Below are 288358 nucleotides of genomic sequence, written 5' to 3'. Positions count from 1 at the left end.
TTTATTCTGATTGTGTTTGCAGTGTTGTGTCAGTATTGGCTTTCCAGGTAATGAAGTGCAATGTGGCCAGATTAGCCAGACTCTAAGTTTACGTAAGCTTTGCCACTGGTCATTTTAAGTAAAGCTAAGACAATGTTCAGAATTATTGTAGATAGATTAGTCATAGAGATCAAAATGTTGACTGTTCTATACAATTAGATCGACCCTGGAAGGAAATGCAGTTTTTGACACTTGGCTAGAGGTTGTCAGCTCTGGTGGTTGTCGCTTGTTCTCTGATGAACATCCTTATTACCACTGTCATGACAGCAGCCAAAAAAGAGCAGGTGTTCCTCAATTCTAAAGAGAATCAGGGCACTCCTGCACAGCGGGTCAGGGTTTCCTAACTAATTGGGTAGAGGCCTAATTTTTGACAGAGAGCAAGCACAATTGTACCGAGTAATGGAAATACTGAGTTATGTGATTGCATTTATTCTCAATCTTCTATAACCACTTGACCACCATAGGGTCTGGATGTCATCTGTGCAGAAATGAAAATGAACCTTATGTTTACGGAGGACATTTCCAAGTGGGAGAAAATAAATGATGAACGGGAGTGAACCCAGAAGGGAGCCCTGGGGGACTCCTCTGGTGACGGGCGAGGGGTGGGATCGGAAATGTTTAAGCTGGACAAATTCAGTGTAGTGGGAGAGATATGATGTAAACCGTTTGAGACAGGTGCCAGTGATGCCAAGGGAGGCAAGCCGTTCAAGGAGGATGTTGTATGTGAGATGGTGTCAAAGGCTGCACTTAGGTCGGGGAAAATCAGAATACTCAAAAGTCAGGGGGTCGAAGTGGAATACTTATTGGAATAGAAATTTATTTTCGTACCTCTGTCGTCTCAAGTTCACGTTACAGCCCTCGCGCTGGGTCATAAAAGCATCCATATGGATCATTACCTCATATAGTGCAGTGGCACAAAACACATAAGTTAATTTCCCAAATTATTGAAGCTATTGCTTTTACACACATTTCTATGGCTTTGCATTTCATCCTGTATTGTTAGCATTATAAAGTCGAGCAGCCATGAATGCAGCAGATGATGATGTGACAGTGACCTGCAATAAGCAACAGTGGGTACGACTGCCGGCAGTCACCCTTATTTTCTTTGACATTAAGGGGCTAGTGTCATCACCTTCATTACACACAGTTTCTGCTGCAGGTTAGGTGGAACAGATTTGCTGTCAGCCTCCTCGGCAGTAGGACAGATTGAATCAGACTGGGAATGTGTACATCAGCTATTTCTTAAAGTTGTCACTCAGCAACTACCCGCTGAATTTAATTTAACTGCAAAAGCCGCTATACATCAGTCAGTGGATAGGGACGCATACCTTGCACTTGATGTAAAAACTTGCAAAACCCGATTTCCTCGTTTTTAATGGTCTAAAATTCAATCAATTAGACATTCATGAGAGATTCAAATGCATTCCCCGGGCAAATGATTTAATTATGTTCCATAAATGAGGCGTGACTGACCTTTAAAAGAGAACTATTCATAGTTCAGTTTCCTCAGTTTCCTTTATGGCTCAGCTAATTTTGCACTTTCTGGAGTATTTAATAAAGCATACAAAATCAGGACATTTCAGACAGTGTCAGGTAACAACACGTTCTGCAAGACTGCCCTAATTAAGCCCCTGTAATCTTAAAAACACAGTAGTAGTGCAAATTGCGGCATTCATGTTGAACTAAAGGTACCTCAGTTGCCTGATGTTTGATTGGCAGCAGACAGTGTGTGTTTTGGTGAAACATTGGCTCTGACTGTGTGAGTTACTTGCATAAAGATGTTGACATGGTCTTGCCCATTTATATTTCAGTTGGACAAAAAGTGGGTTGGACCATACGGTAGCAATTTGAATAGAATAGAATAGAATAGAATAGAATAGAATAGAATAGAATAGAATAGAATTTGCTTTATTTCAGTTTGCAACAGCATACATAGGGCATAAAAGTAACAAGAATAAAGAATTGTTGATCACAAACACAAGGTAGTCGAGCCCTAAAGCACAACATCCTATGCTGTCTAGTTTTACTCTAAATTGAAAAATAATGCAGTGTTGAAGAAGACTTGAAACAAATTTTGACCATAAATGCATTAGGAAAATATTCACTGAGGTACATCAAAAAATTAAAAATTAAAAATAAAACACACACACACACACACACACACACACACACACACACACACACACACACACACAATAATAATAAAAATAATAACAATAATAATAATAATAATAATAATTAGCAACTACTCGTTTGAGGACATTGGGACTTCATTGTCTTTGCACAGGCATGTTCAGTTATTAAAATAAATAGTTTTACATTTTGTCAAACATTGGGTGACTATATATATTAAAACATGATTAATATAATAATCCCAGTGTCCACATATGAGTAGATCTTTTTTTTTTTTCGACAACTACTATTTCCTGTTCAAAGATGATGCTTCGTTTTTATACTTAGGTCCTACTAATGCCAAATATGTTGGAGAAATAAAAATTGTACACCAAATAAAAGCTTGGGTCTCAGGAGGTTAAATAAAGAATGGAATAAAAAAGGGGGAGGAATGTGTAGACGGATGACACTTCTAGGGAAGGCATGTTGCACAAAGGAGGTTTCCAGGTGAGACAAAGCAATTTGAGACATTTTTGATTATCACAATCAATAGCCTGAAAGAACCACTGAAGTTAAACCACATTCATTTGTCCATTTCCTCTTTAACCCCTGGAGTAGACACAACTGCCTTTAGAGGCAACAACAAAGTTATTCACATTTCCCCAGGGCGGTGACAGCATGGAGCCGAGGAGCTGTGAGCTAGCTAATGAATGTATTTGTCATATCTCTAATGGCTCACTATATCAGCCCAGCACCTTGGCTTGGGATTTATGGTAATCATGACTGCAGAGAAGCAAACGCATTCTGTTTTAGGGTTTTGAGTTCCGGCGTATGAAGCTGAGCTGATGAGACACCTTGGGAGAACATTAAATTGACGCCACAGAACTGTTTCGTGAGCCAAACTCGGGAAAATGTTGACAGTGTGCCACAGTAAATGATAGCCTAAACACACAGACTGTGGAAATTGGTATTCACATCAGCAAGAGTGCAAGAATGGCAAACTAATGATGAGTCAACCTCACTATTGATTAGAGCTGGCTTATTTTAGTTCCCAGAGGCCCACACACCCAGACCAACAGTATCAGCTCACTCTCAAATTATGATGTGACGTCTTTATAGATAGCAACTCCCAGAATTTTTTTTTTCACCGTCCCCCTTTTCTGCCTCGCAAATCTACCAATGCAACAGCAGAACTTCATCTTCTTCCATTAGTCCCAAGTGACTTAATTTTTGAGACTGTACTTATTTTTTTTATCTACAGTATGCACTCTAAATGCAAATGACCAACTGTCTTGGGTTTTGAGGAGTACAGAGAACCAGCTGACAAAGATGGCAAAGACAAATGCTCACAAGACTTGTGTTGACACAGATTAAGGGAAGAAGTTACTGCACAAATTTGTATTTTTAACAGTTATCTTTGTAATCAAATGTACCACTTTTGCTATTGAGCTTGAGCCTGCAGCCTGAGTTCCTTTATTTGAGTTTTATGAGTGCGTCTTTTGTAGCATGAATTAGTGTGTGTGTGTGGGTGTAAGAGGGTGCAGAGAAATAGTTGTTCAACATTTCTCACGAGCAGCCTCTGCAGCCTCTATTGAGACACGCACATACGGCGAGAAGATGCAGGTTGCTCTGCACGTGTCTGATGCACTTTAAAAGCTCACTTGATCAGCAATTCCTTCTATGAGCCGCACGCATCCCTCAGACTTCAAAAGATGCCTCCTGAAGGTGCGGGGAACAGAACTGACATGATAAAAGAGGGATGCCTGAGCAGAGATGCAGCACTTTGTTCACCTTAAGACATTAACCTTATATTTTGTCAAACCTACAGCCCCCATGGGGTCGATCCAGGGTCACAGGGAAGACAAAAACTTTCTCAAAGCAAACCAAAGTCTGTCATCGAGTTCTCAGAAACACAATACAGCGTGCTCATCGCTGAATCCTGCTGCATCCACACCTTTGATTCAGTCAGAACAGAAACTGGTCGATGGTTCTTGCCTTCCCACTTCTCGGGGAAAGGATTGAGCTAATTCAGGAAACAGCTGAGCTTTTGCAGCGCAGACATTATTGATGCATGTGTTCCACTCTCACTCTACAATACTGGACTTGCAACGTATACATAGATATACGTGTTGCAAAGGTTATCAGTGTGTTTTTCCAAATATTCTGTGGTCAGTTTGTGTTATCTTTACATCATAGTAGCTGCTAATAAATCTGAATTCTGAATAATGACAGATGAAGCTTATACAGAACCTGACATTTTATCTTCATTGGTGGACATGACCAGTCAAATTGCTGCATGAACTCTGCATCCAAAATACAAATAACAATATAAATGTTTCTTCTGCTCTGTCGTGTTGCTCCATTTTTTTTTATTTATTTTTTTATTTATTTGTAAAGCAAATTATCTGATGTTTCAGCTCCTAAATGCTGGATTAGATTCAGAACCAAACTACTGCATGTCTCTCTGTTTGTAGAGTTTGTTTTCACTGCAACGATATGAGACAGCTGAGCGCGACTGTGAATCGGCAGCACGACTGAGTTGAATTTTCGTCGATTATGGCCGCTTTAAATTTTAGATACATTATCAGTCAAAATGCTATCGTTGAAAGAAGCTGAAACGGTAGACAAGGTAGAAATGTTGGAATAAGGAGTGAATTTGGCCAATAAAGACGCTCTGAAAGCATTTCTGAAAGCAGCTCGGATGTCAGCTGGAGTTTAGTCCCCAAAAAGTAAAAGGAAAAGTTTCGGTTTGAGGAACGAAAGCAGTGAAACTGTCACTCGCTGTGTAAGGAGAGGAAGTAGAGTAAGAGATGAAGGCAGTTGGAATGCCTGCTGTGGATTTAAAATGAATAAAGCAGGAATGTGAGTTTCAACTGTAAAACACAGCTGTGGAATATCAACTATTTTATCCACACGGACACAGAAAGCAAGTCAAGTTCAGCAATACTGTATCCACTATATGCACTGTTGTGAATCTGAGAATAAGACGAACAAACTTATGGAAAAACACAGTTTCATGCTATTAAATGTGTTTACTGGTTTGGATGCTTTCTTTCATTTTTCTCACATTACCTTTCTTATGGTGCATCAGGCCACTGTGCAGCTGATCACTTATAGATGGACTGCTATCATCTATATGGCGAGTTGCATGAATGGACGGTGATTGAATGCTGAATGTGTATTGAGAGAGTGACAGTTTTGTCCCTCTTGAGCACAGCAATCAAGACCTTTTTCCTGCTGCCTCCATACATCTTCATCCACCCCTGTCTCATTTTCTAAAGCGCAGTGAGGTACAATGCACCTCAACTTTAATGTGCAATTTCCCCCCTATTGGCTCAAACTTGGACAGCAACTGTGTCCATTCATTTTTTTTTTTTTTTTTCGTTCTGAACATGACCAGTGACCTTTGGCTGTGGCTTCCATCCTTAAAGCCTCCCCCCAATTAAACTTGTGACCCAGAATATCTACCGCTCTGGCTCGAAACAGAAAAGGGATTAAGAGCAAGGAAGAATGTAATGCCCAAAAAAGACACATCATGTCTCACAAGAAATATTAAAAAATATAATAATAATAATAATCATGCATGAAAAAAAGAACACAAAAATGGATAGATATGGTTTGTATACATATAGAGATACCTGTAGCCTGGCTGCTAATCAGGGGGAGGGGGAGAGACATAGAAGTAGCACACGACTGCATGAGAAGAAATATAAGAAGATAAGAAATTAGAGGGCAGGAGCAGCATAGGCCTGTAGCAGCATAGCTAAGGGAGGTTCAGTCCAGCCCTAACTATAAGCTTTATCAAAATGGATAGTCTTAAGCCTCACCTTAAAAATAGATTGGGTGTCTGTCTCCCAAACCTAAAACATGGTTCCACAGGAGATAGGCCTGACAGCTGAAGGCTCTAACTACTATTCTACTTTTTAGGTCTGCACAAAATGTGATGATATGGTACAGCGAGGTCTTTATGGTGTCCTGAGCGATTAGTCATATGGTGCAGCAGAGTTATCAATGTTTAGTGAGAGATTGGTAACTTTTGCTTGAGTGGACTTAAAACCAATGAGGAGGACTTATGTTTTATTGCTGTTCATTCGTAAGAACGTGCAAGAGATATTTGTGTTAGATAGGCAGAAAGGGCAGGGGGGTGGAATAGGTTGCCTTTGTAGATAAGTAGAGCTGGGTGTCATCTGCGTAGAAATGAAAATGAACCTTATGTTTACGGAGGGTACTGGAAGAAGGTAATTGATGAGCAGTAGTGGACCCAGAACGCAGCCCTGGGGGACTCCTCTGGTGATATAAGCCATTTGAGACAGGTACCAGTGATGCCAAAAGAAGCAAGTCATTCAAGGAGGATGAAAATCAGAATACACAATTAATATATATATTATTATTATTATTAATTATTTTTTTTATTTATTTTTAAATGTATTCTCCAACTTCTATACATCATCTCTCTACATGGTAAGAGGTTCTTTTTGGGACATTTAGAAGAGTTACTTTCATGTGTTTTCATCATGCTTTTAGCGACCTTTACGATGGTGAGTTATTCATAGTGTATTTGTCTGACACCAACAATCAATACCAGGTTTCAAGTCAAGGCAGTTTCATGTGTAACGTGTCACATGAAAGTGTTTATTTTTTATTACAGACCAGCCATCAGGTTGCAGCTGCACACATGGTTTCTGCATAACACATCTGACAATTTGCTTATGAAAGCATCATGTGGACTAAGACTGTTGATATTATGAGTATAATAATGGAAAGAGCTTTCATATTCATTGGGGTTTCGCAGCCACATCGATCATCCGCAGTCACCAACAGCCTATGAAAGCTCTCAGCTAAAATAGTATTTCACATGATTTATACAGTGTCAGTGAAAAAAGATTCTGTAATTTCGTCACTAGACATTTTGGTCAATAGTCTACATCATTATAATGCAAAGTAGGCTAGTTTACAATTTCTCTCGGGGTTAATTACTGCAAATTTGGAAGTTCATATTCATTTAATTCTCCATGATGTCGGCTACAGCTGTAAATTAATTAGTCTTCTGAATTGCCAATTTTCTAAGGACACATTCACTTTGTTTTTCTTTTGCAGCCAATGCTCCTTTGGTAATTTTAGCCTTTCTTAAAACATGTGGCATTTTGTTCTACCTAATTAAAGGGCCGGTATGTATGAGTTAGAGAAGATCTACTGAACTTATGATGGGTTCAGCTTGCAAGGCAGATGGATCTCGTGTAATCTCATTATCTCACAAGGATCGACCTGCCTCTTAGGGAAAAGTTGCAGAGTTGGTTGCAACCTGCAACAATAAAATATTGCAGAGATCAATCTTGCCAGGCTTCAGGCAAAGACCTTCCTAACATTATGTAGGTCTCTTTTGTGCCTCCAAACAGTTGTGACTCATCAGATAATGGACATGGACCTTGTGAGGGTTTCCTATGTTGTCTGGCTACACACTGTTGTTAGTGGGGGCCTCCTAGATTATACTCACTGGCCCCCAATAACGCAGGATTCAGCTATAAATTAATCACTGCTCACACTGTATGTCTGCATGCATACTGTTCAAAGGTCACATTCATTTCACTTTTCCTTTGTAGCTGATGTTCTGCCCGCAGTTTTAGTCTCTCTTAATGCAGTTGACATTTCATTGCATTAAACCTAATCAAATTCTAATTTCAGGCAATTAGCCAACAGACGTGACGAAGATGAGGCAAGTTTAAAAAAGTCAAGTCAAGAAGTTGGAAGTCAGCAAGAATGTTGCAGCAGTTCCAGTACAGTGGCTTCTTGCCATGCTTTAAATCAGGGGACCCCTAACTGATGGAGAGATGAAGTAGGGACCCCATACCCATTATATGTGTCATATATTAAACTCAGCCTAGTGCTATTTATAAATATACATTATTATTATAATTTTTCATTCAATATTAAGCTGTCCCTTATCCCTGAAATATGTTGAATTCGTGTTAATTTAAAGAAATTTAAATGTGTGGGGGGGAAATAAAAAAATATAATAATATTTAATATTAAAAAAATATATAAATGTCTAATTAATGTGTAATTAATGCGATTTTGCGAAATGTTTTTTTTTTTTTTAATGGCATGTATACCGATCAGGCATAACATTATGACCACTGATAGGAGAAGTAAATAACGTTGACCGTCTTGTGACAACTCAATGTTCTGCTGGCAAACTTTTGGACCTGGCGTTACTTAGACATGTACCACCCACCCAGACACCAGACCAGACAGACCAGGCACCCCTTCCCCTTAGCAATGACACTCCTTAATGGTAGCAGCACAGCAAATTCAAACAATTCAAAGAGGATTAAAAACTGCATAATGGCCTCCAAGTTCACTATATGCCAAACTGATCAAGTATCTGTGGGATGATCCACACAGTTACCTCCCCTCAACCCATAGGACCCAAAGACCCCCCACCAACAACATTCTGTTCCCAGACACCACAGGACACCCCCAGAAGGTCCACGTCCATTATCTGATGAGTCACAGCTGTTTTGGAGGCACAAGGGAGACCTACACAATATTAGGAAGGTGGTCATAATGTTATGCGAAAAGAATAATAAAAAGCAGCAACATTAAACTTTTGTTTTTTTTATTCATTAAAGCACATCTACATGTTATGACCAGTGGAATATGGTGGCCTGGAAAGTTTTTTTTGAGTGATGTTACAGTATAAACAAACTCATAAACTCACTCACTAACTTTGACTCTCCTCCACTTACGCTACATGTAGGCATTTATCAGTACCTTGTAACTGTCGCTTTTAACCGACCGCCGCTGCTGACCAGCAAAAGCAACAAAGGGTGTGAGCACTTACGGGCGCAAATGACTCACCAAGTCAGCCCTTTCCATTGTTCAGCACGATGTAAAACACTCACGGCCCCACAGCCTGTTCCTGCATGTCTCGTTTGCTCTCCCACAGCGGCGCTATTCATGGTCATTAGCTTCATCCAGATGACCAAATGAGCCGATAGGAGCATGAGATCCCCACCAGAGAATTCATTAACGGCCCTGAATTGCACAGCGCTATCGTCCCTCCGTCTCTTTGAGGTAGCCAATGAAATTCAGGCTTGTGGGCGGCCTGAGGCAATGACACCGCCACTTGCGGAGGGAGAACAGTAATTGGACTGTGAGTCCGATAAATCCGGGTGTGACAAGCCACTCGGCATGGTGTCGCCTTGGTCCTGATGCAAAGCCGCCTCTCGGCCACTCCACTGATCTGTGGCAGCTTTCTCAGGTTGTTCAGTGGAGGTCAGTGGCATTATTGTAGGTGAGCAGAGTGAAAAGCCTTCCAGCTCTTTCCGCCATACGACCCACTCAGCGTGTAGCGTGAAGTGGCGTTAAAAGAAGCTGGAATATTTAATACAGGAGTTCACATACATCATGAAACTTCACATGTTTTTATTTGTGACTTAATGATGAAGTATAAATCAGCTAGAACGGACTGCACAGAGCCTGTACAAAGCATGTGAAAGAGATGCCCGATCCGAAACAGATTCACACCTGCACCTCTGTTCACCTGTTTCCTAAAATGTAAAGGATGATTTCTGATTGACACCGGGAGAATAATGCGGCACGGCTGTGCGTGAAACACAGCCGACAAAGAAAAACAAAATAAATACCTGAACATACGACAATAAATGAATGGAAAAAAAGTAAGCAATAGTACAAATGATTTTACTTTTGAAGTTTTTCAAGTGTATTTTTGTTTTTCACGTTTTCCTCTTCACTGGAGAGATCTTGATGTCCTTCCTCCCACCCGCCGTCCGCTTCTGTAACGTGACGTCATCGTCCTCTCCCATCTGCAGCTTGGCAAAGTTGACAAACACCTGAAGAACAATGAAAAAAAATGTAATAATTTATGATTAAATTATGTTATATCCTTTTTATATCCTTTTATTTTACCAAAGCAAGAAGCAGGCACATTATGTTCATTAGGAACTATAACTCCTCCAGTAAAGATCTTAAATGTAAGCTAGTGTATTAAATAATGTAGTAAAAGACCATTGGAATAATATCTCACAGACCTTCTTGCACAGGACACAACTAAAATAGAGTGCATTAGAAATACTGAGTAAACAGTTTAGAAATTGACATCTAGTATTTTCACATTGATAAATTTCAGTCGGTGACGTTCCACAAACTGCCCTCTATTTCTCAAACACAGGCGCATTTCTTGTTGTCGTCTCTCCTCCGTACCTGGTCCAGTGTCGTCTGGGAAACGGAGTAGTCTTCGATGCTGAGCCTCTCTTTATTGGCCACCACCAGCTGGAATATCCGAGCCAGGGAGGAGGAGGCGATCTCGTACTGCAGCGTGTTGTAGTGCTTCTCTCGCTGAACGCAGCCGGGGAACGAGTTCTCCATGAAGGTCTCGACTGGTTCCAGCTCCGGGGAGGGGCCTCCTTTAGCTGCCTTGATTTTCATGGTCACCACGTAGCCATCGCCAAATCTGGATCAAGGGAAACGCAGCTTAGACACCGTTTTATGCAAATCTGCCCACACATTCGTTTTTACACCAATCACGTTGACCACCTTGTGCTACAAAATGACTAGTCTTATACATTTAAACTAAATGCAAAAACCTCTCACTTGTATTTGAGATGTTGGATGGTACCCAGACACTTGAAGGTCCCGTTGACCATGATGGCCAGTCGAGTGCACAGAGCCTCGCACTCCTCCATACTGGTGAAAGAAACACAATAATCCATCTTAATTCTTACCGCTGCTCTTTCGCGTCTCTGAGCAATACATCACCGCTTCACAGATCTCTGTGGGAAAAATCCTACAATCTAGCCATGATTTCTACTTAACGGCTGTTGGCAGCGTAGTTAGGTTTGTTTGGTCGGCTGCCAGAGCAAATGTGCGTGGATTAATTTCATTATTGGGCGTTCGAACCTGTGTGACGTCAGCACCACGGCCCTTCCGTCCTGTATGACGCTCATGATGGCGTTCCACAGGAAGCGTCGGGAGTGCGGGTCCATGCCCGTCGTGGGCTCGTCCTGGAGACACACACACATCCACAAACAAACTTGACTCTCCGAGCACATAATTCCAAACAAATCCTCATCTCTATCAGCATATGGCAAAGATCTCCGATTTATGCCAATTTGAATTGAACTGCACAGTTTTCTTGCCAATGTATAAAGCATCCGAGGCCAGGCTTGACTGAACCCATATGGCTTCCCATCTGGATCCATAGACCATTTCATTGATAAATCCCCGCGTAAAAACCCAGAAAACCCATACACTGCCGTCGCCAGCTCTGTCGCCATTGGCCAACTCACTAGCAGCACCAGCGCGGGGCAGCCAATCATTGCGATCGCCGTGGAGAGTTTGCGTTTGTTGCCTCCGCTGTAAGTCCCCGCACAGCGGCCTGCGTATTCAGTCAGACCAAGCTTCTGGATGCCCCACTCCGCCACCTACGAGGGGAAGAGGGAACAAAAAACAAAAACGAATAAATTAGCTCTCCCTTTGTGTCTTTCTCCTGATTGTCATTTGGGCAGCAGAGTGAAACATCCTGAGACAGTTCAATATGTAAAGCAGCTGGAGTCCCACTCACTCGGGGGATCTCTGACTCAGGTACCCCTCTGAGACGAGCGTAGAGGTAGAGATGCTCCCTGCCGGTAAGCAGCTCATCGATGGCATCAAACTGAGGGCAGTAGCCCATGTTCTGGTGCACGTCCAGAATCTCTGTCAGGATGCTGCACAATCAGACACAGAAACGACATTCACTGCGGCGGACTCGCAGAACACGGCAAGAATAACAAGATCCCGCGATGAAGAATAGGATTAGACCCACAGAACAAAGCGAGTGCTCAGGTATTGAAAGCAGAGCCGTGAGGATACAAGGAAATCATTTTAAAAAAAGAACAAAAACATTGCAACAAATGACGCTTCTTTTCAGTTATTTTCTTTATTTTCTGCTCCACGGTGGTGAGTTACGAGACAGATATCGTCAGACAGGCCGTCGTCCCTCTGGATCCAACAACAAAGCTTTCTCTTTTTATGAGTATTTACTATCCGATGCATCCTTGAACAGACTTCGAGGCTTGTGTTATATTGTTCTTTTTTGTGCGTTCTTTTATTTTTAGGGCTGTATGTACCTGTAACCAGCCACAGTAGCCTCCCCCGAGCTGACATCTGTGTCACCAGTCAGCATCTTGAAGGTCGTCGTCTTTCCAGCTCCATTAACTCCAAGGAGACCAAAGCACTAGCAAGGAGAAAGACCAGAACCACAAAAAGGACACGTAAACTGCCAAATACTAAGACTAAGATATTCTAAAACGCTGACAGGAAATGTCCACGTATACATGTATTAATAAAAAGACCAGAACATGAGACCAGAAATAAATATGCAGGACATATTTCACTGGAGGATTAATTGGCGCGTGCAGGTTTAAGTGAACGGACACAAAAGCTGAACACTTGTTGCAAACCGACACAGACGATGGCAGATACCACAGTAATGAACTCAGTGACTTTACCTCTCCTGCAGGGACTCCCACACAAATTCGGTCCACAGCTGCCCTCTTCCTGCCCACATACGTCTGTGCAGAGAGACCAGGGAAACGAAATTTACTCATTCTTTATTTGTGCATTATGTTAAATACAGTAAAATAAATAAATAAATAAATGTGTTAATAAAGTAAAAAAAATAAAATACCAAATGACTTTTATTGGCCCCTGTATAGTGTTTATAGTTTTAGATTATTTACATTTATCTTTTTGTACACTTAGGGACTGTATGAAAATTGTCATTCATGGGAAAGGGGTTAAAAGTTTTTGATGTTATTTAAAAAAAAATGGAAAAAAAAGACAGTTCCTTTACTGTTCTGTAAATATTTACTTTAAGATGTTTTCCTTTTTTAAGGCACACATAAGAACTAGTTGAAAATACAGCTTGCATGCTGAATTATTTTTGCACAGTCAATAAATAGACCACACTCCCTTGTTAAGTGTTTAATATTAAAGTTTACTTTCTGAGAAATTATAAAAAAAATTAAACATACAATGCAACTACCATCTTTAGTATTATTATTATTAGTATTATTATTATTATTACATACAGAAGTGTTAATGTCACCTTTTCATAGACTCAGTCATTTCTAATATTTGATTTGCAAACATTTGTGTTGTTCTTTAGATTTAATTAATACACTCTTGCCTCATAAAGTGGGAATAAAATATGTTTCATCTCTTGAATCATGAAACGTGATTTGTTCCCAACAGATGAAGTGTTTATCTTCTCAAAACTTTATTTATCAGTCTCTTCCAAACACACAACTGATGTGGATGAATAGAAATAAAAGGGGGAACGTGTCTGAAAGCTCAATGATTCCAACCTCACGGTCAACAGTGTATCTGTTGCGTTGCATTTGTTTGCCTTTTGTTCGGCTTTCAAAACAAGTTTTTTATATTTTTTCATTTATTTTCAGGTGTTTATTTTTGAGAAGGTTTTTGAAAAAAAAAAGACGAAGTTGTGGATCAAATCATTATCTTATTTTACTTTTAATTCCAATAATTAAACACAGAACACTTGAGAGAGAGAGAAAAAAAAAACTGGGAGCTTATAATCCACAAATAAAGCCAGTGAGTTTTACCTTAGAGAGGTCCCTGATTTGCAGGATGTCCGTCTTGCTCCCCCCGTCATAAATCCTCTGCCTCTCTGCTTTCACGTCTTCGTCTTCATCTCGTATAGGAGTGCGTTTGTAGTCCGATAACCTGAGGGGCGGAGGAAAAACATCTGTAAAGGAGGCACCGCTGCACCATGTGATAAGATTCCAGCTGTTTGTGTAAATGTTTAAGCTGGCCTGCCTCTAGTTTAGCCGGGCCCTCCCTTACCAGTGATCCAAGAAGAAGCGATACTGGAGCAGAATGTTGAGAATGAAGTAGATGAATCCTTCCACGGCCATGAAAGCGATGTTTTTCCCCACAAAGTCCCACCGGAAAGGATTGGCAGCGTACTCTTCACCTGGAAGCGGAGACAAAACTCTGTACTGATTTGTTTTCATGAATAAAAAGAAGAGATTCTTTACATCTCACAGGCTGTAGATTAAAAAACAAAAAAAAAAAAATGCGTTTATTTGATTTTCATTTTAAAATTCAAAAATTTAAGTTGGAATTCATGGATTTTTTCTTTATTAGGGTCGAGGATTGATGAACAAAACTTTAAGCACCGTAAGATTTTCATTTTCTGTTTCTAAAATCAAAAAGTAAAATCGTTAGAAAAGAAACAAAAAAGGTGCCCGTTTTTTTTCCATATTGTGCAACCGGAAGTTGTTGTTTTCAAAGTAAGAGCACGTATGAGGACGGTAGCCGTGTAACAGATACGTTATCCGTCGAAACAATAAAAGAGTCTCATTGAAGAGGACGCGACTGCAGAAAAACTACGCTGAATATTTCAGGTAAAAACTAAAAATAACTACATATAATCACGGAATAGTTAGCTACTAGCTAACATTACTCCGATATGCGTGCAGAGATTTCTGCTGAGGACAAGCTTGTTTTGCCATCACGTCAAAATTCATGTCAGAGTAATGTTCCAAAGACATTTTATCCCGGGTTAGCTAGGGAAACCACAGATAGAAGTCATGTATTGGGGCGCACTTTCCACAAACACAGCACCGTCCTCATACGCTGTGCTCTTACTTTGAAAAGGGCAACTTCCTGTTTCAAAATATGAAAAAACGGGCTCAGTTTAATTTTTTATTTTTTATCTTTGGAAACAGAAAGTGAAAACAGACTTCTAATTTATATTACTAAATATTTAATTCATTTTAGATTTTTTAATTCCTCTTTCTGAATGAAAATCAAATGCCTAAAATTGGTTCTGTCTTAAAAAACTGAACTAATTAAGATATTATATTAAGTTTGATTGACCATTTTCATTGGAAGACATGCATGCAGCTTGGGTTTTTCATCAACTAACATAACCCTTATTCCTACGGCACCTACCAAACCTGGCGTAAACATCCGTAACAGCCTGGTTCATGGCCATGTCTATCAGTCCTCGCCCCAGGCAGAAGTGAGGGAACACCAGCAGCACTTTCTTCAGCCACTCGTTGAACGTCAGCAGAGACTGGCAGCACAAAAACACACAGACACACAAAGTGAAGAAGAAGAGAGAAGAAATTGATGAAAATTAATGTTCCATCAATGGTATGTAACACAAATTTGACTTCTTTTTACAAAAAAAACTCCATGTCCAAATCAGAGACAACAAACGTTATTTTCAACTGAAACAGAAGCTCATTTAATCCAATGATCCCCATGAACTGCTTCCACTTTCACTGACACTTTTTTCCTTTGATATTCATGTATTCATTAAACACATATAATCCTGCATGTTCATATCAACAGAAAAGAAAAAAGACTCTCCACCTCCAGCGTTTCTCTCATGACTCGTCTGCTTTGGGGAGAGGTGGAGTACAGATGTGGCGCAGAGAAAACCATCTGGTAGGAAAAAACACCTGCAATTTTTTTCTTTTTCTTTTTTCATTTTATTCTGACAGCGCGGGAAGGCATCTGTGTCCTTTCTCACAACTTCTGTTTTCGTCTACTCCTTCGTTTTTTAAATGCTTGACAGAATGACTGTTAGAATGGCAGTTCTTGTCTTAAAGCCAAATACTCCTCAGGCTTTCAGCAGGCTCCCTCAATGTTCCTCCTTCCTTGCACACCTTTGACTCAGCTTCTCGACCTCCCTGCTGCTACCATCATCATTTTGGGGTAGTGGGGGTGTCTGGTCTGGTCTAGGTGGGTGCTTCATGTCTAAGTAACATCCAAATGAATGAAAACCAGGTCCAAAAGTTTCCCAGCAGAACATTAAATTGTCACAAAGATGGTCAACGTTATTTACTTTTCCCGTCAGTGGTTCTAATAATGTGGCTGATCGGTGTAATTCTTCATGTGGAAGCTACATAAAAATATAAGATACTGCATGCACATGCTCCAAAACACTGGTGTGCACAGAGAAGTTCTGTCAAATCTGAACAACACAAGAAGAAGATCAGAAATGGAACCACACTGATGGTGGAATTTAAGAATTCAGTGATAGTTCACACACTTTTTTTCTATCATCCTGTTCTTAAGTCACCTGATGTTCACCCTGTGTGTTTATTCCAATCAGAGAGAAACAGTCGGTCAAGAATTGACATGGTTATGAGGTTTGACCTATTATCAAATGTTTACACCACCCCTCTACAGTATTATTCCTTTAGTTGTGTCCCAGTCTCAAGTATTTGCACTGTGAGTGGTATTAGTGTTGATGTAAACTGTCACACTGTCCTGCCATACTAAAGAAACATCACTAATGTGACTGTCACTAACTAATTCGGTCCCGTCACAGTGAACCTTGAAGTTGTTCCAAACCATTGCCTATTACGGCCTAACAATAACGCACTTAAATTAGATGATTTATTACTTCAGTTAAGCATAAAAAATTCATTTGTAGATACGTGTTGGCCTCCTGCATGTTATCATTAGGATCCACTGATACTAAATACTAAGTTGCAATTATTTAAAGGTAAACGATTTTTATACTGATAATGACAAATGGTTTTGATTGCTCAGTTAAAGCAACCACAATAGTGTTTTAAGGTTGGTTGCATTGCTCTAAAGTGGCAAAGAAATAAATCATACTAAGTTAATTTTGTATATTACACACTCCCTGGTTTTCCTATTTGCTTCCAATCGTAGCATTTAGCAGAACAAGTAAACTTGCCAAAGCTTTGCAGTACTTTTTAACTGCCCCTTAACCAAGTGGAATATAAACCCCAATGTCAGACTTATTGACTGATTAAAAAAAAAAGAAGCACGATCTGCAGCGAAACGTTTAGGGCTTCAACAACAAACTCTCATCTGCGTCTTTACCCGGTTGTTTTCAAAGAGTTCCAGGATGAAGGTGATGGCGCTGCTGTTGATGCCGATGAACAGGTTTATGCAGGACAGAGACACATACGCGGTGCTCGGGATGTTGAACACGTAGGACATGGGATACATCATGGGCGTCACCGACCACCTGAAGGACGGAAGGCAAGAGAGACCGTCACAAATATTCTTCTGTGGGCTTCATGTCTTTCGTGTCTCCACGAACGTCCTAATAAGACCATTTGGGTGTCCTCAAGGATCTCAACGGGATAACCTGTGCTACATTAACTCCTGTTTATTGTTTTGTAAGAGCAGAAGTGAAGTAAGAGCTTACCCATAGAGCAGAAGCAGTGATACTAGCGCTGGCAGGTTGGCTGGTGATGTGTAGCACTTTTTGTCAAAGGCCATGAAAATGCCAACAACCATTGCTGTGCTGACAGAGTAGTTCATCTGCAGGAACAGACATTCACAGTGAGAGACGAAGACATTTAAAAATAACAATTAGATGCAGTTCAGAATCAGAAATGTCTGTAACATTCAATATGATGATACACCGATCAGCCACAGCATTATGACCACTGATAGAACAAGTAAAAAACAATGGTCACTGATCATTTCAATGTTCTGCTGGGAAACTTTTGGAGCTGGTATTCATGCATGTGGATGTTACTTAGACATGTAGCACCCACCTAGACCAGACAAGACACCCCCACCCCATAGCAATGACTCTCCTTGATGGCAGCAGCACATCAAAAACAGTTCAGGAACAACAAAGAAAACATGAAGAACGGCACAAGGTGTTGATGTGGCCTCCAAATTCACTAGATCCCAAATAGATCAAGCATCTGTGGGATGATCCACAGAGGCCCCACTCTCCTCCACTCATAGGACCCATAACAAGGGGACCCGCACAATAATAGTAATCTGGTTCTGATGTTGTGGCTTATTGGCGTACATTCATTTACATCCGCTCCCCCCAACCTCACCTCATCTCACTTCACTTCACTCACCATGTCCCAGAAGAAATTGGTCACCCAGTAAACCAAAGGGCTGACACCGCTGACAAACTGCAGGTGTTTAGCCTTGGTCACGCGCTCCTGAATGAGGTAGAGGACGAAGCTGGCAGGGATGAAGGACATGGCGAAAATGACACAGATCGCCACCACGGCGTCCACTGAAGTGGTCAACCTGGAGGAGGAGAGGAGATAAAGTCACTGGTGAACATTCTGGCCAGAGAACGGTATTTTTGGAACTGATATGTGAACTCACACCTGGATGAAAAAATAAATAAATAAATAAGAAAAAAGGTGAAAAATCCACTTGCAAGAATGAATTAAATCCCCACTCAAGTCGAAAACTTGGCCTGTGTTTCATTACACTAATGAGCGGTTCTTCATAATCAATAATCGGTTAATGGAAAACTAAAGCAGTTTTTGCAATTTAATACATATATTTGCAACTTGTTAGATGCCTTACACAAAAAACCTTAAATAAAATTAGACAATAATTTGCACATGTAGACGCAGATTTAATTAGATCAATTTCCTTTTAGGGAAAGTTGCATTACAATGACAGAAAGGCTTAAATTCCTCAACAAAATACTAAAAATATCATATGCTGTTATCGCTATAAATTGTTGAATTTCAAGAAATAAATTTAAGAATAAATAATTCTTTTAGAAACCTCAAACCTGTCCAGATTCATTTATTTCAGCTTCGTTTTAAATGGATCACGACCTGGACAACTGAGAATCTTCACAAATAAGTAGCACTACTCACACAGTAACTTCAGAGAGCTGCTCTTTGGTGAGGTTCAGAGGGTGGTTGGTGACCGTGATGCCATACTCCACGGGTTTGGCGGATGGCGGCAGGAAGCCCCGCAGAATGGCGTTGTTGGCCACATTCATGAAGGCAACCATGGCGTGCCACCCTTTGTTATTATACCACACCTGGAACAGGAGGAGAGGAGGCAGTTAATCCAACACAACTTCCATGCTGACTAACAACATGAGTGGTATAAGGCGTAAAAAGAAGATACTTGTTAAATCCACACGTACCTTTATGTTGAATTCACTTTCCATGTATCGTAAGAAAGTACCAAAGTCCCTCAGGGCGCGTCCAGAATAGTAACCCTGTGGACGGCAGTGGTTATTATAGCCTGACTCGATCCATCTTGTTCTCGTGTCGGTATAATGACTAACAAAAAGGAGCAGTTACCCCGGTGATGTTGAGCATTTGTCCCAGCTGATGGAAAAAACGCTGGATGTCTTTAGGGTCCACGTCCAGGATGGGGAGCTGTCCTCCTATGGACAGACCTCCATATCTGACGACACGAGAAGAGCTGCAGTTAATATTCCCAAGAAACAAATACAGTGGTACAAGTGATAGTGATAAATGGTTACCTTTGTTCGTTCACCCAGTATTTGCTCTTCAAACTGCGGAATGAAATTTAGTATTCGATAAAGAAGAAAATTCATTATTAAAATTAAACCAAATTGCAGGCTTATTTCTATTTTAAGGTCTCCTGTTCATAGCACTTTGATTCCACTCGCCTGGTTCTGATGAGACTGGGGTAGGTTTTCACCAGGTAGTCGGAGATGTTCCTGTCCGTCAGGTTCAGCAGAGTGTCCCCTGTGGCCTCCACTCGCTGGCGGGGGGGCAGGCCTCCCGCGCCGATGGGACAGATGGGCATCATGGTCAGCTTCTTCCTGTTGCTGCACTGGCAGGAAGGCGACGGGTTCCTCTGGGTCCACTCCGGGCTCTGCAAGATGTTGCTGACCACGGGGGAGACGTCAGGATACTCCCAGTCCTTGGTGCTGTTGCTGCAGGGCATCCTGGAGGAAGAGGAGCGGACAGAATGGTGTAAATTTGTGGTTTGAGAAGTGGACCTAAGGCCACCAGGTTCACCAGTTCAGTCCTAAGGCTGATGCAAGGGTTCACCTTCCCCTAACCCTCTGAGCTCCTAGCTGTGAGTGTGGTTTAATCTTCTAACAAATTTAATTTAACAAATTCAGGGACTTTTCTCTTGCAGGAAAACCTTTATTCTATGTCTCGCCGTGATACTCACCCTAAAGGTTCTCCTTCCATGCATCGTGTGCCCAGGCCCGGCGGGTTTAACAAGCGCTCAGTGAGTTGTTTCATTTTTGGGTGAAATGGTTGCTCATTGCTACAGAAACCAGAAAAAAGAAAATGACAAAAAGATCCCTGATATACGTTTCAACACAGATTTATCTGAAGCCTTTCTAAAGATCATGTCAATTAGTTCTCTCTCTTCATATTTCTCTATGCGTGTCACAAGGTCCAACCTGAAGAAGGTGAACTGTTGTCCGTACAGCCAAGGACTCAGCGTCAGGCTTGGGTACTCTCCAAAGGGAGGGACGATCGTGGTGAAGATCAGAGCTATCAGGACAAAACTGGCAGGGAGGACGATCTGGAAACGCACACAGTAGGCAGTCTCAAGTCTAACTGATTCAGAAAGTGTTGTGAAACTCACAAAATGGCAGATGAATGTCTCCATTTAAAGACTTCTAACAGCAATAATCCCCAAATCCCTGGATTTAGATACATAGATACAAGTAAAGGGGACTGCAAGGGAAAAAAAAGTTGGGAACCACTTTATTAGACCTGATAGATCCCACAAACTTAAATTTCTTTAAATGCACATTAACATGAATCGTTGTCAGTCAGCATGTCACTCTTTCATTCATAAAGGAGCTGTCTCACTCAGCTGTCACACACTAGACCTGTCAATCTAAGCTTCGCCATTAGGCCCCGCCCCTATCCCTGCTGAGCCAATCACAAAGCCGCATATTACACGCTGACTCTGTCAGGTTCCCCCTCAATTGGCCAAAAGCCTGTTCAGTCCCCAGGTCAAATCCCAGAGGCACGCTGCAAAATTAGCAGAAGGGAAGCTAGGCTAGCTGGGAGCTAGCTAGTGCAGCTAGCTCCCATCAGCCAACTACTTAGGCCAAAGAAAAACAAAGCAAACGAACGAAGCAAAGAAAAACTGACTGAATGCAAAATGATAATAATGATGTGTATTTATAAGTAGCACTAGACCGAGTTTAATATAAAACACAAACAGAAAGTTGGGGATCCCTACTTAATCTCTCCATGAGTCTGGTGGTATTAGATGCAGTACCTGCGCCATCAAGTCCTTCTGGCTTCGCGTGGCGTGGTGGAACCTTTTCACCAGCAGAGCGTAGAACTGCTTCAGGGTCAGAGCGGGACCTTTCACCTGCATGGAGCCCTTTCCTGCGTTGCTGTCTGAAGCGTGGTTAGTGCCGTTCACTCCGTTGTGTTCTACAGTCGGGAGGAAAACAATCGGTTAGCCATAGCTTCTTAAAGCATATCCGTGGAAGATGAAACATTTAGCGACAGCGGTAGCTGGTTTTAGTTCGGCCCTACTGCTGAGATTCAGCTGAGAGCTTTTTAAAAAGCTGAAGCAGAATGTCATAAGAGCATGGAAGCAGTAAAAATAAATACTAAATAGTGGCTTGTTTATTTATTGTTTACTGCATAAACTGATTATTCCAGACGTGGGTCATTTAAATTGCTTGAGAGAAGCTTAAACAATTATTATGATTAAATTTAGATTGTCACAGAAAATGACTTTCTGCAGAATTCACATAATGAAATAAAAAACTTCCTCACACCGAACCCAGGTCTAGTATATTCAGTTAAACACTTCTGCACAGTGGCTCTTGACTCTCTGACCTTCGTCTCCATCTGCACCAACTCTGATGCCATTTTGTCTTCCCTGCAACATCCACTGCTCTAGAGGCGGGACACACAAGCGAAACACAAAACACACACACAAAAACTAGACGTTTAAAACCGGAAATGTAGCTACTGTCCACGTCACAGTTGAATTTAAGCTAGTTAAGGGAGGGGGGACACGCAACAATAACCACGTAATAAAAAACAGGTGTAAGGCAAATGGATTAACACAGTTTTACAGAGACAGGGCAGAGGGGTCGGAAATTCAATTCCCAGGAAAAGGCCACGTAGAATATCAGTGGTGGTATTTACCAGCACTGGTGGCATTATTCGCTGCCTCTCCGTCTGCAGTGACCTTTATGAAGATCTGGAAAGAAGGAGAAGAAAAAGAAAAAAAAGCCCTTAAACTTTGTAAAACTTTTTTTTCTCGCATTAAAATATAAGCACTTTCCATCCGTTCTGACATAACGCGATATACATCTCATCTCATTTTTAGATTAAAATGAGACTGCAAATGGACTCAGATAGACAGCAATGGGAGAGAGAGGCAGCGATAGCGATGGCTGGATTCAAACCAGGATGATCCAGTTCAGGGTCGTGGTGAGAATTTTAACTTTTAAAGAAGGAAGCAAGACTTTTGGGTTGTTGTAACAGATAAGAAAAACTTGTTTTTGAGCAGTGAACTGACAACTGTTTTTCCATCTACTTTTGTACATTTGTTCATTACGCTAATTCTGTTTTATTTTTTACCAGATAATATTTCTTTTTCTTTCTTTTTACTTTTTTTTTGAGTGGTGCAACAAAGCTACTGTGATCAAGAAATTTCCCTCATGGATCATTAAATTCTGTCTGTCTCTCTAAGTCATAAAGAGAAAATACTTCTTTTAATATATTGTTTTGGTTATAAGCTTTATTTCCTTTATTTTAGAAGTACAATGAGGTCATAAAATATATATATATATATACATATATAAATATATATATATACTTCTAAAAAGCATTTTATGAACAACTGGAAATTTATTAAGAAAAATAAGTGTAATTTTGGTGCACTGTCGCCACCTGCTGTTTAGTTCTGGGTCTCAGTGTTGTGTTATGTCCACAACTCGTACTAAAACAATTAGGACAAATTAGGAATAGCTGTTACTTTTACTGAAGAAATGTATCATACGTCTTCTATGTTACTTTCGCACTATGCAAATTAATCCTACACGGACCACACTGGGCCCTTTGTTGGGCCGGTTTTGGCCCCCGAGCCCTATATTTGACACCCCTGTGTTAACGTATACTGTATCATACAACTGTGCAAGGTGAACATAGAGGTTATACAGCAGCGTTTTAAAACGTTTCGACAGAAATGCGTCCGTACCTCTTCTAGTGACGTATCAGAGATGCCGAAGCTGCTTAAACCCATGTCATCGAGCGTCTCCTCCAGCTCCCGGAACAGGCTGGCGTACGCTCGGTGTTTGAAGCCTTTACTGGGCAGCAGATAGGTCAGCTCCTGTCCAATCATCTCGATGAGTTTGGCCTCAGGAACGTGATGGTGGATGAGGCCGGTGATGCTGTCTATGTCCCCTGCGAGGAAGAAAAAGAAAGGAAAGGATGTGACATGTTACGAAGGAGCCTGTTTTTGATCAGTATTGTAATCACGGTTATTAGTCACGATTTTTCAGCATGTCAGGGAAAACATCTGTATTTTTATTGCACTACTTTTAAACAAACAATATGTGAAGAGTTTCCAGTGCAAAATGAAACTTTAAATAAGAATAAATGCTTAATAACATAGAATTTAAAATTTACCAAGGGCTAACAGAATAAATATGCAAAGTGTAATCACAAAGTGCAACTCAGTGGAAACAATTGCAGCTTATACAGAAAAGCACGATCCAAATTCTATTAATTGTGCAGCCCTAACATGAAGAGCAACAGACTCCCAAAAATAGCATAACAGGGACAAGGACAGAGGAAGTGCATGTGCTAAAATGATAAAAAAAACAAAAAACAATAAAATGCCATGCACATTTACGCCTGAGCAGCATCTTGGTGTTGCATTTTAAGTGTCCTCGGGCAGATAAGGAAGAAAAGGCTCATGGATCCATATCACCCGAATTATGAACGTAGAAAGAAATAATGTTGTGTGAAAATACTATAATAATATAATAATAAAACTCAGATAAGAGGTAACATTTTTCAGGCGTTGCATGCAGCCATGCACCTGTCATCTTAAAACTGAACCAACAACCTTAACCTGAAACCCAAACAACCTCCAAGCAGCTCTACAAAATGTACAAAATGTACTCTCTTTCCAAAAATACCTTCTGCAATCCCCAGTAAGACAAAAAAACAAAACAAAAAAAAAAAACAAAACAAAACAAAAAAAACAGACAAAAAGGCACCAGGAGCAGTTGCTCATGAGGATGAGGAAAAAGGGGAAATAGACTTCTTATACGTACCATCTAGAACTCTGTCGAGCTGCTGGAACTGGTTCTGAGACTGGTCTTTGTATTTGGTGCAGATGGAGCAGGAGCAGGAGCAGTCTGAGGCGCAGTCACAGTCGTTCTGACAAAAGGAAGGGAAAAGGCAAAGACACCTTCAACAGTGCAAACAACAAAAAAAAAAAAATTCCTGCCAGAAAAGTGAAATCAAGTATCTTGACACAGACACAGATGAGAAATACTGCTCACAAAACTGAGACCTCACCTCCTTTATTTTGAGGTCCTTCATGCGGCGCACCAGGGTCAGATAGAAGCCCACGCCGAAGCAGTTTTTGAGGAAAAGGGGGGTCCCGCAGCAGTGCAGCTGCCCTTTGGAGATGATGGCGATGCGGTCGCTCAGCAGGTCGGCCTCGTCCATGTGGTGGGTGGACAGGATCACCGTGCGGCCTGCGCAGGGGACGCACAACTCCTACTCTTACTAGCAGCTCCGTTGAAGAACGTGCAGAAAACCTCAGACTCTTCTATGCTAAGTTACTACAGCTTTGAAGTTCCTTTACCAACACATGCTATTGATTTTATGACAACAGTGTTTCTTTTTGTTGTAGACGTGTTAGTTGAATATTTCCGTTTGATCACATCACTGCTTAATTCAAGTGCCTCGGGGAAGCTGTTTCCTTCCTCAGTATCTTTCTGCTAAGGGGTAAGATACACTGATCAGGCATAACATTATGACCACCTTCCTAATAGTGTGTAGGTCTCCCTTGCACCTCTGAAACAGTTGTGACTCATCAGAGTCAGACCCTCCTGAGGGTGTCCTGTGGTGTCTGGTAACAGGGTGTTATTAGTGGGGGGGCTTTGGGTCCTATGGGTTGAGGGGAGGGGCCTCTGTGGATCATTTGGGTTCTAGTGAATTTGGGGGAAATCCAGGAAGAGTAAGGATGATGATTGAAAAAACAATATTTTTGAATTATTCTAAAACAGTTTTTCACCAAACCCTAAGCCAGCATTGTCAAGCTCATTTAAGCGCAGGGACCACATTCAGCACAATTTGATCACAAGGGGTACCAGAATAGTGACATAATAGCATAGTAACCTATAAATGACAACTAAATAAGTTAATATTAACAATAATACTTATGAACTATCCTTTTACAAAACATTTTATGCAATTTCTTGAGAAAAATAAGTGTCATTTTAGCGCATTGCTGCCACCTGCTGTTTGATTCCTTGTCTCAGTGTCGCACTACGTCCGCAACTCTTACTACAAATAGTGCAACCCCTTCGGGGACAACTCAGGGTTAGCAGTTAGCAGTGCTGTAAATGCCTGCTATGTAATTTTCACACTTTGCAAATTCATCCCACGGGCCAAATTGGACCTTTTGGAGGGCCGGTTTTGGCCCTCGTACCATATGTTTCACACCCCTGCTCTCGGCTGTTTCGGTTATATCCAGAGATGCAGTTTTTTTTGTAAAAATGCATTTTCAACTTTATTCAAAAAATGTATCACACATTATGGAATAATATTCACAGACCCTGGATTACTTATGTTAAGGTGTCAGGTGGAACAGTGCAGTGGTATATCTCATATCTCAAAAATATACTGGCAGTTAAATGTGGACCTCAGGGGATTAAACCTTTATTTTTACCTGCTTTGTATTTTAGTAGGAGGTCCCAGATGGATCTTCTAGAGTAAGGGTCCACTCCTGAGGTAGGCTCGTCCAGGATGACGATCTTCGACCCCCCGACAAATGCCATGGCGACGGACAGTTTCCTCTGCATGCCGCCTGTAATACGCAACGATGTTATAGAGACGATGGAACAATGAATAAAGATAACATCTCTCTCACACACACACACAAAGATTGAAACAAGGCGTCGACCTGAGAGGTTCTGGGCCTCGTCGTCCCTCTTGTGAGGCAGCCCCAAGTCCTCCAGCATGTCTTCGACCTCCTGCTCCGCCTCCGCCTGGGTCCGACCCTTCAGCAGTGAGTAGAACAGGATGTGCTCCGCCACCGTGAGACTGTGAAGTTTTCATAAGAAAAGCATTTTTTTTGATTGTCCTGATGTATTAAAAGCTGCTGAATTTTTTTGCAACACACTTTTTTTTCAATTAAAAACCAATATGTTATTTTTGTCTCTGCGCAATACTAATCTCTTTTGTAATCTTTTTTTCTTGCTGTGTTTCGTTTATGGAAATGGTAGAATCTGAAATGTAACTCACTCTTGGAAAAGGATGTTGTACTGCGGACACATCCCCATTGAGGAGCGGATGATGTCTATATCAGTTCTAATGTCTCTTCCATTGATGTATGCTGTGCCAGACGTGGGAGGGTAGAGGCCAGTCAGGATGGACCTGGACAACACAGAAACATTCAGTTTAATAGATTTCTAAACACCTAATTTATAAAGAAAATCACAAGATCTGACTGTCAAACTGCTGCTAGAGCCTCACTCGTACTTTACAGTACATGGCATATACGTAAAGGATCAGTGCACAGGTTTTATGCCTGGAAGCATTAGCATTAGTCTGCATGCACATGTCATTTTTTATTTTTTTGTAAAACTGCCACTAAACCGTGAGCTTTTATTTCTAAAATCTAATTTCGGCTCACATTGTCGTGGTTTTTCCGGCTCCGTTGTGTCCCAGGAAGGACGTGATCTGCCCCTCGTAGAAATTGATGCTGAGGCCGTTGACGGCAGGACGAGAGCTTCCGTCGAACACCTTCACCAGGTCTTCAATCTGCACGCCCAAAACCAGGCCCACTGGGTCGGGCTCGAAGAACAGCTGGTCTGCGTGGAAAAATAAAAACTTATAATTGATCAGTTAGACTGAGAAAAAAGTTGAAACGTGTCGTGAGGTAAAAATGACGTCACTGTGAGAAAAGGTCTGAGATTTCGATGATGCAAACTTTAAAAGAAACCTGTATGTAAACATGTATAATTCATTACAAATTAGCAAAATATGTTCGTATATCACAAACACTTCGGATGCAACCACATCATGTTCTACTCCTGTGTTCCCCAGGCTCCCACTGTTACATTCCCTTTCAACCATACGGTACAGGTGTGGTGTGTTTCCCTTCATGTCCACCAGGGGGCCCCAGAGTGCTCTGCAAATCTCAACATTGTCAGTCACCCACTGTGTATTCTTCCCCCACGTCTACGTCTCTGTGTCCTCACCTTCGTTCCCCGCCTCCTCCCCCTCCTCCTCGTCCTGGTTCGGAGTTGCCTCTTGTTGTTTCATCTGCTCCCGCTCCCTCTCCAGACGCTCTCTCTTACTTTGGTGCTTGCAGATTTTCCTGCTGCCCGAGCCGTTGCAGGCGTACGCCTCCGGCGTGCCTCTGCTCTCAGCGTCCTTCTCTCGGTTCTCTGGTTCAGGTTTCTCGGGATCTGGAGGGGGATCAGACAGAATTTTTTTTTCTGGTTTGGATCTTGTTTAAGGTTTGTCTGACTTTTGGTGAAAGTTCCCATCCCACAGTCAAATGTGACCAACCTGGATAGTGTCGAACACTCAAGCTGCAGTTATATGGCTTGATGTAGACCGATCAGGCATAACATTATGACCTAATACTGAATAGGTCATAATGTGTGTTAGTGTTATTTACTTCTCCTGTTAGTGATCATAATGTTATGCCTGATTGGTGTGTTATCAGCTCGTATAGAATTACACAGAAACACAGCATGTACTCTGATTCCATGTTTTCATTTGTGCATTTATTTCTAAGATAAAATCCTTCTTTTGACTCACCTTGATCAGCCATTTCTGTGCGAGAGGGCATAGGTCTTTGCCAGTACGACGGCTGGAGCGGGAAGTAGAACGGTCGACTGATGCCATACTGTCCTGTAGAGGAGGAAATAAATAATTAACCATTTAATCAGTATCACTAAAGAATTAAAGTACATCGTAAAGACTGTATCAGCAGCCCAACCTGGGAAGACGTTATCCAGATACCAGGCCAAGGCGGCGTAGAGGACGGCGTCGAACACCATCATGAGGATGGAGGTGAGGAAGGAGTAAGTGTCTTTCTCTAAGGGGCTGGTCTGGATGTTGTTCCACTGCAGACCCAGACCCTGCTCCTCATAGCGGGACAGGTACTCCGTCCCGAAGCCGAAGGCCACCGGAGACAACAAGCTCTGGAGTAGAGAGAGGGTGCAAAGGAGGCCTGTGATGATCTCAGCTTTAACAGCACAAACGACATCCTTACTGGCTTCATTTTAGCGTTGTTGCAGTGCCAGAATCAAAAACAAATTTGTTTTACATTATACAGTGATATACTTAATGCACTTGCAAAACGTGAGCATACCGCAGCCAGCTTCATGTTCCTGGTGATGCGGTCCTGCCACGCGAAGCAGAGGACGTGAGGCAGGTAGAGGGTGAAGTAGATGATGCCGCTGCAGGCAGCAGCCAGGTTGGCCTTGTTGAAGAACACGCTCATCAGGAAACACTGCATTATGGTGGCCACCGTGAAAGTGAGCAGGAAGAAGAAGACCAGGATGGGGTCGCTGTAATTCAGAACCTTCCCACCCTGAGATTAAAAACAAAAGAGAGAGATATATATATTTAAAGTGAGTTGTGAGGACTGAGCCCTATCATCCACAAGAGGGCACCTTTACACTCTGCAAAACACCAGCCCTCCCGAAAGCGGCCGGCAAAACTTTGACCTTAGTTTCACTTTCATCGCGGCCCCTGCGTTTCGGTTTCCTCACCATGATGATGGCGGTGAGCAGAGCCGTGCTGGCCGTCATCATGATGAAGCTGTCGATGAACCACGTGTACCATATGACCCCACTGTCGACCCCCATGGCTTTGAGGGTCTCCTTGAGGCGCAGCTCCTTCTCCAGGACGATGCTCTTCACGGTCATGGACACGGAGTAGATCCAGGCCAGCACCATGAACATCGGGAAGCAGCGGTTCAGGGTGATCATGAAGCTGGAGGAGAACACTTGTCATTTAAAAGAATCCTCCCTTTTCTTTTATCGAAACAGAAGTGCAGACAAGGGTCTTTTGGTAGTGCGTGATAATCACTGTCCTAATTATCCACGATTGAAGTTAAATGGCAACACTCAGAAGCCATCTGCATTTTTTCTTATATTTCTGCTTATTTATTGCATTAGATTAATATACATATAAATCCTTTACATTGTATGAAATAGAATAAAACTTCAACTTCAACTCAATGTACAGCAAAACTGAATAAACAGACCTTGACAGTGCAAACACTGCATACATTTTTATTAACTAAATATGAAAATGCCGTGAATTGAGTCCTTTTTCTCTGTGTATTCATTCTGCACTGGTCACCTTAAGTGAAATGAAGTTTAAACAAAACACCAGTAAGTGAGATCTATGATTTTTTTTTCAACTTTTATTTGGTCTTTGCTACATTCCAGAATGCCACCACACTTTCCCACGCGCAAAACATGATTTCATCTGATAAAAAGCTCCGTGGCAGAACTTTCTAAAAGGTGGTTTTTCTCGTGCATTTACTCACAGGTCATCTACGTAACACGGGTACGGCATCTGCTGGACGTAGACGCCAAGCGGCCAGTCGTTGCCCGTGTGGACCTTGATGACGCCGTGCTCGATCATGTCCTGCAGGTAGGCAAAACCTCCCCAGATGTACCTCTGGTCCTCCATGGGGTCCGCTCTGGGGCCGGGATCCCAGTACCTGAGAGAGAGCGGCGGTATACGTTCAGATCTTTGTAATAAGAATGAAATCTGTAAAGCCACGCGCACACACACACGCGCACACTAACACACACTCCTCTTTCCGTTAAGCAGATAAGTCTGAGTCAAAGCCCTTTTCACGATCTGATTATTCAATTGCATAGAGACAGGACTCCCACTGGGTTCGTTACATCCTGCTGGCGCGTTGTAAACAGCTAAAAATGTTTGCTCACCCCGGGGGCCGTTGACATACTGTCTGCATATGAATAAAATAATCAAAGAGAGGGAAAGTAAAATGCGAGCAGGAGCCTGCACATAGACGGATGACAGAGCAGGTGACAAGTTAATGCGGAGTAACTTTGGAAGACACCAGCTGGAGAGGGGTTTGCCCCCTCGGAGGAATGTGACACATCCATATAAATTGCCTCATTAATATGGCATTAAGAAACGGGGCGATATCAAGCTGTTTGAGGTTAAAGGTCACTGGTTGGATCCAACTTAACTAAAATACTCATGCCAGTCAGCTACAGTAACTCTATAAATAGCCCTTTCCTTCTTGGCTGCCAACAAAGACGAACGTACAAGAGTTTTAGTGCAATAAATTGCACACACAAGTGGTTCGCAGAAGTCTTTCCCTGAAGAACTCGGTATAAGGATTTCTCTCCTGATGAGAAAAAACATTTGCTACTCAAAACACCTTTCGGATTTGATCTCAAACTGTTTCTCAATCGAGACAACGTGAGGTTAGAGGAGGGAGCGTCTACGGCGGGGAGTCAAAAGTAATCGCTTAGATTCATTTTAACGGGGTCACAGGCCACAAAGAATGAGCGGCCCTTCAAGAAAAACCATCAATCGGCGCGGTGCCGCTCGCTGACCTGTCCTTGATCTTGTTGGTGCGCTCCACCGCATCGATGTCCATGCGGATCTTGTACTTGACGTGCGGGGGAACGCTCGTCGTCCACGGGTACATGTCCGCGAAGACCACGCCGGCCCAGAACTTGTTCTCCTCCAGCAGGTGCAGGGCCTGATGGATCATCTGGGATTCGTCGGTGCTGGCCACGAATTTATTCAGGGTGATGCACTGCAGATGAAAAAAAAAAAAGGAGAGGGATGAGGGCTGTGGGTTTGGTAACATTCATTCATTCATTTTCTGTAACGGCTTGTCGTCTGGATGGTCGCTGACCCCTAGGTGGTCCGCGGAGGTATTACAGGGGGTCACGAAATCTTTGGTTGATTAGACATTTTATATACATATTTTTATAAATTTTCCCCCACAAATTTAAATGTCTTTAAATACACATTAACATGAATCCAACATATTTTAGTAAAGGGATAAATGGAGGCAGAAGACGTCATCTATCCGTCAGCACTTCACTCATTCAGTGATACAGGAGCTGTCTCAACAGCGCACTGTTTCACACAGAGCGCCACAGTAGCCAAGACCTGTCAATCTAAGCCGCCTGTACACAATAGGCCCCGCCCCTATTGTTGCTGAGCCAATCAGGAGGCCACATATTACACAATCACCCAGTCAGGTTCCAACTTTTAGTCTATTCAGTCCCCAGGTTAAGTCGCACGCTGCAGTGTTAGCAGAAGAGAAGCTAGAAGTGCAGCCGCTAACATTAGGTACATTTATGTCAGGTATGTTTACACGGCCACCTGTGTACCTGCGTATTATTTGAATAGCTTTATGTTGAATGCAAAATTATAATAATAAGGTGTTGTATCCTGAGCAACATTGATGGAAAGCACATTTCAAAGTGAGTATAATTTCACTGATGAATAATTATGCTAGCGTATTTGGGAACATTCTCAGTTGTGTTATGTCTGACAGTGCACTAGGCTAAGTTGTCCACCTTGACTGTTGCTGATTGCGTAAGGATACATGTGTAAGTACACGTGGCATTTAGCAGTTAGCAGCAGCTTTGTAGGAATCTCAACACTCTGAGGCTAGAGAATATTGTCTGAATTGAACTGACTGACTTTAGACTATTTTCCTTTCCCAGAGTTTTACATGTCCGCTTGATTTTTGTACCACATGAGACACGCTCAAGCCAAAAGTGATCATTTTGGTGGCATTAATTGCGGTGGTGGCGCTGGGGAAAACATGAACGCAGCTTCTACGTGGTGTCATATTCTCTCTCTCTCACACACACTCTAACTCTTTGCAGAAAACATGCGTAATTGCCATGTGAAAATCTCACCCGGCGCACACATACACAGAGCTCCCCAGACCCCCCCACTGCACACCATGTCTAATGTCTCCATTCACATTACTGTACAATACCCCGAGCGCGCTCAAAGAAAGACGAGAGCCCACTTCCTATTCATCTTTACGGGGCCATACATTCCCAACACAATGCCACTCACTCAGAGATGGACGGAGGAGAAAGAGCCTCGCTGATACACATGTTCCAGCGGGATTTCAGTGTGACAAACATGCCCCTGACAGAGTGAGGGGACCTGATGCTAGCCGCAGCAGTTATCCTATGGCAGAAATGCTAGCTGACAGCTATATCTAATTGGCTAAATTGCCTGGGTTTGTTTGCGGGGCTCCGAAGGGTCTCGCCGCTGAACTTGGAGACAAAGCGCAGATTGAGCTGCCAGTACCGATAGGGGTCTCTCCAAAATCGCAGCCTCCTCTAAATCAGACGAGAGAGAGCAGAGCGGGACGCCGTGAGGGATGGATAGAGTGATTTGCCCTCTTTTATGCTGCAGGCGCAGGGGTCTGTTTCAATGCAGGGGCCATACACTGAAACAGCACTGAGCTCATGAGTGGGGGTGAGTCATTCCCACCTACTCTCTACTTTATCACCGGCTCCACAATGAATGCGAGGGAAGGGGGTGACAGCAAGCTTGTTCTCTCCACCTTTCAACCTACTGGATGGGGAAAGCGTCTCTAAAGCAGCACTAAGTGGCTCGCTCTGTTTCAAAAGGCCCGGCAGGAAAATCTCCGGGGAGCAGGCACGGAAGACCGATGCTCCCGTCTCTGGAACCGTCTGAGCGAAAAAAAAAAAAAAAAAAAAAAAAAAAGGCCCAATATCCACTCCTGGGAATGTGCAAGGTTTGGCAGATGGGAATTATCCAGCTGAATCGCAGCAATGGGAACAGGTTGGTTACCTCTCCGTACTGGCTGAACATGCGTATGATCTGGTCGGTGGTGTTAAAGATGTTCCTCCAGTCAAAGTTTGGCATTCCCGGCGCCCTCTCCTCATCCGGACCGTTGTGCAGGAAGTTAAGAATGTCTTTGGTGGTGAAGTCCGTTTCCACGAGGCTGTCATCCACAAACTGTGTCACCGTAGGGTTCTTCAGGGTCTCCTGCAGTGATGGAGACAGTACATTTACGAATATACGGTTAGCAGTTTATATCAGCTATATCATGGAGGACAACGGCCCCTGAATAATGGCACCAGCTCATTTCTATCAAGTTTAATACAACATCCTGGTTATCTGGAAACTGCTGTTGGCAGAATGTCATCTCAGAAGTGATTGTGTACTATCGCTGCTCCATTGGGAGCATACTAACGGACTGCAGAGACCATCGGTTGTCCTCTCCCCTCCCTGGAAGATCTACTCAGTCCCCACTGCCTCAAAAACAACAGGACATTTCTCCTGTTGAACCTCTGTCATCGGCAGATGTTACAGACCAGGATAAAGAAAGTCTCGACCTCTTTAATAGAGCTAAATCTTCAAGAGAAAGTTGTGCAATCAATATAAAATGTCTTGATTTTTCATCTTTCACTTCATTGTCTCTCTTTTTTTTTTTTTTTTAGTATTGCTGCGTTTGTACTCTCAAGGTTTTCAGTTCTCTCGGACATGTCATGTGCAATAACAACGAAGGCTTTCTATTCATTTTATTCTATTATATCCTCGCTGGACAAGAATGTGGCAGTGAGTGTAAAATCAGTTAACTACTTGAAATACGCTGCGCATGATAAGATTTGTCTCTTTTGGACTCAGAGGATGTCAGGTAGATTTGTAGTGGATTTAAGGAGGTTCAGGTCCCACCTGCAGCCTGTAACCATAAGCGGGGAAGGTGTACAGGTGGTTTAGACCTATAAGAACCGGTCAGAGCCGCCATTAAACGTCGTTTAATATCTGCCGGAAGCCCTCCACACGACACCATGGTCATGCAGAGAAGCTCGTCCATCCATTTATTCTTAAACTGCCCATGTGCAATGTACAAATATACAAGTTGCTAATACTTGCTAACGTAAATGAACATTTTTAAGTTGATAAAAAATGAAGTTAATTATCAAAGTTAGGGTAAAAATGAGCTCAGTTGAGTTTTTGATCATGCAGTAAAGACGAAGGAACATGTTTCCCAAACAACATTGGTGGAAAGCACATTTCAAAGTGAGTATAATTTCATTTATGAATAATTATACTGGTGTATTTGGGAAGATTACATCCAATTTTAAATTGATATTAGTACCAAAAATATTGAGTCAACTGAACGCATCAAACACTCTCTTTTTGTATTGCGACAACGCGTTTAATTAAGCGGTTGACTGAGATCAGATGATTGAGAGGAGTCGGTTTATTTGTCACTGATAGTCAAGTAGATAAATATCAAATTAATGTCTAGTGGTTACTGGTGGTACCAGAGTTGCTCTCCCTGAGAGATTTGGCCAAATCTTACCAGTTGATATATTTGAGATATAGTTGTGTTGCATGAATTCTGTCACTCTGACTTACATTGAATTCCATTATTCCACGGTTGTGTTGGATGTGTAGCGCAGAGAACTAGCGTACGGCTGCTTATACTGTATGCGAGTATACGTGCATCCATACCCTGATCACGTTCATCTGGACGCTGCTGTGGAAGAAATCCCAGAGCTGAGGTCCCACCTCCTCCCAGGCCTTGAACATGTTCTGGAGCCTCTCTAGCTCCTCGAAGGTCGTGTTGGCCTGGACACACATGAAAGAAGTATTTACATATCAGCCTTGAAGAGGCAACACATAGTGCTGTTCGATAACATTAACACTGACGTCGGTGAGGAGCCACGGGAAGTTTAACAGTTCATTTGCCAAAGCTCTGCCTAAACAACACGGCTAACAAGAAGACAGTTGCATTAGCTCAGTTGGCTACCTTCTCATTAGCCAAACCCGAACGCTTGAAATTGAGATCTGTTTTGTGTCAGGAGCAATGAAAGACGACGTGACAGATCTGTTTTTGCCTTCCACTCCCGCACCCACACATTCAATTTATTGTTTAATTCTCCCCTCCTCTTCCCTTCCCTTCCCTCACCCCCTCCCTCCCCCCGCCCATCCCCTCCTTAGCTTCGGTAGTCAGCTCATTCCAGAGAGGGGCGGGGGGTGGGGGGGTTTGCATGCATATACACAGATACCGAGGGTGTTGAAAGAAACGGAGAAGGAGAGAAAAAGTTAGCAGGGAACGAGAAAGAGGTGAAGGGTCGGGCTGGAGGAGGTCTCTCTTACGCTCTTTAATATCTTGTGGACGGCAGGGGAGTCGGGGGTGTACAGGATCTTTCCCATCAGCAGGGGCTTGACTGAATTCCACACAATTTTTGTGACAGGATTGGACTCCAGGGTTTGCATCAGGGAGTTGCAGAAGGGAGCTAAGGGTAGAAAAATTGCACAGAAGAAAGTCGGTTAAGAGGAAAGCAGAGACGAAAAAAAAAAGAAAAAAAAGAGGAAGATCCAGGAAAAGAGAAACATCGAGCATTCGTCCTTATATCCTCCACATATGGACGCCATTCAGCTTCCATTAAATAAGTCAACAATGAAATGGATTGTAATAATTACAGCTGTGTTACATTTTGTAATGCAGACTTCTGCACCACAGCACAATGCGGGTCACTGAAAACAGACACACAATAGGTAAAACTACATGTGAAAAGGAGTGAGACAGCTCAAGGAAATAAATAAATTGAAGAATGAAGAGTCGTTTTTTTTTTGTCTTTGTTCTCTCTTTTCATAAAGTTTAATTGTCAGGAGCTTTTTAACGCCACACTTTGATTGCGGCAGCTCCTTCTTTGTCAGTTCATGTTCAGGAAGGCTAAACATCTCCACCATGAATTAAATGTCATGGACTCGGAGGGCGCCACTAAATGGACCTTGTTGTAATATAATTTTCTTAGCGACCGTTTCCAAGGTTGAGAATACCCTCTAAACATTTTATCCAAAATGAATGGAGCTGGATGGATAACAGCTCCATGACAACAGTGCTATGATGCCTACTAAACAAAAGCAGCTACTAAATGGAAAATTTCTTAAGATAAAGTCTCAAAACACATTGATTTCTTGTCGCATATGCACACCCAGTATACTACGGTCTCATTTCTAGCGTGTACTATTATTATTCCATGATAAACATACTACTAAATGGTTCAACATCTCTTTACTTACTGGCAGTGTCATCGTAGACATAGTTGTGGCTCTTGGTGCCATTGACCCCCAGAAACACCTTGTAGTTGTTGTCCTCGTACCAGTTGAAGGACAGAACCCTGGAGCCGCCTCCCTCTGGATATCCGCAGAAGAGGCTCGACACGCTGGACATCAGCTCGGTGAAGGAGGAAGGGCCCCCGGCTTGGAACAGAGAGGAAATCGCCTTGAGAAGCTCCTGAGAGCTCTCCCGGGCCATCAGCTGTGCGGGACAAAGACAGGCCCGGGTGTAAATTGTTTGTCTCTGAGCGTGTTTATACCTCTTAAAGCAGGGGCCTTGAATGTTTTTAAGGAGAGAGGATGGAGAGATTAAGTAGGGACCTATATTAAACTCGGCCTAGTGCTATTTATAAATAAACATTATTATTATCATTCTGCATTCAGTATTAAGCTATTCAAATAATACACAGGTAAAAATATATTTTTTTTATTTCTAATGTTTTTGTTCAAGTGACAAAGTGATCCATTTTGTCCTCAGTAGTTGGCTGGCATGTTAATGTGTATATAAAGATATTTGTGAGGGGAAATTTTTAAAATATATACATAAAAATGTCTAATCAACCAGAGATTTTGCGACGCCCCTGTAGTACCTCTGCACACCCCCTAGGGGTCACGGACCCCCTGTTCAAGACCTAAGCCTTAACATATCTATATTGTGAGACCCACATAAGATACTGTACATGTATTCATGCCCCTCAGGAATGTACAGTATTTGTTTTTAGGCTACCGGCAATATGCCTGTCACAGTGCTAAAGGGCAAAATGTCAAAAATTTCTTCTCAAACCGCTGATTAAACATCCAAACAGAACCTAAAGTTCCTAAAGCTCTCTGAGGCCGTACTTGAGCACAGCAGTGCTAATTCGTGTTTTGTGCGTTGGCTGAAACTGTCTTGGCCAGGTCACTCTTGAAAAAAGAGTTTTTAAATCTCAATGAGTTTTACCTGGTTAAATAAAGGATGCATAAAAACATCTTTGCATCAGTATTCTAGTAGTTATGAAATGTGGTTACAGTGTTAGAGGTGGAGCTAGAGGAGAAGTCAGGAGGAGAGGTCAGGAGATCATCTGGTAGGGGTGGGTACTGCGAACGACTTCATGATACAATACATATCACGATACTTTTGTCACGATATGATACATATCACAATACTTGAGTCACGATACGATACGTATCACGATACTTGAGTCGTGACACGATACATTATTGCAAAATTATGATACTGCAATTAAACTGCAATATTCTGGATAGTTCATTGAGAAATTTTAAAAACAGCTTAAAACACATATTGTATATATGTACATCAGATGACAGACCATTTCCAATTTATTGCATTTGTTCCAGGTGTGGAAGTCGTTCACGATCAACCCAAAAACTAACTTTTTCTCTCTCTTTTAAAATAGGTATTAAGACATTCAAAATTGATATTGTATCGGAAGAAAAAGTATCGCGATATACTGCCATATCGATATTTTTCCCACCCCTATCATCTGGGGAATCTTATATATTTCTGCGATATTTCACCCTGTGTATAACATGATCCTTTATTTACTTTAAAAAATGGTGAATAACCCACCAACAGGATGAACAAATGTTACGTTTTGTTGGGGAGTGTAAACAGTACGTTTTTGAGCTTTGTGACCTTTATCAGATAATTACACTGAGGGGGCATATATCTACAGACTCCGTGTTCATTCATACCCTGTGAATTTCATAACATAAACCACGTCAAGAAAACAATAGTTAGAAAGATAAGCAAACATGTCAGACAGACGCCTCTGTCCTCAATGATAGCCGCAGCCTGGACTAAATATCCTCCTATTGACGGAATAAAAATAGCTCCATCCAAGTCCAGTGCACTCCGGTACGTGTGATATCCTCTCTTAAGAGATACGGAGGCTTCGTTTGCCACGACAGTCAGACACAGATAGCTCCACGGATGTAATCAGAAATTTAAACCTTTAGATGGCTTTGATCCCTCGCATTAGCATAGGTCAGTATTATTAATAGTCAGTGATGAAAATATCTCAGTGGTCGTCAGCTGAAATCAGAATATACGCGTGAACGTGCACAAGTATGCACAGCCCAATCCCAGTTCTGTCGCCCTCGCTCCCTCTTCCTTTTTTTTTTTTTTTTTTTTGTTATTTCTCACACACAAACACAGAAGTGAAAGGAAGGAGAGGTTGAGTAATGAGAGCATTTGGCTCGCCTTTCTGTCACCACGGTGATGCAAAGGTCCCACCTACAGGATGTGTCACCTCAAAGGAATGTTCCCCGTTTCTCTCAGTTGCTCATAGCCTATAAACCTACGCCTCCTTCCCCTCCCCACCAGCCAAGGTGATGATGGGATACACCGTTACCCCCATGGGGACATACAGTGAACGTGCTGAAACACACATCTCAGTCACAGTCGCTTGTGTGTGTACCTAGTGCTAGAGGTCAGATTATATCATATTAATCTCTGTTGTATTTATTCTATTCTAGTTATCAACTCAATCATGTTTAACCTCTGTTCTTTTCTTCTATTCTGTTCTGTTATATTCCAACTCCTAGATTTAAATCTATTTCTTTTCAGTCTCTACTTTTTTCTGTTCCACTTTATTAGCTTAACATAGGGTTTGGCGGTATGACAAAAAACGTATATCCATATATTTTTAAAAATCCTGACGTATCCCGGTATAGTAGATTGGCTAAGGATGAACTATTTTACTGTGGTGATGAATAAATATTGCAGAATAATCCCACAATAGTAGTAAAACCGGTTTGCATGGTCTTAGCCCTGCCTGCTGATGTGGAAATCCAGGGACATTTACAGCTCGGATTAAAAAAAAGAAAAACAAAAGAAAAAAAAAAGAATTAAATGTTATCAAGGTTTAATTTGCGGTTTGATTTATTTTAACATATTCATTCATATTTAAAGTGCTATGTCTGTAATGTCAATAGCAGCCCGGCCAGCTACCGTAATAATTGTAGTCTGCGCGCAACACTTTTTTTTTTTCTCATTCATTAAAGGCTAAAATTGGCGACACCTTTGGGGAGAGCACCAGAATTTGGCGATGTCACCGCACCTTTTTATGGCAGAAGTGGTTCTCATTCTGTGCTTCATATTTCCATCTTCACCACGCCTTGCAGTGACGCAGTCGCACCATGCGTGTTTAAAAGCGCTACATTGAAAATGGTCCCGGTCGGAAACAATGTGTCGCGGCGCAGCGTTCCGAAGGCTATGTAATCAAATCACCTGTGTGCCGGTATATTAAAAATTCATAGCATAACGGGAAAAAAAATACCGGTATTCGGCATGAATCGGTATACCGCTATCTTAACATGCATGATAATGTATTTACTGCCATTTTTATGTACGATATAATTTTATCCTACAACTCAAGTCTATTTTATGTTTATGTTTTCTGTTTTTTGAATATATACTGCATTTACTCTATGTACTATACTTTTTCTAGCGTGCTGTTCTATTTAATTGTGTTCTACAACTCTACAATATTTCTTTTAAATGATTTTATGACACATAGGCACATAGGCCGAGCCCCCCACACACATATCTATACGGTAAAATGAGTCAGAGTGGATTGGGCTAAATGCTAAATACTGTTTTATCTGTCTTCATGTATATGTCTCTTATGTGTTTTACTGTGTGCCCAGCGTACTGTGGTGGTCTTTGTGGAATGGAGACCGTCCTGTGAAAAAAAGAATTTCCCGAAGGGGACAATAAAGTCTAAAGTCAAGTCAAAGACACATCAGCGCTTGTACAGTAGGTATGCGCCCATCACTCAGCCTCCTTCGTGAGTGATTCTCAAACAGGGACCAGCGGAAGAGGCGAGTTTCCTGCAGGACTAAAAATACTAGTGGCTGTGATCCTGCAGGACTCGAGGAGCAGGGGAGAGGCGCAGGAGAGGTAGGGATTGAGGGCCTGTGGGGCACTTACAACTTGGATCTTCTCCGATGCTGCCTTAAGAACCTGACCCCAGAAATGCAGGTCAATCCCCTCAGAGCTGCTGTCCATAACCCTGGGCATCTGAGGAGACAGAGTTGGAGATGCGTTTTGAGAAAGATATTCGTGCAGGGTTAAAACGAAAAGTTTAAACACAACTGGCCCTTTGTTTTCATTTATTTTGTGTGTGTGTGTGTGTGTGCGTGTGTGTAAAAAAAACCCATCTGTGCTCTTTTTAAGTCGTGTCCCAGGACAGCCTTAGACAGATAAACACGTTCACGTCTAGCAAGAAGCCAGCTAAACAACAACCTTAACATACTGGAAACTTCTGAGAAGTGTTTGTTACCTAAGGAAGGAAGCCATTTTTACAAAGACTTCATAGGAATTGGAATTAGCAGCCTACTGGGCAAAACAACATTAAATTGTGCAATGTTTTTCATTGTCACGCACTTTGGATCCAGCGTGAGCTAACAAAGGAACCGTGTACTTCAGTGAACCTGTATCAAACTTGAGATCCATCCAATTGTTTTAATATGGAACCACAGTAACGCTATTCCGTAAACCCCCTCCGGTGACCTCATCTTCTTGAGAAACGATTAGCAGCAGGGGTTTGAAAACGCCTGGTCAGGGCAGAGTGCTGAGGGTGAGGAAACCCAGGGTGCCAAAACAAACACGCACATGAGATATCCTTCCTCTCGCATTCCTTGTGCCTGCATTTCAATGAGCGAGAGGAAGGAGGGAGGCGGTATGGCGAGGGGCGGGAGCGAGGGAATGAGAAGGGAGGGTGTCAGAGAGGTTGATGGAAGGAGGGAGTCGAGAGTGTAATGAGGGGAGGAAAGTTGTTGCAAGGCCGAGGTCAGTGTGGCAATGGGCTTTAAACTCAACAACGCTAAAGAGGGAAACGCAGAGATGGCTACTAAGATGCTGCAGTACTACTACTAACACCAAACACGGAGGGAGTGCACGCACTTAGTAAATGACTCCTTCACGAATATTCGATGAAAATGTCAGCCACATTTGTATGGCAAATAAAACAGGTGGAATGAAACGTGTTATTATTGCATGCCTACTGTATTGCAAATCCTGACAATCTTGACAATCTCGTGACTATGCAACTGGTGAGATATTTCAGCCTGGGCCGACCAACCATCAGAGCGATGTTGCTCTACCAAAAGCCATGAATTCAAAATAAGAAGTTTTGAACCACAGGAACTATATACACAAGTATTTAGTCAAAACAAGATGGTGATAAATCCATGCGACCTCCTGAATATCTTCACAAAAGTCCATATATTTATGCCCGTATCCTATAGAAAAGCTATCAGATTGCTGTGATCTTAAGCAGGGGTCTTCAATGTTTTTCAGACCAAGAACCCCCAGACTGATGGAGAGATTAAGTAGGGACCCCCTACCTACTATATGTGTTCTCTATTAAACTCAGCCAAATTATAAATACATATCAATGCATTCAATATTAATCTATTCAAATAATACACAGGTTCATGTTTTTTTATCAAGTGATCCAATTTGTCCTCAGTAGCTGGCTGGCACGTTCATGTTTATTTAAAGAAATTTAAATTTGGGGGGAAATTTAAAAAAATATATATAAAAATATCTTATCAACCAAAGATTTTGCGACTTATTATTATAATTTATTTATTTGAAAGGAAAAGTCATTTGATCACCCTGATCATTTGAATTCATCCCCAAGGGACCATGAACATCTGTGTAAAACTACCAGTTTGTATTGCATTGACGCAGGAAAAAAAATACAGTGTATCAGAAAATTAGCTTAATTATGTTTAATGTTTACAATGTTCAAAATAATTAATGATTTTTTGTTTTGTTTCTGTATGTAATAAACCTGACTGGTAATAACCTGGGGCAGAACAAGAAAAGCTTACCTTCATCCTGTCCCTTCTCAAACTAGATTATTATTTTTTGTTCTTTTCCTTCTTTTTTTTCATCTTTACGGAATTGATTTATATTGATGCAACTTGTACAATTTGCTTTTATGTGCTGGTGGTTCGAGAAAAATAATAAAGATCAAATCAAATCAATTTAATAACTGGTCCTTGAACGTAACTACATACACTCGAGCTACAAACCATTTACGCCACAGCTTCTTCATTAGTGCAGGCTCTATGTCTTCATAAAGAGGGAGTCAGGCAGCCTGTCACACAGCCTTACAGCCGGGGCTTTTCAGCAGCCAGACAACCAGGTGTGCTGCCAGATATGTTGACTAAACTCATTTGACTGGCATAAGATGTAGGAGTATTTATACAGCGCCGTGTCTTACAAAACACCTCACAGGCTGTAGGCAGGCCCTGGCCTAAGCCCATTAGAGAAACAGGCCAGCGGGGTTAATGCCATGTGAACTCCCTGAGCCAGTCACCTGACTTACTCAGGCTGAAACCTGAACTCACCCATATAGTAAAGAAAATAGAAAAGATTTCTTTTAGTGCTACTTTTATTTTTTTTGTGAAGTTTGCCATGACGAGTATTAAAAAAAAAGAAAAAGAAAAAGAAATGCTGAGAGGGAATGTTTTTCCTTTAATTAAAATGTGATTAATGGCGCAATTTAATTTCTGTTTTTCTACCTGTGTCTGATTTTAATAAAACCATGTGTAAGCAGTTTAAAGCAGAGCCCATGCTCTCTTCCGAGAGCCAAATAAATCCAGTGACAGAGCGAAGGGATCTAACTGAGTCACCTGCTGCAGGCTACATTCTGCAGAAAAATACAACTACGCCAGCTTTGTTGTTTCAAGAGAGAATAATAAAGGAGGGGGGAAAAAAGCTGCAGTGGTCAAACCCAAATGTTAGGGTTGAGTAGGATCCGTTGGAAGAAATGGCAGAAAACTGAATATTGGTGGTGGTCTTTGGGTCCTATGGGTCGATGGGAGGGTTGCCTCTGTGGATCGTCACACAGATTCTTGATCAGTTTGGGATCTAGTGAATTTGGAGGCCAGGTCAACACCTTGTGCTGTTTTTCACGAGTCGTTCCTTGAATTGTGTGTGTGTGTCAGGCCGCACCCTGAGATCGAGAAGTGTAATTGCTACGTGGTGTAGGGGTATCTGGTCTGGGTGGGTGCTACACGTCTAAGTCACATCCAGTAAATGCCAGGTCTAAAAGTTTCCCGGCAGAACACTGAATTGTCACAAGATGGTCAATGTTGTTCACTTCTCCGGTAAGTGGTTTTAATGTTGTGGCTGATCGGTGTACATTCCTCCACTTAAAATTAGCAGGGAAATTCTGGGAAATCATAGTAAAAAAACCCTAACAAAACTGGGTGCTTTTATGAGCTACGCTACCCTGGACAGGAAGAGAGAAATCACATTTCCTGCACATAACACCTAAAGCCTTCAGGGGATGTTTAAAGTACCAATAATGAGCACAAAAGGAATTGACATACGCAGGAAACAACGTACGCAATGAAGGCCAAGAGACGCACATCATCATCCTGTTGTGATTCACTTTCCAATAAGCCACTGACCGCTTTGAAGATCTTGAAGAAGTCCAGGTTGGCGTAGAGGATGTCCTCTATCTTCTGCAGCCTCTGCTGGCTGAGGGCGCACATGGCGTTGCGGACCCCGTGGAGTCCCATGCGGCTGGGGAAGATGATGAAGCGCTCCAGCAGGGCCTGGCTGCACGCTATGTCTTTCAGCTGCAGGTCTGGGATTCCAAACGCAAACTAGATGGGAGAAAGAGGAAGGAAAGGTTGGAGCACAGAATCAAAACACAGAAATGCGCCACGAAAAAGGATCCAGCGTCACCTGCTCGAGTCGTATTTGTGCATTGATGAGCTGGTAGACGATGGAATCCAAGAGGCCGGCGTCTCTCAACAGGAAGGCCGTAAGAACCTCGTCATCCTTCAGAATATCATCAATCTTCAGCCCACGACCTGAAAGGAAAGTCATGAACAGAGACGGAGAAAGGTCAGAGCTGCAAAAAAAAACTAAACAATATTGGCCCCAACCTGTACTACTTCTCAGAGGAAATGATTCACAGCCTACACGGAGTGACGGGGATTTGGGGCTTCATGGACAGGAGATGAGCGTTTATAAGAATGTCCCGGCCAAGAGGTGAAGGTAATTTTGATACTGACAATGGAAAGGTCACACATGAACCAAGAACAACAGTGAAGAAAACTCAGAGTTTTTACTCTGGGTAATCCTTTTTAGAAAGAAGCTCAGATTACAAAGCTGAAAAAATCGCACTACTGTTTTTGACCCATTCCTCTAGTTTGCCCTTTACCTGAAACCGAAGACGGGTTGCTGCGTAAGGTGTCCATGAAGTTGGAGAAGGACGACATTTCGCGCCAAAGCCGACCAAGCTGCCGCACGTCCGACTCGTTGAGCAGAAGCTCCTGGGCATCGACGTAGAACCGTGCCAATCTGGACACAGCCAAAATGGAAGAAGCATTAGAGTAATAGAGCTTATGCGGTTCCTCTTAGTGTGGTTATGCTTACACTGAGTTGTTATAGTTGGACACAACTCCTGGAGACTCTCCCCGGGTTGGATATCTGAAACAGGGGTTGTTGGCGTTGCAGAAGATCCCTTGGATCCAGGGAAGAATCCCTGTTGAGGGCATGGCCTTGTTGGGGAAATGACCTGAAGAGAAAGACGTGAGTGATATATTCATTCAAATGAGGAGAAGTTAGGGGACAATGAGGACAATGATATCTGTTCTTAGTCAGGAATTTATTCTCACACTCATGCTGTTGGTACAACGGATTGGCCTTCCTAAGCCACACCAGACCAATAAATAACAACACGGGCCAGAAGATCTCCACCAGGAAGCGGATCTAGACAGAAGTAGATGCAACAGTGAGAACATCAAGAACAATATAACTGGCGTTTCTTAATACATCCACAAACCTCACATAAAGAGTTTTTACCTTCTGTCTCTTGCGGAGAGTCCAGTTTTTCCACAGCAGCAGGCTGATTTGAGAGCCCACCTTCATCGCTCCGCAGCTCAACCCCTGGATGGGGTCATCAGACTGTGATAAACCTGCGGGTCACGACACCAGACAAACTAAATCACGTTATTGTCCGTTATCAGAAACAGTCATACTTCTGGGCTTGAAGGTTACACTTGATCTTGTGCCAGTTTTATTTAAAGTTCACCTGGACTATTCTTGTCTACAGGGCAGCGCCTCTCAAACTTTTTTTTTGGCCGCGCCACACGCTTCGAGAAGCGCTGCTGTAAGGGACAGGATTCAACAGCAGATTTGCCAGTAATGTTCATGTCGTGGTCCCCAGTCTAAGGACTAACTCATCTACAAAAAAATATCCTTTACAGAGTCATGGCATACTGGAATAGTTTACCTTTCAAAATACATCTAATTAATAATAAATCATCCTTTGAAAAGGACATGCAGAGGCATTTGCTGGCCTGTAGATGAGTGTGAAAAAGTAGAAGGAGGTTCCTTATCTTTGACTTTTTGTCTTTTAATAAATATATTCTTAATATATCAATTTACTTTAAATATATGTAGCCTTCAGCAGGGGTCTTCAGCGTTTTTCAGGCCAAAAACCCCCAAACTAATGGAGAGATTAAGTAGGGATATATTCACATACATGTTCTATAATAAACTCGGCCTAGAGCTATTTATAAATATACATTATTATTATAATGATTCTGCATTCAGTATTAAGCTATCCCTTATCCCTTTGCTAAAATATGTTGGATTCGTGTTAATGTAAAGGAATTTAAATTTGTGGGTGGAAATTTAAAAAAAAAAAAAAAATACATAAAAATGTCTAATCAATCAAAGACTTTTCGACCACCCCTGAAGTACCTCCGCCTCTAGGGGTTGTGGACCCCGCCTACAAGGTACCCAATTTAAACTGAAATGTATTGAATGTAATTCATTTTATTTTTTTTTGTTTTCTTTTATTTTTTTTTTAAATGTAATATATACATAAGCTTTGCATTTTATGAATGTAAATTGATGAAATTTTATGTTTTGACTTGTAATGTGGTGTAGCATATTACATGTAAGGTGTGGACCAGCTAATGGGGGATCCTTAAAATAAATAAAGTATATATATATATATCCATACAACACTCAGTGGAGTCCCATTGATCATTCAATTATTTGTTTAGAAAGACATATAGACATGTGTGACATGTTTATCTCTGGGTCTGGATTTGACCTGAAGTTTCCTCAAAGTTCACCAAACCTCACTTTGGTATAAATTTAAACGTTACTGTGGACAGACAATATTTCACACCACTTTTGGGAGGCAAAATTGAGAAAAACCTCTTCAATCAAACTGAAGGCGAAAGGGCAGAATTCCCCCGCAGGAGAACAAGTATACAGGATGCCATAAGACCAAACGAGATTTTTAAGAACGTGTAACAAAGCGGTGACTGCACAACTGAATTATAAATGCAATTTGTATCTACGATGTCGGGCGGATTCACTCAAAAAGACAAATAATAATCATTTAGGGAGATGCCGAAGAAAAACCGACGCTGACATACACAGGCTACATGCAGACATAACATCAGAGGATGTTCGGAGATGAAGAGTAATTTGTCCAGAGAGACATGTCGGACAGATTACTGCTGACTGCCAGACTGAGCATACAAGGACGTAAACACTTCTCTTGGAAAACAAGAGGGACGCCGGGACACTTAAAACAAGCCAGCGAGAGACTAAAAGGCTGTTATTATTATGTATCTGAGATCACCTTATTACTCAAACAGTAATTACACATTATAGACAGAAGGATTTTTGTGGAAAACACATCGCTGCACTAAGAAAAAATAAATAAATAAAAAAAACCCTCAACAGGCGTCTGCCGGTAACCGTCACAACATTATGTTTGGATAAAAACACCAGAAAACTGTAATTATCAATCACACACCTGTCAGCTCTAGTGGGATATTCACACACATTCGACAGGTAGAAAGAGAAAATTCCTACCTCTTTTGGAATCATGAAAAAGTCCCAACGGCGTCTAGAGAAACAGGTTCACAAACATGCTGAAGTGACGGAAAACATTAAGCAAGGTAGAGGAGCTCTGTGTGAGCTGCCCACTCTCCCTCCTCTGCCTGCAGGTCAGCAGCACTCCTAATCTGATTGCTCTAATCTCCCGGCTCAACATGGGCAGGCAGAAAAAAAGACAACAGTCATCCATTTTGAGGCAGAATTAGAGGGGTATCTGCTGGAGAGGAGAGGGGGCATCCTGCTGGAGAGAAAGGTTGTACTACACTGGAGGTGGGGGCGCGTCATGACAGCAGGAGCAGCAGCAGCGGCAGCAGCAGCAGCAGGAGAAGCCGTCATCAGCGTCTCTGTCAGAAGATTTACCTGCACGGCCGTGTGCCGTGCGCACGTCACTCCGGGAGACGGCGCCCGCAAAAATAAATCAGAGGGAACTCAGAGGGAGCTTATCGGACTCAGAAACAAGAGGGTCTGTTTCAGGATTTGTGTCGCACACGTGTGAAATGACTCACTCCTGAGCAGCTGGACAAGGTGGAGGGATAATTAGGTGAAGCCTGGACGGCAGAGCAGCGAAAGCACTTGAACCTGCCGAGAACCGTGAGGGCGGAAGACGCAGGCCCCTCCAAAAACCCGTGCCCAGTTGAGGGTGGAATGCGAAGAGGTGGAAGTAGAGTTAACTTCGAGGCTAAGAATGTTTACTCGTACGCAGATCCGCCGCAACTTTATAGTGAATAACACTGGTCGTCTTGTGACAAATTCAAGTGTTCTGGTGGGAAACTTTTGGACCTGAGGATTCAGGAGGAACAGCACAAGGTGTTGACTTGGACTCCAAATTCACTAGATTCCAAACTGAACAAATATCTGTGAGATGATCTAACAACATCCTGTTACTGTTAATTAAAAAAAAAATTGTCTCTTTCCAGCTTCTCAGGTGTGAACATTCATTCAGGTTCTCGGGTCGCCGGTTACGCAAAACAATCTGAAGATGTCACTCTGGGAAATTCGGACGAACTTATTCGGTTTTGTCTGAATGATTAACTTAGAAGTATAAAATCTGAACAAAACCTATGCAGTAAGGCAGCTATGTAACGGCTTGAGTAAATGATTAAACTTATGTCTACAGGAACAAGGAGATACATGAATAAAGTGGTTTCAGACACAACCCTGGCTGAGGCACAAACAATGAACTGAAACTGGATTAATGGAATTAAATGTTCCTAAATTCAAACTTCCGTTAATCATATTTTTAAACATCTGTAATTCCTAAATTGCCTTAATAACTTCCTGAAATCATGTTGTTTACTTGGTATCTTATGGACAATTGACAGTGTTCGTACGGTATGTAACACAGAGCATATATATATATATATACAATATAGAAATAAAATAACCTTGAGTAAAGTTTCAGAACCCCAGTTCTCCGAAGCACTAAAATAAAAAATAAAAAAACAGAAGAAAAACAGCTTAAATACTTTTTTTTTTTAATTTGCAGCAAGAACTGTTGCATGTCATCTTTCGTCTGTATAGTCACAATAATGCGATGAGGCAAAATTTACTGTGCCAATTAACTCGGCGTATGTATGAATGAATATAAAAAACGTAAACAGATACATAAGGTTTACATACTGAGAAGAGATGTACCAATCACAGGCTACAATGGACACAGTAATAAAATTCTTTATAATTAAGAACCTCATGTTAAGAACACTTGTGTCTATTCCACATGGAATAAAATACAGAAATTAAAAAAAAAAAAAAGGCAACATTAGAATTTGAACCTGCATTAAGTGCATTGTGTATATAATATCATTTTTTAAACAGATCAAACATTGAACAAAGCGATAGGCTCACAGTTCTCCAGAAATCCATGTTGTGATTGGCAAACATTCTCCGATGAGTATTTAAAAAACGCGACGCTAAACATTCGATGTTGGCATCAAACCTTTCGTATTTGCTTGTTTTGAATGCTCAGACCAGCCACTGTTGACACTAAGACGGTAACATGTACAATAGAAAATATATTAGTACTTAGAACACTTTCATGGTTTATTTTCACAGGCCTACATCATTTCCTCTCATTCTCCCAGCTTGCTGATAGAAATTCCCAGTATACAGTCTTTATGGCACAGATACATTAATATTTACAGATATAATATGTTTTTCTTTTATTTTTTTTTGGTGTCAGACAAAATGAGCCTCTCTGTGTTCGAGCTCCTGCAGCCGCCGCGGTCTCAGTCTTTGGTAGACGGGCTTAGTCTCGCCGGGGCTGAGGTCATCGGGGCTGCTGGGGGGAGGAGACTGCGGGGGCGAAAGGGTAGAGGAGGTCGACACCCCGGGGTCAATAGCACTGTCAATAGAGTCCTGTGCCTGGAGCTTTGCAGGATTAGGGCTTGTGAGAGGACTGGAAGAAGAGGCTGCTTGAGGAGGGCTGGTGAGGGAGAGTGATGATGATGATGATGTGGTGGTGGTGGTGGGGGTGGGGGTGAGCGATGATGACGACGAGGTGGTCGTGGTGACCGTCGTTACGGTGGTAGTCCAGTTTGGAAGCGTCCTGGCTCGGCTGGCGACGGAAGCGGGGGGCTTGTAGAAAGTTCCGGGGGGAGGCTGCAGAGTCCTCGGTGCCCTGAGAGTTAGCGGAAGCTTTGGGGACGTGTTGGACTCAGTGGCTGAGTTTTCCGAGTCGTTATCCCTTTTAGAGGTCCAGGCAGGCTTCACTGACATTGTGTATGGGTTGTTGGAGAACACGGTGCTAACAGTACTTGCGGCAGAGACCGCTGAGGCAGAGACAGTCGGCCCGACGGCGACAGGCATCGTCGCCTTCACGGGCGTAACTCCAGAGCTGGCAGATGGCAAGTTGGCCATTATCATAGCAGTCCTGGGCGTAACATCATAGTGCTTGTATTTCCTGTCCCACGTTCTCCTCTGCATAGTCTGTGTGTCAATAAAGGGGGTGATGTAGTAGGTGCTGACCCTGGACGAGCGAGATTTCTCTGGCTCCGGCATCTCCTGGATGGTTTCGGTGACGGGGTCCCGGCCGGCAGAGCTTCCGTCGGTGCTGTCAGAAGTGTTTCGATTATTCCTCTCCAGGATCTGAGCGGGGTTAGGCAGGCGCTCCAGCGGCATGCTGATCGGTCGAGACACGTGTCTGGTGCGCTGGGCGCGGAGCTGGACCTTCGGTGGTCCTGTGGTGGGGGCGGGGTTGGGGGCGGCGGCGGGGGCGGCGGCGGGGGCGGCGGTGGTGCTGGGACGGCCGAACACTAAGGTCGACCGCTGGACTTCTCCTTCGCTAGGAGCCTGGACCCCGTTGAGCCTGTCCAGCGCTGAGACCTCTGTTCGGTTTCTTCCTGGCTGCACCTCGTGCATCTCATCCAGGATGTGTGAGGACGGGATGACTGATGAGTATCTTTTGTACACTTTGGCACTCTGGAGGAACATAATTGACAATCGGGTTACAATCTCAATAACCAAACTAAGCTGTATCCACAAAATACCCAGACAGAGCCGGCTAGGGGAGGAGAACAGGAAAACATCTTGTTGTAATAACTGGCGTGTGTTTGTCCACCAGTCAGACAGTTCCTCCCCTGGAACCCCAGTGGTCATACAGTATGCATTAATATGTTATCTTTATGCAGTCACGTGCTTGTATTGTTACATAACAAGTTAAACTCGATTAAAAAAAAACGTGGTTTATTGAGAGTTCTTGCATTGCTGCCGTCATCATTTGCCCTCTTCTCCTTTCACTCACTTGGCTGCTCATATTCATTCATGTACAAGGTTTAATCCCTCTTACCTCTTTGATATCCATCAGGGAGGTAGAGTGTCTGCTAAGCTGCTGCACCTTCTCTTGCGGGGTGAGTCTGGGGGAAGCCTGGCCAGCGGTGGCGATGTTGGAGCCGGGCAGAGCGGACGCGTCAAACACCGTCTGGAAGTGTCGCACCAGCTGCTCCACCATGAGAGCCTGGTAGGGGTAGTCCACCAAGGAGGACAGGGACACCTCCGCGTCCGCCTGCCGAGGCTTCACCAACGTGGGGCCGAAGATGATGCCGAGGTTACTCGCAGTCATCTTGTTCTCCTCGGCCTGTTCAGTGACTCTGTGGATGTAAAGAGCAATGATTTACTTTTTTTTATACGTGCCTTAAAGCATTTGCCTTAAAGTTTTACGCAGTTTCTGAATTACCGTGACCCACAGTAGTATGTGGTATCGACAAAATTCAAAGTGTGGCTGAACACTGGGAAGTTGTGCTTTTGTCTGGAAGAACATTGGTGACATCTTATTTAGTTTTTACCAACGAATTCCTCTAAAGCCACTCACTCTTCCTGGGGCCCCCCGGTCTTGCATCACTCCCCAACCTGCAGCCGACAGCAGCGGTGCCTCATCATTACCGTAATGGCAGCTTTTTTTTTTTTCCCCCAGAAAGGGCAACTTCCCAGTGTTCAGCCACACATTGTATTTTGTCCATTGGCGAGTAACAGTAATTGAAATACTGCAAATTCTTTTTTTTTTATTATTATTTATTTATCTGTGGCCGGATGTTTAGGTCTTAAAGGGTTAATAAAAACAGAGTGGAGAGAGTCTGTAAACATTAAACTTGGTACAGGAAGTGACTAAGAATAAAAACACTTTTCAGTTACGTGATTGTCTAAAAGTCGAGAACCAAATGCTTCCAAGGAAGCAAATTGTTAAATGATGTAATACGTACTATTATATACATATACATACTACTCATTTTAAAACTATCGGTGCTGGTTAATGAAACCTACAAACAGGCCTTTTTGTGCACTGCGTGTTCCTGTATGTGCAATGGGGAAGTTTCCCTTTGTGTACTAAGAGGAAGTTTTAAGTATATTTGCGAAGCGAACAACACTTACATAATCACTTACAATAAAAAAAAAAAAATGTGTTTCAGTTTACAGAAGTTACCTGTTCAGATGTGCGATAAGGTAGCGCAGTGTCCTGTAGTTGGCTGCAGGCAGCTGGCGGAGAAGGTCTCTAATCTTGAAAATGACTTTGTTCAGCTGAACGCTCGGACCGGCTCTCTCTCCACTCTGGGTCCTCCGAGCTTCTTCATTCTCCTCCACTATCACCCTCTGGCACTCTTTGGACAGGCCGATGAAGTCGTTGTAGAATCGATACTGGATCAGTGGCTCCGGTAACTGTTTGAGTCAAACAGAAAGAGAACATGTTCTAAGGTTCTCGCTGGTGAGAGACTTTATTCAGCCGCAAGAGAAATTGCTTGGTCAGAATAGCTCGGTCGCACATAAAAACACTCTTGAGAAGTAAAAGCAAAAGTAAAAAAGATAAAATAAACTAAAATAAAAGTAAGTTGAGTTGTCGGGTGGAGGATGAGCTCTGCTGCCCCTCTGTACTTCGGTGTAGTGGGGGTGACCTTGTCATGTATATTAAATGAATATAGTAAAACTTTAAAAGATCCAGCAATATACATTACCACTGAAAAGTTTTCAAACACTCCAATATTTCTTTCTTTTTTTTTTATTTAAATGTATGAAGTTCACGTTTCATTTTACTCTGAAATGAAGGCACAGACCAAATAAACAACTGAAACTCATCTTAACCATCTTTGGCTGAGAGTTCTTCCCAGTTTTGTTGCAGAAGTTCCCAGAAATGTGTGGCACCTTTAGGGAGCTTTGCTTTCACTCTTCTGTCCAGTTCATCACAAACCAGCTCCATGGGGTTAAAGTCTAGAGACTGGGCCACGGTCCACTCCATATTTTCAAGCTTTCCATCTTGTTTTTATCCTGAGGTGGTTCTGGTAGAGCTTGGACTAAAGTTTTGGGTCATTGTCTTGCTGTAGGAGGAAGCCCTGACCAACTTTACCAGAGGACACTGTGTGCTGTTCTAAAACTTTTGACCGGCAGTGAACTTCTAAGTGTGCAATAATGAATTAAAGGCTCACCTGTCTCAGGTAGAGCTTGAGGACGTTGCTGATGTCGTGAGGGGAGAGCTCAGACAGCTCAACCAAGTCCTTCCCGTTTTCAAACGCCTGGCACAGTTTCTCCACACGTGATTTGGCACCATTCACACGATAAATGCCCTGTAAAAAGAAAAAACAGAAAGTACATAGATATTTTAAGAATAGACATAAAATCCAAAACTATACTATTATAAGTAACATAACTATTAAAGTAATCCGTAAACCTATGAGTTGGATGATATGTATTATCACTTATGAAAGAAACAGACTGACCTTGATGTTGAGGGCTCGGCTCTCAATCTCAGATGTGCACTTCTTGATTATAAATGGGATACCATCCGAGCTGTTTTTTGCTGCTTGGGCGAAATCGATACCAAACAGCTGAAGTCTGCCTTGCAGCTTTTTGTGACCACACTGGATAGCAAGCGTCTCCAGACACTTCTTATGGCAGGCCAAGGAGCACTGGCACAGAGAAGAAGACTTATTAACACTTCAAAGACATAGATCCTTTAATGCTTGATACACGGGTGCCACATTATCATTTCTATGCTACTGTAAGTGCCAGTAATGTACCTCTTCACACTCAGCGCCGTGGAAAACGACCAGACTGTCACACTCTCTGCACTTAGACGGAGCTCGTAGTTTTCTCAGCTTATGGGTTTGAGCGGCTTTGGACATCTGAGCATTTCGGAAGGGCCCGGGTGAACTGGCCGTCTCTGTCACCATCTCCGCCAGACCTGAAAATCAGAGCGGCCGGTGAGAAGAGTTCCTAGCACGCTGCAATTATCACAGGGAGGCCGACAGAAATTCAAAGCAAAAACTTAACCTCACCACACTTTGCAAAATAATAGCCTCGAGTAACTTTCCTTACTTTTTACACTAGTTTAACACTCGTTTGCTGCCTAATACACAAGATTCAGATAGGTGAGAAAGTTACAGACTATGCAGTGTTTATGTTTAAAACAGAACAGAAGGCCCTCTTCCTGATCATGGATTTTAGCACACAATGACATACAAGAAAAAATAGGTCTGAACAGTAGAAAAGCTGTTTGGCTGCTTCGGTTCACAATGAGAAAACAAACACAGCGACTGGGAGAGGTCATCACAGATACAGGAAGTATAAGCTGAGCCCGTACGCCAAAACCAACATGACCTCGATCTGCACGGCTCCGTGGAGTGTTAAAAAAATTGAAGTAAGGAGATTTGGACCAGCACAACGGCGCGAACACAATCACGCACGACACTGAACTGCGCAGCGCTCTCTTTCGTCATTTCTCCTTCCCGTCCTCGACTTCCCTGTCACATAAACGGATACACTGACTGGGCGCGCTAACGCGGACGCAAGTCCAAAATTAGCAAACGCACGAGCAAACATTTGCCTGAGCAGGAAAGCACACACAAACTGCACTTTAACAACACACAGAAGCAGACGAGTCGCACCATTATCCGAGGGCGACGGAGGCTCCCTCTCATCCAGATCATCTGCAGAGGACATGGTCCCAGTGGACGGAGTTCTGGGCAGCCGTCGTTTGAAGTCACCTTCACAAATAAATAAGTCATCAATTTTTACAAAGCTAACAATGTGACTAAGTACAGGTTTGCAGCAGATCAAAACAAGGACAATATAAAAGACACAGAAAAGCTGGAATGCTCCACATGTGTTAAGTTTTTGTTGAAAGTGTAACAGCTTTGGACATTGTGGCAAGAACCTCCAGCTGAGCATCATACAGCGAGGACTCAAAATACTGAGTTTGCTTATGATCATGAAAACAAACCTTTTTCTGTTGTTATCTGTTCACTGTCTTTGTCAAGAGACGTTTCAGGGTGTTTCCCAACATGAGATCATTGCACAAACGTTTAATTTGCCTGCCTCGCGTATCCATTTTCATGTGCAAACAGCCCTCAAGACTTTTTCACAAATCTGCATAAAGGCTTAGTTTTAAAATCCTCTTACCTGGACTGGCGGTGGGGGAGTCCATGGACCTCGACTCGCTGCTGCCTCCGGCGCTCTCCGAGTCGCTGCACATCCCACCCTGGCTTCCCTGACTGCTGGAGGTCCAGGGTCTCGGCGGGGCCTGGCTCCTCAGTGCTGCAGAAACACACACACACAAAGACCACCAGTCACACAGAGAGACCACAGAGCAATCCAGCTAAATGACAGCTTGGCTTTTTTGTTTTTGTTATTTTGAGACACAAGCAGTCACATTGATAGTCCAGACTTATGATGAGTAAGCCACACACAACGGCAGCTGTTTTGACTTAAGAACATTTCCATGAGTCAGACCATAGGGCAAGTCCCTGTCGTGAAGAAGTGTGTACGAAACGCACAGATTGTTGTAAACTTCACAATCTCCAGCGACGCCAATCATTCAGGGCTTGTTTGTAAACCGACACAAACCGAAGCTGACACGTCCTCCGCTTTTCAGTACGTGCCTTGTATGTCCGTGCTGCTGTTGGACCTCCGCTCGCTGATCTTCGCGGGCCGATGGAGGGAACCGTCCGCGTCATCTCCGCTCAACACGTCACCGGAGGTGATCGATGCCTGCGACAGGTTGCCGTGGGAGGAATGAGTGCTGCCCACTGACCTTTTGTTGAACACAAACCTGGAGAAATAAAGTCGACATTTAAGGTTCGGCGTGATGGATTTAGGTGTGAGAAACTCTTTTATTGTCCCATAGGTCAGCATTATTAAATTACACTGAGTGTATCTGTGGGGGGTTGGCACAGCTGTTGATCAACACCGGTGACTCAACCTTGACTGAACCAGGAACTTTTGTGTTTGCGAACACATAGCGCTGAGAAAATAGGCAGTTTAATGAGTAAAAATGTGATTTCATAACTACAAATAAATGTTAATGTTTTCAATGTGTTTTAAGTAAGATCGATTTTTTTTTTTTAGTAGAAGAAGTTGTGTTATATAGTCAAGACTGTACAAGATCAGGAACAGAAACTGAAATGAGATTCAGCAGTAAACCGCTAGACATGTTTAACATTTCCCGTCATGAATGTCTACATAATAACGAAAGCACAATCCTGGTGGTAAAGTGCTGGATTTCCGTTCCCGCATGTCACACTCTTTAAATCAGCGTCCACACCTATTGCCTCACAGAGCCACAGCATCATTAACCTTAGCGCCAGAAGCTGAAGTTACGAGGTATCGCTTATTTTGTAGCTGCTAATGAGAGCGTGTGTGTGTGTAGGAAGCCATTTGACAGAGCTTTGACAACATAAGCAGGGTTTTAGGGACGGCTCCCGTCCAGAGCCAAACTCTCACGCTCGCAATCTTCCCTGCTGCATTCAGCCTGCGCCACAGATATTTCCTGAGGAAGGGCAAGAAATTCAACACGCGTTCTATCTCTCCTAGATTCCCTCTCTCTCTCTCTTCCTCCCACTCTGACTCAGTGCTGCATCTGCTGAAAGAAGAACTAAGCAACTTCAAAATGGGTGGCAGCGCCTGCGATACATTTCAAAACACACTGGGCTTTTCAGTTTAACACACCATGATCAACGAAAACTGCATCAGGCAGGCTCAGTTCACACTCACTGTCTCATATTATTTCATGTGCAATAATCTCTCATAACTCATTTAAAATACCAAACCACAGTAAGAGTGCAGCGAGCACATTTCACAAGCTATTCACTGGACCAAACTGTGGAGCTTTGAGTCTGATTATGTCAATTTCCTGTTTTGCATATCAGTATCCTTCCTGTTAGTTTAAGGATTCAGAAAGTGTACGTTTGTGGTTCGTGTTACCTGGAACTGTCGGAGGAGATGGAATCTGAGTGGAGGCGCTCTTTGGGCAGATGTTTGGGTAGGTTCCGGGCAAACTCAGCATAGCATTCGCCTGGCTCATACAACTTGGCGCCGTCACTCAGGGCCTGGTAGTGAGCAGGAAGTGACACAGTCTGTGACTGCTGCATCTGAAACCAGTTCACCGTCACCTGAAAACACACACACGCATCGGTTAATAAAATCACAGAGTGAGTCATCCAGTTGCTCTTAATCTCGGTCTCAGGATATAATACTAAAGTGACGATAGATAGATTAAATGCCACATTAATGATGGTTTCATATAATAGTTCAGTCCAAGTTAAATAATATCGAAACACTGACTAAAAACTAAAGTTTGCTCATGCATTTTGAACAAAATATCAGTTTTAGACACTTTCCTGAATCACATTTCACTACTCAGTAACCGTGACCATAATATGGACTGTCTCTTAAAAACATTGTCTCATTTCTAAGTCACCATTTTGGACAAGTGTCACTTGCGCCACTGACAGCCGAAGTGTCAGCTTTGAGTTAAACTGAAAGTAACTGTTTTTGCTTGTGGAGCTAAAATTTGTACGACTGTATTGTGCAGAGTGGCTACAAAGTGGATGTGTCCTAAGGTTAGTGTAGTGTCCAGGTTCCTCTCTCAATTTCATTATCAATGTCCTTGTGCGTAGGCGGACTAATAAAAGCTTAGACTGGCTCTCACAGCTTTGAGCGTGAGGTCACACTGGAAGATCATCTCCCGGATCTGAGTGAGGATGGTTCTCTTAGCGTTGACCAGATCCATTCTTCTGACGCCTGCGTCAGTCATGCAGGTCTGGTACTGGTCCTGCGCCTCCTCCGCCTGCCCAAAAAACAATGGGCAGAGAATTAGCATAAGGACGTGGAAGAAAGGAATTCACCAAATTACTGGTGTCATCAAATGAATTTCCTTGTTTTGTTTTTTCCTCCTTTTACGCCCCCACCTTCTGAAGAGCCTCCTCCTCTAGCCTCCTTTTCTTCTCCAGTTGTTTGTTTCCACCAGCAGGCTGCTCCTCCTGGGAGCGGCTTGTGGACGATTGGGCTTTCTGGTACTCATCCCTCCTCTGGGTCTTCAGCGCTCGTGCCTTACGCAAGGTTGAGTCTGCCTCTTGCTGCCAAAACCACACGCATCATGTGATTAAACTGTGACGTCGGCTTTATCGTGAGTATAATCAGACACACCTTTGTGGATGATAAACCGAGCTTGTTGCATGTAAGAACAGCCAATAATTCATGAGGAGAACACTTTTTTGAAAAACTAGTCAAGCAGAAAAACTCACACAAAAAGCTTCTACGTGGCTGATGATGCAAAACATTCTATTTTGTATGAATCTAACCATGTTGCCTGTCTGTCTCCTGGCCTTCTGACTACATTGCAACATTTACTGTGGCCTGAAATACACAAAGGGGGAGTGATAGCGTTGCTACTGAGCCAACAGCAAGCAACTAGTGTTTATCTATAGAGGAACTCTTCACATACCATCTTCTTTTGCTCTCTCTGCCACTGCTCCTTGATGTCTTTTCTCAGCTTGTCCAGTTCAGTCTTGCGTGCCAGAAGAGGCTGAAGGAAGGTCAACGATTAGACGGAGATATTTCAGCGAGATCTTTTTTTTTTTTTTTCATGTTTATTCTCAATACTCGTCTACAGTCAAGATCTTCTTGCTATGCTTACCTGTATGAATTTATTTGTTTGAAGGGCCACTGCGGTTTGCAAAAGCAGCTGGTTGTACTCAATGTCGTTCTTGAATGTGGAGATGTAGATATCACTGAACGGCATGTAGTCCTAGGAGAAATGATAAATAGAAACTGATGTTCACATACTGTGTAGGCTTCTGTGTATTTTTCTTACATAAGTATGTGGGGGTAACAGTAAATAAATATTAAATCTTATTTAGTAAATAACGTTACCTGTTGACTGGCAAGCGCCTTTGCAGACTCGGCCATTTTGGAATAGTTTTTGGCATACTCAACATCTGGAAATAATTAAACATGTTTCATTGGATGGTACGAGGGTAGACTCAAACGAACTCACATTTCTCATTCATGAGGTAACATGGGAACTGGCACAGGTCATTATATTACACAAAAGCAGATAATGAGTGCTCAGAATACCTCTAAGTGGAACAGTAATGGTTTTAGCACAGGTATCAGATTGCAGTACAAACTTATGAACACACTGTCAACCTGTAGGCCTCTGCAAACACACTGCTTGTTAATATAATCAACTAAATATAGATAATGTCTTATTGTAGCATATATATGGTAAAAGCCTAGTCCATATCTCCAAGACTAATGAAGTCATTATGATGGTTTAAGATCTATATGTTTATGCAAGATTTAACTCAGATTTTTAACAAAAACATTGTAAATTAGTAAATAAATATTCTTTCCTATATTATCTAGTACAATGTCTTCATGCAGTGATCCGCATTAGTCTCACCCAGGGCCAGTCGTTTCTCCATCCAGGCCAAAAGGTCCTTGATGTACTTGGACCAGGCCTTAGCGTAGAGCAGCGCAGACTCCACCCCGCTGTCATTCTTAAGCAGGGTCAAGTCAACCTCTTCTTCCCGTGACAGTGACACCTCTGAGCCTGTGAAGCCGGCACAAGAGACACACAAGAGACACGCATATCACACATCAAGGGTAAGACGAAAATTTCCCAACGCTGGACTGATTTACAGTATCTCGGTTCGACTATCCCAGCAGACGTGCGTGGGAGGTAAATGAAAATAAGATGAAAAAAAAGAAAAAAAAAAAGCATGCTGAGGTAGTGAGGTCAGCGAAGTTGCCAGTGTAGGAGGATATAAAAGTGCCAGGCATCTTTTAGAATAATCGAACAGCATTATTTTCTTTTTTACTGGTTACACCGTGCAACCTTTCCCAGCCACCCGCCATCTGATTCTACACAAACCCCATGTGTTTCCCATCCCACACGGAACTACTCTCCAATAGGCAAGGAATGTCAGATATGTGGAAGGAGCGGGGAAAACGAGCAAGTAGTATGAAACACGCAGCAGAAATAACAGGGGTGGAAGCAGAGGTTTAAGGCGGGTCTACCTCAGGCATTCAAGTGTCCAAAGCCTAAATCACTCAGCTAACTCAAAAGCTGACATATCGGGCTACCCTCAGCTGCAGAGCGACCGTCAAATGCTTTGTAAAGAATACACTGACATCTATTATTTTACACGCAGATAGCTCAGGGATCAATGACGAAATGTGAATAACACTTACCAACGAGATCACTTTTCTCTGAAACATATCCTTCATGATCCACAGAGAGGTTGTCAAAAGACTGTGAAAAAGACATTTCTGATTATAAGGAGCGAACAGCAGACGTGCAATCAAAGTCAGACATCAGAAGCAGCCACATTTTCAACACCCCAATTAAGAACAGAAAGCAAGTCTTTGAGGCTTTTTTAAATGGAGGCGTGGCGAAACTGTTGCTTTAAGTGCACCCTTCTGAAAACCTTGAAGGTTCAAAACAAAGGCGAGAATAAAGAAATATCTGGTGTGAAAGCAGGGAACAGAAAGCTGGTGTCTCACCCTGCTTCTCCCGGTGTGGGGGATCCCCAACCCTGAGCTGCTGTCCACATCTCCCATAAGGAAGTCAGAAACTCTGAAGGGTGGATACACATGACAGTCCGTGTCAAGAGTATAGTTTGGCATGTGCAACACAGCAATATTTTCAGTTACAAAGTGACTCAAGGAGCAAACCTGCTATTTAAGACACATATATAGGACACACATAATAATAGGTTAAACCAGGCCAACAAGCTCCCGTCTTGTCAAAGTCAGGCCAACTTTTTTTTTTTTTGGCTGAAACACAAAAAAAGTCATAAAAAATCCAGTGGTGTTGAAAAGGTAAACAAGCATTGTACTCACACATTGCCGAATGTGAATGCCAAAGCGTCAATGGATGTGTGTATCTCGCCAAATATAGCTTTTTTGTTTGCTGGGTTCACTTCCTTGAAGTTAACGCCTGTGGAGGGAGATAAAAACCCTTTTAGTCAAAATGAAATGGAATAACAAATCAGCTTGTTCTATACCCAACAAAGGAACTTGCACAGTTAGGCCAGCGTGTGACGATGACATCTTAACCACCAAGACGAGAAAACCCATGAACAATAGAGCAATTATGTGACAAACAAATGAAGGAGCTAGATTTAGTATTAAATGCAGATTGCTATGGTCTCTTGCAGCCACCAAGACCATATAGCTTTTCTAGGAAGTCATTTATTGGCTATAAAGTTGCTGACATTCTTGCTGACATGCAAAAATTCAAATCCTCTCATTGGTTACAGTACGTCAAGTGTTTTACAGAAAAGGCTAAACTAACTGCTTTAAAACCACAACTACTGGAGTAGGAGCAGTCGAAAGGAAATGTCACGTACAATATGCCTTCGTACCCAAATCCAAATGTCTTCTTGAAGCGGCATCAAAGGTCTCCAAGGTTGAATTTTCAAAATATATTCAGAAACAGTCCCAAATGATCCCTCCTTTGCTCCAATGTGTTATAATCCTCCGGGCCATAATCCATGCTGATCATGCACAATAAAGAAAAATCGATGGTATGCCCTCTTGGTTTTTTTAAAATATGGCGACAGCAAGACGTCCTGCAATTTTAAGACGCCTTCCGAGCTTGATATATCTTCGCGAACAAGCGCACAGAGCAGAAAACGCTTCCTTCAGCAAGAAGACATTTGCAGAGAGCAATCAGAGGAACCAAAGACACAGTGAGTGAAATCCGACTAAGCTGAGTACTTCCTGTCTGCCCCACCACAGGAAACACTCACACAGCACGGGTTCTGTGACATGAAACGCTACAGACAACCATGACAACACTTACCCGTTATTTGTCAGTCAACTGGCATTACACGGGGACCACAAAATTTCAGCAACGTGAGTTGTGAGTTGCTGGGTAAAAATCCTCTAAACGTTTCTAGCATCCAGACTATTTCGCAGCCTTTTCTGGCTCCATTGTCTCTTCAGGAGATCCAAGTTAGTTGGTGGAATAGTAACTGTTAATTCCCAGCCTATGTAGAAGCATAAAAAAGGTCACGGCATCCTGGGTATCGGGAGGCAACCCCGCGTTCAGGGGGACTCTCGAGGACAGCGAAGAGAAAGGAGGTGCGGTGCGAGCCTCCCTGTCGTGCACCTCCCTGGCCCTGAATGCTAGCGTACAACTCTGCACCGACTTCTTCCTCAGGACATCCTGTGGGTCTCATAACAATGATTCCAGAGCTCGCCCCCCCCCCTCCTCTTGTCATGACTGAAATATGGAAACTGCATCATTCAAGTACAGGGCCCATTGTTTTCTCACGGTTGAGCCGTAAATGAGACAATTAGCCCATTAAATGCTTCCAATTTCTCTGGCCCATTAAAACAGTTTCTGTAATGTTGTAGCGTTAAACACTAAAACGAGATGTGTTTAAATGCAGAAATCCAATGTTTACCTTAGATCAATTAAGCAAATTGACAGGGGCATAAAACGTATCATCGACTTGCACATACAAAACAGACGCACCGTATTTCGTTTTATCGCTGTGCAGTTTTTCCTGTACGCCGAGGGGGAAAGTGAACACTGTCTCAAAATGTGACCAGAAAAGAAACCTTGTCTGTTTTGAGCCAATGAGACTCTGCGAAAAGATCTTATCTTTGATGACACACATGCAGAAGAGCACGGACGGCAACAATAGCCGCCTCTGTCTGGCATCAAACCTTGTGCATTGCACAGCTTTGTGGAGCTTTGCGAACATGTTTCTGACTTTTTCACCTTTATCAACACAATGCGTACAGTGTGAGGCACAAAAACAATAGTAGGAGAAAATCTCGAGTGCCTAATCTGGCATTCGAAACTGGTTAGACAGCAATGTGTTTGGAGAGGGGAGGGAGGGGGGGATTTTTTTTTTCAAGTAAATTCTGGCAGCTGTCCAAATGCCCCAGGTGTCATGACCAAGCTTCAAAGAGGAACACGGGCGAAGAGTCGACACACTCTGAAGACAGTGAGGCGCACAAGGCCTGTTATCATCCGAACCTTTGAGTCTTCATCTCTGATGTCTCACTGATTCATCCGCCTTTCAGTCCCTCCTTTTCAGGCCTCCTCTGGCTCGCTGTCTGTGTTAGTATTGTGTTACTGGCCATTAGGGACGGGCCATCCAGGGAGTGAGCTGACATAAGGCACCCCCTTGTGGACAGGCAAACCCCTGAGTCAACGAGATATGAAACTACTGTACACAAAATGACAGAGTTCCTCGTAAAAGCAAAGGGACACTGCACTGCGATGTGCACTTTCACCATCGTTCCATCAGCGTTTGCATGAACGACTTTGCTTCTCTTTCAAACATGAGAACTCCTTTCTCATAAGAAATGCCGTTACACTCACAAAGAAATCTTGAGAATTGACAATCTTGAATGCAGTTTTTTGCGCTGGGGACCCAGCGGCACAATTTATTCCCTCTCTACACTGATTCCATTCAGTCAACTTAGGATCCTGAATACGCCAAATGACAGGAAGCAGACAAACAGAACTTCATTATGACAGCGACAAAGAAACTGTATTTACTGTGGATTTGTTGAAAAGCGGTAAATACCAAATCCATTTAGGATATCCGTCATGTCAGCACCAAACTGATCTATTATACTGGATTATTTCACCCCTTAAGCTTTTAAAATACTTTAGATTTATTATATGACTTTCAATGGGTTTTATTGCAATATTTGCGTTTAAATGCTGTATAAGTATGTAAAAGGCAGGATGAGTTGGTTGCTTAGTGTCACTGTGCCATTCTTCTATTCTATGACTCATACTGAAATGTGTTCAACCTCAACAAAGACAATCATTCCTTTGGCTAATCAGTATGTCTTTTGTTTCCTTTTTACATTCTAGACATTGTCAAAGCACCACTCAACAGGCTGCACATTGCAGACGCACATTCTTATCTATTCTGAGACAACAACTGAGATGGGCCCGAGATACGGCAGGTGACCTGCTAGAAAAGCAGACACCTCATCACACAGGGAAGATAGGGAAGTAACGTGGACGAGCAGACGGCCGAGGGGAATGAAATGCGGAATGCAAATTACAGCTGTACAGTCTCCGCTCTAAAGATTCTCGTGTGCGAGTCAGGGGAAGACTAACGCTCGCAACGGTTAACTTTTTTAGCAGATGAACTTGTGACTACAGAATTTCTTTGTGTGTGTTCATTCAAGAGACGGGAACAAATTTGTTGCGCAAGGAACAATTACGCCTTCATTGTTTTAGACAAAACACAGATCAATGAGATATCTCAAAAAGGTGTTTCCCAGACTTACGTATGCCCTGGTCCTGATCCACTATCTGAGCATCACATCTGAGCGTTTCTTTACGTATTCACCTTTATGTCTGCGTGCACTCATTACATGCTGGTGAGTAATTACTGACCTTTGACCTTAGCAATGACCGTGCCAGCTGCTCCGAGGATGTCGGCCGAGTTGAGAGTCTGGTGTTTCCCAATGACGACCTTAAGGATGCGGATTAGCTCTGCCAAACGCTCCTGCACCATCTCTTGAAGACCTTCCAGATTCTCTGGAAAAAAAGAAAGTCCGTTTTGTTAGGTTGTGTAAGCATTTACACCGTGACGAGAATAACAGAATCTTAATTAATTAAATCCGAACCTCAATTGCCATGCAAGGTCTGCAATCACACATTCTCAATTCTCAAGTCACTACCTCATCGTGAGTCACATGTTTGCCAGTGTCAAATTAATTCCTGGCATTCTTTTTGTCATTGCCACACACATTACATATAAAGCACTTTGTCATTTGGAAACTATGACGTCTTTGCTGTTATCTTTTATCCTATCCATGCAATTCCCCCTCAGGACAAAAACATTCTGTCTTTATCTGTTGTCTACGTTACAGATGAAAAGCGGAAAACAGAGACAACTGTGGTTGAGAGATGGTGACGAACTCAGTTTCACGAAATGACTGTGATGCAACTTGTTTTCTCCTTCCTGAAGGCAGACAGTGACACGGTGCGCGACGGAAGAGGCGCGGCATAAACAGGTTGAACCGTCCCCGTCACTATTCTAACATTTGCTCTGAGGTAAAGATGGAGAAGTTCCTACGTGCTGTCTGAGCTTCTGTGGTCAGGCAACGTTCGGAGTGACAAAAATGTACCGGTTCAAGAAACCACAGATTTTATCTGCACAGTTGCCACAGTGTCAGTCAACATCTTTCCTGGTACAGTTAACAGCGACAGCTAAGGATGAGATTTATTACATAGTCTTTTTTAATATTATGTTATTGAACGACAACAATAAGGCCTTTAAAGTATATAATTCAAAGGGCTCTCATCATAAATGGATGATAAAATGAAATTCTGGGAGCGACTGCAGCCACACACATGGTACCAATTATGCAATCATGTGTTTTTCTGTATCAGTTAGACAGACAGTGCGAGCAGCACAGAAAGTTGAGGAAGATCTTAGATCGCTCAAATGCCAGTGAGGTTAAAACAGACGACAAGAGGAGTAAAAGAATGTACAAAATGCATTAGATTACCCTTCTCTAGTTATTTTTCAACCATATCATGTTCTATCAGTCGTTCTGCTATGAAAGGCATCTCCTTCCTGTAAAACTAGGCAAAGCAATGAAAAGAAGCAGCCTATTTTTTCACGCATATAACCGGTAAATACACCGGTGTTTTTTTTTTCTACGTAACTTTTCAAAGCAGCTCTTAAAAGATAGCAGGGGAAATAATTAAACTTGTGACAAAACGACCTTCTGCTGACAACAAAGCAACAGCAGAAGAGGAAAGAACCTGTGTCCTGCTCTGATCCAGCTAATCAGAGGAGACTCCGCAGGTTGGCACCAGACAATAGGTGAGTTCATGTCTTAGTCACTGTTTTGGAAGAAGCGGGGGCACCGGCTGGAAAGAGAAAAGTCATCTGTTCTCCATCAAGGCTGCTCTAACCGAGCAGCAGGGTGAGGCGAGAGACTGAATTTATTGCGAGGTTAAAAGGAATTACAGAGGGAGTGAAATTGAGAGCCTGTGTGTGTGTGTGTGTGTGTTACGCTTTCTACTCCTCTCTTATTCATACGCACACTAATTCAACTGGCCGGCGTAAAACATGACAGAAGAGACATAATCCACGACTGAGACATAAGCCCCGGCCATCTGTGACGCTATTTCACAGATGACAGAGGAATTAGACATTAACAGACGCTAAGCAAGAAAAGAACTGAAGGAAAGGAGTTGACGTCATAAACAAGACAAGTAACGGCGTTTCTTCGGCGGTGTATAAAAAAATATAAATATAAAAAAATCTTGGATGCAGATGCTGAATAGCGCCAATATGCCAGGTATGAACACAAATATTTTCAGCCGGTCACTTGTGATCCGATCACTCAGGACGTATTCATTTAACCAAGTCCGGACGGGGCCCACGTCCCCAGCTTCCACCCTGGGATTAAAGAAAATGTGTCCTTTACTGCAGGGGGCTCACCTGCACACTTGCCCCAAGGTGAGAGGTCCCTGACCCTCACCACACACTTTGAAGTCTGCCTCTCCACCAACACAATGAATCTTAATTAAGCACCCTCTCCTTCCTTTTTAACCCTCCTCCTCAGTCGTGGCATTAGCGGTTAGCTCGCTGGCTTTTGAAGATTTTCTTATCAAAGGCTTTTTTAATTAACATCTAAGAGCCAGTCTTAATGAGGCGCACACCTGAGAATTTTCACTTAGCGTGACGCAAATAGAGCATGACTGAAAGCGCTGCGGTGGAATCAGAGGAGCGATGTAGCCCAGGATCACCCGCTTCCTTTTCATGTGAAAAGAAAAGAATTTAATTAACTAATCTGTTCTTCAGAGGAGCAAAGTGGGTGCAAATTGGGAGGAAATAACAATAGTCGTGATGCTGTGGCAGCAAAAAAAATGCGGAAGTCCTGAGCCAATCTGGTGGATCAGAGCTGAAGCCAAAAAAGGCATTTACTCTTTGTTTACTGGACCCGCTGCCAGCCATCAAAAGCGCAGCACTGCGCAGAGTTAAAACACGGCGGCGTTAAGTGGCGTACAAATAAATAACAGCCAGCCATTTCAATTAATGATAAACACACCGAGAGCGACCTTCAGCAAACAAAGAGAGTCCACGCCAGTGACAGCGGAGCCAGAGTCAGAATGTGAGAGAAAATATTAAAGGGTCAAAGATAATATAAGCAAATAATGACTTTTTAAGATCATCAAAAGGAGAAATAAATCATTACAACTGTGAGAAATAAAAATGTAAACATGGCCGCAGAGTTTGTGTGCAATTAGGCTTCTTAGATCTGTCAATTAAAAAATTATTGTGGGAATAAAGTTTCAAAACAGGTCAGATTTATACACTTGCTTGTTGCTTCTATGATCGTGTGAGAGTGTCTGGACTCGCTGCAGCGGGCTGGTAAAAATCAGCAGTGAGTGGTTTTGTCACAACAATGCCATCATAAAGAGCGCTGGAAATTTGCTGGTGATTGTGAAGGCCGTTCCATTGTTTTGGTAGAGATAAGAGCGCAGAGGCACAGAGCCGGGCCATATTGTTTAAAGGAAGACCCCCTGCCACCACCAACGCAGCTCAGGCCTGCCCTCATCTTTCTTTACAGCGGCGTGGCGTGCTAGCGACCCGGCCGCGCTTCACGCTCGGCCTGCTTCGTTTATTTCCTAACAAATCGAGACATCCTTTCCTTTTAGGGCAATAACTTTATCATGAAGTCTAATAAAACGACATCATATGTGTCTTAAAAACATGCTTCTGGTCCTTCTAATAAAGAATTACTGATAGCTATAAATAAAAAAAATAAATGAAAAGTGATTTAGCTTGAACTGCATTAGAAATATTTAACAAGGTAACAGAAATCTGTCAGAAGGGTGAGAAACACCTTCTCAAATCACTAAAAACCACTTCTTAAATCACTAATATCCAGAACAGTTTACTCTTCTGTAGCTCATCATCTTGCAAACGTTACATGTCATAATATTGCTAAACACTCCAAACATGTGTTGTAATTGTAGTTGGGCGGGTTCAAGTGGTGACTCAACTTTAATGCAGAACACCAGCCCAAACATTTATCTTTTAAATTAATGTTGCCTCTTAAATTGTTGTGTGTGGGGGGGTTCCATTGTGTCTTACAAAGCTCTTTGTGAGTCTGGCGCAGAGAAGCACCAATCTAATCCAAATCTTCAGGTGGTCTGACAGAGGTTACAGCCTCCGCTCCCCCCACTGATAACAACAGGCAATCAACTGGCCCGTCTGGACACGCGATCTGCTCGACATGAAACAAGCCTCGACAGCTCCGGTGACACAGTGCTGCTTGGGAAACAGCCGCAGGGCTTTGCTGAAAGACCGAGGAGGCCACGTTGGTCCTGCGGTATCCTCCTCCCCATTTCCTGGAAGGAGGGCCGGCTGACACATTTACACCTGTAGCAGCAGACTGTTTTCCCATTTTCTTTCAAATGTGTACCGCATTCCAGGCTGCTGATGCACCATTCCCCACGGTGACTCAGCCGTCACCCCGAATGCTCCCCTTCGAAAATGGAAACAGCCACTTTCAGCCCCTGACCATAGATAAACCGAATGAGCCGAACTCAGATTATCCGCAAATCTCCTCAATCCCTAACCACAAGGCCAGAAAGCGTAAAATACTCACTGTAATAGACTCCGCTTGCATTGCTGAGCTGCCTGCAACCTGATCGGCAACAGGTGGAATTGTTTGGGCAGGATTCCATCTCCAAACACTAATTTCCCCCTCCGTCCAAACAAACACAGCATTGCTGGGTGCCTCTCCGTCCTTCCCATGCCTTGTTTGGAGACGAGTCGAAGCCTCAGACATCACACAGACGGTAAACAGCGAGCGCTCCATAAACAGCTACCTGCTCGCGGGCTATTGGCGGAGCACAACCCGTGAGGTCCGGCCTTCACACACGGGCTAATTCTTTCACACTTCATTACATGTTTTGGGTGACTTTCATGTCAGGTGCAACACGATGGCATTCCTGAATGAACACTCTCTATAAGGCGTCGGGAAGGGTTACGCAAACCGATTCCGAGTCTAAGTCTAAACTCAAATAACAGTTTCGGCTGATGTTGTAAAGCTACGCGGGAGAAAGAAAAACAAAGACAGACGTGCGCATTCAGTGATGACTTCACCTCAAGGAGTTGGTTACAAGGTTTTGCAAATAAACCTAAATATCTGAATGAATTACATCACTTACTACAACAAGGGAATGTGTGTTTGAGACTACCGCATTGGGCAAGAGAAATGACTCAGTCCGTCAGACGGGAGAAACGAGAGATCTAGGTATTTGTTGGGACAGGCATGATTGAGTTTTTCTGCGGCTTATAATTCAAAGCCCGCGCAAACATGACATTAGTTTTTTTTTGCTGCTCTACAAATAAAAAATAACAACCTGGCTCACCAAGGAGCAAAATAAGCCTCAGCCCTCGCACTGTGGCAAGCCTGCCCCAGAGCTGTAAATTTTGGCCGTTCTACCCAATCACCAGCAGTAACGTCCCCCCTGCTAGCGGTAGCTCCAACGGCAAATCCTCCCCTCGCCATGACCAATGTCCTACACAAACATCCAGAGCCCATAACCATAAATCCCACCCCAGGAAACACACCCCGACCACAGGCTCGCACAAAAACATCCTTCAGCATCACAGGGGAAAGTTACTGCCCAACAAATCTCTTCTTTCTTACGCCTAAGAGCAGCGGGCCATTAAACCATTATGTGCTAGATTTCGGCTTTTTTTTTCTCAATTGAAGGCACCACCTGCAAGTGGCCACTTCAGTTTGCACTGGGGGCATTTGAGCGAGAGGAGGGAGATATTTGTGGGGATATATTTTTCCCCAGTGGCGGTGGCTTTAAGGCCAGAAAACAGATAATTAAACTGGTTAAAATGTTTGAAATTGGCCTAATTTTACAATTAGATTACATGCACTCACTTGCCACTTCATTAGGTACAGTATGAATGCAGTCTAATGTAACAGTCAAGCCCTAAATCTCAACTCTGTGACGTTAATGTTCACTTTACGGTGAAACAGGGTAAAAAGAAACGCGAAAACTCAACTGTATAATCGTTTTTTTGGAATCAAGGCGCTGCTAAGTTGTACTGAATTAAACAAAAATATGTTTCTCTTATTGAGCCAAGCCCACTGGCTAAACCGGGGTCATCAAAATATCAGAAACACATGTCGGTATAACACAATTCAATTCAACAGTACTATAAACCACAGTGGAGTCAATGGTTACTTTTCAATAAATGTTGAATACCGAAGCTAAGATTTAGTGTGAGACTTTTACACTTGAGTGCATTTGATGTGCCTAATTAAGAGCCAAGTGAGTGTAAATGTCAATATTTACTCAAATAAGCTCTGAGCACATAAACTCAAACTTTCTGAATTGACACCACATAACCTCAAGTTTCCAATTGTTTTGTAAGCTCCATTCCAACGTCGGCATAATACAAGTGGCACTGAACACCCACTGAACAGTTTTTATCGTATGCTGCTCCTGCTGACAATAACAAAGCTACAGACTGGCACTGTGAAAACACAGAACAATGCAGTTTAACTGGAGTACAGTACGATCTTATCGCAGTGTCATGATGACACCAGCAGTCAAAAAGAGCCACAGTTTTTTATTACGCTACAGGGATTCATGACTCATCTAGATATGCTCTTCCTTGTTTAAAGGCATTTAATGGCCCTGCTTAGATTCCACTAAAGAGTGCGAACAACATTTTTTAGCAGCATAGTCCTGGAGTTTATCTGTGGTCAAAGACTGTACAATGAACACCATACATTGAGTAAATAAGCTTTTAAACTCGTGCTCTGCAACTATGCCAAGAGATGTTTGTTCTACCTGAAGTAGAGCTGTGTAAGACTCTGCTGTGAGACTCTTTTCCACCTGAGGCTAAACAGCCTAAAATAAGCCAGACTCTACTCAGCATAGAAACCTCACAGAAACCGAATTTCTGAAGGTGTCCCCGATCTGTTTTTTTGTAACACGAGCCATTTCAAGTTAAAACCTCACCCTCTCCAGCCCTAGTGTTGGCCTGTACACTATCCATAACTTCCACCGCATATTTCTCAACACGCATTCCTCACATTTTTTGGCCCGATGAAGGGCAAACCACAGTGCTCCTGTACTTAGAAAATTTCAAAATATTTTGAGGGGAAAAGCAGACTTGGGTGAGTTTTACTGCTCCAAGACTTATTAGCATATGAACTAGAGGCAACAGTTTCATTTCTAGTTAGTTTTGCTCCGTTATATTCATTCTCTTACACTGACTTGCCAGTTCATTAGGTATACTAGTGAAAATGGATGCATTCTAATATAAAAAGGGCTGGAAAGGGTGACGTAGCGGAGGACAAAAACCACAATGCATTGTGGGCTTATGGGGCAATGGGAAAGTCTGTTTATGTTGCGCGGCACTGCACTTGTGTTGTTTTTTTTTTAGCGTGTTAACATTAATGTTAGGGATATAAAGTCTTTGGCTCAGAAAACAAACAGCTGCGTAGAACGATATTTCGCTTTTTGACGGTTTTAGATACCAACCAACACAAATGACGCTCTCTTCTCTGGTGCCGGAGCAACACCATGGGTGGTGGCTCCAGGAGACCCGTCGGTCAAATGACACCAAAAAGCGGTTGCTGTTGGTGTTACCGTGAGACAAACATACCGAGACACTCTGCCAGCATGATTTAACGGCCCAAACGGTTCAGCCTGCTGTTCCGTTAAATTTAACGGGGCTCCTAAAAGTGGCAGATTTGTGAATAGAGCGTCAATGTAAACAAACAATCTTTGAACCTAAAAATGGCACTTGTGATCCGCAGCGCATTGCAATCATATTTCTATTTTAGTCAGCGGCCTGGGCCGAGTAACAGACACACTTTTATGTTTAACAGCACTAAAACCACATCATTCAAAATGATCCTAAAGTTGAATTATCACCTTCCCGACACTGTTTCAACATGAACTGAACATTATAACTGCCACGAAGGGGGATTTAGTGCAGGACTGTTACATTAGACGCTTTCAGTTTGATTAGTGTACCTAATGTAAGTGGAAGCATATACTAACTGACATGACTTTGTAAATACAGGCATGTGTAGTCTACGGCAAGCAACGAATGTTCCTCTTAACTACTTCTTTAAAAATATAAATTTCCCTCTTTTCATAATCAAAATTTTTTTTGACCACATAACGAGTTCTTCTGAACCGTCGTTTTGTTTCGTTATGACAACCAAACTAAAACCAAAACAAAGATTTATGACATGATTTATTGTTTAGCATAACAGTCACATGTACACTCATTTCCCAGTTCAGTAATTCAAATGTGTGATGTTGTACTGGATTAAAAGTTATTTTGGCTTTCAAAATAAAAGGATGTGTTGGGAACAAAATATCACATCTCAACAAAGCAAAGTGTACGTGTGTACATATAAAATATTGATTTAACGGCTAAGATACAGCAGCACGTCTGTATCAAGCTTAGAAATTGTTCCACTTTACTACTCCTTTAAAACAGGTATAATGTCTGTATTTTTCATCACCAGAAATGTCTTTGACGACACCGTGGCATCTTGTGAAGAGCAGATATGACCATGAATTCAAAGTGAATTCATAGTCAATGTGCCTCACACCTACCACTAGTCTATTGAAGGCACTATAGCTACAAGTGAACATTTGTTCTAAAGGAATGCAGAGTATGCAGGAGAGCGGGGGGATGGGAGGGGGACAGCAGCTCGGGCTGTGTGTGGAGGACTCCTTTTTCATGCCGATTAAAACCATTAACTAAGCTGTCCTCTGCAACAAAACACAGGCTCAGACGGAAAAATCTGAATGAAGAAATCGCTCCGACATTTTTAACTGCACGTGTCTTTTTTTAATATCGGCCCCGAAGGTCTTTGCAATTACTGCTCTTGAACTGTTACTACTAAATGCTTGTAATACTGGAAAATTAAACCTCACTGGGTGCGCTTGAATTAAACGTAATAGAAATATTCCAACATGAGAGAATGTCACCTAACAATAACACACCACATAACTGCATGATTTTTTACAAGCATACTCCTGTACTCAAGTGAGGCTTTGTGCTAAAATACAACTTGTCCATTTATGCATATGAATATGAATGGCTGCTAAATCATTATTTCATCATTATTTCAGCATCATTTTGATCCAGATGGGTACATTGACAGTGTGTTTTGATGGGCCTTGATAGTGGGCAAAGATCATTTTGGAATAACAGGAGCATGAGGACAGGGGTCACCTACTCAGTCAAAACTCATACAGCCTCACATTCTTTTCTTGGGTTACATTCTTTGACAGCTCGGCTATTGTTGGGCAACAAATTCCCGCGAGCGCAGCGACTGAGGGTCCAGTTATGAGAGAAAGTGTAAATCTACACCACAATCTGACCTTGGGGAATCCATAGGTGTGAAGCTGTGGGTGTGAACGCGGTGGGTCTAGTTAACTCAAGCTTACGGTCGCCGATGAAGCTCCCCCGCGGGACTCCGTCGACCGAACGCGCCGCGTGCATGCGTCGCCTCCGGCTAAAACCGGCGGGGAGCTCTGGGAGGCGAAATAAGCATCTTCCAAGCCAAACTCGCTATAAAGTTCTCTCCGCATGAGGAGCTGCATGAGCCGCACTGACTCAAACTTGCTTCTCTGCAAGGGGAATAAAATCCTGCAAGATCTCGACGGGGTGCGCGCCTTCCAGCAAAAAAACAACACTGTTATCGGTTTCACACTCTACTCCTGTGACGGACCTTTCCAAACATGAAAAGAATAACACAAGAGCTGTCATGTGCCTCACTAACCTCCTCATCACCTCCATTGCTTCCTAACTACTGCAGGGCTCTTCAGCCGGTCCTGCCGATGCGAGGTTGCTTGTCTTTTCTAGCAAATTTATGCAATAAATAAAGAATTCAATGCTTAAAATTAGGTTTTATGATTTATCCGTCTTGGAATCGTTAGTTAGGTCAGAGTTTTATACATGTTTGTCTATAGATTATTATATATTATATATTAAAGCTGAAACTTTTGAGTAATATGTTTGATTTCTGTGATATCTTCTTCTGCCATTTGCTGTCACCAACTGGCACCAAAAATGACTCACTGTTTACTTTTGAGGTGACAGGAAACCACATCATAGTAGCAGCGTCTCAGACGTGTTACCGTGCCACCCTGCTTATGTCAGTGTCTCGGAGAGATGCGATGCGAAGCAAAACTAAAGCAACCACTGATCCAAATGACGTTAAGTGGTTTGATTTCATCCCACCTGCTGAATAAGGGCTGTTGTTGATGGGGAGGCAAATACCCCGAATGTTTTTGCGACGGTTCTGAGCAACACTCAGCACGACGCAAGCTGAAGCTTTCTCACAGAGGTCACACTCCTCCAACCAGAGGAATGGCTAAACAATTCACTCCCACTGCCAGACTTACAGTAGAGTAAAAACGCCAGTGTTGGTGTGTTTGTAGGTATGGAGATTGTAAGAGAGAAACATACCACAAATTACTTTAAAGTAAAATTACTTTAAAATAGACAATAAAAAGCAAGTTGCTATCATGCATGGCAGAAAAATATGTGCAACTTATAGATCAATAAATCAAAGTTTTGTCTTTCATTCCTTGTTCATGTAAGTGCACATCTTTGAAGGTTTTTTTTAAAGCTCATGGTAAGAAACACTGCATGCTAATGATGTTATTGTGGCTCCAGGAACTTGTTTATCACACATTTTGTAGAATAATTCACTAATTGGTGAAATCAAACGGCTTAAAAACAAAATATACATTTTCTGCAGCCCTACACCAACACTAACTAATACGCCGAGCCTCTTTCAGCGTCAGCCCCGCTGTGAAGTAATGTGCATTTGTGTGGGTAGTGTGTTTGTCTGTGTCTGCAAGCCATCAAAACCAAGTGGGAAAAAAAGAGAGCAAGTAACCTGTTTCTGCTCTCGTGTCTGCTCCTCTCGCACTCTTGTGTGTAAGTAGTGGTGCGTGGGTGAGTGTAGTTGTAGACTCTAACAACACTGCAAGCGCTCCAGCATGTTAACAAGCGAGGCTGTTCTCGCACTGCTGATGCTCCACAGGTGGGTCTGGCAGTCTGCAATGATAGCAAACTTTGGGCTGTGGCTACCAAGCAGTAACATCGCACCAAAAAAAAAAAAAAAAAAAAAAAAACTTCTATTCAAAGCCCTTTCTGGTTCTATACGGAACTACCCTTTGAGGTTTTTGAAACAGTATGCATCGAAGAAGAGAAAGGAAATGGTTTGGCGTGTGACGGCAGCAATTAAAAGAGAAGAAATGTTCACTATAGCGTTGTTAAAGATTTGTTGACGCATTGGCATTTGTGACCGGCCAAACGAAGACAACATCTTGTCAATACTCGTACATCCACAGTGGAGTTTGCTCTCAGAGAAATTCAGCTATCTATAAACATATATCTGGTAAACATTAGGTTTTAGTGTCTCAGTTCAAAGAGCAGGCATCTCAGCTTCAGACAAAGGGTCAGCGCTTACTCAAGGAGAAATCCATTATTTTGGAGATAGAAATATGTTCTCCATGGAGAAATGCCTCTTTAGACAAGCATTCCTCGCAGCTGCTGTTTGATTTTAAATAAAGTACTTACTCAATAGGAAAGTCTTTCTTATCATGCTGTGGAGATTGCTCTCTCAAACATCACCTGAATGCAACACATTCTCAGCCATTATCAGGTCGACTGATAATTTAATACATATTATCAGGACACTGCTAAAGCCTTGGACACAGCAAGATATCATAAATACTTAGCATGCTGTATTAACAGCAAGGTATGCAGCGAGAGTAGCCAAGGGTGCAGTTTCTTTCTTCAGCTGTCATTTTACGGTTCCCTGACCTCCACAGCCCCATGCACAAAACCACCGCATTCCAGCCCTTCCTGAACTCACCTTTAAACTGGAACGCATCCTTGAGGTTGATAAGCACCTCGGCAAAGCTCCGCACGTCGTTCACCAGCTGCATCACGTACTCGGGGTCCACTCCCGGGGCCCCCATCAGGCGGGACGTGAGCCCCATGCTGCTCAGGGGGTTGGGGTTCTTGGAGCTGCGACCCATATCCAGGGTCTTGGCCGATCCGGGCGACAGAGATTCCGCGTGGGTCGTGGAGAACTGTCGTGGAAGTCCCTGCGTGTGCTTTGTGCCGCCGCCGCCGCCACCGCTGCTGCTGCTGCTCTTCCTCAGCATCCCAGCAGTCAGTGCAGCTGCTGCCCTTTAAAAAGGGGGTACAGCAGGCCAGCTAGCCCCTGAACGCACCACGCTGCCCTGGTACCTGGATGACTGAAAGACAAGGAACGGTGGTTGAAAATTGGGTGGGTGCAGATGGGTCTTTGTTCTCAGATTCAGAAAAACTTTATTTGTCCCTAAGGGGCACACAGAGCAGGCAATAAACCAACTGAAATAAATAAACATATAAAAAGTGAAAACCACAAACCTAGGGAATTTGTGAAGATTATATCATTACTCTCAAAGTAATATATTGAAATCTTAATAAAAACGAACAACCACTTCAACTTCTTTTACTTGAAACTAACTGCTGAATTTACAGTAGGCATTAATCATAGTGTACGGTCGTTTTCATCTCATTTTACAGCCATGTAAGTCTATAAGAGGTAGTCTAAATATTCCCTCAGAATTCATACATTTTATCAAGCATTTGTACCCCGTTACATCTATTTAAACGTTGTTTGCTGTTAGCTAGCAGAACTGACGTTACTAAGATCACATCTGTGAAACGACGTTATCTGTCAACATACGTAAACGTTACATACGTTTTCACACGAAAAACAAAAAAAACAAAAAAACAAAACAGTATTCAAAATACCAAGACGGAGTAAGACATTTACAAAACTCTAGCTACAACAAAAAACTTAGTCACTTTTAACTTTTCTTTTCCCCCCCGAAAGTTCATAATGAAAAGTGATGCTGCTGAAAGAGAAGAAAAAACAGTCGACCCGGGTCATAAACTGCTTTGCTGGCACAGCCAAAATACGCTATATAAACTTACCTGCTTGGCAGTTCACTGACATAATGCCCACAGTATCCGAATAAAACTTTACTAACTGGAAAGCTGTGAAACGCTCCGAAAAAAACGTAGGCAGGAAAAACTAAACACTCCGAAAAGAGCAGCAAGTTGTCAGCTTTGACTCACTGTACATCGAGAAGTAGCTGACTATCGGCAACTCAAGTCAATCGCAATTTACTAGTCGGTTTGTCACGTGACAGCTGAAACGCATTCTGATTGGCCGCAGCCTCTCGGAGGATAGCTGTGAGATGCATTTAAGTACGGGCGGACGTAATAGGACAAGGGTCGCAAATAAAACATCAAATATCAGTTCAGTGAAAAGTGGATTCGTTTTATGACATAATATACTCTATGTGTCTGGAATTATCTAAATGTAAGAGAGAAATTCAAATAAACGCCATATGTGTTTTTGACACGTAATGTTTATGAGACCAACGCTCACACTCTGAAAGTCATATCATCTGAAGCTGAATTGTACCGATGACCTCCAAATGCACCAGCTGCAAGGTTCGGACATGGGTTTTGGAGTCATGCCTCATACATTAATGACGTAATGTGTACAGTATGGCCGGAAATGCAAAACACATGACATTTTTTTTTATATACTTATTCGTATTTCTTTGACACAAACAAATAGCACTAAATGGTATGCTAAAGACTCCCCGTATATTAATAGGAAAGCATGTACCTTACAGAAAGCCTTCAGTACTTACATATCATACGCACACTGGCTCGCCCTTTGGATATTTTTCTTCTGTTATTGTTGTGTTAATCAAGTTTAGTTGACGAAATAAATAGGAGATTATTAATAATCATTATTCTGACGTCACTATATGCATGACACAGATCAACTGCACCATTCCTGTTCTATAAATAATACATTTTATAAATGAAACTGTGCACCAGGAAAAACAAATAATATATGATATTATATTAATTATATTATATTATATTATATTATATTATATTATATTATATTATATTATATTATATTATATTTAGGTGCTTTTTCCATATCTAGGCAGGGAAAATGATTGGATATTGCACATATTTGTATGGACACATATACAAATATTGCTTATGTGTTATACAAGCTGTATTCTAGCACATATAAACATGTATTTCATTATTTTTTTTTACTGCACATTATTCCAATTTTATCTTATTTTGCAATGAATAGGTTATTTAACTGGTTATTTAATGTGCTACTGTTTCATTTTTGAGTTTCCCCTATAGAAAATAGATATATGCTCACATCTCAAACTTCCTTACAAAAGCAATTGTTCTAGAGTCCAATTAAATAATACAGTCTAACCAAAACATTGGCTGCACTGCTGCCATCTAGTGTGCATATGCCGCCTGGACCTTGTGACAGACCTGGCAATGTGCATGCAAGCATCTAGATTTCATGCTGTGTATAGACCACATACTAACGCAGTTAAAGAGATGCAAAGAATACCATTTACATGGTTAATCAGGATTTGTCTTTATTTTCATATACAAAAAGATGGATGTATTCTCATCTAGTTTATATTTCTAAGCATTTCAACTCACAGATAAAGTTACCATTCGTACGGTTTTAGTGAAACCAACCAATGCACACCACACACGCACACGCACACGGTTCACATAAACAGGGAAGGTCACACAGGTTCAGTCAAACATCCATTCATACTACGAGTAATGAACAATATGTTGACTGTAAAAGGACTTTGCTTTCACAGGATCCACACATGAAAAGGAAGAAACCCTTTACATTTGTCATGTAAATATATACACAATAATTGGTAAATTTTTTTTTCTTTTTCTTTTTTTTTTGTTGAAGATGAGACCGACTCCATGTTAGTGTTACTAACGAGGTACTGCATGAGGTAACTGGTTTTTCTGTTCAGAAGAGCTGGGTGTAAGACAGCATTTGGAGGTAACAACCCTTCACGGCAGATTTTATTTATTTTTTTCTCTTCGTGACTGTTGCAATTTTTTTTTTTTTATTATTATTATTCTGGCACAATTTGTGTAAAGCACCTGGGCCACGATCCGTTCACAAAAAATTCAACCCACAGTACTTATCTTTTTTTTTTTTTCTTCCATATCACCATCAGAACATTGATCCAGATGTGATGAGGTGTACTTTTATTGACCCGCAGAAGAAAAACTGCCAAGTCACAGCTGTAATGACTCGAAACTATGATATTCAAATGACTATTGCTGTATAATAAATATTGCTGGACCCTTGGACCATGCACATGCCACGGTTTACATGAATCCTAATGGTGCTGCATCATCCGTCAGTCATGTGGTTACAAACACGTCGATGATTTCCACATACTTTGTTGTGTATTGATTAGATTTTTTTTTTCTCAAATGTCCATTACCAAAACTGCACATCAGCAAGCGTTACAGACCACTGTTAAAAAAAAAAAAAAAAAAATCACCATCTTTCCACAGCACTAATCAAAGCACAACAGATGAGCCTGTGTGTTGTCCCACGTGGCTAAACTATCACTAAAAACAAGTTTGAACGTCACATCAGCAGGTTAATATTGAGGCAATACTGTTCAAACAAGTGGCCGATCACAGAAGCCGCCAGCACCGAACCATAATTATTATTATTTTTTTTTTTTCATGTTTGTTTGTTCTTGATGAGATACACACACGCTAAGCTTCCTAATGCAAGTGCTACCCACACAGCTTCTGATCCAGAGGAACTGATACCATTATTCACTGAAATCAGTAACACAACCACCATTCTTTAAAAATTAAAAAGAGACAATCGCAGGGCTAGGAGGTGGAACTGAGAAATCCCTTTCTGGGAAATGAGAACAGCAATGCCCTGATTTTTGTATTTAAAAATAAGAAAGAAAGAAAAAAAAAAGATCAGTGTTCGGCAACTGTGTGTACACGCGAATATTTACAAGAGTCCGTCTGTCTTCTTTTAGGTTTGTAGAGCGTTAACACTGTGAAAACTTGTCAGGCTCCGTTTTTAAAAAAATCTCCACAGACGAGAGGCCCGACCGGCGATAAAATATCTCGACACTACTAAAACACAATAAAATACATAACACAACTTGATATACATGTAGAAAAAAGCCTGAGGTACTTGTCTGAATATCTGAGGTCAGTCTGGAGGAGTAAGCAGCTGAGGGCTTACCCGGTCAAAAAAAAAAAAAAAATCAAATCAAATCAAAAACAAAAAAGAAAAAAAAACAGAATATTAGCCTCACATAATATCATGGATAGTTATCACATGTTAGTGTTATATTAACAAAGAATACATGTACATCTTCAAATCCTTGAGTATCCTGGAATAGTCACAGCAGCATAACGGACATTCAATGTATGGTATTCATGTTATGGTACAACTATGGCATTGCATTTGAGACAAAGGCAACCATTTGAGCTCTCCTTGCATGACATACAGTGACTGAGGTATCTGGGGACTGGTGTCCGACTGAGTCTAATGAGCAAACACCCACGAAATTTAAAAAAAAAAAAAAAAAAAAAAAAAAACACCAAAAAAAGAAAGAAAAAAACAGACATGTCGCTTACTCAAGTATGGCCCTCGCAAGGATAGACCGCCCAATTACCTGTCCACGATTCTTGCTTTAAAAACGCTCCGTCAATCTCACATCATTTAGCCTTAGCATTCTCTCTCTCTCTCTCTATATCTCTCACACACGCACAGTTAAAATTAAGAATGTATAACATTGCAACTCCAGACAGCATCCGTCAATGCCTCTGGCACTGGCAAAGGAGTAACTCTGAATTTCAACTACTTTTTTTAAAAAAAAAAAGAAAGAAAAAAAAAATCCAGGAATACGTCCATGATAGCTAGCTGGATAGCTTGGCTCTCAACTTAGAGAAAATGTTCCACAGAAGCCGACTGGATACCTGAGAGGTAGTTCCCCGAGGACAAGACGCTTGTCCCAAATCTTCAGAAAGTCCAAAATGTCCAATACAACTGCTCAGCTCCCACCAACGCAGCTTCCTCCGTCGCTGTAAAACAGCTGTGCTCCAAACATTTTTTTTTTTTTACTTTTCTTTTTTTAATGATCTCTTTTCTTTTCTCGTTCTGAGGAATTCACAGGTTTAAAAACGAGGGAGCGCGCTCCCAGTTTAAAAATCGAGAAGCTTTCGACCCCTGAGGAAGATGAATATATTTCGTCTAACAGTCTCAAAATGGTTCCTCCGAGGTGTGCAGCACGTCGTCTGAGGTTTGGAGCAAAAGGTTCGTTTTCATTTGGCCGCAGACGATCATGACCACGACAGGAAAAAAAAATATAACGGACAAACAACTCATGAGGTAATAAAAATAGACTAACAACAAAGAAATACATGAGGTAATGACGACATATAAGATTTGACACATGGGTGTTATCAGATGTGCCCATCGCATAGCTTATTACTACTTCAACTACAGCAGATGGATGTGTTAGTAAGATCTGACTTTGAACACAGAAAAACATTAAAACAGGGGGGAAAATACCAGTATTGGGATAAAATAGCAGCTGCGTTTAAGTTGCTAGTTGTTTTTTTTTTTGTTGTTTTTTTTATGTTTTCAAATATTCACGGAGATCCACTGAGTTTGGGTTTGAAAAAAAAAACATGAAAAGTCAGGAGCTCGGGTGGAGGATGGTGTCACCCGTTCAGGTGCTGGACTCTTTGGGAGGTAGGTCCTCGTTGATGAGAGACGTCACAATGGAGACGGGGCTGTCTGAGGTAGTGCTGCTTATCGTCCTGGAGATCTGGCTGATGCGCTCCTCGACGCAGCCGGCCGACAGTCGCGCCTCTGCGTCGTGGTCCCAGCATTCCTCGATGGTCTCGCACATCTGGCTCAGACCCTGCGGCCCGAATCAGAAAATTAGAATCGTAGTGGTTTTTATGTCAGAATTCAAATACTTTGAAATATCAGAGGTAGGGCTGCACGATTAATCGAATTTTAATCGCGATTTTGGTTGCCACGATCAAATTAATCTGATCGTCGTTGATATTTACATTTAAAATGTGGGTTCTGCTGCATATCTAATCAAGCAGTTTCTAAACCAGTAGTCAGCCAACCACCAGGGGGCGAATGCATGATTAAGACTTCATTAAACTACCTAAATAACAAGCGAAAGTTAGCCAGTGTACTAGACATTACCAACAAATTTCATTACATTATATATAACTATTTTCCCTTCGGGGATGAATAAAGTAATCCATCTATCAAAGCTCCAGAACCAATAAAAAGGAGATTCTGAGAATCATGACCTCTAACGATTGAACTGCATTCCTTGATAATAAAGGATGCGTGACATGCTGGTTGAAAATGCAGTAGCTATTCTTCTACCATTACTCACCGGATGTTTGAGCCAGAAGTCCTTGATGACTGGACGCATCTTCTTGTGCACGACCACATCCTGCAGATCCTCCAGAGAGGGATGCTGGCCTATTTCCTCCTCAAACGGCAGCATGTACTCGCCGACTGTAACTGGAGAGGAAATCATGTCAAATAAACAGCATACGACCATAAAGCTCTCTTAAATTAGTAACTTAATCCGCATCTCACGTTTGCCCTTAACCAGACCGCTTTGACGACAAAACTAATCCTTTTGTTTATCGGGCCAGCCTGAAGCCTGGTGACCTTTCACCTGTGCGTGAAGCAGCATTCCTGCACCGTTTGACTCACCGTCCGCCTCCGAGCAGCGAGACACCAGCTCCCACAGCACCAAGCCCATAGCATACATGTCTATCCTCAGGAAGGAGTCTCGCTGAAAGTTGATGGCTCCCTCCAGCACCTCTGGAGCCATGTAACGCCTCGTACCAACCTGGAGGCACAACGGATTCAAGTTTACATGAGTGAATGCAAGACCTATCTGTTCTTAAAATGAGCAGATACCTTCAAAGCCCTACAGGTAAACACGTGTGTTTTACAAATAATGTGTAAACCACAGCACATTAACCTCCTGAAACCCCTGCGTCCTCATATGGGGACGTTCGGTTTTAGGTTTTATTGCAGCTTATTCTGCTTCATTTAAACCCACTGTCCTCATCAGTGGACACTTTAGTCTGCCATCTAGTGGCAGCAAAGGGTCAGTAAAAATATGATAGTGCTGGGATTCATTTCACAGACTATTACGGGACAAAAGTGGACAAGGAACAAAACCTCATCACCTCGCTAATTAGCAAGAACTCGTTTGAGGCGTTGGGACTTCATTGTTCACAATTTTGTCATTGCTCAGCTATGTTCAGGTATTAAAATAAACAGTTAAATATTTGGTCACACGTAGTTTTTATATGTCTTAAGTCCTGCTGATGCCAAATACCTTGGACGGATTAAAATGCATACCAAACAAAAAAATCGTGTCTCAGGAGGTTAAGCATCATCTTCATAGACTCAAAATATTATCCACAATAAAGCAAGATTAGTGCACTTTGTGCCAATGACTCTATAGTTTATGTACCAATGCTAATGGTAAAATACACCGATCAGCGATAACATTATGACAACTTCCTAATATTGTGTAGGTCTCCATTGTGACTCATTAGAGAATGGACATGGTCTTTGAGGGAGTCCTGTGGTGTCTGGTAACAGAATGATGTTTGTAGGGGTCTTTGGATGCTATGGGTTGTGGATCATCCCACAGATACTTTAGGATCTAGCAAATTTGGAGGCCAGGTCAACACCTTGTCCTGTCCCTCATGTTTTTTTTTTTAGCTGTTCCCAAAGTATCATTGCTTTGGGGTGGGGGGTGCCTAGTCTGGTATAGGTCTGTGCTACATGTCTAAAGCTGCATTTCGATTGAAGGCCTAGCTCCACACCGCCCCACACCTCACCACTCCACACCACACCGCCCCAGCTTTTTTTCAACATTGCCTTTGGGCCTGAATTTAAAATAATTATCCTTATTAACCATTAATTACTTCGCTCAATGTTTGACCACAAGAAATAACCATAATACATTCTAAAAGGGGCAGTTCCGCTCTTTAAAGTGGGGCTGTATTATCCACACAAGGGACAATGGACGGCTACCACTACCGCTTTGTGACACATTTGACTGTGGTTACTGCTGTGACATGTCTCTCTTGTTTTAACACCGGGGTCTGAAATTAGCAACATGCACACAATTGCACATACAAATCCACCAACTGCAGAAGAGATACACCAACAACTCCGTGTCTGCAAGGTAAAATTGCTGTTTATGTCTGTGAAGTCTGGAGGCTTTGAAGAGAGCACTATAAAGACTTCAGTTATGTCAGGAAAGGCTGTCTGAAGGTAAAGCAATGGAAAATACTCTAAATGAGGTATGCACATAAACCGATATTGATATTTTTAGCTAGGCCTCATGTCAGGTGGTTAAAATGTGGGTTTTGTAGATTCTGTGCCAATTCTCCACACTTTGAATCTCCAGTTGTATTCAATACATTAAAGAGGCGGCATCTTGATGCATTTTTCTTCCTATTTCCAAGGTACAAAGCCTGTGTAAAACACTTACGAACTTGCTGGCTTGAAAACTGAATATTAAGTTACTTCATACCTGGCCATGAGTATCACCAGGGGGTTTTCCCGGTTCGAATCGCACGGCGAGCCCAAAGTCTCCAATGACTGCGGTTAAATCATCTCGTAGCATCACATTCTTGCTCTTGAAGTCCCTAGGGAATTAATTTCACAACGCCTTAATTATAGAGATGTTTAGTCACAGAAGTCACACAAATTAGACTTTCGGGGTAAAATTATTAAATGAAGCACGGTACTGAAATGACTCTCTGGGGTTTTTATGAGTCTGAAGATGAGATTTTTCTTACCTGTGTGCAATTGTTGGTTTGGGCCCCTCTCCTTTGTAGATGGGAATATCCTCGTGAAGGTAGGCCAAGCCGCGGGACATGGTTTCTGCTATGTGACACAGCTCAGTCCAGGTCACAGTGTTACCCTTCAGGTGGTCTGTCAAGGAGCCCTGCTCACACGCAGAAGATTAAAGGACAAGGATTAACAGCTGCACAAGAACCGCCTTTTCAATCTCAGAAGCTCTGCTGTTAGTCAGCAGTCACACTGAGAGCCAAGCATAACCTGGCAGAAGAACGGCTGATGGATCATCAAAGGATCGGTGATAGACTTAACTCCCATAATTTGCCAGCCAAATATTACGGAATTAGAAAAGAATTACCACTTTTTTTGATTCATAAAACTAAAAAGAAAATACAAAAATCGCTGTTTAGCCAAAAAGAGATGATGCACACGGGAATGGCACCGAGACAATAACTGCAACTAAACCCATTTGTATCGCCGCCGAGAATAAAAGGTGCGACACGGATAAGTCATCAGTGTCACATTTGTGGCTTTGGCAATCATTGTTTAATCCCGTGATTAATGAACGGGACGTCCTAGTATCCTAAAGGCGTTTTATCAGAGCAGCAATATACGATGCGAGCGCACAATACCACCTTTTAGAATCCAACATTAAACGCAAACTGATTTATTTTTACATTACAAAAAACACAATGGTGTAAGCAGCATTTTATCTATCGCTTTCAGATAGAGACCAGACATATAGCAGTTGATAATAAATCCTCTTTTTAATAAAAGCCACTCTGCTGTATTTCGGTGGTAAATAAAACGGGCTCAGGCAATATGGGAAATTATCCAGCAGTTCTGTTCCAACATATAAGCCCTATACAGCAGCATGAATTTGATATGGGGTGGTATGTATGTATGTATGAATCGGTGTGTGTGTGTGTGAGTGTGAGTACGCAGACGTGTTCTCACCCTCTCGTGAAACTCTGTGATAAGCCACAGCTCTGCTTCCAGGTTGCTTCCATGCTTCTCCGCAGCGATGTAACGCAAGAGGTTTTCGTGTCTCATCCCTGGGGTCATGAATATGTCCCGCTCATTTTGCCATGACTGCTTGTCCTGTAAACAAAAACAGACGGTTAAGCCACAACATAATGGGATCGTGCCACACGAATAGTGCAGAAATATCTTCAGATCCACCAGCACGTGTTTATTACCAAGCTTCTAGGTTTACTCGAGGATTAAAGGATACAATATTTGACACGCAGTGTGGCGTTTGGTCTATATTAAAGGTGACGGCGTTGATAAACGGCTTGAATTGATTTTGCTGACATACCTGAATGGGGAAGATCTTTACGGCAACGTATTCGCTCATTAACTGGGCCTTCCAAACACAACCGAAGCGCCCCCTAGCTTTGATTTCCAGCAGCTGCAGTGGTTTCAGACCAACCAAGGGGGAGGGAGGAGCTGGTCCAGGATCCTGAATAACAAAGAGAAAAACAAATCTCACTCTGCTCCTAAATCCCAAGACCAAACACTAAAACAGACAATCAGGCTATACTTCCGATTGCCTCACACGCCTCGGGCTACCACTTTAAATGAGAGCCGGGGCCGAGTTTAACTCCCCTCACCTCGCTCAGATCTACGTGGCCGTAGGGAGGTTTGCGGTGGCGGTACATCCACAAGGCCAGGACGAGGGCCAGGGACAGCACGCAGAGCGGCAGCAGGGAGTACACCAGCACATTGAGCAGAGACGGCACTCGGGGTGGAGGCCGTATTTTCACTGTCAAGGGGAAACACAATAATTATAATGTGTCAGCTTTATGACGTGTGGGTTGTTAGCAGCGTCGCAGGCGTCGCTCGCAGGCTGGCGAGACCTGATTTAAGGAGAGCCGGGTGACATTTTATCTCGGTCGCCCTACCTTGATCCTCACCTGACGAGTGAGTGATTACACAGTGAAGAAATGCAGCAAACGGGCTGTTAAAAACACTCGATTTCTGTCAGCTGAGGATCGCTGTTGGATGATAGAAGCGCTGAATGGTGCAACGTCGCGCACGAGTCAAATAACATCAATGAGCTTTTCCATTCAGCAAACAGCTAGGTCCAAAATCCACAGAATTTCAACATCTCCTCCTTGAATATTTATATATTTGTTCAAGATTTAATACAAAAGCCTTGAAAGTGTGAACGTAATAAGTCAGACTGATATTTCTGCCTGCCTGCACATCACAGATCGACTCCACTCCAACCTACGAGGCCGAGGGACGCGAAAGGTCTATATTCTACTTGTGCTATACGTAGGATGAATTAGTCGCTCACCTCGGTTGCCACTGCCGATCATGTCAGGAAGGTGGGTGAACCGCTCATTGCAGTAGTTGCCCTCGCAGCAGCAGAAGAAGACCTGAGGGTTTTCCTCCATGGAGACACACTCTTGCCTAAAACGACAGGTGACGCCACTGGATTATTGTTCCACATAAGAGGAGAAACTTTTATTCAATACAACCAGGGTAACACTACATTTGCTGTGTGTGAAACCCCTGAAGAAAAAAAAAAATATCGATCCAATGTATTGTCTAAACTGCACGGTGTGTGCCACTGGTGCCTGCATTTTACTTGAGTCCCTTTTTTTTTATTATTTCATCTTATTGCTCTTATTAAAATGGTGAAGCATGCAGTAGTTGGGGGGGAGATCTGTTAGCAGAACTACATCATTTTCATAATTGTGTCTTTGAAATTACCATTGGTTGTGTTTTCATTAAGAGCACTTTATAAATAAAGACCCCCTAACTGAGAGCAATTACGGTTTATTCATTTCATTTATACTCCGTGAGTGATATTAGATGTGCACAAAGCTTTAGCCGCGTGAACAACTCAACATTTTACACACAAAGAAAAGTGGCTTAACATGGACCCACATGGACGTTCTGGTTGTATCACATCTTACAGGTCTTTGTACTAGTACCCAGTATGTCACTTCAGCGTGGTGTGAATGTAAACTGAAAAAATACCCTCTTGTAGTTCCTGGAGGAGCTCTCCAGTGGAGACTTCCCAGAACGGTTTGGTCTAAAAACCCCTGTTTTGAAATTGTCTATTAAAGGAAAATTGAAATTTCCCACCTGCTCCGCTGCTCTTAATTTGCTACAGTCATTTTTCAGAGCTTTTAACCCTGATTAAATTGACCAGCAACAAAATTACTTTTCAGGGTCCCGTTATATTCTCTCCCAAGGTTGTAATTACAGTCTACAGCTCAGGGTTAAAGTCATTTCCGAGCAATCTGTCTCCACATTTGAATCCAAATCGACTATTGTGGCTTAAGTATATGAAAACCTGAATTAGGTTTATCAGAAGTTGATAATTGTCACATTTCACACACAGCCGTCATACAACAGCTGCTCGGCTATCTTTAGTTTAAAAAAAAAAATTACTTTCACGCAGTCACATTTTCGTCCTCTCTGAGCAATTTTGAGTTTCTTTTTAGCCCAGCCTGCCTTTTTGAACCATCAGAGGTCTCCAACTTGTTCAAAAAAAGCTGCAGCTGGAATATTAACCACTACAAAATGTGACAGTTCTGCACCAACTCTACCCTGAGTGCTAACAAAGTTTGAAAATCTCCTCCTGACTGACAAAATCCTGAGTGGCCTGGTGCCACCGTATCTATCTGCCATCATCAGGCTGTGGACACTGAGCTGTACTCTGCACTGTTGATGCAGGCTATCAGGCTATTTGCAGAAAGAATAAATGGAGCAGGGCCGGTTGCAGAGCACCCCCCCAATTCCCACCCCAGCACAAACCTCTAATACAATGGAAATAACATGCTAAAAATCTGTTGGAATATATATTTTGCGTTACTCTCACGTTATGAAATCGTTTGCCTCTTACTTTTTGTCAAAAACGATCTGAATAAGTTAACGCAACATCACCTGTGTACAGTCTCAACAGATGCACGGTCGCTCGCAAGCTTACGTGACATGCGTGGATCCTATCGTGCTATTATACCAAACATTTCTTTGTTTTGCTTCTCATCTTTTTGCAAACGTTCATGGCTTGCAAGTAATGATTTTTCCATATTGATTAATCTTTTGGTCAATTATTTACCCTTGAAAATGGCCCAAGAGTATGAGATGACATATTTAAAGTGGTTGTTTTGACAAGAAAAACTGATGACGTTAGGGAAAGCTGCCGATTTTAAAATTTGAGGAGCTGCAACCAGAAAATCGTAACGCGTGAATTCTGTCCTTGGAAATACGAGACGAGATCGAGGGAAAGACAAAACATGCGAGGCGGGCATTTCTGTTGTTCCCACCGCCGCTCGCTGTGGGTGTCAGCCACATACTGTACACATAAATTAGAAAAAGAAATGCACGGCGGCGGCAGCGGCGGCGACCTCGCTCAGTGACCCAACCTGTCATAGCAGTTGAAGTCGTCCAGCCAGCAGCCTTTCTTCACCAGCTTGATGGTCCCTGAGGAGTTGAGCCAGGAGGCATAACAGTGCAGTCGCTTGTCCTTCTCCCCCTCGCAGCGCTCGAAGCCGCTCTGGTTGGTCCTCTCCGTACGCCAGTTATCATTGTAGTACACGCACTCCCGGGTCTCCGCTTCGCCAAGACTGTACCCTGGGATGGACAGAAGGCCTCAGTCAGCTCGCATCGTAATGAATAGAAACTCAACAGCGGAAGCGCGGGCATATGGCGCAGGATCCGCTCGGTGCCACGAAGAAACGTCTCTGAGCGGAGCCTCTATCATCTCTCTGGCTCGTGGCCAACTTTGGGAGCTCTCTGTAGTAAAAGGGGAGTTCCTCTGAGCAAAGAAATTGTTGCTGAACGCTACTTCAGCATAATCCTATTAACTATAAGATCTTTTCAGGGAGTAAAAAAGTAAAAAAAAAGAAGAAGAAGAAGAGGGGAAATTACAGAATTTAATTAGGTACAAAACATTGACATGCCCCGCTGAGGTATAGAAACGCATCACGTACACTCCGGCATGACATCTCTAACGACTCTTCTAGAGACACATCTGGGGGAAAAAGATAAGACCTTCTTTTTTAATGGGAAATACTTAAATGAAGTGTAACAATAGCTGCCAATCTCGGCATGCTTAGTTCTTTATAAGAAAGGTCTCCCCCCCCCCCCTTATTCCTCACACTGAATTTAACGGTGCAGCACGCAGAAGACATAACTGTGATGAACATTAAAGCAGATAAGACACTGGGCTCGTCTTTTACAGTATGTCTTGGACAATCTTTGTTCGTGGAGGGGGAAAAAAATAGTGCCTGTCTCTTTAAATCCCTGCCTATAGGAGGCTGCCCATCCCCCAAGTGTTACCCCACCAACCCATTACACACACACACACACACACACACATTTAGCTGTCCGGCCGCATACAATGGGCTTCATTATAGCACACAAGGATGCATGCAGTGACCAAAACATCATGCTCATTATAAAAGCAAGAAGAAGGAAGAAAGGTAGTATAGATAAAGAAGGAGAAAAAAAAACGCTCGCACACACACAACACAAACAGCAGTGATGCTCAATGCTCCATTGAGTTTAGATGGCATTTCTGATATCTGTGGTCACATGATCCGGGAGGACTTTTACTACAAGATCATTCCCCAACCCCCCCTTCTGTTCCCCCTGTCACTTACTGAGCCTTTACACCACAACAACATGAATTCTGGAGAAGCTGCTTTACTGTACACTCAGAGCCCTGCTCCACAAACCATAACGACATTGACCACACAGCTACTTGAGTCCACAAGAGACAGCTGTGCCCTAATGAAAATTTCATCACAGTTCGAGGAAAGGCTCGAGTTATTGTTTTTTTTTTTATTATTTACGTGTATTCAATAATAGCACAGGTTGTATTGTAAGGGGTACAGCGTCTTAACATATAAAGAGAAATGATATTTCTTCTTCTTCTGCAAAAATAAAAACACGCCAAACAAAAGAAAAACAAGCCTCATGCTTAAATTTCACGTGGTACCGAGTATGTGTGTGTGTGATGTGATAGTAACCCCAATTCACGATAAAGAGTCGAGTTCAGACAAGAGCTGTCGCGTCTCTTTCATTGATTTATGAAAATCCTCGCGGAGGAAGCGTGTTTTCAAAGGTTCTTGTTCGGGCTGTAACCACAAACAAGAGCGCAGACCCGAGATGTAGCCTATAAGGTTTCAGGATGTTGATGCAGCTGCTGCCTTCTATTCCTGCCACGGTCGGGGGGAAAAAAAGGCGAAGGGGGACGCAACAGTTTTAAAATTGGACGCGTATTTGTCTGATTTAAAACGCACAAAACACAACAAATATTCACATCGAAAGGCGCAGCCGGGGTTTAAAAAATGTTTCCCAGGAGAGAGGAGGGGAGAGAAGGGGGTAAATGCCGTCTCGAAACAGAGGGGCTAACGCTTGCGAGAATAAAATCGCGAGCTCCACGATTGAAGCCAACAAAGTTTAAACTAGGAAACGTGAACTCGCTCGCGCGGACAATTACGCTCAAAATGTCTCTGCCTCGCGACGAACCGACCCGACAAAAACTGTTGCGAATCCGGAGCCGACAACAACAACAACAACAATAAATAAAAAAAAGCAGCTTACCTGCGCATAAAGTTCCCAGAAGAAGTGAACAAGTCAGCCATGAAAAAGACATGTTCCGTTTTAAATACAGGACAGAGATTTCCCCCGGTTTCCGTCGCGAACATTAAAACTCAGGTTGTCCAAAACATCAGTCCAGGATCAAAACGACCACAGGCCTCCGGTCCCTCCAGCAGCCTAACCACCACCACCACCACCACAACGCGTGTCAATAGCCGCGACGCTGCAACAATGTTGCAAGAAAAGATAGGAGCGATTAATTGACTGCCGGGCTCTTAGTCCATTAATAGGTGCAGCATTTCGCGTCGGAAGTGGATAAAAAACCGAACGGGGAGCCGTTTAACCATCCGAGACGACGGCTCAGCGCTCTTTTTGAGGTTATTCACTTGAATAGTAGCACCGCTGCGTCGGGAGGTCGGTAGGGGTTTACATGCATGTTACTGATCTGTGTCCAAAATGGCTTCTAAATGGGGAATGGGCTGCAAACAGGGAAACCCGGATGTGTAAACACAAAGAGGGGAATTCAGGCAGCCAGCGAGTGACCTTAACACGACACCGCGGATACACGCCTGAAATTACTATATTCCAGCCTCGCGGTGGAAATTGTCACGTTTTTACACGCACACGTAAAGAAATATAAGTGCTGGGGGAAAAGATGTGTGTTTTCCGCGGCGGCATTTTTCCCCGTTTCGAGCCATATACCACTTACACTTTCTGTGGTCGGGGTTGGTATTTTATCGCCTGCTCTACTTTCTTCGTTGTTATCATTTATCCCCGGAATATAAATGACAATTTTCAATCGGTGGTTATTTAATTAAACAGTTACGACGCGTGATGTGTTACTTTAATTTATTAAAATACTCGTAATACGTATACAGAAAATGTATTTTAACAAGCGAAACAACAGCTAAAACGTACGACTAGTTAAATAAAACCATTCTTTTAAATTTATTGAATCTTTTTTTAATTCTATCAATGTAGTGCAAACAAGAACCTTGTATAAGTTAAAAAATTAATATATAAATATTTTACATCTTTTTCATCATATCTCCTGCAGCCCCCCAGTGAGTTTCTTTTCTATCTGAATGATCTTTTATGCATAAGTGGTAGTACTAAAAATAGCTGACCTAATTTGGAGTAACATGATAGTATAAAAGCTATTTAAAATGCATTTCTTCTAATTACTCGTTTCACCAATACACAGTGTTACATGTAAATCACATTTCACATAGGAGGCAGAAAGCATAGCTCTTAAGGCACCAGTAAGCGGTTCATTCTCACCACAAAACAGGAAGTGTGTGTGTCAAAATAACCCAGTGCGACTCATCTTTAATAGACTGGAGAGAATTTTACTGGTGGTGTGAAAATAGTGTCTGTCTTGTGTCGGATGATCGGTTGTGCTGCCCACTCATGAGGTCTCCCAGACAGCAGACAATCACTTCTAGAAGAATTTTCCTCTGCAGAGTTCAAGTTCTTTCCTTCTGTCTAATTGGGTATACTTCTCTTTCACTTAAGTAGAAATGATTACCTCCACTGGAGCAAGTAATCAGGGTGTATTTGTGACAGAATAGTCACCTATTATAATTAAATGTCAAGGCACGGAGTTTGCTTCCTCGCATTTAAGGCACACTGAACTAAGTCTAATCATCACAGACTAGTAACAATGACATTGTTAATATGCCAATAAATGAGTGATGACAGTGAAGAGATGGCTTGAAATGAGGGAAGAGAGACGTACACCTGTGCGAAAAATCTCTGAGACATTTCCGAATTGGGCATTGAAAATAACGTGCGTGGGGGGAAAAAATCCAACAGAAACACATTTCCAGTGGCGTTCCCTTTCTCCAACCTCATGATATTTTTATATTGGTTTTGTTTTTCTTGATCTGGCCTTGATTACTCAGGACAGGCCGCGCTACCTCTCATGCACGAGTCTAAATGTATGTATATTTGTAGTCTGCTTCCTAAGAAACACTAAACTCCTTTGTGCAAGATAATAAGTCCCATCATCATCATCACATGAAAGTAACAATGACATTGTTAAAATGCCAGCAAGCCTCGCGCACAGGCTCCTCTTTCTGGTCTCCCCACTTTGACGTCCGGGCTAATGTCGTGTTAGCGACACTCAGCCAATTCATGCAGCAAATGGCCCAGGAATAGGGTTAGCTATAGGTAATCGCCCTTAAACTAGTGGCGTTGAGTGTAACCCAAGACAAAGCATTTCCTCATTAAGCTGTCCTGTATTGACCCTGTAACTCAATAGAGGCCACGGGCGAAACCTTGTAAAGATAGATGTTCTGTTGTCATGACAGTTGGAAGAGAAAGCACACGAGTGCTCATTAAAGGTCCGGCGGCCACAGCCGTGGTGCGACATTCCTAAAAGAATGAGAGCATGCGGCACATGATGCAGTGGCGCAGTTGGCAGTGTGATACTGTGAGCTAATTGTGTTGGAAAAAGGCAACTTCTGGGGCCCTGTCAACACTTCTGTCGCACTGTAGGTAGCACAAACACGTATCAAATTATCAAGACGGAGATTAGCTTCACTATAAAATGTTTGTTCCTGTGTGTTTTTTTTCTATTCAGTGCCAACAAGCTTTTTTTTTTTGTCTGAGATGTCGCAACTCTGATCATTCTGAGAACCCTGAGGTGAAAGTCACTATATTTCACAGGAAAATAGATAAATGACACTAGGTGGTAGCAGAGCTCCCCAGGGCGAGTGTAGCTACTCTACTGATGTGTGCAATATCTTGATTTATATACGCTGTGCGTGAAGGCAGGATAAAAATGTTTACCTGCACCTCTGTCCAGTGGACGTTTTAATCAGCGCTTTTCCTTTTGTTGATTATTGGACTTTATTTCACTATCGGAACAATTTAATTCCCCTTCGAGATAAATAAAATCCCCATCTATCTATTAATCTGCGTTAGAGTGGTATTCAGACTATCTCATATGACTTGGTAATGGATCCATTAGGACGGGGGAAAGCACTTAAAGGTTTTGTAGTTATTGCATATAACAGAAAGCAGTTACCCGATTCACAGCCTGTAGCCTCTTCTACAATGAAATGCGATGGTAAAGTTAGTAGTTGCACGCCGAGCAAGCACAAAGTGAGACTGAAGGTATTGTAGGATCACCACTTTATTTAAGCCTTTGAATTATTCAGTACAAAAATTAAAAATAAAAACAAAAAAAAAAAACAAGCAGTGTCACACATTTTCTTCATCTTTTATTGCTGCACACTCCCACAGAGTGAGAGCGTGGCTGAGGTTTTTTTTTTCTTTCCCCTTGCAGTCACGTCGCCGTTTCTTTTTTAAAAGTAGTTGGACACCCTGCGGACAGACTGGATGTTGGGGTTCTCCGCCTGCCACTGCATGTAGTTGCAGTAGTTCTTTCTCTCCACGATGTACATGCGGCCGCGGTAATTAGGCTCCTCGTACATCACCCAGCTGTTCGGTACAAATCAAAGCATTTAAAACTCACACGTGCAACATATGCTGTAAATCAGTAAATAGGAGGTGAAGTTTACTCCTTCTCACTTGTCTTTTATAGCAGCTGCTATCCTTACATGTTTAGGGATTACATTTTGGTTCCATCACTGAACACTTAAAAAGTTTCTCTTTGACCTCTGGTGATATCAAACCATGCAGACAGCTCCAAGCCTCATGAATATTGTAATAAGAAGCGATGACAGTGGAGGGGTGATTGGAGACGAGGGAAGAGAGACGTACAGGTGCGCAGAAATGATCCTTAAAAGGACGTTGCACGTTCATTAAATCCCCAAACTGCCCAACCTCTGAGACATTTCTGAATTTGGCATTGAAAATCAAACAGAAACACATTCCCAGTGTCATTCTCTTTACTCCCGTCTCTTACTATTTTTACACTGTCTTCGGTTTTTGCAGTTTTGCGGATTTTGATTTGATTACCTGGGACAGGTCGCCCTACCTCCCCCTCTCCTACCTCTCCCTGCACACGCTTAAAATTCTGTATATGTATATGTCTACGGTCCCTATTAAACGTCTATGTGTGTATTAATCAAAAGTAAACGAGGATACACCTTATGAGCAGAGTAGCTGCTGTTAAATGTCACATTTAATTGTGAGTTTTAGGTTGGTAGATATGAAATCATCCCCAGATCAGGTGATCCTATGTGTTTTCTACTCATTTTAAACATTAATAATAGTGTTTCAGAGTTGTGTGAGACACTTAAATGATGTGTATTTGTCTTGGCAGGTGATTTTACCACATTTTTGATGGGCAAAAGTGAAACTGTGTCTGCATGAGGGGCAAGACTGACAATTGTGTTCAGGGTTTTTTTACTCAACTGAACAGTTTACAAGTGATCAGACGTAGGAATCAAAATGTGTCGGCGGTAGAGATACGTACGCTCCGTCTCCGAAAACCCTGATGGAGTTGACACAGTTGCCGGTCAGGCCTCGTGCTTGCAGAAACGGACAGTCATCGCACAGCTCCACACACTGGCCGCTGAAGTTGTCTCCCTCGAACAGCTCCATCCTGTAGTGCTCTCCGTGCTGGGGAGGGTAATGACATGCGCGCTCGCTGAGTCATAGCAACAGCGTTTGACCTCACCTCTCCGCAAGCGACCAAGGTTTTCTCCTTTATGTCGCACAGGCTTGCACTGTGTGCACACAACAGCTGCACCTATAGAAATCTAAAGGTTAAACGCACCCACGTGGAGGGCGATATACACGCAGGCCTCGCTGTGAAGAACTGCAGCTCGCGGTCGATACCTTTAGGTTACTAGAAATAATTTAATTTCTGCAACAGAAGTTAGAAAAAAAAAACAGCTCTGATTTGCCTCACAAACATGTGGACAATTGAGGCCGCACACATCAATCTGCCAGGGTCCCCCCCATCCCTCCCTCCCCTCCCCCCAGCCAAATATTTGTCTCTCCCTGGAGTGTCGCACACACTCTTACCATCCTGATTGGCCTGCAGGAGCCCATGTGATCATTATGGGCATTCCAGCGCTGGAATTCAGGGTACTCTCCGTGCTCCAGAACGTACTGTTGACCCTTGAAGTCCGGGTGGTCAAAGCAGATGAAGGCCCCACTCTCCACACGGATAGAGTTGACCCTGTTCATGAAGCCTCGGTCCTGGAAGTTGTCGCAGTCGCCGCAGATCTCCAGTTTCCTCCCAGTGAAACATTTCCCCTCATAGAACACAATCTGTTTCCACCACAACAGCGAGGGTTAAAATATATATATGTGTGTTTCTTTCCTTCCTAACAGACAGTGAAAAACGCTGATATCTGTATTTTTGACAAGTCATTAAGGTTAATGTCTTTGTGATTTGATTTGTGAGACGCCTGCGCGGGGAAAGGTCTGTTGTGGCTGCGTTGTCGCTGTTGTACTCACCTTTCCTGAGTACTGAGACATTTTCCACTGTTAGCTGTTCCAAGCTACTCACACTGTCTAAACAAGTGAAAAATGTGCACTCCCAGATATATATGGCAGCCGCGGAGTGCGGCGGTATCGCGAGGCGGACGCAACAAAGGCGCAACAATGGGGGGTTTAGATGTTTTGCCACATGGACACTTTCCCTTACATGTGCCTCTGCTGATATTGGAGTTTAGCTCAGGGGGGCGAAACAATGGAGGGAGGCCGATTGTGCTTTGATTGGGCTTTGGGGGTGATGTTGCACTGAGTCCGAGGCGGTGTTACAGAGTAATATGTAGGTTGTGTACGGATGACAAGAGAGGAGGAGGAGGAGGAGGAGGAGGAGGAGGAGAAAAACAAACACAGACAGAGAAAGTTAAGACAGAGTTTAAAGGACACAAGGACAAAGCAATAAACAATAAACCTGTCGTCTGATAAGCAGCAACAATGAGGGTGGGTCCTCGTCAGCCTTGAACTACATATCCACATCAGAGTTTTAGTAGCGGCAACTTGAATAAGGCAGAAAGACTGTACATAAAATATGGAAATAGACAAAGGAGGAGACAATTAGCAAAATTCCTCCCACATTTGCTAGCTTCTGCTCCTTTTGAAAAAAACAGCATAATTTAGTAGCTATTAGGCCTCAAAGAAAAGGTTCGCTGTTACAATGAAAAGGCCACCAAAACTCAAAAAGTTACGGCAATTGTAGACTTTTTAAGTTTTGAAGAAAACCACAGATGTAATTCTGCCAACTGATTATGTTGTGTTCAGATAACTCGGATAAAGATTTTCTTGTAGATAAGAACTTAAAATGTTGAGTCCTACATACTAATACTTTGACTTGTATTTATATTTTGGTTACTTAATTTGATTTTCTTGTAAGAATCACCAATATAAAAGACACCATAACAAGCATGTTTTTTTAAGGTGGGGAGTACCAGAGAGAACCCACGCAGACACATGGAGAACATGCAGATTCCTCCCAGAAAAAAAAGGTGAAGATTATCATATTTCCAAAAATACTCAACATTTTTAGTTGAGTTAATGTTAAGAATAGGACAAACTAAGCTATCATTTTTAGTGTATGTTTGAGGAAAAATTGGACAGACTGACAAGCCATCCCCATTGTTCGGTTTGATTCACCCCTCCATCCGCCCACAGCTCATAGTCCAAATCTAGGCCTAAAAGCCGAGGTGTAGACACCAATGGGGTTTCATACAAACTCAGTTTTGCTCAAGTAAACAATAAGATGAGACAGATTTAGCTCTGACTGGCTACAATCTGTCGAAGAAAAATCTGGCCTTTGAGGGCATCAAAGGCAACCGAGCAACATTTGGATTGTGTCCAGATGACAAGACAGGAGGAAGTAAACAAACACAGACAGGGACAGTTAAATCAGAGGTTAAAGGACAGGCCGGACCCAGAGCCAAGAGTACATCTGTCTCCTGATAAGCAGTAACAATGAGGGTTAGTCCTCGTCAGTCTCCGCGCTGTAATGACAACGGGCTGAACAGATGGATGTAGCCGCCAGGTCTGAAGTGGCTTAAAGTGTCTCCATTTAAAAAAAAAATGTTATCAAAGGAAGTCGGTAAATCGTTCCCACACGTTATAATTTATTTTGGTCTGCTTGTGCTACTTTTGAAAATAACATATTAGCCCTATCCACCCCTTACTCAACCCCAGCTCCTCCCGTGGCAACGCCCAAATGCTAAAACTAAGGACTTTAAAGCAGCAGTCCACAAACCAGTGGGCGACATCACTGCACTCATAGTTTATGATGGAGGCCAAATGTCTTCACACGAAAGCACGTACACCCTCCTGCTTTTTCCCTCCTTCAGGACCCTCTCTCTCTCTGTTGTTGTTTCTCTGCCACTAATACGGAGAGGTATCCACCGGATCAGTTTTGACCCTGACCCATAAAAGTCTGCATGGTGACTCACGACATCAAACAGCGGCCAGATTTAAGGTAAGGCAGCTGGGGCGGGTCAGAAAACCAAGCGAAGCCAAAGCTGCATGACCTTGGCTACTTCTGTCTCCTCATTTGCAGCCGAGATAAGACCTATTATATGTGTTCTATATAAAACTCAGCCTGGTGCTATTTATAAATATACATTATTATTATCATTTTTGCATTGAATATTAAGATATTCAAATAACTCAGGATCAAATATTCATTTTTTTAATTTCAAACATGTGGAACTACTAAAAATAAACATACCTCACATGAACATACATACATGGGATTTCACCTGGGGACTGAATAGGCTCTCTTTAAATTCTCTTTAAATTTGTGGGTGAAATTAAAAAAAATATATATATATAAAAAATGTCGAATCAACCAAAGATTTTGTTCTTTTTGAAGACCTATGATCTAAAACAGAGGTTTTTTCAGGCTAAGGACCCCCAAACTTGTGGAGAAATTAAGTAGGGACCCCCTACCTACTATATGTGTTCTATATTAAACTGTGCTACTTATAAATATACATCATTATTATCATTTTGCATTCAACATTAAGCTATCACTTATCCCTTAACTAACATATGTTGGATTCATGTTAATGTGTACTGAGCACTGTTTTATCAATACATTGTACTGAACTTAAGTAAAAATAAATTGTAGCTAATACTTCCTCCACAATGCCCTTTTTGTCTGTCTGTGGCAGCCCTATAGAAGCACGTACTTGAAATGTATAACAGCGCTCAAGTGTTGCAGCCTTTCATTTTCTTTTCCTCTGTGTATAGACTCTATTCACATCTACAGAGTCCTTGGTCTAATTTATTAAACCTCATCTGGGTCCGACATAAAGCACCTATGGTAAAGTAAATGCTCTATATCCTTTTACCTATGTATCCTTTCAACCTGCAGTGTGTCCCCATTTACAGACCGAACTAATATAAACCTTCAGTTGAGCTCGTGACAAATACTATTTGCAAAAGTCTCATTAATTATACACACCGGTGGACAAAGGGTGGAGGGTTCTTGCATAATGCAGCAATCTGGGCATTGGGAAACTGTAACCCCTGAACACAGTGTACCCAGGGCGAGTGAGGTGCTAAGTATACAGATACTGCACTTAATGGGACGTTGCCATGGCAGGACAAAGTATGAAAGGGTATAAAAAGAGGGACAGTCGATGAATGCGGTCTCAGTCAGGAAATACGACGGAGAAACCGGCGAGGTATGTTCACGGCAACGTGCGGCCATCTCGTTTTGTTTGTCGAAACCGTAAATCGGTATTAGTGTGATTCCATTGTGTTTGATGTGTTTAAACTATTATGGATGGGAACACACTTGGAAAACTTGGAATTACGAGATGACTCATGAGTCCTGAGAGGGATGAGTGAGTTTCTCGGATTTCCTATTAAGAAATTTTGAAGCCGTGTTATCAAACGTGTGCTTTATCTCGTGCAGGCTGCAGTGCTGAACAGAACAATGAAGTTGTTGGTCTTGGCTTTAAGCGTAGCCCTGCTGTTTGCAGCTGGTGAGTCTGTCACTGATTCTCCACTGTACAAACACGACTGCTACTGCTGCTGCTGCTGCTGCTGCTGCTGTGCAACAGGAAGATCTGGATGTCGATCTCAGTTAACCCGCCACAAGATGAAATGCAATTAGCTTTTCTTGTTTGTTTTTTTTTTTTTACATTTTTTACACAGCAGACTGTAATCATATTTAAAACATGAAAGTAAATTCAAAGTAAGTGACTTGCGGGGGTCATGAGAGAGTCAAAGCGGAACGGATGATCTGCAAATTTGGTTTTGCCCCCAAGTAGATTTCACCGTTTATCACAATATGAGACGTTTTCTTCGCTGATTTTCTCTTGCTACTTTGCAGGTGAATCCCTGGACTGCCACTACTGCCTCCCGAAAACCGCCGGGGGAACCTGCGAGCCGACTGTAGAGACATGTAAACCAGGGAAGGACGGCTGCGCTGCTGCCAGATTCCTCAGAGCACCATGTGAGTTTCTGAAAACACTAAAATATTAAACACTCCCAGCGTTACCCCCTGACCCCGGGAGTGACTGCATATGATAAAGTATGAATAAAATATTTGGCCTTTTTTTTTCTTTTTTTTGCAGCCTAAAACTAGCGGATGAATGAGTATAATACATAAAGGATGATTTGACTTTTGCTTCCTCGGAAATAAAACTCTTTTTCTCATTTCACTTCCTCAGTTGGGCACTACCAGAAGTGCATGGCTCTCTCCGACTGCCAAATGCTGAAGATGAACGCCTACATTAACATCAACTGCTGCAGCGAAGATATGTGCAACACCCTATAAGAATTCATCAAAATAAAAAAATAAAAAATAAAAAAAAATAGTGGATGTATCTATTACAATATGCTGCAGTGCGGGGTTCGAGAGACGCACGTAACCTCCGGCGACTCCTGCAGCTGCTGCAGGCTGCTCCCAAGTGTGAACGCATAAAAGAGGCTATTTTTAGAAAAAAAGGAAAAAAAATACACTCTGTTAATTCTCTTGCCCTGACAAATAAGGGAGTTTTTGAAAGGAGCCTGCGGCTGTAGAATCGCTCATTGTGTAACAGCATCTTATTCTACGCTCTGGAAAATGTTACCTGTGCCTTTATCTGGAGCAGGTTTCTTTTAATGTGGCCTAGAAAGTCTGGCAGGTAGATTAGAGTTTGACTTCAGGGATGAATCAGGGTTAAATCAGGGGTGTAACTAAAGAAAACACGGAGGCAACATTCAGGCCTGTTATGACGATCAGGCATAACATTATGACCACCTTCCTAATATTGTGTAGGTCTCCCTTTGTGCCTCCAGTTGTGACTCAGCAGAGAATGGACTTGGGCCTTTTGAGGGTGTTGTTAGTGGGGGACCTTTGGGTGCTATGTATTGAGGGGATCATCCCACAGACACTTCATGAGTTTATGATCTAGTGAATTTGGAGGCCAGGTCAGCGCCTTGTGCTGTTCATGAGTTATTCCTGAACCATCAGGGAGTGTCATTGCCATGGGGTGGGGGCGCCTGGTCTGGTCTAGGTGGTACACGTCTAAACGTTTCCCAAAAGTCGCAAGCTGGTCAGTGTATTTATGTCTCCTGTCTGTGGTTTTAATGTTGGGTGTATTCTGCTGCAGAGAGAGCCTTCTGCTAAATCCTTACATCATTACTGCCCCCCCTGCTCTCTAATCCTGCACCCTTCGCAATTTATTCTGTCCCGCGTGCGCGTAAAAGCGCGGGGACCGAACTTAAAGACGCCTCCGCTGTATTTATTAGCCTCTGAAACACTTCAGAAAGTGCCAATAAATAAACCCGGCCCCTTCCCCCCGGCGGCGACAAAAAGCCACCGCTGCAATAATCCACAAGTCAGCCTGCTTACATAACCACTTTTTCGCTTTAATGATTACAATCAAAAACATTTGTACAACATTTTCAACATTAGAAAATGGATGCAGATATATAGATATTTTTTTTCCTTTTTTCTTTTTAAATTTAATTTTGGCTGACAGAGACCGCGATGAAAAACAAAACCGAGGGACAGAGGAGGAGCGGGGGGAACTGCGTAGTGATGGAAGTAGAAAAAAGGGGCTGCGTACTGGAGGGACCGAAACGGCCGGTGATGTATCAGAAGAAACGTCTGTGTTCGAGCCATTTTTTGGGGGTGCGCGCAAGGCGGACGCTGTGAATCTCTTCATCCCGCGTCATCTAAACGGAGAGAGGGGCCCGGAGCCTAAAACGGAAGCTGCGTAATGAGAAGCCGAGATGCATCAAGCCACTACTATCTCTAGTCTTGGGTTACGGTCGTTTTCCGAGACACATTTTTTCTGATACATTCACATACGATGTCCTGTGTTTTGCATCAGTGCCGAGCACGGAAAATGGCGGGGGTGGAATGTGGGGAATACAGCTTAAGACAAGGGAGCCACCACTCATCCGGTTCTTTCTTTCTTTCTTTTTTTTTTTGTTTGTTGTCGTCGTTTTTTTTTTTTTTTATCAAACACACAAAAGAAAAACGAGGATGACAAAAAGGGAATACTGATAAATAACAGTGGAATCAGAGCCATAAATAGACAGTATTGGATATTTAGGACCCTGGGGCGGGGGAGGGAGGGGAGGGGACGGGAGGGAAAGGTGGGGTGGGGGTGGAGTCAGCTGAGGTGGAGGAGAACTGGCAGCTAGCCTTCAAGTAACGGGATATCCCAGTGCAGTGTCCTGTGTGTTGATTGGGCGGCTCTACATCATGGAGCAGGATGTTTTTCCCGGCTGCACGCCGCCGTCCATCTTCTCTGCCTCCAGGATCATCCTTCGGAAAACCTCCACGGCCGTCTGAGAGAGAGCACACACACACAGACACACACAGAGGACGCTGTCACATGCCGCGGTCACATCACTTTTTGGTTTTTGTACAGAACAAAACAGAAACGTCCTTGTTTTTAAATGGAACTCTCCTACGTCTGACTTCATTTAAAGATAAATAAGTAGTTTCCTGAACATAGAACTTGGCGACTGCACGTCGAGGAACGCAACCAGCAGCAGGAAAATAAAAAAAGGGAAAAAGTTGCACATTTGTTGTTTACTATTTGCATATGTTATTCAATATTTATGCTGTTACTAAACAGAACAAATCAGGTGAAGAGAGCACTCTGTGTTACGGGGGCTGTGCAGAGTAAACTTTTGAACCGTTATTAAAACGGCATTTTATTTTATTTTTTTCATTTTTTGTTCAACCAGCTGGAACTACAACAGAGGCATGTTTTAACGAGGAATGCAGAGCGCGTGGGAGTCTCCTTGAGCACACCTGCTGCTTTGGTTCAAAAAAGAAAAAAAACTAGCTGACCAGCTGAAGTGGAATGTAATGTGGAGGGTTTGTGAAATTCACGCCGGGCCGGTCACACGGCAAACGACAAATTGTCCGCCAGCTCTGATCAGACCTGGCGCTAACAAGCGTCCTGGCTGAGCCAATCACAAACGGGCGGCCCTGAGCACCCGTTAGCTTCGAAAAGGATCGCCTGATGAGCTCCGAGTGAACACTTGTGATCAGATCTCAGTGCGCTTTACGCTGTGGGTCTTCAACAGGCAATCAGTCTTTGGTTGATTAGACAATTTTTATATATATATTTTTAATTTTGTTCCACAAATTTAAAGAGAACCTATTCAGACCCCAGGTGAAATCCCATGTGTGTATGTGTTGCATGGCCGCCCTAGTGTTGCGCATGTTTGAAATAAAAAAAAAACATTTCAACCTGTGTATTATTTGAATATCTTAATATTGAATGCAAAATGATGATAATAATAATGTATATTTATAAATAGCACTAATTTAATGTAGAACACATATAGTAGGTAGGGGGTTCCTACTTAATCTCTCCATCAGTTTGGGGTCCGTGGCCTGAAAAACATTGAAGTCCTCTGCTCTACGCAAATAATGTGTAGCCTTCGGGCCGTGGTAGAACAGTGCGAGAGCAGTTGTATTTCCGAACCGTGAACAGCAGTGTTTGTTTTGTGTGTGCGCATGGCGACTTGCTAGAATATGTGAGTGAGCCGTGAAGGTTCTTTTGATAAATGCCAAATCTGCAGAGGCAGATGGCGTGGACTTTTACTTGGCGTGAATTGAACCGCTCCCGGTGACGGAGTTCAGTTTGGGCTACGTCTGGTTGGAATTCTGCATTTGTCATTTCCGTCGCAACCTTTATTGAAAACAAGTGAAGACAAATCGAGGGAAACCGGACTGGACTGATGAGCCGCTGTGATCTGACGTCACCATGTAAATGAGACCAATGCAATAAAGTCGATACAGTCTGATGAGCGTAGCATTGATTGGGTTTACTCTGCGGCGGCCTGGTGTCTTTTGCATGTGATTTAATAAATATGGCGCACGGATGCTAGCGCTCTGTGGTGCGGCGGTGACTGGTGTACAGTATGGACCCTGCTGCTGCCCTCAGACGAGAGAGGAAAAAGTTTTCATTCAGTATCAAGTGAAGATTTATAATAATCACCGCAGGAAGCCTCAAAAATGTTTTATGCAAATTTAAACTGGCTCATTTGTCTTTTTTTTTCTTTTTTTTTGTATTTATTCGCATTTTGCATTTCGTCTGCTCCTGTTGGTAAAAATCTCCCAACGTGGGTGTAGTTTGATATCGCACCAGAAGCAGCAACAACTCACTTGTTTTTAAACGACCAAACTTCTGTAATGCATCTACCCTGTTAGCCTACAGTGGGCTGGAAAGCAGTGTTTAAGTAGTTTACCCACTGTTACACAACAGCACATTTGCTGGCCATGAAACTAAAACTGTGTGTAAAGAGATGCTAAGTGCTTCGCAAATCTGAGGGGAGCTGTGAGCCTGTGGTAAATCTGTGGCTTTCACGCTATACGTGATTTAATCCATTAGTGTGAAAATGTTGACAGTGCCGGTATTATTTCAGTCCCGGTTAAAACTTGAGAAAACTAGAGAGTTACAGTTCCCATGATGCAACTCGTAACGTCTCCTTTTTTAGGCGGTCACTTTCTCGTAAACGTTTTTAAACCCTCGATATAAAACAAAGTGTTTTTTTTTTTAAAGCTACACACATCAACACGCATTCATCGTGCCATCGTATGGCACTTCAGGGCCACCATACACACGTCCGTTAGTTACACTACAAGATAAGGGATCCCAGAGGACTTTGGGTCAGAAGCAGATTTCCAGTTTATGATCGGCTGACATTCAACCGGGTCGTTGGCATGGACTGTATAAATATGGATGGCGCAACAGCAAGTACAGCTCCCCCTGGTGACTGGCTGCAGCGTAGGTCATAAGCTCCACCCCCTCCATGTTAGTGGATGGGATGGGAACACTAAGTACATGTCAATTTTTATTTTATTTTTTTAAGTATGGCTTCAATCATTTTAGGTATTTAATGTAATGTTAATGCAAGTTCAAGTGTCAATTGTTTGGATTAGTTTTAGTTAGTTATTTGACGCTAGAGAAACAGGATGTGACGTAATGGCGACCACCAGCTGCCATGCCAACCACTCCGTTCCTGTGGGACAGTGACAGACCGTGGCTCCACTCTCGGACCGTACTGTGCAGACTCCCTCTCGTATTTATCCAGTTGATGGTCTTTAGACTGTGCGAGGAAACTCGTGCTTAAAGGAGATACACGTAAACTCCACACGAAAGCCAAAAGTGGTTCCACGAATAATCAGAATATTAGCTAAATCGAATTATAAATGCCTCACGCAAATCCGAACAGACCGGTGCAAACCTTTTATGATCTATTTAGTAGGAAAATATTAGCAACGAATGATAACCACGTCAGGGTTTCCCATACAATGTTAATTCAATGGCGAACCGCCAGGGTTTAATTTACTCCGCCATGGTCTCATAGTGAAATATTCATGCACGTTGTATTTCCTACTGCTCCTTAAAGCATCGTTTGGTCTGCCACGTCTCCGCAGCCTTTTGTTTAGCATTCCTGCAGATTAACTACAGACTGCTGCTGTTTGTCACTAAATCCGACATCTGTGACATTACAGTAATTTAAAGACGCACTGATACAAAACACATCATATTATTTTATGTGCAGACTTTTTGTATACTGTATAAATTGTTTTTAATGTTAGAGGTGGTAAATTTATGAAGACAGTACAACTCTCTTAATGAACTCTTATAATGACAATAAAGTTAGGAAGAAAATGTTTGATTCTGATTTTCTCTATCCCTTATTAGATTACACATTGTCCAATAGGACAGAAGTCTTCAATGTTCTTCAGGCCACAGACCCCCAAACTGATTCTAGAAATTAAGTAGGGTCCCCCTACCTACTATATGTGTTCTATATAAAGCTTGGCCTAGTGCTATTTATAAATATACATTATCATTTTGCATTAAATATTAAGATATTCAAACAATGCACAGGTTCAAATATTATTATTTTTTTTATTTTAAAAATGTGCAACTTCCACATACATAAACATACCTATATATGTATATACACATGGGATTTCATCTGGGGACTGAATAGGCTCTCTTTAAATCTGTGGGGGGAATTAAAAAAGTATATAAAAAATGTCCAATCAACCAAAGATTTTGTGACCTCCCTGCAGTACCCCTGCAGAACCCCTAGGGGTCACAGACCCCCTGTTGAAGACCTACACAATAGGAATCTCTAATCAGAAGGATTTCAATCAGGTTGATGGACTGTGGTCCATATGAAGGTATATGCAATATATATATATATTTATTTTTTCCAAGAACAGGCCTCAGTGATGATCTCTTACCTGGTTCTCTTTAGCTGAGGACTCCATGAAGGCGGCGTTCCAGGATTCAGCCAACGCTTTTCCCTCTTCACAACTGATTACTCTTGAGAGGGACGGAAAAAACAGAAACATTTCAGAACGTCAGAAGAAATCCACTATTATAAATGGTTCCAGTGACTTGGTGCTTCGCGAGATGAATCTTTAGGGATATGAAGCGCACACAGATGCAGTATAACCCAGACAGCTCAGTGCGGACGGCTTCTGCAAATTCAAATTTTAAACTCGGCTAGAGTGTCCTCCGAAAGCTCCCATCCTTGTGCATACATCGCCTGTACATTAACGTACAATTTAGGCGTGTTAGGACATACCGCTCCATATGTAGGTCGTTCTTGTTCCCGACGAGCATAATTGGAACTCTGCAATGAGGGGAAAGGAAGTTAGAGCGGCGGCGTCGCTCATGCGTGATATATTTCATACGTCTTGCACCGCGAAGTGAGAATCAGTGCCACTTACTGAACTTTTCCCACCATGTCCAACAGTTTTTCGTGGATAACTTGTACGACTTCAAAGCTGGAGGAGACAAAGGGGAGAGTTTCAGCATTCGCGCAACGCATGCACTCCACCTCGTTATGCAGCGCGACGAGACAAGAACCTTTTATTAGATGTAACTGAATAGACCAGAATGTAGCCGTTGATGTCTATGGAGTAGGTCTGTGGGAAGATGGAGTATTCATCCTGAGGAAAAAAAAAGATGAGATATTAGAGGTATTTGAATAAAAATATGTAAAACCACTAAGAGGACGGTGAATAAAGAAGGAACTGTCATACCTGTCCTGCTGTGTCTACAAGCTGAAGATGGTACTCTTGTCCATTTATCGTGATCATTTTAGTAAACGCTGCAAGCAAAAAGAAAATTAGAATCTGCTGTGGGATATGATTTTAACGTAACGTGATCTTCAAAACGAGACTAACAAGTGTAAAACAGACATCCAGTCAGCTGCATCTTCATCACTGTGTGTTTTTTTTTCTTTTTTCTTCCTTCTGCAGATCTCGAGACACACTAGACACAACCCAGTTATGGATCCAGGCTGGTACCACTGAGTTCATCCGGCGCAGGATTGTCAATATCTGCCAGGAGGCGGGTCACATTATCTACAGCAGGACGGAAGGGAATGCGCAGCCTGCAGCATCTCGCTCAGAACGCTGACACCTCACTTTATGTTAACCGTCCGGGGGATTATTTATAGACGCGCATTCAAGAAACACAGGGTGGTATCTGAACGTACATGTCAGGGAAGGCGAAAACAGCCCGCAGGTGAAGTGTAAACGGAAAATCTCGGGCGTTCGGGAGGTGGACGGATTACAGCGCGCGCTCTCAGACTGGCAAATGCGCTTCCGAAGTGCCTTCGAGCAAGGCTGCCCCGTCCGGACGCATACCAGTCAGAGGGTTATTCCGACTGAGCTCTGCACAAGCTGATCTCTTAAGTCTTCTCTTTCTGCTGAAACATGTGGAAACCGGTGGTGAAATCAGCTAGAAACTGCCTGATATTTCACCTTCTATCCACCACCAGTGTTAAATGTAACAGCTATTTTCATGTGCCAATCATTATAGACTTGAGTTTTGAATCCATAAAAAAAAAGTAAATCCAAAAAACCCACTCTATAAAATGTAACCACTTAAACCCATGTTTTACAGAGTTTTAATCTTTTGTGTTCTCGTCTGAATGAATAAAAGATTCCACGCATTCCTGCGGCGAAAATATGAACTGAATCATAAAAGGAGAAGCAGGTGAGTCTTAAAAACTTGAAACTTGTAATTGAAAACTTGATGCAGTGCGAACGTTGGGACATTGGGTGCTGTCACTCACGAATCAAAAAGTAGCGAGGGCGAACCGAGACATTCTCGGTTGCACTTATGTTAAGAGGGAGAATCTGCTTTGAGCGGATTCAAAAGCGAAAAACTTCAAACCAGTTTGAGCTCGTTTGATCGGACAAAATAATAAACATGATGATGACAAGGAATCGGGCGCTTAATCGCTAAATGGAAATTATGAGTGGTGTTCCTGACAGGCAACCACCTGTTATCACGTGACCTAAGGACGTGGTTTCATCTCCACGGCAACCGAACAGCTTCATCCACTGAGGAAGGCCAGAAGATGTAGCTGAAAGCTTTGGAAACAAAGACTTTATGAGCATGTGTAATATTGATTTTACCTACACTATCCATTTTTTTTTCCTTCACTGGAATTGAAGCTCAAGATAACGTTGTTCTGGCAAATAGTAATACATTTTATTACATGACATGAACAGGAGGAAACAACACTGATGATGGGATGTGGCACGTGTGCTGTTTTGGCAGAATTCACGGAGGATGCACCGGGGGGTCTGAGAGGTTCATCCGCCTCGGCTCAACAGTTTCTTGTTCTAGTATACGGAGGAGGACGTAACCGCTCACAAATTCCCCACTTACTGTTTTCTATTGTTGGGTCATAGGAGTCGACGAACTGGCCTTCCACAAACTGAATTGTCAAGGAGGACTTTCCTGCAAAACACAGATAATTATCAACTCGGGAGAAGAAGAAGAAGAAGAAAAATGCTGCAGAAGTTATCAACATATGTTTTTTTTTATTATTATTATTGGTCAGGTCCGGGTGTCTATAAATAATCACATGCACTTTATGAAATAGTTAAAAATGCAGAAATCCTGCAAGGGTAGAAGCTATTGGTTGTTAAATGACGCACTGATTGGGGGGTCAAAACGCACCACACAACAACCTCAAGATGCTTAGAAACTGTCCTGCAACTCGCACAAATCAGAAATACACACTTCTCTGCGGGTTTATATTAGTGTGTCATTTAGCGCTGGCCTGACGGCTGCAGGCCTCCCGGTCGTGCTATCTTGTGTGCGTGTGCCATCTTCCTCCACATCGTTTCCACTGCACAGAAACTGCGCTCGTTCAGTTTCAGATGAAATAAACCGCGCAGTAATGCGTCAAATCAGACGAGGCCTCTACGGCATGGCGCTGGCTGGCTAGCATGGCAGCGGGGTTAGGGTCACTGATGGAGACACTGACACACACACACACACGAATGCATATATGTACGCATGTACATGTTGTACACATTAGGAGAGGCCCTCATGTGCCAAAAAATAAAAATAAAATAAAAAATAAATAAAAAACACAAGGCCGCGTCTCACCTGGTGGCGCTCTGATATATTGCGTGGCAGATCCCTACTCCCTATAATTTAAGTCTATTATAGGAGGCGTAAAGCGCTCTCATAATGGGCTCAAACTGACCCGAAAGGCCGCTCAAACCGAGCCCTCAGCCTCCCATCTTAGCCACCGGGCTGTCGTTTCATCCTCCCCTGCGCGTCGTCTGCTGGGAACTCACCTACGGATCTGTACCCGAGGATGGCGATTTTTCGTGATTTCGGCTGCGGCATGTCTCGTCCTGGTTATCGCATCTAGTCCTCGGGGTGTACCGCAACCTCCAACCGGAATAGCATCCAAAATTCAAGGGGCGCAGAGAACCGACATACAGGCTCCAGACGAAAGCCTGAATCCTTCTCCCTTTTTTTTTTCTCCCCCTTAATGAGGATGTGGCTTTTTTTTCGGCTAAAGCTCGGGGAATGTGTAATTTCAGGTCATATGTGGAGGGGGCAAAAAAAGCATGGAGTATCTATGAATCTACAATAACTGCGTCACTCCCCTTTGCAATGTAATGAATTAGTAATTAGTGCTCAGCTCTGATTGGCTGGACTCGGAGCGGAGGCGGGCGCCGGCGGCTTTTCTAGGACTCCGATTGGACGAGGCAGCCGTCCGTCAAAGAGCGGGTGTCGGTTCCTGAGTCCTGATTGGCTGCGATCCGCTTTATGACGTGCTGCGTGGTCGGGTGCGGTGTCATTCATGTGGTAAGGGTCAGGGAGCAGGGACGCTGGTCCTGACAGGAAGACGCCATGATTACTTCAATATACAGGGGAGGGGGAATGTAGTAAATCTGCAATGAACTCTTAAATGAGACGATATATAAGTCCTAATGCGCTTTCACGATTTTTGGTGGCAAAAATATCAGAAAGAAACGACTTAAAATGACATCACTATTAACACAGAGGCATCACTATAGCATGAGAATAAGAGGGAAATGAAAAGAATATAAATAGTATGAAATCATACAGGCAGTTTAGCAGCACTTACTTGCTATCTAATATATGCTCACTTGCCAGTTCATTAGGTACACGTGTGAAATCAAATTATCTGTAACATAGCAGGCATGTACTGTTATTTAGCCAATCTGACTAAAATGGGAAAAAATGTCCTCATCATAAATGACATTCGTAAAGTCTCTAATATATTAAAACTGGTTTTATTTGACACAAATCTTTTTTGTTCAGGAGCTTCTAGTGGTCGTCACTATAGAAATGTGTAAATTGAAAAAGTGGTTTGATGGAAACAAGTTATCATTAAATGTAAACAAAACTAAACTCCTACTATTTGGGTACTGCAAAAAGACAACTCAAGTACGAATCCAGGCAGGTGGCGTTGGGATAATTAGGGTTCATGAAAATAAAATTCTTGGTGAAATGGGTGAAATGGGTGAAAAAATTAAAACATACAAAACATGTAGAAAACAAACTGTCACGGAGCATTTCAGCACTAAGTAAAGCAAAACACTTTCTGGACCATAAATCACTACACATTCTCTATTGTTCGTTAATATTATCATATTTAAGTTACTGTGCAGAGGTTTCTACAACCAGCCAGAAGCACAATTCACCAGAGTGGCTGCAGAGAACACACAAACCATTCATTCATAAAATCGAAAATATTGAAATTCACTAATCTGGTTCAGTTTCAAACAGCACAAATTGTGTATAAAGCAATAAAGAGCCCAGGACACATTCAGTAAGAGGGGGGATATAATTCGAAGGGGGAACTAAACATGCATAGAACATCTTTGTGCGCGCACAAACATTTTGTATTTCTACATGTGGAGTGGTTTGTGAGGTCTGTCTCTTCTATGCTGGACCTTACTCTTGCATGATTCCTGTATCCCCTTGTAATGCTAAATGTTGAAGGTGCAATAAAAATTTAATTTGCCAGTCAGTCATCGAGCAAAATATGAACCTGTCAATCGTGTCTACATTTAAAGCGGATGCTGCCTTGAGATGAAATTAGTTAAAACAGTAAAAGTTGAAATTTAATTCTGCTTTTACAGACATTTACCGTAAAATCCTGGACACGCATGCACCAGCAGCGCTCTGAAAGGAACCATTGTGCAGTATACTACAAGAGTTTCATTTGATACTTTAACTACACTGGGCCAGAATGTGCTGATAAGAACCTCTTTTCCTTTGCTTCTGTAAAAAAAAAAAAAAAAAAAAAAAAAAAGCTGAGGGAAGAATTTCTATTTTTAATGAAACGGTTTTATGCTGCGGTATTTCTACCTGACTCATTTGCGATGATGATCACTTCATTTGCAAGCAGGGCTCCACCGCCGCACAATAACCCAGTTTTGGTATTATGAGGAATACTGTATATACTGTAGTTCTGCATGTACTAGATAAACTGCACATTTGGTATGCATCTAATCTATTTCTTTCTTCTTTACCAGGAAACCTAAGGTAATTAAATTGTTGGGCAAAAATATTGTTAAACTTTCATAACAAAGGCTGAGGGAGAATCATGTTCTTGTTATTTCCACTGTAGAACAAATTCCAAATCAGCTGATTCTGTGGGACATTAAATTAAAAGAGCACTTGTGTAGTCATGTAACTTCACTTGAACATTGGACCATTCATCGATGTCCCCGCTACGTTTTCGACCTTCCGACGGTGTCTCGTGGTTAGTTGTTCCTAAAGCGTTTTCGTGTGTGTGTGTGTGTGTCAGGCTGCATCCTGCTGCCACCAAGGAGTGTCATTGCTGTGAGGTGGGGGTGTCTGGTCTGTAACATCCACATGAATGAATGCCAGGTCCAAACGTTTCCCAGCAGAACAGTGGATTGTCACAAGATGGTCAATATTATTTAGTTCACCTGTCAGTGGTCAAACTGTGGATGGATGGATGGATAGGATGGATGGATGATGAAGGATGATGATGATAGATGATAGATAGATAGATAGATAGATAGATAGATAGATAGATAGATAGATAGATAGATAGGCTCCTGGATAGAGAACTACTTCAGTTTCAACATTGGCCACTAGATGTCCCCACAACCCCACTCATCGCGGCCACAATGACCCTCTTAGAGCACCAAGGAGCTATCTTTAAGAGCTCAAATAACTGTTTCATATTCCAGTGCAAACAACCCCCCATCTAATTAATGTTTGTTTCCGAACTCCAATTTTAGCCTCACACTCACGACGTCCTGTTTTTCGTGCTGTACCGAGTCATAACAAATCCCTAAACAGTGCCACGCCGCACCTCAACAACCTCACGCATAAATCAGCCTGCACAGATCCCTGATTATCTGAGCTGATAGCGTGTCCCATTATGGAAGTTAAAATACCCGTCTCTTAATATAACCAAACCGCAGGCATGCGACAATACCATAGGAACCCAGGCCGCAATTAGTGGGTTAAGCCCAAATGCAGACTCCGTGGAATTCAAGGCAGGCGCGGTGAGACGATGAGAGTCCTTTTTGCTTTTGAAACTCTAATCGTGCTCGTGTGTGTCAATCACTGCTGAACGTCGCAGCCTGCGAAGCTCTTAAATGCTAGTTTTGGTAGTGGAACTCTTGAAATAATTATGTTCTTCCCCCTCCCAAAAAAAAAATAGCACACAGGCCCAAGGCTGTGCAGTTATTTTTTTTATTTCATTTTATTTTTTATTTTTTTGCCCTGTGACCGATGAAATCCCCTGTTTCCCTGTCACATCCTGAGCCATTACTACTTAATCACAGAAATGTCCAACTACTCGTCAGTAAGCCCCAACTGTTTTGCCTCCACACACACTTCTCGGCGGCAGCGACAAGAAATCACCGATGTCAGCAATAGGCGATTTGTTCTGCATGACATTGGGTGTCAGGGAAAAAAAAAAGAAAAAAAAAATGGTGCCTGCAATCACTGGACACACAAATACACACTCATGCACCGAACGCTGTCACTTTCTCTGCCTTCCGCACGCACATACACTCAGGAAATTATGATGACCAAGAATAGGTCACACTGGTAATACAGCCGTGTTCCAGCCGGGGATTACAGTGTGCCGACACAGGCCAACAATAAATGCCCTCCTGCAAGAACAACAGGTGTCTGACAAGATTGTCTCACTTTAATAAAAGGCTTACACAAGCCACAGAGAAATAATACATTAAGCTGTTTTAGACATGTTGGCCTTTTATTGCTTCATCCCCTCCCTTTCACTGAAAGATTTAATCTAGCACGCAACTATAGGGAGACGTGATCAAGTTGGTGGTGGTGCTGGTGGTGGCGTTATGAGGCGGCCGTTGCTGTCACGGGATTTCCATCATGAGGCGTGCCGCGGAGAGTTTGCGTTGGGCAAAAATGAAATAAATGATTCATTCCCCGTTTCTTTTAAGCTACGCGAGCTAGTGGACATGCAGCTGGAGGCTCGCGTTTCTGAACCCTGGCTGCGCGGCACCGGTGCCAGCCTCTTTCAACTCACTGTGAAAAGCACCCCTGGCTCTGTTAGTATGCCAGCCCCAGCGCCAGTCAGCCACATCCTCCAGCTGGGTTCGTGCCACCGACGGGCACCTGGACCCTCTCTCAAAACTCATGAAGGCATATTTAAGGCCGAGGAATACATTTAGCGGCGACCGTCGCCTGCGAGTTTTCAAGCTATGACATGCCAGGTTGTTGTTGTTGTTGTTGTTTTTTTAACATATCTGTTGCTTTTTTTTTTAGTTTATTTATTTTTTTTTTTTGACAGATTCACGCTTTGAGCTGCGCCTCAGCTGTTGGACCGTGTCCAGAGTCACACAGGCCTGAAAGACAGCCATCGTTATCCAACTCTCACAAGGTGTCATTGTAGGGATCCAGTGATTACCATATCAGCACCACATGAAACATTTATGGCTCGCTGGCAGTGACGGTCTGGCGGGCATCCTAATTTCTGGAACAGAGCTTGTCAGATGCTATTGTTTCAAGTTCTGGTGGCAAGAACGGAAAAAATCATCGGGCCCGAGTCCCCCACCTCCCACTCCCTCCCTCCCTCCCGCCAAAGATTGTCACTTTGGCTCAAAACGGGAACTCTGTAATACGGGTTTCTCCGCCACACCTGACACGCGGCCCGAGCCTCACTCAAAGCCGACGGCTCGCCCAGCATGCTTCAGAGGCTGCGACACCCAGCACACTCTCACCAATAAGGCGGCGGATTCATCCTGGCAGTGATCCGCCCTCCCCTCCTTTGCAATGCTGTCCTTCTGCCGCGCTACTAATTTGCTCTTTTAATGCAAACATGAGCTGCACTTGGTGCCACCGTTAACATTTTATAAGCAAGCACAACTGCCAAGGGGATGATTATGGTCTCAGACTGATGATCGCTCTGGACTTTTTTTCTTTTTTTTTTTTTTTGGAAAAAAAATATTATTAATAAAAGAAAGAAGACGTGTGCAGCAAATTAAGTGAACCAGGCTTAAGCTGCTATAATCAATAGTTTTAAGAAACAGTGGATTAAATATCTGAGCTTTAGCTTGCTTGCAGAGGTCTGAGACGCTGCTTTAATGCACCGATCTGCCACAACATTAAAACCATTGACAGGAGAAGTAAATGACATCAGTCATCTTGTGACAATTCAATGTTCTCCTGGGAAAATTTGCTTTTCGACCTGGTATTCATTCATGTCAATGTTACTTAGAGACGTAGCACCCACCTAGACCAGACCAGACACACCCACCCCATAGCAATGACACTCCTTAATGGCAACAGTCATCCCCCAGCGGGATGCACAAAAATGGGTTAGGAACAACTTCAAAATGAGAAACAGCACAAGGCGTTGACCTGGCCTCCAAATTCACTGGATCTCAAACTGATCAAGTACCTGTGGGATGATCCACAGAGGCCCCTCCCCTCAACCCAAAAGGACCAAAAGACCCCCACTAACAACATTCACAGAAGGCCGGTGTCCATTCTGTGATGGGTCACAACTGTTTTGGAGACACCAAGAAGACCTACACAATATTAACAAGGTGGTGCATTATGCTGGGAGCAGCTGCTGCCATCTAGTCATTGCTTTGAGGCAGGGTTGCCAGGTCTAAGGTGCTACATGTCTAAGCAACATCCAGTTTCCTGTCAGTGGTCATAATGTTGTGGTTGATAAATACCTTTAGCAGGAAAGACAAACTGGGAGATAACCCAGGAAGGACAGCAGAGCATTTGTCTTCCAGGACAGACAGTGTGCATCTACACACATCTACACACATAAATAACATCTCATCTCATCCTCTACTACCGCTTAATGACATCCACATTCACGCCAGGTCCAAAAAGTTTCCCAGCAGAACACTGAATTGTCACAAGATGATCAATGTCATTCACTTCTCCTGTCTCCGGTCATAATGTTATGGCTGATCAGTGTAGTATACCACGTTACGGCCCTAACAAAAAAAAAAAAAGTTTTAGTCTGTTACCAGTTGGAGGTCCCGAGTCAGAGTCCACTCCTGTGTAGGATCTGTGTCAGGATCCTCACTTCCCACACATCTCCTCAGCTGGAGGGACGTGATGAGGTCAGGTCCTTGACTCCAAATCAGGAAAAGCAGTGGCAGCTCATCTCATCTGATTAAAAAAAAACAAACAAACAAACTAAAAAAAAAAAAACGCTCTGAATGTACAAGCGTTTTAGTTTAGCGCTCAGTAGCCTATAGCAGAGCGCAGGTGAGACCCAGATAGGCTGCTCGGCGGTACTTCATCACCCCGCTTGTTGTTGTCACAGCCACAATTGGTTTGTACTCCCCATCTGCTGCATCAGCACAGTCACAACTGATCTGGTCACTTTGGAGCCCAGTTAGCTTTGCTCACTGTGCTTTCCTGTTGATTCCAGCCATCGTTACAAATGGTATCTTTATGCGGTGGAGTTAACCCGGATAGTGTTCTCCCCTGGGTGCCTTTATTATCTATTCATCATGTTGTCCCAGTTTATCCCAAGATGGATCTGGTTGCTTCACTGCAGATCTAACTACAGATACCTGGCATGTGGCCTGAGGAGGGAGATTAGGAGATTACATGATACTCGATGGAGGTGTTTCGCTGAGTGTTGATAAAGCGGTGAAAAGTATTCAAAGCAGATGCAGAGCGGTTGTGAATTTGCGCTTGCACTCTTCTAAAAACCCTATATCTTCGAAGTTCGCTTTGAATTATTTCCATGCTGATGATTTGCACAACCGGGCGGGGGTGCGACGTCAAGCGCGTCCAATCGTGTAAATAAATGAGCACTGAAATGAAATGTTCTTGGCCTCGCGCTCAGCCTCCGAGCAGACTTGTTGGACACTACCCCGAATCTCCTCCACATATAATTTGCATCGCTCGGTGGATCCTTCGCTTCACCCGGAGGTTTGGACAAAGCGGCGTTGCAGCCAATTTCCAGGTGGCGGTTGGAATGTGTGACATGTCCCCCAATTTTTTGACAAAAAAAAATAAAAAATTAAAAAAAACAAAACAAAGCCATTTCCACAGATTCCATTAGCCAGTGAGTGGTGCGTACACATGCACAAATGGAAAGTGGAAAGCGTCCAGTGGTGTGAATATTCACATCTGCACCTGCTGAATAATAGACGACCAGCAGCTCAGGTGGCCGGCAAACCGCCGCTGTTCACACGCTTTCTCCCATTTTATGGTGCTAATTTTGTCTGCTTGCAAAATGCATATTTCTTGTCTCTCAGACCCGATCTTGTGTGAAGAGGGAACCCATTCTTCAGTCAGAGTGCTGGTTTAAGGAGTAATGTGTCTGCGGTATAGACTCTAAAGAGCCTCGGGTCTTGGCAGGTACTCCTTACATTTCAACAGAGGCACCTACAGCAGACTCCAGTGGCAGCGAGGCCATATATCATCTGTCATTGCCAGAAGCCTCCACAGTAATGAACAAGTGATAATGGTATATATCTAGAAGTGAAAGTCTCTCAAGGTAGCTCATTCGGAGTCGTTATTGTGCCACGTAACCAGATGAGCTTTCTCAAATGAGATAATTTTTGTCACCCTGAGGACCGGAGGGTGTAACTGTTCTCGCAGTGAATAACTCATCCTCATTTGGCGCTAATGGGGCTCCGTACTAAGGTGTTGTGTGAACGCGAGAGGAACGGTAAATCCCATTTCGTTGTAATTTAAATCTCAAGCTGCTTCCACACATCTGCTCCTTTGTCGGGGAGGGAGGACGGCTCATTTGGGAAAGAAAAGCGCGCGCGCGCGGGACAAGGGATGGGCGCGTTTAATGAAGATTCATGAAGAGTGCTGGGGTTGTCAGGATGACACGTCTCTGTCAGGGAGACGAGCATTATTCCCTCTGTCCATTCATCCACCTACCTGTCCCGCTCACGTCCCACCCCCCCTCTCCCCTCCCACCCATCTGTCCGTCCATTTCAGCTCTTTTCCAGGTACTGCGATGCTACGGTTAACCCGTAATGAGGGATATGCATATGAAGCCGAGGTTTTTACTGCATATTTGACAGCATGTGTTCCGAGCCCTGTGCTTCCACTCTGGGGATGTGTTTGCACGTGTGTCTGTGTGTGTGGGTAAGTGTGCTCCGACGGTTACAGCTGAGGTGTCATTTTTCATGTAAATAGAGGATGGCAGGATATAGCGATCCTGCTGTTTGTGAAATTAGCCGTGGTTCAAGTATGCACAACATCAGCAGTGCAGAAAAAAAAAGAGAGCTTCATAAAGACAATAAATCTGCCAGTCAGCCACTTTGTACAAAAGTTCCCAAGATGTGAAGGTATTAACATTTACTACAGACGCACTCTGCTACAAGCAGCCGCCCGAATGCTCCTCAACTCCTCCCGTTGTCCAATTCAGCAAACACATGGTCCGAGCTGTCACTCGTAAGTGCTGAGGTGGCTGCGCTCGGAGCAGAGTCCCCAGAGCTGGATATCACAACTACATGTCAGCCCGGGTCTTTGATTACTGGACCGGGAGGAGAATGATGAATAAGGCCACTCTAACCGGTGGTCATACTCCGAGAGGCTGTCGAGGGAAGTGGATCAAGTCCAAGCTCCCATTAACACCTCAAACATTTATGTAACATGACCAAGGTCAAGTGCACATTTGTATATACTCATTTAGTAGGCTCTTCCATATATTTAGAACTACAGTAGTAAATGTTGTAACCTATATGTTTAAATACTTCTTATAAATAATGTATGTATAGATGCATGCTGTGGGTCCTGGGAGACAGGTCTGTCCTCTGCTGCCCTTTCTGGGTTATCTCACAGTTTTTCTTAGTTTCTTATTTAGTGAAGATGACTCAAACAAGCGATCAGCCACAATATTATGACCACTGACAGGAAACTGACAAGTTGATGTTCTGATGGAAAACGTTTGGACCTGGCATTTCAGTGGATGTTACTCAGACATGTACCACCCACCTAGACCAGACCAGGTACTAGGTCAGATACCGTCTCCCTCTCTCTTTTACTCGATCCATGTCCTTCGTGCTAATTACACACACGAAAACGAGTTTTGCAGCACGCACTGAGATAAAGTCATCAGCAAATGAAAGGGAGCTTTATAAATGAATGCTTAGTCAACTGAATGCAGCCGTTTAAACACTTTCAGGTAATGACAGCTTCGAGACGCCTCCTGCATGGATAAACTAGACGCATGCATTTTGTCTTTGGCCAATTCTTCCACACAAACAGTCTTTAAATCTTGAAGGTTCCATGGGCCTTGCAAAATGAGCTTCAACATGCTCTTTCTTCAGAAATGGAGTCTTGCGTGGTGAGTGTGCATACAGGCCATGAGTGCGTTGAGTGCGTTGGTTGTTGTTTTATTTGAATTGTAGCTGCTAATTCCAGATCTTTCTGAAGCTCTCCACAAGTGGTCCAACTCTTCTGATAATTCTTTTCATTCCACTGTCAGAAATCTTGCAAGGAGCACCTGGCCGTGGTCGGTTTATGGTTTTCACTGGAACGTTCAGAAGTTTAGAAATCCTTCTGTAACCAGTGCCATCAGAATGTTTCTCAACAATAAGGTTGCGAAGGTCTTGAGAGAGTTCTTTGCTTTTACCCATCATGAGTTGTTCCTTGTGTGACACCTTGGTAATGACACACCTTTTTATAGGCCATCAGCTTGAACTGAACCAGCTGATATTCATTTGCACTGACAAGGGGCAGGATGGCTTTCTGATCACTGATAGATTTCAGCTGGTGTCTTGGCTTCCTGTGACTTTTTCCACCTCCCTTTCTGCGTGTGCTCAATACTTTTTCCCTCTGTTATTTTCTTTCTCTGCATCGATTACTTGGGTTGTTCCCAACACCTTGTGAAAATCTCAATAAGCACCTCTAGAAATATATTTACTATGACAAATTGTGATGTGTTCAATACTTATTTTACCCGCTTGTATAAATGCCCTTGCAGCAAACTTGTAAATTACCTTCGAACAGGAAGGCCTTGAAAGCAGCTGGCTGCAGAACTTTAGGTAGAATTTGCAGAAAAACTGCAACATAAACCAACTCCATTGAAAGTAAAATTAGTGCATTAAATTATATTATGAATTTGTAATGTTGAATTTCAGTGTGCGTTTTTGTTGCGTTCACACACATGATGTATATTACTGGACTATTCTTAATGGGGCATTTGCATATGAGGAACTAAGTTTCATAAATGTTTCTGTTGCAGTTTAATCTGTTACTCAAGAACATGTTTCTGTTAAAACTTATTTCCTTAAGCACGAACTCATAAAGCTGCAAAATAAACACGTTACATTATCTTTTAGCTGTGCAGCAGAAACACAAAGCAGGATTAAACTGAAAATATTTATTTAAAGCACCGTGGACATGCTGTCTGTAGGTGGTGATGCGTTTGTGTGCACAGCCTTCTGAAGACTGCGGCGCGCGTTCCGCCAGATGCATTGTGGGAGAGCTGGTGAGACATCTGAAATTTTGTTTGACGTTTTAAAAGGAAGTGGAACAAATAGATTTAAGAGCGGAATACCGCATGGAAAGATACTTAAAATACTCTTTGGGGAGGATGCATTAAGAAGCCCCACCCCCACCACCACCACCACCCGTGTGTGAGTTGCTTGGGGGAAAGACAAATTCAAAAATGTAAATGTACTAGAGTATATTGTTTCACCTAAAGAAAGAACCAGCCACACACACACACACACACATCCCCCCTCCCCTCTGGGAGCACATGAATGAGAATTTGAGTCGTAGCAGAGTTTTCTGGGAACACAGACGAAGTTCCACGTCCTTTTGCACTTGAGATTGAACCGGCGCATTTCAGTGATTCTGCGTTTTCACGGCTGCCAGCTTAGTGCCATATTTAAGTTGAGACACAGGAACACGCACAAAGGCACAGGGGCTCGCACGAGAAAAAATGTGAGAAGAGGCTGCGCTCGGCCACAGATGGAACGTTAAAAATCTGAATCATTTTCAAGAAAAAAGGAATAAGGAAAGATGAAAAAAATACATATTTTTATGCCTTGCAGTGCATTCACGGTCACACAGACATGTGTCGCAGTGTGCGGGGACCGGTGTATTTCTGTGTGTTAGGCTATGAGATCATGGCAGTGACCTCAACTGATTGAGCTCACACAGCATCCTATCGCCAGTCCGGCCCTCCTGTAGTGGGTGGGGAGCAGGGTGCTATCTGTGGACTTGAAAAGTGACAGGACCAGCTGGGGAATGAAATCCAGTAAGACAGGCAGTTGGTCTGGGAGACGCAGAGTGCAAGCCCCCCATAGTGCTCTGTTACAGCTGACTGCGACTACGCTCGGTGAGAAAAACCCAGCCAGGATTCAGAGGAACTGCTGCCAAACATCAGGACTTCTACAACCCGACGCCGCTGTACCACCGGAGCCGATGATGCGGCTCGTTGAAGAACCCTGGAGACCTATCAGGACCCATAATACTTAGCAATCCTCTCAATGCTCCAAGAGTTGGTGATTCAGTCAATCGCATGCTGACATCTTGTCATAAGTGATAGAATAAAGAGCGCTGCGAGGACGATGGGCGGGAAGCAGTCTCGCAGCTTGTCCAACAAGGAGCTGAACGAGGTGAGTCAAAGAAGTAAGAGCGCCACGAGGGACGACCAGGTCAGCCTGTCGTCGGCGGCCGAGAGGATCCGCAGACACGCCACAGTGCACTTTGGCTACAACATCCTGAGTCTAGCCATGCGGGGGCTCGACGAAACCCCGGCTGAGCTGTGGGAGCTCAGAGAGCTTCAGAAGCTAAACTTGTCCATGAACTGCCTGTGCTCCCTGCCTCCCACCCTGAGCGCCCTGGACAATCTGGTGATTCTCAACCTGTGGGGGAACAACCTGTCCAGCCTCCCGCCCGAGATCGGCCTCCTGAAGAAGCTGCGCGTGCTCTTCGCCTGCCGCAACCGCCTGAGCGAGGTCCCCGAGGAGCTGGGCTCCTGCACCGGCCTGGAGGTGCTCAGCTTGGCCAACAACCAGATCACGGGCCTACCGAGCAGCTTGGGGGCCATGCACAGCCTCACCAAGCTCAACCTCAGCCACAACCGCATCGTTCACATCCCCACCTGCGTCTACAGCATGAAGGGCCTGGTCTTCCTCCACCTGGCCTGCAACCGCCTGGAGACCATAGCTGACCAGATCCAGGACCTGGTTAACTTGAAGATTCTCATTGTGGAGGGAAACAGTATACACACACTCCCCAAGACCCTCTGCTTCCTCGAGTCTTTAGAACTCCTCAACGTTGACTTTAACGACCTGCAAAATGTGCCGATGGAAATGTACCTACTGAGCAGGCTTGGGCGGTTGGCCTGCCACCCGATGGATAAAGGACTCCACATTGTCCACAACCCACTCCTCAAGCCTATACAGGAGGTTCTGCAAGGTGGACTCAATGCCCTCTATAACTACCTAAAACCCACATGAGGGACTACTACTGCGTTTGCGTGTGTGTAATGTCCGTGTTTATTTGAGTGCGTGCGTGTTGTAAGGGGGTGCTGGCACAAATCTGACTCTTGGCACGTGGTAGTCATGCTCTGAGTCTGCTGTTACCTCAGACCGCCTGCCTCGGATATTATTACTCAAGACAAACAACCGTTACCCGGCAAGAATGCCACAAAATGAAGGTTAAAACACACTTACGCTTTGTCTCTCTGACAAATAATCTTTCCATTTTTTTTTGTTTTTTTTTATGTAACGCAAAAGTTTGGATATAAATAAACGTCTAGTAACTGCTGAGTCACTTCTAAGTGTTTGTGAAGCCACAGTAGAAGGGGTCGGGACAAGGCGGTCGGCTCATGCAAAAATTCACAAGTCCACATTTGGGCACCGATTACTGGTCAGTTGATCTCGTCCGTCCCGTGACGTTGGGGGAGTGGAGGTCGGCTACAGATCACCTCCGTCTCTTCTGTTGCATTCAGGTCATAAAGATCAGGTGTGTAAAGTCAGTGGAAAGAATGGCGCACTCCCCTAGGCCATTCTTTCTGTGGCTTAAGACCCACAACCAAAACACAACAGAGGCTTAGCTCTGATTAAATGTTGTTTCCACTCCACCCATTCAGAGAGGGGAGAAGAGGCTCCTCTGAGATTTGCCTGAGCCTTGTAACACCAACGACTTAAAAAAAAAAAAGCGAAATAATAAGAAACACATTGTGTGTGATTTCAAGCAGGACTGTTAAACTGATATTGACAACTCCAAATGTTTCCCTTTGTTTTAGTGCAAAGAATCACAAGTACATTAAGTAAATGTTTGCATTTAATGAAAAGTAAGTGTAGTTTTGGCACGTTTCTGTCTCATGTTTGGTTGTGGGTGTTGAGTTTGTCTGCTACTTATACTATAACAGGGAACAGATTAGGAACAGACATTACTTTTATTGAAAGAAATCTTTTGTGTAATTGTCGGCCTTTTGCAAATCCATGCCACAGACCCGATTAGACCCTCTGGCCGGTTGGTTTTGTCCGTACGTTTGATAACCCTGATTTAAACAGAAGTGAACCGACGTGTGTCATTCAGGTCATTCAGGTGCAAAAAAATTAAAAGTTTTAAAAGTTCATGAGTAGACCATCGAGGGTGAACTAATTTTGTGGACGTACTCTCAGTGCAGTGCAAAAACTTAATAAAGGAAAATACTAAATATTCTATCAAAATATTAATTTTGAATGTTTTGTACTGTTTGCTTCTTTTCAGTTCTGGGAACAAACCATAGCTTTTTGTTTTTATTTCTGGCATGTATGTGTTTCTGGTTATTCCACTAAAATGTATTAAAAAAAATCTAAATTTACACTGATATCTCTAGTGGAAATATATGGAGTACAAAAACATCATCATTTTTGTGCAAGGGGAGGATTTTGATCTGAACAATTAGAGTTTCCTGTGGCAGTATAATTGTCTGTTTTGCTAAATAAGGGCTGTTTAGTCATGATGGGGGCAATACTTTACATCAGATATTGTTGTTTTTTTTTGTTTTGTTTTTTTAAGTTTACTACTCTTGCAGTTACCATTAAGATGCCTGTAACGATGCAACTTTATCTTGCAAACAACTTCTTTACGTATATTTAAGGTGACTGCACTTGAAAATATTTAATTTCTCATAGAGTGTGTCGGCATAGAGGTGCAAACGACGTGTCACAACCTTTAAGAAGGTCACAGTGAGGAGTGAAGGTGCCACGGAAAAGGGGGGGAAAGCGACCTCTGTTGGCAGGTACCTGTTACTACACCAGCCAGTGTTGCTTGAGCTGTAGCTGAGTTATCCCCACACTTACCACTCTCTCCCTCTCTCTCTGAGCCATGCGCACACACACACACACACACACACACACACACACACACACACACACACACACACACACACACACACACACACAACCCATGCATTCATGATAGATGAACCCCTCCTGAATAAGTCTTTGTCCTAGATAGTGATCATGGGACGCGTCGTCAAATAAAGCACCTATAAAGACATCGCTTCAATGTGAGTCAGATGACCTGAATTCAGGTGTTGTGTGCTGCTGCTGCTGCTATTCCAGTGATAATGCAACACGCAATGTGTGCAATATTCAACTACCAAGACATTGGAAATCGACACATAAAGGAAGATATCTAAAAATAAGGCTTGGATCTGTTGAGCAAAGCATACGGCCCCTTGTTTATCGTTAAACCAAGCACACACACACACACACACACACACACACACACACACACAACCACTAAGACAACAAATTAAAATGATCCTTCGCTGCGTGGCACTAAACGTCAGCAGCGCTAACTTGGTGGTCAGCTGTACGCCGGGGATCAGCCGCGACTGCAGTTACCACGCTCTCCAGGATTTGCTGATCCCACTTAATTGCTACGTGCTCCGATAAACTTTGCTCCATAATGAGGCGCCCTGAAAGATGCAACAACCCCGGGGCGAACGCAGCTTCGGCGGCCCTGCCCTCCGCTCGGAGCTGCTTGGCATTCATAAGCTCGGGAAGCTCAGGAAACAGTTTAGTGTCACTAGCAGCCAGCGACTTCCCATAATGGAGGACAGCTAATCAATCTCGTATTGAGCTTTTGACAATCAAGGCACGGGATAATCACAACGGAATTAAATGACAAACCCATTGTTGTCTGGTGCGGCCGCATGAGGAGAGACTTAATATGTCTTTCTTCTTTCGGAGTGCGGCCCAAGTTGTGTGATTTATTCCATCTCACTGGGACCCGTCACGCAGCACACAGGGGGGGAGGTGACTGGCACATATTGACAAAGCATTACTCCGCCACTTATGCCAATTATCCGTTGTCATTTGTATATTTAACTGACATAAACAGTCCCAGTGGGAAGATATATGACAGGGGAAAGACTTGCTGAAGGCTGCGGCCATCCACGTTGAAATGTCAATATCAGTCGATAGGTAACTCTTGATGTCGTTCAGAAATGAGTGAGTCACTGAAACAGCGGACAACTGCCACAATCTAAATATGGAATCTTTTGATCCTGGTCTGGCATCCATTTTTTTTTTTTTTTTCCCTCCGGAGGCCCCTGTCTTCCTCTCGTCCAATCAGCGTAATGTCACAGCTTTTCTGTGTCTTGCTTTTAGAGTGTGATGAAAGTAAGCTTGGGAAAGGTTACTGGATTAAAAAAAAAAAAAAAAAAAAAAAGCAGCAGCAAGCAAAGGCGACATGCAGGATATTCGGTGATTAACCATTTTTTTTTGCAAAGGCAATTTGACGCTGCAGCTCAGCGAATTTGATGAAACAGAAATTAGGAGTTGATTAAGAAGCGCTTGACTCAGCTGTAACATCTGAACGCGGCGTTACGATCGTGTGAAAAGTAGCTAATGAGTCTAAAGGTTGAAGCAGATCACTAAAACTGATGAGAAGTTGAAAGAGACGGCAAGAGGTGATGGATAAATGACCCAATACTAATTTAAAATAAGCGGTAAAGGGATGATAGTTGCAAACTGATTAAAATAAGGCGCGAATATAGTTCAAAGTCATAAATAAAAAGTTTAAACAGCTCAAATAAACCAAATGGGCAACTTACAAAGCTGTTGAACAGAGCTGTTCCTGCTCCTTAAAAAGGTGGTAACTGGACCAAATCTACCTAATTTGGGTTTAATACTAGACCATAGTTCTAAAGCAGGGGTCCTCAACGTTTTTCAGGCCAAGGACCCCCTACCTATGTCTTCTATATTAAACTCAGCTTAGCGCTATTTATAAATATTCATTATTATTATTATTATCATTTTGCATTCAATATTAAGCTATTCAAATAATACATGGTTAAATATTATTCTTTTTTAAAAATTTTATTTTAAACATGTGGCCAATTGTCGTAATCGACGTAAATATTACAGCGTGCCTCTGGGATTTCACCTGGGGCCTGAATAGGCCCTCGGCCAATTGAGGGGAACCTGACGGAGTCGACGTGTAATATGCGGCCTCGTGATTGGCTCAGCAGCGATAGGGGCGGGGCCTACTAAGTGCTGGAAGAAAGATAACATCTTCTGCCTCCATTTATCCCTTTACTAAGATATGCTGGTTTCACGTTAATGTGTCTTTAAAGAAATTTAAATACGAGGGGGGAAAAATGTGGCATTCGTGTGGATGTAGCATCTACGTAGACCAGACCAGACCAGATTAGACACCCCCACCCCGTAGCAATGACACTCCTGGATGGCAGCAGCCTGACACAGACCCACACATAAAAACAGTTTAACTCTAAAAAACATGACAAGCAGCACAAGGTGTTGACCTGATCTCTAAATTCACTAGGTCCCAAACTGATCAGTTATCACAGAGGAGGCCCCTCTCCTCAACCCGAAGAGGACCCAACAGCCTAGGCACAAGGGAGACCTTGCTACAACAATATTAGGGAGGAGGTCATAATGTTATGCCTGATAACTCCTTTTAGTTTCAAGGTTTGTATGTAGATGCTGATTCATGGGTCGATTCACAGCGAGAAGGTTTGGTCTGAAATGATCTGATTCGTCCATGTAGAGTTTGCATGTTCTCCAGCTTCCTCCCACTGTCCAAAGACAGGCAGGTTATGCTAGTTTGTGATACTGAATACTGAACCAACCATAGCTGTGTGTGTGTGTGTGTGTGTTTGTGTGTGTGTGTGTGTATAACTGGTTGTTTGCCTCTCCATGCTAGCTCTGTGATGGACCAATAAGCTGCCCATGGCATGCCCTGCCCCTCGGCCAATGACAGCTGGGATAGACTCCACTCCCCCCCCCGCAGAACTTGTGCAAACCATCAGAACCGTTTTCAGATTGTGGCGTGATAATAAATACAAAATAAATATGTGCAATATATAGATACGTTTTTTTTTTTTATAGGTGTGATAAATAACTTCAACAGTTTGATTCAAAGTGGAATATGGTTAGTGGTGTCGGTGAATGTGTTGTTTTGTGCCCGCGGGGGCACATCAGACAAAACAGGAACCACTGTGGAGTGGGGCAGCGTATATTTGTTGAACAGGACTTAAGACTGTGTTTATGGCGAACCGCTGAAAGACAAGCCTCAATCACACACTCACAACCCACACACCCTCCCTCCCTCTCTCTGTGTGTGTTTGTGAAAACATTGACGGTATCCATTCACTCCTCTATCCGCTCGCAGTAGTTTGCATTCTCCCCAATTCCCATGACGGCTCGGCTCACGCTGGTATTCGTACATTCCCGGCGACATAGCTGCCGCAGCCAAGACAATACCTACGCACCACAAAGAGACATGTGGCGCGTCGGCGAAGGGCTTCTGTGCAGCTGTTTGTGTACTTGCGAAAGGGAAACAACAACAACAACAACAACCCGGGCCGTATATCCTTGACAACAGGGGGTCATTTTGAAACTAAATGTGGACCCGTGTCAATCTGGCGGCGTTTTAATTAGCCATGAAAACTGCTGGTACAAGTGAAATGGCCATGTGTGTTTATGCATGCAAAAACAATAAGCGAACGACATTGGCTGACTTTGCCATTAGTCGCCTCGCCGTCCCTCTGGTCGAAACAGCGGCAGGGGCGACATGTTTGCGCTCGCCGTCCCGGGCTAATTTTGAACAAATATTTGCATAAATTACACTAAAGCATCGTCACCGTTCCGTGGAAGCCGGGATAACACATGCATGCGACGATGCGTGACCGTCTTCCCAGGTCAGATAACAAAGTCCTGTTGAAGGTCAGCCTTTAATAGGATCAATGCGGGAATTTGATGCACAAGGTGAACTCCGATTAGGAATCCATCTGGAAAAGGTTTTAATATAATAAGTTGACAAATGAAGCTGCCAAGTTGAGCACGAAGACGTCTCGTGCAGCTTGTCCAGTGGGTTTGTTTATTAAAACCACCATCACCTTCAGTAAAAGAGCCACAACTGACATGTCAGGGTTGATCGATTAAATATATGGTATATGGTGCGACACACACCAATCAGGCATAACATTATGACCACCTTCCTAACATTGTGTAGTTCTGACTCATCAGAGAACGGACACGGGCCTTCTGAGGGCGTCCTGTGGCGTCTGGCAACAAGATGTTGTTAGTGGCCTTTGCATCCCACAGATACTTGGTCAGTCTGGGATCTGAGTTCCATCCACATGAATGAACGCCAGGTCCAAATGTTCCCCAGGAGAACACTGAATTGTCGCAAGACGATCAATATTATTTACTTCTCCTGTCAGTAGTGCAAAAATAAAAAAATACACATAACACAAAAAGAAGAGCATGCGATACCAGGTGATGCATTAAAGAAATGATGGATAAAGCCAGCATTCAAAGCACTACTTTTAGAAAAGCTTAGCAGGCATGCAGTGCACTTATAAAGTCAGTTATAAGACAGAACAGGGAACAGGCAGAAAAGACAAGGCATAAAGCGTGGATGTATGATGGATAATAAGCTATTTTGCATAACGGTTTGGTAGGAATGTTTAACCTGGCAGGTTGGGACCACATGGCTCTCGACCATAATGTTGCATTTAAGGCCTCCTCTACAGATTATTTTGCAGCTGACAATACGTGACCTACCCAGATCGGTTTCATAAGCAGAGAGATCTGGGTCTTAAATCATGCAAATGACGTGATGACACTAGAGCATTTATCTTTCTTCATAACAATAAGCAGACAGAGCTGTGTGGAGAACAGTGTACATTCTGGTTGACAATTAAAGGACTATATTTAATCGCATCAATGAAACTTCATGTTTGGATTAAAGGGGAGTCAAGATCTTTGTCACATTTTAAAGCAAATTTGATATATTTAAAAAGGAAAATGTTGATCTTTGTCTTACTTTTCCTTTGGGACCTCTAGGAATGCCAAAATAAAGCCAGTATTAACATGGAGTCTGACTGGATTAGCAGCACATACCTGCTTCCATGCCTCCTACTTTCCTTGAACTTACTCCGCAGCTGTTCCAAATGAACACCAATCACAGCATCGGTCGCAGGAGGAGGAGGAGGAGGGGGAGGAGGAAGCGCACACCTCCGCCTGTCCTCTCGCTCATAGGCGCCCTCTACTGGCCAGGCGGCGCGGGCGCAGCCGCTGCTCTCCTCCTGGAGCTGCCGGACCACTCAATCCAGGCGTAATTCAGGAATCAGGACTCACTCACACACATTCCTCCTCCAAGTGTGAAGCAAGCCGGCAAGGAGCAGCCGTGCCGGCGACAGTCTCCTCTCACTCACTGACAGCACGCCAAGTGACGGAGGGCTGGGCGAAGACACTTTAGTATTTTTTTTTTGTACTCCTGAAAGTATAGGTAGGATTCAAGTTCCAGCGCAGACAGAAGAGTTGCCAGTTAACCCCGCGGCTGGGGGGGTTAACGCTACGACGGCGTTGCCGACATGGATAAAGTTATCAATTGCTTGTTTGCTGCAATAACCCTGCTGTTGTCCGTCCGAGGTGAAGTTTTTAAAGGTAAGGGCTATCACCTGGAGATGTCTGCAAGTACCGAATGTTTTTTTTTTCTAATGCCACATGCCGGTGCGAAGTAGAGGGGACGTAAAAATGAGTTCGCCCACTGTTTCGCCCGATAGTTTAGCCACAGTTTGAAGTCTGCCGTTCACATTTACGGCGTAAATGCAAACACCTGCGTTAACGTGGAAGTGCTGACACGCGAGAGGGAGGCTTTTGTCTGAGTCTCGGACTTTGATTGAACGCCTCATTGCAACGCTGCGGTTGCTCGGATCGAGCCGGAGTAATTGTTGTCACCTTTTTGGAGCTCGGGTGCGTAGCGAGCAGGTGCGCCGCGGAACTCCTCCTCACCCGCCGCCGCCGCTTCCAGAGCCGCTGTCTACACAAGTTTAAGAAGTGTTTGCGTGTGTCTAACTTTATCTTGATAAGTTGCTGTCTAATGTGATTAACCTCAAGGGATTCGCGCACCGCAAGTGCCTCCGCGCGCCGTCGGTTAGTACGGCGAGGCGTTAAGCCAAACGAAAACCTCCTGTCATTATTTCAACGTGAACTTAAATCACAATGTCAGAGCGTCTATGTACACGCGGATTAGTCACATTAAAGTGTAGCTATCTTGATGAAAATCCGTGCTGTGATTTATACCTTGTGCGCAAAGCTCCGATTTAGTGGTTTTGAAATGTTAAAAACAGACCAGTGCGTCATACCACACTGAATAGTTCATATGCCTATGCTGTAGTTTGTATATTTTAAAGCATTTGTGCCCATTTTGTAGATGGGTAGATATACACTTTGTCTATCTGTTGAACTGTCCGTGCGCAGTTCGAGTTAAGGCAGCTATTTCGGTGATTTCTGAAAAGTTAATCAGAACTCGCTGACTTGTTTGCGCTCTGCGGGAACACACGCGGGCTCCCGGTGAAAAGTGTTTGCTTTGTCGTTTGCCTTCGGGGGCGCGTTTTGTTGTTTCGCCGTCTGACAGATTGTTGACGCACAAAAGGCAGCTCACATGCTCAAATGAGCAACATGCATCCACGGGTGGAAAAAAAGTTCAGGGTTTAGATCAGATTGGATGCAACTTTATTCTTGGCTGCACGCAGTTTTGAAGTGCGTACAAAGCAAAACCTGGCAGCAAAAAAGTGCAACGTTAACCCAATAACAGGGTAGAAGCTGTGAGTTTAGTAGCAGCTAGTGATTTCAGTCGTTATTCAAATAAGAGGGTAGGCTTTTTACCTTCAATATAATGATCGCAGCTTGCCCGAGGGGATTTAACAGTCAGAGTCTAAATGAGCCCCTGTAGGGGTCATTTCTACTCTCAACAATGGTATTATGAAAAAAAGGCACATTAGCCCACAACCAATCAATGTATGAGCTGTGGATGTCCAGTCTGAAGGTGATCTGATCCATGCTGCCAGTGCAATTAGAGCCGCACCAGGAAGTCTTACGCACATATATGCATGTTTGTTTGATTTTAAACTCTTAGAGGAAGCAGTGTGTGTGTGCTTTGTGTGTGTGTGCGGTGATGAAGTCTTATACTTGGCTGCGGTGGGATTCAACAGACAGCTGATTCGTTTTCCAGAGAGCCTGTTGGGGGCAGCATGGCACACACATAATGTGATGCTCGGATGATGAAGTTAAGCTACTCAAGAGTGGAGGACCAGAGTCAGACACACAGATCAGGATTCAAATACCCTTTGGAGACTGTTTGTGTCGGCGCTGCATGTGACACATCGCTCACAAACAAACACTTACTGCTTTATTCCCCCCTTTTCTATTTTTTTTTTTTTTTTTTTTTACTCCAGGCTGGAGACGTTTCTATAGAGTCACATTCAGACACGTACAGAGGATTTATTAAGGATTTTATAGTAATCAAACAGCCTTTTGTCAAACAGTCTCAACAGCGTGGGTCAATTTTAGTGACTGAGAACTCACCCTAAAGCTCAAAGTATTCCCAGTCCATATTTTTGAAGTTTATCAGTCTTGGCCGCTGGCAAGCCCGGGAATCAGAGATTTATTGGCGTTGGGCTGCACTGCAGGACTCCCAGTGGTGCCCGAAACCGTCGATAAATGCGCTCCTAATTGCGTGAGTGTGTGTGTAAATATGTAAACCAGGAAGAAATCAATTGGATGTGTTTTACTCTCTCCGGCTAGGTGACGGATTAGCCACACACGGATGGAGAGGCAGAGGCTAAATATGAGCCCGCGTATGTGGCGGGAGGCATTTGTTATGGGGAGTATGTGATAACAGCTCGTGTGATAATTAGATCACTGAGGTAACCAGAGCGCTGGTCTACTTCAGAGCACCGTATCAGCACCTTGTGACTGTGCAGCCTCAATTTGATCACAGAGGAGAACGGTCCTTTGGAAGTCTTTTAATTTGCACTTTAAATAAAAACTCCCTAACCAGAATATCACACTGTATCAGTTTCCTTTCACTGTGAACTTGTTTGTGCGCCCGTATATGTGTTTTGCGTGTTGAGGTGGGGACAAACAGCTCTTCTGCTTTATTCTCACGTTGCATGTTCAGAGAGAAAGCAAAAAAAAAACAACACCATAAATCACTTGTTGTGTATGGCCAGTGCTTTTGTTTTCTACATTATGAAGACAGCTTTTTTTTTCTCTCCGAGAAGGCCTGGCCTTTGATATCTATACTCTGTCTTTTGACCGAGCACATTAAATTCTACGGAGCTTGGCGCTTTGTTATGTTTACCACCTTTTCCAGCGGCCATAAAACCTGCCTTGTTTTCTGATAGGGGTGAGCCGTGTGTTGAGAATAATGCCGATGCTCGCAGCGCGGAGCTGTAGTTTGTCACTGCAGAGTGACTGCTGCTGATAGCGTCCTGGTTGACCGATCCTGATTGCCATCCAAGCTGTGACTAAGGAGTAAAACAACACATTGGCTGCTCGAGAAGATAAACAGCACTTCATTTGAAGTCCGGCAATAACTTAGATAGTTTTTCACTCATGAAATGTCTCCCTTTAATTTTTTTTCCACCCCTCTCTCCCTCTCCCAGCTGACTCAGATTTAATAGAGACTTTTCCGAAAGGTGTCCTGAAGGGTGGCAGTTTTCTTTGTGTGAGCCAGTGGAGAATGAAATTAAATATGCATGCACGTTTTTTTTTTTTTTTTTTTTTTTAAATAAGATGACTTCAACCACTGTTGGAGGAAAGAAAAAAAGGACTCCTTGGTGATTGATGATAGTACAAAGCAGAAAGTGAGGTGTCTACATTCTTCTGTAACTTTGCTTTTCAGACACTTTTATTATGATGATAATGAGAGCGGTGGAGACGCATGGATTTACTGAAGCTGTTCAAACACTGCGGGTACATGTGCGACTTCCTGGAAGGGTCTGCTGAGTTTGTCAGCTGAGTTGTCTTAAGACCGATCATGGCTGGTAGACGCGAGGGGGCGTGTCGCTTTAAAAAAAACAAACAACTAAACTTGCAAATATTAAGGGCTGCTGTATAGACTGGGAGGATGTGTTTGAAGTGACTAGACTGCCAGTAGTATCCGTCTTCTACTGTCAGAGAGGTTTAACACACTACTTAAAATAATAAGACGAGGTAGTGTTATTTCTGTTGGTACAGGGTTTAAATACGTTATAGTGTCTGGCCAATGACAAACAACAGTCCAATTCTTAAAATAAACCATAAAACACCTGGTAACTCTTCCTTTCTGCAGACGTTACTGGTCAGATATATTGGCATAACAAGCAAAGGTCAAGATCTAATGTCTCCAAATCTAAGAATGTAGAGTTGCCATTCATCAGCATAGTGCATCATAAAAGCGAAGGGTATAGGTCTAGGGGGTCCCCGAAGGTCCGAGGAGGTACTGCAGGGAGGATTTAAAGAGAGCCTATTCAGTCCCCAGTTGACATACCATGTATGTTTGTATGTTTATGTCATGTATGTATTTATGCAGGGCCACCCAACTGTTGCACATGTTTGAAATGAAAAAATAAAAAATGACAGTAATAATAAAGGAGCATGATTAACAAAGGGTGGATTTTAACAATAATTTAAGCAGCAAGCTACGCAACCAGAACGGGGACTTGGATATGTTCAGTTGCGGCTTGTGTTACATTTAACAGCTCTGGGGAGGAAGAAAAAAAAAAAAAAAAAAAGTCGAATGATTAAGAACGGGTTTATACGGTGATAAATTTGATCTAAAATCAAACACTGACTGTAAATTCAAAAAGTCCCGGCACTCAGCTTTAGTTTAAAGCCACTTAAAATGAACTGTGTGGTATCTGGAGCCGTTTTAATACACAGACCCCAATTTAGGGCACAGGGAGTGAGTTAACATGCACTCTAAAAAGTCACATTTAATCCCTCAAATACTAAATGCGGTGCTCAATCAGATTTGCCGAATTTAAGGAATCCTAAAGTGCTCTTGAAGATGGAACAGAGGGGAGGATCTTAATGTCAAATTGTCAATATGCTGTTGGGTAGCAGGTCCAATTGATCTGTTTATTTACAGTATTTGTGCTCTGTAAAGATTTTGAAATATAACTCTTCCAAGAATACCTCTTTCTGACATCATATTTAATATTTGGTGTCAAATCCTAAGAAAATACCTCAGACATTACAGCTCACACTCACTGAATTGCAGCTATTTTCACTTCTTGATTGTTGCCTGCAGTTTGGTGGTGGTGGAGAAAAAAGCAAACAAGCATCCCACAGCTCTTTGGGCACGTTTATTACCATTGTCCTAAAATTAGTGGATGTGACTATGATTTCTATACTATTCATTTAAAGTAAATATGGAATTTAGGCTCAAATTGCAGCTTGAAAACACAATGAGAAGAACGAACTGTCTGAGGTTGAAGTGGCAGAGCACGGAGCCACAGAGCTGGCCTGTAAGTATGAAAAATGGACTATCGTGAGCACTTTTAAGCAAGAAAAGAAATTGAATAAAATCTTGGAACGCAAACTCTGCCAATATGGTTCATCATCTTCATATCCCTGGAGAGCCACTCCAAATTCAATCATTAGCTGTTGCCACTCCACGCTCAGTCATTAGCTGTTGATTTGCGAGTGATTTTATTTACATTCTTGAGAGGCAGTAATAGTTTGAAGTTCATCCTCGAGGCGCCTGATGCGGCTTGTGTTATCTGGGAGCTCTGCAACGGAATGATAATGCCCCGAGATGTGACTGTGTGAAGGGTGCCGGACAAACAGAGATGCTCTAATTATACACAGCTCCTTCTTCAAATGAAGAGGATAAAAGCTAATGAATCGTGCACAGGCCAGCACAGGGGCTGCCTAATGAAGAGCGAGTAAGAGAAGGGGAGGGGGGGTGAGTTGTTTGGGTGAGTGCCTGTGTGTGTGTGTGTGTGTGCATGTTAGGCATGCGCCAACAATCCTGTGATCTCATCACCATGTCAAAAAAATCCTTGTAGGGAAAAACAACAACTTACTATGCAGCAGATCATGTTTACAGAAGTCTGAATTCATTGTAGGTGGCTCAGAGACTCCTGGAAATTTTCACTAATTAATGCTCCGAGGGTCTCAATTGTTATTAATGGTGACGAGATGGAAGAGCGGGGGACAAGGGAGGAGTAGGAGAGGCAGTTTAAATCAGGACATTACCGCGTGTGTGTGTTGGCGCGTTCCATTTGTACTCAGGAGTCGGAATTTCCGAGTTGGAATTTTCTACTCAGGAAGTCGCAGAATCCTCACTACCCCCAAGTTGAGTTACCAAGATGGCCGCCCCATGTGTAAACAGTAATTAGAAGCTCCTGTAATATTCCGTTTATTAGCACTTCTGATTAGTTTCTGTTGCTCTAAATCAGTCAAACATACATAAGTTGAAATGCTGTTGCAGTGTAATTTAAGTTTTTCATGTGTTATGTGGGAACTACAAACCCATGTTGCGCTAACGACGGCTAAAAACAACAGCCTGGTAAAACCAAAACAGAGACAAACACCATTGTGGCAAACAGTGATTAATGGTGTATTTTTTTCTACATTTAAATTAAACAATTAAAACTTTTGAATATTTTTATACATTTTATACAAAACTCATGAGTTGGTTCAAGTTAATTGCTCGATTCACAACCTGTTTAGCTTAAATAGCCTAAATTTAGTTTAACACTATAGCAATGCCATCCAGTTTTTCGACTTCTGTAACTCAGGTGCGATGTCATTCCTAGTGCCGAATTCCGCCCTAAATGGAACGCACCATGTCTCTGCTCAACTGATTGTAAGGACGCTTCTCTGGGTACCACGCTGGAGTGGAACCTCCCTTTCACTGGTCTTTTTTAGGAACAGAGACTCCTGTTGTGCTGCTCTGCGACAAATGATTGGCATTCCTGCAAGTGATTTTTTTTTTTTTTTTTTTTTAACGCTCAGATTGAATTGACCTCGACCCTGGCGCTCTCCTCACCCCACCTTTCAAACTTCCAGTCCAATCAGCTGGATCTGTTCGGCATAGTCGTCCGTAACCCGGGGGCCATCATGTGAATTGAAATTGATTCTGATATTTGGTTCAGGTGAGCGTACGGCCTGCACCCAGAGCTTAATTTCGAGTCTGTCAAATGAAACTCCCGCCGCTGCTTTAGCGGCGCGGTCACGTAGCCGGAGAGGTGCAAAGTTTCTCCCGTGATTTCATGCATAACTCAAGTCGGCTCTTTCGTGGGACGAGCACTCTTGCTAACTTGGAGGAGACTCTGGTTCATGCCAAATAGCTGTCTGCGCGGGCTGCTGTCGCTCACACGTGTGGTTGTGCAGTGGTGTAGGTGGTGGCAGGAGGAGGAGGAGGAGGAAGGACGGGGGTGGTGGGTGGGGGTGCTGCTACCGCTGTTTCACCTTGTCTCCTGTTATTTATTAGGCTTCTGTCAAGGCTCGGGCAGCAGGCAGGTGTACATCCCTCCTCCTCCTCTCCCCATCCGGGCCGTATGAGTATAACCAGGGGCAAAATTCTCCATTACTGTCAGTCTGAATCTGTTGCCGTCACATTAGCGCACGTCACACAGTCATTAATGCATTAGGCCTTGTTTGAGTGCCAGTTATTTGCATTGGCTTTTACGCCGTCTATTTGCCCTTGTGCTAAAAGCTGCCTTGGCTGAACCTATTGACCATTTAACTGTTCAATAATGAAGCGATCCCTGAGGATGTGTCAGGCCTCAGTGGTGCTGTTGATTAGTGGTTATTAGCATGGAGGGGATGGGGACTTTATTTTTATGGTATTTCGAGCAAAATTGAGCTTTTGTTTTCCTTGTTTACTACTTTTTTTTTTTTTTTTTTAAAGCAGAGCCATCCCCCTGGCACATGAACGCACCACTAACAGTCGAGTGCACTATTATCCACCCTTATCCCCCACTTCTTCCTCCCAAAGCAGAATGTACCTGATTATACTCCTATCGGTCACACTCCGGTGCCTATTTGGAGGCTGCTATCTGTTTGCGGTGGAGACTCCTTGGGGAGGCGTACAGCTGATAAGAGACTGTTGTTCTGTAAACAGCCCTTTGACCTCCTCGGGCTGGGCTGGCTCCTTGTCAACTGGGTCTCTTTTGTATTGGCCCTAAGCGCAAACCTCTGCATGACTGATTCCCCAGGAGGGTGAGGTTTAATGGCATTACTGTACGCTGTGCACCGCACAGGGTGGTCACTTCGGAGCTGTCAGAGCCAGAGGGAGGGGATGTCCATGCTTTCAAAAGAGAAGAGGAGGAGTAGGAGGAGGAGGGGGGAGCATAAACTGCTGGGAACGATGCAGGAGAGAAAACATTTGTCTCAACATTTAGAAAATGATAATAGCTTCTTGTGTAAATGTGCTGTTTTCCATAACTGTCAGTCACAATTTCGGTGACATCTGACACAAGTCAAGTGCATTAATAGCTCCTCCGGGGACACCTTTGTTTAACTGCACGCCCGTCCACAGTCGCAGGCAATCTGCGTGGCCAGTGTCGACTCCGTTTGCCAACGTGCCTGAGCAAATAATGCATTAAGGACCAGTCCCCGTGGGCTGCACCGCATCAGGCCGTTGTAGTCGTTTTGATGTTAAACACCATTTCATCCAAGCGGCTATTGAGACGCACAGCTGCAGGGCCTGCATTAAAGACGGAGCAAACGCAAAACAATAACTGGAAAAGATGAAGCTCTACTCCCACCCTGTAATCAGAGTTTGCCACGCTAAAGAAATTACAGGGCACAGGAGTCATTAGGAGTGTGGGTGAAGCTCCGCGTCGAGAAAACGGAAACAAAGTTGAAAACATGCGTTTGTTTTTTTTTGTGAATAATGCACATCTGGAGAAACAAAACCGGCAAAAAGTGACAAGTTGATTGTAATGATAGCACGCGGCCGGCCAGGAGGATCAATTCAGTTGAATTGCGATATCCCAGAGACTTATTAGCATAAGAGCAAAAGGAGTAATTAATGTGGAGTGCCTCGAGCATCAGTCGGTTTTTCCCCTACATTATCATCAATCCTGCAGCCCACGTGTCACATATATCATCACTAATAACACCAAACTTAAACAAGTTGGAAGATCAGTCAGATGATGTTGGTGTGTTTACCAGAGTTCATTTTACTGCACGTTTATTTCCTCTAGGGCTACGATGACGGTGAACACAATGTGAATATTTTTTTCTCGAGTGCGAATATCATCGCCGGCTGCCGAAGCCATGCTTCGGCGAAAATGCAAACATATCTTTTCCCTGTTCAGCTAAGCCTTTCAGCAACTCCCAGGGCTAACTGAGGATTTCCCTGTTGCCATTCCCAGATCTCTAAATGGGGGCATTATTCATAATAGGATCCTGGCTGAAGGTAGCGTGTAGCGGGAGATTTATTAAAAGAGACAGGCACAAAAAAAAAAAAGGGGGAGACCTTTATGAGGGAGAGGCACTTAAAGATTCCTGAGTAGAAATATATGAAAGATGCCACAGATGAGCCACTTTTTCTGGTTTATTGCAGACAAACAAGGGAACATATAGAGCCAATTGCGTTGTGTCTCTAACGGGAGCTGTTGACATGACATTCATTGATGGCAGCAGCCACCCCCAGCAGGACGCAGCCTCAAACACAAAAACAGCACAAGCTTTGGACCTTGGCTCCAAATTCACAAGATCCCAAACTGATCAAGCATTTGTGGAATGAACATGCTCTACAGACCCTAACCCTCAACCCATAGGACCTAAAGGCCCTCACTAACAACAATTAGTGTAAGTTGAATGCAATGTCTAATTCCTTCAAATAGTTTTTAACTTCAGACTGACATCCGATCTCACTGCATGCATCTTTGTGCCCTTAGAGAAAACAATAGGGAAGACTTCACTGAATATATGAAGGTGTTGGTATTAGTGAATATTCAACCCATGCCTCAGCAGGAAAGGCAAGTGCGGCTCATCTCCGAAAGCAGATCCACAGTCTTATTTAGTTGCTGGGAATTTGCAGCAGCTTCAAACAGCGGCCTGGTATAAGGCAGAAGTGCGAGGCAGAGTTCAGAGGATGAATAATTCACTCCCATGAGCCCAGACTTCTTGCTGTGAGACTAATATTCAGCAGCACCTGTGTATCCGAAAATCTCCCCCCTTCAACCCACCGGGTTCCTTTCTCCAGGGAAAACTTTACCCCGGCGTCACCCCAGCTGTTCTTTCTCTAAAACTGCTAAGAGTAGTTCTGCTTTAGCTGCAAATGCACAGTACAGATCGTTGCGTGATCGTGCTCAGAAATGGTGTCAAAGTGCAGTCGTTTCTTGGTATTGACAGAAATGAAAAATGGTCACATACTGAAGGCTGGCACCAAATGTCTAGTTGGATTTTAAATCTTGGTTACTGACTATTTGATCATCGATTTAAATGAACATTTGGAGAAAGTTGGTAGATCTCCAGTACGCTCGTTAGAAACCGACGGAGTTCCTGTCAATATTTATGTGAAATTATGGGCCGTTCCAAAATGTCTAACATTCAGTTACTATATGCAGTATAACGATCAGCCACAGCATGAAGGAGAAGTAAATAACATTGACCATCTTTTGACAACTCGCTGTTCTTCTGGGAAACTTTTGAACCTGGCATTCTTGTTGCTTAGACACCTACCTAGACCCTATAATAATGCCACTCTTTGATGGCAGCAACCATCCCCAGCAGGATGCAACCTGACACAGACATGCACACAAAAACGGTCAACTTGGAGACACAAGGACGACCTATACAATATAGGAAAGATGGTCATAATGTTATGCCAGATCGGTGATCTTTCTTTTGGGTTTTATTCCTAACAGTCGCATACTGAAGCCTCACAACGTTAGGATGAGCCCAGCAAATTCCCCTCCCTTCCCATCATTCCACATTTCATCATTCAGCTTTCATTTCTATAATTGTCCAAACAAAAGACAGTCAAGCGTCGCCAGATCGTCTGCACCCATGCACGAGGGAGTGTAGGCGTTTGTGCACACTAACACATAGACTGTGTTTACAGTGTGCGAATCTCTAGCAAGCACTTGGGCACGTGTTGTCATGGATAGCCAGTCTCAGTCTGTGTGTGCATGTGCTGTGTTCTCCTCCTCCTCGTCTCTGTGTGGCAGGTAGTAGACTCATCTCAGCCTTATTATCAAGGATGTGACAGAAGGCGGCAGGCCGCCAGCGCCTTAATGAAACCTGGGCCCTGGCTAATTGGTGACACCGTGGCGCGAGGGAATGAGAGAGGCAGTAACCACATGGGCAGGACAAGTCTGGTCTAGTCCTCACACCAGCGAATTAGGTCTGTCATGTTCATTTGTGGAACACCTACACTGTTCTTATCAAAAACCTACAAATGCAACCCCCCTTACCTGAGCAAAGATAGTCCTGGTAACCTGGTAACGCACAATTTCTACTCCTTTTCAATCTTCTCCTTTTCATGTTTTACTCGCACTTTCAAAGAACCGGGGTTTAGTGAATGAACCTCAGTCCCTTTTCTTCAGGGTGCTCGGCTTTATCGTGAATTGACATGTGGTTAAGGAACATAAGTAAGCAGAGGCCTTAATGGAAGGCTATTTAGCAACAGAAAAAGTTTTCCGTTTTTCTGTTGCCTAATATTGTCTGGTACGGTAGCGTATTGGGGCTGATTTATTCATAAATGTTAGAAAACTTCAAGAAGATGTTGCAGCGTTTCTTATTAGGTTAACTGGCTCCATGACTCTTCTCCACTTCTGCTTTGCTAGTACAATGCTTTTTAGCGGTTTCCCTTAGCAGGAGCTTCTGCTGTTGGCTTCCATTTGTGGCTGCACCCGTACTTGCTTCAAAGACCCTAGTCACCCAAATAACAATCATGTAATTTCACAACCAGGCTACATTGTGAGAAAATGTTGTCCAAAGCAAGGAATTTGTTCTCGCTCCTACGGCTACGAGATCAGGATAAAAGTTTGTTCTAGCTGGGTTATTTATGCTTCACCAGAAACTCAAGTGCTGAACTCCAGGGAAGTCCTCATAGAGCAGACCTACTGCAGCATATGTTATTTGTGCTGTGCTTTGTGGAAGATGGACAATGAGAGGCACTTTTCTTATTATTTTCAGATGTTGGCAAGACGTTTTGACGACTGTATCCGTTGGGTACAGACTAATATTATATTAGCGTCGGGGCAGACCATTTCTGCTTTTCCACATTAACCATTCCCACTTCCAGTTTCTGACCAATCACAGAACTGTTGCCAGACACTACATGAGAAAAACGTTCTGCCTGAATTCCCAAACGAGAGTTGCAAGAACAAAATTACTAAATTTCTAATTTCATTTTGAATTCGAGTAGTATGTAGCTGACTTTACCCTTTTGCCAAGACGTGCTTGCTTTGCCAACAGTCCAAACCTAGAAAATGAAACCACTAAAGGATTTTTTTCAACAGAAATTATACTGCTATGACTGCGTCGTATCTGGTCAGATACTGACTTGAATCTCTAGTAGCTGACCTCACCTTTTCATTGTTGACTTGGCAATGAAGCCCAGTGCTGTCAAAAACTCCAGTTAACAAATTTAAGGTTAACATATATTTCCAGAAGTAATGTCTTGTTTCATTCATAGTCTTTCTGTTTGTGAAATCCTGCTAAAGTGAGAGTTAAAGTATCAGACTGATATTATCACAGTTGGTGCTGCAGGTAGTATGCAAATGTTTCTTTTGTAATTTGGGTTAACCAATCCTTTGAGCTTGGGCTGGAGGTTGTCGGTGGTGGTTCTTCCTGCTTTGCTCTGGGCTGCCTGTCCGACCCTTCAGCCTCACAGAAAGCCAGCTTGGCTCCCTAATGTCCGTAAGAGCTTGAGGGCTCCTTCCGGGGTGTCAGAGCTGACCTTTCTCTATTGGTAGGAGCAGTATCGTACAGCCGGCCTCTATCTGTCATGCCCCCAGCTGTGTTTATGCCTCAGAAAGGACCACGGGGGCCTACTCGGATGTAGCGGTGGAGTAAAAGCAAATGAGCTACGACTGGTCTCGTACTGATACTGATGGCCGCTACTCTGCCGCATTTATTCCTAGCACCAATCATTATCTGTCACCGAAATGCAGATTTATACAAGACGTCTCGAGGTTCATTACGAAGAATGACTGCTCCAACATATAGCCAGCAGCTCATTAAGTTAAAGAACTGTCCATGGAAGCAATTTCATTGCAGCTTAGGAAAGATTAATCCTGAGACTAAAGGTGCTCAAATCCCTATCTTATCCTCCTTCCTCACTGGTCCACATCTGAGGCTAAGCTTATTTGTCCTAAAAGATGGCGATGAAAGCTCCCAGTGGGTTGACCATGTTGTTTTAGACCCTTCGTGTAATGACCTGATCAAACATCCCCTGTGCTCATGGGCTGACAAGCATCACAACAGATCAGACCTCATTCCACTTCACTTCCCGTCTTCTGACTCGAGTGACAGATCTAGCCTGAGTCTGTGATCTGGCTGTCCTCGACTACGTGGGGAGATCAAAGAAGGCAAAAGCATTTACATAAAAGATTATGTATGAGTTGTAATTAGTGCCAGGCTCAGCAGTGACAACAAGAAAATATGGGATTTTTTATTTTTTTTTTTTTTTTTTTGGCTGGAAGATGAAACGAAGGTGGGGTGAGATTTATAATAACCAGGTCTGAGCTCCAGCATCACATTTTTAATTGAAGAAATCCCCGAGGAGCGTCCAGCTTCTCCAGGAGCACCTGACTCAGAAAAGTTAGATTAGGATTAGTCTTATTAATTTTTGTTAATGCATTCATGCACATTCGTTTTTCTCCAAGATAATTAACGTGTTTTACTTTGATTGCTGGCCTCCTAATTTCATATGCCCAAGTGTACTGCTCCAACCCTGGCAATTCATATCTTTTGAACACCACCCCCCCTCCACTCCCCCCCATGAAATTAGGTTATTTCTTCTTCCAGATTCTATTCAAAATCATGCGCAGTTGTATTACATCAAGGCGCTATGTTGTAATTTCGAGTGAGTGATGCAAGATTATTCCTTTAGGCAAAAATGTATTTTTTCCCCTCTCTTTGGTACAGCGAGTTACCATATTTATTGCATGTGAAGAATTCTTTCTGAGGATGTGTCAATTGGCAGAGCTGAAAAAGAAATCTTCTTAATGTGTCTGTGCTACAGCATGTCATTAGAGGCAATTTCTCTGGCACAAAGAGGGTCAGCGGAGGGGGTCACATTGTTTTGTGCGCTCATTGGACTATTATCTCAAATTGTGGAAGGAGACGATTTTTGAAATTTCATTTTAATCGTTACAAGTAGCTCGGGCGAGGGGGGAAGTTCATCCCGTGCACTTGTGGGGGAAAAAAAAAAAAGGGCGCTATTTTCTGAAATTAAATGGGACCCCCTCGGATGTGTGCACCTTATCTTGTGGTAATAACCCAGCACGTGCATTACCGGGCATTTACAGCGGCGAGGCACAGGGGCTTATCCTCCTTGTAGGAGGAGCTGACATTTACTCTGAGAATTCACCTTTGGCTTCTGCCTCTGGATTTATGATATCACTCTTATCTACATTCCATCGCAATTTTTCATTACTGTTGCCGATGTGTGCCGTTCTGTCAGGGCTTTCCCTCAGACCAGGGACTGAGTCGTCCGAACACTTTGCTTAGTTTTTATTTTTAAGTGTTGTGAAGCTGTGCACTGACATTCCAGACGTTTGCATTGCGGATTCTCTTGTGATGCTTTGGACTTGCAGGCAGTCCGTATGGCTGCGACGATGGAACAGTCAGACCCTTCGCTTTAATTAATGTTTCACCCGAGTTGCTCCAATTCTGTCAATCCCTAATTCCAGGAGGGATATTATCCTTTGCCTGTTAATAAGTTTTTAAACATCTTTTCAATTTGCTTGGGAATATGTAGAGATTTGCTTAACATGTTTAATAGATCTACACCACTACCCTCATTGGAGAAAGTCAACAGACTTGCAGGCTTGATTTTTTTATTTTTTTATTTTTTTCCAGTAAATTTTTCTTAGCCAGGTTGTCCTTTTTCATTTATTTTCAAGAACGAGGCATACTTGAGAGCAACGTCCTTGGACATAAGTGGTCTCTGAAACAGAGGATGTACCGAGAGCTGCTTTAGATTGATGATAGTTTGACAGCGCTTTTTTTTTTTTTTGCGAGGCAGGGCCAATCACCTGAACTAGCCTTGGGTTGTCTAATTTCTTGAAATGAATGTCATGTAACAAATCGCTCGCAGTTTTTTGGGGAGGTGGTGGGGTGGGGGGGCATAGAGAGAAGCTGGATTCCACCCCAGTGGGCACACATGATGTTAATGCTCCCTAATGTCTGACAGCACACAGTCTGAGCAGCAGTGGTAATGAGGGAAACACTTGAAATACACATAATTCCTCCAAACATGCACTCTCTATTAGACGGATCACGTTGGGTTGCTTCTCTGTACGGGTCTGAACTGAACGGCGATGATGAGCTAACCGGAGGGCTCTCGAATGAAACGAGGCATGTCACATGGACGACAACAATCCCACATTTTGTACTCCCTTTGTGAAGGATTCAATCATCCAGTAATCAAATTTGTCAACTCAATTTGTGAATTTTCAGAGATTAGTCTGTTAGTATGTGTTCTTCATTCGTAAAAAGTTGGGTAAAAAAGTAATTTAGGGCTTTTAATTAAAGGGCACACCATTCACTTTAGCTGTAAACTGGAGAGATTAATCCACTGGCGAGAATTCGACCTGCACCTTTGGCTGTAAATGAAGTTTTTTAGACTTTAGACAAGGACAATTTCAAGTCAAAAGATTTTTTGGTGTATCTTTATCTTCTGCAAGTTACCAAACGCATATTTGCTGGGAAGCTTCTCTTGCAAACTTTGATATCAACATGCCAAAGGAGACCAGCTGCAGCCCACCCAGGTTCACTGCGTGTTTTCCTCACACTGATGTTGCTGTAGCCTGAGGTCTTAACGTGGGCCTCTGGAGGCAAGGTATCTCCGGTGCGGAGACAGATCAGCGGAGACAGGGAACACTTGGGAAGACGGATACCTCAGCCAGGCGCCTGCTGCCATTTAACAGCCTCGCTCTGCTTTGAACTGACATTTCTGTTTCACCGGCTCTCCGTCCGACCGGTCGCCCCCGCTCTGCTGCTGTCGCCGCAAACTTGTGCACGGGAAAACGCGCGGGGAGTCTGGATGCGATAGCGGGGAAGGAAAAGCTTATTCCGAAGTACAAACAGAAGCTGTAGCCTCACAGTGCCCATGCCTTTGAGTTGTCCTTCCTCTGCAGTCGGCCCTGTCCTGGGATTTTTTGGAGAAAAGTGCAATGCAGCCCCGCTCCCGAAGGGAGACGGACGAGCCTCACGATCTCCCCGTGGCCAAGCCAGGTGCTTCTTTTTGAATCGTGGGGAGGGAGAGGGGGGTGCACAGCGCGTAGCTGTGTTACCATGGGAGGAAGGATTGACATGATAACATGGCCTACCGGCTCCCCAGCGCCACCAGGCAGCGCGACCACACAGCTTAATCCTCCCTCCGCGAGGGCAGAGCTGAAACACTCATTCCCCTCCTCGCTCAATCCTCTGTCAAAACAAGGGGGTTTTTTCAGCCACGAGGGGTGTTGCATCCCTCTCAGTCCCTGCCAACGGAAGCGCTACTGCTGCCTGCCAATGCCGCGAGGAAAAAAGAGAATACCCAATATGCATATTATTCTAATACTAGCCGTCAGTGCTTGGAATTACTCGGCATGATAGCATAATGAATGCGGTGCCTTGTAGGTTTATACATAAAGCTAGTTTGCCACTTGGATGAATAATTCATAGGAGCCCAGAGGCAATGAATCAACCAGGCAAGTACGAAGAAAATTAGCTACCAATTAGTGTTTATTTATGGGCGTAGTGTGTTTTACTCTTAATCCTGACGGCGAAAAATATAAATATATATTTGTAAAGTAAAGTTTCGTTGACCGCTTTGACCTTGGTGCTACAAATGAGCAGATGGCAGGAGAGAACTTGACTGTCGGGTGAATCAGATGCCCCCCCCCTCCCGACTCCATGCCCCCCCGCCGCCCTCCCTCCTTCAGTTGGGTTATTGGACTCTCTGACTCCTGCCTCAGCCGGCCTCCAGACATACAGTATCAGAGTCAGCCTCTCAAAGCAGATTGATTTCATCTCTCGACACATGATGTGTAAGGGACTTTGTTGACTGAAGGGATGTGATGTGAGGTTTTGATGCTGCCACCAGTGAGCTAAACCTCTGTCTCCTTGGAGCGTGCAGCCCCCCCATCACCACCCACCCGCCCGCCACCCTCCTCCTCCTCCTCCTCCTCCTCCTCCTCCTCTTCCTCCACCCCCCCTGGCTGTTCCTAGCTCAGCGCACTGGCAGCCTGCCCAGATACATTGGTAGTCGTTAGTTGTCACTGGAACGATGTGACACTTCGCTCTGATTCGCGGGGACTGTTGTTGAAAGTGATCGTTCCTGCCAAGGAGAAGCCCTCGCCACGGATAAATGGACACTGAACAGCATGTGAACAGAGAGATAAAAATGGCAGAGAGAAAATATACTAGTCAGCCTCGGAGTGCGGCTCGGCTCCTCAACGCCACAATCTTTAGGGCCAGCGAGTTTTGCAGAGCAGAGAAACACAGATGGAGAGTTTGTGGGTGTTCCTTTCTTACTATTGATTTTTCCATTTAACTCTCGTTATTTAGTAAATAAATAAATAAATAAATAAATAAACAAGAGATTGAATGCCTCTTAAAATTTGTGAAAAAGTTAAAAATCTGTTTCTCAAGGTCAGTCGGTAGAGAAGGTATCTCCAGCCAATTCAGTGAAAGACAGACATGAGTGTAAGATGGGTTTTTTATAAGAATCTGACACGCTGTCGACAGGAGGATAAAGGAAAGAAGAAGAAGATGAAGAAAAAAAGAAAAAAACGCTGCCAGAGATTCATGAGGATAACTCCGCGGCGCCCGCGCTCCCACTTTCCTCCCTTTGTAAAGCTTTGATTGTGAGGAAATGTGCTGCTATGGACGTCTCGTCTGAAGTGCTTTTCATGAGCTCTAAATGTTGAGTTTCTGAGCTGAAATGAGTCAGACATTGTGTTGGCTAGAAGATGAGGGAGGCCAGGTGACAGACAATGTCTCGGCTCGCTGAGACTCGCGGGATGAGCGCCGGTCGTGTCTTGAGTTAAGTTTTAACAAGAGCAGGCTGGAAATAACTGAGGCCAATTTAAAGACTCCTAAGTGCAGTTTAGACGTAATGCTGTTGGAAGAAATATGACTTCAGGACCTCTTACCTGCAGAACGGGTGCTGCTCTGTACTTTACTGGACACTGAAGGAGTTTTGTGTTGTGTATTTTCCGCTGCAACTTGATAACTATGGACAACCCTTACCTGTAGATTTCCTGAAGAATGTTTTTGAAGCACCGTGTGGTACGTCTGGCCGTCGCCATCTTGACTGCGTCTGACTTGGCTAACCCACGGCTAATTTAAAATCTGGACAAAGAGGTGAAGCAGAAATGAGGCGGGTGGGTGACCATGCAACTGGGAACCTGAAATGCCACCCGCCTTTTACTCAAGGCAGCCTCCTTTATTTATGCATATCTTTAAGCTTTGATATGATCTTAATGGGTGGGTTATATAAAAATTATGTTTTTTGTGCTAAATGTTGGAAGTTGCTGCATGGTTTCACTCCAGGTCTAATTTCTAAATTGGTTTCCGGTGACTTTGTTGTTAACCCGTATTAGAGGCAGTTTATTTGAACACATTATTATCAAACTGCATTATCACTTATGCAGTTTTTTGCAAAATCTTTGGTTGATTAGACATTTTTTATAAATATATATATATATATATTAAATTTCTTTGAACACACATGAGTCCAACATATTTTAGTAAAAGGATAAGGGATAGATTAATATTGAATGCAAAATAATAATTAATATTTATAAATGACACTAGGCTGAGGTTAATATAGAACACATATAGTAGGTGGGGGGTCCCTACTTAAGCTCTCCATCAGTTTGGGCTCCTCTGCCTGAAAAACACTGAAGACCTCTGATTTACAGTTTAATATTTTATTTCTGTGCCTTGCTTTTATCAGACTTACTTAACCGAACTGTGGGTGTAAGAATAGCTCGTCCCTCTTAAAAACTTCTATTACTTGTAGCACTGGCTGCATCTTCGTTGCATCAAACTGTTGCATCCAGGGACGGGTCACCACAGGTTTACCAGCAACGTGGCGCAGAGTATCAAAGGTTTGAGTAAACGGCTTAACGCAAATCAGGCCTTAACGGCTGTGTGGCCCGCAGCCAGATTACTCCGTACATGCGAGCGTAACTGCTGTGTTGCAGCACCACAACAAATTGCTTGGGGTTTCTTGAACGCTGTGATTAGAGTGGTGCTAAATTTCCTCACAAAACATTCGTCCTGTTTTAGCCGTTCTCGCCAAAATCGTGTCCCTCGATTGTGCAGAATAAAACTTGTGGACTTATTTTAGTATCCCTCTGTCACATTCCATGCTATGGAGCTGATGTGATTCTGCATGAGTCATGACTTACTCCGCTATCGCGTCTTCTACTGGAATTTCAGAGAAGACAGCTGTTGTCACAAGCCATTGTGGTTTGTTCCATCAGACTGATGTCTAAGTGCCTATGTTGTGTTCTCAGCCAGTAATTAGCCACAGCCCTACAACCCCGATAACGCAATTATATCTGTGGCTGCTACTTTTCCTCCACACCCACAGCAATAATGAATGAACTGCAGGTTAATGAAATGTGTGTGTGAAATGGAGGATGCGGCTTGAAAAGTTTCACACATCTAATTCATTAAAGACCTGAAGCCGTGGGCACAATTCCAACAAAAAAAAAAAAAAAGATTGCTCCCGTACTAAATCTACCTCTTACTTTGCAACTTCTCATCTTAATCATTAGAAAATGAAGCTTGTGAATGTCAAAATGAGGCACAGGTTGTTAATTTTATGCATGAGATGGATAATACATCTATGCGCCTGTCTTCTTGAAAATACAGCTTAATGTTCATCTTCTCCCTTTTAAGGAGCGAATGCTTTCCAGGCGCCAGTTGTCATCATATTCAGATTTGTCATTTAGAAGTTTGGGATGTCTGCCAGCTCTCAATCTGTTGGATAAGTTCTGGTTTTGTGCGTTGTTTGTTGTTGCATATGGTTCAGCCCAAGTTGCAGTCAGAAAGTACTTCAGAATCTCCGCCTGCATTTGGAATAAGAACTGTTTTAATTGCCGGGGAGTGTAATTCAGAAGCTTTCACGTCTGCAGCGTTATTTATTTTACTGCGATGTCAGGTCAGCACTGCAGATGGTCGTAGTGTAAAATTCCATGTCGGCTTTCAACTTAAACATCTGGGTGTTGGAGTAAAATCCAGAGCAGCTCTTGCTGACCATATTTTGTGAAATCTCACCATGTACTTTTTCAGATTCACCTCGCCATCTGGACCAGGCTACGCAAGGTTAAATTAAGAGCTTCGTGCTAAGTTTCCGTGTAGTCGCGAGTGGGAGATAACTTTTCTCACAGACTCTGTCTGATGAGACCAAAATCATTGTTAAAATTAATTTCTGTGCGACTGTGTACGCAGAAATAAAGGAAAGGAACCACGTTGCTCTTATCATTCCCTCTTATTCCACTACTGTGCTGTTTATACCTATAGATCACACCAATCCAGCATTACATTACGACCACCTTCCTAACATGGTGTAGGTCTCCCCTGTGCCTGTTAGTGGGGGGGTCATCTGTGAATCATCCCACAGATATTTAATCAGTTTGGGTTCTAGTGTATTGGGAGGGCAGGTCATGTGCTGTTTTAAATGTTATTTTTTTCTGGAGGTGCCTGGTCTGATCTCAGTGGATGGTACATGTCTAATAACATCCACATTAATACCAGGTCCAAAAGTTTCCCAGTGGAAAACTGAATTGTCACTGGTTTTAATGTTGCAGCATCTTTTTTTTTTTTTTAATTTTTTTTAATTTTTTTATCAAAACTAACCTTGGTTTAGATTAAGAAAACAGAACCACCTGAGGAAACATGTTGAAAACCCTTTTAAATGTGAATATTTTCCAGATGGTTAGAAATGTCTTGGGGTTTATGGAAAAGTGTTCTTTTACAAACTTTTGGCTTTTTGGAGACTTTCCATTGAACTATTAGTTTCATATTTCCATACATGTGACGACCAAGACAACATAACAAAACTGAAAGCCCACTGACCATCATCTGATGTGTGATCTGATGCCATAGGCACAGGAACCTGCTCTGTAGCCCATAGGTCTTCAACAGGGGGGTCTGTGTAGGTAGGGGGTCACAAAATCTTTGGTTGATTAGATTTTTTTCAGATTTTTTTTATTATTATTTTTTTTAATTTTCCCTCACAAATTTTAATTTCTTTAAATACATGTTAACATCCAGCATATTTTAGTAAAGGGATACATGGAGGCGCGGAATGAATTATTAAACCTGTGTATTATTTGAATGGCTTAATATTGAAAGCAGGATAATAATAATGATGTATAATTATAATTTTCACTAGGCCGAGTTTAAAATATAACACATATAGTAGGTAGGGGGTCCCTACTTAATCTCTCCATCAGTTTGGGGTCCTTGGCCTGAAAAACGTTTGAAGGCTCCTGCTGTAGCCAACAATGTAGCCTGACGTGCAGTTTCTCTTCTATACATCCAATTACTCCATTACTCGTGTGAGTGCAGCTTCTCTCCTAGTCTGTGCGCGGCAGGAGCTTCTCCATCCCCACCTGTAGCAAAAGGTGGGATGTGGACGGAGTTTGACACTCTAGCAACACAGCAGCATCGCACATCTGGCACTGACACTGTTACTGAAATGCGTTGGTACTCAGAAGAGAAGACAACTGCACAGGATGCAGACTCACTTCTATGGTGGAAAGTTAATGAGCCAACATTTCCCTCTCTGAGCAAATATTATACTTATTATTACATTGTTGCTTTTGTGTACTTATTTTACTCAGCTGACTTTGTAGCAGACTTATTTTCCATTGCTGTTGTGTTGTTTACTTGGTTATAGTTGTATTTGTGTTACATTGTTCCTTTTTCTTGTTTTGCACCAATGACTTTTTTCTAAATCGGCTGTGTTTAGTGAAAATGGAATTGCTTAAATTTTATACTGTAAAATTGTTAACAAGTTAAGGTTTATTCGTCTAAATATGTGTCCTGTATTTTATCAGAATCACAATAACTAAAGTGAAAATTACAAAGTTACTCAATGATCATGGCGTTTCAAGAAAAAGGATCGGTATCTGCGAAACTTACCTGGTTGTTATTGTTTTTGCTATTCAGGAGCCATGACTTAATTTTAAGAGTATCTTTGATTTGAGTGTTAAATATTTTATCACCTTGTCTTCCTCCCCTGTCTCTTCCTTTATTTATAAATATATATATCTTCATTCCGAGGTTCATGACAGTGATAACAGCCCCGCAGCACATGCATCTTGTCCCTTTTGATGTCTGTGACATTTCTGAGGCCATGTCAGAATAGCCTGGACGTGGCAGCGAGCGCTGCAGCAGTGTTGGGGTGTGAAGAAAGGCTTTGGCAGCTCTCCTTGTTTTATGATTGATTTAGCTCTTCTGGCCAAACTGATATAGGTCAAAGCGCCGGTGGGATGGTCAAGAAGAGCGGGCCCCTCAAAGTGATGGTTGAGCGGATGAGACGTTTTCCTCAAATGTTAAGAGTATTAAGAGTATTGTGACCTTCGCCGTAGTTCAGACAGCGGTGCTTTTTTAGAAAGTCTTGAGGGATCGGATTGACAGATTGACAGATGCCACTGTTTTAATGAACGTTTAGCCTGCAGGTACTTAGAATAAAAGTTGATCCAAACTAGTGTTTCGTCTTTTTTTTTTTTTTTTTATTGCCTGAGAGCGTTGAGAGGTTCAATCTTTAGGAAATAACAGTACATGCAGTAAATTGCTCTTCATTTCAAATGGCATTTCAAGCTGAGACAATGTGAAGTGTGTGACTAGCACCTCGTTTATTGCAGAGATCTGTTACATCTGATGCAGCAGTATATAATTACTGCCCCATATGCTGCATGCAGAACTCAGATTACAGAGCCCTTCACTGCTGATGACGTGTAAACCGGAACCTGCTGCCACATTCAATTAAGGGGATGTAAATGTCACGGAAACGTTTCTATTGACTTCCACTTACTGGGCAGACATTTGCTTTTATGTACTTCACACGCAGACTAAGTGCTATTTTTTTTTTCTAATCTATCTGAGAAAGCTTTAGATAAATGATAGATCAGTCACAATGGAGAAATGTTGGCGCTGACCAAGCCCAGAAGAAGAAGACACATTTTAAATCTATTTTAAGCCTCTTTGTTGGTTCACTGTTGCCTTCGCCGTCTGTTATTGGTTTCCAAAGCGCTCGGCAAATTTGCACTTGAATACATGATGATCTTTTTTTTTTTTTTTCATTCCTTCTGTGCTGTTAAAGTGCTTCTAGACAAGGAGGTAATGATTATGGCAGTCAAAGAATCACAATGTCGAGATACATGGAGTCCTGACACGCTCCCTGTTTAGTTAAGTATTTGTGTAGTGAGTCAGACTAATTTGACCTAATTTACCAAATTAATTGTGTTATTTGTTGTGGTTACTTGTTGGCAAGGTCATGTGTGCAGCATGAGTTATCTTTTGGGGTACTATTTCTGATGCATTTTGCGTCTTTTGACATATATGTTGGACTGAAATGTCCTTCAAATCATGGTGGGGGTGATTGGGAGATGCCTCATCACAACCTGCTTTAAAGTGCTTCGTATCACGTGCACCTAAACCAAAATGTTTTGATTTGAACACAAACCAGTGAATGTGTTGGAAGTCTTTTCGTTTTGGCCCCTCAGGGCCACCGTAGTTTCGCTTCAGTCCACACGTTTCTTGTACTCACTGGTCCTGACTTCACCAATCTCCGCTGTAAATTTCCTCCTCTGTCCGGCTAGAATGTGCTTGCACTATGACTTTATACGGACGTTTGTCACAATGTTAATGAAAAAACCTGCAGCGTAACGAGAAATCAGCAGACGGCTGCATTGCCTGAGAAGTTTGTGTGCCCCAGACTAATACCTGCAATCATTCACCTGGATGCCACACTAGCTAAGCTGTAATATTCTGCTGCAGTGGGACACGACATGAGCTGAGACTGGAACCTCGAACCCTCCCAGATGAGCTCCCCCGCAGGAGCCTGAGATCCATCTAAAACATTAAAGGTTCCTCTGAGCTCTGTGATGTGCAAGGTTTTGATGGGACACTTAAATCAGAAAATAGGTCAGTCATAAAATAATTGAATTTAAAAATTAATATTATTAATGAGACTGGGAATTCCTTTGTTTCCTTAACTTATTCATACCTCTTGACTGTCTGAACTGATAACAAATCAACTGAAAAGTCTAATTTGTTATAACGTTGGTCCGTCGCTCAGCATGCCTGCATTATTACTATGCTGCGTTATTATAAGAGGGTTAGCTATGACATATTTTGATATGTTTATCTCGTTTGAATGGTAAAATAGACACCAATATACTAGAACAGGAAAATGCAATTGTTATAATAACCAGAGTCCAGATTCTACTTTAAAAAATTTAGACGAACTGGCTGGTAGATTTAAAATAAAAAAGTTCTTCTCATCATGTTCACAACATGCTGACTGACTTGTACATCACATCCATAGATTAGAAATAGATACGCCTCAGTCCAAAACACCAGACCTGCGTCAGGGAAGATTTCTTGGCAAGAGTCAGACGAGAAGATCGATACCACTCTTACATTCGTACAGTAAATACGAAGCTAGAGCCAGTAGTCGGTTGTCTGAACATAAAATGGTTGTGTCCAAAGGTAATGATATCCACCTGCCAGCTCCTCTGGAGTCCATTAATTAATACATAACATCCATTTGTTCAATCCATACTAAACCATTTTGAGGTTGCCAGGCAACCATCGGACACCACCAGGAAGTCGGCTAAAGGTGTTGATGGGCAGTGTCCTGTGCTAATGTAAGCGAAGCTAACTGACTTCTCACTCTTATGATACAGATATGAAAGAGCACAAATAAGCATACCTACTCAAATGACTCCTTATGTTTTGCAGAATATGTATTTTTTGAATAACCTGAAGTTCAGTTGTATGCTCACACAAGGACAATAAACAATCTTGAATCAGTGACGTAGCTACACAGATTTAGTTGTATCAGACATGTTCTCAGTAGACAACCCGAGTATTAAAAGTCCAAAATGTCTGATTCAGGCTTCCACACTATGGTGTACAACCCATATACCTTGAGTAACACAATAGTGTGAAGACGGTGTCACCTGGCTAGATTGAAACGCAACACAAACTCCAACAAGGAGGCACTTAATTAATCTATAACTTTATGTTTGACATGGTTGTTTGACGTGGTTCATCCCTAATTAGAAACAGACCTCCTGCCAATAAAGCTGTGATAATGGGTGCCATTTTGACACAGTGGAAATTGACTGTAATGCCATTTACGGAAATAGCTTTGGGCTACCAGGACCAAGTCATGCGAATGATATAATATTAGCAGCCTCACATAGGAGAGAAATGTCACGGTAAATGCTGTTGGTGAGCTTTATTGGTCTAATTATCTGCATTGTCGGAAAATGTCACGGCTGTAAGGACCGAGGCTGTTGTCAAACACGGCGAGACACAAGATTCTTCCCACTTGTTTTGAGATCCATACACCGATCGGTGTGCAGACTTTCCCGAGCACAACAAGAGCTCCGCACATGCTGTAAATTTAAAAGCTGGCCTCATACGCCTTCCGCACAGGCTCCCCATGACCCAGGAGGATTAAACCGGGCCATGGGGCTTTTCTTTCAGGTAGCTGATTTATGGGGCTTGAGCCGAGAGACAAAGGGGTCTGAATGTGTTTGAAGTGTGCAGGTGAAGACCCTAAGATGGCGCTTTGAAAAGCCTCCCACTGGGATTGAAATCTCTTCAGCCACACCTGTCAAGGCGAAGCTGAGATCCAGGACATCCACCTCCCACCTGTGCACCGTGTCCACATTCTGATCAGGCGTTCCGAGCTCGACCCGGCCGCGTGGCGAGGGACTAAATGAACTGAATATGTGATTGACAATATGTCGCGGCACAAAAGTAAAGTAATGATATTTCATCAAGCCGATAATTCCGGCCGAATGCACACGCTTTGCTTCGTGGCCTAGATTTGTTCTCTTCTCAGGAGGGATAGATCCAACCTTTCTTCCATTCTTCTACATTTTCTAATTAGCTTTAGCGACTTCCTAATTCTTTGACATTCAACCTTGAATTATTCCCTCCTCCACACATAAAAACAAGCATTTGTTCCAGTTCTGGAAAACCAACAAAGCATGTTAATGTTCTTGTTTATTCCATGATCAAACATAATCATTCTCTCCTCTGGAGGAACTCTCCCTTTGGGCTAATTTCTGGCATTGTTATTTGCATGTTTGACAAATTAGAGTCTGGGAAACTCGGTGAGAACGGGGAGAAAGATACTGATACTAACATTAGCATTTCATCCCATCCGTGTTTCAGTGTTGAGGCAGGATTCAAAGGTTGGTTGACTTAGCAGGTTTTGTGAGGATTGAAGGTTTTCGGTTTAAAGGGTCGTCCACTGCGGGATGGTGCGGTGTTGTTTTTTTTATTGGAGTGAGCCAGAGGCTTTTTAGCATCAAGCACAGGCTGTGCTCTTATTCCTTCCAGAGGGCTCCCTGTCCAGGTGTGGATCTATTTTTCAGGGGAAACCAGGGATTTCTCTCCTCTCTTATGTCTTTCATTGATTGAAGCCCAGGCCAGTGGCCCATCTCACCTGGATCAAATGTGAAACCAAGCTGGAGGAAGTTTTAATTTCCACTCTTGCAGTATTGAGCCAAACCCGTGTTGTGAATCAATGCAGAGGGTTCCTCTTTAAACCGTCTTCACAGGTTCTGCAGCTCAGCACACACATCCACAATAGCAGGGAATACGCAGCAGGACCTCAGCCGACAAGCGTTCTTACAGCTTCTCCTCACCCCTCAAAATCAAAATGCATCATCTCCTCCACGATGTTTCAACTTGCGCAACAAATAAACAGTAATTTTAATAAAGCCTTTCATGCTCAGTCACCGTGTTATTTCTGGGGGCATGTTGTACACCGGAAAATGAGAAGCCAAACAAGCCTATTTCTCTCTGTCATTCAGTGTATCAACAGGCATTAAACTGAAGAGGAAACAGCCTTATTTTCTCTCTCTGGAGGGCAGAGGCACCGAGACAGACAGACTGTAGCTCTCTCTGTTTATAGGCACGAGAATGAGGATGCCTGGGACAAGCAATTGTTAACTAGCACTGTTGCTGTCAAGTCAGAATGAGGATGTGCCAGAAGCCAGGCTCTGTGTAAACGAAACACTTTGCACAGCAGGTGTTTGTCCTCAGTCAGACAAATGCGATAAAATCTGATCCTAAACATTCTTGCTTCTGAGCAATAGCCCATTCTCTTAGCCGGCTTCCCTGCAAGCTGTGACTCAAATTAAAAGGAAATCGCACGTTGTTTGGTGCCATCATCACCGGATACGTCCATGCCGACACACTCGGAAGTCCTCATTTTTATTACTTAGGGGAGAAATGACAATAAGGATCACGCACGTCTCCGAGCTAGATTACATATTCATCTTAATTGGTGTCTGGCAGGTTATGCGGAATGGAGATGGATTTGAAGCCATTTGCTGGAAGTTCTTGACAGGTGCAGTGGAAGAGAACGTCAAGCCCTGTGCCGGCGTACATGGTTTGAAAATCATCTGTCAAAATTTTTGCATATCCAAGGAGAAGGTTGCCTGTCATCTTCGATGTACATCTAACCGTGCACAAGGGTGTATTTGATCAGGAAGCATGTTGTACTCCTGGTGTAAAGCACATTCATCAATTTGATACTTGGTTGACATGATTTTTTAATGAGAGTTTTTTGAGCTGAAAATAGTGCCAATGATTGCTGTTTTTTTTTTTTTTTCAAATAAGAAATCCATGCATCCTATTTAAAAAAAGAAAACCTAACCATAACTTAAAAATATTCTCCTTCTGCCCTGATATCTTCATTCCGTCACGCTAGACGTGGTTTGTCCGTTTTGTTTTGCAAAGAATTGCTGACAAGAGCACGGCTCAGCCAGGCAGATTATCAGCCGAAATCTCCAACTCCAACTTCTTTATTCCCCTTCGAATCAATGTGGTGAACAGCAAGACGTGATTGATAATGATATTGAGATTGATTGTCTAAATCCCTTCCCACAGTTCAAAGTCCCCAAACAGATAGTATATATACATGCAATTCAGTGCAGAGATAGAACTTGGCAGGAGCTGCCAATAGATAAGTGAAATAGGGCCAGAGTGAAAAGGCCTATCAGTCCCTAAGGGGCTTAGCTGCAGGATTCTGAAGCTCTAAACTGGCCGTGGTGGAGGGAGATAGTCGACATTGGTTTTAAATTACCCAAGATTGCCTTGTGGTTTCTGTCTGCGGGGACGCCAGCAGACAAGATGTTTGTTAAAACAAGTGCAGACATTGAGGCAGATTGGGGCGAAGGGCAGACCTGAGATTTCCTAGCCCAGCAGAACAGGTTGGAAGGCTGGTAATTGCAGAATTGGCAGAGGGTTTAAGGAGGTCTTGCAGCAATGATATCTGCCACTGGGACTGAAGCGTTGCTGGAGAAGGGCTCAGTATCCTCTCTGGGAGGGTAGACTATCAGATGCCATACTAATGACACTGCTGTTCGCGTGCTTCCTTTGTAACAAAATTACCGTGTAGAAATTTTGCCATCTTACGTCAGGTGATCGAAAAAATGCAAATATTAATGCTACAGAGATAATTGGACATGTTGGGAAATTCTTGTACTCCTGCCAAAGACTGATGAGCGACTTCTTTGAGTCACTGCATGGCAAGTCATAGCGACTACTGGAAATTGTCTTGCACATAAACCCGTATTAAACCTGGTCTTTTTTATGGCTTTAATTAGGAAAAAGGAATTTCAAGAAAGCAGAAAAATCCTTGTATCAAAAAAGTACATCTTATGTTTTGTTCAGAGACAAGAACTTTGTACTTATTTTAAGAGTTTTCCAACCCTAACCCATAACCCATTGGCAGATTTTTTTCTTAATGCAAGATGATTCGATTGAATATAAGAATATTTTGCTCCTTCCTAGTAATGCTGTTTTTGCAGTGTCAGAGGAGAGGAGACTCCAGTCTTTATGCTAAGCTAACTCGCTGCTTCAAACTTTCATGATCTGACTTCCAACAATAAACGAATATGTGCTCCTGTGCTAAATTTTATGCTAAATAATTTTATTTTTATTAAACAACAGGCAAAAAATAACAAATCTCTTGCAATGAAATTTTACAGAAGGGTAACCTTGCAATAGCGCAGCGGAACATGTTTTTTATTTAATGCCTCACGGCACATCTGATTTTCAGTTTACTATTTTTCCCCCTTAAATTCCTCCTCGCACTTCTTCTCTGGCATTCTGAGCGCTGTGTACACAGCACTCCGCTACAGTACCAAACTTTCACACACGCCGCTTTTAATGCTGAAAGTTTACTTTTGTTACAGGTGCAATAACAAAAGGCCTTTTAAGTCTGACTTGAAAATCTTTAGGAGAAATTGGCTCCAGCATTGAGGGTTTGAGGTATTGATTCTGGCCTCTGGCTCAGTCCAGGAAAAGATGGATAGATTTCTTTGAAATGCACTCTGCGTGAAAATATAAAAACTATTGTGTGTTCTCACTCAGGAATAAATTGTTTCATGACATATCGAGGGCCACCTTTTTAGCTTCAAGCTGCTTGCTTCTCTTGAAAGGGGAATGTTGACAGGGTGGAGCACATTCATCTGTACTCCCAGACTACCCACACCTCATAGAGGCTTTTATTGAAAGTTAAATCTCCTTCAGAGAGTTGGCACCCTCGCGTTGGGATATCTATTTCAGCAGCTGTCGAGGCTGATTATATGGGGGTTGTGCCACACACTGGCAGCGATATAAACCTCCTACGGCGTGAGGGACTATTATGATACTATTGACTGATGCGTTCATCTGCGTGATTGTGCACGAGCTCTTGACTCGGAAGCACGCGTTTGTATCGATGACATGAAATGCGCGATCTTCAAGACATGTTGTTTTTTGATTTGTGCCGCTCACAATGATGAAAGGCTGCGCGTTTGAGAAGGCTCATAATGCCATGTAATTCGCGTGGGACGAGTGGCTTTAATGTTTACCTCAAGACTGAGAGGGTCAATAACAAGTTGCAGGCGTTATTGGAAAATTTCCCAATAGTGAAGTCTGACACTAAGGGCCTTGTGTAACAATCAAAGCAATGCAAATTGATTTATTGCTTGTTCACACTCTGTTACCCTGTTGTAATGGTACCCTGTCTTCACAGCAATGAGCAATGTCAATGAAAAAGCAAGTATGGGTTAGTTCCACCCACTGTTTTCAGATATTATCATCCATACAGACTCAGAGAACGTAGTCACTAAAAGACTTTACGGTGCAAACTGCATTTTCTGAAGTCTTTTAATTTCTGCCTTATCATTAGGTCACCATCTTTGTTCAAAAGGCTTATTTAAATAAAAATAACTTTTTTTATTTGTAACATAATCACTAGTTTTTGTTCATCGTTTGTTTCTTCTACCTTAAAATGTATGAAATTGAAAGCGCAGGGTTTCTAATGTCTTTTGTATTCAAATTAACTGAGCAACAAGAGGATCATTAATGGAACAGAACTGTTAATGATGTCTTTGAAGAGGATGAAGTTTCAAACTGAGCCCTCGCCCCCCTCCCTCAATTTTTCTGATTTATTATTAAACACAGTGACATTTAAAAAAAAATATATCTCAAAATTAAACAAGAAATGGGCCCCATGTTATGCATATTCTTTTTGAAGGCTTTTCTCCTCCTCGGTGTTCGAAATTCTCCCTCCACTCCCACTGACTCGGAATATATTTCGGTCCTCGCCCGGTGCCATCGATTTGAATATCAAACACCAATAAAAAGCCACCTCTTTGGGTTTGTTTGAGCTCCGCCATGCTGTGAGAGGAAGGTGGGTGGCACGGGGCGAGGGATCTTGGAACTATTGAGTCAAAATATTGATGCAACGGAGCCAGTCCCTGTGACGCTGCAGCCAAGGACTCATGTTAATGTTCTCCAACTTGCATCTTGGCAACACATTCATTTTTATTTATTTAGAGAGTAAGTTGACTGAACATGAAGTACATGCCTTTTTTTTCCAGCACTGCCTTCTTGTGCCTTGAGTTGCTCCGGGGAGGTGGAGGGTGGCCGCGACTTCATGTGAACCCATTGGGATTCTCAGAAAGTTTTTTACCCAGCCATTACATGAATGAGCAATTAATATTATGGGTTGCACAGGTTGCGTTGCCTGCTTCCTATACAGTAGGTGTATTCATCACAAATCTGCCTCCCCAGAATGATGAACTCTCACCCAATTATACAGTGGCAATTAACAGCTGTTAAAGAATGCTAATGAGCTTCGAATAATGCCTCAGGGAGAAAAAAAAGGGATAGCATATGGAAATATACAACTGGAAATGTTGCACGTTTTGACACATGCATACAAATCTGCAGAGAAAATCCTGCAGCAGCTCTGAATCTAAAAGTTGGAAGTGGAAAAATGTCATCTTTATACTGCAGCTTTCCCAACTGAGTTATCAGTGGAGAAGAAGGGATTTTTGACTGAGGTTAAAGTAGCAATATCTTTAAGTGGTGAGATGCAGATAAAAGTGATGCATTCGTAATTTTATTGAAATAACACTATGTGACATGCAACTTAAAGTACCTGTTATGCAGAATATTTATTTGAAAATGGTATATGTATATTTTAGATTGCAGGATTGATGCATCAGTGTGTAATTGGAGCTTTTGTTGTTTCTGCTACTTTCCACCTTTTAGGTGCAGATTTAAATTATTAGGACAAAATCCAAAATACATAAATAAAAAATCATCTTTTATAATTGGTTTAATTCATCCTGCCCCCAGCAATAGAAAAGGGTCTGAGAACATAAAAATGCAAAAACAGCTATTTCACATAGTATGTGGATAAATTATAATAGTACCATTGTTATGTTAGCTTCAGCCTTTGCCTTCTCTTTCTTTCTTTTGTTTCATTTTTATTTATTTTTTTAACTCCAGACATCTGGACTTGTAGCACCAGTTCATGCATGCACTAGCAACAATAGGACAGCAATGGCTAAAACACTATGTTTTCTGTATTAATGATATATTTTCTAAATGTTGAACCTCCTGCAACAAAGGACCATTGTTTGCTAATTGGCTTATGGAGAAAACAAACAAAAAAAAAGGTAGCTAAGGCGAAAATGATTTCAACACAGTTTACACCTTTTAATGCATGAAGAGGAATTTTTTTTTTAATTAATCAAATGAAATGCAATGTATGACGCTTCAGTTAAAGCTAATTTAGCCAGTTTTTGCCCACAAACAAATTCAACACAGTGAACATTTAGCTAAACAGTTAGTAGGCTACTTAGCTAGCATTAGCTTAAATTGGGTTAAACTGATATATTCTCAACTAACAATATAGGTTGTTTTGGCATTTTCACATAACTTAACTCTCGAGAATATGTCAGTCTGGTGGTTCTGCATGTTTTATTATCATGTTAGCTTCTCTTGTTAGCCTCTGTGATGTTCTCTTCCTAGCAGCTGCTGACATAGCAAATCTAGTGGTTGTTAGCTCAGATGAGGCCTACACATTTCATCCTAATACTGAAGAATTTCTAAACATTTTTATTTATTTATTTATTTTTGTTAAACCTGTAATACTTTGGCAGTCTCTCCCCTTTCTACGTCCACCCACTCAGAAAGACAGACAAAGCAGCAAATACATCATCAGCAGTTGCCCTGTGGAGCGAGGTATTAATTATCCTGTGTTCTCCTCATTTGGCCACTCATTTGCACATGTACTGTAAATGTCACCAGAGAGATAAATGGGAAAACAAAAACCCCGGCTCGTAGCCTTTATGCAGCAGAATGTCAGAGGGAGCTTGTAAGAGATGAGATATTGGTTTTGGCCTGGTGTAGATTCTGGCTCAAAGGACAGTCCCAGAGGCAATAAAATTTGTATGTCATCTGTGTTTAGAAACTTATTAGCAATATGCCAGCCAACATTTTCAGATTTGCTGTTTGGGTTCAATTCTGGCAAGGAGCAGGGCAACGTACAGTGCATCTATTATCAACAATGTAAGCAACGCAGTGTCACTGCGTAGTCATCTAACCTTCTCCAGACACCACAGTGTATCATTATATTTCATATTTTATTTATTTATTTATTTATTTTATTTTTTTACCCGGTATGAACTTTCCAGACACATATTGTTCTGACATTCATTTTTTTTGTATAGGTTTACGAGAGGATCGAAATGCACTTTGGGGGGGGGGGGCTCAACTCTCACATTCTCTGTGTGGCCTTTAAGGTGCCGTCGAATAAAGGGGTATTTGTATTAATCGATCACACGCCGGGCCTTGTTGAAGCCTGGACCTAATGGTTGCTTGCTGTCATTTTGCAAGAAGCCTGTAAAAAGGATTAGAGAGGCTCTGTGCAGTAAGGGCGCACGAGCAGCAAAGTTCTGTGGCCGGCAAGGAAAATAAATCAATTTATCCCTGATGGTGGTGCAGTTTGGGAACATAATGTCTAACGATGATGGAGTTTGGACACTTCATACTTGTCATTGTGAAATTGGACTGCCGTATTGCTAATGATGGTAATGTATGTTGTGCCTCGCCTACTACAGTAATCCTTCACTCTGTCTCACTTAAATGCATCTCATTGTCTGGCATATTACATTATGAATACCACTGGGGGGGAAAAAAAGAGGAGAATTTAATTTATATACTCATTCAGTTGAGCAGCAAGTTAATGGGAAAACTGTATAACCATATAAATTTCTTCCTTTTTTTGTCACAGGCGATTGTAACTTTGAGAAGCCGCTGGCAGCGTGCGGATACAGCCAAGGCCGAGACGATGACCTTGACTGGCAGCAGGCCAACGCTAGAGAGAAGCCTTCATCGGAGCCGTGGGTGCCCTCAGGTAAGGAGATGGTGGCGGTGAAAACGAGAAACGACGACTCGGTGAACCAGAACGCTTCGGCGCAACAGGCCGCGCGTCCGACACGAGGGGTCGGGCTCGTGTCAGGACCCGAAGTCTGCCCCTTTGACAATGGAGAATTATTTTCTAAACGCTTTCAAAATCATAGTCAACCCTGGCTTCATTTACACAAGCTGAATCATTCAGTGTCAAATGAATGTGGCTGCCAGGCAATGGAAAGTTGACAAAAGATACATGGGAGTAGATCAGCCATAGTTAATAGCATTCTTTAAAATAGAAACTATTACTTGGCTCATGGAGGCGCAGCGAATATAAATAATCCAAAGACGCAACTACTTGCACATCACTTTAACATGACACATTTTTTTTTTCTGCTGTGTTTTAGTTGTTTTATGTTTTCCCAGGAAGCAAACCTATCACCAAATGGCATGTTCATTCTGCTGATTTAAGAGTTCACGCGGGACATTTTTCTGATTAGGCCGACAATAATTGTAATATATTGTAAGGCTTCGTGTAAACAACTAAAGTTTCAGAGGCTAATAAATATTGATTGCTGCTCGAATGTACAAATATTTCATCTTATGAAGATTTAACCATGTTTTAGTGTTCTTCCCTCTGGTTTATTACTGATTATTACTGGGACGTTGTTGAAACTTCTCTCTGATGCTTCGAATCTTTTCCGGCGGCCTCATGAACTGAAACAAAAGCAACGTTACATACCATGGTACCGTCTGATCCATTTTAATTGAAGAGGGCCTATCCGTCATCCACACATTGAAATTCATTAAAATGCTTTCCCTGCATTTTGTGTCTGTCGCACACAATTTGTCTCTTTAATGTTCCATTGATCGCTCCTCATTTGATTTGAAATGCAGAGATATCCCCACCACTGAGCAGGAGACACCTAAGGAATTAGACTAATGGAATGACGTTTTTTTTTTCATGTTATAACAAAGGTAGCATTGCAAACTAATGGATATTGTTTTCCTCCCCTATCTGACGCCTAATCTCTCAAAGGCTGCATCACAGATAGATTGAACCAGGCCACCCCCCCACCCCACCTCATCCCCGGTGACAGAGAGGGGAATTAATTAGCAGGCCCTCGCTAATTTTAAGCAGCCACTGCCCAGACCTGTTTGTGTGTACATCAGGTTGAGGTGTGTTAAACTGCCCTGGAGAAATTACTTTCTATGGAGGGGGGTGGGGGGAGGCGGGGATGTCTCCTTTTTTCCAATTGATTAATGTCGGGACACATGTAGGCTGGGCAAAGGTTACAGTGAAATCTGGAAAAGCCTTGACCTACAAATTAACACCTCGCGCTAAGTCTAATTTTAACGTATCTGATTAAAATCCCATGTCTGGTTAAGAGGTGTCCCTGATTGTGCTCCCCAGTCTGAGTACACTTCAGACGGGCTTGTTTTCTACCTGCGCATCTTGAATTGCGCGTAATTAACAGGCGGCGGCTCTTTCTCCATTTCACAGCGTGAGCACTCAACCTGCCGCACGAAATTGTAATCTCTCCTCTTTGACCACATTGAAAGGGATGTGAAATGTAGTGTACTTGACATGTGAAATTGTTTTACGGCTACCGGAGAGGGGGTTGATGGGTAAAAATGCACTTTGGTGAAAGCCACACTGGTGGAAAAGCTATTTCACCTCTGATTGCTGTCTTACTCTCAACCTGCACTTATGAATCTCCACAAAACGACCTTATCATACTCACAGAGCAGATTGTTATCCTACCTGGTGTGCCAGGATGGAGAAGGGGTTGAAGTGGGCTCAGAGCGGAGAACAGAAGACATTACTACTTCAAACACCTTTTAAAATTGGTTGTCGACTGTATTTGTCTGAATAGGGGTGTTTTTAATGTCACTGTGACTGTGTGATTTAAATGACGATCAAAAGTCTTCCGTGCCTCGTCTGGCAAATCAAATTCTTCCGGAGGCTTAAGTGTCTGACTTGTGTAAACTCAGATTCTGGTAATGTTGTGTTCATGCTACTGGCCGAGAAGCAGAGGGATAAAAAGTAATTTTCAATGAAAGCCATGCATATAAAACTACAAACTAAGGCTTGACGTTATATACTAGTATTACGTGTATTTACACTGATCAAGCATAACATTATGACCATCTGTCTAATATTGTGCAGATCTCCCTTTTGCCTCCAAAACAGTCCAGACTCATTAGAAAATGGACATGGACAGCTGAGGGTGTCCTGTGGGGGACAACAGAATGGATCATCCCACAGACAGTTGATCAGTTTGGGATCTAGTGAATTTGGAGGCCATCAAGGAGTGTCACTGCCATGAGGTGGGGGGTGTCTTGTCTGGTCTAGGTGGGTGCTACATGTCTAAGTAACATCCACATGAATGAATGCCAGGTCCAAAAGTTTTCCAGCAGAACGCTGAATTGAGTTGAGTTTTAGATGATTCTGTAGTTTATAGATTAAAACCGTTACTCCTAATAGTGTTTCCAAAGGCCTAGTGCTAAGTAGCTAGCTACTGATTGCAGCATACGGGCATTCGTACAGATGTTAATGCTCACTTAATTTTGAAAATAAATAAATGTTGATGAATGACAATGAATGACATACACCCTCTCAAATTCTTTCATTATTACACAGGATAAAATCCCTTCTGCTAAGATCCAAAGAGGCAAAAAGCATTTAGAAAGTCAGTCCAACTGAATAACTGACCGGCAGGCTAGCAGTCGGCTACCAGCTAGCAACCAACAAGAAGGCACCAGCTAACTAGCTGTATGTGGCACACCACGGGGGTTTTCAAATGGGCACCTCCCTTCACCGAAGTTTCGTTAAGTTAGGCCTCAAGAAGGCTTAACAGGGAGTTCCAGCATGTTGAAGTCACTCCCCTCCATGCTGCCACTGCACAACCGTGTGCCTTTCAACTACGGAGAAATTAGCTTAGCCCTTTTTACTGCCAAAAATAAAAACGCACAGAGAGGTGAGGCATGGTCCTTACACCGATTGCAAATCCACCTCACAAAAATAAATTGGTCAGAATGTTATGGAGTCCAGGGTAATGTAGCACGGTTGACTTATTTTACAATTGGCGTTCTTACCCGGGACCATAATATTTGTGCATTGCAGCATTCTGTTCTAACCCGCAACCACAATTTATTGCCAGGACGTAATGTTTCTACCACACCGAAGCTAAAAAAAATAAATAAAAGTTTTGCAGAATTGTCCTGCATGAATATCCTTGTCCATCTGTGGTTGAAGTGATTTGTAATTCAAAGCTGTAACTGTCAGAGTGACATGACAAGAATTAATATTATAATAATATAAAGTATAATAACATTAAAAACTAGACGAGTCATGAGTTATATAAAAGGAAGTGCCAAGTTCATAATCCAATCACGTGTTTTTCTTTTTTCTTTTTATTAGATTCAGACTTGATAGCTGCAAACTATGCATGCAAAACTGTATATCAAAGCCTTGTGAAATCAATAGGAGACATTGTGAATCGAGGTGGTGTGTCCGTGCGGTGCAGAACGTGGTACAGAATACGCTCATGAGAGACGTTAATCAGAGTTTGATGTCAGGCCGCTGCAGACTCTCCCTCATCCTACAAAGCTCTCACTGCAATCAAAGACCGAGCTGGCCCAGTTCCATCCCGGCATGTAAATAAGAGCACGAGAACCCGAAAAGTGAAATGAAGCAAGCGAGGAAAACAAGTTCTTTGGCCACACTAAGAAAAGACGAACTGCGCCTGAAACTCTAGGTTGTTTATGACGATATGGTCCCGACATAATTGCTACGTCTGGATGGAGAGTTGCCTTGTTTATCCCTCCACACGGCCCTGATTGCATGCTTTGGCTCCTTTTAGGGTGGTTCAGCCTAGTTCTGAGCCTCTGCACGCCTGGCTGGGCTCCCCCTCAGTGTGTTCCTCTCTCAAAGCCAACTGGAGAAACCCCGAGCAGAACTGTCACTGTCTGTCCCGTTATTACCAACAAGCCTCATCTGTCCTGGACGCTGATAATAAAGCCGCTCGGCAGCCAATGCCCCCCTCAGCTTTGGAGAGCTGGATGCACTTCTGTCGTAAACGGGAACTGCGTGTGATTTACAAGGAAGATTACCGCACTTGAATCGCAGCCACAAAACGTAGATTTAGTCTCGTTTCCACGCTCCTTTCCTGCCGTCGAGTTCTGCAGTGCGGTGCTATTGTCTTGAAAGAATGGATGACGGCGACTTGATCTGGAAGTTTGCGGTGGGCGTGCGGTGTCCAGATGCTATTAAGATGGAAGCTGTTTTTAGTGAGTCCCAGCTGGTGCAGAAGCTGCCTCTTTTCTGATGGTGTCATGGTGGCCAGCACTAGGCTGCTGTTCCCTGGCTCTCCCCTGAGATGCGTTCTGGGGGAATAATGGCAAGAGGAAGAGAAAGAAAGTCCTCTAACTGAGATTAATTAGGGTTTTTGTATTCTGCTCGGCACAATGGCAAATGCAGCTCCAGCTAAATGACTTATTGTTTCGTTCTTAATGTCTGCTCTGAATATGTTGCAGAAGAGAAATTGAATGTTTTTGTCTCACTTCTGCGCGCAGCCTTTGTTTTGATAGCACGCCCTTGGTGGATAAAGACACCTAGACAATAGTGAAGGACTGGCAAGATGAGGTTCTTCATAGGTTAATGGTGATCTCTCATTCGGGTTCTCTCTTGTCAGGTTCATAATGCGTTCATGCAAATACGTCTCATTCTCCAGCCAGGAAGGTTGTCTTTGGCGTTCCACTGTCGCATATTGATAAGACGGATCATTTTAAAAGGTAACCCCGGTGATCCTCTCAACAATTTCTTTCAGGGGGTGATCTGTTGACAAAGCCTCTCTGCCTTACCTGGACGGCAAGTTTTTGTTTATGGTTCTGATGTGCTTTTCAAATGAAAGCGAAGACGGCTGGCCATTTAAAATATGAGAGGAGAGAACACCCACTGACTGAAGGACGTCAGAAATTAAATCAGAATTTAAATCACATCAGCAAAAGATGGGATTTGCTGTTCCATAGGGAGGAGGTGTCATGTTGAGAAAATAAGCTAATTTCTTTATTGCCATTCACAACTGTGTGCAAAAAAAAAAAAAATGAAAAAGAAAATGCACCTTGCGCAGTGATGGCAAGGTCGCGAGGTTAAGGAGAAGCCCCATTATATGATTAGACAAAAAAAAAAAGGTACAGCAAATTACTACGTCTGATCTATTTGTGAATTAATTCTGGGCTACGAGAGACTAAGATTTTCAGTTTAGCCTTTTTGTGGGGGAGGTCTGAGTAAATAAGTTTATACATTACGGGAAAAAAAAAAAAAAACAGGGTTAGGAGCACACTGCAGTGTCATGACTTAGGACATATTTGCATGTGGTGTCTTTTTTTTTTATGTCTTAAGTAGTCATGGTATGAACAATTAATGCTAATGATCGGTGACTTACGTGAACACGCTCAATTGTTTAATGGGTCGGTATCATGCAAATGAGCCATTATATGACCCATTTATTCCAGCGGAGCACCAATAGTGCGTGCTGCATATTAAGATGACATATTAAGCCATTAAGAAACGCCGTTGATTGACATGCAGCAACAAAGGATGCTGCCAGGAAACATAATACGGGTCAGCTGTTCCACCTGACTAAAGTGACAGGGCTGCAACGTGTTCCGCATGATGGATGGTTTTAGGTGAATCTGTTTGACTCCGTCAAAGAAACCTGCCAGGTCCGTCACATGGAGAGCCCAAACTTATTCCGTGTTATTTCATCGGGGCTCCTTTCATGTTTCAAAGGACACGGGGAAAGTTCTGGGAAAATTGAGTGGAGGCCACGGCCGTTCACATTAACGGCCTAACCCTCACAGCGAGAGCATTTTTGATTGGTAGCAGACAGTGAGAATAGCCCTGTCTTCATTGACATTTCCGAAGCGGCAGCCGTGCTTTTCTGCGGTGGTGACCTCTGTGAATTTTATTAGCAAATGAGACCTGGAGGGTTTAGGTTTAAAGAGCGCCCCTTCATTCTGATTTCCCCCACATAATGATTTTCACCGGGTTCAGGACCTGAATGGAGGAGAAATAATGAGCGCTAGTCATTATTGCAAATTATATCCTCTGCTCAGACCATCACTCAACTCATAATTAAACTAAATACCTTCCACCTATAGACTTTGATGATTAGGACTAGACTGTAACTTATGTGTGGGAACTAAATTATACCAGACTGTATTTCTTATCTTTTTTTTAAATAAAGAAGATGTAAAAACGCTTTTGTTGCACCTTGCATTATTCTGCATATTCTCACGGAGAAATGTGTCGCATTTGGATACTTAGCTGTTTTGTGAATCTGTGCCTTCAAGGATCATCCCTTTTGTCTTTTTAAAGTGGTATTTTCAAGGTTTCCAATTCTTGGTGTCAAACAAGGAAGTATAAGTAGTCGTGACATTTGTCTGAGGTCGCCGTTCTATCTCCTTCTCCACTAACTTCTCTTTTCTTCGATGATTACAAAAAGAGGCAGACTCTAAAGAGACTTTGCTGCAGGAAATAAGGAAATTAGGACATGGCCTTGTCACTTTGTTGAAATTCTGAGAAGCTTTTGCTTCCAAACTGAGTCTGATTGTTTCATAAAAGCAGGAATTCCTTCTGCCCGACACTTTGTTAGGCTATCAATGGATTATAGTCATTACTTCATGCCATCAATTTAAAGTGTTTAAACTATTTATTTAGCAGCGTTTTTCTCTTAGCAGAAGGAACTTCTCTTTCCATATGGGCTGACACGAGCCATGGCCAGCTCCCGACTGCTCTGCCAGTTGAATGAGCTGTCAGGGCGAAGGATTAACCTGATGGAAGCTTCCCCCGGAGTATGTCCACGGTTTTTCTCTGTATTGCTCATAATACCATTAAACCACTAAGTCTGTTATTTTGGATTACACAACGTGCACCTGAACCTGACCATTTGGAGGTTTACACGGACTGGAAAAGACTTTATTACTGCAGAACGCACGGGTCCTGTCGACCACCCAATCTAGAGCCTCAATATAGTTTAAGGTTGTTGGTTTTATGTTGTTTTTGATTGTTTCTCATTAGAATTAGCGGACCGATTCGAAATTTATTGGTTTCATTTATCATATAAAACGAACAAATGAGACCAATGCCAACAGATTGTCACTATTATAATATGTTTTATATGTAATATGCTTTGTGATATGTAATGTGTTTTTTTTTTTTTTTGTGGAAAAGCTCTCATTCAGTCACAATGCCCTTGCCAATGATGAACATTTCAGAATAATGAAAGTCACACTTTTGTTCCTCATCCGCGTGTCCTTCATTTCCAAGAAACAGCGCCATGAATGTGGCGCATGCAGCATCTGCAGCAGGAACACTTCATCTTCAACTCATTCATTTTTCACACCAGTCTCCATGTTCTCCATGTTCAGCCATCATTGTAATGGGAGGTGAAGGTGGCCTACATTGGAATAATAATAAATCTGTTCCTCTGAATACCTCAGACAATAGCACAGCCCTGGCCTTTACGGAGTTGCGGAGACGGGCTTAGAGTGTGCCGAGAGCTCTCTATTTTTAATTGGTCTTGAACACGCCATTGTTAAGGCACAAGAGATTGAGGAAGAGGAACAGAGCCAGAGAAAACACCCTTGTGCATCACTAGCACATTAGCACAGCACTAACACAGTGTCATTATAATTTGCTCTTAGTCTCACTGGCTAATTAGCTTGTCATGGTGCAGCAGGTCCTGCAGAGAATGTGGTCATTAGCCTCTGAGAGCATAGAGACTGAATGACAATCAGTGGTCTGCCATCTTCTTCTATGAGACGATGACAATTGAAGTGTGATAAGGAGGCACTGTGTCACTTGAAACATATTTTACATTTCATGGTGGTCAGTAATGAGGAAAGGGAGATTTTTTTTTTTTGCCCGCTTGTTGTGTTTGGGTTCAGTGGCTCAACTCAAGACAATTTGTGGGGCTCAAATCTGGTGACAGGGATCTCACAAGCTCCTGAAGAAGAAACTTCCTTTATAGTATCTCTGGCAAGTAATTTCGCTTTGACGGCTAAGGCAACAGAATGACCAAACAATACCTATTGTTTTATTAAAATTCCACAAAAACACGCGCATACACAAAAAAATGCAATGTAGGAATTCTGCTTGAGGAATCTGTTATTTTCATCTCTAATTACCAACAAAGAGCACTGCGCTGTGCATAAATCTCCTGTGCAACACTGTCACAACATGGGTGTTTGAAATTAATAGTAAACAGTCTGTTTTAATCATAGAGGAGAGCAGCGGTGCCTGCCTCTTTCTCTCTGTAACATAAGCTAGAGCTGAACAATTCATCGGCTGATGGGTTCGTGCTGGTTCACACCGAGGGTTATTGATGTCTCGAAAGGGGGTGAAAAAAAACACAAACTTAAAATGTTCCAGGCACCCGAGCAGACGGCTGCGCGTTATTAAAGAGACCTATATAAAGACACCTGATTGAGATGGGACAAGTGAGCGTCTCGCCGTCGACTCATCCTCTGCCCTTCCTCGCGTGCGTTACACAACTTCCTGCGTAGCCTCGGAAATAATTAGCCTCAACACTTGAATCAGAAGCAAAGTAAATAATGCATTTAAAAAAAAAACTCTGAAGAGAACAGAAGCATGCTGTTCACAGTAGTGAATCACCACAGGGTGGTCATGCCGTGCAGGAAAATCTATACTTAATATAGGAAAGACACATTCATAAATAGCTAATCACAAGTTTAAAAAACAAAAGTGTTTTATAACAGTGAGCGTGGAGAGATACCGTGTAGAGCTTTAAACTATCCTCACACTTTGAGACACAAATATATATATATATATACTTCAAACTTTTTATCTAAACTTCTCTTTCTGGCCCTCCCCCTTTAGCATCGTCAGTTGTCATGACGATACCTTGTTGTAGTCATGTGACCTACTACGACAATGCTCCGTTGTCATGGAGACTGTTCCAAAGCTCCATACCTAGGTTACATGACAACTGTGATGTCTCCATGACAACCGATGAACCTCTGTGCAGCGGTAAAGACCGTGAGATACAATTAATAGCACTTTTTTGTTTTTTAACAGTCTAACACACTAACAATCAACCGTGTATTTGCATTTTTCTAATTACACGTTTCTCACATAAATTCCTCAAGTATTATCAGTGAAATGCATGTTTCTCCTCAGCCAAGTCCTTGGTATCCGTGAAGGTTCTCGCAAAACAGACTCCCTGAACAGATCCCATAAGGACGCACGCTTCTACCCATCATCATTTCTGATCCTCCCACTGATCCGGAACCATGTTAAGATCATTTAAAACAGCGGCTGCCTGCACCTGACAAACAAAGCCGACGAGGCTGACTCGGTGTCACCACAACTCACTGCTCCTCCTCCTCTGCTGCTCCCTCTCGTGCTCCCTCTCCTCCTGTTTCATTGTGTAAACATGACAGAGCCCACACTCATTATCCAAAGCTGGAGACAGATGGAGTTGGTGAGCGTTACAAGAGCAGCACAACAAGACAAGTGGGCAAAGCCCGACGCGTTGATGGAACAAATAGGGTTTTGTGTGTGAGAGGCTGCCTGGCTGACACACTCTGGGACCGATCCCGCTGATTTAGTCAGTCGACGTTATTCGCTCTTTTTAACGGCACATCTGAGTGAATCGCCACATGTTAAATATAATGACAAAGCTTCATCGTTCGCCACCGCTTCGCCTCACATGAGCGGAGCTTTATGCTTACAGGTTGTTTGTCTGCACCTCCGAGCAAAGTCTTCCAGTGATTCTACCCAAAAAAAGATTATATTTTCACTTTTGGCTGCGTCTCAAATGCTGCTAGAATTTATGCCATCTCATTACCGAGGCTAGCTAAATAGGATGATGACAAATAGAATGTGTTCTGCATCTCCTTGAGAGTTTGCCAATATAATAATTCTCACTTGTGTTTTATTGGCAAGAGGGTGGAGAATTAGATTAACCTTTAATATTGAACCAAAGCGATAAAATCTAAATGGGGCTTTCTTGGCAAATAGATTTTAGCTTATTGATTTCTCATCATTTCCCTTCTCTGTGTCATTGAGTGGAAACACTCCTCTCAAATATTCATTTTTTTCTGTTTTTTTTTCTTATTAGTGTATTACATGAATAGTAATGATGAAGACAGTTTCTATTAATGTAACGATAAGAGCATTTTCTCATCAAAGGTCACAGGTTGTGTTAATCTGAAAGCTCTCAGAGCACTCATTTACTTGCTCTCTGTGTACTTTCATAACATTATTTCCTTTTATTTGATCATTCTTAAACCTCAGGATCTCATCGCTGGTAATACTGTTTATATTTACATGCCTTTAAACATCAATGGACCCAAATTATTTTTGCACAGGCTCACGCACAATAATTACCACGAACTATGCAGCTTTTGGAAGTTAATCATTCACCCAATTTGCATGAAAGATTTTGAAATACCTGTATTAAAAGCCACGTTTAGCATGTCTACAAAAGTTAGCAGCTCCTACAGGAAAAGTGGGTGGGTGCCATGTGAAAAGCTAAAATCAAAGTAACATACACCGAGTAATTGGACAGTGGTGGACAGGTTGGATTCAGAGCATTAAAACATACATTCATTTGCGAATATATTCATTGATTCATTGAAAAAAGTGAGTAGACATTACTATTGTTTTTTAAAATTCAGACAAAAGGCAACACAGTGAAATTTATGACAAATGCATGCCATGCCTTCATGTTTTGAATCCGACCTGTGAGGATACACCGTGTTAGTTTAGCTTGTTAGCGAGCTAACATTGGCGGACACAGCAGGTGAGGTTGGCGAAAATGTCACTAGCAGACATTGGGTCATGAAGTCAAATTACTAAGAAATCATTTAGTTTGGCCCTTAATAGCGAGTTAACCTTTTTCCTTGGAGCCCCGCCCCCACTTGTATCCAAGAATTAGCAATTTAACCAATTTAGTGTCAGTTTATACAAAAACAAACTCTAGATCGTATTATAACTCTAAATTGCATTAAATAAACATTTAATATGATTACTTACTACTTTTAAGTCCTTTGTTTGCAGTTAGGACACATTCTCCTAGCTTCATAAAGTCACACTCCATTTTACCAACAACGCGCCTTAGGTGATGCATTCATGAAAACTCAGAAATTCCATTTTCCAACTCAGAAATTCCAGACTTCCGATATAATAGTGTTCAAGTTACAGGACGAGAAAAAAATAAGTTTGATGTATTGTCACTGTTTGATGAACATTAAAATATTTGCAGCAGCTACTTCTTCTTTTTTTTTTTATTTTGGAAGCAGTAATTTCTGAATTTGACAACTTAGGGCTCATTTTCCCCAAGTTGTTATGAATGCAGCATCAGCTGCAGCTGGATTTCAACCAAGCTTTCCAAGACCCACCCCACCCTTCTTCTGATTGGCTAGTGATGCTAGTTTGTAGAGGGAAAGCTACGTTACTCTCATTCCATTGGTAGTTGAACTCAAGCGACTGCTCGAACCTGACAATATCCCAGGTATCCCAATATATTTTCTTTCTTTCTTTTTCTTCTTCTTTTATTTAATCGCGATCAAACGCTACGCGCCGGAGATCCGGCACGGTGAGGGACTCCTTTAAACCCTGCATATTGTGCATGTAGAGAGAGACACGCAATACTGGTTAAAAACTGGTGACTGGTAAAACAGGTGAAAACTGACGGTGAGCTCTAATCAGACTAGTTTTAACGCACCCCTTGTGATCTCAGACCCCAGGTTGGGAACCACTGCTCTAAAGTCATTAGGGTTTGTCATCTGGAAACCATGAATGTCTCTGTTGCAGCAGATCCAGTTGTTGCTGTTGTGGTGTTTCGGTGACAGTCAACCAGTTAACCAACACTGACTAAAAATCTCTTTCTAGTAATAATATATCACTTCTATAACCAGTTTTAATCATTACTGCACTGAAATATTATATTTTTTAGCCACCATACTGTAGTTTTATTGTACGTTTGTCTGTAGGACAATTAAAATCAGTTTACATGACAAGACCGAACCGCTAGCCTATAAAAATAAAAACCCTGCCCAACTCACGACCTCTTGTACATTTTTTTTTTTTTTTTTTTGCAGGTTCAGGCTTTATGATGGTGAACACATCCGGACGCTTCGCAGGGCAGAAGGCCTTGCTGCTGACTCCCCAGCTGAAGGAGAATGACACCCACTGCGTTATCTTCAACTACTACATAGGGGGCAGGGACAACAGCCACCCGGGTCACCTTAATGTCTACATCAAAGAAAACAACAGTCCCATGGGGATGCCCGTTTGGAACGTGTCAGGTCCTGCCACCCGCTCCTGGGGACAGGTGGAGCTGGCCATCAGCACCTACTGGCCCAACTTCTATCAGGTGAGGAAAACGCGGTCGAGATATTTTGCGTAACATCTCATTACGAAAACTAGGTTTCTCTCTGTGAACAGCTTTTATAGTTGAGCCAAAGTCATTAAAACCTTTTCACTGGGTGGAACAAGACAAATTCATTATTTGAAAAGGTCTAAACAATCGCACAATAGCCCATTCAAAACACCTAAGATTATTGATTTCTGGGACTACCGCGGTATCCATGGTAATCTGCTCTCTCTCCCTACCATCTGAGCCAGTTCTCCTTTTCCCAATTCTGAAAACTCATTTTCCCTTACCAATGCACATGACTGCTGGCCGGGGCAAGGTGATTTCACACTTGCCTGGCTATTAGTCTTCGCTGGGCTTGTTCCACGAGTCCACCAAATGTTAATTGATGCGGAGAGACCGCTGAACTCCCCAATGGGAGATGGTCCCTCTGTGAATTATTTCATTATGGCCTGGCAGAGCAGGTCCACGGTGGAGTGTGGGGGTGTGTGTGTGTGGGGGGGTCCTCCTGCCTGCTCATCATAGCCACTCTGATAACTTAGTTAACAAGGTACACCGCTGAGCTTCTTGCTGTTCAATGTGGGATGGGAAGTTTAATGAGGGGCATGTGGACAAAAAGAAAGAAGAGCGACACAGAATGAGCTACAGCTACCAGTCTGCGAAGCCAGTCTGGTCAAATGTTTCCAGTTTTGCTTAAAACACCTACTTCATCCCATTTTCAGCCATTTGTAGCTAAAACACAGAGCAAGTGAACTACAGCTTAAAACGTTTTACTCATTGACATTCAGCCTTTTAGTCACTGGCTGAACATTTTTTGACATGTTGGTTGGTTTGGATTATGCTTCAGCAAATCTCTGCTGAGCGATTGGACCCGCAATGACACACTCTGCTTTCCAGTGTGTTCAGGGAAACTCCCAGCATCTGTTGCCTTTCAAACCCCAAGTGGAAGCTCCATGCGTAACTGTTCCAGGTCCAAGCTCGCAACAACATCTGAGGATGCTAGTGATCTCAGCAACAATCTCGGCGAAGAAAAGAGAAGCCGATGCTTAAAATTGTCACTAATTAACAACATACCGCTAATTATAGGGATCTTTAATTGCATGGTAGCCTACACAATTGTCAAAGGGAAGCCACCTGATACTTGAAAATTATTTTTTAATTACCGGTAAAGGCTTTTAGTCATCATGAGCCTTTCAGCCTTTAATAATTACTCTTCTTTCACACCATCCCTCAAACTTTTAATTGAGATTGTCATGCATTTTCAAATTGCTGAACATTGTGAACAAAAAAAAAGAAGAAAAAAAAACATAATAATTTCCAGTGACTATAATGTGGAAGCTATACACGCTGTGAAGACACTACTCAAAACATGTAGGCACAGGATGAAACAATGTGATCTATCCTCAGACAAAGAAGTGCACCAGTAAGAGAGGAAAAACTCAAATGTACTCATCTGTCTTGATTTTTAATACAGTAGAGTCTGTGGCAGAGCTAATCAATCCTGCTGTAATGTTGTACTTAGCCAAGTCCCTCAGGGATATCCAGTGCCATGATGTAGACGTTGAACGCTGGGTTCGCCGTCCGTCTCCGCGACAAATGAGAACGGTGAACTTTCCCGTGACATCAGCAGCTTCGTCCCATGTGACTATTTTCACTCCGTGGGTCAGGCCCAATTATGCTCTGCACTATCATTGATGTTGGAATCAATTATATCACAGCTATTAGTCAGGCTGACTGATGTCTGTTGCACAAACAAAGGATTTCAATTAGAGAGTGGGGGCCAGTTCATTTGTCTGGTGGCGATATATGGAGTGCTTGGCCTTTTAATTTCCTTTAAATTAGCCTGTAATGAGGCCATAATTGGCACCCAAGACATTCACTTTCATATTTCATGAGACAAAAAAAGAAATTTATAATTAGACAGCCTTATCTGAAGGCATCCTCCCTCCCAGATGACAATGCTAACTATCTCCGCCTCCACATTGCCAGGCTACAAAAGGAATCTCAGACATGTGGAGCTGGTGGGACATATGTTCCTAGGTGACACCGTACGTGGATTACGCTCACTAATGTATATAATTCGCTGGCAGATACAGTCTTATATTTAGGGAATGATGGCATGCAAAACATGTGTAGCCGTAGTGTGTGTAGTGTAATGGGTCTCTGCACCACACCCTGGGTTTGGCAAGGGACTGGCATTCTGTTTCCCTTTTTATCACACTGCAGACCGTGAAGTGCATAGCTCTGACATTCTGCCGGGACACGCCTTCTGTCACAGCCTAAGACCATTTGTTTTGCAGGAGAACTTTGCTCTCCAAACAGGGATCAGTTTATCCTGTACGAGACAGTTGCATTTGATTTTCAGATTTCTCTCGTCAGAAATGGCAACGAACGTGTCGGCTAAGTATAGACGCAGAGCAACTGTTAAAGGCAGCAGCGGCTCCTTACCACGGAGGTGGCGCTGTTTTATTTTTACATTAAAGGTCTGGTTTCATTCACATTAGAATCGTATGTTCACATTTACCTCTAAAAAAAAATGTAGGTTGTATTTTGGGTTTTGAGTTGTTAATGAATGAGTTTTTCACTCAGCAACAGGAAATGTCAGCTGTTTGTAACAGAATTTAAACTGCTTGTTCTGTACAAACTCGACCCCACAAAGAGATTATAGGAGTTAAGTAAGTATTTAAACCATTGGTCTTCGACAGGGTCTGTTGAAGTACTAATTCTCCCCCACAAAATTAAAGAGATCCTATTTAGTTCCCAGGTGAAATTCCATGTATGTATGTATGTTAATGTCAGTTTTTGTTCACAGCAGATGCACAAACAATCGGCATTTGTGCAAAATTAAAAAAAAAGAATATTTGAACGTATTAGTAGCACTAGGCTGAATTTAATATAGAACACATATAGTAGGTAGGGGTCCCTACTTAATCCCTCCATCAGTTTGGTGTCCGTGTCCTGGAAAACGTTGACACTTTTTTTTATTTCCAACATGTGCAACAGTTAGGGTGGCCATGCAACTGCCGTAAACATAAACATACCTAACTGGTGTGTTTATATAAGTGACGGATAAAGAAAATGATTGACAGATTGAAGTTTGAACTTTAAATGTGGGGACTGAATAGGCTCTTGGCTGATTGCGGGGAACCTGGCAGAGTCGGTGCGTAAAATGCGGCCTCGTAATTGGCTCAGCGGTGAAAGGGGCGGGGCTTACGGTGAACAGGAGGCTTAGATCGACAGGTCTTGGATGGTGTGGCGCTCTGTGTTGACTGAAAGATAACGTCTTATGCCTCCATTTATCATTTTACTAAAATATGTTGGATTCATATTAATGTGTATTTAAAGAAATAAAAAAGACCCCCTGTTGAAGACCTATTATTTAAAATTTGCACGTTATTAAATGCACAAAAACGAAATTCCGTCCGCCAGCATTGTGTGTTGGGATTAAAGCCGAATAAAGCAGCAGCTAAAATAAACTGATTAGATGGAGGAACTGACCTTTGCTGTGATGTTCGGTGCCTTCATCCTCCGTCCTCCTTGTGTTTGTCGCAGACTGCGCGCTAATCATCTCAAGGCTCAAACTTAATTTAACACTTGCATGTCATAACACCTATCAAACTGTGACATATTGTGGAAATAATGTCAGTGGCCTGCAGCTGTGTCACCAGCTCCAGTTAAGGGGCCGGGGCGCTTTTAGAAAGAGCCGGACTTCGCTGTGCGCGCGCACGGCCACGCTCAGGTGCCATTTGAAGACATGTGCCCATTTATCATCGCTGTTATGAGTCTCCTTTCTCCTCCTCAGATTGTGTTTGAAGCCGTAACCTCGGGGCAGCGGGGCTTGCTGGCCATCAAAGACGTCGTGGTCCAGGGCCACCAGTGCAGTAAGTTCTCTTTCCCTTCACCGTAAAAAGAATATCATCAAACGGTCGTTGTCCTTTCCATGACACCCACCCAAATACTTGTGTCGTTGTTCTGTTCAAGGCCTCCCAGACAAACAAAAGGCCTTCAAACGCGACGCTACAGTCAACCCAAACGTGAACCTCCCTCCCTCCTAGCTCCCTGGAGATTTATGAGCATATAGTTGACACGCTGAAATGTGCTCAGGATGTAATGTTGGAGTGGCTGCGTTAAATCTATCCTTTGAGAGATGGCAGAAACCATGCAAAAAAAAAAAAAAAAAGGCGATGAAAAACAAACCCCACCGTACAGTACGTTTCTCCCTGTGTTTGGGTTCCACTGTTTTTTCTTCTCCCTCAAGGATATTCAGTAAAGTATCTCATCAACATCTGTTCCGAGTTCTGCAATCCGTGCCGAATATAAGTACGCGCACTTGAGAGGTAATGAACATGTAATCACTAGCATATTTTAACAAGTTCTACCTCCGCTTTAGGGATAGGCAGCGGTGGGAGTAGAAGGAGGAAGAAGCCTCTTCACTGTTCCTCGTGTCTGTGCTTTCGAATACAAAGAGTCCCGTTAGTCCATATGGCACTCTTAAGTTTATACTGTGAGATTTTCTGAGTAGTCTGAATCAATACCACACGGGTTTCCATCAATTGATTTCTACCCTTCATAGCTGGAGTATCAAGCTCTGATTGTTAGGCGCTAATGACCTGCTAACCATTCGAAAGGAGCTGAATTCCTACAAATGTTATGTCAATAGGTTGGATTTATATAGTGGTAGGTGTTGCATATAAATGTATTTGAGTAAATCAATGGAGCCTCACAACGTGGTCAGTGTTTAAATGTGTAAGTGTGAGCAGATCGATAATCCGCTCAGTGGCAACTGGGCTTCTTTGAGTGATAAGCAAAGTGATCAGAGCGACTCCTCGGTGGAGCGCCGCCAATTCATTTTCTATTTATACGACCGTGTGGAATATCTAGCACAAAGGTGTGATTATGCCACTGGGTGGTCTGCCTCTGCTTCTGTCATTAAAGAAGACATTAGCGGCGAGAAAAATAGATTTGTCTTTTTGGCGCTGGGTGGATTGACGGGACAAAGTTATAAAGGAGGTGCAGTTCAAAGACAAGGTTATGAAATATTGAGCAGAAGTGAAAGTCTCAATGATGAACGTGATGGAATTAGCTTCGGCCAAGTCTTTGGAGATTTGGTTGTGTTTCAAATCAAGGTCGCTCCGCTGAATTGCCCTATTTTCCTACGCGGAATAGCGGCACTAATCAAAAATGTTCTACATAAGTTACTTTCTGTAAACTATCCCAGTCAGTGAATACAGGGATTATGAGAAATAGAAAGAGAATAATGCTTTTTGAGAAATCTCCTCAGTCACTGCAGGAATGCAGTTAAGAGACAGCAGAAATGAGGTTGTTGGTCGGTGCAACATAGGCCGCCGGTGTTTCATTTTAACCGTAAATGATGCCGGCATTCAGCACTAAGGGCTATCCTGTCTGTAGCAAAATAAAAACTGTATCCTTTCAACGGTTCTTTACTCAGTTCTGCAATTTCTAATACCGGTTAAATTTATGGTTGCGGAAGCATAAATTATCATAGATCTAACACAGACCTAACATCAGAGCATGTAATCTTGTACAAACATTTCTTGTCTCTTTTTCCATAGTGAATACTCCACACTTTCTGACTATAAAGGGAGTGGAGGTCAATGCCGGACAGACTGCATCTTTTCACTGCACCGTTAATGGACGAAAGAGAGACAATTTCCGCCTCTGGCTTCAGGTGAGTGAGCTTTTCTCCTGAACTGAACGGGCGCCTCATCTGAATGTGCACTCTGGTCTCTGGTCACTTCCTTAAAGTGCCTCAATCTCAAAGATTTTCATTTAAATAAGTGTCTGTCACAGTGGTGATTAAGATGACGATCCACTGATGAGATTACATGAAAGTCCTGAAATTTACACTATTACGAACTGGGCGTCGCTCATTGAGTTGCTCCATAATTTGGGACGTAGTGAGGTGAACGCTGCTGTGGCTTAACAAACAACAAAAAGGCTGGTGATTTTACCACTTTGATGACGGGTGATGTTTGGGCGCAACCTACCAAATCACAGATGACTGACACATAGGCGTTGGATCTCTGAGAATTAGTTTAAAAAACATGTGCATTTACCGCTTATCACCATAGGTGTCACTAAAGGGAACAAAGTGTAGTTCTTTAATATCAGAATCAGAATCTCTTTATTGGCCAAATGTACAATGTACACAGGAATTGTACCTTGTGTAACAGCACCACATAACATTAAATAAAAGTTAACTTGGCAAATACAAAAACTGTAGACATACGGTGAGCAATGGTTGTAATAAATACAGGCAAGTAATGGCTGCTGCTGTGGATGGCGCATTCAGAAATGAGGTGTGTGTTCTGCTGTTTTAAGTGTCTTTGGGAAAGGTGAGGGCTGGGGTCTAATATAATCCCAAATCAATTAATGACATATCAGCTGAGAACAAGCCACCAAAGTATATACACAAGTTTTGACCTGGCCTCCAAATTCACTAGATCCCAAACTGATCAAGTGTCTGTGTCACCTCAGGACACCCTCAGAAAACCCATGTCCATTCTCTGATGAACGTTACGCCTGATCGGTGCATGTTAAACTTCCTGTATCACATTTAAACCTAAAGATTTGTACTTAGAGATAAGCTAAGTGTGAAAAAGCAGAAGGGTTGAGCTCCTATCTTTGCACTTTCATCTACATTCAAGCTAGCATAAAGAGATTTAACTACTTCCTTAATTAATAAACCAGAGTTAATGTTACAAGCCCCACAGGCACCTTTAAAAAGTTGCTCTCAGCGAGCATGAGTAGCCTTCATAATTCACCGCGCGCCTCATTCGATCATTTCAAACTGACACGTTCGCACACTCGTTTGCGTATGATTTTAAATTTCCTCCTCCTCCTCGCCAGGTTTCCAGAGGCCTCTGCATCTCGGGGGGGGCAGGGGATTACAGTTGTTTCAGATCACCGCAGCATGGTCTTAACCTATATAGATGCTGGCTCCGTGGATACCTCGTACTATATCCGGCGCGACCGAGCTGCGCAGCGGTCGCGAGTTGACCTTGTTTCGAGCAGCAAAGGTAGTGCATCTGGCAGACATAACCCTGCTGGCTCTGCTGCTAAGCACACTGTCACACATGTGATCAGTGGGAGCATGACGCCGGGTAAAGGTCCTCTGCCAGGTACTCCATCATTTTAACAAACACGTCCTCATTAGCACAGGAGCTGGAAAACAAACATTAAGTGAAGTCCCCCGATGACAGTAATGAAGAAATATTTCTAATGAACAAATGTCCCCCATCTGCCTGCTGTGAGGGGTGACAGCTGGGGAGAGCCCGCTGTGTGTTTGTGTGCGTGGCGTGCATTGCGCACGTGTGTGCGTGCGTGCGTTCCTGCGTGATAAATGCATCCCTACGATGGGAACGTCGGCGGTGGGGGGGGGGGGGGGGGGGGGCACAAACAAACGCGCGCGAGAACAAACGACAAGCACACTGAACCGGAGTTTCTGAAAACACACAAGGTCAGGCCACTTTGCTTATTAAACCTTTCCATTTCGGGAGGCTCACTTGTGTGTGTTTGTCTCGGTTCCAAACAGGGCATCGGTGGACGGGAGGCTCCAATGAAAGCCACTAAACCTTGGAACAACCGACGCTTCATAGGCACTTTCGATGTGGAGAACACAACCAAGGGCGACTCGGGCCGCTACCGCTGCATTGTCCACTCAGACAAAGGGGTTGGAGTGTCCAATTACGGGGAACTAACCATAAAACGTGAGTATCCGTCCCGAAGCCTGGTTCGGTTAAAATAAAGCGGAGCACAACAGGAATGGTTTCCAGCCACATCATGACCTCCACGCGTTCAGCAAAGTTAACAGGAGGTAAACAGGAAGCGCTGCATATGTGTGGGTGAAAATGTCCTCTGGGGCCGTACTAAAAATACTGGCTTTGTATGTTGATTTGTTATCCTGAGGACTTTAATACTTCCCCTGTAAAGGCTGTCCTTGACTGAGCATAATTCCACCTAAAAGATCACAAAGGCATGAGGCACCGGGGTTTACAGTAACCTCACTGATATTTCACTCCTGCAGTCATTTGATATGAATTTATGGAGTCGTCCGTAACTAAATCCTGCAAGGCCTCTCTTTCCTACAGCCCTATAGCCCGGTAATGGCCTTCTATATTTCTTCACCTCAATTTTCTCCCTGTGCTCTCAATTGAATTTACTGCCCTGACTTTTTTCTTTCTTTCTTTTTTTTTTTGTCTCCAAGCTTTATGTGATTGATAGGTTTAATCCTGGCTGTCCAGATCGAGGTCTGTCAATCATGCGAGAATGGCCGGGTCCAGACACGGTGGAGTGTATAGGGGAGATAAAGTCTCTCTGCCCAAGTGTATCAGTGGGTTTCAGCGGTGTACTCAGAGAAAATTTACTGACACACTGGAGGCACTCAGAACCACGCTCGTGCATAAATTCAGCGACACAATCGCTTGCGCGTCCTCACACTTACACATACTCACTAGACAGCAATATTTTTGCTGATAGCCGCTTTCAGCGTGTTACTAGAGTTATTAGATACTGTTTTTTTTTTTTTTTTTTACTCGAGGCAAACCAGTTAAGTGCCTTTTTCATAAATATTTAAAATACAGTCATTTCCTGCGTTTAGTGCGTGTATCAAGTCTTGTTACTCCTCCCGCTTTAAATTCAGAGATTTGACACCTCGGTGACTTTGACATAAGTCGGCTCATCATCGGAGGGAGAAAAGAGGCATTTTCACACTTATAAGTGTGACACATAAAACGCTGATATGTCCTCTTATCGCGCCGGTCATAAAACAAGTCCTTAACCCTCCTAGAGATGAGTCCGAGTTGTAAATCCTCCTTATATGCGTATCCGCCTCGTCCGTGACTTGTGTTTTTGGGAGACCTGACCATGGATCTGTGGATTATGAGCCTGATACAGTCGCGCGCTGGCTCCCACCCCTCCCCACCCCTCATTACCATACACTGCCTTTTCCCCTCAACATGAGCAGAATGAATGCTTGATTATCCCAGATAATCACTTCTGCTGCTGTTCAGTCAGTTTAGCGTGCCTATATGGAAGTGCGCCGCATGTATTTCCAGAGTGCTAACCCCCCCACCCCCCGTGATGAGCTCTCCTGTAGCGCAGCCAGTGGTTTTGAAAGGGGGGGTAATTACTCCCCTGTCCGAGCGCCGGCCGGCTCTTTTCTTGGCCTGGTTAGAATCACCTGGCTCCGCCAAGGCACCCACTGAGCTTGTGCACGGCGTTCGGGGTCCGCACTAACAGCTCAAGGATGCCGAGGGGCGTGGGCGCGCCGGCCGCTAATGAGGGCAGCCACCGAGAATCGAAGGCCGCCCGGCCGGGCTCGTCGTTTTCCCGTGGCCACCTCTCCTCGTATCAGGGGCCGATCAATTCTTTGCTCACAGCGGTCCAATTAGGGAAGTGTACCACATAATGAGAAGCTCTCGCCTTAACAAGAGAGGCTCCGCGGATGTAACGGGTAAATGAAAGGAGGGTTTATAAATAGTTAGGTCTATCTAATCTAATGACAGCGGTGAGGCAGCTCTTATTATTGCCCTCTGTGGTGGATGGGTGGCATGCTAGGTGTATGCATTACGTGTGCTGTTTATGTACATCTGAAAAGATTATTGTTGTCGGCTACTGATGAATGAAGAGAAAGAACTGACAATTTAGAGAAGAGCAGGTTTTATCACTGAAAACTGAATATATTTGGGTTTTTAGCAGAACAATCAACGAAAGGTAACTCAAAGTATTAAAAAATAAGCCTGGATTGATGGTAAATATCATAATTTCCAGTCCTATTTTCAGTACAGTGGTTCTTACTATGCCGGTGGGTGTGCGTTTTGCTCTATGTGCATATGTGTGCATAAAGTGCGATGGCGTCCTGGCAGACAGGCAGGTGCTGTGGTGGTGGAGGACGCAGCTGTCGCCATGCCGTTTGCCTGTCTGGTCGACATCATGACAGCAGCTGCTCACCGGACCCTCGCCACTGTCATCTGCAACCCACCCCCCTCCCTGCTCCTTTTTTCCAGCTTGCTTCCAAGACCTTTCCCGGGCCCTCGCGAAGCCGCCTTTGTGAGCCTTAAACACTGGGAAACGAGTCGTTAATATCCGGAAGTGTTCCAGCGACGGAGTGTATTTCACACTGGTAATCCGTTATTTTCGGCGCATCTGCTGCGGCTCCTGAACAGAGGATTACTGCACCTACAGGAATTATTTCATCGCCACAAGAGGCTGTTGCTTTTGTGAGGCAGTAAATTTCAAAGTCAGATGAAATGCTTAATGCTTAATACATCATGCTGCTTAGTTGTGTTGAAGTGATGAGTATGGATTAAAAGGCAGCAGTTGTGTCCATGCATTAGAGAAATGAGGATTGATTAGATGTCTAAGGATCCGTTGATGCAGCATCAAAACTTTTTTTTATTGACCAGTTAGTTGATGAGAGTTCGCGTTACGTGGCCTCTGTGAACTAGTCATGACTGAGTCAGCGGTTAGAAACCTTGTCCTGTTCTGTGTGCTGCTCGATGCTGTGCATCACAAGGTGTGATTGAAGTGATAGAGTGTGTCGGCTAGCATGTCAATAAAATCTGCTATCAGATACGCAACAGTTGTTTACTTGGAGGCAGAAGCATGTTCTGTATTTTATTTCTTCCCGATTCATACCTTTCATTTAGTTACTTCACAAAGTTCTGCCTTTAATTTGATTGTGTAATTAATAAAGATACTTATTGTGGAATAAAATAAATCACATCTGGTATTAAAATTGCAAAGGATTGCCATCTGCTTCTGTTAGAGAAGAAAACCTGCAAGAAAACCTTACCTCTGTTTTCTGAAACACGTTTTTATTTGAGAGAATATAAAAAATAATATATTCGTCTATACCGCCATATTAAGAAGTAGGGCTGGGCGGAATACTTTTTGTTTCCCGTTCTGATATGAATTTTTAATATACCGGTGTGTTTGATTACACAACATCCAGAATGCTGCGAGACACTGTTTTCAGTGTAGCACTTCTAAACACGCATGGTGCGTCACTGTGAGGCGTGGTGAAGATGAATAGTTCCGAACAATCTTGTGGCAGAGACTTGTGCCCAAAAAAAAAAAAGATGCCGTGTCAGCTGTTTTTTTTTTTGTTTTTTTTTTTGTTTCATTAGGGTCACCAGATGCCCCTGATTTCTGGGGATAGCCCCCGTTTTGGATGACCTGTCCCCCGGCTAAAGCTTCCCCGAAAGTGTCCCCAGTTTTAGCTTTTTATGAATGAGAAAAAAAATGTTGCGCTCAGATTAATTATTACGGTAACCAGTCAGGCTGCTATTGACATCAGAGACATAGCAGTTTAGAAATGTTTAAATATGAATAAAAATGTCAGTTTATGTCATAATTGTGCCCCTTTCTTCATTTCATCTTGAAAACATTTTTTTTCCCTTGTTTTTTTCATATCCAGATTTCCACATCAGCATTCAGTGCTAACACGGGGCCATGCAAACCTATTTTACTACCAGTGTGGGGTTATTCTACAATATTCACTCATCATCACAGCAAATTTTTGCTCAAACCGCCCAGCCCCACTAAGGAAGGATGTTGTACATTTGAGTTAGCCTGTACTGTTTTTTGTTGCTTCAATTAATCTGATCACATTGCCTCTTAACTGAGTTAAACCCCTTTTAAGACGCAACAACAGACCATAAAAGACCATCAAAACAAGCCTATTGTTGATCTCAGATTTGGAGTCACCTCACTTCCCCGTCTGGCTCCAACGTTCAGACTGGTGCGTTGCGTCTGAGCGTAGAGGAGACGTGGTGGATTAGCTGGTTCGCGTTAGGTGATGTTTGACCGCAACACCGGAAGCTTGGATTAGTGGGAGTTTAGAGATGGAGGTCACGGTGGGGTAACCATCTGCTGAGGAAGCGCCTTCAGTTCTCTGGTGGACACCTCTGCCTGCTCTTCATTTTCCTGGAGACTTCTCCCTCTCCATGACAACTGCATGTGAAACAGCCGGGGCGTCTAATGGCATTATTCTTTTACGTGTGCTCTCATTAGAACTTCTCACGCCAGCCGCTGCTGGGACATGTTACTATTGTGGTATCTGACAAGGATGGATTCCTAAGTCATTCCTTAGCTGTGGCTCATAGCTCTTTGTTGACGGTGGACGGATTTCTTGGTTGTACCGAGATACCGTGTACAAAGCAAGACATCGTGATCACGATGTATGTGTATTTGTTTTCTTGTCATCATATTTTAATGGCAATTCATTTTTTCAGATAAATAAATAAAAAAAAATAAGGGTTTACATGTTAAGGAAGTAATTGCGACCCATATATAGTTATAAAAAACAAAAATACAGTTATTATTACTACATGCTCTGGAAGTTTCCATTAAAAATCTCTCAAATATTATTCCCTTACCTGGTTATACGATAATTCAGTGCCGAAAATATCCCACTGTTGGGAGGAAAAAAAAGAGGAAAAAAACGCATCTGACATTTCAAGGAGCCTCATTAAACCAGAAATGGCACAAGGTTTAACCAAGATTACACAAATACTGGTGACACTGCGGAGAAAAGGTCATCTTCAAGGTTGTCACTGAACACCACATTTGTCTGAAAGAGATAAACTTGCACCAAAGATGAGGAACTTTATTTATAAGATTATTTTCTGACATTCCAAACAAATACACAGAGGATTAAAAGGGGCCGGAAATAGACTCGTCTCCAGTCTCACTTAGTCATTTTTGATATTCGTTCTCAAATTCGTTAACCTAAGACTTGTGCGTCCCATTGTTTAGAACACGCTTTGCATCAGTTTGGGAACGTCTCTTAATTTGAATGCTCAGGCAACAATAAATATAAAGAATGATATTAAACACGTTGTAGAGGGATAGTACAGTGTTTGACTGATGGAGTAAATCTCAGAGCTTTAATCTTCGTTGATTACTTACAGAAAGAAGATGAACGTTTGTCATGCTGTTTGTTCTGGAGGTGCAACAAATGACTAACATCTAAAATATTTTTTCAGTGGCATGCTTGAATTTATAGCAGAGGTCTTCAACGATTTTCAGACCAAGGACCCACAAACTATTGGGAGATTAAGAAGGACCCCCTACCAATTATGTCTTCTATATTAAACCGATTCCTCATATTTAAACTCAACATCCAAACAAGGACAAAGCAGACAATGGTGAAGCATTCTAACTGATGTTAGCTAGGTTTTGGGCTTTCAAAGCATTGTTATAGTTGCATGTTGATATAAATGTAGCTCCTGACCTTGTCCTCTTGGAGGAACTGTGTCTTAGCCGTCTCTACTTGGAGTCTGATGTGGTACCATTAGCCAGGCTTATAATTTCCCATATTTGTTTTTTTTTGTTTTTTTTAATTTTGCTGATGCAGTCCTCTTCTGTCCTGTGCACCTCTTGATTTTATCATTAGTGGTGCGTCGATTGCTCTGGGTCACTTTTTCCATATTTACAGAACCAGGGCTGTATATTGACATAGATGGTGAGTAAGAAATACAACAGCACAATGGTTTTTTCCACCATTATGGGCAAAGATCAGAAAACACCCTCCACCAGTCGAGTCCCGCTCTCTTTTAATGCATTTCTAATTCATTCACATATAGAATAACTTGATGTGGTGGTCTGCATTGATGAAGGTTCTGGGTTCTTGCGTGGGTTTTCTCTAGGCACTTTGGCTTCCTCCTAGGTTCGTTGGTGATTCTGAACTGGCTGTAGGTGTGAGTGTGAATGAATCTCTGTGTTAGCCCTGTGATGGACTGATGACGGTGTACGCCAGCTTTCGCCCAATGAAAGTTGGGATAGGCTCCACCCCCCCACGATCCCTCAGAGGACAAGCAGTTGCAGAAAATAAATGAATGAACAGAGTGACAAATTTGTTCAACCGGATTTTTTTCCAACGTTTAAAAAACGACCAAAAATGTTCCCACGTGGTGCTTCATGCTTTAGCGATTGTCTTTAAGGCTTTCCCGTCAATCCATTTTTAGCTTTAAACATAATAGCAAAAATCCTACAACAGTCATGAGTTGAGAGATTAAACCAGGTCCTAAATCTGACAAGAGAGATGACAGCTACAGTAGTTGTCACTTACCAGAGGCTTTTCCATTGAAGTCTTCTGATTAAAATCAATACGGCGTTGAATGGCGGCAGTCCTTTGCCAAGGACTATGTGACTTTATTTACACCCCTGTTATAAGTTGCTATCACTTTCAAGTGTGTGTGTGATTGCATGACTCGGTCAGTTTATCAGTGAAGATGAGACGTTCCATTCATCAAGCTGAAACTATTGATTGACGCGCGGCTCTTGTTGAATACCTCTGTTCGTGGAAAGCATGAAGATGATTTGAACATGCTTCTGGAGAGTCTTTAAGTGGTTGATTTGTTTAAAAAAAGACATTGATTTCGGGTACCTTGTTTGCTCGAAAGTATTTATTTGCTTTTGTTGTGTTTTTTTTGTCTGTGAGTTTCCATGCTTTTAACACAAACTAAAACTAATTGCCTTCTGTATTGTGAAAGCTTTCCATCTTTCCACGTACCGTACTCCAGTAGGGTTGTCAATAAAAATAACTTTTTATTTCCCCAGAGCCCCCCGTGCCAATTGCACCGCCGCAGCTGACTGCTGTCGGCGCCACCTATCTTTGGATCCAGCTAAACGCCAACTCCATCAACGGGGACGGTCCAATAATTGACAGGGAGGTGGAGTACCGCACCGTCTCTGGCACCATGTACGACCTGCAGCCCGTGGACAAGACCACGCACAAGATCGGCCACCTGGACCCGGACACAGAGTATGAGATCAGCGTTCTGCTGACCAGACCTCTGGAGGGAGGCACCGGAGCTCCCGGACCGCCTCTGAGGGCCAGGACCAGATGTGCTGGTAGGGCCAAAAAAGCACTTACTCACAGAACCATGCCTGAGATTTCAGATAAATGATACATTATGTTGTTTTCAGTGTCACAAAAATAGGCTTTAATGTGTGTATTGATTTCTAAACCGGTGTAAGAATGAAGCACAAAAAAATGCCCCAAAACTTTAGAAGTAAACTAGAAAAAGATACTTTCCATCATTGAGATTGTGACCTGATTGTAATGCCTCACATAACATGAGTCTGCAAAGATCAGGGACTGAAGTTTAAACCTCTCTGATAAAATGCTTGCAGTTCCTCATCTAATGGCTCACTGTGGCTGCTCTTTCTTGTTTGATTACTCATATTCATATAACTTTGCAAACATTACACCATGAATCCTTTCATTTTAATTTGTGAAATCTCTGTGCCCGTGGATTGGTGTCATGATGTGAAGCATAATAAGCTAACATTGAAATCCAACCACCAGTTGAGTTCATTCAGTGCCTGCAGATAAAAGTCAAATATTCGAACAAACCTGCGAGGAAACGGTGCATTTTCAGCTATGAATTTAACCTGAGCATCAACAAAAGTAAAAAAAAAAAAAATTAAGTACAGCCTTAGCTTCAGACATTGCCCTATCAGCAGGAATTTCTTTTTGTAGGCTTTTTGTTTTGCATAGTTTTCCTCCAGTCTCTAACATTCTTCATACAAATGTTTTTGTAGTTGCAGGATGGTTGAGGGTTAGAGGTTGAAGTCTTACATTCCCAGCCTATTACAAATCCCCCATACAAACACTTTGGTGACATTGTAATCCGGGTCTTGACTAGGCTGTTCCATAAACCTCCATTTCTTCTTTTTGAGTAATTCCTTTATTCATTTTTAATTTTTATTGAAGATACTCAAGTCAAACAACTGTTGTGATAGTCAGTGCAACATAATAGGATGACAAGTTCTTGCAGGGTATGAATAAACTTAAGATCTGGAATGCAATCACCCGTCAAGTACGACCAATTCACAAAACTTTAAGAAATTGCATCTATTAAAATTTCAGCTATTAATTTGCCGTAGATACTAACCTTCACATGCCACTGAGTTGTCACATGTAAATTGTCCTCTTTTTGGTAAATCTGCAGCCTGTTAATTGAAAATGTTTCAGTTTGCTAACAACCCAGCACCAGGTACCATGCATCGAGAAAAAAAAACAAAAAAAAACAAACTGATTCATCGAACATCTGTTGCATCTAACACTGCTAACAAGTGAAACAATTAAATTCTCTTTCCCTATCGGTACCTTGTACAACACAACAATGCCGGTCTGATGCAACAGGAAGAAGAGTGGTCAAGGTCAAGCACTCCATTCATTCACCACTTTCTCTTTATTATTTTATTTTCATTGCCTTAAGTTCCTTTTATTTGTTGACATACCATTCCTAATTAATTTTTTCCAAGCAAAAATATGTCTTTTTTTTCTGTTAGCAAACCACCTCCTGCATACAATAACTGGCCATCGGGGCTCCATTGTTGGTGAAGCTCCATTGTGTTTCTTCTCTAAAGCCTCATTGGTTTTGAAGTAAATAACTGGATCTCACAATTGCCCAACCCATATCACAGCCAGTTTACTTGGTAATTATTTTCCTATAATAGACAAAGCCCATTGTGTTCCCCATTGTTCCGATCTTTAGATGCGCAGCAAGATTTTTGGCATCTTTTCTAAACAAAACGTTTTTGCATTGACGCCCTGGTGCAACTGCGCAGGAAAGCTAAACGCATGGCACAATAAAAAGTTCAAGTCAACTCTTTAAACTTGTTGGAAGTGTGTCATGTAAGTGATGATTTATAGCTGGTCCGAGGTGAAGCGGAGCTGAAAACTGCCCTGCTGAATGATTAACTTTATAACTATTGTTTATTCGGCTTAAATCTCATTCTGAACGCCCTGCTGGCGTCTTAATTCATCAGCAGCGCAGATTGATTTCATGTGTGAAGCATAGTGGCACCTTAAATTTGGACTGTTATATCGCTGCTCTACTGTTGCCGTTCAAAACTCAAACGTGTACATAAACACTCCGAGAATGCCTGATGATATTGCACAAATTGCCCTTCGCACAACATTAACCAGCTAAATTCCCTTGCTGTACCAGGATGCCAACTCGAGTAACAAAACAAACCTAGCCTCAGCACTTTCCTAAGCTAATGCTGTTTAATGTCCAGAGAAATGCTGATGAAAATGAGATTTTTCTCCCCTCTCTGCGCAGGGTTTTACCCCCTCTTCCTACTGTGAAGGTCATGAGCTTATTCATTTTCAGTCTGCTTGATGGGGATGAATGGGCCTACCTGTGCAGCCTTGTGAGCGTGGCCCGGCTTTCTGCGGGAATCCTGCCCCTTGGCCACCCCGCCGGTCACAGTTGGGGAGATTGATGGCCCCACCTCCTGAAGTGTGTTTGAGGAAGCTGCTCTTGATCTTGTCCGGCTCTCTGCTGGTCTTTCCCACTGACAGACTGGGCCTCAGCAGTGTCCCTAATTGAACGGTTAAGACTCAGAGGGCCGTGTAATACATCACTGTTGATACAGACAGGCTTAGAAACCCCCAACACACCCACCCACCCCTCCTTACACTGCACTGCTGTCTGGAGGCGCTAATGAAAATCTGTGGCCACTTTAGAGCACTGTCTCTCACATAATTATTCATAGCCATGCTTTGGTCACTTCGCAAAATGAGCAATGTTTCTGATGACAAAGGATGTTTTAATTCAATCTCCTGTAAAACGAAGAATGTATAATGCAAGGACGCCGCCAATTCAATTCAGAGGAGGAAGAAAGCGGAAGCCTTGAAAGGCTTTCTTTCCCATGAAGCACTTCCATTACTCTCCTAGTGAACAACAAAAGAATGTCTTATCCGAGGCTCTGTCATTGCTTCGGGGGGTTATTTATGGATTTGAAGGTTTTGCAGAAAGCTCCAGACAACATTTTGCTTTTGCATATCCTCATGTCTTTCCACGGTTGATGTTGAGTTTCACGACTTGTTAGCATTCGTTGCTTTTTTTTTTCCTTCGCCGGGCAACATTTTTGAGCTAAAACGGGAAGGTATTTGGAAACTGCCCCCCCACTCCTTCCATGTGAAATTTGTGTCTGTGTGAAGTTGTTTACCACTTGAGAATCCTCCACGCTCTGTAAGTGCTACTTGAAGGAAGACACTGTATTATCAGGTAGTGCCCTAGGATCACAGCAGGATGCCCTGAATTTCGGTAACATTATTGAGAGACTATCTCACAGAGAGAAACCACTTCCAGCCCACGCTAGGATGGCAGATAAGTAAACCTTAAACAACTTCTCTTCTGCAGTCTGAGTTGTACTTGAGATCTTTGTGGAAAAGTATTTGCCACGTCTTTGTGTGTTTAGGGTTGAGCTACACATCAGCTTCTTAAACAGTATCTAAATCAATTAAGATTTTTTCTAAACATTTAGTTGCTCGAGTCAGGGAAAGGTCTGCAGTTGCCTTATTTCTTTCCCCATCACTTGTTTTGCTGCTGCAGAGTTAATTTCATAGTCGTTACCATGGAAGAAGAACAGTCTGTCACAGTTTGTCCTTTGTGTCTCATCGCCACCCTGCGCCCTCCGACCGCCTCTTGGGCGCTTTAAAAATGGCAGTACATGATGTCCATGCTGGGTCCAAACACCTGCTCAGAATCCAGCCTCTGCCAACTCCACATCTCCATCTATAAGTTCTCTCCATCTGCGCTCCGACACCACGTGGGAGTAGCCTCATCTGTTTGTTTTTACTTCGCCATTCTGTTGCACTGAGTGCTATTAAACACAGGGGAATCTGCGTTAATCAGGGATCAGCCCTCGCTTAAACACTTGTTTATAACGTCGAGAGGAGAGACGGGGAGGAGCTGCGCACAATTATGTTCACCCACATCGAGGTTGGTTATTTGCATTTAGCCTCCTGGTTAATTTGTGAAAGACCGGTTCTGTTTTGATGCAAAACAGTGGATTAATTTCGTCATTTCTCTTGCTGCAGTGGAAAAACGTGACTCTGTCCACTGACTTCCACTGACACCACTGCCATTCTCGTCCACTCCCTCATCCTTCTACTTACCTTCAAGGCCCTTCACAACCCAACTCCATCATATCTGTCAGAACTTGAGCTTTTGTTTGGTATGCATTTTTAATTTCTCTATATTTGGGATTAGTAGGACCAAACAACTATAAAAACTAAGCACTGGTCTTTGAACAGGAAGTAGTTTTTGGAAAAACAAACATGTCCTCCTGTGTGGACACTGGAATTATTTTACTCAATATTATAATAAAGTCACCAAAATATGTTAATTTTCATGTCTGAACATTGCTGTGCAAAAGACAGAATTGCAAATAACGAAGTCCCAACATCCTCAGTCGAGTACTTGCTAATTAGCAAAGTTATATCTCGTTACTATTGATAGAATTTGCATGTTATTTTTGCATGCATTATTGCATTGCATGTTAAGTTTACCGCATCTCCTCAAGCATTTTGTTATTACATCAAGCTTTTGTTGCCACCCACCAACTGGAGTGTGAATCAGTAGATTTATAGTAAGTTGTTGCACCGCTGTCTCTGTGTCGTTTTCCCGCAAGATCAATCTGACACAGTAATCTATAATAAACAACCTAATACGTGTATGTGGTGTGTTGCACATGTGTATTTGAGATGGACCATTTGGACTGTATAGTTTATATGAGTCTGATCGTGAACAGAAAAATAATACGTGTGTGAGATGCAACCTGATTTCGGCATGAGTTGGATTTAAAACTCCCGTAATCTCTATCGTAAAGCCCCTTCAGCCAAAACTTTACACAGTCTTTGAGGATCAACCTACCTTCTATGTAGGTAGTAGGTGATATAGATAGGTAACAAGAGCCCCATTTATTGAAATCCACTGCACAGAAAGAGGTTTGTTTTATTATGTGCATGCATTTTAAATGAATGCAATGGTTTGATTAGAGAGGTTGGGGAAAAAGACTCATAATTCACTGTAGTTTGAATTCTCTTGCATGTGGTTTTAACTGCATTTTGCTATGAGGCTGCTGCGCTGGAACAGTGTACCTTATACAATCTATTATCTGTAGAGATGTCCTATCTAATGTATACGACTGTGACCTTGAAAAGTTCACACAGAAACCGAAAAAAACACGTTATTCACAAGCGTTGGGCATGATATGAGCACTATTAACTGTCTCTTTGTTCCACTCACGAAAAATCCACCTCTTCCTTCACCATCCTCGCATTTGAACCTTACCTGCCTGATAACAGTAACTGATTTACGTTTTTGTCATTTCCTTTTTTCTGCCTTTATTCAGCTGCCATAGAGGACCGTGAAAGGTTCAGACTGCGATATAAAAGGCCTTCTTTTTCCTATGTATACTTAACATGTCAAGAGACCATTTCGTTTGACAGACAAGAAGATTTAACAGCCTGACTTGAGGGACAGTTGGGACTCCAGTTATATAAAGTGTCTACAAGCGTTTATTTCTCCTCTTATTCTCTTTGAAGAATTTCTGTAGGCTTTGGAGCAAACAGGACCAAATTTCAACTTGCAGAATGTCCAGATTGTGAAGATGTGGATGTGTTCAACAACCATTCCTTCAGCTTGTCCTGTATTTTTATTTAATAAGAATAAAAAAAGTTTCAGCATTGCTGCCTCTAGGTCTAAAGACAGTCAGTCATTTGCATGCACAGCTTAATCGAGGTATGCTTGAAATTCACCTTTCTGAATGTGGTCCTTGGCCAGTTTACATGCAACAAAGAAAATCGATGGGAACTGAAAGGAACATGTCCTCCTCCTCCACACTAGGTGGGCGATATGTGTTTTGTCAGTGGGCTAATATGGCCCCCTTTCCGGTTGGTATAATAAACAACAGTCATTCATGCAGCAAACCGGCATTTCAAACAACAAGACAAAGAACTAGATGGACAATAGTTTAGCTTATGGTGCAGGTAAGATGGCGTGATCCCTCAGGTGGTTCCCTCAGGCTTTCTTGGATGTTTGTGTTCCGGGGTCACGTGCCAGCGCAGCGTTTGTAAAGCATGCACACACCTGTTCCTGGTCCAGTTAAAGTCTGATAAAGCGTATACAAGACGGAGAAAATTTATTTCCAATCGCATTATCTGGGTGTCTCAGTCAGATATGGGGAACTCCAATTTTAGTCGGAGTCCCATGTTTACATGCACTTAAAGTTGTCCAGTTAAAGTCGGATTAAGGCCATAATTTGTTTTTTTTTTTCACGTGCATGTAACCGTACTGACAGAGGAGATGACGCATATTTGCTAAAATAGTTTTTGCATTAGGGTACACTGTTGTTTGGCTTACATTATTTCCAGCCAAACTGAATGGAGTTGACATATTTTACCTTGTCAATACCTGTCTAATGAAACCTTAACATTTCTTAACAAAGGGAGAATGATGATCTGTCAGCTGGAACTGCTATTTCTCCCTTCTGTGTCTCCAGGGCAAATTGCCTCACTGAGATGTAACCCTTTTATGGTGGTTGCTTTTTTGCTCAGGTTGAGATTTACCAGATCTGTCTCTCAGAGACCTCACAGTCTCTGATAGCACTGGTCTGGCTTGTCAACCACAGTAGGTGTCAGTCATGTGACCTATAGGGTTTATATACTGTCTATGGCAAGGTGAATGAAAGGGTTGGTTGGTTCTTTTGTTAGTCAGAGAAAACAGGGTAGATTGAGTTTGTGGTGTGTGAGAAGGTTATGGGAGCACCACAATAAAAGTCTTTTTATCACAGGCAGTTGGAAGGAGAATGGCGAATTGTGTTGTATGATATTGGCTCCGCAAAAGGCAAATTGAGTTCCTCTCAAGGACACATCCTCAAACAACTGCCATTGGAAAGGAAAGAGAAAGAGGGTGTGAGATGGTATTTATAGCTGTTTCATTACTATTATTTCCCTCACCTCCATCACTCCATCTATTCCCCCAACAGAAAGGGACCCAGTCTCTGTAAACAGATGTGCACAAATGATACTCTGGTGACAACCACATAAACTTTGTCTCTTTTCACTCTAGAGCTGCCTCCTCAGCTCCTCATAAACAATTATCATTGAGGTAGTTTGTAACCTCTACTCTTAAGTCTCCAGAGAATGATAAATAGGAGTAGCTTTGTCAGGCTTGGCAAGATCTTTTTTTTTTTTTTAACTTCTGTTTTTAAATTTGAACTGAAAAGCTTCCCAAGGTCTTTAAATGTTTCTATTCTACGTGGTTAATTATTCATGGTCTATCTGCTGTAATTTTTGTCGCAGATTTTCTCCAGCCTTTTGCTGAATTATAGATGTCCCATTCCCCTCTCCTAGCACTCATTCAGTCTGGTTGTATAACTGTAGCTCAAGAACATTTCGGCGTCTCCTCCTCAACTAAAGGACATGAATGTCAGGAAGGCTGCGATTTATCCTCTGTATATCCCCCACCTGCATAGCCAGATCTCGGATCCCATATATCTACTAACTATGTGGCTCAGAAAGCGCGGCAACCATTTCGCAAAGTCAAGCGCTTCACTTTGATTTACACTGTGGGTAACACCCTGAGTTGAGTGCGACACATGCGGGTTTTTGGCGACAAATGACAACAGCACCTGGGCCATCTGGGAAGTGTTGAAGTTGAAGGATCACCTTGGTAACCTCCCACTGCTGCTGTAGAGATTGCGTCCCCAATCGGTAAATGAGGCCTTGTGTTCTCTCCATTTGTAAGCCCTAACTGCAGCCATTTTCCCTGGCAGCACTGACACAAAAGAAACAAAAAACAAAGCCTGGTCTGACAGTAGTGTGGGCATGTGTACGTGTTAAGATAGATAGGGAGGAGGAGGAGGAGGAGGAGGAGGAGGAGGAGGAGGAGGAGGAAGAGGAAGAGGGTCATCCCACCCATCACTCTGACCCCAATCACCGCACAGCATATTGGTGGAAACAAAATGAAAGATTGATTTAACCAGTTCCACCTCCGCTGTCTCTGCTCTTCTCATCAACTGGCTGTCCATTTGTTTTCATCCGGTCAGTAGACTTGCTCTTTCCTTCACCTTTTGCCCCCGAGGCTCTCATGCTAGGTTGCTTTAATCTCTCTAAATGTCCACTGATAGAAAGGGCTGTGTATGGAAATGTTCTACCAATGCACTCTGTGTTTCTTTTCCCCCAAATACTGTAGTTTTGCTATTTCTGCAATCAAGTGAAGCAAGGTTATTTGTCTTTAGCGACGGCAAAAACACCATATGCTTCACAACTGTGGCAAAGTACTTATTTTGTCTCCAGCCTGCTAAATGCTATCGTTGTCATGATGAATAAACCGGAGGCCTCCTTTTAGCTTTAATGTTCTTTAAACTACTTCGCTGCTGAGTATGTTGCAAAACATGATGGGAGTAAGTTACCATCATTTATTCATGATATTGCGGAATCAGTGCAAATAGACGAGTATGTGCTAGTGCACGTCTACACCAATGTCCATTTATAGGATGAAAAAATGGACTTTGCATCTTAATTTCTCACATGTCTCTCCAACATCAACATTGCAACAGTTAGGTAATATAGTGTGACTTTGTAGACTTTTCAAACGGTGAACGTGAAGAGATCAAGAAAAAGGGGTGGCGCGTCTTTTGAAGTCCTTTCCTGCGAGTATGCTTCTTTCAGAAGTGTTTGTCAGGGAGTTGAACGGCTTTGGAGACTTTAGAAACTGACGCAGTGTGTAGATGTGTTACAAAAGCCTTCAACTTCTTTCTCAAATTCGTATTGGTATCGTGTTTTCTTATCTCTTTTCTGTTCACCTTCTTGTGAATAACCAGGTGCAACACCATGAATGGTGCGACTTTCTGACAGTCGTACATGGAACAACTTTCTACTGTGGTCCGACAACGGGTCACCCAGTCCGAACTTTCAATGTTGTGGGGTATGCGTCTGTGAAGGTTCTCAGTCATCCGGGTCTTGGTATATCCAAGTTTCTTGAAGTTTCTTGAACACGTTTCATCCAAGTAGAGTGTGGGGAGTTGAGGCTTAAATAGGAACATCAGTGGGTGTTGCCCATCAGAAACTTGCTTGACTAGTGACTGTTAACGGTGAGTGTTAAAGCTTGTTACATACTCCCCGAGAAGTGAGAAAGTTTGTTCTGGTCATTTAAACTGAACGAGAAACTCCAGTGCCAAACTCTGGGGAAGTCCTCATGGTGCAATCCCACTGCAGCATACGTCACACAAGCTAACCATTGTGGGAGATAGATGTTGAGAGGGATTTTTCTTATTATTTTTCGGAGGTTGGCCAGTCGATTTGTCGACCGTGTCACTTGGATCACTCCATTCATTCAGCATGCACCCACACACAATGTGCTGATCTGTACCCAGGAGAGATTAGCTGTCACACTGCGAATATTAGCATCCGGGAGCATTTCTACATTAACCACACCCACTTCCAATTTCTGACCAATCACAGAATAGTTGCCGGACACTACATGAGAAAAAAGTTTTTCCAAAGAACAAGCTGCGTCATTTTGTTCTCGCAGCCCTAGGTGCAAGAACAAATTTCTTGCTACTCGCGGAGCAGCAGCCTTAAAGGGGGAATTGTTTGTCCCTGTCTTCTTTCTCCAATGAATGGTGCTCTAACGATTCATTATCAGTCACAGGCTCCATACTCAAGGTGTGAATGGGGAGGTAAAACCTCTTAAGGACAGAAGTTAAGACTGTATTGTAAACTGATGGCAGATTATATCTCAGTCCACCTCCCCTATTCAGAGAAGGATTTTCCAATTTGACATAGATGGCTTCCTTTACCCCTCTTCAAAACCATGCGTCTTCTCTGGCTAAAATGTGGACATTGTCGTCTTTGAACGGTGTGTCCTTCGTCCTTCAGGTGTCGGTGGACCGCTAAATCACTTGTGTTCGTGGATGGGTTGTTTTGTTTCCTCTTCAATCTAATCAATCTAGTTTCTGATAAGCCACAGATGCTCCTATTTAAACCAGGACTCCCCATCACTCCATAAGAACTGAAGGAGCTACTTGGATGAAACGTCTCCTGTGTTTTTGGATGTCCAACGACATCCATGGCAAGAACTATACCCTGTGTCGAATGTTTTAGCTTGTTGCACATACTTTACACGACCTGCTATGGTCATAGATCATCTGTACTGTTAGAATACGTCTTACTTTCCCTCTTTCACTTTCACACTCCCTTTCTATACGCTGCTGTGAGAAGGAAGGCTTTCACCCATTCATCTCCACCCCTGCAGCTTCAGGGGGTTCATCAGACAAGGTGGCAGCCCGGCCTGGTCCAGCACCGGGGCTCATTGGGTGGTTTCAATTTCATCCAGAGCATTGTAGGCCCCTCCGTGCCTCGTCCTCACCCGTCGTGGCAGTCTCATTTATCATGAGGCCTATAAAGAAGGACTTGATAGAGTGAGGAGCGACCAGCACCATTCAATAAATCCTTGTGATTATCCACGCCCCCAAGGTGTATGAGTAAAGTGTCTGTGTGTGTGTCCTGCGCATGTGGGCATTTGTCTCTGACTTTGTAATGGGTGTAGAGGGCAGCATTGGAAAATAAGAGGTCCGTGTACGGAGCCTTTAAAGGGCTATCAATTATAACGTGTGTACATGCGTCAACCCCAAGGCCTCGTCTGACTTGTTGCATTTGATGGCAACAAAAACCTTGCCTCCGTTCTCTCTCGTAGCTTTACTTCTCCAGTTCCCTCCCGCCCACATGTTCATTCCCCCCTTGAACCCCCACCACCAGCGCCGCTGCCGCCACCGCCACTGCCGGCACCGCCACTGCCGCCGCTTTTTCCTCTTCCTCCAGAGGATTGCATAGAGGAGCACTCTAGGAGGGCGATGGAGCTTTGATTGTCGGTTATCAAAAGCTATCATTACCACTTGCTTCTGTGGGATATGAAAATGATTTCCTAAGTGTAAAACCCATGTCATTACCTCAATGGTCACAGTGTTATCGCTGCGATGTAATAGAAAGAGGCAAACAAATGTGCTCGCCTCCCAGCCCGCCCTAGCTCAAACAGAACAGAGTGAGTAACACACAGCGGCGGAGAGATAAGTGACGGCAATATCGGGCCTCGCTGCAGAGAATGGAACACTTTATGAAAACATCCCACCGACCAGGATTTAATCTTCGCAGACGTCATGTTGTTTTCTGCACTGTCTTTAACAATGGCGCGCGCAGGTGACGAGCCCCAGCTGACATTCTCCGGCGAGGAATCCGACTGCATGCCATCCTGTGAAAGTCGAGGCATTTCTCTTTCTTCATCTCCGAACAACAAGCTCAGCTCCCTGCTCCTCCTCCACAACCTGAGCATCGTTTCATCCTGATGAGATAGCGACCAGACTCGGGAGCGACATCGACTTGCTTGGGGTTTCTAATCATTGGGGAAGTAGTAGCTTCTCCCCACCCCCCCACACACCCCCCATCCCCCATCCACTCCCCACCCCTCGGGTCTGTTTGCTGAGCAGAGAGATGGAAGCCTGTGCCAGCACCAGGCTTTTCTGCTCTTAATCGATGCGGATCTGATAAAGATCCTGGCTTTCCGAACTGCTCGTACGCCGCGAAGCCTGAGGAAAATCTGATAAGTAAATCGTTCCTCTGTACATACAGCCAGAAAGATGCTGAGAAACCAGACGAGTGCTGCCGTGCGCGCATATGGAAACTCTTTTCCTCCCATAAGACCGCACTACTAAACACACATTGTCCCCCGCCTCATGCACACGCGCACTTGTCTCGCAGCAAAGTGGCCGTGCTCCAGACATGCCCAATTTGTTTCCTTTCATCCAGGACTAATGTCTTGCTCTACCCAGGGGCTAAGTGCACCATTTGTAGCCCCCTCTAGGACAGGCAGTTGCAACACGCGGTTATTTGTTGTTTTTGTCCTGTGTTTTGTGAAATCATGTTATCACTCGAGCCGCAGCGGCGCGCACGCAGGAGCCTGTTCGAATTAGCGCGAGGCAATAATGTGCAGATAATTTCCAAAAACATTATTTAAATGTCACACTGTAATGACAAAAAAAATCACTAATAGTTCTATGTAAATGTCACATTCAAATTATTCAATTATATCGGCAAGTGTGGAGCAGGTGATAATTTGTCCACCGCTTGGAATACCAATCTGGCTCTAGCTGGAGATCACTCTGTGTGCCCTGGCATAAGATAGACCTCTGTAATTTCCTGCTCCAAGGGATGCTTTCATAGACATTATTATAACTCTATTCCACTAGAAATATCTGCCATACTGGAGAGATATTAGAGTCATATTTTCAGCGCTTTCACCCCAGTGTCAGCCGCGGTGTGTGATAGCTTGAGAGAATTGTAAAAATAAAAATAAAAAATAAATAAATCCAGAGATAGCCCTGTTATTCCTTGCCGCGACTCCTTGCTTTTGATGCTGAGCTTCTTACTGCTCGGCCAATAAAACTAAACTAGCATTCGCCGCAGACTGGCGTGATAGGCTCATCTCATCAGTTGTCACTCATTGGCCCCTGGGCCTATTTGAAAACAGCCGCATAGCTTCCGCCTATGCACAAAGGGGCTTATAAAGGATATCAGGCGTTCAGCGTGACCCGTTCATTTGAGATTACGCGTGGGAGGAGGGTGCGAGGTGCTTTTCTTTTCCCTCTTTCCTCAAAGTCAACCGCGGCCGAGGCTCTGAAATGGATGAGGCACCTTGTTGTTCGCGCAAACAGATGATGTCATTCTGAGTCATGGGTTACAAGTTGTGATTGGGCGTCCGCCACAGATCCTCACATTTTTACAGCCTCCCTCAGACAGCTGGCATTTGCACTACAGGGAGCCAAGGGGGCAACAAACAATTAGCCTTTTCTCTACAAAACTCTGGGCAGAGGCTGCAGAATAATCATAAGAGCTGCTTAGCGAATGGCCAGTGTACCTATTCCCGACTACACGCGCACCCAGGATGAAAAAGGGAAATGTCTAATGTTCCTGCCACCATTAAAATATCAATTTAAATTTATATACAAATAGATAATTGCTCCCCCCATTTCATTTTTCTTCTTCTTCTTTGTTCAACGTGGGGCTATTTCTGTGCACAATTATATTTTTTTCCCTAAAGTGTTGCCTCCATATTCTGGCATCTCTCCATTGGCCACAATAAGAGGATGCCGCGGACATTATCTGTGATGTTCCGCAGAAGATGGGAGGGTGACATTTCTCCTTGAACGTTCCAGAAATGAGACTTTCCTCTCAGCCGCTCGCGTGCGTCCGCTCGAGATTCACACTTTGGTGCATTTGTCACTTTGAGAGCATCTGGTTTAATTTGATTTCCGTGCCTGGCCACCCTGCAATTCTCTGTGCTTTTAGTGTAACCATTGCCTACCGAGTGCGGCCAACAGATAGTTCCGCAAATAAAGGGGTTTAAACTTCTATTTTCTGCTTGGCTTTCTCAACACTGCGGCTGATTTGAAGAAACCTGTTTTCTTGCCTATTCTTTTCCGGCTCTGTGTCAGAAATTCTTTTTTTTTTTTATTGGCCTTGATTACATTTGTTTAAAACGGCGACCGCTTTCTGAATCCCCACATTTATCCGCGTAGTTCCAAATTGTGTGTTGGAACTGAGCATTCTGCTCTACAGGTGATCTCTTTGATAGGATAAAAGTATTCCTCTCCACCAAAGATTTAACCTTGGAGGTCAGTGCGTCTCAAAGGAGAACTGCAAAACTGGTGCAGAAAGGTTTTTCAATGAATACGAAACATTTTCTTTCACTATTATTAAGTTGTGATTAAATTTAACAGACATATACGCTCAGCTAAGACGTGTACGGGTTTGTTGCCGTCTTTGTAGCCCTATATTCTCCTTGAACATAATATAGTCGCCCGTTTTCCCCTGTTGGGATATTTTCAATTTTTTAGACATTACTGTATCATTTATACATCCCTTTGTGCATGCTTCATGTACCGTATGTTGCGCATTGAGCTCTCATCCCGACTCTGTGCTCAACAGCTCTTCTTCTTCCCCCTTCGGGCCCTTCTGATGCTATTTCATCTGCTCCGCGAAAGTGCAGGGGAGATCATATCCGCTCTTTCTCCTTGTGAAATCTACAAGTGTTCCATCTTTCATTTATATTCCTCTTGTAGTATCCTTTCTCACTTTACAGGCTTCTGTCATGTCACATGGCGTGACCTAATTTTCTGAGTTCCATCCAAAACTCTGGTTAATTTGAATGAATATAATTTTTTATTATTATTATTGTTATGTTTTTCCCCCTGTAGATATAGAAGCTTAACAAAAAAAAATATGTAGTGGATTTCCATTAGGACTTTGTTTGTTTATTCTTGTTTGTTTGCCGCGTCCTTTAGTCAATCTGTAGAAATGAACAACATTGCTGGAGCTCCAGTCCAGTCTCTTTCTCCCCCCATGCACCTCCAGAATGTTAAACATGGCTGCCGTGGCTGCCTCTGAATTGCTGGACTGTGCCTCCTGGGGAACAGGGAAATTGAGCCCTGGCTCTTCCTAATAGGTGGTAAAGTGTTAAGTTCCAGAGAAATGGACTGCGAATTTAACCTGGAATGGAAATTGATCCCATTACCTTGTGCTTGGGCTGCTTTCCTCCCGTAGGAAAGGAGAGGGAGAAGAGAGAGCAAGAGGGGAAAATAGATGGAGGGATGGGTGGAGAGGGGGGAGGTAGAATGAGGAGAAAAAGAGAGGAGGAAATAGAAGTCAGAGAAAAAGAGATGGGCAGAGGGAGAAAACGGAGAAGGGAAATGTAAGAAAAAGGAAGGAAGGAAGGAAGGAAGGAAAGAGAAAATGGGGAAGGTGTAGGAGAAAAGGCGAGGAGACACGGAGCGTATGTGATTAGAGGTGATACGATGGCAGTGGGGGCTGCATCCTGCCTGGATTGACAGGCTGCCTGACTCTGTATCAGTGTGGTGCTAATAGCTGACCGCCACTGGGCGAGATGGAAAAGAGAGTGGAAAAGGCAGAGCACAAGGTAGAAGGCGCGGAGGAACGGCACGCTCTGAAGGGATGATGCACCTCCCGCTGAGGGTTTCGACCAACAGACCTTTGGTGTCTTGTTGTGTGCCGCCGCTGTGAGACCAACTTAGCAACGGTGATGGGATGTGGCAATGCTCGGTGTCAGGCTGTGGCTTTGAAATTTTGAAATATTTTCTGGAAATGTGAAGTACAAACAGAAAAAAATAAAATAATATTTCTGTATAAATGAAAATACTGAGCAGGCCTCAGGTTAACCCAAAGGAGCACAGTCTTCCCCGCGCCCCGGCATAGACCGACCTCAATCATATCCTTGATTTTATTTAAACTGTCCAATATAACCTGCCTGTTTTAAGGCCTAATTGATTGTCTAAATGTACGCTCACGCTCTCCTCTCTCTTCTCTATTTCGCCAGAGCCCATGCACGGTCCGCGGCGCCTGGAAGTGGTGGACATCCAGTCCAAACAGGTGACGGTGCGCTGGGAACCTCTGGGCTACAACGTGACCCGCTGCCACAGCTACAACCTGACCGTCCAGTACCGCTCCAGAGTGTCTGGCAAGGACGAGACCCGGGAGGAGGTGTGTTATGACACTCAGAGCCGTGATCCCCAGCACACCATCCACAACTTGACACCCTTCACCAACCTCAGCGTCAAGCTGGTGTTGCGCAACCCAGAGGGTGTCAAGGAGAGCACCGAGTTGGAGGTTCAGACTGATGAGGATGGTAAGTGAAAGGAAAAATAACAACCTACCGAAGAAGTACAGTATAGCTGAGTATTATGACACATTTGTAATTGTATCTCTATGCAATGCATCCATCATGCGTCTCTGTTAATAATGCATTACATACAGTGCCATTTAAAAGTAGAATTTTCTACATTTGCATAAACAATCAAATAAATTAAAGAGAAATATTACACTTGTATATCTTATGCATTGCAAAAGTAATTGTACCTCCAATAATAAAAAAAATGTCTTAAGGCCAAATAAAAGTCCAGACATACAGTAATGAATGCCAAAATATATGATTGTATGTAATTACATACAATGATCAGCCACAACATAATGACCACTGACATTAAATAACTTTGACCATCTTGGTCACAACAATTCAGTGTTCTGCTGGGAATCTTATGGACCTGGTATTAGCGTGACTGTTAGACATAGGTCACCCACCTAGACCAGACCAGATGCCCCCACCCCATAGCAATGACACTCGTTGATGGCAGCAGCCATCTACAGCAGGATGCATCCCAACACAGACTTTCACTAGATCTCAATCTTATTAAGTGACCCATAGGAACCAAAGACCCCCACTAACAACATTCAGACACTACAGGACACCCTCAGAAGAGCCATGTCCATTCTCTGATGAGGCGCAAGGAAGACCTACACAATATTATGAAGGTGGTCATAATGTTGTGCCTGATTGGTATATATGAACACATCAGAAGAGGCACAATCTAAATTAAATAAGCATTTAATGTAAAGTTTAAAGAAACATCTCAATGATCTGGCAGTTGCAGTTTTGATTTCCAAAGAAAATGTTGTGCCAGCAGCTGAACAATCCCTCTTTTTTTTTATTTTTATTGTTGATTTGCTCTTCATGATAATTCTCACCTGATTAACAGCTACAAACAAAGTCTGGGATTTTCCACATATTTTTCCTTAGAGCAGAGGAGTCAGACTACAGCTGCACAACACAGAGCCTCTGTGTTGTGTCGTTGTTTCACCTCCTTCAAAGATGAAAGATCTTCTGTGTTGCCTCAGCAGACACAGGAAATGAACTCCACAGAAGTCTCAAGGAACCCCGGCCGCCAGATAACAAACAGGCTCAGCTGACGAAAAGAGAGTCATGTCTGGCTCAGATATCTCTGCCTGGAAACTTGAAAGTGGCAACTGTTTCTCTCTATCCGACTGCTGCGTGTTTCCGTGTGGATATGTGTGTTTTCGGATCTCACGGGAAAAAAAAATGTACAGACGGGGTGTAGTGGTTACTCTTCAAGATAAATTCTGGGCGGAAAAAAAAATAAATAAAACGTCATTCTGCTTCGCTTACGGAATGAAAGCAATTCACATGATGGGTTTAAGGACCAGATCTGTTTGGCAGGTTCTTGCTACAAGTAAACACTGCAGAAAGATTAAGATTCCCACTATTCACAGGGGGTCACAAGTTCATCTTTGTTTGCAACACATCTTTAACTGTGTGAAGAGTGTTGCAGGAAAATAAGTATCACAGTGTTTGTCTTCAGTAACATCATTTGACTTCAAATAATCTCAGAAAATTCTTATTAAGATGAGTTTCACTTTGGCTCATGGCCATTGGTGGTGTGTAAGTACTTGAAAAGCTTTTTATTGATAGTTTTATACACATGGGTAATAAGGCTCAGAGTAAAGTCATAATAGAAAGGTTGCCTTTCCGTCCACGCCTTTACTTGACAAATGGCAGACAGAGTAAACTGTGAAATGCGTATCAAGCAATCTTACTTTTTGATGTTTTGTTTCTACTTTGAACATTTTACGCTTGTCTGTTGCTATTTCACACAGTACCGGGGGCCATTCCTCTTGAGTCCATTCAGGGCAGCGCCTACGAGGAGAAAATCATCCTGAAGTGGAGGGAACCCGCACAGACCTACGGAATCATCACCCAGTTTGAGGTACAAAAGGGTTAGCAAAATATTAGGAGTATTGATTGCCCTATGGAGTAATAAACAGAGTTAGTTTCTGGATTAAGTTGTCCTTTTTTTCCGCTGAAGTGCACAGAGCTGAACAGATTTTTTTTTTATGATACGAATTACTTTTTATTATTACGTTAAGGCTCTGGAATCGGGTGGATCTGTTAGTTGACCACGTGACAAAGGGTGTACCTTATCTCATAAAGTGGGATTTACTGGGTAAACGTCTTTTATTATAAATCTGTATTTTTAGGGAAGTGTGCACCAAAAAGCTGATTTTAACTGCCAATTTGAACCTGGTCGGATTACTTCCAATGCCTCCAATGTCCTCTACTCACCTTCCGCGTGTAGATTATATCAGCCTTCTATTCTAATGAATTACATAGATATTTCCTCGTATAAGTAGCAGGGGTTGTACCGATTAGTCAACTTTACTGCTGTGCCATGACACTTTAAGCAGGAAGTCGTCTACGACCACAAGACAATAACAACATGGACGCCTAGTGGGTCATTGCTGCAAACTAGTAGCAGTTCATCAAGTGTGTGGAAACACTTCAGAAATATTGAAGATGAAGCCCATACTACTGTGACATGTAGAATATGTAAGTCAGTCCTGAAATACAACAAATGTTCCACCACATTACACGCTCATCTGAAATGGCATTCACTAATGTTAGCAGAGGAAGGAGGCTGCAAATCAACAATTTGTTTGGGGAATTTAATTTCTTTTCAGATTGTAAGACCTTTAGCTGCTACATACATGGAAAAGGCTTCGGAGATATACCACATTTTGTTTAATCACGGCTACATTATTCTATCTTATAACACAATGCATTTGTTTGTCCTTGATGTCAGTGAATGCACCATGCGAGAGTGAGAGTTTGCTGAGCAAGAGTTACATATTAGAAGTGTCAGGCTGATGGTGTTTATGTTGTTGACGTGGGCTACAGCAGACAGTAGTTTCTATTTGTGTTGAAGCTTCAGTTACCTTGCAGAAAAGCCTCCATAACATTGTTGTAAATTATTACTTTTGACTGTGGTTTTATGTTTGATGAAGTGACCCCACTTTCACCACATATTAGTCGACTATCAAAACTCAGAAGCCATTCACCCCCTAATAAGTGGTACAAGTTGCATTTCCCATTTTGGACATGTTGGCTGACCTTTAGGAGTCCTAATAAAAACAGTGTATTCATGGTACATTAACATGGTTAGCTGAGCCAACTGTGGTGCAAGCAGAATTCAGCAGTCATTATTAAATACACAGATTGACACAGAAATCATTATTGGTTTCCATTCCAGGGGACGTATCCTGAGAATTATGGATCTCTTATATTTTCTTATGTGAGGCAGACATGTCTTGAAAAGTTTTAACAATCTTGGAAATTAAATATGTGACAGACATTCTGTCACGTTTTACCAAACCTTAGGTCCAAATGAAGGAAACGCGGGAGGCAGGTTGACAAGATGAAAAGTAAGCTTTTATTTTAAAGCTGACAAAAATACAAAACCTTAAGGGATGCATTCAAACTGGAAACAAAGTACAACAAAAGATTTGAAAAAGTACTAACCAGGAGAACTCGGGGATGCACATATGAGCGGAAAAACATCTCAGGGGAACATGACAAGGTTAGTAGAAGAAGACGATAAAAGCTCCCAAACTGAACACAGGGGGCAAGAAAAAGAAAATGAAAGTCAAATAATCACAAAGATGGGAAAAAATGAAGTGAGTGAAAGACACGGAGGCAGCGTATTACAAAATAAAACATGAAGTAAATTTGAAACGAAGAGCAAAACAGTGACATATTAACAGTTTGGGATCTGGTGACTTTGGAGGACAGGTCAACATCTTGACATCTTGACATCCCCCCCAGCCATGAACCCTTAAACCAAGCTCTTCACAGTTCGCTTCTCTAGTATCTTCTTCATGTAAATGTATAAATCCATACTTGTTGTCTCAGGTCAGTGCGTTATTCTCACTAAAATGCAAACTGGAAACTCACAAAACAGGCGTATAGAGTATCATTTCTGCTCTTCATACGGTTATACCAATGGAGCATTCTGAACCTGTCTTTTTTTTTGAGCTTCTACCAAAGCCTGGTTCTCTGTTTGCCATTTTGCTAGAAGAGAATCGTCTTCCTCAGAATCCTTTTTTTTTTTTTTTTTTTTTTACACACACAGCTGACCTCTAAAGAAAACACAATCTCTGAGACTTCACCTCAAACTCATCACCATTCAGCACCAAGCAGTTGTTGACTTGAAGCTTCGCACAGCCTCTGCCAGCCTTGTACAGGGACCGAGTCCTGAATAATACAAACTGTCTCCACGCTCTCTCTCTCTCTCACACACACATACACAGTATACGTACACATTGATCTTAACCAGCTTATGGTGGAAGTAATCCTCCAGCCTTTCTCACAGATTGATTCTCCCTGTGTTGATTTTTCCTCTTGTTGGCGTTTGCTCACGCTTGGTATTTTGACTAGGTTAACAATCATTGACAGGGCTGTTTCTCATACGATGGAAGCGGATTGAACAGTAAAAGCAACACGGCTGCTCTATAGGCTCCTCTGTTCTGAAACGCAGGCATAAACATTCTCTCAGTGGCGCGGAGACATTTTAATCCATGCAGAATCATAACAAGGCCTGGGTAATTCAAGGGTTATGTTTATGTCTTAAGAGGTGCCAGCACAGTGCAGGAAAGCAGCACCTCATAAATACGGCAGCTATACCGCACACTTAATCACTTTAAGAGCCACGCGTTTTAGTTGTTTATCTGTTTAAAATTTCATAGTACAGGTAAAAGCATTCAGGGCAAATGACGTGGTGTGTCTTGCCGCTTTGTCGGGTTCACTCGTGTTTATGTCGAGGCCTGCGTGCCTCACGAAATCTGCACTTCAGCCTATCACACTCACATGCTGCTGGAATTTCTTCCCCCCTGTCTTGAGAAGCTTTAACTGCGCGGTAATGTGTCGAGGTTAAGTGAGCAATAATGTCACTGACACACTTTTTACTTCCAGGTTTTTAATATAAAGTCAAGCATGGTTATAGAGCTTACCCTGGAATGGAAGAACGCTATTTTTATATAACATTGTTTTAAACAGAATGGCAGATGAGGAAAGTAAGATGGCAGCTTGCTCCGGGTGTCTCCCACCTTCACGCTTCTGGTTAGAGAAAGAAATCTCTCAATGTATTCTGCCGATATTCCCCAAGAAGTTGCTTCTCATATTTGAGGACCTTGCTTTGATTTACCATTATCAAAGGGCTCAAAGTGAAATATATCTGACAAGGCCTGATATCAAAGAGATTTCTGCTCCGTTCCCTTCTTGACCATGATCTGCGAATACCACTTTATTGGCAACCTTTTCCCGCAGACGTGAGCCGGAGTCTGGTGAAAAGATGTAGAGCGGCTTTTTCCGCTTATTATCTTTCATCAACGCCTCTTCAGGCTTTGACAAATAAAATGTCCCATATATTAAGAACGCTTCATAAATTTGAAACTTACCTCCCTTGGTGAGAAAAACAAATGTAAACCTGTCTGATTTTAAAAGCTTAATGCAGCAGGTCAAATTGATTTGCTCCAGTCTTTTCTATTATTTTTCCCGTCACTTCCGTCATAGTTGTAAAAACCCGTCCGCGTGCCCAGTGTTGACAAGTCATTTCCTCTCCCTGAAATGTTATGATGTAGGATTTGGCATCGGCGGCTCGTTGCGCGGACAAAGACTAAATGAGAAGGCCTCGAAGCATTTCAAAACTTGATGGACACAAATTATGCAGCACTCCAAACTCCCTTTGTGCTCCCTAATTGGAATTATAATGAAGGTTTTCCTTTACGAGCGGAGGCATTTTCTTAAAGTGGGACTTTGCAGTTATTCAAAATGGATATTAGGAAAAACACTCACCTTAATGCTTCCCTCCAGAGCGCCCTGTATTTACAAATGGAGAAGGAATACATTAAGTGTGCTTCCACTCTCCTTGAAACCGCAAGCTTGCGTCAGCGTTGGCTTAAAACAATGTACCTCAGCTTTTACAGACGAATCTAACCCTTGGAATGAGACAGCCCGTCTCCATAGTCTGCATCTCACTGTAATTCTGGAAATAAGCATAAAAGCTTGTTGACATGAAGTTAGAAGCTTGAGCACGAAGCAAGAACATGCTAAATTTTCTCAAACCATTAGCGTAGCGGTAGTAAAGCCATATTCCGCGGAGCAGTTTGTTTTACACATGCAAATCATTTTGTCTGTAGCTGTTTTATTAATTCTAGTGGATAATAATAAAATGTGTTCATTAAATCATGTGCGTGCATACTGTATCTCCATTAAATAGGGTGGCAAATCAGGGGTATATAAGTGGAGAAGGACAGCATAAGACTTTCAAAATTGCTTCATGGCATTTTAGCCTTTACTGAGCGGTGTAGAGGGGGAAGAGACTGGAAAAATGTGATAACGCGCACCACGCGTGGGATACAAAACCTCAATGCAGTAAGTACAGTAAATGCTTCAGCTTTCTGAGCTGCTGGGCGCCTAATGTTTTTATTCTGTGAATACAAATCCTCCTCTTGCTGAACGGCGCTGGAAGGCACCAGAAAGCCGCTGTGAGAATATTCATTTCCTTCCTTCCTAGATCTCCTACAAGGCGGTGAGCTCCTTTGACCCCGAGCTGGACCTCTCCAACCAGAGTGGCAAGGTGGTGAAGCTGGGTAACGAGACCACCCACATGTTCACGGGCCTCTACCCGGGATCCACGTACTCCTTCACCCTGCGTGCTAGCACAGCCAAGGGCTACGGTCCCCCTGTCATCACCCAGTTCACCACCAAGATTTCAGGTCAGCGGGGTCAACAGCGAGGCCAGTTTGTGTGTAGATGGTGTCGATGTTAAATCTGCTTTCCAAAACATTATGCAAATAATGAAAACAAGCAGATGATGATGTGGTCGACTGGCAATTTCACTTGTAGTATATGTGCTTTGTTCAATCAGATACAGTTTATACGTTTGTGGCACCGATGGCAGGTTTTACCTCCGTTATTGCTATATTTAATAATTAAATCATGTTGCTTTAAGGTAGTATATAGGAGGGAAGCAATGACCAAGTCTTGTTTTGCTTGATTTTCTCGTTAGCTCCCTCGATGCCAGCGTACGACCAGGAGACGTCCCTGAACCAGACGGACAGCACCGTCACCGTGCTGCTCAAACCGGCCCAGAGCAGAGGGGCACCCGTCAGGTACGCAGAGTGTGGACGACATATTAAACGCAATCAAACGCCTCGCACATCAACAGCGGCGAAAAACAATAAAAATTATCAAAGAGCTTGTGTGTACCGATACCCCACCGTGATGGAAAGTTGCCGGGGAATTCTGCACCGCGCCGTACGTATCTGATCTTTATTTGTTTGTGGATTTTGATCCTGTGAACGAGGAGCGCAGCCTTTGAAGATGAGAACAAAGCGCCGGTGAAGCCAAGGCTAGCTACAGGACCTCTTCCCTTTGCCATGTCTTTTATGTAGGAGACTGCCCACCCTGAGCTACCGCATGTGTTCTGAGGGGAATGCAGGAATTTTGTCGGCTTGATGTTGCAATTTTTATTTATTTTTTTTAAGTTATTGTTTGGGTAGCGATGCAGCTGTTTAAATGCCGAAAAGTCATCGCTTTGGTTTACAAGGACCACTGCTTGCTTCTGGCAGTTCAACTTGATTGATTATCATTATTCTGGTTGTGTTAGCTTACCTTTGGTGTTAGCTTGACTTAAAACAGGGTCCTCAACATACTCCCCCCTACCTACTATATGTGTTCTATATTAAACTTGCCCTAGTGCTATTTATAAATATACATTACTATTATAGTTTTGCATTTAATATTCAAATAATGCACAGGTTCAAATATTTACTTTTTTTATATCAAACATTTGCAACAGTAGGGTGGCCGTGCAACCACCGTAAACATACCTCAGTTAAAGTCAGTTAAAGAAAATGACAGACAAAATCAAGTTTAACTTTAAACGTAGCTAAATGTAGTAGGGTCAAGAAATTACCAAGCTAATATTGCAACGTGCCTCTGGAATTTCACCTGGAGACTGAATAGGCTCTCGACCAATTGCGGGGAACCTGACAGAGTCAGGCCTCGTGATTGGCTCAGCGGCGATAGGGGCGGGGCCTTCTGTGTACAGGAGGCTTTGATTGACAGGTCTTGGCTAGTGTGATGCTCTGTGTGGAACAGTGCGCTGAGAAATTTAAATTTGTGGGAGAAAATTGTCAGGGAAATTTAAAAAAAAAATATGGAAAATGTTTAATTAACCAATGATTTTGCGACCCCTAGGGGTCCGCGGACCTCCTGTTGAAGACCTATTGTTTAAAGGTTAGGGTTTAGAAGGGCTTATTGGTTGATGTAGCTTGAACAGAAGAGTATTTTGAGCCTTTCTAATGCTTTAATATGTATCATCCTGTTGGGAGTAATGAAACCTTGGTGTAGCAGTCCAAGTAAGGTGCGTAAACAAGGTGCTCCATCAAACTGTATTGGCAGTGTGAAGCCAGAGCGGGATCCATAAGGACACCAGCTGCTGCTCCTGTTGGTTAGTTTGGATAGATTTCACTGGATGCGTTTCTACACACTTTCTAGACCGACAGGATTTACAGCCCTCATTATAATGGTCCTGAATTGACCATTCTGATGTTTGAAACAGGCCTGTTTTGCAAAGTCGCGTTCAGGTTTTTGTGACATCTTGTGCTTGCAGCCCCCAGAACCCTGATAAACACTTGGGCTCGCTGTAAAGCTCAATTTTACACTATCAACTCATCTGATTCCTGTAAAGATTACAGCCTGGCAGTCTTTAGTCAGGCTTGTCAGCTCATGTTTACTGTATGCGCAGCTGCCCAGATTAATGCCCCGGCGCCGAACGGAGAGGCCCGAGCAAGAAAGACAGAGTGATCGTTTTTTAATTTCCTCACAGGTACAATTCAGAAGGCCTTACGCGGGCTGCCATTCTTTGAGCGGAGTAATTACGAACCCCTAATTATAATCAGCAGAGTGCTGTGAATCGGAGCTTTCACTCATTACAATGCTGGGCTCCTCTTTTGTTTTCATTGGATGCCATACGCAGCTCAGAAAAGATGGAATAGATTTGATTTTAGAGATTTAGTTTTAGGCGTCCTCGTTCTGTTTGATTGATTTGAAACAATTCTTTCAAACGCGATCCTAAAAGTGGTGGTGGTTTTTCTACATGGGGACGCACCACGCACCTGTTAAAATCCCAAGAAAATTGATATTTAGTTGTAAAGGATCATATATGTTTAATGAGTCTGGGGAAAAGCCGTTAAAATAATTCATCGACGGAGCTCGTGGCACAACTGCAGTTCACAACTAATTGAGGCATCCTTTGATCACAGCAACGTCTAAACTTTAGAGGGTTTCGGGAGCACATTTCTTTTCTCACCTTCTCACTCCTCTCAAATCTCGGAGGACGTAAAGGGCCAACGCGCCGCCTTCGTGTATGCGTTCAGTGTCTCGGTAAAAAAAATATGAATTGCAAAAGAAATGGGGTGGTGGAGGGCAGCAAACTGAGGAGATTATGATGCAGGTCCGAGGCAAGCTACTGGCAGGCTTTTGAAGGTGTTTTCCACCCACATCTCGAGTGACTCGCCATGCCTTTGAAAAAAAATTTGCTGTGACTATAAAGTAGCTTCCATTCAGAGGAGTTGAGGTAGGCAGTCCGTTGGGATCCGCTGTCTGGACAAAGCTGTCTCAGTTTCCCAAGCTCAGGAAATAACATCTCTAATTCCTTTTTTTTGTGTGTGACATTGTTGAAATACATGACTAAGTGACATTCTAAGTTGAGTATAAGAAGAATGATTTTTCTTACATCTTAAGGACCTGGAGTACTGGAAGGAGTCCTTGAATGCAGAAACATGGAAGCTATTCCCGGCAGTCTATTGAAGAGTTTGCTTTTTGTTAACCAAGGACTTTTTGCACCGTTTCACACCACACTTGGATTTAATTTTGCACTACTGCTCATGTTGTAAGAGTAGCTGTCACTTTTCTAGAGCGGTGGGCAGTTCATTTTGAAATTGAACACTTTGTGAAATCAGTTTTAAAGCTCCTACGGAATAGGGATTTGACAAGGGAGAACACTGATCCACAGCGCTGCGGAGCCGGGCGGCATGAAGCCCGATTTGATAACACAATCTTGCACGCTGATTGGGTTTAGGAGGTAATGGAGCTCCAGACATTTGCGTGTCCAACAGCAGATGCTTTGCTGTAATACAGGAAGGGGGAGCGCACCAGTAGATCACACGATAGCGGGCGGCTCAGAGAAGAAAGCTGGACATGACGGACGACAAATGTCTGTTTCACTTGAGTCAAATCATATTTTAGATGGATCTGGGCAGACGTCGTCACCGCTGATGGAGGCAGTCAGTTTTTCATTTGTGTAATTGCTAATCGGTATAACATTTCCAGCTCGGAATTTGCCTCTAATCTCTGGGGACGACACGCGTAGCCGGGAACAATTTTTACCAGAGGGGACACTGTTTCTTTAAGAGGATTAGCGAACTGTCTATCAGTCATGTCGCGTTAAACTAATGTTTGCAATGGCCCCTCGTCAGGGCCAGAATACGCCTCCTCACTCCGTGACGGCAAAATAAATGTTTACATGCATCTGCAGAAATAAATGATTTGAGATGCTTTGCTTATCATTCGCAGCACTATATATCAACTCTCTCTGCCGTAACCTTTGCCTTGAGCAAGCTCGCGCACATGTGCATAAACAGAAAAACCTTTAAAATACATCAGCAGCATATTAAAGAGAGTGAGCACCAGTTCAGTTCCTACCCTGTAGCATCAGATTTTCTTTACTTAACCGTGGCCTGAAATCAGTTAAGTGATTTTCTACAGTCCTAAAATAAGCACTAACTTTCTTTGATCACGGCGTAGCAAATGCTAATAGCTGTGCCTAAACGTGACACAACTCTGTGCTTTTTTTTTCAATTTAACGGCAAATGTAATCTATGGCACCTTCTAATTCGTTTGCTTTATAGCTTCGTAGTCACCAGGGAAAAATAAAGAGTGGGAAGACAGAGGGAGAGGGGAAAAGATGCTGGGTCAGGAGAAGAGTGTTACTTACAACCACTCTTAAATCAGACACCCAGGCATACACAGCCGCCTGATTAGCATTGGAGAGCCAGGGAGACAGTGATTGAAATGCTCCCCATACCCTTTCCCTCATCAGCTCAAACAGCCCCGAGTTCTCCCTCTATCAGCCCACATGAAAAATAAATCTGAGTTTCAGGTCACAATCCAGTCGATTCCGAGTCAATCCGCCATAATTGGTTGGCGTCACATGGCGGCAGAGCTGAAATCTATCGGGCAGCAAGGCTGGAGGAGGCCTAATTGGTGTCAGCTCAGGTTGCAGCGCTACTGCAGGAATACAGGTCCACCCTGCCGGCCCCTCTGGCAGACCACCACTTTTAACAGCTTATGCCATTCTTCTGCTCTCCCCTCATCCCTCTTTCTTTCCTTGTTTTTCATCTCCGGCTCAGCAAGAGAGGGATTTCAACAATTTTGGAATTAAGCGCGATTATATTTTTTTTATATTCTTTAAATCTGTGACCTACACGTTTGTAACTGGCTGTTACCAGGACTTGTAGCTAATACTGAAGTCTATATATCTCGTCTATTAACAACAAAAGAAAATATGTTATAAAATATGAGTAACTGACCAACATTTTTAAGTAGCAGTAAAAATCTGTACCAATGTGCTTCTTACATAACCACCGGTACTTGTTGCTATACTGATATAATACTGTTGCAGAATTATGCTAACCAGCATATTGAGCATTTTCACTTTCATCAGGATTAAAAGGAATATAAGAAATTATTTTCTTGTCCTGCAAAGGGGAAATTTAGCAGCAGAAAAACTAGGAAGCATATAAGAAATGCGTTAAATCTTAAAAAAACAACAAAAAAAAACATGAATATAAGCACATTTATTCAGGTATATCATCACAGAATAAGCTCCAAAATCATTTTATTCCCACTCTGTGCTTTGACTGCCTGTTCCGACACTGTATGACATGGGTTGATTGGGTGCAATCACCTGCGAGAGGTGTGTAATGCGCTATGCGCTACAACTATTGCTATTCACCATGGAAGAGGAGACGTGACCAAAGAGGAGGATGTTTGTGGAGGAAGCTAAGAGGAGGAAAAGTTAGATCTAGGACTGGCTGTAAGTGGATGGTGAGAGGTTTGTGTAATTAAAACATGAAAGACAGACACAGAGCTGGCCTTTGCACACTAGTTTGATGTTTGGCTGCGTTACTAAAGTTATGAACTTGCTAGTTTTTGATCATAAGCCAAGTTGGACCTGTAGGACGGAGGCTCAGCCTCTAAATAAACATCTTGTAACAGGGTTATGAAAGTGAATTCCACTCCCAGTCTGTAGGGGTGCCCTAACTTATTTAACGTGTCTTGAAAAGTTTTACTTGGCAAATATATTTTTGATGCGTTGGCAAGCCTTAGAGCTATGCTTGATTAGCTTAACCAGTGGTTAGGACAAGCAGTTACACTAAACTTGTGCATAGGGAGGAGCTAAACCTTTAGCAATCGCCTCCTTTGGAACAAAAATTAATAAAACATGTTATTATATGCATATATTATATTGAGATACAAATGCATCATAAAGTAATTTTAGGAGTGTAGTGTAGCCCTTAATAGCTTACTTTCTTAAATGAATAAATAAGTAAAAATAAATAAATCAATCAGATTGTAAGATGTACGTTACCGGTATAAGACTCAAATATAGAGCACAAAAGATATGAGCAGTGACACGGGACGGGGCCTGACGTTATTTGCTTTTCATTATTCAGCAACTGAAAAGGTTAACGGCTCTTTCCATTTCCTCTCCGTCCGAGCCTTGTGTTTAGCCAGATCAAAACTGCAGCCCTCTGTGCCTCTGACAGAGATGACATTGTCTCTGAGCCGGCCACTTAGCTCGAGGGGGAGACTGACGGAGTCTTATAGACACTCACGTTAGTATGCACCGCGCATCTACCTGTTAAATCTATTGAGTCGCTGAGTGACAAAGAGTCTGTTTACAGCCGCCACGGAGAATAACCAAGCATGATTGGGAACTAGTGTTCCATTTCCAAAAGAGCCATGGCACGTTATTATCACAGAAGTATACTAAGTGAGCAGTGTGCTCATGAATGAAGGAATGACTACTATGACCTGGCATGCTCCAGTTGTGTAAAGCTGATCTTTGTAACCATTATCTTTCCTCAATGGTAGCTTTGAAATGTGAAATGTACTCAGGAATGCATCATCACTAACCATGGAGAATTGTACCCTTATGCAAACAGGACCATGCCGAAAATGCAAAACACATCCCAGTCTTTCCACTGATTGTGGGTGGCAATGGCAAAAAAAAAAAATAAGACCGCTGAAAAACACTGAAGTAAACCTTGCACAATGCGGTTTTAGAAATGTCTGCAAACGAGGAAGGAAATGCATTCAGTATGTTTGTTGTATCTCAAGGCTGCACGCAGTGAGTTTTGTGTAACGAAAAAGCCCACGTGTCTGTACCATCCATTCATATCTGCCATTTTATATCTGCCTCTCTCTCTGCCTGGATTTTGACTGCGCTGTTGCTGGATTTAAATGTGGAATTGAGTTCAGTGCAATGGAAGGCATTCATTTTTAAATCACTTTTTGCAGAGGCTCACTGTTCGGGGTCTCTTGAGCTGGCAGGAAGAGGTGGCGTAAGGTGGACTTGGCCTGCTGTGCGGCAAGAATTTTGAAGTAATGTTTTGTGTATTGCAATTACGCCTGCTCCAGAAACTCTGTGATCAGGCCATCGATTGTATATAATATTGACAAGGCATCCCCACTATTGTGAATCGGCCAAACTGATGCTATTTACCGGTGGCGGTGCCATCTTGAGAGTTTGGAGCCAGAGTCTGCTCTACCTCCACCAGTTACATGATGAAATGAAAGAAATGTTGATTTATACGCTGTAGTTATTTATTTATTCATTATTTTCCAACTCTCACAGGGGCCTACGGGGCCGCTTCACAGAGCGGTTGGCATGGCAAATTTTAATCATCATGACGGCACATGCTATTTCTATCAGTGATGGACCCGTCAGAGCCTGCAAGGCCTCCTTTGTTGGCCTCAAAATATCTGAATATCATATTCAATCATATTTTCCATGAAAATAATTCCAAATGTACTGTTCACTTGCTTTCACTTGCCTTGGTTGCGCTGCTTCCAAACATGTATTTTCATTTTTAGAGTTCTTATCCCATCACATTTCAGCCATTAATTGTTGCGAGGCTCAAAGATATCTGCATGGAGGCCTTCGGAATCAATTGTACAGGCCCTGCAGCATAAAATAAGTATTGATCAAATCAGATTTTGAGTTGAGGACACCAGGGCCTGCTAGCAGGTGTACGGTGATGTCAGCGTATTGAATAAAGCTTGATGGCATTGAAGACCTAGGTGGAAAATGCACCGGCACTGGTTTCTATAGTGTCAAATAACTAATTAAACCAAAATTATCTTAAAATAAAATTAAGACATTTGAGTGTGCATCAGTATTATATTGACTACCTAATATGACAAAAAACATCCTTCGGCTGGCCCAAGTCTCGCCCACTAACATGGAAGGGGTGGAGCTTATGACCGATACTGCAGCCAGTCACCAGGGGGAGCTCTACTAGATTTGGCTTCACTTTTGAGGAGCTGTTCCATCATCCATGGATCAGACCACTCAGATGATGTCGTGATCACATAGCATTCTGTATGCATTAATACATCGCCATCCAGAAAAACACTGTTTGTTAAATGTGGTACAAATGTGAGCAGTCTATTTCATAGATCTCAGTCTGTTCATCACTTGTCGAGTAACGACACGGATTTGCTCGAGCAACAAGGACTTAAATCTGTTTATCTATTGTGCAAACAATCATGTCGGTCATCTCAGCCCTCACATGTATCTAATTGTTTACATTCACTTTATTTATTCAGTTGTACTGTGCTATATTGAAAAGACAGTGGTTAGAGTCTGGCAGGATGTAGAGCGCCAGTGACCCTGAACATTTTCTACCCACACTGTTATAACAACAACAAGCAGAAAAAAAATAGAAAAAAGGAACTGTTTGTCAAAACATCTTCACTGTAGTGGCTGCACTCTTAAGCTGTGCAGTCTCAGTGCAAACAGCCCTAGAGATGATCAATTGTTCCCCGCGGTTGGTACTGGATGATTAAGTATCCCCTTGTGTGTACAGCATGTGCTCTTTAACCCTATAGTTTATCATAAGGTGCTTGCAGTGTCATTAGAAAATCCCCCTTTGCTCTTGGTGGGTGTGTCCCAATCCCTTGGAGCTCTCCTATTTAGCACTGGGTTGGGAGGTGATGAAATATTTAATCCTGCTGAGAGTCTGCAAGAGAAATCAGCCTTTAATTACTGTCCCCTATTGAGAGCAGAGGTCAAAGGGCAGGCGGAGACGGTACAGTGGAGCCACTTAAGTAGCTGGAGAGCAGCAGAGAATTCAGTGATTATAGGCTGCATGGAAGTTTCAGCCAAAACACCGAAGATCTGATGGGAACTACAATGGGCCGATGCAGTGTTAAATATTAGATATGCTGTCAATCATAACTATTATTTTAAGATATAACTGATGGACGACTGTTCATCAATAACTATGATTGTTTTTCAATGTAGAACCATATTAGACATTTATAATCCAAATCAGTCTGCAGACAGTGACATGACAACAAACGCCAGCCCCCCCCCCACATGGCCCCTCGTGGGTGATGATGAGGATGATGATGCAGCGGCTGTGCTATGACTTAATGACAGACCCAGTATGAATAGAACTGGCTTCCTTTCCTCAGGCAAAATACCAAGTGCCAAAGGCTATGCGGCACCAAGGGTAAGATCTCTTGTAATGTGGAAATCTAAACCACCACTCCCCTTCCACAGAACATCCACTGCACCGAGGCTTCCTCCATGCCTGGCTTGCAATAAATTTGAAATTTAATAAATTTTTCCGTTTTGTTCCTCTCTGTAACCGATGAAGGCAATAACGCTGTACCTGCTTTAGGGATTTTACCTAAAGCATTTTTTTTTTTTTTTATGTCGAGTTGCTCTGTGCATATTAATATTTTAAGAACAACAGCTCTCAACTTTTTATTAGCTTAGCTGCTAACAACAAGTTAAAGTGACTTGTGAATTTATTACAATATTCAATTTCTGTAATTACCGCTGGTGTTTTAATACGCCCGTGAGCAGCTGACACCTTGTCACCTCACGCTCCATTCGCGATTTACATTATGAGCCTCTTTGACAGACTCGAGTCATGTTGTCATCTCCTCGATTTGGCGTGAAGCGACTGAGCAGCAAGAAACAACAAAAACAGATGAAAACAACAACGAGAACAAAAAAAGTTTGTCGCTAATGTTCTTTCTGATCCAATACCTCTCTGAGGGAATTGTTGGATACTTGCACTAATGATGGGAGAAGCCTTCAGATCTTCTGAAGTCAGTGCACAATGCACAGTTACAAGAAAGAATAAAAAAAGGTTATGCATTCATTGTGAAAATGTATAAGAGGTCTAAGTGCAGATGATTTAAAATGAAGGTCTTCAAAATTGCAAAATCTTTGGTTGATTAGACGTTTTCCTACATTTTTTTAAAAGAAATTCCCTCACAAGTTCAAATTTCTTAAAATACACATTAACCTGAATCCAACGTATTTTAATAAACACATAAAGTAAGTAGGGGGCCTCCACTTAATCTCTCCATCAGTTTGGGGGTCCTAAGGCTGAAAAAATGTTGAAGACCCCTGATTTAAAACGTCACAACATAGAAATACTATGCAAGTGCTACATTAAAAGCTCACTTTCAATAATGAGATTAAATCTGTGTCTAAATGAAGAATCATTTCTAGAGGCTTGGTTTCCTCTTCCATTTGGAACTTTTCCACACGCGCCCCAGTGCCGTCCACAAAGCGACCATTTTTAACTGGCGAAACACAAGAAACCGCCTGCATTGCCAGTATCCCTCCACAAGTGTTTATGTTCTGTGTTGTGTGTTTTGCAGCGCGTACCAGGTGGTGGTGGAGGAGGAACGTCCACGCAGAGCGCGGGGCACGGCAGAAATCCTGCGCTGCTACCCAGTTCCCATTCACTTCCAGAACGCCACGCTCCTGAATTCGCAGTACTACTTCACTGCTCAGTTCCCTGCCGGCGGCATCCACTCGCCCCAGCCCTTCACCGTGGGAGACAACAAGACCTACAACGGTTACTGGAACGCCCCTCTACTGCCGCAGAAGAGCTACAGTATCTATTACCAGGCTGTCAGCACTGCCAACGGGGTGGGTGTTTGTCAGTTTTCCGCTTTATTCGTTCCTTGTTTTTATTCGTGAGATGCAGTACACCGACTCGAAGCATATGATCTGAGTATGTCTTCCACTACTTCTCATAGCATAACCCAAGAGCTAATAGAAAGGAGACGAGAGGATTAATTGCAACATCTTCCCGTTTGTTTGACTGTTGCAAATGTGCAGTTCATCGTCTCACCTCAGTAGCGAGAAAATTAGATAAGCATGAGTGACAAAACGACTAATTTGTGCTAATTTAATCACCTAAAGGCAGTGAAAAAAAAACTAATAACAATGACTTGAAGCTGAATCTAGCTGTTTTTCTATGGTTCTACTTTTTTTTTCTTTTTAATGTTTCCTTTCAAAAGTTTTAATGTGTGCTAAATCCACTGTCGGATTTGTTGAAGAAGGGGCTCAAAGTGCAGAGCTCCCTGACTTTTCAGGAACTGGTCCTATAGGCAGACCCATGCATGCAGCAGAGCAACGACACGCCGCCTCCCGTTGATGTAGCAGTGCGCTAATGGGCGTACCAACGGCAATGTCTGCAGTCGTAGCAGGCTGCAGCAGGGTCAGGCTCGGACGCCCGGGCCCGTTCTCCTGCCTCTTCCGATGGAAATGCCAGAAAAGCCTTTGATCAACGGCGTTTAACAGAGGCAGCCGTCCCAGTGGCGGTTAAGTGCGGGAGGCAGGGAACAACGGTAGGGTTACCAATCGCGCAGGTCGCCGCCTCCGTCTCCAAGTGGCTCTTGGCAGGACCCTCCCTCCAGACAGCTCAGTGGTGACTTCAAGAGCCCTGCCGATTGTGGTCCTGAATGAGAATGTCCGCACGCAGCCTCCTTGAGAAACACCGGCACGTCTTTTCAGGAGGCAACACAAATAACACGTGAGGCAGGGCTGAATCCAATTAGCAAGTTTGTTCTTGAGAGTAAAGCACCGGCAGCGTGAAACCTTCCCCGGCGAGTCTGTAATTTATCGGCTGATGGTACTCTTCTTTGAACGGACAAAATAAACAGAGCGCGCGTTGACACAGCACAGAGCTCCGTCTCACTGATGGAGACATTTCTGACATTATTATTATTATTTTTTACATTCAGTGTTTTGATTCCCAGCAGCCAAATGCATTCTCTTTTATCAGCCCTTCACTGTTAATAGATGGTCCTGCAAGCCTTAATTAATGTCTAATGATTTGCGGTGTCATTTGTTTGGGCCTTTTTTTTAAAACCAAATTAGCACTTAGGGAAGGTGTGTGGCATCCATACCTAGAATTCTTTTAGCCTTCTGTTCAAATAAAAAAAATCAAATGTGACTTTTAATAATGTTGCCTTTATTTAAAAGGACCATCCGACAGCTTAAAAGCTGCAGTAATGGGAACGCATATGCACCCGGGATCACGAGAACATTGATGTTTTTTCCCCCCTCCTCTTCATTACGCCTCTCGTGGTTTCTGAATGTTGTGTCGCCCGTGTGCGCTCATTGCTCATTGGACAGCTTGGCTTTGGCGAACACGGACACGCAGCGCTCGTGTCTCATGTGTTGTATTACTCATTGCCTCCCTGTTCCTGTCCGTGTCCTTTTTTTCCTGTTCAACAGACTATTGTTGACAACAAACTCCTTTGCCAACAGTGTGTCATTTATTTTTTTTTTTTGCCTTCGCTGTCGAAGGCTGAAACTCCCCATTACATATTCAGAAAGTCTCCCTTGACGTGTCGTTTTTTTTGCAGCCCCGCGTGCTGGTTCGGTGTCACTTGTCACAGGGCTCTGGTTCCTCCACAGTGGCTGACCACCTTGAGCCGCAAGCTGCCGACAGATCGCTGTTGGCTGACAAATCAGCAGCTCAGCGCCGCTAATCTGTGCTGTGGGCCCTCTCGCTTAACTGCATTTTGTGTCACAGTCGTTGAGCTCAACAGATGATAGGGGACAGCATGGAACTGGCCGCTCTGTCTTGCTGTAACCATGGATTCTTGGATAGGTGTTGCCGAGCTGAATGTGACTTTGTGTGTGTGTGTGTGCGGTTCGTAATAACCTTCGATCCTCTCTCTTTCTCTTCTTTCCCCTTTCTTTTCCTACTTTTATACATCTGTCTGTGCAGGAGACCAAAATCGACTGCGTTCGAGTTGCCACCAAAGGTAGGACGAGATCAGAATAAAGGTGTCCGTGTGTGCCTCGTGTAGTTCCTAACATCACATGCATCTGGGAAAAACTAACAAAATTAACACGTGTTTAAAGGATAGAATCTTCAAATCGCATCTTAGAGTCAGAGTCTGTTAAATCTCACTGCAAAATTTTTGGGTAGGTGTCTCAAACGATTTAGCTTTCACAGGAATTTGGCCGATACATTGATCCAGAACATGTGTTTTTCCATGACTTGGAGGTAGCCTGTGTGCTCACCGGGGTCTGTGGGTACTTAGCTATGCTGCCTGGACGTTCTGCTCCACACATTAAGGGTGATGAAGTCTAAGCGCCATTGATCTGGGAGCAGAATTGATTAGGCCACAGGGAGCTGTAGTCACACTCCGTTCTGAGCCGTGGGAGGTCCTGTCACATGCACTGACAGTCTCGTATATTGTGTGGTTTGCATGCGGCTCCTTCTATAGATTTCTCGTGGCCTTCCAGATGTCTCCATCTACCTGGCTCGATAGGCTAAAGTCAGATATCACCTGAAGGAATACATCAGCTGCTCCATTAGAATCGCGTGTATTAACGTGTGTGCAACGACCGCTGTTTCTAACTAAGTGAAACAAACTGTAAAATCCTCTCTAATACTGTATCGAGTGCCTTTCTCTGCCTCAGTGTTGCATGATGGAGGGGAACTTGTTGGTATGGCTGTTTTCAGCTTCAGTGTGGCCTCTCTCTTTCTCTCTCTTTGTCTCTTTATTCTGCATGCCATCCTGGATCCACTGACTTTACTCAGCCGCCATACTCGTGACTCAGCTCACAACCCCCTACATCCGCATCGCCCCAGCGGCCGGTGACAACCAACTAACAGGTCAGACACGTAGCTTTCTGCACATTATCTGACCATCTCCAACTTTGTGTTCAATGTGGCGGGAAAGAAAAAACACAAACAAGTGGAATGTTGCATGTGTGATTTTATTTTTTTTGTCGTGTTTATTGTCCTGCCTCTTGCATAGATTCATTAGAATTTAATCAAAGACTTAGGAGGCATTGTCTTCTGCCTTCATCTCCTCAGAATTACAGGACATGAAAGACCGGTTTGAGGTGCGATCGTCATTTGATGTGTCAATGTTAGAGATTTCTGACAGGAGTTAATCCCCTTTCATGAATATTTCTCATTATTTCTGGGAGATTAAGTGAGGATCGGAGTCGCTCGTTGCAGCTCTGACAACTGTAAACACGCAAAAGGACGCTGAAGTGTGACTATTCTTCTCGGTTTCCTCCTTAGCTGTGCATAAATCCTCAAGTTCTCTCGGGATAGAGCCCGGAGAATGTGCAGCCTTCACAGCTCAACTGGGCAATTTGACACTGACAGCATTTCTGTAAGATTAGCCTGTAACAATATATTGGGACAAAATCAGCTCAGTCAATCCAGACGTAATGATGTCACCGGTCTGGAAATCCTCCACAGCTCCGCCTTGCAAAAATCTTTTTAAATAAATGCAGCTGATGGCTGTTGATAACGTCACACCGGAGCAAGAACAATATGTCACCACCAGCCCGGGATGGCTATTTACCTTTTTGATAGGGAGAAAAAAAAATGGCAATAGTCGCTCTAAAAGATTTGTCTGACATAACAATTTATCATTCTAAATTTACCCGCGGTGACAAGGAGTAATGATGTTGTTCAGGTGGACAGTTGTGATTCCGGCAACGTTGTCTTCCTCTTGAGTGCTTCTTATCACTTCTCACGGAGCAGATGCTGTTAAAACAAGCCGCTTCCCCACCGCCCACCCCTCCTCTTGTCTTTTTGTGCCTCTCATTCCGGCCTTATAGTTAATGTTTTGGTTATTTCAGGCATTTTTATCTTCCTGGGCATTATCATTCCCGCCCTGCATTCTACATTTTTTTTTTCTGCAACCACTTGCCTCAAATGTGATTAACCAAGGGTAAAGATGGTATGCACTTATCTCTGTCTGTGCAGCTGCTGACGTCCACTAAGGACAGAGCTAAAGGTGGAGTCTCGAGCACAATAGAGAATTACTTACTTTTAGAGTAAGCATTACTCTCAGACATTGAATGTGTTTTGATATTTATGGTCTTTCGCACTGTAGGAGTATAGAGGGTATGCACGCGTCACAGCATGCGACGTCTCCGTGGTTACGGCCACGTGAGTGGCAAAGAGTGACACTTTGAATCGTAGGCTTTAATAGCATCTAAACTGTAAAATTAATTCAAAAAAATGTAAAGAGCTGTTTTGCAATTGATGTGAAAATATATATCTGAAAGAAAAGAGAACAGGTCGCTGTATTACGAAGAAAACAGCTGGAATACAGGCACCTAAACCTGGTGTTGTGGTTCAAATTTAGTGTCAGGTAATATTAATTTATGCTGTTTTTTTTTTTGTTTGTTTTTTTTGTTTTTTGATTAAGTCATATCTTACTTTAAGTTACTTCTTAAGTTACGTTGTGGAGGGCAGCCATTCAAGTTAATGATGTTGTTGTTTAGGCTTAGTTACGGTCGAACTATTATTAATATTTCTAACTATTTCAGTTCCAAGAATAAATAACAATAAAACAATAAACTCAATATTTGTGATCAGTCTTCATCAGCCTTTTAGTATTGTACTGTATGCCTGAAGTTCTTTCTCAATAAAGCTAACGCTAAGATGCTAGCGTTAGCATCTGTTATTTAGCTACATTTATCATAAACTGAAATGACCTAAAACTAACTTAAACTAACTGAAACTGAGGCTAATCCGCTTTTCCAAAGCCATACTAGTTCGTATGGATCGTTGTCGAGTCCAGTTGTCCTCAATATGATCTCACTCACTGTATTTACTGCTACATTTCACCATGTTTTTGCCACTCAGGGGGAGCAGTGACATCAGTGCATACCCTCTATAGATGTGCACCCTTCTCTTTGGTTCACGTGTATCAAAACGATTCATAATTTGATTCATAGTCTATTTATTTATTAATTCATTATTTTTTTTGCTTGATCCTTATGCGTCGTGATGTTTTTCAGGGGCAGCCACTCACAAACCTGACGCGGTGGAGCCGGAGAAACAAACGGACCACACAGTGAAGATCGCAGGGGTCATCGCCGGCATCCTCCTGTTCGTCATCATCTTCTTGGGAGTGGTACTCCTCATGAAGAAAAGGTAAGCTTTTTTCTTCTTCTTCTTCTTCTTCTTCTTTATGTTACTGGATGAAAACTTGCAAAAAAAAATAAATAAATAAATAAAAAACAAGTAGTTTTATTATTTCTCCCTCAAACGGTACCATTGTCGGCGTCGCAGTAAATAATTAATTTGATTATGTTGATACGCCCCATTAAGGCTGTTTACAGCCATGAGATACAGTGTGCCATGAAAAATTAATCCGTTTCCACGGCACCCTCAAACAAATGCGCAGTGCTCCAGCGACACTGGAATGGGAATAGAGGGGGGAAAAAAATGTTTTCGAGTCCTGCGGTATGGAGGAGATAAGAAAGAAAATATGATGAAAGGCTCAACGGGGGAAAAAAGGGATGGCTGCATAGCTCAGGGCTAAGTTTACATTAGCCCCGGACCCCCATACGGGCCAGAGGTCCTTTGTGCATATCCCAGCAATCAGGAGAGCTAAGGCTAAGCAAATATCAACCTTCTTTTGTCCACAGTGAGGTTTGAAAAAATACAAAGTCAGAGGTTTTGTGGAGATTTTGTTGGTGGACACAAGTGGGTCTCCTGCAGTGTCTTGATTGTGATGTTCAAAGACAAAGAAATGCATTCCCCAGTGCAGCTCAGCATGCATGAAAGCATCATTTGTAGTAACATTTAAATTTAAGTGTTAAAGTCGGTACAGTAGATTGAGTAGATGCACCGGAGTGGGAAGCCGTAGCCTCGCGCTAATACGATCGCTATGTTCCCGTATTTATTTTTGACAGTAAAATAAGATTCTTCATTTCCCGCAGCAAGGCCCTGCCTGTGTGGCACGGCAATCAGTGGGTGGGTGTGAAAATCAGCACACAGTAATGGAATTGTTTTAAATTAGCCTTAATCAAAGCAGAGATGGAGATGACTTCATTGGTTGAATCTGTGTAATTTACTGTCACCAACGGGGAATCGGGAGTTGTGTTTAGACATTCAAACCGCTCATTAGGCGTAAACCTTGGAGGTCAGATATGGTAATTGTTATAGGTGTATAAAATTATGTGCTGATAAAATGAGGTACCGGTGGCGGCACGGATGCCTCCCATTCGCCGCCGCATGCCGTAGATGAGCTCAGTATTAATTGTTTTAGTTTTCCACGGTGCTGTACTGTACTGTACTGAGACCCCCTCCCCCCTTACGAAGCATGACATGACTCCAAGCGATCACCTTTGCCCTCACAATCACTAGTTTACCTCCACGTATGCCACCATATCTGATTTTGTTCATTTCTTCTCTTTTTTCAAACATTAATATATTTTTACTTTTTCTTTCCTTTTCATTCCATCCCCTCCCCTCCTCCACTGCTTAAATCCTACCACCACCCCACTCGGCAGAAGAACCTATCACTCCTACACTTACTACCTGTAAGTAACCACTTTGTGTAATGTTAGTGCCATGCTTCTCACCCACACACTTGTTTCCCATGCATGCAAAGAGCCATGTCATCCTCCTCCTGCCCAGAGCTATTACAGAGGCCCAACTGTAATCTCTGCTGGAGGAGACGGAGGACGCCACTCCAATTGCATCTCCACGCGACGAGCGCATCGCACTGTATGTCACATTGGCACGACTTCTGATGGGGGAGCAGACAAGACGCGAGGCGCGCTTCCCCCGCAAAAAAAACAAACCTGCTGCCGCCGAGATGTTGCCGCAGACGTGATTTCTGCTAGACTTTTAAGGCGTTTGTTTATGAAATGATGAACTAAACTGCCTTAATGATTGTACAGCTGCCATACTCATCTTGTGAAAGGGAAAAGAAAATCAATCCAGGAAGAAAAAAAAAAAAACTACTGCATTTTTCTGAGTGTTAATTTTTCGTTTGCCTCCGATGAATTCATCCCTGTTGACTTGTCAAAGCTAGATATATATTTTTTTTTGAAGTGCCTCTTGCTTCAGTTGTGCCCAGAACTTCAATGAGTTAGTCCAAATATTTCACTTTTTGTACACATGCTCTGCAAATGAAATGCAATCAATAGCTCTATGCAGAACTAACCGCTTTCAAAGGTTACATTACCCTGAAATTATAAGCATGAGCTAACCTTATCAGTCCGGCTCCATGTGCATGCATCATCCTCTCACTCTCTCATCGAACCATCTCATGCTTTTTCTGCCCTTTTTCCCCCCTGCAGCATGTTTCTTTTATTGTTATTTTTTCTTTTTTCTTTTGGGTTATCGCACGTCCACGCCATCGATCCTATGGTGACGGTGGAGTTGTGTCTTTAGCCGCCAAAGATGTTTGCTTCCAAACGAGCTGATCGCAGTGTAACCCTCCTTTTTTTCTATTTCGCAAAACAATAGCTGCGCTTTATTCGCTCTTAATATAACAGGCGATTCCACATCACACCGCTCAGTGGTAAAGAAGCTTATTCTCCAGCTCTTGCCTTCCCCGCCGTAGCTCACAGGCTCCCTCTGTACGCTCTTTGTGATGGATGCCGACTAATCTGTCTTGAGATGACTGTGATCAGAGCAGAGAATGGAGGCTGCCTCACATCAAAGAACATCGCAGGATACACCTGGAGATAATACTACTCTGAATACTGCGCGTGTCACTCATATTAGATCACAGCTGTCTTGAATGGGAAGCCCCAGTGACTTAAAGGAGCCATGTTTTTTTTTTTTGTTTTTTTTTTTTAAAAAAAGCTAAGCGTGTAGAACGGCCAAGCTCAGGGGAAGAGCCTCTAAAATAATGAAAAAAGCAGTTTTGTTTCTTTGTTATTATCTTATTGCAGAATGCATCTTGCTGGTTTAATGCAAGCTTAGAAAATAGAAGAACTTAGATATAAGGAAAGGAGTATTTGACTTAAAGGCTGCTCGCTGATGTACTGTATAGTTCCAATTTTATATATCAGGGGTCTTCAACATTTTTCAGCTTAAGGACCCCCAAACTGATGAATAGATTAAGTAGGGACCTACTATATGTGTTTACAAAAATATAATGGATTCATGTTAATGTGTATTTAAAGAAATTTAAATTTGTGGGGGAAAATGTTTAAAAAATGTAGAAAATGTCTAATCAACCAAAGATTTTGCGACCCTCTAGGGGTCACGGACCCCCTGTTGAAGACCTATGTTATGTTCATGATCATTCTCCACAAGTTGATTTGGATTATGTATTAGTCTTTTGCTTAAAGTTTTGGGTAAGGGCTCAGGTTATCCAATTTCTGTCTCTAAATTGAAAATAGGATGCGTCTGAGTGGATGACCCATATCAAAGGCTTTACAAAATCCCTTCAAAAACGTATTGTGTGATATCAGCAGCGCCGATGAATGGAATCGGGGGTTTTGCCGTTAGGATTTGTCAGATCGGCTGATGAATGTTCAGACTCCTCTCTAAGCCTGTCAAGATAACAATATGATGTACAGTTAGTGAGGATGGAGGAGTAATGATCCCCCTGAGGAAATGACAAATACTAATAGATAGTAAAAACGTGCTTTGGGAATGTTGGGATAAATAGGTTAAAGTTATGAAAGAAAGATGGAAAAAAATAATCTTGATCCAGCCTGATTCCTTTATTTAGTCTTTTAATGGGTTCACTGCAGAATGCGACACTCTGCTCTATCAAAACTGCATAAGTGCACGTTGTCTTGCAAGGTGCCTGTTTGAGCGACTTATTCATGAATACCTGGAAGGTGTCATGCATTATTTCAAAAGCTGAAATTCACTTTAAATTTAATGATAATTTGGCTGATTTGTATGCACCCAGTCTCTTTAGTGCTGCTGTTTGATGTGCTGTATGGATCTATGACACGCTGCTTGCAGCGTTAATGTAAATACTATTTCACATCTTATTTTCTTCTCCGTCCCGTTTTGTACGGTCCATTGGGTGCATTAATGAAAGGGTAAAAAACTCTTATTCGTGTCCCCTGGAGAGCTGCGGGGGGCTGGGGCCTATCCCAAGCCTGGACAGGACGCCAGTGTATCACAAACATATACAATATGGTGGTGCAAGTGAGGGAAATGTAGGTAGTTTAAGGTTTAAACTTGTTGCATAGGTACAATGTAGGAACGTGTTCTTACTCTTCGTATCCCAAGAGCTAACACTCTACCCTTCGAGGTATCCGAGCACAGCTCACAAGCAAGCGTAACTAATATGTTGCAGTACACCTAAAGTTAATATTGTCAAATTACCTATATGCTGCATTTTTAGACACTCTCTTCCGGTGCATTCAGCTGCGTTGCCGCGCAGCTGCGAGCCCACAGCGCCTCTGTGATTGATGAAACCCATTAATGATCTCACGCATTCATCAAAGTCTTTTAAAGGCACATCTTGCCGTCGCCAAAATATGCACTTTAGGTGCGTTGCCAGAGGTGGCTGCGAGGGCGAGGACGCAAAACACAACATCAGTCAGAGCGCTCATTAGGGATGCGGTTACATGTGTGATCAAATATGTGGCCGTCCTTTAATCAGGTGGCCGCACCGACCGCTCTGCCTGATGCCGCTGCGGCTGCTGGCGATGAGGGAGATCAATTGGCACAGGGCAAGGGTTGCGATTGGGTCTTTATTCCTGCGAGAGCTGGATTCATCCATTAAGCGACGAGCACGTTAAGCAAAGACGCGCTTAATATGTCACTTTCTGACTGATGTCTCAGAGGTTCTTTCTCTACCTGTTTTGATGCTGAAGCCACGTGAAAACGGCACAGTTTGGAGTGTAATTTCGGTGGAACGTTGTATGCATGCGTTTTGCGGCCTCATTTATCCCAGCTTCGGTGCTGAATTCAGGCCCCTCCGTGCCGAGCAGGAGGTTTTTGAAGCTGCCCTCTCGGAATAACAGTCATTATATCGCAGCCGAATCGAAAACGATGTGCGAGCAGCTCAAGTGCACTTCCCTCCCGGGCTACCCCAAAAAGCCTTGTCAATCACTTGAGAACCAGACATGTCAATCGGGCCAGTCTCACCCCTGAATAAAACTCTCCGAGTGACCCCGAGAACACGGATCACAAGGAATTTAGAATTTAGTCTGCTGACTTTTTTTTTTTTTTTCCTCAATGTTTTCGGGTTAAATGCAACAAACCAGATTTCATAACAGTCTGTCAGATAGTTCAGCTTTTATATTTAAAACACAAACTTCCTTAGCATTCGTCCTTTAAAGACCACGATTTAACGTTCACAATTAAAATCTGTTATTTATTTATTGTTGAACTATACTATTTTAACTTTATAACAATGCATTAAATATCGTGTTCAAATGCTCAGTTTTCCTCGTTAAACTTTAAATGCAACAAACAGCAGATACATAAACAACTAGTTTGTAGTAATGAAACGTTTTTCAGGCCAAGGACCCCCTACTGTCTGTATGTGCTCTATATTAAACTCGGCCTAGTGCTATTTATAAATATACATTATCATCATCATGATGCATTCATTATTAAGCTAAGAACCCATGTTGAACATCTATGCAGTAAACATCATGAGCTCCTGTAGCCCAAACCAGAACAAAGCAGGAAGTTAGAACTGAAGGTGTTTGAGGTTTGTTGAGTTTGCATGATAATAATATACTGTGTATCAAACAAAACTGCCTGAATACCTGAGCGAGGTTACCATGGCAGAGGAAGTGTGAATATTTCCAACTAAAATGACAACAATTTACCACTGTGCTGCGTCTGAACCAAATATCCATTAATGAACCCAGTGTATAAATACTGGCACCGGACATGTTTTTGTTAGTGGTTTATTATATCAGCTCATAAAAAGCAATTTCATCCTGGAGAGACACGTTCCATTTCCATCTGGCAGGAGGCCTACTTATATCATAAATCCCTTAATGTATACATTTATTGAAAGGCCTGAATGGTAAACAAACCTACACGGCCACCGCCGCCTGCGCCCGTAAATTAACCGCGCGCTCTTGCAGCGTTGCATCGTCGAGAGGAAAAATAGAAACTGAACTTCACTAGTCATTTGGTTTCCTTGTTTCTAAAAGAGTGAAAAGACAAGCGCATTATTCGGCTTCTTTAAGAATCTCATTTTTCATAATCACCCCCGTTGCACTCGGTGTCAGAATGGGAGGCCCTACTAAATGTACAATGTATAACACAATGTGCTCAGGGCAAACACCTTCATTAAACTTTACAAGTCGAACATGCAGCAAGAATCACATTAATTGGTACAAGCCTTGCAGAGTTCTGCACCTACAAGCTCTGCATGTTGATGAGGGAAGGGGGAGGAAGAGGAAGAGGACCTGGAGCAGGCCGAAGGGATGTCATGCATGGAATGATCTAGTTGAAATGGATACGTTTTAAGGCGGCGTGTCACTGTCTGCGACAGCGTTACATTATTCATAAAGTGGTCACTGAGTATGGAGCGTAAGTCAATATTGAATTTAAACAGTTTGAAGAGATTCGTCCTGTTTAACTTGGACGTGATTAAGGTAAAATGTTGCCGTTTGTGTGAATGTGATCAATTGTGATTCGTTTTGTTTGATGAGGCAATCATCCTGAAATAGTCACAGCCACCATTCAGAGCAGCTATAGTTTCTATGTGCTGTTTCTGCTGGTAAAGACTTGAGTAGAAAGGTGGGATGATGACAGGCAACGTGACGGAAGATTGTTTAAAAGATGGAGAGAAGTTTGACACAAGCCACGGTACAAACAACTGCTGAAATACCCCCACTGGGTTAATCAAAGATGCTTCTGTTGCCCCTCCCAGCTGGATGTCAGTCAACTAACACACACACACAGACACACACACACACACCCGTGCATCACAGATGTGTGTGGATGGTTTAATGAAGCCTTCTTTGTCCCAATGTCACAAGGTTTAGACTGCTCTGGTGCTGAAATGAGGCCCACCATGCTGAGCATGAGGTTTTGAAGCTCTTGTTTTAGAAGCTGCAGCAGCGTCACCTCCCACAGAACAGACATCCTGGCAAAAAAAAGAAAAAAAAAAAAAAAAAACATGCAGACATACAATCCGTGCAGCTTCCTTTTTGTTGTAGCTGAACTCGTGGGGTTAGGAGGCTCCGCTCACTTAGATCCCAGATATGCCAGGCCTGTCATGTACTGAACTGCAGACGATCTCTCTAATGAGAGTTGCCTAATATAGTTACCTGGAGTGTTTGCTCAGTCTCTACTTCTACAAACACCTCTGCCATCTGTCTGTCTCATCCCCTTCATACGCACATTCAGCACCGTTCAGAGGAATGTCTGAATTTATTGTCGGGCTCGTCAGCAAGCAATCACTCCTTTAATTTTTCTTTTTTTTCTTTTTTTTTTTGTCGAGAACTTTCCATTTGCAACCTTATGCTAACTATCTGGGGATATAACAAATGGATGCATTCATCAACGCGCGCAAACGTTGTACTGTACACTTCCTGGTACGATCTCTCTCAGCATATCAGACCCTGCAACATAGTCATCTATCATTAAATTTTCCCCCTCTTACAAATGAGGAGAGAATAGCATGCCAATTAATCTTCATCTAACACCCACGGTGCATAGCAAACATCCCAGTATTGCTGGTGCTTTCCTCATTTTGGCTCTGGTGTCTGTGCAGCCTCGTTTATCTTCAGCGCTCTCACTTCAACTGTTACACAGGCCAAGAAAGCGGAAATCCAAGTCTCGCCAGACGAAGAAATAACAACAGTGATACAGTATTAAAAGCTGGATTATAGTCGTTCTTAATGGTCTTCTCCATGAGTGCACACAGTGCCGAATCAGTCTTAATATTGCCTCGGGTACACACGGCTCCCCCTCTCCTCCACATTCCTCCTTAATACAATATGAAGCTGTAACGGCAAACAGAGGCCAGATTGCCATTTTGTTCCCAGCTCTAATTGCAGATTAAAGACAAAAAAGTGGGTCCAGCAGACGAAAGTGTCACTACTTTGTCACTTTGCTTCCTGAAGAACGGATCAACTATTAGCCTCACGTCGCGGCCTTCAGAGCAAATGACTGTTTGAAGGCAGCGGGGGCCTGTTGCCATATGGCACGAGACGGCGACAAAATTGAATAAACAGAGGAGATTTGCGAAAACAAAGCAGCAGGAGTGCATCATTAGACAGCAGTTGTCCGCGAGAGAGACTGCAATTCAAATAGGCAGAGGGGTCACGCAGAGAGTAACAAAGTGCGAGGATCAGTGTGAGGGCTGCCATAGTTAATTTTTACACCGCTCGCTCCCCTCCAGCTACAGAGCAGTGGCAGGCATCAGACATCACCGCACTAAGTTCCCACTCAAGCTGTTTGCCATTCTTCTCTAGTGCAACTTCTGTGGAGCTATAAGAGAATTATCTCATCAGAGTGGTAATGTAATGAGCTTTTTTTTTTTTATTATTATTATTGTTATTATTATTATTATTATTATTAATATTATTATTTTATCACAACTGGGGCATTTTCTTATGTTAATGACCTCTTAATCCAGGAGGCCGGAGTCCAGGATCGGCTCAGACTCAGAGGCTTTGCTTGGGACGGTTACTATCAATGTGTTCATTAGGGATGCAGAAGTCAAAGGAAAGCAACTTTGCAGGCAAAGCAACCTGCCAATCAGGGAAAGCATTGCCTGCATTATTTAACAATAATAATAATAATAATCATTTGTGCGTTAACTTTATAGGCCAGTGTTTAATGATGCAAACCGCTGGTTTACACTGGAGCCAAATTGAAATCTACATAATGACCTTCTGATTGGCCCCGAATGGGCCGTTGTTTTATGACAAGAAATAGAAAGTTTTCTCAAATAAAGTTGGACTCAAATTATGAAGTTAAACTGCGCGGAACCCTAGGGGGTCCGTTGAGGTACTGCGGGGGGGTCGCAAAATATTTGGTTGATTAGAAATTTTTATATATATATATATATTGTAAATTTCCCACACAAATTTAAATTTCTTTAAATACACATTAACATAAATCCAACATATTTTAGTAAAAGGATAAATGGACGCAGAACATGTATCTTTCAATCAGCACTTCACTCATTAGCATCTGATACAGGTTTATATAACTTACCTACCTGAGTTGAAATGAAACTTTTCTCAAACTTGAGTTAACTCATATATTTAAAGCAGCTTTTGAACTTAAGTTAAGCGAACCTGAAATTCATTACAGTGTAGAGCCCCTGATGCCTCCTGACGTGCAAAAACAAGGCACTTTAAAAGAAACAAAAACAATATTATGCCACAAATGTTTGAAACTTTCCAAAGTGTCTACAGTGGATGGAAACATTAGTATGTGAATAAAATGGATAAAGAGCAGACAGGGTAAGTGTAAACAGGAGCTAAAGTGATGGGGCTAACATGTACATCATCATCTCTAATAGGCTGCGTTGGGCACATTGTAGTTAATGCTGAAGTGCTGGAAAAAAAAAAAAAAAACGATTGCAAGAAATGGAAATCAAAATCCCTTAAGGGTCTATTAATACAGTTATTTGAAGAAGTAACCTGAAAACTAATTAAAACAATTGATGAACTAAATGTCAGTGGCGAATGAAACACTTTGAGGCCTGAAATGTACTAAAAAATTTAAAAAGGATTGATAACTTGAGCCAATTGTATCATGATGACTGATGGGGGGCTTCCCAGCAGTATCCTTTGGGGACCAGGATTTTTTGTATAACATTAAGTTTTAGTATTTATTGAGTTAAAGTCCTGGACCCACCAACCAGTCATCCCCCGAAGCTATTTTTTTTTTTTTTTAGCTATTTAGAACAATTTTTTTGAATGAGTCTTTAGGAAGTCTGTTTGAGAGCTTGGAGTCATGACAGCTAAAGCTCATGATCCTTAGTTTTAGGTTTTTAACAGACAAGCACGGATCACAAGACCTTAAAGTCCTGCTCGACAAAGGAGTTATTAATTAATTCATACATTTTTTTGTGGGGGCCTCCCACGTGGAGAGCATCGGCAAATTTTTGAATCTCATCCCATCATGAGTCAGATGAGACGTGTGTGCTTTGCAGCTGCTTCAAAAAAAAAAAAAAAACAAGAATCCGTGTCCCGGTGCTATTTGAGTGCAGTTGTGTGTCTCTGTGTGTATAATAGTGTTTGATCGGGCGCAGATTGCTTGTGGGCCCCGGCACATCAACTCAAAGTGGGTCAATAAAAAGCAGGTTGACTGTTTCAGTTCACCGTTCATAACTCTTAATTCTTCCCACCCCAAAATACTATAGCTAATTTTAAATCATCAGGGCCTCTGATGTATTTGGGTTAGGGTGTCACACCTTTTTCACATTCTCAGGGATTTATATTACATTGCTTGAAGAAGCATCTGGTACCTAATAAAACCTAATGTGACCGCAGCCCAGGGCACATTAGCTCAGCCATCTCATTACACCTATGAGTCATCGCCACCAGCTTCATATCAGATCAATTCAAGCATCATCTGTGCTTTTTTTTCTCTCCCCCCCACTGATTGTTTCCTTTTGTTTTGTTTTGTTTTTTTTTTTCTCTCCCCTCTATGAAGGAAATTGGCTAAGAAGCGTAAGGAGACTCTGAACAGCACCCGCCAGGAGATGACAGTGATGGTCAACTCCATGGACAAGAGCTACACGGAGCAGGGGACCAACTGTGACGAGGCGCTGTCCTTCATGGACACGCACAACCACACGTTGAACACACGCAGCGAGTGCGCGCTCACGCTCAACGGCCGCAGCGAGTGCACGCTAACCCTCAACGGTAGAGGTGAGACACACCCCCAACACCACCCGCCACCCACCACCCACCACCCCCACCACTACCTCATCAGGCCTACACGCCCCCGCGTTCTGGTCGCGCACGCCGAGCAGGGGGGCAGGCAATTTATTTGGTTTGGTCAGGTGAGAAAAAGAAATCAAACCTGACTGCGCAGGAAATATTCACCCTGGGACAACCTGGAAATGTGAGCTGCTGTCCTCTTAAAAATGATTTGGAGGAATGTTCGGCTGCTTTTAATCTAGACACGTATTAGACTTAGATGGACTTTATTCGTCCACAAGGCAAAGTGCTCGGCCACCGTAGCTCAATTACACATTAAAAAAATTAGAGAAAAAAAAAACAAAAAATGAACACTCTTGGAGACAACTAGTAAAAGAAAAAAGAAAAGAAAAAAATATTAATTAAAAAAAAACAATAAAATACAATAGAATATAATGGTATAATCAAAAAAATTATAATTATCTGTTTTTACTTTTCTCAAAAAAACAATATAAAACAAAAAAAAAATACTATGATCATAGTAACGTGATACGTGGCTGTTACATTTTTCTTTTTTTTCCCCCATCATTTGCCTCATACAGTTGTATTAAATGGAGTTTGAAAGAGATTTTTGTTTTTCTGAAGTTGCCTTATTCCAACCGAGACTTTGGACAAAGTTTTAAGGAAATAAAAAAACCTTTGTTCTCACTCTTATGTAAGTCAGCACGCCTTGGTTCGTTCCACCCTTTTTGCACATTCCTTTATTTCTTTCTTTTTCATTAAGGAAGCTAAATTTAGTGCAAGGATGGTGTTGCTCATATCTGCTCTTTAGCTGTTCAGCTGTGGAAGTGTTTGTGTAAATGCTCGTCGATGGCCTGAAGGGAGTTTTGTATTTAGATCAATAATCAAGACGCCTCCAAATCCCAAACCTAGACCTAAAAGCTTATCGGGCAAACATTAGAGCTCAGGAACATGCAACACACACTAGATGCTCTCTGGTGTGATAACCTATTAATTTTGTCTGTCCCAGGTTAAACTTAATGCTTCACTGACGGACAGCTCAGCTAAGTCTGCACCCGGGGCTTGACCTGCTATAATCCCAGTCAAAACCATCAGATTAAAACTGCACAGCAGCTTCTGTCTCCACACCCCTGCAGGGCCCCGAGCCCCAAAGATGCTTTGACCTTGATTAACTGTCTGTTAGTGTAGTTGTTCAAATCTGGCCCTCTGTCTGCCAGTGCAAATGATTTAAATGCATTACTTCTTGCTCGGCATGTCAGCGTAAAGCCCTCTCACGCGCCGTGACCTTACTATTACTGTCAGTCGTGTCATTTTAGCGGAAAACATCGTGGCTGACAGATTATAGGGCCCAACGTGCTGCCCGCATAACCCGAACCCCCTTGGCATGGCAGCTCTGCTGATGAAACACAGGGACAAGATGGAAACCCAGTGAGCAACTGGCATTTACTATTGGTTCCAGGGCCACTGTTGTACAGCAATAGTAGTAGAGGGAAGTAAAACAATTTATTTGAATAGTTACTGTAGTTTTACTGTACTTTATCTGTAATTGAACATTTCTCATCTCTGCTACTTTATAGTTCCACTCTACTAAATTGCAGAGGAAAATACTAGTTACAAGCTACTAGTTAATTCGTACTTTTGTCAGATATTCTTCTTGAATATATCAAGTAGCAATAATAATAATTTCTGAATAAACGATGAATCCCTCACAAAATGGGACAAAATCTAATAAGGTTTGGACTGTATTTAACTTTGCACTGTTTATTTATTTATTTATTTATTTTGGCGCTAATCAACTTTTCGGATTTGCAGTATGGCTGTACTTGACAATAGCTTTATGTACTGTATATGTTTTGGCACCACCGTTTAAGTGTTACAGAAAGGCAACGCTTAAACAGAGGTAACACAGTTATCAGCCAAGATATGCTCGCTATAGGCTATCGCTTAGCTGTTATTTGAAAGAAATGTAGCTGTTGTTTCAGAACCAAGAACAGTGCTTTGTTTTCTTGCTTTTTTTGAAGAAAAAAAAAGAAGTGGGCAGATTTTTGAAAGATGCTCACGGCATACAGAAAAATTGAAAATAGAAAAAAAAACACATAATAATATACAGATTTAAAATCTAAATGAACAGAATTCACAAGTAAGAAAAAAACAAACTGCAAACCGATAGAAAGCATACATTCTGGATTGAGAGAGAAAATACTATAGTAAATAAATATGGCCTGCTGTAACTCCACTCTACAAAACTGAAATCATCTGATTAAGAATCGGGAGGAAGAAATATTGCCGCAGAAACAACTGAAAAGCTTCTGTGTAACAGAAGCTTTTCAAATAAGAGAGTCAGTTACACACAGTCTTGCTCTTGATCAGTACATTCAAGGTTTCATTTTTATTTATTTTTTGCTTTGGCGTTTTACATTCGACTGATGAACATTTTAATAGTTTTGTTATGTAAGTACACCTCACCAGTGCACGTGCTTGTTGTTTTTTTAAATGCGGTTCTTATTGACCTACCTCTATGTAAGGACACATGATAATATTCATAAATTAACAGACTTGAGAAATGAAAGCAGTTGGAGTTTCACACAGCATCTCATTTAAGTCTGAGGACCATGAAACATTTTTTTTTCTGAAAGAAACATTAAAAGCTGAATTATTAATAGTTTTATAAATATACAGACGCACACAGACTTTCATAGACTTGAGCCTGAAAATGAGTTGAAATCAAGATACTTCACAGGAAGATGCTGTACAACGCCTTTATGTATTGTTTTCTGCATCATTTCCTGCTTTATTTGTGTGTCTGTGACTTGTGAAACCGTTATACTCAAATCACAAATATTTAGATATTGTGGTTTGGCTGTAGCTTTGCTCATTATTCAAGGCGTCTTTGTTACTTTGTGTGCGTTTTTGGCAGCTTTATGCTTGAATAAAATGAGAAATCAGAGAGATGTTTAGACACTTTAAAGATGTTAAAGATGTTAAGAAAAGTCAACAATGAATGCCTAGTTAGTCTAAGAAGAACAAAAAAAAAGTTTTACCTCACATTAGGGGTGCGTATCGGCAGGGACTTCACGATATCATGATACTTGAGTCACGATACGATACATTATTGCGATATTATGGCATTGCGATATACTGCAATGTTCTACATAGTTCACTGAGAAATGTTAAATGCAGCTTAAAATATAAGTTGTATATATGTACTTCAGATGTCAGTGATAATTCATTGGATAAATTGAGTCAAAAAACAATATTAATCTAATATCGAATATCGCAATATATTGCTGATATTCGATATTTTTTCCCCACCACTAACTCACATATTTATGTTTTGAATGGTTCACCAAGTAGCAAAGAAACATAGATGCACCTAAGTGTTTTACTAATAATTGGAAAAACAGAATAACTATTTCCATCAGAAAAGACTAATTGAAAGGAGTTCATAGTGAAAACACGGGTCTGTCTTCGTCATCTTCTATCGTATGAGTTCAGTGATGCTGGGGGAAAATAATCTTATTTTTCTTTTAGATTTCTATCAGATTTACCTCTACACACTTGGCAGAACCATGTGCGCGGATTAGTTGGACTCTCTAAGAAATTTTGCCTATGTAAACGTAGCTATTGCAAGGTTTGTATGTGAATGTATGTATATGAACAATATTTATTGTGTTTCTTTTTTTCCCCCGTCTGTAGCTGGATCATCGCCCTCTTCCTTCACACTGCCCAAAGCCAACACTCTCTCTACGTCCATCCCCACCAACTCGTACTACCCAGGTAAACATTCTCACTAATCCTGTATGCAAACAGAGAAGTGCTTACGATAGAGTCGAAGCAAACAGCGAGCAGAATTTAAAGTGTCACAATAAATTAGAGACAAGCACAACAGTTTCGAACAAGCATTCATTAGTTTTATTTTCTTGGCGAGACGTCTTTTTTTATGTGAATTACAGACGGCGCTGGATTTGCCTAACGGAGCTGATGTGGGCTTTAAAAATTAGAAAACGATTTCACAAATGAGAAGGCAGATAAATGAGATGGGTTTACACCCGGCTACATTTCTGGTTTCTGTTTTATATCACTTTGCAGAGATGGATTTTAGCTGTTCAATTATGACTTCAGCTTCCACCAAATAATATCCATAATTATGTGTCTTATGTAATCAGATCACAGCTCAGTGATTAGATGGAGTAAAGGGATAGCTGGATTTATAATCAACTAAACTTACTGTATAATTAGCTTTTCTGGAAAATATGATCCATTTCTTGTCACTTGGCAGGAAACGAAAGAACTGTCCGTTATTTTTTTGTTAATGTTGTTTTTTTTTTTGTTGAATATCTTGGCTTCTTTTATTCACCGCGACTCTCTTTCCTCCTCCAACTCCTGCACTTGTTTGGGGGGTTTGAGCAGATCCTTTCGTGCCAACCGCTATCTTAGGTGAGACACGTTTTCTTTTCCCATTGCTGTTGATTTTATTCTTACCTCTATGCTAAAGAAACGTACGTTCATAAGATGACTGTTTGAAGACTTAACTGTGAGGCAACAACAAGAAAAAAAAAAAGAAAAAAAAGCACAGATTTTTATTTTTCATTTTTGGTTGGCTCTTTTACTAAAGATGGCTTCCTCACCTTCATACCTGCCTGCTGCTTCTCCCCTCTCCTCCTCCCATCCCTCCTTCTACCTCCCCTCTCCCTCCCCCCCTCCTCCCCCAACGAGGGGTCTCTCCTGGGCTGAGGCTGGCTTCACTCCATCCCATCCGCATTGCGTGTCGTGCGTGTGATGTCACATACGTGTTTGACCTCTCATATGCATGGACAGACATGTGGACTGGATGTGGGGGGAGTGTCTAAGTGGGGGGCGGGGCAACGCAGGGATGGGGGCAACCTGTAGGTTACAGCATGCTGAAGCCACAGCAGCAGACACAACAGATGAGAGGGAGACAGAAAAAAAAAAACTCTCTCTTAGCCCCCATCATCAAAAAAAAAAAAAAAATATCCAAAAACAGGATGCGTTCGGTCTCAACATCTAAAGTCTACCATTAGCTGTACTGCCCTCCCCTCCCTCCCCTCTCTCCTCTCTACGCATTTAACTCCCCTCCCTCCCTCCAAAACAACAACCTTTTCTATTATTCTTTTTAATGTCGCTCCCCCTGCCTTTGGCTAACTGCTATCGACCTACTTGTTCTTGTTTTGTTTTTTGCCCGTGTTTATTCATCTTGTTCCGTCACAAAATAGAAAAATATATATATAAAAAAATGTTCTTCAAGTTAATTATTGCCGGCCTTTGTGGAGTATGCAGAACAGCCCCAAAGTGCAGCATCTCGTTCTCCACCAGTCGAGCGCGTAACGTAGCTACAAAGTGGGGCAATAGGACTGCGATAATTAAAATACTCAAGGCCAAGAAGAAAGGCGAAACGCGCAGCCACAACAGCACTTCTTACAAGTACACGACCAATCTCGCAAAAGCTAGGGGTGCGCTCCTTCCCCGCGTACGCGCAACTTAAAGCGGCGTCTTTCATCAGCACGCCAGTGACAGCTGCTTATGTTAGTTCCACATTTAATGAAGCAAGAAACAATTAACATGAAATTACAGCAGCCAGAAAAGGTTACATGCTTCGGGTTGTGACACGTTCAGTCACAGCATTGTCTCATCAGCTGAGGTTAATGATCAAAACTGATTAGATCACAGAGGGCTGGTAGGGTTTTTTCGATTTCACTGCACGCGCCCCCCCTACCCACCCCCCCCAGAAAGAAAAATATATATATATAAAATTTTGAATAAAAAGTAAAAAAAAAAAAAAAAGGCATAAGTACAGGTGTCGGCGCCGACACATGCAAATATAATTACAGCAATTAGAGAAAGAAGTTCAAAATGTCAGAATACTCAAAAAATAATTGGCGTCGTTAAAACGAGTCGCACATCTGAAACAATTACGCCTTGTTCCAGAGACGACCAGTATTTCATCATTATTTTCTCCCTTGAAATCCATGACTTCCTTGTTTCGTTCTCTTTTTTTTATTATTATTATTTTTGTCTTGCACTGTTGAAATTGCCCCATCCATTCACTCAACATCCCCCTTGACTAGGCTTTCTACGTAGGCAGTTTGAACTGAGAAGGCATGTGATCTTGCCCTATAGTGTAGCACTAAAAAAAAAAAAATAATAAAAAAAATACTGTAACAGGTTCTCATGCTGTATTGTTGCTTATCCCCTCTCTCCTGTCTCTTCTCCTCTCTTTCTCTTTACATACGTAACCTCTTATGTATCTGCTATCTAAAAAGTGCCCATTAATGGTAAGTTTTCCCAACTGGGCCCTGGGTTGGGGGAAGGAGGCGGTGATTACTCAGAAAGCGAGCCGACAGGGAGAGGCTGCTTCTGACATTACGACATTTTATTGCATGACACGTGGACATGTTAGCATCTCACCACCCTTCCGCACCGTGCCACCAAGCCACCATTAGCTTAGCATGGTCAAAGTACATACAGTGCCCCATGGCAGCATCACCTCCATGCATTCTCCTCCCATCTCCGCTTCCCTCCTGGGTTCTTCTTTATTCTTTTCTTTTTTTTTTCTTTCCTTTTAGGTTTAATATCTGTCGTTTAATATTTTTGGGGGAGGTACGGGTGGCGGGGGTCGAATCCACGCTGTGTCTGTGTGATGCTTCCGACGGTGCCTGCTGCGACATGCTCACTGTGGCCCGCCGCACCCCCTCACATCCTCCTCCTCCTCCTCTTCCTCCTCCTCTTCCTCCTCCTCCTCCTCCTCCTCCATGTTTCTGGACACCCTCCATCGTCCGCTGGCTCCCCACAGCATCTGTGCCTCATGTCTGCCACTGACTGGATTACAGTATGAAAGAGCTGGAATGGAGTCTGACTCTCAGTAATGAGCTAGAGCCCGAATCCAGCGTACTGTACCGCCAGTAACAAAGAAAGAAAAAGACAAAAAAAAAAGACAAGAAAAAAGTGTTTTTACAGCATCTTCATGAGAATTTTTAATGTTTTGATCTGTACTATTTCTCACAGTTGAGGATATATTTATTTTGTCCTGCAGCCATATTACATGCTTGTACTGTAAGTGTGTTTCTTGCATTTAAATGGCTATACAGTACAGGATTTTCCAGCCACACTGAGACAGATGGACCTGAACCTTCCCACCACATGACTCATCCTATTACTCAATGATGTTGTGTTGTTGTGACCATCCATAACAAACAGATTACTAGTTGAGAGTTGTTTGTCAATCTGGAGGGTTGGTGACATAATGCTTACCAGTAAATGAGAAAATGGGCCATCTGTTAATGAGAACAGTTGTGAGATATGAACTTTTGTTTGAAGAGTGCCAAAGTCTAAGCTAATTACCTCACCTTTAAAACATCGGTGAGCTAATAACACACCGCGGCCATTTACTGCTTCAAGCATTATGTCACCCGAATGTATCTTGCAACAATCTCCTGTTAAATCATGCAACGTTCGAGTCCTGCTTTTTCCGCCCTGACCCGCTCTGGCCTGTCCCTGTTTTTTTGTCCGCGCAGATGAGAGTCAGAACATGGGAAGCGACACCAGCAGCCTGGTGCAGTCCCACACCCACTCCCTGAGGAAGCGCGAGCCCGTGGACGTGCCGTACCAGACGGGTCAGCTTCACCCCGCGATCCGCGTGGCCGACCTCCTCCAGCACATCACGCAGATGAAGTGCGCCGAGGGCTACGGCTTCAAGGAGGAGTACGAGGTAGCTGTCATTACCCCCCCTCCACCTCACACCGCAAATTAAGCCCGGTGGTGGACTGGCAACATTTCCTCTGTGATCCTTCAATGGAAGTATTTATCAGTCTAACCCGAGGCTTCATCTGTGTCATGGTGTACAGCCCGGTTGTCTCTTTGCTGTGTTTCTGTGTCTCTCTGTGTTTTTGCACCGCGCAGCAGAAGTGTTTTGTTTCTCCCCAGATGCACTTTTATGATAAATTGTTAATGCGCCCAGTCTCGGTGTGTTTACGGTGTGATTCGTTTTGTTGTTCATCTGCTCCTCGTTGTTCGCACTTTTTTTTTTGAGCATCTCGTGAGTGTGTGTCCGTGCTAAACGCCGCCGTCTCTCGCAGGCCAACGCGCCCCCTCCTTCACCTGACTCTGGTCCGATTAGGCGCCGGTGATGGCAGCCCGCTGCTCTCTTAAGACTCTAATCTGATGCTACGACTCTCACTGACACCAAAACAAAAGATCCCACCCCCCTCCAGAAGACCATCACTCTAATTTCCTCTCATTAGTGCGAGAGGCTGGCAGGTTTTGGCGGCGCTCCAGCCTCCTCGCTGTCCCTCAGCACCTCACTAGCTGGCCTCATCTCACCCTGATATGCCATGTTGTAAAAGAACTGACTTCAAGCTATACTTTATAAATCCTCTGTATCACTTTCTACTGCTTTTTTTTTTTTCAAACCTACCTTCCCCTAAACTCTAGCATCTCATCTTTCTTCTCATCTCCAGCTTAGCTCATTTGTTTTGTTTTAGTTTTTTTTCTGCAATTTTCTTATCTACATCTCCCATGTTTCTTCCTGGCTTTCCTTTCCCCCCACTTCACCTCCCGCCCTGCTTCGTTCTGCTATGTGTGGGCCAGATTTATCAGTAATTAAACCCCCCACCCCCCACCCCCACCTACCCACCGCCCCCACCTCATGACTGCAGAATGAAATAATGCTGCCTCCCATTGCTACCTGCAGCATCAGATCATTGAGAGGTTGGAGTGCCTCGGGGTGCGCCCTGGGCCTAATTCATTATGGATAAAGGTGTTTTGGGTGCACGCGGCCAGATTGCACAGATGCATAACAGTCAATCAAACAAACAAACAACTGGCCGGCCGTCCCTTCTACCCTGTTCTCCCACAGCCTGTTGCAAATAATACCAAAAAAGAAAGACCTGTGATTTTCTCAAACGGAGCTCATTCTCACTTGGCTAGAGCGACTCATTCGTATGTTGTGTTCCACTGCTGTCTTTTCTATATGAGTCTGTCTTAAGGTTAATGCCCTTTTTATTCCTGATGATGAGATTGGAGCCTAGTGCACCTATGAGCCTGTTGACTTGACGCTGTGCTGTATCTCTCTCTGACCCATGCTTCTTTTTTTATTCTGTACGTTAACTTTGGATCAGATAAACGAGGTAAGCGAACACTTTTGGTTATTTGTGAGTTGTTTTTTTTTTTTTTTTTTAATTATTTATTTTTTTTATAGACTTGTAGATGATTATCAGAAACCTTGTCGGCTGTTTTTAAGGCCCTTGGGGATTAAAACATGACACATTTATGATTTAGTCTGAAAAGGGCATTCACCAACAGAAGCTGTGCAAAGTTGCCAAAGTGTTTGACAGTGAGTTGGCTCCTCCGTGAATATAACTCACCTGTAAAGATTCTCAGAAGTCAAGGTCGTGGAATATCTTAAAAACTAAGCTAAGACAAAGGCGACTTTACTTTTTCTTTTTGAGGATGTTTCGCCACTTATCCAAGCGGCTTCTTCAGTGCTGTAGCAAGTTTTTTCTAATTGCAGGTGAGTATTGGATCATCAGCACACACATAGGTGTCCCTAAAAGACCTGGAGAAGCCACTTTTATGAGCGGTGTCACATCTCCAAGAAAAAACAAGCCCAGTTGCCTTTGTTTTGGCTTCGTTTAGCCACGCCCCACAATTTAATTCTGATATTTGTAAGTCATTTGCAATAATTTGGAAAATGTAACCCTTAATATCTGACACGAACCATTATTGGAAACAGGATAATGCCATAAGAAAGGACCCTGTACAACACTTAACACTTTGCAAAACCATGTTGTATACTTTGAAAAAGCTTCATAAAGCCGTGTGTGATACTAGCATTTGCATGTCCAAAGTCTCCTGCACGTCGACACCGGGGTTCAGTGATCAAACGGGATCAGCGAGAAAACAAGGTTCAAAGCTGCCATGTTGTCATCGTGTTTCACTTGTTTTCCGTGTGTTTGTATGTGTGTGTGTGTGTGTGTGTGTGTGAGCGAGCGGTGATGTCGTTGTTGCATCTAGCCTACTGTGAGAAATTCCTCAAGCTCCGGCCACAAATGAACACGGGCCCGTTTGAACGGGTCTCCCTTTTCCTCGAATGATTAATGAGTGCAGAAGCGAAATCACCAAACCATTCCCGCTTCCGTTTGTCACCATTCATTTTGATTTCTCCGTTTTACTTTTTTGCCCTGGTGTGTTCTGTGTGTCGCCTTCATGTAGGTTTTCCCCATAGTGACCGTATGCAGAGGGAAGTGCTGTGGGTTTTTTTTTTTTTTACAGTTAAGTGGTTCAAACGGAAACAGTAGACGAAACCGTGCTGGGACCCGGGTGCAGCAGGTAGCCTGTAATTAAAAAAACATACCAAGTTGGAGTTGTGCCAGTGGGAGTAATTTAAAAGCGGTGTTAAAAACTGCCTGCAGCTGCACTGAAGTAAAATGCATCATACGCCTTTGCTGCTAAATACTTTTTACAGGTCTTCCACTGTGTGTCTGGTGAAGTTAGCCCAGGTAGCCACTCATTCCCCTTATCAGCCTTTAAATTGAAATCTCAAACACTTTGATCTTCATCACCGTCCACGTCCCAGATCCAAACAGCTTAAAGGAAAACGACTATACAGCAGTCACTCACTTTAAGAGAGAGCTATTTAAAAGTTTCCAGGTAACGCCTTTCGGCTCGAGGATGATTTGTTTTCAGACGCTTGATATTAGGCCTGTATCCTTCAGAGTGACAGTGAGAGAAGGAATGACATTGGCCTGTGCATTTGCTCAAGACGTACTGCCACGGGAGGAGAGGCCCGTGCAATCCATCTCCGAGACATGCCTCCATCTTCTCTGGAAGGATGGGACATATTTTTAGCATATTAAAGCTGTTTCTCAGTGAAATCACTAATCCTTAGGACTCCATGCAGGGATATGTCCTTGTGTGGTGTCTGAAAGGCCTTTACGTGCCAGACAAACGGCCTGCTGCCTGCCATAGCGCCGAGATGAATGGAACCATCAAGTCCTAAAGCAGTGATGATTGAAGACAATGCTCCCCGCTCCACGCTAAAAGGAACTCTCAAATAATCTCCAACCGCCGTTAAGCGTTCTCGGTTCTTTATTTTGCAGATGGCCGGTGCCCGTAATGTATTAGCTGACTTTTCCAATGTGCATTAGCTTAGTATCACAAAAAAAAAAAAAACATGTTTTCGTCCAGTTTCGTCTAGCCTGCTCGGAGCCAGCCCCGCCCCGCCCCTGCTGAACAGCGGCGGACTGGCAGTGGAGATGTATTTTCATAATTTGGCTTAATTGTGCCTGGTGTGCCATCAGAATGGAAATCTCCCCAGCGAGAGATGATAAATATTTCATGAGGGTAATCTGAGCGGGAGCGGTTTTGATCTGTAGACGACAAGCGGGCTTTATTTTTTTTATTTTTTTTTTTCTCCCCCCTCCGCGACAACCTGATTGAGTCCTTCAGACGAGGCAGACAGGCAGCCCGGCAGAGCGGCGCGGGGGGAGAGGTTTGAGTGTGACACCCGTTGCCTCCGCCCTAATGGCTGTTTGACACAGCTCCCCAGGATCCACCATCCTCCCTCTGTTTTATGTCTAATAATGATGTGAATGTGTCTCTCTGTGCGTCTTCCCTCATATTGCAACGGTTCCCTTTCCTTTATTTATTTTTTATTTTAGCTGAAAGGTTTTACTCTGGTTATCGTTTGGAGTGCTCACACATGACACCACATTTCATCCAAACCCCCTTCTCTGTTTCTGTGTTTCCTCTCTTTTCAGAGCTTTTTTGAGGGACAGTCGGCACCGTGGGACTCCGCCAAAAAGGATGAGAACCGCATGAAGAACCGATACGGGAATATTATTGCATGTGTGTACAAAGCTCTTCCTCGACGTTTGTAAATTTCTGTGTGTGACGTTCCCGTCCTTCTGTCTGATTTATTGGCCGGGCTCGTGACTGGATGACTCTAAGCTGCTCAAACAGAGTTTTATTATCAGCAGCAGCTTTGACCTTTCCAATCTACTTGTATATTCATCCCTTCAGTTATGAGAAATAAAGCCACGCGGGTTATGGCGCATCACACGAAGGGTTAGGCACTGTTACAAAATGTTGAATTTGATTGAATTCCGGTTACCTATACGTACTAGAGCCGAGCTGTGATGCCAATTTGCTAATTACTGCAGTTTCGAAAGTTCATTTTGACCCCCGCTTTAATCACTGCTGTCTTAGAAAAACCTTGAAGATCTACTTTGACTGATTGAAGTCGATTTAAAGGTACATTATGTAACATTAGCATTCAAATGATGTAGAATTACCATAGTTTCTTTTAGTATTTCAAGTCAAGGCAGTCACGTTGTCTTCATTTTCATAGATTTCTCGGTTTCACATTATTGTTTAATGTTCTTATAGTGCAGCTTCTCATTAATGTTACAACAGCTTAAGGACTTAAGGTCAATAACTCACAAAAATAAAAGTTTTTGATCATAACTTGCTTTAATTTCAAATTTCTCATCATGAAGGTTTTAAGGTGACAGCCGCAAAAGTATTGTAGAATAGCCCCACACTAGTAGTAAAACAGGTTTGCATGGCCCCGTGTTAGCACTGCCTGCTGATGTAGAAATCTGGATATGGAAAAAAAACAATTAAATGTTTTCAAGATGAAATGAAGAAACAGGCGCAATTACGGTTTCATTTATTTTGACGTATTTATTCATACTTAAACATATTTAATCTGCTACGTCTGCAGTGTCAATAGCAGCACGGCCAGGTACCGTAATAATACCGTAACATTTTTTTTCTCATTTATAAAAAGCTAAAACTGGGGAAATTTTTTGGGACACCTAAAGCCAGCACCGACACGGCACCTATTTGTGGTGCAAGTTCTTGTTCTGCCGCTTCATTTTTCAGAACTTTCCATCTTCACCACACCTCGCAGCGACGCAGTTGCACATTGTGTGTCTAGAAGCGCTACATAGAAAATGGTACTGTCGGAAACGGTGTCTCCCAGTGTTTGCTGTGAACGCTGTGTTATCAAATATGCCAGTATATTAAAAATTTATATCATAACAAAAAAAATACCAGGATTCAGTATGAACCGGTATACCACCCAGCCGTAATAGACAGTATAAATATGGACGACGGAACAGCTCCTTAAAAGTGAAGCCAAAGCAAGTAGAGCTCCCCCTGGTGATGGGCTGCAGTACAGGTCATAAGCTCCACCCCTTCTATGTTAGCGGATGGGATTTGGGCCAAATTAAAACACTAAAATACACGTCATTATTATTTAGAATTTCTGTCATTTTAAGTAGTTAATATAATGTTGGTGCATGTTCAAGTGTCAATAGTTTGGATAAGTTTCAGTTATTTGATGCTATAGAATCAGGATTTGACATAATGGCGACCAGCAGTTGCCATGCCAACCACTCCGTAAAAACTGAGTTGTAAAAAAAAAAAATTGTGAGCTAAAAAAAAAAAAGAAAGCAAGTTGTATAATCTAACATTTCCTGGAAACTGGAGCAGGTAGAGCAGAGTGTAGTATTAATTAAACAAAAACAAGATGTAAGGCAGTGGGGACACGGTGTCCATATTTAACCATGATGCTCAGTTACATGACAACAGCTGTCTGTCGACCATGTTGCATTTCTACAACTCGACTTTCCTTTGCATGATGCCAGTCTGGTCATGCTTTCAGTCCTTCTCCACCCTTTGTCTTTGTCTCTTCTAATTTCTTATTTTTTTTTTTTTGGTTTGTCTGTCTCCATGTCCCTCTACCCCTTTTCTTCTCTTGGTGCCCTCGTTAATATGATTAATTCAACACTGGTTTCTTCCTCTCTGCCTCTCTTCCAGATGATCACTCCCGTGTCAGGCTGCAGGCCCTGGAGGGGGAACAGAGCTCCGATTACATTAATGCAAATTACGTTGATGTAAGTACACACACCAGCCAGCGCCACCAACGCAAAGGTCACTGCGCTTCCTCTCGGGGAGGGAGAGGGCGCTGGTGCCGCCGTCGCCGGGGAGCCTGAGGGACAGTGCGGCCCGTACCGCCTGTCCATCACGCACACGCAGAAACAGCCACACATACACTTTGCCTTTATATTCAACTTTAGAAGGCTCTGCTGTGGTACCCTGTTCATTGGATATATTAAGAGCAATAAAGATCAGAGGCTGACAGCGCTGGGAGAGAAAAATAGCAAACCAGCTCGCAAGGGAAGCTGGGGTTATAGTTTTGCTCTTTGCTTTGAACATTCGTTAAAAAAAAAATACAGCTGGAGGAATACACTGAATACAAAACATCGCATTGAGCATTACAAACAGAAAAACACATGCATAGATAACGTTAGTTATTAGCATGGCTATAAAAATGGTCCTTATAACACTGCTACATATTTTTTTTTTTTATCTTCAACACCTTCCTAATATTGTGTAGGTTGCCCTTGTTCCTCCAGAAGAGTTGTGAGTCATCAGCGAACGGACATGGGCCTTCTGAGGATGTCCTGTGGTGTCTGGAGACAAGATGTTGTTAGTGGGGGGCCTTTGGGTCCTATGGATTTAGGGGAGGGGCCTCTGTGGATCATCACACAGATTCTTGGGATCTAGTGAATTTGGAGGCCAGGTCAACACCTTGTGCTGTTTTTTGAGATGTTCCTAACCTCCTGACACCCAGCGTCCACATATGGGGACATTGTATTTTAGGTTTGTGACAGTTTATTCTGCTTCATGTAGACTTGCTTTCCTCATAAGCAGACACTTCTGTCTGCCGTGTACTAGTAGCGAGAGGGTCAATGCACTTGTTTGTTTATGCTTATTAACTTTCTAGTTTGATATGCTCCCAAGTACTCGTTTGAGGACACTGAGATTTCATTGTTTCCAATTTTCAATTACACATTGGTGACTTAACCTCCTGTGACCCTGCGTTTTTCTCTGAGGGACATTAAGGGCTTAAATGTAACAAATTTTGTCAGTAGCAACAAACTACAATGTCGTTAGTTAGCAAGTGCAACTTCAGTGTTCGCAATTCTGGTTTTGCACAGCCATGTGCAGGTATTAAAATAAACATTTTTATATTTTGTTACACATTGGTTGACTTTATTGTAATAAAAATTTTGAAATAATCCCAGTGTCCACATATGAGGACATTAGTTTTTTTTGTTGTTGTTTTTTTTCAAAAACTACTACTTCTTGTTCAAACATGATAATTAGTTTTTTTTTACATCTTAGGTTCCAGAAATTAAAAATACAGACCAAACAAAAGCTCGAGTCTCAGGAGGCTAAACTCAATGTCTGTCTCAGGCTGCATCATGCTGGGGATGGCTGTTACAGCCATCAAGGAGTGTCATTGCTATGGGATGGGGTATTCTGGTCTGGTCTAAGTGGGTGTCTAAGTAACATCCACATGAATATGAGATCCAAAAGTTTCTCAGTGGAACATTGTGTTGTCACAAGTTGATCAATGTTGTTTATTTCTCCCGTCAGTGGTCATAATGTTATGACTGATCAGTGTGCAGACGATTTTACAGATCAGTGAAGCTACTGGATCAGAGCAAGGGAACTTATAGTGTGAAATGCATTAACTTCTGTTTGCAGAAGTACATGCAAACTGTGATTTGTAATTTAAACATTAGCTCATTCATATGCTTGTCCATCCACCCCACTGTCCTTTGTGAGATCTTTTCCAGCGCAGTAAGAAAGTCTGTCTCCCGCCACTTTTGCTTTTCCATGGGGAAAATCCTCATTCAAACTATTTCAGGGCATTGGTGGTCAGGAAATGTAGATCATTTTTAACTTTTGAACAAACAAGTTGAAATTGTCGCTCTTCCGTCTGAAGATGACAGATTCGAAAGTTTAAAGGACTGCGTTTGATCGTCTCTCCGCTTTATAGACACATAAGGCGGTTTCCTACTTCTCTCATGTTAGACGCCGAAAAACTCTCAAGGACGCGCCGGCGGATCAAACTACAGCCAGTGTGTTTAGCAACACTTATAACCACAGGCAAAAGCACTTGCAGCTCAGCTTTAACATGCACCGAGGTGACTTAGCAAAACCTTTACAGTAAGTAAAAGTCATTAAAAAGTGGCTTGAGACACAGCTCCTGTTGAAAACAAATCTAACTCACTTAGCGCACACTGCTTGGAGTCTCCTGATCTGACCTGATTTGCTGTTAATAGTAGTGTTGGTAGCTGGATGTGACGAATCACAGCAGCTCGCTGGCCTCTTTGAGCAGCTGCTTCCGCTTCATGTGTAATGGGCTGGTGATGTACCCGGCTCCCTAAGTGGTTTTCTGCTCTGGAGAGAACCCTCACTCCGTCTCCTATCCTCTTTTTTTTTTTTCACCCCCTCTCCCCCGCCCCCGCCCCTGTAATGTGGTAATTTGTAATCTCTTGTTACGCCTTCAAACATAAATTCATAATGCAAGGTGTGCCACTGCAAATGCAGGAGGCTTAAATTATTTACCTTTCCCACTATTCAGTTTATGGCCCATTATGCTGGGAAAAGGGGTGCTGCAGAGAAGACTCTCGCAATAGAGAGGGTCCCATTATAAGATAAGGATACACGCATATTAAAGAGGGCCCTGATTGAAAAGGATTTCCACTGCTCTGCCAGCTTCATTGGAAAAGTACTTAGTAGAAATGCAGGCAGATGGGTAATGATGTTTTTGCTCTTCAGAAAGCTTTTTAACCCATCTAAAAGCTTGTCCTGCCCAATAAACTCTTATGTGTAGAACATTTCCCACAGTGTTTGTTGTTGTACTCTATTATACTGCCGATTATTTTGACTCATGTACGAGCAAGCCGAGCCATTCGGGTATGTTTCCTCCTCTCTGCGGCTGATTGAGTATTTTGATAAGCATTTAGGAGCCGAGGAAACGGAGTGTAATGGTCTGTGTTTGCTGAGGCTGTATTGTGCATCGAAGTGATGCAGGGGTTTAATACATTTGCAGGCGTGCGCGGAAAATCCAGTCAGGTGCTCGCAATCCTGCGTCCCCGATGAAAATCTTATCAATTTAGCCACAAAACATAACTACGAACTGGATTCCTGAAAACTCACTGTCAGCGTTGAATACTTTCGTTTTCTACGGAACAGTATTGGGGCCACCCATGAGGGGAAAAATTTAGAGGAAGTATTTTTTTATTTTATTTTTTTCGTTTTTGTTTCATCGTGTTTCATTTTTTTCTCAAAATTTTGACTTCTTTCCTTTAAAGTGCATGATGGAAAAAAAAAATCTACCACCTGTAATTTTTTTTTTCTCATGGGTAACCCTTATACTATTTCATAGATTTCTGACCCGAGGCATAATAGAAGAAATGTTTAACCAAAACCTCTATTTCTAACCCTAACTAAACGCTTTTGAAGCCTAAAATGAAAACACACCGCATGTGCACATTTAAACACACTGTGTATTTAAACACAGTTTTACTGAGGAGTAACAGTGTGTAAATTTTAGCACGCAGCACCGTTCAACCACATCTTGTGATCACCTTAAACGAATCGATGAACCCTCTTGTCCCAGGCTGGAACTCAGATTTGAAGTGTTCAAGTCATGATTTATTTTATTTTTTTCTCCACATTCAGTTCCATTTGAAGGATTTTTGAAAGCCTGAAAAGGTATTCTGTCATGGAGAGTTCATAAAAGACTTTTTTTTTTTTTTCTCCCGACCTCTAAGTAAAAGGATAATAAGGAGGCACATGACTCAAATTGTAAATTCACTTTAAAGCCCTTAAAATTTCATCTGAAATTGACTTTTGTTTCTGCTTGGTAATGAAATTTGTATTAAATTCAAATTACTCAAACCAACTGGCACAGGCAATCTGGAGTGTTTGAGGTCCCTTAGGGTCTATGGCCTCAAGGCAGTGTCTTACTTTGCCTTTTATGAACAAACTTAATAATCTGGCACACTGTTGTTATAGTTTAGAGAAGAAGGAAAAAAAAAACATTGCCAGAGAACAGAATGGAGACAGTACGTTCACTCCAAAAATGCATTTGGCAAAGCAGCTAAGTAGTATATAAACATATTTTCCAGGTGATGGGGCTGGGAACTCAGATTTGCAAAAGTAGGCTATTTAATGATATTCAAATTGAAAATACCAGTTCGTGCCCAGGGGCGAAAACAAGCCATGCTGCATATATTAGATATTCCACACTCAACTCTTACTGGAAAGAATGAATGTAAATGATCACTGTAATAAGCAATGGAACAAAATACAAAGAGCAGAGCACATGTTTAATTCCTCTTCCGTAATTTACACATCCCTGGAAACACAGCCTTTTGAATTAATAATCCCAGCGCTGACATTCTTTGTATATATCTCTTTGTGTTGATCATTAGAAACACTCTTCTTTACCTAATGCAACACAAAAAAGCGGGCGAGCCCGTTTCCAGTCAGCTCTACTCACCTGACAGTCACTGTCAGGGCCCTTCCTTTCCTTTCTTTCTGCCTCTCCCTCTCTAATCCGACGGCGTACTGGGCCCCCACTTTACTTGACAGCACATACATGAAAGCACAAACAAATCTCCTCCTTAGTCCGAGAGATAAAGAAGTCATTAAAAATGGAGGACAGTTGAATAGCTGGAGGAGCCCTGTGGATGAGGGAGAGAGTGAGGGGGGAAAAAATATCCTTTGTGTTCTTTCTGCCTTCATTGGAGGAGCGTTAATCACAGTCTAAGTTAAATTGAATATGAGTGAGATAAGCAGAGCAGCGGGGGGAGAAAGAGGAGGAGGGGGGGTAATCAAGGAGGCTGGGCAAGAGGAAGAGCCTTTAAGTCCTAATGTTTTGTTTCCTGGCTCATATCTCACGGGAGAGGACAAGGAATTGGACAAATAAAACTTGAAGGGATTAGAGTAATCCGTGAGACTGGGGGCCCGTTGTGAAGATCAGTGCTGTTAGTTGTATCTTGGGGATTATCATCACTTTGGCTGCTTGCTGCAGAGGTGTGCTGCATGTAGCGTAGTGAGTGTGATGAGGAGGGTTTTTGCATCCCGCGTCGAGCGGCATCTTTTATTCGCTTTGAGTCGCTCGTCTTTTCTTTTTCTTTTTTTTTTCTTTTTTTCCCAGTCGGTCAGATGTTGAAACAAAAGAAGAGAGTAGAATGCAGCTGGTAAACAAACACACTATACGCAGAGAATCACGCGTGCTTCTCAAACAGCCCCTCTTAAGGTGGAGTTCACATTATCCGCCGAAAATGAAAAGATTCTACACGGTGTAAATATGATCTGTTCACTGATGTATGTAAGTTTATCGTAGAAATAAATTGAGTTTCCATGCAAAAGACGAACCTCCGGTGTCGGGGAAAAAAACGGACTCAGTATCAAAGACAGTGCATTTTAAGACACGGGTAACCTCATAAACAGCTGGCGCTGAAGGCAGGAGGGAAGTAAAGTCACTCTCATACTCACGCCTTTATTTTTTTCTTCTTTCAGGGCTACCACAGGCCAAATCACTACATCGCCACCCAAGGTAAGAATAAAACTTTTTTCAAAAAATTGCACGGCTGTCTGGATCGGAATGCGTGGGTGGTGAGAATTTAAAGGTTGCCTGTTTGTTTGGGCGGACGGATGAGTGCAGGTGTTGACGACTACCTCTCTGAACATCCCTGTTGCTGTTTACATACGCTCCTGCAAACTACTCTTTGATGCTCAGTCAGGTGTGTGTGTTCGGGGAGGAATCTGGTGCTGCTCAGTGCACACACACACACACAAACACACAAACACTCTTCCGCACCTCTGAGCTAGCAGAGCAAAGCAGAGCAGAGCAGAGCGGCACACTTTCTCTCTGTCTAGTTCCTTCCATCGGTGGTGTGGGAGCGATTAATCAGCCAGACTGTGAGAAAGCTGAATAAATAAATGGATTAGCCGACATGTACAGACACATTTTGTCACTGTTAATCTGGACGGCGGATTCGCGAAGCGAGGAGCACTTACCGTGACCCCAGAGGTTAAGTCTGATTGATGGTTAATTGTTATGAATTTTGCGTCGAGAGCCTCACTCCCACGCGCCAGGGCTGCATGCGTGGGGATTTCGCGTACCACTTTAGAAAGACAGAAAGAGAAAAAAAAAAAATCAGTGGAGGAGAAAAAAGAAAGAGGCGTTTTCGCGAAGAGGCCTTAATGGATTCACAATCTGCTTTGGCGGAGCTGGGAGTTGCATAATTACCTGTTTATTAGTGCATCGCCTCTCTTCCTCAGTGTCTCAATTAAAACAACCCTCGGTTTGCTCTTACTTCGGGAAGAGGTGGCATACCAATCAGGCAGCGGCCGCCCGGTCTGTGTGTGCGCACGTCGGCCCACAGCACCTGCCACGCTGACTTGCGCTGGCCGACGAGTCAAACCCTTCAGAACTAACCCGTCTGTCAAGAGTGGACGCTCTCCTGAGAGCCTTCGGTCCACCAGAAAAGAAAAGAATACAAAGTGATTTAACCCTTTAAAACCCCTATTTGAATGAGTGTAACTCACAATGGTTTTGCGCTGTTGACGGAGTACAAAGTGTGGCTGGACACTGGGAAGTTGTGCTTTTGTCTGGAAGACCTCCATCTCAAGAGTATTACTAACTTTGTTTTTACCAACAAATTCCTCCAAACAACTCTCTCTCTTCCTGGAAAACTTCTGATACCAAGTCTTTCAGCTCTAAAATTGATTCTCAAATCAAAATATCGATACTTTTGATACTTCAGTCAATCGAGGTGAAGTAGGAACACAGTGGAAAGTAACTAAACTATTGAGTTGTGGCAACACAACCTTGTGAACCTTATAAAACACCTCAAGTTAAACCACAACAGAGAATATTAGGCATTTATGACGAGGAGGACAGAAGAAGTAGTTCTTTATAGTTAAATGATAATTTATTTTAATGGACTTATTATTTTACTTCTTTTTTTTTAGTGTTTGAAATAGCATTTTCACTTAATTTGTATGACTGTCCTTTGTTTGCTTTTTCAGTTGTATTAGTTCAGCTCTATAATAAATGAGGCCTCAAACATCAATACACTTCCAAGTTTAAATAAATAAATTACTCTGATGTCTTTTATTCTTTATGAAGCTATGATTTGAAATACACTTCTTTTTTTTAGGAAACATTACGGTATATTTGCACAACGTATCGGCATCCGTGATACCAGCCTGAGTTTTACTCAGTATCGGATCGGAAAGGCATCGAACCTCACCATTAGCATTATCATTACCGCTGTTTTTTTCCCCCCCAGAAAGCGTAACTTCCCAGTGTTCAGCCACACTTTGAACCTTGTCGATCGATGAGTTACGGTCATTCGAAGTTTTTCATGCGCAGATGGATGTTTTTATCTCTTAAAGGGTTAACGGGAGCAGTCAACTCTGAAAGAGTTGCGGCTGGATTATTATGACTTCTATAATTGTCCTACAGTCATTAAGAGCTTTCCACACTGCATTTAAAAACATGCATATGGAGATCAGCAGTCAAAGAAATATCGCAGACAGAAGCCCTCTCCGAGATGAAAAGCTCGAGAAGCCAAACGTGTTTCCATTCAAGTTAATTAGCCCCTGTTTTCTCATCCAGTTTGCATAATACATGCTCATTTCCCATCGAACTGTATCGCAAGCACGATAAAGATTTTCACTGTGTAGAGTGGAGGTATATGTATGTGTGTGTGTGTGTGTGTGTGTGTGTGTGTGTGTGTGAGGAAACATCTGTATTCTCCAGGAGAGCAGGCCCTTTTATAATTCATCATCAGCTCCGGCAGACTGACAGGAAGGAAGGCTCAGTCTGCTGACACTGAGGCAAAGAGCAGCCAGAGATGATAGGAAAGCCAGACACAGACCTTTCTCTCTCACTCAGACAAACTGCATACTGTAGCACCTGAAAAGAGCACCTGGGCATTGGCAACACTCGCTGAAAATGAGGAAGTAGTCTCTTCTCTCCCCCAGTAAAGTTTTCCAGTGACTGACACTTCCACTCAAGTCCGCTGGGACCAGCAGTAGCTCAGGAAATGATGAGACCCCGGCAATAGTGCTGGATAAGCTAGAAAATCTTTGCCATAAATTGGTTGTGGAGGTGGTTGGGGTTGGTGCTTAATATGGCAGACAGGTGGGGTAACGTTGTCCCCGTTCTCTTACGCTATAAACGACAATGACACTCATTAGTTTGGGGTTTATTGACGAGTCCCTTTGCTCTGTCAAGGTGACAGCGGCAGGTAGAACAGCTGTCACTCCATAAAAGCCTCATCACCCAAGCTCTGCTCCTCATTATGTAGGTCAGTCTCTCATCCAGAATTTTTTTTTTTTTTTTTTTGCTGCGCCAATACAACAACTGTCTGTCAGTAATTCTCCGACAACAACTGCAGCTCACCTACTTAGCAGATCGAGCATGTGCCTCAGCCCTCCCAGCGCGCCAACTTACCTCTGTCCATTTTTATGTTCCGCAGATCATTTAAATACTGATCAGACATGAGCTCCTTCCTGGTGGAGAGTGCAAATTATGCCGGGGATACAAAACTGCTCAAACTGATAAGTCCCTGCATCCTCCCGGTGATGTGGAATATATTCATGACGCGGGAAAGGGCTCAATTTCATCAAGCTTTCCCCTCCGGTCTTCTCTGCTCATCCCTCCCTTTTCTTTCACGAGTGGCAAATGTCACCGGGAGCGCAAAAGTTTTATTATTTACAGGTTAACAATCTCGGAAGCCCAAAGGGGGGCGAGGAGGTGGAAGATTGTAGGGGAGATGGAGCAAATCAATGATAAGTGAGTGTACATTATGCCAAAGTGTGCCGCATGTAATATTAATAGGGTGGAGGGGAACACAGCGCGCCTGTTTGTCTGCGAGAGTGTATGCGCGCCGTGTTGATGGGGAGTTCTGCGGCGTACCTGGCTGGGGGATTTCTACAGCTGTCACACTCCTTGCTTGTGAGGAGGAGCAGGCCTAGTCCCAAAGCACGACATCAGCTGCACCGGCATTAGCTGCTGTCTGACAGCTGGAAGTGGAGCTCCGACCGGCGCTCTTCTTCTGTGAAGTGCCTCCTCCAAACTTCTCCGACTAGGCACCACGCACAGTGTTCTGCAAACACTTCTCAACGCCTTGTGTTTCCTCAAGTGAGCTCTCAAACTCATTTCTGTCGAGTGACCTGTAAGTCTTTGAAGGCAGTGTAAATTCTCCCTCAGTACGACTTGTTATCAATAGAAATTGTTCATGCTGAGGCACATTTTAAATGGATTATTCTTCTTCTTTTTTTTTATTATTATTATTATTATTATTATTTCAAATAAACCAGAAATTTATTTTTATAATGGGAAAAATGGATAAAAGTGCACAGGGGGTTGAAGTCTGTCTCAGCTGGCATCAGGGATGAGAGGTATAGACTGTATATAAATATGAATAAAGCGAGCCCACTTCCTTGCGTAATAGCCAAACTGATGCTATTTTCACGAGGATACAGGCAGTGTCTGTGCAGTTCGGTCCGAGAGTGAAGCCACATGGAGCCAGACACACTCTGTTATTTTGTTTAATTAACACTGCACTCTGCTTCACCTTTACCAAAGAAATTATTTATTTCAGTTAGTTGTCACCACCCTCACGTCCCATGGGACCTGTTTCTATAGCATCAAACTGACCAAAACTGACAGTTGAGTATGAATCAGCATTGTGTTAATAACTTAAAATGACTAAAACCTGCCTTGAAAAATAATTATTTGACATGCATTTTGGTGTTTTAATTTGGCCCAACTCCCATCTATTAACATGGAGGGGGTGGAGCTTATGACCTATACTGCAGCCAACCACCAGGGGGAGCTCTACTTGCTTTTGCTTCAGAGCCGTATATTAGAGAGAGTCTGGCCAACTCAAATCATGGGGCCAAGTTAGATACATCGGATTCTACAGTGTAACCCTATGGGGCAGATGTGCTATGTTGAGATAAATGTCTTATTTTCACCATTAAGGGCCTATAAATGTTATTGCCAGAATCTGTCAATATGTAAAAGGTCCTCATTTACATATCCCTGGGTCTACTTACTTTAAATATCTTAAATGAGCCTGTAAAATGCTTTATAGCCCAATGGCCTCATCGATCATGGAGCTGTGTTTACCTTCTCCTCGGTCTCCTGTGTTCATCCATCACCGTTAAAAGTTTGAAATTGCTCAGAAAAGTTATAAATACTCAGAAATAGTGACAATTCAACTAGTCTGTTATTTAGTATTATAATTAGTATTAACATTATAACATTAGCACGCTAGTTACGTGTCAATTAAGTTTGTCTATATATATGAACATAAATTACATGCACACATGGGTTTCAATCAATCTTTATTTATAGAGCACTTAGATGTAACACAAAGTGCTTTACATTAAAAACAAACACCCCTAACCCCCCTCCCCACCCCATTTATTTGTAAAGTGGTGTTGGCCGTTTTTGAGATCAAGGTACACATTAATGATGGATTGACTTTATTTTTCCTATCTAAAATCTTAAACGTCAAAAGAAATTGACATAATGAACTCGCATAATGGGGAGAAATCAGTTGACATCCAGTTTTTCATTCACTTTTAATCCAATTTTATTCTCTGTTATTGCCACTTTTTATATTGGTTAGACGTGTCTAACATGGCGCCCACGAAAACTTCATTGTATGTGAACTCGAGTTTACTTACTATGAAACTGTAAAAATACAATTGGAGTCTGTAGTTTCAATTAATAGTCGGACGTTTTAGAAAATTAAAAAAGGAATTACAATTTTGGGTTCAGCCCAAATTTCAAATTCTTTTGACCAGCCTCCTTTGCAGCGCACTAATCAACACACTGATTATTGTTGCTTTAATCCTTTAAAAATAAATGAATAAAAATACAAAATAGATCACTTGTCACCAAGAAAATAATTCAGCTCACAACTTGTAAAACCGTTGTTTGTCTTTGTCTTCCAGCCCACCCACAAGTGCTTTCTCTCGTCTTGCACCTCTGCCTCTGAAGGCACAGATTTTTTTCTGTACATTCCCTAAATTAGTTGAAAAAAAGAAAGAACATGACTATTTTCTGAAGTTGTGAAGGTTAAGGCAAATAAAGATGCAGAGGTTATGGAAAGATCAGGGTTCTTGTTAAAAGAAATTATACACCCACTCTCCTCTCTAACAATCTTTGCTGTTCCATCAGTTGCATTATTGTGCTTTCGACCTTTGCTCCTTGCAGACAGTAGTCATCATTCATACACGACAAAGATGAAGCTTTCAAACAATCTGACAACGTTATCCTTTCTTCATAGTCATTTTATGGTAACTTTCTGTTACTTGAACAGTTTTTCTGAGATGGCAGTAATGCAAAAAAGAAAATCCTCAATTACAACTTATTAACTGTAGTGATATGTGTCAACTTGCTCCAGGGGATACGACAGCTTTTGGATTTTAGGGTGATTTCTTACCAGGCGAGGGGAAGCAGTGCACCCAAAGTTTAGCTCATCTCTTGAAACCGTCCATGACTTCAGCTTGAAAGCTGTCAACCTGTTTATGTTTGAGATACCTTTGTTCCCGTGCTACGTATCTGTTCATCAAGAGTCAATTTCACTTCCTCTCGAGTGCCATCAAGTCTATTGCTGCCCAGAAACTCACCCGTACCTATTCTCCATCTCCGTGTGCATATGGAAACATAAATTGGATGGCTTAGACTTGGCAGGAACCTGCCATTGGAAGATTTACCATATAATGGCAAGTGTTATTGTGTTACTGAAGTCCTACACACCAGCTGTCCTGCTTCTCAGTCTGCCTCTCCCAAACTTCTCGGCAGTGCATATCCCCCCTCGGGGACAAGTGTAGGAGGTAGAAGAGTGGGTGGTTCAATCAGGTTGGGTTGTTATTGGAGATACTGGAAGTGACTGGAATTGGTGATTGTGGACCAGTTAAAACCAAGACACCAAAACATGCGAAGCAGAGGAAGTGTGGGAATACAAACGAAAAATATTGAGCAGCTTTGGTCCAAATGTCTAGATATCCACTTGGGATGAAAAGGCGTTGCTAGTACATTCCTCAGTTTTTCAAACACGCAACTTATTCTCTATAAAATGCCCCTGTCTTCCGAAATGAGAGACATTAACTGGCAGCAGAATCCTGGCTGTGTAGTTGATGTTTGATATTTCGTATGAAGTCTTTTAAAGTTCATTTGCAGAGTTTAAAATAAAAATAAACTAATAAATCACGTTGGGTTTGGACGGTGTCACACAAGGCTGAGCATTTAGAGGCTAGAAAGTCAGGATGTGATGAGGCACCCCAGAGAGCGAATCAATCAAGTGAACAAAATGGTGATGACGCTTTTGTTGATGTCTTCAGGGAAATTAGATTGTTGCAGTAGGCATAAGCCATTAAAGCATGAACGTTACAATGATCGAAACTAACTCAGTTATACTTGCTGTTCACGTCAAACCAACACAAATTGAAAAAGACAAACTAATAACACAAAATCCTTTTTTTTTTTAAGTTTCATAAGTAGAATTTAATAAGTAGTGCTATATACTACACAGTATAAGGAAACAATTTAACTCATCTTTGTCTGAATTCTGGGAACATCTGATAAATTAAAAAAGATATATGTATTATTTTAAAGGACCAGTTTACAGAATGCAGTGACACCTAGCTGTGATGTTGTAGATTGCATCCAACTCAGCGTCCCTCCTGTATAGAGTCTACAGCAGCTATCAGTGCTAGATTTGATGATAGATAGTGTCTTCCATGTAAAGAACTAATTCAAATATGAACTATTTTTTGTTAGATGATAATTAGATGAGAAAATCAGTGCCACTCTCATTTCCTTAGCTTATGTTGGAAACCGGCCAAAACACCTCATTTCAGCTTTATCCAAAGCTATCAAATAGACTCCAAGAAGTTACAGTGTTTTTTTTTTTTCACACAGGTTTTAGTAAAAATAAAAATTTCTATATTTTTATTAAATAATAAACTTGAGAGTCGCAGGTAGGTGGATTTTTGCTATAATTGCTAAAGAAATCAGGCCAGCAGTTAACAGGTTATATGCTAAGCTATTCTTTAATTGCAGGCACATATGCTGCAGTGCTTTTCAATTTGTTGAACCACTCTTTTGATTGCAGGGTTGATGTGTTTGCGTTGTCATTGTCTTTATTTACCGCAGGGTTGTCCTGATGGCCGCGTACATATTAACATTGTTTCCGACCTCTCAACTAACTTATGAGATCAAGCATGAAACATGACTCAGTTGTTTGAAGTCACAGTGCATGGCCTGCTTTTTAACAGGTTTCCAAGGGAGGTTATTACATTTACTCACCACATATTGACAAGGAAGAAAAACACCAACAGTTTGTGCGTGCGTGCGCTCGCACTCGTGCGTGTGCACGTGCATCATGTTGCGTCTCCCTGTGTATCTGCATAATTCGTTATGTCTCCAGGTAATTTGGGCCATCGCAGGAGAATGCACAGTTGTGGAGATTTGCATTCACTAATTAATTTGTCAGAAGTAATTTTTTTCCCCACTTGGTGCTTGATTAAAAACTAATATTAATAATTTTAATTAACCAGAATATTAATTAAATTCAACCCACAATTATTGCTCAGTGAAATTTTAAATATTGGAGGCATTGAACGGCTCCCTGCTCATTTATTTTGATGTGCGCCAGACGCAGGCCGGGTTCGGTTCGGTGGAAAGGGCGGAGCTGAACAGATGAAATGTGGTGGTAATTACTTTGAGGTTTTCCGTGCACACACATCCACGGCTTTTTAGCTTCATCTTTAGATTTCTGACTAATGCTACATAAATCTGTTGCAGAAAAAGCACTATAAATAAATAAATCAGGCAGATCTGAAATGGAAATTCTGCATAAGCTGCCCTAATACAGTAATACTTTCCAGCATTGATCAGACACACCTTTACTATTTAAAACAATCTATTTATATATAGTTAAAGATTATCAGAAAAAAAGAAGAAACAAAATAGGGAAACTGTGTTGAAACTGTGTGGCTGTTATGTAAGATAAACTGAGAAATATACAAAAATATGTGTTTATGTCTTTGTTTGGAAACCAGGAAACCACCTTCTATTTCTGAAAGGAGTGCAGACAATAGTGTGGTTCTTTGCTCTCTGAATGTGGCCGTTCCCTTGAAAAACAAACAAGAATTTTAAGTTAGACGTGGAGAGAAAATGTAAAACTTTGTTCCCCTCTCTCTTTGTCTCTCCAAGGCCCCATGCAGGAGACGGTCTTCGACTTCTGGAGGATGGTCTGGCAGGAGAACACGGCAGCTATCGTCATGGTGACCAACCTGGTGGAAGTGGGAAGGGTGGGTATTAATTACACGTTCCAACTGTAGATCCCAAATAAGATCACCTTGCCCCCGGTCGACTGACAGCCTGATTGCATCTGAAGGCAGGCGGAACCATCCTTTTTTCATTTATTTATTTATTTATTTTTTTATTGTTGTCTTTGAACACCAGCGCCCAGATGTTTCTGTGTATGTGTGTGTGTGTGTGTACGCTGACTTAGTGAAGCGTGAGACTCGCGTGCCGCCAGCTCTTTTTTCCCATTTATCTGATCAGTGAGAAGTGAGAAGAAACTGACTGATGGCCTTCATTACCAGAGAAGCAAACTGCTGTTTCATCTGAGTGGCTCTATAACAGGAGATTAGACACTACTGGAGCCGCCAGGCTCTTCCAAGCTGAAACTTAATGTTGTCCTCATCGGACAAAAGCGGACTGTTATTGAGCAGTGGGGACAGTTTATAATGTTTAAACTAATGGTAAAGCCATGACTCTTTTTTTTTTTTCCACTACAGCGTGTGCCCTGACTCAGAGAAAAAGAAAAAACCCTGCTTCAGTCCTAATTTGTTCCACTTAACTCTCACTGTAGTTCCTCCTGGTTAGGCTATAATCAAGACAAAATGAAAGTCTTAACATACAGTGTAACGCTTTGACTGCCAGGGGATTTTCTCTAAGAATTTAAAGCACATTCACACTGAAAGCCCCTTAAATACAGGCACACCTTGATTTCGCTGATGTGCGTTTTTTTTTTTTTTTGGTGGGGCTTAAATGTAGCAGAGCTGATAATGATTCATGGGCCCATCTCTAGGTACCTCATTAGGCCTTTCCTCTACAGTAGCTGAGCCCATCCCGCCCCGCCCCACACCTTCTCCGCACCTGCTTAGCTGCGGTGGCGTCCTCGGCGGGCCCCGGCCCCCAAGCCGTCTGTTATATGATCCTTGTCCAATGGCGGGCGGTAGGCACAGTTGGTCACAGTGACGCCGGCTCCACAGAGGGGGCCCATAAAATCACTCCGCCATATCACAGCGGGCCATCTGCTCGGCGCAGTTGCTGATGAACTCTGGGAAATCCTGGCACGCACACGCACACACACACACACACACACACACACACACACACAAACTCGCACACACAGCTGCCGTCCCGCTGCTGTCACACGCGGGGCGGCGCTCGGCGCCCTTTGATGTACGAGAGATTTGGTTTGGAAGTTAGCGCGTCGATGTGTGTGATGACGTGACGCCCCTGCGCGCTTCTTTTCCATACAATTTATCCATATGAGTGAATGAGTTGAAAAGCTGCGTACACACAGTCACATGCTCACGAGTGCGCCCACACAAAAGAACATCTGTGTCGACGCTGGCGTATTTTAGCCCAAAGGCTAATTCAGCTCTCCCCACCACCCCCCACCCCCCACCCAAAACCAGGCGCCTGATTCAGAGTGATCTAATAAGGTAATGGCTTTTGCCTAATTCAATCTGGCTGGAAGCGGACGGTGGATTTGTGATTGTCATCAAGGATTAGTCATCGGGGGTGTCAGGGAGAGGGACCTTAAAGTCCCCCACTGCCTGTGTCATTCCACAAACCAAAATCTCATTTCATTCGTAATCAGAGCATAGACGCCAGAAATGAAAATTGAATCTACTTGTGGCTGATGTCGCATTTATCCCTCATCAAAAATTATCATTCTCTGATATACCTCCGTGATCTCAATCTCTATTACGAGCCTTACTCCCCCAGTATCAACAGTTTAATTGAACAGGGGGGGGGGGATGGAGGGGAGGGAGAGACGGGGGTAATTTTACACTCTTATGATACCTAATACAACTAATATTTCCAGTGGGGTGTTTTAGATTTCTGTTGGGAAATTTGTTTTAAACAGCTGAAGGTCTATTATTTCACATCATTATTGGATTGTCATTATATCTCCCTCATTCAATTGTGGCACACTATTTTTTTTTTTAATATTTTGTCCTATTTCTCTACACCGATAGTCAAAATCTTAAGGTGGAGAAACCTTGCATCTCCCCCCCACCCCCTGTTGTGTTCCATTCCTGCTTCTGTGCACGGTCCACCTTTAGGTTCATTTTCACATTATCGACGTGAGAATGAAAAAGCAATAATGTGCGAATGAACTCTCCATCGAGACATAAGATTCCCATTTACAGCAGATCCTTGACCGCGGGCCGAAACTAATATGAAGCAAATCTCATTTTGATTCAAAAGAAATGCTTCAGAAAGTGAAATATCAAGTGGCAAATGGGAGGTAGTGTTAAGTGACAATTATCTTTATTGGAAAGAAATTATGGGGTCGCGAATTGCACGTATTAAAAATATGGACGCGCGCAGTGAAATAAATGAATTTGGAGCATTGTGTGCTATAAGACGCTTGGGTTTTTTGTCGCTCTCAGGTGAAGTGCTGTAAATACTGGCCCGATGACACCGAGATCTACAGAGACATCAAAGTGACGCTGATAGAGACGGAGCTGCTGTCAGAGTATGTCATCAGGACCTTCGCCGTGGAGAAGGTACACTTCTTTTAATGCTGTAAAAACTTTTATTCGTGCCTCTAAAAGAAAAAAGACATTTGTTCTTTCTTTGGGTTTCGCCTTGCTCCCTGTCACACCGCCTCTCGGCGCCAAGACCTCAACAGAATGAACCCTCGGCGCCTCGGTCGCACCTGTGGAGCTGCTGCCGTGGAGAAGTTTACAAAGCTCCTTTGCCGCCTTTGCCTCATTTTAAAAGCTCATGTGTCTTTTGTCAGCGGCTCACCAAGGCCAAGGCAGCGTGCTCCAAATTGCATTGTTACTGTCCAACTTTTATATAACGAACATCCTTGTATTGTTTGTAGGACTTGAATAGGGCCGATATTTGGTAGGCAACAGTGCAGCCCGCATCGCACTAATGAATCGGCTGAAAGCAGCACACAGATTGTACCAATGTTAACAAGGTTTGCTCGGATGCCCCCTTGAATAGAATGAGACATGCGGTAATAAAAAAATTACTCACTGTGTAACTTTAGAAAGTAATTATTGGAGAGGAGGCATAAACAGAAACGGACCACAAGTCTTTTATGTTTCACTTGAGCAGGGGTCTTCAGCGTTTTTTAGGCCAAGGATCCCCAAACTGTTGGAGAGATGAAATAGGGACCTACTATATGTGTTCTATATTAAACTCAGCCTAGTGCTATTTCTAAATATTTTTATCGTTTTGCATTCAATATAAAGCTATCCCTTATCTCTTAACTAAAATATGTTGGATTCATGTTAATGTGTATCTAATGAAATTTAAATTTGTGGAGGGAAATTAAAAATGTCTAATTCTAATCAACCAATGTTTTTTGCCTAACCTGGATAAAGAAATGAGACTGCGTTGGCCTTGACCTTCTGGTTCGCTGCTAGATAATGGAAAGTTTGCTCAACCCTCGTTGCTACCGTGTCCATGGAGTGTGTGTTTGTATTCAATTCACCGCTGTGTTTACCTTAGAAGGACCTCTGACGTCTTCTGCACACTTCTCGCCGCATCGCTCACCGTTCCCTGCTGCTCTTCTGTGTGTTTTACATGATGATCTTCAGAGGGGTGCTCACGAGATCCGGGAGATCAGACAGTTTCACTTCACGGGCTGGCCGGACCACGGCGTGCCCTATCACGCCACGGGCCTGCTGGGGTTTATTAGGAGAGTCAAGTCCAAGACTATGACCAACGCTGGGCCCATGGTGGTTCACTGCAGGTCGGTGTACACTGAAACACTCATTCGTGTCTTATCCGTGGTTATATAGAGCCTTAAGACTGAAAACCAGTAGAGCAGTGACTCACTGAATATTGGATCAGAGCCACTATTTCTGATGTTTTTCTATCTTTACTGTTTAAATCACTGTGTTTTAAAATTTTCCTTGTTAAAAAAAGGTTAAAAGGTTGTTAAATGTCTTAAATAGTCAAGGCTATATCATGTTTGCTGATTATTTGTGTGGCAATGTGCTAGAACTTCATAAAACGGCATGGAACAGTAGAAATTACTGTCTAGTTGTTTAGAAAAGTCTATTTAATAGCACATTTACAATAAACCTTCTACTATTCCCACTATACGTGATTTAAATGTTGCATTTTATTGATACCGATGCCATTATTGATTCTGCTTATCGATCCGATTCTTTATAGATTCCCTTACCAGTTCCTCCAAATAGGAAATTGGTCACTGGATCCTTATTAGCGCTGTTCCTCTGAGACTTAGCGATAGTTAGTTGTGTGTCGTCAACAAATGCTTCAGTGTGTTGGTGGTGTTGACGACCTCGCTTGAAATTGTGTTGCTGCAGAAGTTGCACATTGCGCTGCTACAGTCCCTTCTGGTCAAGTGAAGCCACATATTGGACCGTTTCAGGACATCACGTCTTCCTTGTTGTAGTCACATGATGTGAATGACATGCTTCGACCACTGACTGTATATACTATAGACGAACCCATCTTGACGTCACCCATTGGATTCTGACCCTCGAAAATGAAGCCTGAGGTGGGCGGAGCCTGCCGTCGCCATGTTGGATGAGCTTTACTCTATGGACATGGGGGATCGTGTTGGTCTTGTAGCTCAGGCTACCGCCGATCACTCAAAGCGGGAATGCTCTTAATTATGCAGAATTTTAAATGTTAATAAAAAATAAACGAATGAGTTACAAATAAATTCCCTCCCTATACATTTGTCATAAATAGTAAAACAAACTATTGAGACCAAAATCCTTTTTTTGGACCTGTAAACATGGGCTTTTTAACTTGGGCGTCTATGGGTATTTGCTCCCTTTTGGTGCCTCAAGTGGCCACTAGATGAACTGCAGCTTTTTGCACTTCGCATGGGCTTCATCTCTCAGACCTGGAGGTTGCAGCTTGGCTTTGATGTGAAGCGTCTTCTTCTTTCATTTTATGGCGGTTGGCAAAAAACTTTTAGGTGCATTACCGCCACCATGTGGACTGGGATGTAAAGATTCAGCACGAAAAGTATCGATAAGTGGAATCGATAAGCATGAAGGTTAATGATATCGATGAATTGAACCAGCTGGAACCGATTCTTTGCCCATCCCTACCCTTGAAACCATTTGACTTAACTTGTGTAATAAAATGTTATTTTAAGCATATTCCACGACTTCTGACGTGTGTGTTCGTCCGCAGCGCTGGGGCCGGTCGGACGGGCTGCTTCATCGTCATCGACATCATGCTGGACATGGCAGAGAGGGAGGGAGTGGTGGACATCTACAACTGTGTGAGGGAGCTGCGCTCGCGGCGGGTCAACATGGTCCAGACTGAGGTACGGCCAATCTGGTGCCACGGCGGCCGCGGCAGAGAGTGTAAATGTCCGCAGACTCATCAGTAAAATATGTGGTGTTGAGTGGTGATACAGCCTGACAGTCTGCGGCCATCAAACATGGATTAAGTGGTATCTAGAAAATAATTCTTAGCATAAGCGCCTCTTCTCTGGTGCTCCAAAACAAACGCTCTGAATTAATTACACAAAAAGTAGCGTTGTCACTCTAAACACGTGTCATTTTGGGGACAAATAAATCAGAGGCTGTCATTTATTGGTCATTAATTCTGCAGCTTAGGTGGTTTTCAACCGTTTTGCCAGTGACTGATGATGCCCATTATCATTTATAAAGCAGCATAATCGTTTTTAAATTTTTTAACTCAATCACTTTCGAGTGCCAGTTCAAGAGTCACTATGTGCTATTATGTAACTAAACAATCAAATTATTAATTAACCTCTGTAAAGCAAGTGCTCTGCTTGTTTTAGTCTGCTTTAAATATCACGTGGGTGGTGTATTTATAGCAGACGTATTTCTAATGGTTAGAGCAGGGGAAGGAATTTTATTGTGCACGATGTCGTCGTCATTCATACCACCTTAACATTTTTAATGATCATTTCTCACAAAGGACATTTATTGAGGTGCACACCCCAACTATTTCCCAGGGCGCTAAGCGCAAGTGCTTGGCAATACATGCTGTAATAAAATGGTTTAGAGGCTTGTAACCGCGAGGTTTTAGCTCATATCAATGGATGAAAACATCCCTGGCTCATCCTCCAGCTAAATGCCTGTGTGGACAACCGAAGGACTTTGCGCTTTCCTGAACACCGGCCATCTGGAGGTGTCCATAGTCTCGTTGAATGCATCATTTCACCGTAATTCCCTTTAAATCACAAGCGTCATTGGACTTAATGGGCAAATGTTTCATCACTGACGTACGAATTGGGATTCGAGCAACTGGAGACCAAATGTTGTTCACCCTGAGTCACTCCTCAAGTTCAGTGACCTTCAGAGTGTGTGTATGTGTGCATGCATTTCCCCTCGCAGGTGTTCAGGCCCGGGTTGGCGCAGCTCCGCCGCCCGCAGCCAGACGCCTTCCTCCAACGCGGTTTAATTTTGTCAACGAGAATGAAATGCCTCGTTGTTGTTTGTGGTGTACGAGCTCCGGTGATCAGTCTGCGGATCCTTGTTAGAGAACCGCGGCGCCACTGACCCACTGACCCAGCGCAGGGTAGTTAGTCCAGCTCTCGGATCAACAGTTCACAATTCGGCCCCCGCGCTTAACAAATGGCAGCACAATCGGGAAATCGTTGACCCCGCGCATGTGTGCGGATTTTGGTTGGAAGTGACAAGGAAGTGTCAGCTGAAAATGTCACTTCACAATAGATTTGCATCAAGCTTCAAGATGTGTCAACGTGTCCACTGCTTGACTGACTGATGTGGGGAGGGGGGCGGAGGGGGGGATGTGTTGCCTGTGTTTCCTGTTTGGGCCTTTCAGTAGGGGCGGTTTTGAAAATTATGAAAAGGATTTTGAAAGTATCATTTAAAAAAAAAAAAAAAAAGGAGAGAGAACGTAAAAGGTCAAGTAATTTAAGAAAGTACTCTCTGTCAGGTCTCTGAATATTTTAAGGTAGCGAAAATGTCGTGGAATTTTAAGGTTTTTCCCGAAGAGAATTAAATCTGCGATGTACCGAGAAAATGCAAAAAAGAAAAAATGTAATGCGACCTTTGAATGTAGACAATGACAAATATTAGTCACAGAGACTGCCGTGAGGATAAAGAATGATCATGGTAAGGTCATGCAAAGGGCTTTGAATTCTTCCAGCAAAAATGTACAAGAACATGTGCTGGGGCGTTTCTGTTGCAGTTGATTTAAAAAACAAACAAAAAAAAATGATAAAATTTTTTAGAAAATCATCTTAGAGGTCTGATAGATCCGCAATGAGGATGCTGTTGTTTTCAGGAGCAGTATGTCTTCATCCATGATGCCATTTTGGAGGCATGTCTTTGTGGCGACACCACCATCCCCGCCAATCAGCTGCGCTCCGTCTACTACGACATGAACCGGCTGGACCCGCAGACCAACTCCAGCCCCATCAAGGAGGAGTTTAGGGTGAGCAGCCGTTTATCGTAATAAAAAAAAAATGAAAAAAGATGTGCAAACAGTGCATGCAGATCCCTAATAAAACATTATCTCGAGTGTGTGACAAGTTCACAACAACAGTAAACATGTTGACTCTTGATGAATGCTCCTGTCCCCCCTCTGAGCCAATCAGCAGCAAATATATCACCGTGCATTAATCTGTAATAGCAGCACCCCTCCTTGGACCAATCAGTGTTATATGAGCTGCATCGTCCCCCTTAAGTTTCATCACAGTCGCATCAGGGGAGTCGGAGCCATCGCTAATGTAACTGATTAAAGAATTGCATTGTTAATTACCATATTGGGGGATAATTAGCACACTCCACACCCATGTTCCTACCTTCCCCTCGTCGTCGGCGTGACTGCATGTAATTCTGCCTCGAAACCGACAGACTCTGAACATGGTGACTCCGACGCTGCGGGTGGAGGACTGCAGCATCGCCCTGCTGCCCAGGAACCACGAGAAGAACCGGTGCATGGACGTCCTGCCCCCGGACCGCTGCCTCCCCTTTCTCATCACCATCGACGGCGAGAGCTCCAATTACATCAACGCCGCCCTCATGGATGTAAGAGTTTTCAGATTGTTGAACCCATTTGCTGTTGCGACACTCGAGAGCGGCAGAGACTTCCACTATAACTGGTTTGCTGTGAAGTGGTAAATTGACGCTGAGTCACAAAGCAGAGCTGAAACTTTCCCACATGTTGCTTTTCTTGTCAAACACTAATCACTGATATATAAAAGCAGGGACTGTCAGCGTTTACACTGAAAAATAAATTGGAATAGACCTTTATCATGGGAGATATTTTGAGGGATGTCCATCCATTTAAGGGATGTCCTGCTTTTGTGTTTGTTGGTCCATTGTTGTGGTTCACTGGGACACGTGAAGCCATCATTAATACATCACATGTACTTACTGTATAAAGTCAAAATGTCTGTTGTGGAAAAAAGCATTATGGTAATTGAGGATAGAAATGACTATTTGGTGTCCAATAGCATCCATTACACAGAGACGGGAGGAATTACAGTCAGAAAAATTTGTCAAAAATAAAAGTGAGGTATAATGGCTATATACACTCACCAGCCACTTTATTAGGTACACCTTGCTAGTAAAAGGTTGGAACCCCTTTGTCGGTTGGAAACATTCCTCAGAGATGTTGGTCCAAGTTGACATGATAGCACGTAGTGGCTGCACGTCTATGATGTTCCACGAAATCCCAAAGGTGCTCTATGGACTGAGATCTGGTGACTGTGGAGGCCATTGGAGTACAGTGAACTCATTGTCATGTTCGAGAAACCAGTTTGAGATGATATGAGCTTTGTGACATGGTGCATTATCCTGCTGGAAGTAGTCGTCAGAAGATGGTACACTGTGGTCATAAAGAGATGGACATGGTCAGCAACAATACTCAGGTAGGCTGTGGCATTTAAACCATGCTCAGTTTATACTAAGGGGCCCAAAGTGTGCCAAGACAATATCCCCCACACCAATACACCACCACCACCAGCCTGAACCATTCATACAAGGCAGGATGGATCCATGCTTTCATGTTGTTTACGCCAAATTCTGACCCTGACATCTGAATGTCACAGCTGAAATCAAGACTCATCAGACCAGGCTACGTTTTTCCAATCTTCTGTTGCCTAATTCTGGTGAGTCTGTGTGAGTTGTAGTCTCAGTTTCCTGTTCTTAGCTGACAGGAGTGGCACCCAGTGTGGTCTTCTGCTGCTGTAGCCCATCTTCTTCAAGGTTGGACGTGTTGTGCGTTCAGAGATGGTGTTCTGCATTCCTTGGTTGTAACCAGTGGTTATTGGAGTTACTGTTGCCTTTCTATCATCTCCAACCAGTCTGCTCATTCTCCGCTGACCTCTCACATCAACAAGACATTTTCATCCACACAACTGCCGCTCAAGGGATATTTTCTGTTTTTCAGACCATTCTCTGTAAACCCTAGAGATGGTTGTGCGTGGAAATCCCAGTAGATCATCAGTTTCTGAAATACTCAGACCAGCCCGTCTGGTACCAACAACCATACCATGTTTAAAGTCGCTTAAGTCGCCTTTCTTCCTCATTCTGATGCTCGGTTTGAACTTCAGCAAGTTGTCTTGATCACCTCTACATGACTAAATGCATTGAATTGCAGCTGTGTGATAGAGTCGTATGGCCTGAGAGACAAATTACCTCCACAACCTGTCCGTGGAGCAGAACAGAGACAGCAGCCTGTCACTGGACGAACTTCTTTGTCTCATTATGGTGTCGTGTAGACGGTAGTGGGCATTGTTCAAAACCAAAGTTTGTTCAAGGTTCTTGCCTTGCCTTCCTGAAATGTACTTGGGAGGATGGATAGGTGGGTTGTTGTCACATCTAACCGTTTGTGCTTTATATCTTAATATCTAAACTGAACCTAAGCACGACGACGCTGCACAAACCTGAAAGTGCAAAGATAGCCATTTTCAAGTGTTAAATTTATTCAGGATGGACCTAACAAAGACCTTGACAAGGCACCTCTTCGTTGATGGACTTTTTGGCTCTTGCCCGGATTGAGCGGGTGACCTTTCGGGCACAGGACTGTCTCAGTCACCATTCGTCCATCTCTGGGAGCCAGAAACCACATTAAAAGCACAGCCCCTTAATATAATCTCCACAGACATGGAATCTCCATTAAAAAACAACTCTCACACGGCACACGGCAGGTCAAAGGATAGAGGTTGTTTTAGAAATAGGTTTATTCCTGGTTAACTGGGGGCTACAAATGATATAAAATGCACAAGGTGTATCCGGCAGTGGGCTTTCAACTTTTCTCTTTCCATTTGCTCCCTTCCTCCAGAGTTACAAGCAGCCCTCTGCATTCATAGTGACCCAGCACCCGTTGCCAAACACAGTGAAGGACTTCTGGAGACTGGTGCTGGACTACCACTGCACGTCCATAGTGATGCTCAACGATGTGGACCCAGCCCAGGTAAACCCGACCTGATACGTGCGCTCAGACGCAAACAACACACAAAAATAATCCTTGAGGGGATATTGCAAGAAGTTCACACACAGACAGATGACACATGAAGCGGTTCCCTTCCTCAGAAGTCTGTATCTAATAAAGTCGCACAAAGGGCAGTGTGGGAACTGGATTCAGAGAAAGATTGCTTTTTGTTTTGTTATCTTCTATCGTGAACCCGGGGAAAAAATCCAGGGATGTATCGGTGTTAGAAACACTCTGTGTATGTGTGTGTGCGTGTGTGTATATGTATACAGAGTATGTTTGAAATGAGGTAGACGCTGCAGAGTGGTAGAGGACTTGCCATGAAAGTGTATAGAGAGACAGGTCTGTGGAAGAGACTCTCCAGATTTCTCAGCCCGAGGCTCTGTCATAACACCCGGGGATCAAAGCCTGAAGCCAGGCTTGCTCTCCCCATCCAAATCCCCTTTCCCTAGGTGACTGACTGACTGGCTGGATAGAAAAGGGCCTTTCATTCAATATTCTCACTGTAGCCAGCTCGTCAGCCAGCCAAGAAAGCAGCACAGGTGGGAAGCGGGGAAAGAGGGGAGATTCAGGGGAGGGGGTAGATGGGTAGATGGTAGATGGGTAGATGTACTGTAGATGCGAGGCTAGGGAGGTGGAGGATTTACTATCTTCTCCATCAGCGTCTTTGTTTTTGCATTTGTTGAATTTGTCAAGTTGTGACGGGCTCCCAAAGGAAGCTAAAAAGTGGCACTTAAGCTGCCTCGTAAACCACATTCGTTCGTGTTTGTGCTTTTGTGTGTTCATCTGTATTCAGGTGTTCAGGCCTGTTATTTGCATTCTTTTGATGTAACGTTATATATATATATATATATATTCCCTTATTTGTTCATGACAGTGTGACTCTGCATGCGGGCACGTCTGTCAGTGCAGAATGTATTTGTCCATCTGCGTGTATGCTCCCACACGTCTGATTTGAAGCCCAGAGGCCAGCGGTGTGCTTCACAGGTGCCCAGGAGCTGAAATATGGGAGAATTTGCTGCTCTGAAAGGGGTTTTCTGCCTCTGTGCACTTTCTGACACTGTCAACAACTGTGTCTTAATACTTTTCATCGATTATTCAGATTTTTCGTTTCTCTTTTCCCCCAAACAGCTAAAGTTACAATCACATAAAGTAGCTAAGAAGATGATTTCTGGGGTATTTTGTTGAAAAATGACTGATTATCAGTTAGAGATAAGCTGCGACCTGTGCAGCCCATACATTGCCCCTCCCCCACCCGCAGGGGACGTGCCTAATGCAGCTCTATCTACTTAGTTACTCAGCACCAACGCATCACAGTCATTAGCAACAATCATAACTTTTACTATTGATGTTAAGTAGGAGTTTGCTACCTGCCATTTTTTTTCTCTCTCTGACAAGCTAATAGTGCAGGTTGTCAATCAACCACAATTAGTGTTTACGATTAAACTGAGACTTGTAACATTTGTTATCATTGTGCCATTTTTATCATGTAAATGGAGGGAGAAAAAGCAGTATTGCCTCCAAGTATCAGCTTAGAAAAATTGGCAACACGTATTGGCCATCGTCCAAAGCTGATGAAAAAAAAATCGGTATCGGCCCCAAAAATTCCATATCAGTCGATCTGTTACCAGTCACATGCAACAGATTGAACTGTTTTAAAAGTGAATCTCCTGCCTCTTCTAGATATAGATGAAAGCGATTAAACCAGCATACCACCATATTATTCTTTTTTACATTGTTGTGTGAGATTGTAGCCATTTGAACAGGACATCTGGTAAGACTGTGGGGTTAAGTGTGAAAATTCACATTCAGTAAACGATTCATCTTCATCAAAGGTGGTGGCAATGGATTTTCTCTGCATTAACTATTATTTTTTTTCTTCTTATGTTGTGTCTTCTGTTGAGTTCGTCTTCACAGAGATGATAGCCTTGTGCTTTTCATAAATAAAATAATGTGAGAAGAAGAGTTGGGGTCAGCTGACAAGGAGAAAAGGTCTCATACTTGGAGCATATCTGCGCGTCACCTTTTTACTGAATGTTTTCTCTGTGAAAAAGCTCATCAGTTTGAACAAGAAAGCACTTCACTGGAAATGAATTCTTCTTTTCTTTCTTAAAACGTGTGCGTGAGGAGTTGGAAAGCTATGTGACTGACTTCACTCCTTTGGACCTGAAGCTAATGAATTTCCTTCTGTGTTTGTCTTTCGTTGCATGTGTATTGGTGTATCTACATTTCTGTGTGTGTGAATGTGTGTGTGTGTGTGTTTGTTTGTCCACGTGCCTATTTTGTTTAGTTGTGCCCACAGTACTGGCCAGAAAATGGTGTCCACCGCCACGGGCCCATCCAAGTGGAGTTCGTCTCTGCCGACCTAGAGGAGGACATCATCAGCAGAATATTTCGGATCTACAATGCAGCTCGGGTACGATGACACCAGCTTTGGAGCCACAATCTGATCTGTACGGTCTCAGAGTGGAGCCACGCAGAGCTGCGATACCAATGACCTGTCCACACTTCCTCTATACCAGTGGTTCTCAACCTTTTTGGGGTCCTAGACCCCGTGCATCAGACCCCCATTACTCCATTACCCACCGCTAACTGTGACCATCATCTTCTTCTTTGTTTTTTTTTGTAACATTAGCTTAGGTTCAAGCGCTAACTTCAGCATGCAAGTTGATGAGTTTCCCACAACACCTTCCTGCAGACGTTTCACAATAAGAGCATTATTAAGAAATGAATTTAATTCATGATTTGAAATGGATGCAGATCGTGTTGATGCAGTAACTTTGAACAATTCAACCAGGAAAGCGATATCTTAATAAAATACAGTAAATTACACTTGTGAAACAGATGTATTTAGAGGGGGAAAAGTCCCGCTACCCTCTGTAGTTTATGTAGGTAAAGGTTTCAGTCACATTTGAGTAAAATGATCCTATTTTTATAAAGGTTGTATGATCTTTTTTAAAGCATATTTTATTTCCATCGATCCTTTGCAATTACACCACGGACCACTAGGGATCCATGGACCCCTGGTAGAGAATCACTGCGCTTGACTCACTCATGTTTTTGTTTCATTAATACTACGTTCTGCTCCACCAGTTACAAAGAAATGTTGGATTATACATCATACAAATTTGTTTCCAACTCGCAATGTCACATCCTGTTCCTATACCGTCAAATAACTAACAAAAACGAAACTTGACAAAACCAAAAAAAAGTTACGCATTGGGCTCCAGTCCCATCCACTAACACGGAGGAGAGGGGGGTGGAGCTTATAAACTATGCTGCAGCCACCAGGAGGAGCTCTACTTGCTTTGGCTTCACTTCAGAGGAGCAGTTCATATTTGGTCCATATTTATATACAGTCTATGCTTCAAAGAAACCAAAAGGTTGTTTGGCGACGTCCCAGTGCTGCCCATCCGTTGGAGTTGTGCAGAGACATTCTGTTCTTTAACCATGTCACTGCACCAGTGATGGGACCAAGGTGTTGAGTGCCTTGTCTTTTAGGGCTGCTTGAAACAACAAAACTACATCCCCAATCAAAATTAAATTCTTCTTCAACTCTGAAGGTTACATTCATTATATTCTTCTTGTTGAATATCAACAGATTTGGCATCCGAAAATAAAAATAAAGATAAGGCACATACTGAATCTTTGATAAGGGGTCACATTTAAAAGGTTAAAAAAAAAAGCCCAAAAATTAGTCATTGTAAACCATTTTTAAGTAACTCTCAACATGTAGTCACAGGTCATGGCCTTAATGAGGATATGACTGATGAGCAGTTTTGCCACTTTATCCTCATTAGATTAGATTTACATTTTGTTAAAGCCAAACTGTGAAAAATGTCTGTCCACCCAAAGCAGCTTTCAGAACCGCAACAATTAAATCACTCGCGGTTTATTTGAATATATAGAGTCAATTTAAAACTACAATAAAGCATATCCTCATGGCTGGACACAGTGAAGGCTGGTACATAGAGCATTCTGACCCACGGCGGCATCACCCACAATCACCTGCATAAGCTCTTTACCCTGGCAGTCTGCTCCTCTCAGATGTCAATAGTCACTCCTCATATTAGCGTGCTGTAGCATCCTCTTGCCGGCAGAGGCACCAACAGCATGTTAAGTGCAATACAATCTAATCACACATGATCACTGACAAGTGTTATTGATCGATGTGTCTGAGCGTGATTTAGAGTGTCCGTATCATAGATTGCCTAACTATCTGTCTCCAGCAACGACTGTGCTCATCTATCAACCTGTCGTATCCGCACTTTCATCTCCTCGGTGACTCCTCGTGCCCTTTATCCATCTCCACCCAGCCTCGCCGCGGCTTAAGCTTCAGACCCGCATCTTTACAGTCTGATTGTATCTGTGCACGGCAGCGATTAACCCCAGCCCATATGTGCATGTGTTAACCCGGGATAACCAGGCGTGTGTCCTTCCCCTGCAGCCTCAGGACGGCTACCGGATGGTGCAGCAGTTCCAGTTCCTGGGCTGGCCCATGTACAGGGACACGCCCATGTCCAAGCGCTCCTTCCTCAAGCTCATCCGACAGGTGGACAAGTGGCAAGAGGAGTACGACGGGGGCGAGGGACGCACTGTGGTCCACTGTCTGTAAGTCTCACCCGAGTGCAGCAGGAACTTCATGCAAAGCTGACATTAAAAATGAAACATCTCCACCTACTGGCCAAAAGCCTCCACTGCATGAGCACTTCTTGAGCATTACAGGAAACACTAGATTTCTATTTGACTTAATTGTCGTTTGCCTTCTCCCCCTCAACTCCAGGAACGGAGGCGGCCGCAGTGGGACATTCTGCGCCATCAGCATCGTGTGCGAGATGCTTCAGCACCAGCGCTCTGTGGACGTTTTCCACGCCGTCAAAACACTGAGGAACAACAAACCCAACATGGTGGATCTGCTGGTGAGGAGCACGGCAGCAGCTCTGATCAAGCTCGAGAACTAAAATGCGGCCTTTATAAATCACTGTCAGGCTGTTTTACCTTCTCCTTAGTGCCAGATGGTATCCGAAGGGACCGCGCCGACAATTTATTTTACTTCCACAATTTTCCAGAAGTCACAAGTGATCGTTTAGTGGTCAAAGTTAAAGCAGCAGGGACTGAAATGTGCTGAGTTAAGTGACTTAGGTATGGATGAGAACTGCAAAAATGCTTCATCCTACGTTTCCTGAAAAACTAACAACATCTTTTAATTTGACAATCCTTTCCTGATAAATGCCCACTCGTATATTTTTATGTAGACAGACTTGCCTTTCGTCAGAGAGTTACCGTCTCCTAAATCAAGATGTTTAAATCCGTCAGGTTACATTAAGTAAAAGAAATACTTGCACACATATTCTTAAATTATGTTCGCTTTCATTGCGTGTGCCTTGAGAATTAGATTCCCTTCATACTATTTAACTTAATCTCGATAAAGAAATGTTTCTCTTGTTCGAATTAGCCTGAGAATATAATTAAAGACTCTGCAAGTTGTCAAAAATCCAATTATACTAATGCAATTTCCAAGTCTTCTGCGCAGCTGCGATACAATCGGGTGCCGGTTCAAGCAGCAGGCAGAGAATTTCAAATGAAAAAGCATGTTCTGCAGTTAGACGAGCTGGCGGCGGGTTTAGTGTCTGCTCGTCGCAGGGTGATGTGTCCTCCTGAGGGACGGGACAACAAGAGAGGCCGTGCCTTCTCTAACACATGACTATTTATTTATTTACAGGCCAGAGCTGAGTTCATTGTGTGCGTGCTGTTGTGTGCAGTGTTCAGCCAAAGTAATTGGATTTGATTGGGCTTCACTGTGGAACAAGAAGCAGACCCTTCTGAGGGCAAAGATGCTAAAGGGCTCAACGTTACGCTGTGACTCTAAGTGATCTGATCGTACTGCTCTGGCTTTTTGTCTCAAAGAGTAAAAAGACGACTTGAAGAACTTTAGTATTTCAGTTAAAATTTTGCTTCTGCCTGATATTAATTAGTGTTCGATAATGGATATGGCAATGTATTTCTTCCCATACAATATCAATATATTTTGAATATCTTAATATCGTGAAATGATGAATGATTTCCCCTGCTCCACCACCACTTTTTCTGCGCAAGAGCAATAAATTGTAAATGGATCATTTGGATTAATATTGTTTTTTTAAACTGCATTTAACTTGAGTGAACTATATAGAATATCGCAGTATCATAATATCGCAACAATGTATCGTGACTCAAGTATCGTGATAAGTATCGTATCGTAAAGTCGTTGCCAATACCCACCAATATTGTTTAATCAGTTTATTGCACGTGAGACACAGGGCATTATACACTGATCAGGCATAACATTATGACCGCCTTCCTAATATTGTGTAGGTCTCCCTTGTGCCTCTAAAATGGCTGTGACTCATCACAGAATGGACAGGATCCCTCTGAGTTGGGTAGTAGTGGGTAGTAGGTAGTTGTTCCTAAACCATTTTTGTGTCTGTGTCAGGCTGCATCCTGCTGCCATCAAGGAGTGTCATTGCTATGGGGTGGGGGCGGGGGGCTAGTCCGGTCTAGGTGGGTGGTAGTGTTCTGCACGTTGAATTGTGACAAGATGTTTAATGTTACTTACTTATACGATCATAATGTTATGGCTGATCAGTTTACTTGTTGTACTGTACATAAATCTATGAGTTCTCATCTCTCTAATTTTTTCCTTTGTGTCTCTTCTTGTCTTCCAGGACCAGTACAAGTTCTGCTATGAAGTAGCACTGGAGTACTTGAACTCTGGGTAACTCGGAGCCGCCACCACAAAAGAAAAGTTTGGGACATTACAAACGAACGCAGCTCACATGTGTGCATTACGCTATGAGTGTGTGTGTGTGAACAAGGTACACACACGACCATACATGCAGCTCCTCTGACCAGCTCTCCTCTTGTCCTCGGTCTAGGCAGGAAAGGATAGCAGAGTTGTACAGTGTTAAATACCACAGCGTGTTTCTGTAAGGAAGCCAGCAGAGGCACAATGAGTTTAGAATTTTTTTTTTTTTTTTTTTTCCCTCCTTCTCAGCAGTGAGTCGCCTCCTCTCTGGATCCCTATTCCTCTCTCTCTTTCTTTCTCAGCTGCCTGTAGTCCCGTGGTTGTTGCCTTGATCCTCACTGGACGACGAGAAAAAAACCCTTTCACGGAACGCGATTCGCGCTGTACATAAGGACTTCCGTTTTGCTCAGCTCATTATTAAAAGTCATCCGGCGCAGGAGCTCAAAGCCTAAATGTTGCTAAATGTCCTGTAAATTTATGACTTCTAGATGCTTCATACTGTTCGTCGGGGACAAGCTGGCTCAGTCTACATCCGCTTACATTATTTCCTGAACAGGGATCCAAAGCTTTATTTGCACTCCCATTGAATTCTTGCTGTGCATATTGTACATATTACTGTAGATTATTTATTCACGGTATGTACTTTTTTGGTGACTCAAAGTAAGTGACAATCATATGTTCTATTGGGTTTGGTTTACTGACTGTACTGTGTGCTTTTGTTTGCGGTCATCTTGTATGACAGATTAATTCCATTGTAAAGAAGAAAAAAAAAGATATTATATAAATGTATCTACAATATAAAACGTCTGCCTCGTTTTCTGAGCGGAGCTGGGGAAGATGGAATGAGGGGGACATCTGCTGGAGAGAAGAGGAACCTCTACAGGTACCACAGTAATATAAGTTCTATTAATTCTATTAATAGTTTGGTTGGAAGTATACTTTACATCTAAATACATTTGTAACTGTGCATTTTTCATAGTTGGTAGAATTAAGCAAAGATTTGTTTTCCATAATAAACCTAAATTGTGGGTTTTATTATCACCAAATGCTTTTTTTCTATAATTTTTCTAAATTATTATGTGTTAAAATAATGGCAGTTATTATGAAATATAATATCAAACTGATATATATTATATTTACCTGATTAAGGAGGTAATAGGATTTTAAAGTTGCCATTGCATATCCTTAAAGTTTAATTTCCCTTTTTTTTTTTTTTTTTTTGCACAAAATCTTGAACAAGTATTGAATATTATGTTGTTTCCTCAACTCTTTTCCTTTATATAGATGTTTTTTGTTGGTCTTTCTATACCTGTCTCATTCTCCTGCTGTCCTATTTATTATTTTTAATATTCTATTTAAAACTTTTTTGGAGGAAAACAGACAAAACAGTGAAGAGGGTGACGAACATGAACATCAGCTGCCTTCTCTCAGCCCTCCCTTCACACGTGAGGAGGAAATAAAGGTAAATAAAGAAGGACAAGAACAAAAGGAGGTGAAAACCAAAACAAAACCACAACGTAGTCATTCTCACAGGTTTCTTTGGTCGTCCGCTTATACTCTTACATTTTTAAGAATGATATAATGACAAATCTTTAACTAGGAGTTAGTCATTGAGGTGTCATGAGGGTCCTCTTCGTGCTGTGACGTAATCAAGGAAGGGTTGCCAGATCTGTTTAAAGCCGGTTCGCTTTCCCTGTCATTTCGAATCGGATTTTCTCCGTATATGAAGGGCTTCAGAGGTCATTTCTCTTTATATGTTTGTTTATGTCCAGTCCAAATGTTCTGACCTTACATCCAGCAGATTAGAATTATTCTCTGGTCTTAATAATCTAGACCAGCAGTGATGTGGAGCGAAGACATCAAGTCTAAACATATGCGCAAGGTGCAAGTTTAACCACATTGTTCACATCTTAGATATTCACAGCACATGACCAGAACAATTTTTACAGGCTTATTTGACCCTTGTCTCTTCCCAAATAAAGTCCGTCATCAGTTTAGATGAACGGATCAGGTATAAATATTTTGTGTAGGTCTCCCTCGTTGTGACTCATCAGAGAATGGACATGGGCCTTCTGAGGGTGTCATTGCTATGAGGTGGGGGTGTCTGGTCTGGTCCAGGTGAGTTGTACATGTCTAAGTAGCATCCACATGAATGCCAGGTCCAGAAGTTTCCCAGAAGAACATTAAATTGTCTCAAAGTGGTCAATGTTATTTACTTCTCCTGACAGTGGTCATAATGTTGTGGCTGATCAGTGTACCTCACTGCTGCAGTGATGGAATAAATACAAAATAAAGACAGTCTGCTGAAGTCACTTTAAACAGAAGCATTTTTATATTCATTTGCTGAGATTTCTTCTCCATTTAATTTTTTGGAGATAGAAATTTGATGTCCCACCACTGAGGCTCAGCTTCCTTCCTCTCCCCCTGAAAAGCCACCACTAACTTATATAAGTGGTGAAGTCATTAGCCCCTTTAAACGTCACACAATTTCTTACTTACTCACTCAAAGCAAGATGTTTCCAGGGTACTGTAATGTGGTCGACTCCTAAGAGTTCTGACCTTGAAGGCCCCTCTTGCTTTGCTCCTTTTCAAGAAGTTCTTCGCACAAGCCACATTTCTCATGTTAAGTGTACCGTGACTTTGAGAAGTTGGAAACAATACGCCTCTTACAAACAATATCGACTCACTGCAACGCCAGGCTTTTAGTCTTTATACCAACCAATCTGTCATGAGATGAGACAAAGACTGACCCAGGAAAAAATTGTCAAGGACTTTGAGCACAATTTGGGAAAGAAAAAGACAAAAAAAATCTGTATTTAATTTAGAAATTGGTTTTGCAAGTTTACAGTTAAATGTGTGAGGAGAAAGGGCTCCTGTTTAAAAGAAAT

General features: G+C 42.7%; 8 protein-coding genes across 30 annotated transcripts; 3 read left to right on the top strand and 5 right to left on the bottom strand.

The window, feature by feature from the left end:
* Nucleotides 1–9561: 9561 nt before the first annotated feature.
* LOC125011282 (retinal-specific phospholipid-transporting ATPase ABCA4-like) lies at nt 9562–47874 on the bottom strand. Of its 3 annotated transcripts, none has more exons than XM_047590410.1 (50): nt 47146–47874; nt 45109–45245; nt 44922–45015; nt 44680–44821; nt 44465–44604; nt 43984–44111; nt 43704–43901; nt 40204–40293; nt 36234–36471; nt 35304–35443; nt 34656–34772; nt 32982–33179; nt 30737–30942; nt 29686–29862; nt 28901–29123; nt 28498–28719; nt 28123–28327; nt 27942–28034; nt 27374–27583; nt 26806–26983; nt 26415–26546; nt 26074–26213; nt 25840–25977; nt 24459–24640; nt 24212–24317; nt 23128–23333; nt 22071–22125; nt 21756–21815; nt 21181–21341; nt 20345–20469; nt 20107–20205; nt 19592–19873; nt 19442–19474; nt 19257–19362; nt 19097–19171; nt 18819–18988; nt 18051–18228; nt 17375–17490; nt 17044–17191; nt 15130–15253; nt 14017–14146; nt 13776–13896; nt 12660–12722; nt 12279–12385; nt 11735–11876; nt 11460–11594; nt 11071–11174; nt 10765–10857; nt 10375–10624; nt 9562–10004 (listed from the first exon to the last, which is right to left on the bottom strand). In XM_047590410.1, exons 2-50 carry the CDS (start codon nt 45172–45174, stop codon nt 9888–9890), a joined length of 6963 nt encoding a protein of 2320 aa, XP_047446366.1. In that variant the 5' UTR covers nt 45175–45245; nt 47146–47874; the 3' UTR covers nt 9562–9887. The 3 variants fall into 3 exon arrangements, with proteins under 3 accessions (XP_047446366.1, XP_047446365.1, XP_047446367.1); XM_047590409.1 differs by having other exon boundaries at nt 45109–45221; XM_047590411.1 differs by lacking the exon at nt 21756–21815 and having other exon boundaries at nt 45109–45221.
* A 753-nt stretch (nt 47875–48627) lies between these two features.
* LOC125010196 (rho GTPase-activating protein 29-like) lies at nt 48628–77120 on the bottom strand. Of its 5 annotated transcripts, XM_047588580.1 has the most exons (22): nt 76956–77120; nt 75841–76228; nt 64313–64456; nt 60775–60871; nt 60436–60508; nt 60124–60184; nt 59333–59482; nt 58801–58865; nt 58565–58675; nt 58373–58453; nt 57837–58004; nt 57578–57715; nt 56851–57038; nt 55530–55699; nt 55051–55185; nt 54537–54635; nt 53670–53833; nt 53370–53558; nt 53079–53216; nt 52085–52317; nt 50954–51254; nt 48628–50586 (listed from the first exon to the last, which is right to left on the bottom strand). In XM_047588580.1, exons 2-22 carry the CDS (start codon nt 76133–76135, stop codon nt 49345–49347), a joined length of 4242 nt encoding a protein of 1413 aa, XP_047444536.1. In that variant the 5' UTR covers nt 76136–76228; nt 76956–77120; the 3' UTR covers nt 48628–49344. The 5 variants fall into 5 exon arrangements, with proteins under 5 accessions (XP_047444536.1, XP_047444537.1, XP_047444540.1 ...); XM_047588581.1 differs by lacking the exons at nt 75841–76228; nt 76956–77120 and adding an exon at nt 64546–64564; XM_047588584.1 differs by lacking the exons at nt 64313–64456; nt 75841–76228; nt 76956–77120 and adding an exon at nt 61739–62086.
* Nucleotides 77121–78434: 1314 nt separating this feature from the next.
* On the bottom strand, nt 78435–91799 carry LOC125010197 (activin receptor type-2B-like). Its single transcript, XM_047588586.1, has 11 exons — nt 91330–91799; nt 89145–89352; nt 87062–87177; nt 86373–86524; nt 86078–86221; nt 85717–85860; nt 84759–84907; nt 84491–84605; nt 82642–82780; nt 82313–82443; nt 78435–81814 (listed from the first exon to the last, which is right to left on the bottom strand). The coding sequence occupies exons 1-11, from the start codon at nt 91379–91381 to the stop codon at nt 81620–81622; spliced, it is 1545 nt and encodes a 514-aa protein (XP_047444542.1). The 5' UTR covers nt 91382–91799; the 3' UTR covers nt 78435–81619.
* A 2648-nt stretch (nt 91800–94447) lies between these two features.
* Nucleotides 94448–96865, bottom strand: LOC125010198 (gamma-crystallin N-A-like). The gene is made up of 4 exons (XM_047588587.1): nt 96706–96865; nt 96268–96516; nt 95714–95859; nt 94448–94773 (listed from the first exon to the last, which is right to left on the bottom strand). The coding sequence occupies exons 1-4, from the start codon at nt 96724–96726 to the stop codon at nt 94638–94640; spliced, it is 552 nt and encodes a 183-aa protein (XP_047444543.1). The 5' UTR covers nt 96727–96865; the 3' UTR covers nt 94448–94637.
* Nucleotides 96866–99803: 2938 nt separating this feature from the next.
* On the top strand, nt 99804–101043 carry ly97.3 (lymphocyte antigen 97, tandem duplicate 3). The gene is made up of 4 exons (XM_047588588.1): nt 99804–99905; nt 100139–100208; nt 100559–100681; nt 100899–101043. Exons 1-4 carry the CDS (start codon nt 99861–99863, stop codon nt 101003–101005), a joined length of 345 nt encoding a protein of 114 aa, XP_047444544.1. The 5' UTR covers nt 99804–99860; the 3' UTR covers nt 101006–101043.
* Nucleotides 101044–102060: 1017 nt separating this feature from the next.
* On the bottom strand, nt 102061–110659 carry rheb (Ras homolog, mTORC1 binding). The gene is made up of 8 exons (XM_047588925.1): nt 110318–110659; nt 109395–109466; nt 107753–107820; nt 107577–107659; nt 107438–107494; nt 107293–107340; nt 106946–107027; nt 102061–103011 (listed from the first exon to the last, which is right to left on the bottom strand). Exons 1-8 carry the CDS (start codon nt 110367–110369, stop codon nt 102919–102921), a joined length of 555 nt encoding a protein of 184 aa, XP_047444881.1. The 5' UTR covers nt 110370–110659; the 3' UTR covers nt 102061–102918.
* An 11071-nt stretch (nt 110660–121730) lies between these two features.
* LOC125010351 (leucine-rich repeat-containing protein 30-like) lies at nt 121731–124296 on the top strand. Its single transcript, XM_047588924.1, has one exon. It carries the CDS (start codon nt 122048–122050, stop codon nt 122939–122941), a length of 894 nt encoding a protein of 297 aa, XP_047444880.1. The 5' UTR covers nt 121731–122047; the 3' UTR covers nt 122942–124296.
* A 5682-nt stretch (nt 124297–129978) lies between these two features.
* On the top strand, nt 129979–286268 carry LOC125010348 (receptor-type tyrosine-protein phosphatase mu-like). 17 transcript variants are annotated; one of them, XM_047588908.1, is made up of 36 exons: nt 129979–130402; nt 163761–163883; nt 176015–176289; nt 180092–180170; nt 181863–181978; nt 183845–184019; nt 190876–191169; nt 206511–206819; nt 208643–208752; nt 213394–213595; nt 213889–213991; nt 223857–224130; nt 226226–226262; nt 227048–227122; nt 229279–229414; nt 230779–230808; nt 239837–240054; nt 243763–243843; nt 244477–244503; nt 246348–246359; nt 247599–247792; nt 249201–249209; nt 251841–251928; nt 253906–253982; nt 259477–259513; nt 268208–268305; nt 270691–270807; nt 271855–272009; nt 273437–273572; nt 275537–275680; nt 276103–276276; nt 278537–278668; nt 280977–281102; nt 283134–283297; nt 283470–283605; nt 285391–286268. In XM_047588908.1, the coding sequence occupies exons 1-36, from the start codon at nt 130330–130332 to the stop codon at nt 285442–285444; spliced, it is 4590 nt and encodes a 1529-aa protein (XP_047444864.1). In that variant the 5' UTR covers nt 129979–130329; the 3' UTR covers nt 285445–286268. The 17 variants fall into 17 exon arrangements, with proteins under 17 accessions (XP_047444864.1, XP_047444867.1, XP_047444863.1 ...); XM_047588911.1 differs by having other exon boundaries at nt 129980–130402; nt 275531–275680; nt 280989–281102; XM_047588907.1 differs by having other exon boundaries at nt 129980–130402; nt 275531–275680.
* The last annotated feature ends 2090 nt before the right edge of the window (nt 286269–288358 follow it).

The sequence above is a fragment of the Mugil cephalus genome, chromosome 7, assembly GCF_022458985.1.
Source record: "Mugil cephalus isolate CIBA_MC_2020 chromosome 7, CIBA_Mcephalus_1.1, whole genome shotgun sequence".
Lineage (NCBI taxonomy): Eukaryota > Metazoa > Chordata > Actinopteri > Mugiliformes > Mugilidae > Mugil > Mugil cephalus.
The sequence above is the reverse complement of the archived record's forward strand: the minus strand, read 5'-3'. Positions and strand labels throughout refer to the sequence as shown.

Excerpts from the sequence above, each read along its gene's own strand:
- LOC125010197 (XM_047588586.1), bottom strand. The coding sequence starts at position 91,381 with ATGTCTTTTTCATGGCTGACTTGTTCACTTCTTCTGGGAACTTTATGC. Across the intron at positions 87,178-89,144 it reads GACTTCAACTGCTATGACAG|GCAAGAGTGTGTCTCCATGG; the intron begins GTTGGGTCACTG and ends CTGTCGTTTTAG. Across the intron at positions 84,606-84,758 it reads AAACCAACAATTGCACACAG|GGACTTCAAGAGCAAGAATG; the intron begins GTAAGAAAAATC and ends TTAATTCCCTAG.
- ly97.3 (XM_047588588.1), top strand. The coding sequence starts at position 99,861 with ATGAATGCGGTCTCAGTCAGGAAATACGACGGAGAAACCGGCGAG. Across the intron at positions 100,209-100,558 it reads AGCCCTGCTGTTTGCAGCTG|GTGAATCCCTGGACTGCCAC; the intron begins GTGAGTCTGTCA and ends GCTACTTTGCAG. Across the intron at positions 100,682-100,898 it reads CAGATTCCTCAGAGCACCAT|TTGGGCACTACCAGAAGTGC; the intron begins GTGAGTTTCTGA and ends TCACTTCCTCAG.
- rheb (XM_047588925.1), bottom strand. The coding sequence starts at position 110,369 with ATGCCGCAGCCGAAATCACGAAAAATCGCCATCCTCGGGTACAGATCC. Across the intron at positions 107,341-107,437 it reads GACATGGTGGGAAAAGTTCA|AGTTCCAATTATGCTCGTCG; the intron begins GTAAGTGGCACT and ends CCCTCATTGCAG. Across the intron at positions 107,028-107,292 it reads AACGACCTACATATGGAGCG|AGTAATCAGTTGTGAAGAGG; the intron begins GTATGTCCTAAC and ends GTCCCTCTCAAG.
- LOC125011282 (XM_047590410.1), bottom strand. The coding sequence starts at position 45,174 with ATGAAGGTGGGCTCTCAAATCAGCCTGCTGCTGTGGAAAAACTGGACT. Across the intron at positions 19,172-19,256 it reads AAATGCTCAACATCACCGGG|GGTTACTATTCTGGACGCGC; the intron begins GTAACTGCTCCT and ends TGCCGTCCACAG. Across the intron at positions 10,625-10,764 it reads ATCCAACATCTCAAATACAA|ATTTGGCGATGGCTACGTGG; the intron begins GTGAGAGGTTTT and ends CCCTTGATCCAG.
- LOC125010198 (XM_047588587.1), bottom strand. The coding sequence starts at position 96,726 with ATGTCTCAGTACTCAGGAAAG. Across the intron at positions 95,860-96,267 it reads CCTGCAGGCCAATCAGGATG|CACGGAGAGCACTACAGGAT; the intron begins GTAAGAGTGTGT and ends TACCCTCCCCAG. Across the intron at positions 94,774-95,713 it reads AGGGTTTTCGGAGACGGAGC|CTGGGTGATGTACGAGGAGC; the intron begins GTACGTATCTCT and ends TGTACCGAACAG.
- LOC125010351 (XM_047588924.1), top strand. The coding sequence starts at position 122,048 with ATGGGCGGGAAGCAGTCTCGCAGCTTGTCCAACAAGGAGCTGAACGAG.
- LOC125010196 (XM_047588580.1), bottom strand. The coding sequence starts at position 76,135 with ATGCTGAGGAAGAGCAGCAGCAGCAGCGGTGGCGGCGGCGGCGGCACA. Across the intron at positions 53,834-54,536 it reads TCCGTCGCCCTCGGATAATG|GTCTGGCGGAGATGGTGACA; the intron begins GTGCGACTCGTC and ends TCTGATTTTCAG. Across the intron at positions 50,587-50,953 it reads CCCTGATGGATATCAAAGAG|AGTGCCAAAGTGTACAAAAG; the intron begins GTAAGAGGGATT and ends ATGTTCCTCCAG.
- LOC125010348 (XM_047588907.1), top strand. The coding sequence starts at position 130,330 with ATGGATAAAGTTATCAATTGCTTGTTTGCTGCAATAACCCTGCTGTTG. Across the intron at positions 180,171-181,862 it reads GGTCCAGGGCCACCAGTGCA|TGAATACTCCACACTTTCTG; the intron begins GTAAGTTCTCTT and ends CTTTTTCCATAG. Across the intron at positions 243,844-244,476 it reads CACCAACTCGTACTACCCAG|ATCCTTTCGTGCCAACCGCT; the intron begins GTAAACATTCTC and ends GGGTTTGAGCAG.